The sequence below is a fragment of the Loxodonta africana genome, chromosome 4 (genome assembly GCF_030014295.1).
Source record: "Loxodonta africana isolate mLoxAfr1 chromosome 4, mLoxAfr1.hap2, whole genome shotgun sequence".
Taxonomy (NCBI): Eukaryota; Metazoa; Chordata; class Mammalia; order Proboscidea; family Elephantidae; genus Loxodonta; species Loxodonta africana.
This window is the reverse complement of record NC_087345.1, coordinates 138,805,667-139,033,507: the sequence shown is the minus strand read 5'-3', so window position 1 is coordinate 139,033,507 and position 227,841 is coordinate 138,805,667. Positions and strand designations below refer to the sequence as shown.

Here is a 227,841-nt window from a genome sequence, read left to right as displayed (position 1 = left end):
TGAAAACCCTATGGGCCAGTTCTACTCTGTCCTACAGGATTGCTATGAGTCAGAACTGACTCAACGGCAAGGGTTTTTTTTGTTTTGTTTTGTTTTTTTGTCTTTATACCTCAGGGCCCAGTTGATGTGTCCTTGTGAGTCCTTGTGAGTCCAGCTCCAGCTGGGTCACATTCTCTATACTGAAGGACAGGGAATAATGGCTCAAATTTTATCTCCTAAATCAGTCCCCAGTGTCATCCTTTTTATTTCCTAAAATCTGACTTCTACATTATAAATATAGCACCTTTGATCTTATAGAACATTATTGTATCTATATCACATGGGTTTTGTTTTTCACAACCGTTTGAAAATAGCCAGGAAGGTATTTTCCTCTATTTATACACAAACTTCACACGTCTCAGTTTCTTCAAGGTGACCTATACCAAGTTCATATGACCATAAGTGATGGATCAGAACCAGAACCAGATCTTTAGCCACCTAGTCCTCCTTCCATTGTACCCCAAAACTCCTCCTCCTTGAGTCCTTCCATTTTCCTTATTCCCATACAGACCCTCACTTTCCCGCTTCCCTTTTACTTCAAGAGCTTCCCTGCTTTTCAAATATATTTCATGGAGAGATCTTGGTAGTGGAAATTCTGATGCTAAATCAGTGAGGATTTGTGTGCCATTGCTAAGCCAGCGTCTTGAACTGGGGCACAGGAGGACTGAGTTCTCTTTACTTTGAGAGAATTCCTAAAAGGGATGAAGAGCACAGTGTTTGGAGCTATCCAAAGACACGCTCCCTAAGTGCCACGGTCGTCTTGGCAAACATTTATCTCTTGTTTCTTTCATTTCATGTAAAGCATTCTTACCCAAAGTTGTTGGTTTCAATGATTCCATTTTAGAGATAAGGAAATGGGCTCCTGGGTGTTAAATAACTTGCCGAAGGTCATGTAGGTGATCCATACATATCATAGCTGGCACACCCACTCAGGCTTTCTAACTTCAAATCCAGTGCTTTTTGTTCTTTATGTTTTCCCCTCCTCTATACTTGCTCCTTGTAAATTCCCCTGGAGAAATATATTCACCCTGGAAACTCTGAGCACACTCTCAGCACATCCATAACTCACCCAAACACATGATAACTCTTCTCGTTCTCTCCCTCCCCACCCTCATAAATGCTGCCGGCCCTGCTAACTGAAGAGATCTTTTCCTATCCCTTCTCTCCTTTAGTCCTTCTTTTACAAATATTTCTGAACAGTTTGCTACTGTGGAAGCCAGTCCCAAGAGGGGATGGAAAGCTTCACTGACTACTGGTTGGCCACCTCTTGATTTCCCATGTAGTAAGGCCCTTCTGTCTGGATGATGGAAAGAATGGTATAAACCCCGGCAAAGCTCCAAGACTTAGTTTCCCCATCTGTCCTACATAATTTTGCTTACTAGATTGAGGAACAGATGAATATTTACCACTTTTATAGAATACATGGTAAGTTGCATAGTAAAGAGTCAAAGGAACTGAAAAAGAGGAAGAGAGAGCAGAGATGTTATGCTGAAGGATCAAAACAAAACTCGTCAGCTAGGAAAGATCCTAGGCAATTCTCATACTGAGAGCTTATGACTTCATCTCAGTCCCAACCAAGTAAATGAGTTATTGATACAGTCTCAGCAAAACCTAGTGACCTAAGCCAGGACTACGTGTATTGAAGTTCTAAGTTTGGTATGATTACTGGGTCTTGCTTCTCTTCCCAGCCTGCAGTGAATGTCCCAAAGTTATTACAACCTCACCTCCTGCCTTCTTCCCCCACGGAAAAGAATTTCCCAGCAAATCAAGAAACAATTATCCAAGTCAAAAAAATTAAGTTTGACATGTTCAGGCTTTTCGACTGAGTAACACCAATTATTTCCCTCCACTCAGGTTTGCTTTGTTGCTGGGAAATCCAAGAGGAAATAGGGTGAACAGCACTCTTGGTTGCCCAACGGTTGACGCTGAAACAAAGGCTATACAAGCTTTCCCGGAAGCTCTGCACCCTGTCTCTCTGACTGCTAAACCCCACTAGAAAGACATCCACTTATCCTTCTCTAGAAAGACATTCTCTCCTGTCTGCATCCTGCAGTCTGCTACTACAGATCATAGTGAGGGGCTTTGTAGCTGAAGCTAAGGCATAATGATCCACAGCTCCGAGTAGTTTCTTCCCCACTCCCATGTCATGGTACAAGTTTAATGTCTAAAAGCTTTGTGGCTTGCCACAGCTCCAGGGCAGTAGGCACACCTCTGAGTGACCTCTTCTTTTCTTCCAAGAACCCATCCCACAGGCTTGGTCCCCTCACAGGTGCTCACACACTCCTCTTTGGAAGGCTGCACAGATGGTGAACTCAGAGACCACTTTCTTTCATGGGTTAGCTCTCTGACACCACCTTCTGCAGTATTGAGGGTGTTCTCAGGGTTTTCAGATTAAGCTGTAGGTCTCCAAGTTTCTAAGAGGCTGGATTTTCTAACTCTATTCCTTCCTTCTGGAGAAAGAATTCTTTCATGTTCATCTCCCACCCCTGACTTGACAGCTTCTCCAACCCCAAACAGGTTGTCAAGGCCCACATCTTTCTACTTTCTGTAAGCCATACTCTCTATAGCATCCAGTTCAGAAGTCATTTAATGAACACCGTAATAATGAAAAAATGTTCTTATTCCCCATTCATATGAAGCTCTGCTCCTCTAAAGCCCACTCACTTAAGAATTATTATTGTTGTGTGGTATTAGGTCAATTGGGACTCATGATGACCCTATAGGACAGAGTAGAACTGCCCTGTAGTGTTTCCTAGGCTATAATCCTTAAGGGAACAGATCACCAGGTCTTTTCTCCATGGAGTAGCTGGTGGGTTGGAACCACTGATCTTTTGGTTAGCAGCCGAGTATTTAACCATTGTTCCACCAGGGTTTGTTCACTTAAGGATACTTTCCCCTAACTAAGGAGTCCTTGGGTGGTGCAAACAGTTAACACTCTTGGCTGCTAACCGAAAGGTTGGAGGTTCCAGTCCACCCAGAAGCACCTTGGAAGGAAGGCCTGTCAATCTAATTTGGAAAAAATTAGCCATTGAAAACACTATGGAGTACAGCTCTACTCTGACACACATGGGCTCTCTGTGAGTTGGCATCAACTCTAAGGCAACTGGTACTGGCCCCCTAATTAAGCAGAAAGAGTATGGGTGGAGCCCTGGTGGTTCAGTGGTTAAGAGCTTGGCTGCTAACCAAAAGGTCAGCAGTTCAAATCCACCCGCTCTTCTTGGAAAACCTATGGGACAGTTTCTATTCTGTCCTATACGATTGCTGTCAGAATTGACTCCACAGCAATGGGTTTGGTCTTTTTTGGCTAGAGTATGGATAAAAAAAAAAACAAACTTTTTTTTTTATGGATGTTCCATTGCCTCAAACACAACTGAATCCACTCACCTGCTGGAAATACCGTAGCCAACCCGGACAAGTGGACATATGACTGTATTAACCTACCTTACGGCTCTGCTAGGGGAAGAACAATGATCCTAAAGCCCTGTACATGTGCAGAGTGCCACAAAACAGCTCAAGTGCATAAGCCCCAGACAGAATTTCTGAAAACCTTCTTTGTTTAAGTTCATAGGTCCAGGCTATAAACTCTGGTGAGAGAACCCCAGCCATGCCACTTAATGCTCAATCACTGGGGCATCTCAGCAGCGTGTCTCAGTTTCCAGACGGTGATGCTGGGCACTGATGAGAGTCAGAACTGTTGGTTTCAGGTTTCTCAGCCACGTTATCTAAGGACCGGCTGCTTGGGATTTGATCAGGGCCGGTTTGGGAGAGAGGCAGACGCCTTTTTTTCCCTCAGAACAGACTACTCTTTGAGCTCTGCCGCCACCCGGACTGGGGATGGAAGAAAGAAAACAAAAATCCCCACTGTATGTGGTTCTCTGGAATTTAACTTGGCCCTGGAGAGGGAAAATTAAAGAGCAACATTGCTCTTTACTCTCAACGCCCTCTGCAGGCAGCAAACCCCGTGAACATTCAGCCTTGTAAGGATTGGGAAGGGGTTAGAATGAGGACATAAAAAATTTCTGACACTCTCAACAGTGGCTGAGGCTCCTATCTCATTCCAAGGTAAACACAAAGGTGCAGAGTGAGGAAGTCTGATTTAAAGTCAGTCTGCAAGACTCAAGTGAAACAGGAATTTCTCATCTGGCTAATTTGCAAAGAAAGGGAATGAGCCCAGAGTGGTGATCTGGGAGAACGGCAGTAGGCGGAATTAAATAGTCCTGTGATAAAGTGAGGTTTTGTTTTGTTTTCCTGTCTCTTCACATAGCTGCCTTCACCACCCCACACACACACACACAGGCATGCACGCACGCATGCAGGCGTGCAGGCGCAGCATAGGTGTGATGGTGGTGGGGTGGTCAGGCAGGTATTTGGCATAAGCAAAGGTCTTTTGGAGAAAGCAAAGTGCTGGGTTCTTCCTAACCTTTTATATTGCTCTGGAGGTTCTAAAGAGTCTCAGGGTGGTGTAAACAGTTAATGTGCTCAGCTAACCAAAAGGCTGGAGATTCCTCTAAATCTTCCAGAGATGCCTCAAAAGAAAGGCCTGGCAATCTACTTCCAAAAAAATCAGCCATTGGAAACCCTATGGAGCGCAGTTCTACTCTGACACGCGTGGGATTGCCATGAGTAGGAATCAACTTGACAGCAACTGGTCTGGAGCATCTAAAAAATTCTGCTTTGACAAAGGCTCTGCTCTTCAACCAGAATCACAGGCATTTATAACCCTCAAAAGTGCTAATGGTACAGGTCAACGAGAAATTGCTGAAAACTTGTGTCTTACCATTGCAGGTCTTTTAAGGGGACATTTCACACTCTGAATTTTCCTTCAGAAACCTGTGAGAGCTGGAACTCCAGCAGACTGCCTTGTTTGTCCAGGTCTGACAAGTTTTCCACCTTTGATAGGGTGCAGCCCTAGCACATTTCTATTGCTTGTTTTAGTGGAAAATAGCGTTTAGAAAGTGACCTCAAATACTTCAAACCAGTATGTGAACTGCTGTTTTCTCATCTAGCTCTGTTAACCTCATGCCATATTTTTTCAGGTCCCAGTTTTATCTTGGCTTTCTAGGTTGAATATTTTGCCTTGAGATAGGTTTTCATTTAAATTCCATACTGTTTTCAAGGGAGACTACTCCTGCTTTTAAAGACCTCTAGGAAAAGAAACCCCACAGTATTCTCACCATGAGTAAGTGGAGTTGTGGAAAAGCATGAGATCAGCTCAAGAGAGGATGTGGGGTGACTAGTGAAGAGAGCCCAAGTCAGAGCCCTGGGAAACACCAACACTGATGGGGCCAGCAGAATAGAAGGAGTCAGAAACAAGGAGTACGTACGCAAGTCGTGCAGACACAGAAGTCGGACAAGGAAAGAGGTGTAAGAAGCAGGGAGAGCCAGGGGAAACGACAGCGCAAGTGTGGACAGGGCACCAGTCTCCAGAGGTCAGTGCTCAGGGGATGAGGTTAGGAGACCAGGTGTGATATATAATGAGGAGGGAAGAGATGGACTGAACTGAGGTGAAATAGAGTCCCAAAGATGAAGACAAAGTGGTCAGGCTTTAGGAAATGATTAACATGTAATAAAGAATTCAAGCAGTGAATAGTTGGTGAAAGAAGAGTTTAAAAAGGTCTTTTTTTAGGGGAAGGGGCTCATTGTTTTTGACATAAAACAAGGTGAAAACAATACCTATTTGTACATACCCAAAAAACCCAGTGCCGTAGAGAACAGCTATTTTTTTGCATAAGTTTATCAGGTGCTGGCCCAGCCTGGGGAGCGACACAGAGCTATGGGTCTTGAATGGTGTTATAGGTTGAATTGTGTGCCCTCAAAATATGTGTTGTAATTCCTAACCCCTGTGGTTGGAAACCCTGGTGGTGTAGTGGTTAAGTGCGACGGCTGCTAATCAAAAGGTTGCAGTTCGAATCCACCAGGTGTTCCTTGGAAACTCTATGGGGCGGTTCTACTCTGTCCTACAGGTCACTATGAGTCTGAATGGACTCAAGGGCAATGGGTTTGGTTTGGTTTATACCTGTGGTTAAAATCCCACTTGGGAATGGGTTCTCTTTGTTATGTTAATGAGGCAGAGTTAGCGTAGGGTGTGTCTTGAGTCAATTTATTTTTCTTTTTTTTTAAATAATATTTATTGTGCTTTAAGTGAAAGTTTACAAATCAAGTCAGTCTGTCACATATAAGCTTATATACAGCTTACTCCATACTCCCACTTACTCTCCCCCTAATGAGTCAGCCCGCTCCCTCCTTCCAGTCTCTCCTTTCATGACCGTTTTGCCAGTTTCTAACCCACTCTACCCTCCCATCTCCCCTCCAGACAAGAGATGCCAACACAGTCTCAAGTGTCCACCTGATACAAGTAGCTCACTCTTCATCAGCATCTCTATCCAACCCATTGTCCAGTCCCTTCCATGTCTGATGAGTTGTCTTCGGGAATGGTTCCTGTCCTGGGCCAACAGAAGGTTTGTGGACCATGACCACAGGGATTCTTCTAGTCTCAGTCAGACCATTAAGTCTGGTCTTTTTATGAGAATTTGGGATCTGCATCCCACTGTTCTCCTGCTCCCTCAGGGGTTCTCTGTTGTGCTCCCTGTCAGGGCAGTCATCGGTTGTGGCCGGGCACCATCTAGTTCTTCTGATCTCAGGATGATGTAAGTCTCTGGTTCATGTGGCCCTTTCTGTCTCTTGGGCTCATAGTTATCGTGTGACCTTGTTCTTCATTCTCCTTTGATCCAGGTGGTTTGAGACCGATTGATGCATCTTAGATGGCCACTTGTTAGCATTTAAACCCCAGACGCCACATTTCAAAGTGGGATGCAGAATGTTTTCATAATAGAATTATTTTGCCAGTTGACTTAGAAGTCCCCTTAAGCCATAGTCCCCAAACCCCCGCCCTTGCTCCGCTGACCTTCAAAGCATTCAGTTTATCCCGGAAACTTCTTTGCTTTTGGTCCAGTCCAGTTGAGCTGTTGAGTCAATTTCTTTTGAAATATAAAAGGAGTAAATTAAGAAAGCAGAGATGGGGGAAGATAGATGCCTTGCCACAAGAAGATCCTCAAGGAACCAAAGAACAGAAGCTGAAAAATAGACAAGGACCTTCTCCCAGGGCCATCAAAGGGAGAAAGCCTTCCCCTATGACCAGCGTCCTAAATTCGGACTTCTAACCTCCTAAACTGTGAAAAAATTAATTTCTGTTTGTTAAAGCCGCCCACTTGTGGTATTTCTGTTATAGCAGTACTACATAACTAAGACAGATGAGGAACGCCTCTAATTTATGTAAAAGAACTCCAGGCACAGCGGTTTAATCTTTAATTGTGCTTTAAGTGGACATTTACAGCTTGAGTTAGTTTCTCATATAAAAATTTGCACACACATTATTATGTGACACTGTTTGCTCTCTTTATAATGTGACAGCACACTACTCCCTTCCCTCCCGGATTTCCTGTGTACATTCAGCCGGCTGCTGTCCCTTTCTGCCTTCTCATCCTCCCTCCAGATAGGAGCTGCCCATTTAATCTCATGTACCTGCTTGAACTAAGAAGCACACTCTTCATGAGTATCATTTTATGGCTTACGGTCCAGTCTAATCTTTGGCAGACCAGTTTAATCTTAACTGATTATCGAGTTTGGGGCCAAATGAAATCTTATAAAAATTTGCATGACAACACTGCGTTATGCTCATTCGGATTCTAGATCCCTCTATTTAATACTTAATTATCCCTTTCCAAATGTCAAGGCAAGGTTGCCAATAAAGAGGCTCTGGAACAGTCAACATAGCAATATTGAAGTTGTACTAATTTAAAATTAGCACCACTACTGTTAAATGTTAAGGTGCTTAGTAGATATGGCAATTGCGAGCCCAAAGGTGAAGAAAATGTCACAAAACCAACATAAGGTCAATTGGAAATATTGTGGTTCAATCTGGGGTTGTTGGTATGCCATAGCTGCAGACTAACCATGTCAAAACATGGCTGACTGGGGGAGACTGGGCAAAATGTACAGGGGATTGCTCTGCATTATTTCTTACAACTGCATGTGAATCAATCATTATCTGGGGGAAAATGTTAAATATAAATACAAACAGAAACTTGTATACAATGAAGCGCTATTCACGATAGCCCAAATGTGAAAATAACCTAAATGTCCATTAGCAGAAGAATGGATAAACAAAATTTGGTACATACATGCAATGGAATACTACTTAGCCATAAAGAGAAACGAAGTCCTGATACCTGCTACACAACATTGATGAACTTTGAAAACAAAATGCTGCATGAAATAAATCACTCACAAAAGGACAAATATTATATGATACCACATATATGAAATAGACAAGTATGTAGAGACCAAAGTTTATTAGTGGTTGACAGGAGTGGGAGAGAAGGGGGAAGTGGGAGTCATTGCTTATGAGGCACTGAGTTTCTGTTAATAGTGGTGGAATTATATGGAAAAGGATAATCGCGATGGTTGTATAACATGATGAATGTAATCAATGTTACTGAATTGTACGTGTAGAATTTGCTGAATTGGCAAATGTTTTGTTATATATATATTTACTACAATTAAAAAAAAGGTAAAATACAGGAAGGTAAGCTGACTTGTCAAGCATAGTGAAATAAATATCTGTCATCCAAAGTACAAAAAAAAAATATATTTAGCACACCAATTCAAAATGCCTCTTATAATTACCTAAATTCCAATATTAATTGGGTCTGTTTTTCAAGTTCATACCCTTTGCCACTGACTTGCCTGTTCATGTGACAATACAACACAATTTTAAGTAAAAAACTCAGTTTGTAGAAAAGAGCTACGCAGCCCAAGAGGGAAAGAGAGATGCCAAGAAAATCTGCAAACAAAAGTGAGTAATAGCTGCCGCTACCACGTGAAGGTCTAGCTCCCAGAGCTGCTACAGCAGGGGCAGTGAGTTTTTCAATAAAGATCTTACTCCACACACCCTTACCTGCCAATTAAGGTGTGACTATTACCATACAAAGTCGCTATGAATTGGGATGGACTTGGGTTGTTTGTTTATTTGTTTTTTTAATCATCTGGTAATTACAAAAAAAAAAAAAGAGTATCACCCCCAAAATAAGGGATATACCCAATAACATGAGTATACTGTGATGTTACCTTAGACACAAGGCCATTAAGTAATTGCTCCAGAAGTCTGTGTTCACACGTGGTTTTTGTAGGGCCAATTTGAAACTATCAGCAGTCCAGGAATGGAAAAGTTCACAAAGGAAGCCAGATAGCTTAAACCCATAAAGCAATTTTCTCATGTAGAAACTTAAGAAAACCTTTCAAAACATGTTTCTTTGCAGTGCCTCCCTTCTCCTGGCAGCTGAACCCTCCCTCCAGCTCCACCTCTTCACCTACATTTTCTTCTGCCTATTCTAGATCCACTTTGGCTCCGTGCCTCTTCATAGCTCAGGAAGTCAGGAGGTAATAAGGAAGGAGGGAAGATGAAGCAGACTGTGACTGGCTGTAATCCTAGATTTATTTTTTCATTAAGCAATCAATTCAAGTCAATAAATCCTAAGCCAAGGTCTGCTCCTGACAATTCTATCATTTGCTACTTGTCTGCTCCCTCCCATATTTCCAAATATTCACTCTTCTCAAGCTCCCCATCATATCCATGCCCCATTGCACTTTAAGTGGACAGCCTTGATTCTATTTCCTCTATGAAAAGTGAGGCAATTACCCCTTTAAGTTACCTACTTATCCATTCCTACTGCCTCAATCATCACTGGATCTCCTTCTCCTCCAGCATCTCACTTTCATGAACAACCCTTCTCATTCCTCCATCTTCAATCTCTTCCTCTGGCCTGTTCCTTTCAGCCTACAAATAGGATCAAGTCTTCCCCATCTTAAAATCATCAAACCTCCTTTCCTTGGTTTTATCAACTTTAAAATTACTTGCCATCTTCTCTCATCCTTCAACCTACTTTAAATTTCCACTTCTACTTCACTGAAATTGCTCCGAATTCACCTGCTATGGAAATTGATTAAATCCATAGATCTAATCTCAAACCTAGTTTACATGTATTTTCTGCAGCATTTGACACTGCTGTCAACCTCTTACTTCCTCATTCTCCTGGGTTTCCAGAACACGATTGTTTTGTTATTCAGACCATTCCCTTTCAGCTTCCATTACTGGCTACCCCTCCTCTGACCATTCCTCTGTGGCTATCTTCTCTTCTTAAATATGCTTTCCCTCTCTGATCTCATTCACTTTCCTGGTTTAGATTCAGTAATCTTCTATGTGCTAATAACAAATCTCTATCTTCAATACTAACTTTTCTCCTGACCTCCATATCCCTGTTCCCAAACTTACCTGACGTATCCAAACCTACTGCTTCTTATACTCAGTTAATTTCATCACTACACACATTGTTCCTCAAGCTGGAAACTTTGCAGATAGAGAACTATCCTTAATGCTTCTCTTACCCTCACATCCTATCTATCACAAATCCTGTCCATCTACTCATAAATAATTCTCAATGACAGCACAATCTGCCATGTCACAAATATTACAATAAATCTTGGCCAAACTAGTGCAATGTGAATGGAGAGGGCAGTAAGAGTCAAAAGCCTGGACCAAAAGTAACATGGAAGCTTTATGGCTACCATCACATAATCAGAGGCTATGCTGATACAGTGAAAAATCACATAAATTTCATGAAAAAAAAAAAAGGTCATTTATTACTGAGTGTTATGGATTGAATTGTGTCCCCCCAAAATGTGTGTCAACTTGGCTTGGCCGTGATTCCCAGTATTGTGTGATTGTCCACCATTGTCATTTGTTGTGATTTTCCTATGTGTTGCAATTCCTACCTTTACAATATTGATAAGGTGGGATTAGCAGCAGTTATGTTAATGAGGCAGGATTCAATCTATAAGATTAGTTTGTGTCTTAAATTAATCCCTTTTTGTTGCTGGATGGAAACCCCAGTTTCTGCTTGGCATGACTCATCTCAGCCAATAAACAAGAGACCAAGGTGGGAAATTAGAAATGCACCTTTATTTCGTTGTGCAAGAAAAGGAACAGTCCGGGCTGCTGCCTCTAAGGCTGTTCAGCCAGGGTGAGGGGGAAGGTTACTTTTCCAGGGTTTACAAGCAGGAAGTTCATACAAGTTACACCAGCAACATTTGTAATCATATTATGTTGGCACAGTGGGGTTTACATATAGCTTCATGCATCGAATGTTCAGAAAATGGCAGTTAAACTCTACCCAGAGATGGGGAAGTCACTATGAATGAGGTACTTAATGAACTAAAAGGTTATCCAGAATGTCAGCGTGGCACCTAAACCCATTTCTGCGGACTTCCTCTAGTTTTGGGCCGCAGTTAAGGAAAGGAGAACCAGGATGTTATTATAAAGCTACGGGGTGTGCCAAGTAAGCTGCTTCAGGCAGTGGAATTTTCCACGGCTTGGGGACCTCTGTCTTAAGATATAAAAGAGAGAAGTGAGCAGAGAGACATGGGGCCCTCATACCACCAAGAAGGTACTGCCAGAAGCAGAGTGCATCCTTTGGACCTGGGGTCCCTGTGCTGAGTAGCTCCTAGACCAGAGGAAGATTGATGACAAAAAGACTTTTCTCCAGAGCTGACAGAGAGACAAAGACTTCCCCTGGAGCTGATGCCCTGAATTTGGACTTCTAGCCTGCTAGTCTATAAAGAATAAACTTTGTTGAAGCCATCGACTTGTAGTATTTCTATTATAGCAGCACTAGATCGCTAACTAGATAACTGAGTTACTTTTATACATAGGCTAAAAGAGAAATTTTAGAACATTTCATCACCCCCAAAAGATGCCCTGTGCCTGTTAGCAATCACTTTCCATTCCTCCCCACTACCCTGCCCTGGCAACCATTAATCTACTTTCTGTCTGTATGGATTTGCCTGTTGTGGACATTTTGTGTAGATGGTATCATACAATACGTGGCTTTTTGGGTCTTGCTTCTTTTGCTTACGTTTTCAAGGTTCTTCCACGTTGTAGCATGTATCAATACTTTATTCCTTTTTATGCCTGAATAATATTTCATTGTATGAATATACCACATATGGGTTATCCATCAGCTGATGGACATTTAGGTTGTTTCTATTTTTGGCTATTATGAATGATGCTATGGTTCGTGTACAAGTTTTTACATGAACATATGTTTTCAGTTCTCTTGGGATGGGACTGCTGGGCCATTTGATAACTCTATGTTTAAATTTTTGAGGCACTGCCAAACTGTTTTCTAAAACACTTTTACCATTTTACATCTCACCAGCAATATATGAGGCTTCTAGTTTTCCATATTCTTGTGAATATTTGTTATTGTCTGTCTTTTTGATTTAGTCATTCTCATGCATGTGAAGTAGTATCTCATCGTGGTTTTGATTTGCATTTCCCTAAAAATTAATGATGCTGAGTGCCTTTTCATGTGCTTATTAGCCTTTTGTTTATCTTCTTTGGAGAAATGTCTATTCAGATTCTTTGTCCATTTTTAAGATGGGTTGTCTTTTTGGAACCCTGATGGCGCAGTGGTTAAGAGCTTGGCTGTAATCAAATATCAGCAGTTCGAACCCACCAGCCGCTCCTTGGAAACCCTATAGGGCAGTTCTACTCTGTACTATAGGGTCGCTATGAGTTGGAATCAACAGCAATGAGTTTGGTTTTTGGTTTGGTTTACTTGTCTTTTTATTGCTGAGTTGTAAGAGTTCTTTATACATTCAGCACCCAAGTTTCTTAGATATTATGATTTGCAAATATGTCATTGGAACTGAGGTCAGGGTGTTAGAAACTTTATTAATTCATTTTTGTTGCCAATGGTGGTAGGTGTGAGCCATATATAAAATGGGCTATATGATCTCTAATGTTCCTTTTCATGCTGAAATTTAATAAGCCTCTTTGTTTTGCCAGCATCGAAAAAACAGGAGTCAAGAAAAGCCAATTCCTTAAGTATAACGGCAAAAGGAAGAACCATCCACTTACAGAAACTCCCTAAGGCCTGGGACTGATCTCTCTGGAAGTTTCCACTCTAATTTATCAATGAAAAAAACTGATATGCTATTATAGGCTTTTTAAAAAAGGTAGTATCTCCCACTGGCAGTTAGTCACCACTTTCCCTTTATCGGAAACACAAATACAAATATGAAAAAAATACAGACATGAAAACATGAGTTCTTTCCCTTGTTCTAGGTAAATCAGAATGATACTGTACCAAGACCACTTACTTTCCAAAGGCTGTCCAGGTACACACACAATTATTTTGCCCCCAAATGCACAGCAATTTGTCTAAAGCTAACATTCTGAGAGTCACATAAAGGACAAAGTATTAGTGTTATCACCTTTGCAGGATCGTTGCTACCTCTGACACCAGATGATCTCAAGGGAATTGTTTAGGAAAAGATTTACACTTGTACAGAACCGCACAGGCCATGGAACAAGTAAGTAAACTGGGATAAATGAGTTGTTAACAAAATATAATTGTGGTTTTAACAAGAAATTACAGAAAACACAGAGAATATTTCCAACCACATTTTATTGAAAAACAGTTAATTTTACATAAATTATATTTTAAAAAATCCATGTTATGTTGGTAAATGCTGAACTTTCCAGACAAGAATTAGTTTTCATTTACTCTTGCCAAACTGGCACCTTTATACAGTGAAACCTGTGACAACCAGAACTAGACGGGGCTGCCTTGTTTTCCTGGGTCTTATGAGTTTTCTGCCTATGACAGGATACAGTCTTACCACTTTTCTATCACTCGTTTTAGTGGAAACTATTTGAGTTTTCCTCCTCTGACAGGTTTCTGCCTTACACAGGTTACAGCTTTCACAGGTTTTATTGTATTTCTAGATAAAAATTTTGCTTGAGAATAGGGTCTCTAGTGCCCTCTGGTGAAATTTCATGAGATTGGGTGTCCCAAAAAGGTAATTCAAGCCCTACCAGCACGGGACTGAATATAGTTAAATGGCAGAATTACCTCTTATTCAAATTTGACAAGTTGTGATTTGCTGCCTTTCCCTCCCACTGACACCCAGGCAGGCTCTTAGGAAAAGTATTCTCTTCTTAAGTTTTTATTGTCATCTTCATCTTTAAAAAACAAAACAAAAACAAAACTGTCAACATAAGCAAGATAAATAATATGGGAAAATAAGTAAATCAGGTTATAATTCAGAGCAAAAAAAAAAAAAAAGATTAACAGGACTATTTAGAGAGCAAGAAAAGCTTTCTTAGCAGTCCCTGATTCTTCATCCTGTCTTGGAAATAATGGATGTCACTACTCTAGTCAACACTGTCCAAAAGTTCTAGGGGCAGACGATCTTTTTCTCAGGTTTCAGGAAGCACAATTCTTCACGGTGGGGCCATTTTTTTTTTTTTTTTTTCCAAAAGCAGACATCAACAGAGCCTAAGTTCATTCTCCAAACCAAACACTTTGGACTTAAGGTTCTTCAGTTCTCCTTGTATCTTATGTGCCCGTCTGTTGCTGTCACGGACCTCACACAGAATGGCAAGGTCCTGGTCTGCTCGGGCATTAAGTGTTGTCTAGAAGTTTGAAAACAGAAGAATAAATGATTACAGCATATGTCAGAGAGAGAGAAATCAGTCTTTATGACTCTGCTGGCCCCTTTTTATGAACTCAATTCTTAGTTTGTTGAAATTCAGTGACTAACTGAAAAGAAAATACAGAATTTAAGCAGATAAGGCAGGAGCTCTTTGTTTTCCCATACAACAGTAAAAGAGCCTTGAAATGGAGATCAATAACCAACAACTCATGGGTAAAAAAAGGAACCAACGTAAAAAACATTATCGGTAAATTTGCTAAAGAAGGAAAGAAAGCATCTCCTCTTTTCTATAATTAACCTTGTGAGGAATACAGTGATCAGTTAGGATATGTGGATGATGGGTTAAATCTCTTAAGATGTCTCTTGAGGCAACCTGGATTCTAAATAAAGCTACATCTGATTGGGAAAAATTACTTTATTACTCAATTACTCACATTCCTCATTTGTAAAACAGACAATTCTTCTAATCTACTTCCTGAATTGGGAGGGATGATAATTTCTGTTAAGTTCACCTTAGATGGAAGCACAATGAAGTACAAAGTACAATTAAAAGGTCTTTTAATTATTTCTCTCTATCTTTGTTTTCCCTCTCTAATGTACAATCCTTAAACGGATTTTTAGTGAGGCTCAAAGGAAGTTGATCCGTTAGTGCCTACCACCAGGGAAACAGCACTTTATTCTACTGAGGAGTCTTTATGACTACATTTCCTCACGTCCACCCCGCTTCTCCCTTTTTGCTAAGTCAGAACGAGCAATTACCTTATATAGCATTTGCTCCAAGTCTTTAAGTTTCTGCCGGAGAGCCTTAATATCTGTCTTAAAGCCTTCTACTTCCAAGATACGTCGGTTCTCCAAGGCCTCATAGCGTTTTGTCATTACCTGTAAACGCTTGCTCATCTTGTTAGTGCGATCCTAAACATGGGGAAATGGGAAGGCATCTATGAAGGTAAGGGAGGCATTCCCCTGAGCCATCTACACCTCCCACTCCATAAGGGGCAGGGACTTTTGTACCTTGAAGATCTCTCTCCTCACGGATTCTTCCTCACGAATTCGGGCAAGTTCTTCTTCTAGGGAAATGCACTGTTCTTGGTACATGTTGGAAAGTTTTTTCTCTTGTACTAACTTATCCTTCAGGGTCTGCAGGCCAAAAAGAGGGAGGTGGCGGAACGCAAAACTTTACTATCAGTTCTACAATATAGGTAATTCGAATAGCACTTAGGGAAAGAAAGACAAGGTTTCCAGGAATACAAAATGAGTTCAGAAGCAAGACAGCAAGAAACTTGTCTGGGGAACACTTCTTAGCCTGTTTTCTAAAGTGTACATGGTGGAAATTCTTTAAAACAAGTATTTTTGGCTTTGTGAAGAGTCATATAATGGAACTAAGAATTTGTCCCAAGTAAGATAAAAAAAAAAATTTTTTTTTAGTTAAGATATAACAACATATATTTTGGGGCACACTTCTGAAGTTCTTCTTTAAAAACGAAAAAACATCAACAACACCACCTATTACCCTTGTTCCGCTAAGCAGCCAGAATGATCTTTTAATAACCTGAATCACATCCTGTCGCTTGTTTGCACACATTCCTTGCCAAGACCCATAAGGCCATCCGTGATTGGCTACTGCCTACCTCTCACACCACTTCCTCCTTGCTTATTCCTCTACAACCACACTGATAAACTTGCTGTGCCTGGAACATACTACAGGGCCTTTAAACTTGCTCTTCCCTCTCCCTGGAGTGCTCTTCCTCTAGGTCTGCAAGACAAGTTTAAGGTCTGTGGGTAAGATTAATTATTTTTGTGTGTAGCCTTTCTAGCCATGGTCTTGTAGCTCCTACCCAGGTGTGATAAGGTAATTGTGGCCTACCAAGGGGATTGGCACGACTCAAAATGAGAAGAAACAGCTGCAAACATCCATTAATAATCGGAACCTGGAATGTTTGAAGTATGAATCTAGGAAAATTGGAAATCGTCAAAAATGAAATGGAATGCATAAATATCAATATCCTAGGCATTAGTGAACTGAAATGGACTGGTATTGGCCATTTTGAATCGGACAATCATACAGTCTACTATGCTGGGAATGACAATTTGAAGAGGAATAGTGTTGCATTCATCGTTAAAAAGGACGTTTCAAGATCTATCCTGAAGTACAATGCTGTAAGTGACAGGATATCCATACACCTACAAGGAAGACCAGTTAATACGACTATTATTCAAATTTACGCACCAATCACTAAGGCCAAAGATAAAGAGATAGAAGATTTTTATAGCTGCTGCAGTCTGAAATTAATCGAACATGCAATCAAGATGCATTGATAATAACTGGCGACTGGAATGAGAAAGCTGGAAACAAAGAAGAAGGATCAGTAGTTGGAAAATATGGCCTTGGTGATAGAAACAATGCAGAGATCGAATGACAGAATTTTGCAAGACCAATGACTTCTTCATTGCAAATACCTTCTTTCACCAGCACAAACGGCGACTATACACATGGACCTTGCCAGATGGAACACACACAAATCAAATTGACTACATCTGTGGAAAGTGACGATGGAAAAGCTCGATATCATCAGTCAGAACAAGGCCGGGAGCCGACTGTGGAACAGACCATCAATTGCCCATGTGCAAGTTCAAGCTGAAACTGAAGAAAATCAGAGCAAGTCCACAAGAGCCAAAATATGTCCTTGAGTATATCGCACCTGAATTTAGAGACCATCTCAAGAATAGATTTGACGCATTGAACACGTGTGACTGAAGACCAGACGAGTTGTGGAACGACATCAAGGACATCATACATGAAGAAAGCAAGAGGTCTTTGAAAAGACAGGAAAGAGTACGTCAGAGGAGACTCTGAAACCTGCTCTCAAACACTGAGCAGCTAAAGCAAAAGGAAGAATTGATGAAACAAAACAACTGAACAGAAGATTTCAAAGGGCCTCTTGAGAAGACAAAGTAAAGTATTATAATGACATGTGCAAAGAGCTGGAGATGGAAAACCAAAAGGGAAGAACACCCTTGGCGTTTCTCAAGCTGAAAGAACTGAAGAAAAAATTCAAGCCTCGAGTTCCAATAGTGAAGAATTCTATGGGGAAAATATTAAACAACACAGGAAGCATCAAAAGAAGATGGAAGAAATACACAGAGTCATTATACCAAAAAGAATTAGTCGATGTTCAACCATTTCAAGAGGAGGTGGCATATGATCAGGAACCGATGGTACTGAAGGAAGAAGTCCAAGCTGCTCTGAAGGTATTGGCGATGAATAAGGAAGACAGAAGAATTGACGCCTTTGAATTGTGGTGCTGGCGAAGAATACTGAATATACCATGGACTGCCAAAAGAACAAACAAATCTGTCTTGGAAGAAGTACAGCCAGAATGCTCCTTAGAAGCAAGGATGGCGAGGCTGCATCTTACATACTTTGGATATGTTGTCAGGAGGGATCGGTCCCTGGAGAAGGACATCATGCTTGGCAGAGTACAGGGTCAGCGGAGAAGAGGAAGACCTTCAATGAGGTGGATTGACACAGTGGCTGCAACAATGAGCTCAAGCATAACAATGATTGTGAGGATGGCTCAGGACCGGGCAGTGTTTCGTTCTGTTGTGGATAGGGTCGCTGTGAGTCAGAACTGACTTGACAGCACCTAATAATAACAAAAAGGGATTGGTCAGTTTTGCCTTAAAAGAGAGCCAATTCCAGAGCAGGGGGGAGATGCCTACCACCACCAAGGAAGAAGAGACCCAGCAGCAGGAGATGGTGTTCTGCCCCACTGAGAGAGAAAGCTGAGTGCCTTTGGGCAGAGACCGAGGGCCAGGGAGAGGCATGCCTGCAAGCACAGCTGGGGAGAGGCTATCTTGATGGAAAACCTGTATCTTGAGTGTTCTTGAGCCTGAATGGTAACAGTTACTTCCCTAATAAACCCGATAATTGTGAGTATGTTCTGTATGGACATTGCAACGAATTACCGAACCCATTAGAGTGCTGTGGGAGGGATGGTTGGTGTCAGAATTAGTAAAGATGGTGAAGAGAGGTTTGTCTGACCTCCGCCTCAAAGGTATCAGCTTTGGGCTGTTGATCTTGTTTCTCCTTCCCTCCGTTGTAGGGCTGGAGGAGGTCAGACACTGCCCCCAAGCTGTTTTAAACATGGTCTCGGTAAAAACACCATCTCCTAAGACTGCAGAGAGTATCCCTGTTCTCCTCTTCTAAAAGTTAGCTTCTAGCAACTACTTTTCTTCATATAATCCTGTTTATACCTTTGATACCACTTTTTTGTAACCTGTAATGTTCTTAGTTATTTACTAATGTAGGAACATTCTTTCTGCATCATTAAAATGTAAACTCCATGAGGAGTCTCGCTTATTTCTATCATAGCCTCAAAGCCTAGCCCATACATAGTAAGAGTTCAATAAATGCTTATTGAATGAATAAATCAGTAGTCTAATTTTCTAGTTCCCCAAACACTATGACTCTTTGAAACCTATGGCTTGAGGTGCTGCTACAAAAGCTTCTTGGAATGGATAGACCTGCTATGGCAATTCTGACATTCTTCGGAATTCTCTGAGTTCTTTCAACTCTTCCAGAAGAAACACTTTTTGTAAGGTGTAAGGTGTAAGGCAACTACCTTAATATATTCATTTTGGCTGTGATGACCCTGGTATACAACTGGCCAAACTTTTCCAATTTTATCTTCTCTCTTCTTACACTGCAGCCTGCATTGCTTAATCTTTGACATCAAACAATCCTTTTCAAGCATCCATGACTTCTCCTTATGTTGGTTTTCAAATCGGAGTTGCAAAAAATCTTTGGTGCTCTCATAGAGTAGTTCTTGGGTGTGATGCAGACTACGAAAGAAAGTACAACTGTGAGTGGGAAGATGCTTACTCAACATTCCAACACACACAGTTATTTCAAACAAAGGGAAGAGAGACGTTCTTAAAAAATTGTTTACTGTACACATTCTGTAAAATATTACTAGCAGTTTAAAAAATACACCTAGTCTGATCACTGCCAATCTTATAGGCTTTACTGGACAAAGTGTAGCATTATCTACCCATGCACACTGGTTCACAGAGTAGTCTTTATAGATATTTTCTTAAGCACTAATTTTAGGTTGTGTAATTAAAAGGGCTATAGAAATACTTACACACAGCCTGCATGTGTATGGACTATTCCTAGGAACCAGACTGTTACAACAAAGAATGAAATCGTGGTGTTCTCTCTGCCCATTAACACAAATTCTAAAATGTCACAAATAGCTTTGCTTTTGTTCTTGCTGTGCTCCATGTATGAGCTACCCTAGATCAAATCTCATCCCGTCTTTTTTTCAAGATCAACATCTTCTGTGACATCATCCTGATGACTTCAGCCCATTTTAATTTTTCCACCCTCTGAAACTCCCTATCAGTTATAATCTATGCCACATAATTCAACCTTGCTGATATACCATAATATGTCATGTTTTAACTGTCAACATGTATGTTTTCCTAACCTGACTGAAGGCATATACCTTAGTTTTCATTTATTTTTGCCCTATTACTACCAGACTGTCAATGACAGTACCAACTACTGGACATACAGAAGACACTTAAGTAGATTCCTTCTGACTCCATCTTGAGATTTAGACAGATGATGTTTCTAGTTTCAAAAAAGAATACTCCTGGAAGTTGGCAGCTCATCCGTTTAACATCAACACCTAGAAAAACACTATCAAATGATCAAACTGCTCGCAAGATTATTACATACCATGAAGATAGCTCTACAGTTTTCCAGTGAAAAAGTAATATCAGATCCACTTAGTTCTTTTTATGAATAAGAGTACACAGATACGGGAAAATGATAGCATAATGCCTGGCACAAAATAGGGTAAATGTCATCAGATAAATATATATATTTATTCAGGTGTATGTGTATGTATAAGAAGGGAGAGACTGATTCAGTTACCACAAAGATATCTCCTGCTTTCAATGAGTTATTTTATTCTGTCTTACATTATGTTCTCCATTACCCTCTGGGAAAGTATGGTCTTGTTAATGTACAAATGGTTTGAAAGTGACACCCAAAGGGCAGTCGTTAATGGCCTTAGATTTTATGCTATTCAATATCCTTAGGATGACCTACCTAATGGAAGAGACACATCATGTGCTCAGATATGCAGATGGTGCTAAATTGGGATGTTATTAATATGCTAGAAGACAGAAATGAAAAGTCAAGATGCTATGCTTAAGTTCAAAATGCCAAAAATAAAAATTAAGATGGAGAAGTACTAACAAAATACAAACATATCACACTATGCTAAAATAAGCATGGCCTGCAAGGGCCAGAAGACATCTTCTATCCTGCTTTGGTCACTGATCCTAATTTGACTATCATGTCCAAGTTTAATCACCGTACTTTAAAATGGAGGTGAAGACACTAGAAGAGTTTCAGAAGGCAATAAAAAAAAAAGGTAAAGGGATGAAGAATGCAATATGACAAATATTCTTTAAGGTATTTATTATAGAAAAGAGGCAGTGAAATGCAACTTGATAAAGATCATCAAATATTCAACAGATGTTTATTGTGTGCCTATTATGTGCGTGGACCCCTGGTGATGCAGTGGTTGAGAGCTACAGCTGCTAACCAAAAGGTCAGCGGTTCAAATCCACCAGCCACTCCATGCCAGTTCTACTGTGTCCTATAGGGTCACTATGAGTCAGAATCGACTTGACGGCAACGGGTTTGGTTTGGTTATCATGTGCACAGGGCAGGGCAGAGGCTATAGTAAGACCCTGGGAACAAAGACATAATTACCGTATAGTGATTAAGAGTCATCAGAGAGGTACCTAATCATTATGACAATGTGAAGGAGAAAGAACTTAATTCTGCCTGGAACAGTCTCCAGAGAAGGGGTGACAGTGCTTAGCATGGCGCTGCCACATTGCAAGCATTTCAGTTATTTGTCTGGCTGAAGCACAAAGCCAATGACACAACAGGAGAGGAGCTGAGGCTGAAAGGTCAATTTGGTGCCAGATGATGATGTTCCTAACAATTCAGGCTAGGTATCAGGACTTTATCATAAGGTAAATGGGGAGCTACCAATTGTGTTTAAGCCATTAGTAATTCCTGGTGGAAGGGCTAACTCATAGCTCATAGCGGCAAGAAAGAGTGCAGAAGACAAAGGGACCAGAGGTAGGAAGAACAGATTATTGCAATAAGTTAAACAAAAGAACAGACTTAAAGCAATGCAGCAAGAACAAGAGGGCAGAGCACAGATCTGAGAGGCTTCATAGGCATACACTACATAAAGTTTGGAATTAGGGAATAAGAAAGAGTGAGAAGGTGAGAATGATTCAGAGGTTCCAAGCTTGGGAAAAGAGGTGGATGTGATGTCATTAAATTAAATAGTAAAGACAAGGCAATGGTAGGTTTGACATGGGGGAGGAGAGTGTTTATTGGAGAGATAAACAATTTGGTTTCAGTCATGTACATTTGAGGTGGTCACGCATACTCAACTGAGGATATCTTTAAGGCACAGGTCTGGCCAGTGGAACCAGGGGAAAGACTGAGGAGGGTCAGACAGGCAAAAGAACCAACAAAGACTGATGGTGCAGAAATCAAGAAAGATTAATTTAAAAGGAGGTGATCAGTGGTGTCAAATACACAGATTCTAATTACAATAAGGACTGAAATGAGATAACTGACCTTAATAATTAAGAAGTCAATGATGACCTCAGAAAGAGCACGTTTAATAAAATAACGGGGATAAAATCAGACCACAGAATGTTGAGGAATAGCAGGCAGGTGAGAAACAAAAACAGTGATGATGGAGAGTTTATATTTTCTTTTTGTTGTACGAGTATATAAAGTCATATTTTTCCACATTCATGAAGGGCCAAATAAAACAAAAGGGTCCTACCATGTTAAGTCAGATAATGTATCAGTGGATAAAAGAACATTTCTTAACCACCAGGATCAAGCTAAAACACTAAAATGGGTTAAAAGGAGTGTGGAATACCCACCAACTCTTCAAGAAGAGAAGTAACAGCACTCTTGGAGAAAACCTGGACACTTGCCTACATGGAGGCAGGGGTGTCTGAGGAAGATAATTTTTTTCAAGGTCCCTTTCAGGTCCATCATGCTATGTTGCTAAAGTACAGGACTATTGACTTTTATTATTATTATATTGTATTGTGTCTCTGGTAAAAGTTTACTCAGCAAATTAGGTTCCCATTTAACAATTTCTACAGTTTGTTCAGTGACATTGGTTACATTTTTCACAACGTCACTTCCTCATTATTTCTCTTCTGGTTGTTCTGTCTTCAGTAAACTAGTTTCCCTGCCCCCTTGCCTTCTTGTCTTTGCTTTTGAGTAAATGTTGACAGTTTGGTCTCACATAAATTTTTAAAGGTGCACGGTACTCATGGATGATATTGTTTGTTTTATGAGCCAATCTGTCATTTAGCTAAAAGATATCTCAATGAATAGTTTTGGGTCAAGATTTAAAGGGTATTTCAGGGCAACAGTCCTAGGAAGTCCTCCAGTCTCAACCGGTCCAGTAAGTCTGGACTTTTTAAGAATTTGTGTTCTGCTCCACATTCTGGTCCCATTCTATCAGGATCCATCTATTGCGTTCCTGATCAGAACAGTCAGCAGTGGTAACCAGGCACCATCTAGCTCTTGTGGTCTCAGGGGAAGGACCGTTAACTTTTAAGCCACTCAGAAAAATAAAAAATCTTTTAGGTATAGCTTTTCCTGAATACTCACTTTTTGGTTAGCTCTTTGATCTTCTCCTGGTTTCTCTGGTGTTGAACTTGTATTTCCTCAATGCGAATCCGTCTATCTTCCATGAGTCCTTCAACTTGTTCTCTAGAAAGCCTGGTCTGTTCTTCTAGCTGAGCTTGCAGTGCTTCCACCTAGACAGGCCAACAAGGGGTGAGGTACACACTACTGCTTCCTCTTACTCCTTACCTGCAGATGTAACCTCTAAAAGTGAGGCTTTCTCCAGAAAAATAGGAAAAAACAAACAAACCTCAGTGACAAAATGAACAGTAGAAAATCCCATCTGTACGCTTCTTTAGTATCTTATGGGGTTAGGCTACACAAGACAGGCTCTTTGTCCACAATAAGCCCACAAAGAAAGCTAGGAAACCCAGTTTTCCCCTACCTTAGGATTCTCATCTTTTCACTGTCTTCCTTTTACAACTTTTAGGATTCTCTCCCTTTTAAGACTCCCTAGTTGCACAGAAGCAGAAGGACTCTTTTCTCAGTTTTTGGTTTAAAAAAGTGGAGTAAAATGAATAGGAATATGTAATTTCCTTCCCTGAGTCTGGCTGTCATGACTCCAAATAGAGATACTGGCCAAAGGTAAAAAGTGTCATTTAAATCAATGGACTGCCCTGATAAGGACAAGACCTTTAGTGCAGCTAGCAGAAAGTTCCCAATGACATCAACTACCAGCTGGTAAGAGGATGATTCATTACTTTCCTAGACTTTAGAACTGATACATTAAATAAATGTACTGTACCACATGTCAATCCATCAGCACAGATTAGCTTTCTCCTGCAACTCCCTGTGTATCCCCTAAGCCAAACACAAAAAGAATTTTTACTTTATGATGATAGGACTCAGCATATAAGCTAAATAAACTGAAGGTTCAGAGTCGCACTTCTAGAATGGTCAAACAGAGAACAATGGTTTTAAAATGTCAGCTCTGGGAAATCAGGAACAATTTCACTTTTTCTTAATCACATGATGTCTAGACATAACCTGTGCGCAAGGAGAGACTTATTATATGATAATAATGTTAGGCTGTACAAAGCTAAACTTGTTAATGGAAACTGTACTGGTTTGCCAAAATAAATTCTTCACCTGTAGAATAAGTGTCTGTATGTCTCTTTGATATTGTTTAGGGCTTTCTTCCCTCTCTCTCATTGCTGGTTTTCTCTTGCTTACTTTAGGATCTAAAATAGAAAACGAAAATTAGTCAAAAACTTTACTCAGCTTTTTTTCTGCTATACAAGTATCAGCATTACCCTCACAGAGTAGTGTGGTTCCATTTATCTAAAAGAGAAGGAAAGGAAGGAAAAGGAAAACATACACTAACTACGGTGCTTAATTTTTCAAATAGGAATCTAAGGGAACGCTGTAGGATCTCACCTGGTAACAATTACATCTCTTCCTGCAGAAAGAACTGTTAAATTTTCCTTTGCAATTTTGTCTATTTCCTCTGTAAAGTTCTGTTTAATCCGAAAGGGCAAGGAATGAAAACAACTAAATCTAAGCATGAGGTATCACCCAATATTCAGAAGATGAGATTATTTTCAAAATAAGCAGCATGAAAATGGCAATGAACAAAATTTACTTCCTTGGATGATTCAAGAAGCTCAGTAGGATCTTAGACTACTAGAGCTATCATTATGGACATTAATTATCACTTTAGAATAGGGAAAATTTTTAAAAAAATTATTTGCACCGTGCTTTTGAATTCTGAAGCAATGAGAATTTACAATAATATGGTTGTTACCTGCTTTCAAAGTTGAAGATTCATTCTGTTCACGTACGTTTACAGTCTGGATAGTCTTTTGGGGAATGGTGACCTGAAGAAGCAAAAAAATGTATAGAAGTGACCTTCTTATAAATGTAGTATTTCACTTTGTAGCCTTAGTTCCACACCTCAAACACTATTCGGAAGTTAAATTGGTTAAACTTGATATACTCATATAAGGCTGTCATAAATAAATATGAGAAGCCAAATAGGGAAAGTGACAACTTGGATAAAAATAAGTCTTGGTGATATAAACTAAAAAAAATACTAAGAATAAAATTGCAGGGCTATTTAGCAACATCTGACAAAGGCTTTTAGGAACTACCTGATAAAAATCAGAAGTATGTGTATGTATACATGTATAGAAATGCTCATTGAATCACTGTTTACAGAAGTAAAAAAATGAAAATAGTACACACATACACATAAAAATTGCTATAAGAATGGAAGAGTTGAAAGTGCATATAACAATAATTTTTAAAAAATAATTTTTTATTTTGTTGGTGTTGAAAACATAAGTAGCGGAACATAGCCTTCTTTTTAAAAAAATTTTTATTGTGCAGTAGGTGAAAGTGTACAGACCAAATGAGTTTCCCATTTGATAATCTGTACAAGAAGTGTTTTAATGGCCTTGATTGCATTCCCCACAATGTGTTAGCACTTTTCTCATTTCTGCCCCGGCCTCCTCATTTCCTGATTTTCTATCCCTTCCTGCCTTCTCATTTGTGCTTTTGGCCAAATGTTGCCCTTTTGATCTTGTATAATCGATTGTTCTAAGGAGCACGTTCCTCTCAGGTGTTATTGTTTATTTTACGGACCTGCCTATGTTTTGGAGCCCTGGTGATGCACTCGTTAAGAGCTCAGCTGCTAACCAGAAGGTGGGCAGTTCGAATCCACCAGCTGCTTCTTGGAAACCCCATAAGGCAGTTTTACTCTGTCCTATGGGGTCACTGTGAGTTGGAATCAACCCGATGGCAACAGGCTTGTCTTATCTATGGTTTGGCCAAAAGATGGTCTCTGAGAATGGCTTTGTTTCTGGTTCAGAAGGTGTCTTAGGGCCATAGTCTCAAGGGTTCCTCCAGTCTCTGTCAGTGTCTTAGGCTGGGTTCTCTAGAGAAGCAAAACCAGTAAAGCATATAAATCTACACAGAGATTTATATCAAAGAAACGGCTCACACAATAGTAGAGGCTGGAACGTCCCAAATCTGTGGATTAGGACAGACGCTCCTACCAACTCACGTAGCCGCAGGGGTGGACAAACCCAAGATCGGCCGGTGGGAAAGCAGGGCTCTTGCTCACAGACTGTGAATATCAACGAATCCCATGACTGGCAGGCAAAACCACAAGGCTTCTCCTGATTCACGTAGCTGCAGGGACCAGCAAGCCCAAGATTCGGCAGGTAAGCTGACAGCTCAAGTCCCAAGAACCAGAGGTCAGACGAACAGGAGGAAGCCACAGGATCCAGAGCGAGCAAAAAGTCAGAACGTCTGCTTATAGTCAGATGCAGGCCACAACCCCAAGGAAACGCCCTTTAAACTGACGGGCTACTCACAATAGATTCCATTGTGGGAGTGATCACATATGAACACTGAGAATCATGGCCCAGCCAAGCTGTCACACAGTCTTAACCATCATAATCAGACCAGTAAGTTTGGTCTTTTTTGTGAATTTGATTTTTTGTTCTACAATTTTTCTCCTACTCTGTCCGAAACTCTCTGTTGTGATCCCACTTGTAATAACGATTTATTCTGGGGTGTAGCATTATGGGAGACTGCCATTTTTATGCGACACATTGCTGTACTCTGTGTTTGTTTTTAATAAAGACCATGTATTACTTTTGTAATCAGTATAAACGAAGATTAAAAAAGAAACCCAAGTACTGACACATGCTGCCACTCTACATCTGCTCCTGCTTGTCTCTCCCATCCCAGCCACAACATCTACACCTCTGTGCTTCAGGCTTCTAAACGATGAAATGCGGTAAACAATGCTACTTCCTGAGGTTTTTTCAAAGAAAAGAACAAAGTTAAAATGCTGTCTGTAGTTACAGGGAAACCCTGGTGGCATAGTGGTTAAGAGCTATGGCTGCTAACAAACCTACCAGGCGCTCCTTGGAAATCCTATGGGGCAGTTCTACTCTGTCCTTTAGGGTCACTGTGAGTTGGAATGGACTTGACAGCAATGGTTTTTTTTTTTTCTGTAATTACAGAAAGTTCTTTGAAAACTTTGGTAAACTTGAGACTATGTATTATGGTTGAATCTCTATCTGTCTTCTTTAGCAAGTACCAAGTTGTTTTGATTATAGACCCCAGCCTGTATTTTGTAAAAGCCATACTCACCATGTGTCTTAGTCATCTAGTGCTGCCATAACAGAAATAGCACAAGTGGATGGCTTTAACAAAGAGAAATTTATTTTCTCACAGTCTAGTAGGTTACAAATCCAAATTCAGGGTGTCAGCTCCAGGGGAAGGCTTTCTCTCTCTGTCGGCTCTGGAGGAAGGTCCCTATCCTCAATCTTCCCAGGTGCAGGGACCCCGTGTCCAAAAGACCCACTCTGCTCCTGGTGCTGGCCACACCCCAGGGAAACTCCCTTTACCTGGATCAGGGAGGTAACTTGAGTAAGAGTGGTGCTACAATTCCACCTAATCCTCTCAACATAAAATTACAATCACAAAATGGAGGACAACCACACACAGCCTAACCAAGCTGATACACACATTTTGGGGTGGGGGGCGGGCAGACGCGGGCATAATTCAATCCATGACACCATGCTACATCAAAGATTACTTACTTTGTGGGGAGGCTCCTTATAAAAATAGGTCACTTCTCCAGTGTCTGTTCCCACAAGAGCCAAGAGACTTTGAATCTTTTTCTTGTCTTCTACCTCCCTGCAATTCTCAGAGAAAATAAATACAAATTACTATGTGTCCAGAATGAGCAACCTTTTCTGCTGAAAGGGTCTCCCTACTTTTTTTTTTAATTTTTATTGTGCTTTAAGGGAAAGTTTACAAATCAAGTCAGTCTCTCATACAAAAATTTATATACACCTTGCTATATATTTCTAGTTGCTCTCTCCGTAATGAGACAGCATACTCCGTCCCTCCACTCTCTTTTCATGTCCATTCAGCCGGCTTCTGACTCCCTCTGCCCTCTCATCTCCCCTCCAGACAGGAGCTGCCCACACAGTCTCATGAGTCTACTTGATCCAAGAAGCTCCCTCTTCATCAGTATCATTATCTATTCCATAATCCAGTCCAAACCCTGCCTGAAGAGTTGGCTTTGGGAATGGTTCCTGTCTAGGGAGACTTATTTTTAAAAAAACCATAATCTCAAACTAAAATTGAACAGAATTTATCTAGACCTTAGGTCTAATTTTTAAAACATCAAGTATTTGTATTCATGAGTACAGAGAGAAGTGCCAGGAAATAATTTGTCAGTCCTAGAAGGAAAATGTAGTGAATACTGGGGTACACTGCCCAGATCCCCCTCTTCAGGACTGATGGGCTCATTCCCCCACCTGCCCAGAATGCTGCCTGCTGATGGCTCAGAGCTGAGCCTCTCTCCAGACCTGCCCTTAGCCTAAGGAACTGCCTCACCCAAGTTTATGCCTCCCATTCCCCAGAGACAGCCTGCATCCAATGCCTCGTCAATGAGGGGGTACAAAAGCCCAATCCCCTTGCTTCAATTCGGGCTATCTCTGAGGTCTGAAACAGCACCATCTTCAAGAAGACCAACAGCCACTTGGTGGCAAGTTGATAATAGTGGACCCTGAAAGAAGCAGCGAATTAGCTTGACTAGGACTGACACCTGGTGGTGAAGTGGTTAAGAGCTCAGCTGCTAACCAAAAAGGTCAGCAGTTTGAATCCACCAGTGGCTCCCTGGAAGCTCTATGGGGCAGTTCTACTCTGTCCTATAGGGTTGATATGAGTAGGAGTTGACTGGATGGCAACAGGCAGGCAGGACTGACACATACTCCAGACATGGGTTTGCTTTTTCTGTCCTTAGCCAGTCCCACTACTCAAAGATTTAGTGTGTTTGATCCACTGACACGGAATCCTGCAGAACACCCCATCAGATCAAAAGACCCACTGTACAGCAAAGGAGGTGCAGCAGTGGACCCATGGCCATGTGATCCACTTGTTCTACCACTTACTACACCACCCAAAGATGTCAGCCTGAGAGCAATGGAACAAGTCTCTTAAAAGTATAGATGAAGTGCCAGCTTGGCGGTGATACCCACAGATGATGGGACTCCATCCTCCAGAATGTAGTAGATACCCTAAATCAACAACTGTTATATGGTACTGTGTCCCCAAAAGATAATATACATACGTCCACAAACCAAAGGCTAGAAAGAGGAATAACTCCGGTTACCATCACTTCTGAAATTTGTGTTTCCCTCCCCATAACTTTAGGCTCTGTGGGTCTAGAGGTCCTGGTTCCTGAGGAGAAATGTATCCACCAGGAAATACAGGAAGAGTCCACTACAGCTTCAAGCTCCAGCTGCCACTCCATCACTTCAGGCTCCATTTTCTAAGAGACCAGCAGATAGAAGAAGCACCCCAGTCCAGGCAGGGGTAATTGACTGCAAATCTCAGGAGGTAACTGACATAATGGTAACAGGTTTTCTTTTAGGCCTGCTGTTACTTAAGATTTGGCACCCAGTACAGGAGCCATGCCTGAAAAGGGCATGGTGACAGGGACTCAGACCCCTCAGGGAAGAGGGTTTGGGTCACCCTACCAGGTGAATCACCTGGATAAGCAGAGGTGCTGGCTGAAGGAAATACAGAAGGGTAGTAGAGCAAGTACATGTTTAGTGCCATTTGTGGCCCTGATATCAGCTGCAGTGAACAAGCAGTAATTCATCTTCTAACTTTTTCTTTTCAAATTTATTTTGTTGTTGTTGAGAATATACACAGCAAAACATACACCAATTCAACGATTTCTACATGTACCATTCAGTGACAATGATTACATTCTTTGAGTTGTGCAATGATTCTCAGTCTCCTTTTCTGATTTGTTCCTCCCCCATTAACATAAACTCACTGCCCTCTAAGGGTCCTGTCTAACCTTTTGAGATATTGTTGTCAATTTGATCCCACAATGACAGTTCTTAAAAGGGTATAATGCTCAAGGCAGACATTTTTTTTTAATCAGTTCAATGTTTTATTGGTTTTAATATTTTTAAAATAATTTTTATTGAGCTTTAAGTGAACGTTTACAAATCAAGTCAGTCTGTCACACATAAGCTTATATACACCTTACTCCATACTCCCACTTACTCCCCCCCAATGAGTCAGCCCTTCCAGTCTCTCCCTTCGTGACAATTTTGCCAGCCTCTAACCCTCTCTACCCTCCCATCTCCCCTCCAGACAAGAGATGCCAACACAGTCTCAAGTCTCTACCTGATACAAGTAGCTCACTCTTCATCAGCATCTCTCTCCAACCCATTGTCCAGTCCCTTCCATGTAGACAGACATTTTTATTAGTTTAGTTAAACTATTGTTTGGTTTTAAGAAGCCTTCAGGGAGTATTTTTGGCTTAAGTTTTTAAAGGTTATCTCAGGGCAATAGTTTCAGGGGTTCATCTATCCTCCATGGTTCCAGAAAGTCTGAAGTCCATGAGGTTTGAAATTCTGATCTGAATTTTTCCCCTTTTGATCAGGATTCTTCTGTGGAATCTTTGATCAAAACATTCAGTAATGGAAGCCAGGCACCATCCAGTTCTTCCGTTCTCATGGCAAAGGAGGCAGTTGTTCATGGAAGCAGTTAGCCACGCATTTCATATTCTCCTATTTCTGACTCTGTTTTTTCCTCCGTTGCTCCAGGCGAATAGAGACCAACTGTCATGCCTGGCTGGCTGTTTGCAAGCTTTTAAGATCCCAGCCACAATACAAGAACTAGGAAGTAGAACAGAAGCACTGAACACATTTTCAGGTTAATTAACTGGTTTGTCCCATGACACCAAGACCATAAACTTCCAAACCAAAATTTTGGTTGTACAGATGAAGTCTCAGCAGCTACTCTTTTATTTTTTTTGGTCATTGTTGTTTATCTATAACATGATTTTTTCCAATTTAACTTTTTATAGGTGTAAAACTTATTGACATCAATTACAATAATTGGTTGTGCAACCCTACCCATAATTAACGAGATTTTTCTATCACAGGTAAACCCCCTTTTCCTCTCTCTCCCATTCCTGGTAACCATTAATAAACTTTGTTCTCAATACATTTGCCTTTTCTTATCTTTTTATATAAGTAAGATCATATAACATTTGTCCTTTTGTGATTGACTTATTTCACTCTGCATAGTCTTCGAGTTCCATCACCAGTGTAGCATGTATCAGTACTTCGTTTCTTCTACGAGCTGAATAGTACTACATTGTATGTATGTATCACGTTTTGTTTACCCATTCAACGGCTGATGGGTATTTAGGTTGTTTCTACCTTCTGGTTATTGCCAATAGTGTTGCAATGAACACTGGTGTACAAGTTCCTGCTTTCAAGTCTTTTGGGTATATATCTAGGCGTGGAATTGCTAAGTCTTACGAAGCCTTTGAATTATGGTGTTGGCAAAGAATATTGAATATACCATAGACTACCAGTGGAAAAAACAAATCTGTCTTGAAAAGAGTACAGCCAGAATGTTCCTTAGAAGGATGGTGAGACCTCATCTCATGTACTTTGGACATGTTATTAGAAAGGACTGTACCCGGAGAAAGACATCATGCTTGGTCAGCGAAAAAAAAAGGAAGACCCTGAACAAGCTAAACTGACACAGTGGCTGCAACAACGGGCTCAAGCATAAAAACGATCATGGTGGGGGGGCCAAGATGACGGAGTAGTCAGACATTTCCGGTGATCCTTCTTACAACAAAGACCTGAAAAAACAAGTGAAACGATTATATTTATGACAAGCTAGGAGCCCTGAACATCAAAGGCAAAGTTACAAAACAGACAAAGTGGCAGGGGGAGGGAGAGGTGGTTCAGAAGTGGAGAGGTGCTGCCGGACCTGAATCACCAGGAACCCTCAGGCACCATTCCCAAGAGCAACTGCAGTGGGTTGGTGGTAGCATTCGGCCACAGTTTCGTCAGGGAGAAACAGCCGGCCGCACGGGCTACTCACAGCTCCGGAACCAGAGAAGAATGGCACTCTCACCAAAAGCTAAATACTTGCATATATTTTATTGTAACCCCAGCCCCCAAGCTGGCTTCTGTGGCTGTTGATTTCCCTAGGCCTGAGATAGGTCCTGCTCAGCACCCTGAGCCACTCTCCCAGCCCTGCAGAAGGAGTAAATTCACAACTGGGGAAAAGATAATCTGCCATCTCCACTAACTGGGGGAGCTCAGGACAGAAGCGGCTCCTGTCCAGGCACAAAAGGTCCATAGACTTTGAATACCTTTCCCCCCTGCATGGACCTGTGCAAGCCTATTTCAGGAGAATAGGCCCTTGTTGGCAGACTGCAACTGTTTCAGCTGTGCAGAGGAGAGGTGGGTGTTTGATGTTTGACACCGCTTTGCCTATTAAACAGGGTCCTCACCTACCCACAGGGGCCTAAGGATTGGTAGCTCCACTCAGGTCAGCCAACCACCCACGACAGGGGTCCAAGGACAACTAGTACCTCACAGTCCTTACAACCAAAAGCATTGGGTGCCCATGGTCCGTCAGCAGAACCCACCCACCTGTGTGCTCTAGGGAACAGGGACACGCTTTCATCACAGACACTTGGGGAACAGTTGTCAGCCCCCTGCCTTGTTCACAGCGTGACCCCCTGCTGCAACCAGATACCTGTACCTACGCCAATCACCCCTGCCCATCTAAGGCTGTAGGACAGAGCCTGTACCACGGACTTGATGACCAACTACCTGGACACCTGAGCTAAATCTACACAAGAAAAGTCAATGGACTCCTAGATTGATATACCTGATAACAACTCCAGCCACCTGGTGACAGGACGTTAGAGCTTCGAAAGTGAAAATAATCAAGGTAGCTCACTCAAGCAACCTATTTGAGCATCTCAAAAGAAAACAAAGCAAGAAGCTAGGATACAGTAAGCAAACATAAAATCAATTAATATAATTTATAGATGGCTCGGAGACAACAGTCAATATCAAATCACATGAAGAAGCAGATCATAATCACTTCAACAAGCTCTCAAAACAAAGAATCAAGGGATCTTCTGGATGAAGGTGCTTTCCTCGAATTACTGGATGCAGAATAAAAAAGATTAATATACAGAACTCTTCAAGACATCAAAAACGAAATCAGGAAGTAGATCAGGCAATATGCAGAACAAGCCAAGGAACACACAGATAAAGCAGTCGAAGAAATTAAAAAGGTTATTCAAGAACATAATGAAAAATTTAATAAGCTGCAAGGATACATAGAGAGACAGCAATCAGAAATTCAGGAGATTAACAAAATTACATAATTAAACAACGCAACAGAAAGTCAGAAGAGCATAATTGAGTAAGTAGAAGGCAGAATTAGGAACCTTGAAGATAAAGCACTAGGCACCAAGATATTTGAAGAAAACTCAGAAAAAAGAATTAAAAAAAATGAAGAAACCCTAAGAATCATGTGGGACTCTATCAAGAGAAATAACCTACGAGTGATTGGAGTAACAGAACAGGGAGGGATAACACAAAATACAGAGAGAATTGTCAAAGATTTGTTGGCAGAAAACTTCCCTGATATTGTGAAAGATGAGAAGATATCTATTCAAGATGCTCATCGAACTCCACATAAGGTAGACCTTAAACAAAAGTCACCAAGACATATTATAATCAAACTTGCCAAAACCAAAGATAAAGAGAGAATTTTAAGAGCAGCTAGGGATAAATGAAAAGCCAGCTACAAAGGAGAGTCAGTAAGAATAACCTGAGACTACTCGGCAGAAACCATGCAGGCAAGAAGGCAAAGGGATGACTTACATAAAGCGTTGAAGGAAAAAACTTGCCAGCCAACAATCAAATATCCAGCAAATGTCTCTCAAATATGAGGGCAAAATTAGGGCATTTCCAGACAAACAGAAGTTTAGGGAATTTGTAAAAACCAAAGCAAAACTACAAGAAATACTAAAGGGAGTTCTCTGGTTAGAAAATCAATAATATCAGATACCAACCAAGACTAGAACACTGAAAAGAGCAATCAGATGTCAACCCAGATAGGGAAATCACAAAAATAAATCAAGACAAAAAAAAATGCTCAGAACAGGGAAACAGCAATGTCATTATGTAAAAGAAGACAACATTAAAACAACAAAAAGGGACTAAGAAATATAGTCACAGATTTTTAATATGGAGAGGAAGACAAGGCAATATAAACCAATAAAAGTTAGGTTTAAACTTAGAAAAATAGGAGTAAATATTAAGGTAACCACATAGGAGACTAACAATCCTACTCATCAAAATAAAATACAAGAAAAAAATAGAGACTCAGCAGAAACAAAATCAACTACAATGAATAAGAGGAAAAGACAATATATAAACTACTAAGCACAAAAAATTAAGTGGGAAAAAGAAACTGTCAGCAACACACAAAAAAAGACATCAAAATGACAGCATTAAACTCATACCTATCCAAAATTATGCTGAATGTAAATGGACTAAATGCACCAATAAAGAGACACAGAGTGGCAGAATGGATAAAAAAACCACCATCTGTTTGTATGCTGCCTATAAGAGACACACCTTAGACTCAGAGACACAAACAAACTTAAAGGATGGAAAAAAATATATCAAGCAAACAACAATCAAAAAAGACCAGGAGTAGCAATATTAATTTCTGACAAAATAGACTTTAAAGTTAAATCCACCACAAAGGATAAGGAAGGACACTACATAATGATTAAAGGGACAATATACCATGAGGATATGACCATATTAAATATTTATGTACCCAATGACAGGGCTTCAAGACACATAAAACAAACTCTATCAGCACTGAAAAGCGAGATAGCTCCACGATTATAGTAGGATACTTCAGCACACCACTTTCGGTGAAGGACAGAACATCCAGAAAGAAGCTCATCAAGACACCAAAAAACCAAAAACCAAACACATGGCCGTCAAGTTGATTCCGACTCATAGTGACCCTATAGGACAGAGTAGAATTGCCCGACAGAGCTTCCAAGGAGCACCTGGCAGATTCAAACTGCCGACCTCTTGGTTAGCAGCCTAGCGCTTAACCACTATGCTGCCAGGGTTTCCAATAAAGACACAGAAGATCTAAATCCCACTATCAACCAACTTGACCTCATAGACATATACAGAACACTCCACCCAACACCAGCCAAGTATACTTTCTTTTTTAGTGCACATGGAACATTCTCTAGAATAGGCCACATATTAGATCATAAAGCAAGCCTTAGCAGAATCCAAAACATTGAAATATTACAAAGCATCTTCTCTGACCATAAGGCCATATAAGTAGAAATCAATAATAGAAAAAACAGGGAAAAGAAATCCAACACTTGGAAACTGAACAATATCCTGCTCAAAAATGACTGCATTATAGAAGACGTTAAGGATGGAATAAAGAAATTCATAGAATCCAATGAGCATGAAAACACCTCCTATCAGAACCTTTGAGACACAGTGAGAGCAGTGCTCAGAGGTCAATTTATATCAATAAATGTACACATACAAAAAGAAAGGAGCAAAATCAAAGAATTATCCCTACAACTTGAATAGAAAGAAAGCAACAAAAGAAACCCTCAGGCACCAGAGGAAAGCAAATGATAAAAATTAGAGCAGAATTAAATGAAATAGAGACCAGAAAAACAACTGAAAGAATTAACAAGACCAAAAGCTGGTTCTCTGAAAAAAATCAACAAAATTGATAAACCATTGGGCACACTGACAAAAGAAAAACAGGAGAGGAAAAAAATAACGCAAATAAGAAATGAGATGGGCGATATCACAACAGACCCAACTGAAAATTAAAATCATATCAGATTACAAGAAAAAATTGTACTCTAACAAATTTGAAAACCTAGAAGTGGATGAATTTCTAGAAACACACTACCTACCTAAACTAACACAAACAGAGGTAGAACAACAAAATAAACCCGTAACAAAAGAGATTGAAAAGGTAATCAAAAAACTCCCCCTGCCCCTCAAAAAAGCCCTGGCCCAGAGGGCATCACTGCAGAGTTCTACCAAACTTTCAGAGAAGAGTTAACACCACTACTACTAAAGGTATTTCAGAGCATAGAATAGGATGGAATACTCCCAAACTCATTCTATGAAGCCACCACACCCCTGATACCAAAACCAGGTAAAGACACCACAAAAAAAGAAAATTACAGGTCTATATCCCTTATGAACTTAGATGCAAAAATCTTCAACAACATTCTAGCCAATAGAATTCAACAAAATAGCAAAAAAATAATTCACCATGACCAAGTGGGATTCATATCAGGTATGCAAGGTTGGTTCAATATTAGGAAAACAATTAATGTAATCCATCATATAAATAAAAGACAAGAACCACATGATCTTATCAATTGATGCAGAAAAGGCATTTGACAAAGTCCAACACACATTCATGATGAAAACTCTTAGTAAAAATAGGAATAAAAGGAAAATTCCTCAACATAATAAAGGGCATTTATACAAAGCCAACAGCCAACATCATCCTAAATGGAGAGAGTCTGAAAGCATTCCGCTTGAGGTCAGGAACCAGACAAGGATGCTCTTTATCACCACTCTTATTCAACATTGTGCTGGAGGTCCTAGCCCAGAGCAATTATGCTAGATAAAGAAATAAAGGGCATCCAGATTGGTAAGGAAGAAGTAAAAATATCTCTTTTTGCAGATGACATGATCTGCACAGAAAACCCTAAAGAATGCTCAAGAAAACTACTGAAACTAGTAGTTCAGAAGAGTATCAGAATACAAGATAAACATACAAAAATCAGTTGGATTCCTCTACACCAACAAAGAACACTGAAGAGGAATCACCAAATCAATACCATTTACAGTGGCCCCCGAGAAGATACTTAGGAATAAATCTTACCTGAGACATAAAAGACCTGTACAAAGAAAACTACAAGACACTACTGCAAGAAACCAAAAGAGACCAACGTAAGTAGAAAAATATACCTTGATCATGGATAGGAAAACTTAACATTATAAAAATGTCTATTCTACCAAAAGCAATCTATAGATATGATGCAATTCCGATCTGTTCCAATGACATTTTTTAATGAGACGGAGAAACAAATCACCAACTTCATATGGAAGGGAAAAAGGCCCCAAATAAATAAAGCGTTACTGAAAAAGAAAAACAAGGTGGGAGGCCTCACTCTACCTGATTTTAGAACCTCTTATACTGCCACAGTAGTCAAAACAGCTTGGTACTGGTACAACAGATACATAGAACAACGGAACAAAATTGAGAATCCAGACATAAATCCATCCACGTATGAGCAGCTGACATTTGACAAAGGACTAAAGTCAGTTAAATGAGGAAAAGACAGTCTTTTTAACAAATTGTGCTGCCATAACTGGATATCCATTTGCAAAAAAATGAAACAAGACCCATACCTCACACCATGCACAAAAACTAACTCAAAATTGATCAAAAACCTAAACATAAAATCTAAAATGATAAAGATCATGGAAGAAAAAACAGGGACAACGCTAGGAGCCTTAACACGTGGCATAAAGAGCATACAAAACATTGCTAACAATGCAGAAGAGAAACTAGATAACTGGGACCTCCTAAAAATCAAACACCTATGCTCATCCAAAGACTTCACCAAAAGAGTAAGAAGATTTCCTACAGACTAGGAAACAGTTTTCAGCTATGACATTTCCGATCAGCACCTGATCTCTAAAATCTACGTGATACTGAAAAAACTCAACTACAAAAAGGCAAATAACCCAATTAAAAATGGGCAAAGGATACGAACAGGCACTTCACTAAAGAAGACATCCTGCCAGCTAAAAGATACATGAGTAAATGTTCACAATCATTAGCCATTAGAGAAATGCAAATTAAAACTACAATGAGATTCCATCTCACGCCAACAAAGCTGGCATTAATCCAAAAAACACAAAATAATAAATGCCAGAGAGGTTGTGGAGAGACTGGAATACTTATACACTGCTGGTGGGAATGTAAATAGTACAACCACTTTGGAAATCGATTTGACGCTTCCTTAAACAACTAGAAATGTAACTACCATACGATCCAGCAATCCCACTCCTTGGAATATATCCTAGAGAAATAAGAGCCTTTACATGAACAGATATGTGCACACCCATGTTCATTGCAGCACTGCTTACAATAGCAAAAAGATGGAAGCAACCAACGTGCCCATCAACTGATGAAAGGATAAGTGAATTATGGTACATTCACATATTACGCATCAATAAAGAACAATGATGAATCCGTGAAACATTTCGTAACATGGGGGAATCTGGATGGCTTTATGCTGAGTGAAATTAGTCAGTTGCAAAAGGACAAATACTGTATGACACCAACATTATACAAACTTGAGAAATAGTTTAATCAGAGAAGAAAATATTCTTTAATGGTTACAAGAGTGGGCAGGGAGGGAGGGAGAGGGGTTTTCACCAATTAGATAGTAGAGGAGAACTATTTTAGGTGAAGGGAAAGACAACACACAATACAGGAGAGGTCAGCGCAACTGGATTAAACTAAAAGCAAAGAAGTTTCCTGAATAAATGGAACACTTCGAAGGCCAGCGTAGCAGGGGTGGGGGTTTAAGGACCTCGGCTTCAGGGGACATCTAAGTCAACTGGCATAATGAAATCTATTAAGAAAACATTCTGCATCCCACTTTGGAGAGTGGCGCCTGGGGTCTTAAACGCTAGCAAGCAGCCACCTAAGATGCATCAATTGGTCTCAACCCACCTGGCACAAAGGAGAAGGAGGAACACCAAGGACACGAGGTAATTATGAGCCCAAAAGACAGAAAGGACCACATAAACCAGAGATTACATCATCCTGAGACCAGAAGAACTAGATGGTGCCTGGCTACAGCCGATGACTGCCCTGACAGGGAACACAACAGAGAACCCCCTGAGGGACAGGAGAGCAGTGGGATGCAGACCTCAAATTCTTGTAAGAAGATCAGACTTAATGGTCTGACTCAGACTAGACATACTCCAGAGGTCATGGTCCCCAGACCTTCTGTTAGCCCAAGACAGGAACCATTCCCAAAGCCAACTCTTCAGACAGGGACTGGACTGGACTATGGGATAGAAAATGATACTGGTGAAGAGTTATCTTCTTGTATCAAGTAAACACATGAGACTATGTGGGCAACTCCTGTCTGGATGGGAGATGAGAGGACAGAGGGGGCCAGAGGCTGGCCGAATGGATGCAAACATAGAGAGTGGAGGGAAGGAGTGTGCTGCCCCACCAGGGAGAAAGCAACCAGGAGTATATACCCACTTGCCATCGAGTCAATTTCAACTCATAGCGACCCTATAGGACAGAGTAGAACTGCCCCATGGAGTATATAGCAAGGTGTATATAAATTTTGTTTGAGAGACTGACTTGATTTGTAATCTTTCACTTAAAGCACAATAAAAATGAAATTTAAAAAAAAGGCACAAACATCAAAGAAAAAAATAAAAACGATCGTGAGGATGGCGCAAGACTTGACAGTGTTTTGTTCTGTTGTTTGCAGGGCCACTATGAGTAAGAACCAACTTGATGGCACTTAACAACGACAATGGTAGTTCTGTTTTTAGCTTTTTGAGGAACTGCCACACTTTTCCAAAATGGCTGTACCATTTTACATTCCCACCAGCAAGGGATAAGGGTTCCAATTTCCCCACATCCTTGACAACATTTGTTTTTTTCTGGTTTTTAGCCATTCTAGTTAGAATGAAATGGTATCTCGTTGTGGCTTTGATTTGCATCTCTCTGATGGCTAATGATGTTCAGCATCTTTTCAGGTGTTCGGTGGCCATTTGAATGTCCTCTTTGGTGAAATGTCTATTAAAGTAATTTGCCCATTTTATGATTGCGTATTTGTCCTTTTGTTGTAAGCTGTCAAAGTTTTAGATACCTTTTGGTTATCAGATTCTTACTGGATGTATGATTTCTTATGATAGTCTCCTAGTCAGTAGCTTGTCTTTTTACTTTTTTGGTAAAATCTTTGAATGAACAAACATTTTTAATTTTTATGAGGTCCCATTTATTTATTTTGTCTTTTGTTCTTTGTGCTTTTGTTATTAGATAATCCATTGTTAAACGCTAGGCCTGACAGTGTTGCCTTTGCATTTTCTTCTAAGAATTTTATGGTTTTAGTTTGCACATTTAGGTCCTTAACCCATTCTGAATTTGTTTTCGTTCATGGTGTGAGGCATGGATACTGTTTCATTTTTCTGCATGTGGAAATCCAGTTTTCCCAACACCATTTATCGAAGAGACTTTTCTTTCCCCATCAAATGGACTTAACACCCTTGTCAAAAATCAGTTCACCATAAATGTGTGGGTTTATATCTGAACTCTCAATTGTATGCCACTGATCTCTGTGTCTATTGTTATACCAGTACCAGGTTATTTTGATTACTATAGCTATATAAGATGTTTTAAAATCAGGAAGTGTGAGTCTTTCTACTCTGTTCTTCTCGTTCAACATTGCTTTAGTTATTCAGAGCCTCATGCCATTCCATATAACGTTGAGGATTCTTTTTTCCATTTCTGTAAAGAAGGCTGTTGGAATTTTGATTGGGACTGTGCTGAATTTAAAGATGCCTTTGGGCAGTACTGACATCTTAACAATAGTAAGTCTTCCAACCCAAGAATACAGAATACCTTTCCATTTATTTAAGTCTTCTTCAATCTCTTTCGGCAGTGTTTTATCATTTTCACTGTATAAGTCCTTCATGTCCCTGGTTAGATTTATTTCCAGGAACGTTATTCTCTTAGATGCCATTGTAAATGGAATTGTTTCCCTAATTTCCATTTCGCATTTTTCACAGCTGGTGTATAGAAACCCAACTAGTATTTCTTGAACTTGTATCCTGCAACTTTGCTGAATTCCTCTATTAGCTCTAGAAGTTTCTCTAACCTTCTTTTAAGTTTCCCCAGGAAGAAATCAACCTGAATCCCAGAGTAGCTGTTCCAAGATATGGTAAATTAATCATACGAATCAAGTAGATCTGAGCAGTGCAAGAAATATACTGTAGAAGATGCTGGGGTGCACTCCTCGGATGCCCCCTTCGGGACCAAGACACCCTTTTCCCAGAAAGTGAGTCCTTCCCAGGTATTGCCTTTCCCAAGTTTTTACCTCCTCCCCGGGGACAGCCTGCATCCAATGACTGGTCAATGTTACGGCTGACAAGTCTAACCCCTTTGCCTCTGAAAGGCCATTCTAGCCTCAGAGCTCCTCATGGCGTTAGCTACAGCTTCTGTTACCAAATGCACTACAGTTCAATTTCTCCCTTTGCCCATATCTACTATTCCTGGAAGCCTCACCAGTAACTGTCCAGCAAGCAAATCTCCATCTCAGAGGCTGTTTCCTAGGAATACAACCTAAATGAATGACTGTAGAGAAATTTAAGTTGTCTAGAGTAATTTAGGAAACCCTGGTTGGTGCACTGGTTAAGAGCTGTGGCTGCTAACCAAAAAGGCTGGCAGTTCAAATCTACCAGGTGCTCCTTGGAAACTCTATGGGGCAGTTCTACTCTGCCCTATAGGGTCACTATGAGTCAGAATCGACTCAGCAGCAATGGGTTTGGTTTTGGAGTTTATAGTAATTTAGAATGGTAACTTCAACATTTCATTCTCCTACTCAGTACCTGATTCTCAGTCGGTCATTTTCTGAGTAGAGGCGTAATACATGTTCACGTTCCTGGAAGAGGCAGATCTGCATATCACTTAGAGCTTTCTGCAATTCAGCAATCTCTTCCTCCTTCTGCTGCAAATCCCATTCTAGTTTATGCTGCAAAAAAAAATTAGGCAGTTGAAAAGATATGGGGCCATACAGGCGTATCTCTTAGGGAATACAGAGGAGTCAGTTTGTGTAAAAATATTCCAGAGTGAATGGTTACACCAATACAGAATTCAAATGACAGCAATAGACTGTGTACAGGCTTGAGTTTAAATGCTACAGCATGAGTTTGAAGTTTGCATATAATGCCAAAGCTCTAATATTTTCCTTTTAGAGATTATAGAATTCTGCATGTCATATGACTCCCCATTCTATTTATATATATATATATATTTTAATGCTTTCTATATATGATAAGTATTGTTATAACATTCTGGAAAACAAAGATGAAAAAGATATGATTCTTGCCTATAAAGAGCTTAGGAATTTTGTGAGTAGACAGATTAAAAGAATTATCTAATGGAGGAGTATGCATGGTAAACTAGGGAAAGTGCAACAGAAGTAAAATCTTTGAAGCCTGTTTGGAAAGTCAGAAAATAGCACCAAAGATCTGAAACTTGAAAGATGACTAGAAGACTGCTAGAGAGACAAGCAGAGGCTGGGCAGTCTCAGAAAAGAGCCCGATAAATACAGAACCACAAAGGAGCCCAGTATGTTTGGACAACTGCAAATATTTCAGTACCTCTAGAGTGTAAAGAGTGAGGCCCCACTGGAGAAGAATTGTTACGGACTAAATTATATCCCCTCAAAACAGGTGCTGTAAATCCTACTATACCTGTGGTTATAATCCCATTTGGGAATAGGGTTTTCTTCTTTACGTTAGTGAGGCAGTATTAGTGTAGGGCGTGTCTTAAATCAATCTCTTTTGAGATTTAAAAGAGCCAATCAAGAAAGCAGCAAGCAAGCACAGATGAGGAAAGACAGATGCCACACTACATGAGATCTCCAAGGAACCAAGAAAGAGAAGCTAAAAACAGATAAGAACCTTCCCCCAGAGCCAACAGAGAGAAGTCTTCCCCTAGAGCCCGCACCCTGAATTCACACTTCTAACCTCCTTAGCTGTGAGAAAATAAATTTGTTTGTTAAAGCCACCCACTTGTGGTATTTGTGTTATAGCAGCACTAGAAAACTAAGACAGGCATGAAACTGGGGGCTGGAATACTGGGAAGAAGGATACTGACATAGTTCACGTGAGATATGAGGGTCTAAACTAGCATTATGGGAACAATGATGGAGATGTGGGAATGAATTAAGAAATATTTAGAACACAGAATCAACAGGACTTGCCAAATGATTTAATATAAAAGGCTGGGCAGAACTGTTAATAATGGTACCGTTTACTAAGACACAGAACACAGGATAAAGGAAAAGGAATGGGGGAGTGGCAGTGGTATACGTGTATGAGGAGACAGGTTAGAAAAAAGGAGATTAGTACACATATGGACATATTAACTCTGCGCTCAGGAGAAAAGTCTGAGTTAGGGTTAACTGTTTGGAAGTCTTGATGACATATGTAGCAGTATGATGCCTGGGTAAAATGAGACCATCTGTGATGGAATCTGGAGAACTTTGACTAAAGAAGGCGAGCGGTAAATGGAGACTGAGAAGAACTGGTCAGAGAGATGAGATAGAAACCAGGCAAGAAAATGACACAGAAATGAAGAAAGGAAGAGAATTTTAGGAAAGGAGAAGTCAATAGTGACAAATCATACAAAAAGAGAAGAGCTGATTTTGGCAAACAGGTACTTGGAGACCGCAGGAGAAGTTCTTTTAGTGAAGTGGTGAGTACAGAGATCAAACTGCAGTCAAGGAGTCATTAAGTAGGCGAGAAAGTCAAACTATTTTGGAAGTATGCTGGGAAAGGGGGAAGCACAACAAAGGAAGGTTTTTTTTTTTCTTAAGGGAAAGACTTGAGTATGTTTATATACTGTGGAAAAAAAGGTCAATGTCAAGCAAAAGGTTTAAAATAGAACAGAGAGAGGGAGAAATGGTGGAGCAGGGTTTCTCAAGAGAAGCAAGAGCCAGAGTTAAGGGTTGGATCAATTCAGCTCGAATCGGCAGACACCTTGTCCACTGAAGCAGTAAGAAAGAAGAAAGAGATAGTTATAGATGCAGGTAACTATGTGCGGATGGACAGGAAAGGAGTTCACACGTGAGTCTCTATTTCCTCTGTGAACTAGGAAGTAAGATTACCTGTTGAAAGAGCAGAACTAAGAAGGTGTTGCAGGCTGGAGAATAGTGAAGGTATGGCACAAATGTGGACGGAGAGCAGAAACGGCGAGGGAAGAAAACTGCTGTATGGGGATTGAGGGTACAGCTGAATTTGTTTAACATCAATTTATTCTGTAATACTTTGTGACCTTTCTAAGACAGACGTTCTCAACTAGGTGCAATTTTTGTTCCCTCCTGCCCACCCCACCCCCAGGGGACATTTGGCAATGTCTAAAGATGTTTTTGATTATCACACCTTGGCGGGGGCGGGGGAAGTATACTACTGGTATCTAGCAGGTAGATACTAGGGATCTGCTAACATTCTAAAATGCACAGAACAGCCCCATGACAACAAAGAACTACTTGGCATAAAATGTCACCAGTGCTGAGGTTCAGAAACCCTGCTCTAGGAGAAAAGCTGAGGGACAGCTGGATTAAGTCACGACTAGGATACAGCAGAAGGATAACTGAACAAGGAGTCATGTGCAGGCAGTACAGTTACTGCAGCGAAGCCTAATGTGGTTTAGGTTGAAGAAAAAGACATGGTGTCAGAAGAGAATATGAAGCACTTAGAAAACTGAGAAGTCAAGGAGTGATGGAGGTAGTAACAATGAAGTTAAAGAGCAGTCAGGTGTAACCGGGTGAAGGAACTGGAAGTACATCTGAGAGAGCAAGCAGTCCGAGTTTAAGACTTTAGAGGTGGGGCAGTTCTGGGGGATTATGATTCAAGGAGGGACCTGAAAGGTAGGTGGCTGGGCTGGGGTAGAACGGAATCCAAAGAGAGTATTTTTATCAAATATCTGCTTGTGACACAACTTGGCACTTCCAGATCTTCTTTCGTTAACCAACAGAATTAATCAGAGTCCTAAAACGGCATACATAGGGTCGCTGGAAACCCTGGTGGTGTAGTGATTAAGTGCTACGGCTGCTAACCAAAAGGTTGGCAGTTTGAATCCAGCAGGCGCTCCTTGGAAACTCTATGGGGCAGTTCTACTCTGTCCTATAGGGTTTATGAGTCGGAATTGACTCGACAGCAACGGGTTTGGTTTTTTTCGTTTATAGGGTCGTTGTGAGTCAGAATCAACTCCACAGCAATGGATTTATTTATTTATTTTTTTGGTAAAAGGGCATGTATCGCACAACAGAGAACCCCTGAGGGAGCAGGAGATCAGTGGGATGCAGACCCCAAATTCTCATAAAAAGACCATACTTAATGGTCTGACTGAGACTAGAGGAATCCCGGTGGTCATGGTCCACAAACCTTCTGTTGGCACAGGACAGGAACCATTCCCGAAGACAACTCATCAGACATGGAAGGGACTGGACAGTGGGTAGGAGAGAGATGCTGATGAAGAGTGAGCTATTTGTATCAGGTGGACACTTGAGACTGTGTTGGCATTTCCTGTCTGGAGGGGGGATGGGAGGGTAAAGAGGGTTGGAAGCTGGCAAAATTGTCACGAAAGGAGAGACTGGAAGGGCTGACTCATTAGGGGCAGGGCAAGTGGGGGTATGGAGTAAGGTGCATATAAGCTTATATGTGACAGACTGACTTGATTTGTAAACGTTCACTTGAAGCTCAATAAAAATTAAAAAAAAAAAGGGCATGCATCATCTTTTTTACCTGTCCTTCACAAGCTTCTTTGTATAGTTCCAATTTCTTCAACAGGTCTTCGTTTTCTGTCTCACACTCAGCCATCTTCTTTTGAAAATATTCCAGAAGCTCCTGAGAAGGGCAGAGGACGGCCAGACGGTCTTCAATGGAAGGCAAGGGAGTTGACTCCACAGAATCTGTGAAAGACATTCCCCTCCTCCTGGTGGAACCACCGAACCTGGAGGAAACACTGTGTTTGCAGGCAGTTGTTAGACTACGTGAAATTTGAAAGGATGCATTCATTGAAGTGTCTGAACATTTATGAGATATTAAAATTTTTTAAATAAAAACAAGGCTGATGCTCTTAAAGTGCTTATAGTTAAGGTAAGCATAGCTCTTGAAAGTTTGATGTTACAGGCCACTGAAGTATCTTATGAACTACCTTCCAAGTATTAATGGCTTAAAGCTGGATTTAAAATACATGTTAGAGACTAAAAATAGAATATAAACTGGGTAAGATCAGATAGTAACTGTTAGAAAATTTAATACCAAGACACATAGCAATCGGAGAGCTTATATGCTGGTGGAGTGTAAATTGGTAAAACCACAGACAGCAATTTGGCAGAATGTAGTAAAACTGCAATGCCTCATGCAAACTTGAGTTTGCAAGGGTGATGCACATGAAAACGTCCATAGTGTTTTATTATTACATTGTTTATAATAACAACAGTAAACAACCCAAATTTCCATTTAATAGGATAATGGATAAATACACTGTGTATATTCATAAAATGGAATACTATTCAAAGTTATTAGAAACTATGAACTAGAGATACATGCATGAATATGAACAAACCATACAAACAATGTTAAATTGAAAAATGTACATGGACGCGTACATAGCAGATACTACCATTTATTTAAGACCAAAACTTGCAAAATGAAGCAGTTTATTTTTAGGAATAGATAATATAAGCAGTAAAATTATTAAGGAAGAGAATGATAAATATAAAAATCAGGAGTAGCCAATACATGGAAGGTCAACTCAATTGGGCTGGACCAAAAGCAAAGAAGTTTCTGGGATAAAATGAATGCTTCAAAGGTCAGCGGAGCAAGGGCGGGGGTTTGGGAACATGGTTTAAGGGGACTTCTAAGTCAATTGGCAAAATAATTCTATTATAAAAACATTCTGCATCCCACTTTGAAATGTGGCATCTGGGATCTTAAATGCTAACAAGCAGCCATCTAAGATGCATCAATTGGTCTCAACCTACCTGGAGCAAAGGAGAATGAAGAACACCAAGGTCACACGATAACTAAGAGCCCAAGAGACAGAAAGGACCACATGAACCAGAGACCTACATCATCCTGAGACCAGAAGAACTAGTTGGTACCCGGCCACAATTTATGACTGCCCTGACAGGGAGCACAACAGAGAACCCCTGAGAGAACAGGAGATCAGTGGGATGCAGACCCCAAATTCTCATAAAAAGACCATACTTAATGGTCTGACTGAGACTAGAGGAATCCCGGCGGTCATGTCCACAAACCTGCTGTTGGCACAGGACAGGAACCATTCCCGAAGACAACTCATCAGACATGAAAGGGACTGGACAGTAGGTAGGAGAGAGATGCTGATGAAGAGTGAACTAATTATATCAGGTGGACGCTTGAGACTGTGTTGGCATCTCCTGTCTGGAGGGGGGATGGGAGGATAGAGAGAGTTGGAAGCTGGCAAAATTGTCACGAAAGGAGAGACTGGAAGGGCTGACTCATTAGGGGGAGAGCAAGTGGGAGTACGGAGTAAGATGTATATAAACTTATATGTGACAGTCTGACTTGATTTGTAAACGTTCACTTGAAGCTCAATAAAAGTTAATTGAAAAAAAAAAAATCAGGAGTAGGAAGCAGCACCCACAGTTGTCTCTAAGGATCTGTTGTGGTTAATAGGTGCCATCGAGTCAGTTCTGACTCACAGCAACCTTACAGGACAGAGTAGAACTGCCTCATAGGCTTTCCAAGGAGCACCTGGTGGATTTGAACTACGAACCTTCTGGTTAGCAGCCGAGCTCTTAACCACTACGCCAAATTCCACATCCTAGGACTAGATGTAATAAATGGCAAAAGACTTTGATCAAAGGCTAGACAAGAAGTTTTTTTTTTTTTTTTTAGCAAACAAGAGACTGAAAACAATGAGTTAGAAAACAAATGATGCAGAAGTGGAGAAACCCTCAGGTGACAATTAATCCAGTTTGGTTAACTACATGCAATTTACTACATAAAAAACAAAAAGCACCCTGGAGAAACATTATCTCACTAGCCCACAGTTGCAGTTACAACAGTTATGGTCAGTACGTTTAGTAAGTGAGCATGTAGAGAACAGATTTAAAAATGTACTCTTAGCTAGCATGAAGAGGAAAACAGAAACAAAAAAATCTTACATTTTCTCAGTCATCAAAAGCTTGTGCAGAAATAATATCTTACTTCTTGTTTCATATTTTCAGTTTTAACAATTTTGGGAAACAGGTTAATATTAAGAGATGTTTCAGATATTTTACAGACAGAAGCTGTGGCAATGAGTGATGAAGATGACACGTCATGCAGCAAGCTGATGGAAGAATCAGAATTAAAAATCCCCTGTGCTCGTGGCGGGACCAAGATGGCGGAGTAGCCAGATGCTTCCTGTGGTCCCTCTTACAACAAAGACCTGAAAAAATGAGTGAATCAATTATATATGACAACCTAGGAGCCCTGAACACTAAAGACAAAGTTGAGGAGTCAGACTGAGATGCAGAGAGAGGGAGAGACAGTTTAGAAACAGTGAGGATTTTCCAGGCCTGACGTGGCCAGCACGCTGCGCCTGATTGGCTGGCGCTCGCGGGCTGAGGCAAGCAGTAGTGCTCGGGATGCATTTTCTACGTGGGAGAAATTAAGTGGCAGAGAGTCTGCTCAATTCTCCGGAATCAGGCAGAAGTGGCACTGAATCTGCGAAAGTTAAGCGTAAGCATCTAATCTACCTTGTGGGATCAAAAAACACTCCCCTTCTGGGAAGTACCTCTCTCCCATTTGCTTACCCCCTCCCCTCTCTGGTCTGCTCCTAGTCCAAGTGGGACCCATCATGTGCCCTGAGCCATTCTCCCAGCTTTACACAGGGAACAAATTAACAAAAAGGAAAATATAATCTGCCAGCTCCCCTAAGCCAAGAACTCAGGGCAGGCACAGCCCCTTTGCCTAGACATAGGCCTAAGGGGCCCACGAACTCTGAATGCCTTTCACCCTGCCTAGGCCTGAGTGTACTCATTTCAACAGCATAGGCCCTCATTAACACAGTACAACAGAGTAGATACCTAAAGCCTATCTTCAACTGCAACAGCTAAGGTGGAATGGCAGACTGGTGACATCTGACACCGTCCTGCCCATTAAGCAGGGTCTGAACCCACCTACATCAGGGGCCTGATGACTGGTGGCCCCACCCACTCCACCTAGCCACCTGCGACAGGTGTCTGAGAATAAGTGGTACCTCCCAGTCCTTACAGCCAACAGCATTGGGTGCTCAAAGTCTGGTTGCAAAACCTACCCACCTATGTGCTGTAGGGAACAGGGACATGCCGTCCACCCAGGCATTCAGGGGCAGCCTACAGCCCCCTACCTTGCTCAGCACACAACCCTCTACTGTAGCCAGATACCTGTGCCTACTCCAGACACCCTGTGTAGCCCTGCCCATCTAGGACTATAGGTGAGAGGCTGCACCATACACTTGATGACCGACAACCTGGACACCTGAGCTGAATCCACACAAGAAAAGGAAACAGACTTCTGGGCTCACATACCTAGTAACAGCTCTAATGTCCTGGTAACAGGATGTGAGAGCTCCAAAGATGCCCATAATCAAAGTAATTACACAACCAGCCAATTCGGGCATATCAAAACAAAACTAGAAGCTAGGACACAGAAAGCAAATATAAAATAAATAAATATAATAACTTACTGATGGCTCGGAGAAAACAGTCAATATCAAATCACATATAAAAGCAGACCATGATGGGTTCAGTAAGCGATCAAAACAAAGAACCAAGAAGCCTCCCAGAGGAAGATAAAAAGTTGGAATTACCGAAGATAGAATTCAAAAGATTAACATACAGAGCTCTTGAAGAGAGCCAAGCCAAGGAACACACAGGCAAAGCAACAGAGAAATTTAAGAAGGTTATACAAGAGCATAATGACAAATTTTACAGGCTACAAGAATCCATACAGAGACCCCAAACAGAAATCCAAAAGATTAATAATAAAATTTCAGATTAGACAACTCAATAGGAAGTCATAGGAGCAGAATCGAAGCAATGAAAGTCAGAATTTGTGACACTGAAGGTAAAACACAAGACAGCAATTTATTTGAGGAAAAATCAGATAAAAGAATTAAAAAAAGTGAAGAAACCCTAAGAATTATGTGGGACTCTATCAAGAGGAACAACCTGAGTGACTGGAGTACCAGAACACAGAGAAACAACAGAAAATACAGAGAGAATTAGAAACCCTGGTGCCTCAGTGGTTAAGTGCTATAGCTGCTAACCAAAAGGTCAGCAGTTCAAATGCGCCAGGTGCTCCTTGGAAACTCTATGGGGCAGTTCTACTCTGTCTTATAGGGTCGCTATGAGTCAGAATTGACTCGATGGCACTGAGTTTGGTTTTTTGGTTTGACAGAGAGAATTGTTGAAGATTTGTTGGCAGAAAACGTCCCTGATATTGTGAAAGACGAGAAGACACCTATCCAAGAAGCTCATTGAACTCCACGCAGGGTAGATCCCAAAAGAAAGTCACCAAGACATAAAATCAAACTTGCCAAAACCAAAGATAAAGAGAGAATTTGAAGAGCAGCTAGGGATAAATGAAAAGTCATCTGCAAAGGACAGTCAGTAAGACTAAACTCTGACTACTCGGCAGAAACCACGCAGGCAGGAAGGCAATGGGATGACATATATAAAGTCTTCAAGGAAAAAAATTTGCCAGCCAAGAATTATATATTCAGCAAAACTGTCTCTCAAATATGATGGCAAAATTAGGGCATTTCCAGATAAACAGAAGTTTAGGGAATTTGTAAAAACCAAACCAAAATTATAAGAAATACTAAAGGGAGTCCTCCAGTTAGAAAACCAATAAGATCAGAAAACAACCCAAGACTAGAACACAGAAAAATCAGATATCAACCCAGATAGGGAAATCACAAAAATAAATCAAAGCTAAAACACTGAAAATAGGGAAACAGAGATGTCAATATGTAAAAGATGACAACATTAAAACAAAAAGAGGGACTAAGTAGTGTAGTCATAGAACTTTCATATGGAGAGGAAGTTAAGGCAATATCAAGAAATAAAAGATTGGTTTAAACTTAGAAAAATAGGGCTAAATATTAAGATAACCACAAAGGAAACTAACAATCCTATACATTGAAATAAAAAAGAAGAAAAACACAAAGACTCAGCAAATACAAAATCAGCAGCAATATAAAAGACTAAAATACATAAAGAAAAATGACTCAGCACAGAAAATTGAGCGGAACAAAGAAACTGTCAACAAAAACAACACACACACACACAAATACATCAAAATGACAGCACTAAACTCAAACCTATCAACAGTTACAACAAATGTAAATGGACTGAATGCACCAACAAAGACAGAGAGTGGCAGAATGCATTAAAAAAACACAATCTGTCTATATCACCTTAGACTCAAAGATACAAACTAAAACTCAAAGGATGGAAAAAAATATATTAAGCAAACAACAATCAAAAAAGAGCAGGAGTGGCAACATTAATCTCTGAAAAAATAGACTTTAAAGCAAAACCCACCACAAAGGATAAGGAATGACATTATATAATGGCTGAATGGTCAATACACTAGAAGGACATAACCGTAATAAGTATTTACACACCCAATGACAGGGCTCCAAAATACATAAAACAAACTCTAACAGCACTGAAAAAAAAATATGCAGCTCTACATTAATAGTAAGAGACTATGACGCATCACTTTCAGTGAAGGAAAGAACATCCATAAAGAAGCTCAACAAAGACACTGAATATCTAAATGCCACAATCAACCAACTTGACCTCATAGACATACACAGAACACTCCACCTAACTGCAGCCAAGTATGCTTTCTTTTCCAATGCACATGGAATATTCTCCAGAATAGACCACATATTAGGCCAAAAAGCAAGCCTTAACAGAATCCAAAACATCAAAATATTACAAAGCATCTCTTCTGACCATAAAGCCATAAAAGTAGAAATCAGTAACAGAAAAAGCATGAAAAAAAAAATCAAATGCATGGAAACTGAACAACACCTTGCTCAAGAACCACTGGGTTATACAAGAAATCAAGGATGGAATAAAGAAACTCACAGAATCAAATGAGAATGAAAATACATCCTACCGAAACCTTTGGGACACAGCAAAAGCAGTGCTTAGAGGTCAACTTATAGCAATAAATGTACACATACAAAAAGAAAGGCCAAAATCAAAAAATTAACCCTACAACTTGAACAAATAGAAAGAGAGCTGCAAAAGAAGCCCATGGGCACCAGAAGAAAGGAAATAATAGAAATCAAAGCAGAAATAAATGAAATATAGAATAGAAAAATAATTCAAAGAGTTAACGGGACCAAAAGGTAATTTCTTGAAAAAAATCAACAAAATTGATAAACCACTGGCCAAAGTGACAAAAGAAAAACAGGAGAGGAAGCAAATAACCCAAATAAGAAATGAGATAGGTGATATCACAGCAGACCCAGCTGAAATTAAAAGAATCATAACAGAATACAATGAAAAACTGTACTCCAACAAATTTGAAAACGTAGAGGAAATGGACAAATTTCTAGAAACACACTAGCTACCTAAACTAACACAAATTGAGGTATAACTAAATAAACCTATAACAAAAGAGAAGATTAAAGAGGTAATTAAAAAACTCCCCCCAAAAACCCTGGCCCTGGTAGCTTCATTGGAGAATTCTAGCAAACTTTCAGAGAAGAGTTAACACCGCTACTACTAAAGGTATTTTTCAGAGCATAGAAAAGGATGGAATACTTCCAAACTCATTTTATGAAGCCAGCATAACCCTGATACCAAAACCAGGTAAAAACAACACAAAAAAAGAAAATTACAGACCTATATCCCTCATGAACATAGACACAAAAAGCTCAAAATTCTAGCCAATAAAATTCAACAACATAGCAAAACATAATTCACATGACCAAGTGGGGTTCATGCCTGTTATGCAGGGATGTTTCAACAGTAGATAAACAATCAGTGTAATCATCACATAAATAAAACAAAAGACAAGAATCACCTGATCTTATCAATTGATGCAGAAACGGCATTTGACAAAGTCCAACGCCCATTCATGATAAAAACTCCCAGAAAAATAGGAATAGAATGGAAATTCCTCAACATAATAAAGGGCCTTTATACAAAGCCAATAGCTAACATCATCCTAAATGGAGAGTCTGAAAGCCTTCCCCGTGAGAACAGGAACCAGACAAGGATGCCCTTTATCACCACTCTTATTAACATTATGCTGGACGTCATAGCCAGAGCAATAAGGCAAGAAAAAGAAATAAAGGACATCCAAATTGGTAAGGAAGAAATAAAAGTATCTCTATTTGCAGGTGATATGATCTTATACACGGAAAACCCTGGAGAATCCTCAAGAAAACTACTCAAACTAATAGAAGAGTTCAGCAAAGTATCAGGATGCAAGATAAACACAAAAATCAGTTGGATTCCTCTACATCAACAAAAAGAACTTGAAAAAGGAAATCACCACATTAATACCATTTACAATAGCCCCCAAGAAGATAAATACTTAGGAATAAGTCTAACAGGAGACGTAAAAGACCTATACGAAGAAGACTACAAGACACTACTGCAAAAAATCAAAAGAGAACTACATAAGTGGGAAAGTATACCTTACTCATGGATGGGTAGACTCAACATCGTGAAAATGTCAATTCTACGCAATTCAATCTACAGATACAATGCAATCCTGATCCAAATTCCAACATTTTTTAATGAGATGGTGAAGCAAATCACTTAACTTCATATGGAAAGGGAAGAAGTCCTGGATAAGTAAAGCATCACTGAAGAAGAAGACCAAAGTGGGAGGCCTCACTCTACCCGATTTTAGAACCTATTATACCACCATACAAATCAAAACAGCCTAGTACTGGTACAACAACAGATACATAGACCAATGGAACAGAATTGAGAATCCAGACATAAATTCACCTATCTAGGAGCAGCTGATATATGACAAAGGCCCAAAGTCTGTTAAACAGGAAAAAGAACAGTCTCTTTAACAAATAGTGCTGGTATAACTGGATATCCACCTGCAAAAAAATGAAACAAGACCCATACCTCACACAATGTACAAAACCTAACTCAAAATGGATCAAAGACCTAAATATAAAATCTAAAATGATAAAGGTCATGGAAGAAAAAATAGGGACAATGCTAGGAGCCCTAATACATGGCATAAACAGAATACAAAATGTGACTAACAATGTACAAATACCAGAAGAGAAACTAGATAACTGGGATCTCCTAAAAACCAAACACTTAAACTCATCAAAAGACTTCACCATAAGAGTAAAAAGACAACCTACAGACTGGAAAAAAAATTTTGGCTATGACATATCTGATCAGGGTCTAACCTCTAAAATCTACGAGATACTGAAAACCTCAACAACAAAAAGACAAATAACCTAATTAAAAAATGGGCAAAGGATATAAATAGGCACTTCACCAAAGAAGACCTTCAAGTGGCTGACAGATACATGAGGAAATGCTCACTATCATTAGCAATTAGAGAAACGTAAATCAAAACTTTAGTGCGACACCATCTCATCCCAACAAGGCTAACATTAATCCAAAAAACACAAAATAATAAATGTTGGAGAGGTTATGGAGAGACTGGAACACTTATACACTGCTGGTGGGAATGTAAAATGGTATGACCACCTTGGAAAACGATTTGGCACTTCCTTAAAAAACTAGAAATAGAAGTATCATAGGATCCAGCAATCCCACTCCGAGAAATATATCGTAGAGAAATAAGAGTCGTCACATAGGCAGACATACGCACACCCATGTTCACTGCAGCATTGTTCACAATAGCAAAAGATGGAAACAACCTAGGTGCCCACGAACAGACGAATGGATAAACAAATTATGGTACATACACATAATGGAAAACTATGCAACAAGAAAGAACAATGAGAAATCCACAAAACATCTCACAACATGGATGAATCTGGAAGGCATTATGCAAAGTGAAATTATCCAGTCACGAAAGGATAAATACTGTACGAGACCACTATTGTAAGAACTCAAGAAAAGGTTTAAACACAGAAGAAAACATTCTTTGACAGTTATGAGGATGGGGAGGGAGGGAGAGGGGAATTCACTAAAGATATGTAGACAAGAATTATATTAGGTGAAGTAAAGGACAACACACGATACAGGGGAAGTCAGCACAACTGAACTAAACCAAAGCTAAGAAGTTTCCTGAACACAACCAAACACTTTGAGGGACAGAGAGTAGGGGCAGGGGCCTGAGGACAATGGTTTTGGGGGACATCTAGTTCAATTGGCATAACAAAGTTTATTAGGAAAATGTTCTGCATCCTACTTTGGTGAGTGGAGTCTGGGGCCTTAAAAGCTTGGGAGCAGCCACTTAAGATGCATGAATTGGTCCCAACCCATCTGGAGCAAAGGAGAATGAAGAACACCAAAGACACAAGGAAAACATAAGCCCAAAAGACAAAAGGGCCACATAAACCAGAGACTCTACCAGCCTGAGACCAGAACTAGACGGTGCCTGGCTACAACCAATGACTGCCTTGACAGGGAACACAACAGACAGTTCCCGACGGAGCAGGAGAATATTGGGGTGTAGAACTAAAATTCACGTAAAAAGACCAGACTTAGTGGTCTGACTGAGTTTACAGGAACCTCAGAAGACATGACCCCCGAACTATCTGTTAACCCAGAATTAAAACCATTCCCGAAGACAACTCTTCAGACGAAGGTTAGACTGGACTATAAAATGTAAAATACTAGTTAAGGGCATGCTTCTCAGTTCAAGCAGATACACGAGACTACCTGGGCAGCTCCTGTCCGGCAGCAGGATGAGAAGGCAGAAAGGGACAGGAGCTGGCTGAATGGACATGGGAAATCTGGGGTGGAAAGGGAGTGTGTGCTGTCACATCAGAGGAATTGCAACTAGGGTCACATAACAAAACATGTATAAATTTTTGTAGGAGAAATTAACTTGAGCTGTAAACATTCACCTAATGCACAATTAAAAAAAAAAAAAACTCTCCTAAGTTTGTATACTGGTTGTTCCTCTGAAGTCCAGTACCCACTGGCACTGTACTCGGCCCACTCAGACTTCTGAAATGCTGGTATTACCATTTAACATGCGCTGTTTTTTAATCCAAATTCTGCACAGTTAAGAATAGAAAAATGATGTCTAATACAGTTTAAATCAAGAATTAGGAAATAGGCTTCGAAGACCTTTTAGCTGTTCTGCTAACTTTGGACTAAGGCTTCAGAAGTCTTGGTTCCCTATTTTAACAACTTAAAAGTAAGCAAGTGTCTTACTTTCTGCAAACAGGGGTGTGTGTTGGAGTAAAGTTCATGCCGTCTTTTTCACACCTGTCAAATATACAAAAATTCAGAATGAGGGGTTAGGAATAGGAAAACAAACCAAAACACCGTAGTACGTATGTACAAACTGTTCCTTATTCAACATCATGTTTCCCTGGCTTGTTAGAGTGTGATGTTTTAAAATATAGTATAGTTTAAAGTAGTTTCAAAGTCTGAAATTCCATGCTTTTTGAATTTTCCTAAGGCTTTCTTCCTCATTATTACGATTAAAAAAAATCAGAAAGGTGTTGAAGATTTGGATGAATAAGCAAATCCAGGAAGAAAAGCCTTCTTAGTATGCACGTTAATTATAACAACGCAAAACAAATTGAGTCTTTTTGCTGAAATTATAAGAGAGTGAGATTCAGAAGTTTCTAATAAGCAAGTAATGTTGTTAGGTGCCATCGAGTTGATTTTTGACTCATAGTGACCCCATGGGACAGAGCGGAACTCCCCCATAAGGTTTTCTAGGCTGTAATCTTGGGAGCAGATCACCAGGTCTTTCTCCCATGGAGTTGTTGGGTGGGTTGGAATCACCAACATTTGGTTAGCAGCTGAGTGCTTAACCATCGTACCACCAGGGCATGAGATCGCTATGAGTCACAACTGACTCCATGGCAATGGATTTAACCACTATGACAAATTATAGATAAATATAAACCCTCTGATACTCTTTATTTGGTGTGTTGTCTTTATGGCTTTATTTTAGCAAGAGAAAAAAAAAAAACATACAAGCTTTAAAAGGTTCATTCACAATCTCCTTGCCAATTGATTAACATAAAATCTTCAATTCTTCTACTTTGAACGATCTTACCATTGACATTTTCAGGAAGATAAACCTCATAGTTAGGGAGGGAACACTATGTTATTACGAAGAGAGGGGAGTGTACTAGCTTTGCTGAATGCTTTCTTATCAAGCATGCTTTGTCAATCCATTCTGACTTTGAACAAGTCAAGAGATGTAATGTTCTGTTCTTGTGTTTGTCTACCTGGTATAACCCATTGTTGTCAAGTCAATTCCAACTCATAGCGACCCTAAAGGACAGAATAGAACTGCTCCATAGGGTTTCCAAGGAGCAGCTGATGGATATGAGCTGCTGTCCTTTTGGTTAGCAGCAGTAGCGTGCCATAGCTCTTAACCACTGTACTACCAGGGCCCTACCTGGTAGTACAGTGGTTAAGAGCTATGGCACGCTACTGCTGCTAACAAAAAAGATTATGTATTTAATAATCTTCAGTCCTCTGGGAAAGAACTTCGTCAAAAAGAATGAAAAGAGATAATCATCACTGTTAACATCATATACCATTTTCCTGCTCAGCACCCCGTAGTGCCTTTCTCTCCTTCCTCCTTGAAATCATCCATTTGGCTTCCAAGATTCCACATGTTCCTGGTTTTCTTTCTTCCTCACTGGTCACTGCTTTTCGCTCTTGCTAGTTCTTCCTTGTCTTTATCTACATTCATTGCCTTGGTGATCTCATGCAGTCTCATGGCTTTAAACACCATGCAGACACAAGTTTTTCAAATGTACAACTCCAGTCCTGAATCATCACCCCAGACCCATATATCTAACTGCCTACTCACTATCTCTGCCTGGATGTCTAACAGGTTCTCAAGCTTAACAAGCTCAAAACTGAGCTCCTAAGATATACTTCCCACCACCAAAACCTGCTTTCTCTTGGAATTCTACATTCCAGTAATTACTAATTCTATCTGGCCAGTTGCTTAGGACAAAAAAAAAAAAAAAAAAATTGGTTGGAGAAATCTGTACTCCTGTCTTACATACTACATTCAAACCATTAGCAAATCCTGTTGGCTCTACCATCAAAATACTTAGTACCTGGCAACTTTCATCACCTATGCCATAATTATCCTGGTCCAATCCACTATTATCTCTTGTCAGATGACTACAATAGCCTTTTAACTGGTATCCCTGCTTCCACCCTTAACTCCAACTCCTACAGTCTATTCTCAGCACACCAGATAAAGTGATCCTTTACAAATCAAAATATGAAACTAATGTGCTCAGAAAGTCAGTCTTTATCTACCCTGGCCTAGGAAGTCCTATGTGATCTAGCCACCCAATTATCTCTAGGATCTCTACTACTCTTTCCTTTGCTCATTGCTCCAAAAACAATGACCTCTTTACTGTTCCTCAAACATACTGGACTGACTTTTACTTCAGGGCCAGTGTACTTGCACTTCTCTTTGCCTAAAATGCTCTTTCCCCGTTTATCTATGTGGCTTGCTCCCTCTCTTCCTTTAGGGCTCCAATGCCATTTTCTTGGTGAAGTCTTCCCTGACCCCTCTGGGATTCCCTTACCTACCTTCTCTACTTTACTTTTCTCCATAACACTTATCATCATCGAAAATACAAGTGTTTGGACATACTATTTATCTTATTTATTGTGTTGCCCCACAAAGGAACGTGGAAACTCACTAAGGGCAGGGATTTTTACCTACTGTGTTCACTGCTGCATCTTCAGTACCTAAAATAGTGCCTAGCTTGTAGTAGGCGTTCAATAAATATTTACTGGAAAGAAATTTTAAAACCCTCAGTATGAATTTGAAAGACTGTTACTTAAACATCCTTTTCTTCTATTGATCAGTCTATCTATTCAATCTAGCTAGAAAATGTGTTTCTGACTCTCCTATCCATTGCTTTCTCCCATAGCCAACCCCTGAAATATGTCATCTGTCTTTTTCTGGAGCACCCTCCCTAATTCTCCCCTTTAAAATGATTCCTTACTCTCTTCCTTCAAACTCACCTCTTTCCACAAAGCTTCTTCAAATTTGGTCAATTTGCCTCTTGTCAAAAAGAACCTAGAAAATAAAAATGGCTATTGGGTTGGTATGATAGGATTATGAGTGACATCTTAAAAAATAAATTCTACCATTCTAAAACTATTTAAAGGAGCCCTGGTGATGTAATGGTTAAGTGCTCAGTCGCTAACTGAAAGGCTGGCAGTTTGAACCTACCCAAATGCTATGCAGGAGAAAGAACTGGTGATCTGCTTCCATAAAGATTAACCAAAAAAACAAGAACTCCAAACCTGTCACCATTAAGTCGATTTCGACTCATAGCTGCCCTATAGGACAGATGAAAAGCTGTTGGATTTGAATTGCTGACCTTTAGGTTAGCAGCCAAGGGCTTAACCACTGTGCCATCAGGGCTCCCCACAAAAATTACAGCCTAGGAAGCTCTATGGAGCAGTTCTACTCTGTCACATGGCGTACCCATGAGTCAGAATCAACCGTACAGCACCTAACGACAATGATAAAACTATTTAACAGTAACTCGGCACTTTAGAAGAGCCTTTTTAACAATCTGCAACCTCTCTTCTTTTTCAAAGTGACTGTCCTCACTCCTCCTTCCTATGACTAGTGGACACCTACAAAAATCTGTCTATGCTCACATCTCCTTGAGTTTCACAATCACTAATAATTTGGCTTCCACTATAACAGCTGAACGGAAGTTCCTCTTCTTGGTCAGCAGACATTCAAATTAACAAATTCAAACTGCTCTTTTAGGTCCCCACCCTCCTTCACTCAACAAGTCCCTCCTTGACTTGGGTGCTTAACTCGATAGTGCTGAACACTCGTTTTTAAAAAATACTGCTTTATAGTTGAGAGAGTAGTCTCTGAAATCAAAAAGACCTGGGTTTGAGTCAAAGCTCTGTTCCTTACTAGGTGTGTGAACTTAGGTAAGTTATTTAACCTCTCTAAACTTCATTTGCTTCTTAGCAAATGAATGATCATATATATGCCATTACAATCATAGTATACATGCCATAGGCTGTTGTAAAGATCAAATGAAATAATGGTTATAAGGACTGAGCACAGTGTCGGACAAAATCACTCAATAAATGCAGGCTGTTATTACTACCAAACAAATTTACTCCCTTGGCTCAAAAGGTTCTGTCTTCAACTTTCTTTACTGCTTCCTACCCATTCCTTTGGGAACTTCATATTCCCATGGCTTTTACGATTACTTCTATCATCTAAAACACCCCTTGACAACTACTTGTTGAATGGATAAATGATATCTCTTTCAATCTCCTGATTTGAATTTCCAACTACATACTGGACGTTTTCACCTCTACGTTCCACTGGAGCTTCAGGTGCTTAACTTAAAAAAAGAAGTCACTCAAGTAACACATGATTTTTTGTAGCTCCTCAAATCTAGCATTTGCCAAACCTAAAACACCATCTTTTTCACCCAAACATGCCCCTTGTTTCCTATTTTAGTTACTAATTCTTCATCTGAGCAACCTGAGCTTGAAAATCTAAATTCCTCATTTGATTACTCCCTCTCTTGACCCTCCCATCATTATGAACATCCTGTACATTCTACATTCTCAATAACCATGTTAATTCAGGATCTCAATACGTATTACCCAAACAATTACAATAGCTTAACTTTTCTATCCAGCCCTTATCTCCCATGAACTAGCCTCATATAATCATAAAATTCATCAGTGGCTCCTCATAGTCTAAAGAATTACATCAAAGCCTAGAATTCATGGCTTTCTATTCAAGGGCCAAACCTCTCTCTCCTGCAGCTACACTCCTAAAAATACCCTGTTTCCACTTAAGTTTCTTGCATCCACATCTTTGTTCAGGAGCTTCCCACCCACTGGAACATAAACAAAACATGTTGTCTTCAAGTCAATTCTGACTCATAGTGACCCTATAGTTCTACCCTATAGAGCAGAACTGTCCCATAGGGTTTCCAAGGAGCGGCTGGTGGATTCAAACTGTCGACCTTTTGCTTATCAGCTGAGCACTATCACCGCTGTGCCACCAGGGCTTAAATACTACGGCCTTCATATTTTTCCTGACCAACCCGTCCAAAATGATCTATCAAAGTGATCTAACTGGAAAAGAACTGCATTTGTAATTCTTTAAAAGACAGTTAACATATTAGAGCTCTCTGTTGCTATCATTCTCTCATTACAGCTATGTTCCCTGCGAGACAGAAACCGTCTTACTCATTGTATCTTGCAACGAGCCAAGCACAATGCCCTTGTTTTACAGACAAATAAATGGCTTTCAGCTAGTTTCTATCCTTCTATCCTGTAATAACCTTGTTTAGGTACACTGTTTTATAGCTTGTCTACTTAGAATTAACATTTGTTTAGCACTTCGGTATTTATTATATTTGTCCTCACAAGTCTGTGGATTTTTTTTTTTTTAATCTCTTATTTCACAAATCAGGAAACTGAGGCTTAGACTAGCACGAAGTTAGGGAATATCGGAATCCAGCTCCACGACGTCCAAATCACGTACTGCTTTTTCCATTTCATCTCGTTCTTGACTCCCTCATTGCTATAGCACCCCTAGTCCTCTGGCACCACCGAGGTGTTTTTTTTAGAAGATTCTAACTTTCCTCTTCTGGTCTCCAGCTCACGTCCCTCTCTTCCGCATTGCTTCCCCAGTTTCTTCTCCTTCACCACGTTTTCTTGTAAAGGCCCCAATCCCTCCCGCCCGAAACCCAAAACTTCATACTTACGCCACGCCAACCCTCGGAGTTAGAGAGGCTAACCGAAAAACAAAAGTTAAATCAGGTAGTGTCGCGGCGCCACTGAGTGTTCACAAATCCGCCCAATCGCGCACGAGGTTACATGGCCCTATTGACTGCTCACCAATAAAAAGGCTATTTACACAGAGGCTCTCCCCTTCGAGTTGCCGCGCAGAGGTCGCCGGGTAGTGTAGTTTTTCTTTGTACACTGCTCTCTGGCGGAGGGCTGCAAGGCAAGTCATTCTCCCACTGGTAGGGAAGTGAGATTTTCGAGGTCAGAGCGCCTTAGTTCTAGATACGTACAGCTTAAGCTTGCTCAACTACTTTGTTTTCATGAAAAATGAAAATAAGCATGGAATGGATCTAGGAGCACTTTAGTGTTGTACTATTATATGGTGTTACTTCCAAACATGTCTCAAGAAGGTTAAGATTCTTTAAAAAAAGAAAAATAGTCTCTTCTTAAATGACATAGTAGCCTAGAACTGCAGTAAGATATGAGGTTCAATAAAATCCCATATACAAACACTTTCAGGGAATATTTCTGTTTCAGTTAGTCTTTTTGTAACAAACCACCTCAAAATGTACTGGTTGAAAATAAATTTATTAGCACAATGGAATTTTCTCATGAGATTGGTGGTGTTTTTTTTGATTTTTTAATATCGTATAATGATATGTATCATCATTGGGAAGATCTGTGTAAGTCAGTGAACCACTATTTTCCAAATGACCAATGCATGATGCTACGAAATTGTGAATGGGTAAAAAATCCATTCGAGGACAAGGTTGACTACCGCTTTAATGTAACAGAATAGAAAAGTTAATTCAAATACTTTTAGATTCCACATTGCTATCATTTAAGAAACTACAATTATCTGAAAGTGCTAGTAAAATATTTTTTCCTTTTTCCATCAACATATCTGTGATGTCGGATTTTCTTCATATATTTCAACCAAAACAACATATCCCAATAGATTGAATGCAGAAGCAGATATGAGAACCCAACTCCATCCTACTAAGCCAAATGTTAACTTTTAAAAATGTAAACCAATGCCACTCTTCTCACTAAATTTTTAGTCCTGGAAAATATAGTTATTATTCATAAAAATGTGCTGTATTAACATGTAATGGATTTATTATTTTTAAATGAGTAAATATTTCTTAGTTTCAATTTCCAATATGGTAAACATCAATATATATATAATCCACATTAAGCATGAGTTTTTTGGGGTTCTCAACAATTTTTAACACTGTAAAGTGGTCCTGGTTTGTGAGCCACTGCTAAAAACTATACTTGAAATGAATGGCATTTCTTTAAAAAAATGCAGTACCTTTGGCTTTTCGCTATCTGTAACTAGCTCTCCCTCAATTAACCTGACTTTGTGGGTTGTTTTTTTTTTTTTACTTTTTTTTGTGCTTTAGGTGAAAGTTTACAGCTTAAGTTAATTCTTCATTCAAAAGTTTATACACATATTGTTTTGTCACATAGGTTGCAATCCCCACAATATGACAGTATGCTCCCCCTTTCCACCCTGGGTTCCCTGTGTCCATTCATCCAGTTCCTGTCTCTTCCTGCCTTCTTGTCCTCCCTTTGGACAAGAGATGCCCATTTGGTCTCGGATATTTGATTGAACCAAGAAGCACATTCCTCATGGGTATTTTTTGCTTTATAGGCCTGTTTAAGCTTTGTCTGAAAAGTGGGCTTCAGGAATGATTTCAGTTTTGGGTTAACAGAGCTTCCGGGGGCCATAACTTCAGGGGTTCCTCCCGTCTCTGTCAGACCATTAAATCCGGTCTTTTTAAGTAAACTTGAATTCTGTTCTACCGAATTTGTGTGGTTTTATTGCATATTAAAAAAAAACTTGAAAACCACAGCCTGGAGAAGTGACTGTCAGAGTTAGGTATTCATTTCATTCTATTTCAGCACTCAGGGCAGTAAATTTTAAATGACTACATGATGCTCAGAAACCCTGGTGGCATGGTGGTTAAGAGCTACAGCTACTAACCAAAATGTCAGCAGTTCAAGTCCACCAGGAGTTCCTTGGAAACTCTATGAGGCAGTTCTACTTTATCCTATAGGGTCACTATGAGTTGGAATCAACTCAATGGCAACAGGTTTCGTTTGGTTTTACATAATGCTCTAATATTATTCAATTATTTTCAAGGAATGTTTAAATAATGAAAAAAAAAAAAAAAACACCTTTAATCTACAGCTATACTCAATTGTCCTACCCGGAGATCCAAATAGAATTGTGACAGTCAATTTAACGTCCCGTGCGCAGAATGCTAGTGTAATCCAAAACAAACTAAACCCATTGCTATCAAGTCAATCGATCCATAGTGACCCTATAGGACAGAGTAAAGCTGTCCCATAGGGTTTCCAATGAGTGCATGGTGGATTTGAACTGCCAGCCTTCTGGTTAGCAGCCATAGCTCTTAACCACTATGCCACTAGGGTTTCCAAATGCTAGCATAGGAGCTGATAAAACACAAGTTTTCGATATTTACAATAGTGATTCTGAAAGTGGTGGGCAAGAGGATGGAGTAGGGCATAGTGGGTCATCCACCCTCCCTGAGAGGAGCATCAGAAACTAGGCAGATGAGACTGCAGTTTTTTCCATCCCCACCAGAGTTTGATTCACCCCGTCTCTTTCAGACTCACTGCCAGAATAGGCAACTGCTACAGATTTCTCAGGAGTACTGAGGCAGGTTAAAATGATTGAGAATCATTACTCTATGATTTTAAATTCCACTAGGGAGACAGTTCAAAATAATACGTAAGTAAACTTAAAAGAATAACAGGAAATAATAGGGATGATTAAAGCTTTTAGGAATTTGTGCTTATACTGAGGGTCTATCAGGGCCTCACTGCTCTATTAAGAAGTTTAAAGCAAATTTATGTAACAGATTTGCCATTTCAACCTTTTTTGCATGTACGATTGAATGTTAATTATGTTCATCATCTTGTACAACCATCACTACTACCCATTTCCGACTTTTTCTGTCACTTTAAACAGAAATTCATATTTTAATTGCCATCTGCCAGTCCTATGGTTCCTGTCACTCATACTGCTGCCCCCTACTTGTGCCACCTCTAGTGTCACAGCTCTTGACCTGTATTACAGCTCTTTTAGGAGGTTCCCTCCTCTCTCGCTCTCCTTGCTTCTCTCTAAACCTCTGTCAGGTTGGCTGTTTATATAACCAAGCTCCTTAACAATTTCATGGCATGGCCCTCCCAAGAGGATCACAAACCAACCAATTCCTGAAAGTTGCTCAATCCTTTCGACTGGTTTTACACACCCGATTTGCACAGTAAATTGACCAATTCCCGCAAGGTGCGTAAAATATACCAATCACACAGCATACAGGAGCCCAACAAATTATGTTGAGCAGAATTATAAACCCAAGGCCACAAAGGCCATATGTGAGGAGAAACCTACTGCACTGCACCAATAGAATATCGCAAAAATGATCTTGCGCACTGTGGAGTCTAGGCCATAGGCCTAGGCTTCCACTCTCATCCTCTTGGAACCCTGAGTCTACCATGTTGTGAAAAAGCCCAGCCTACCCTTCTGAGGATAAGAAGCCACGTGGAGAATTGAGGCTTCTCAGGTAATAGCCATCATCAGTTGCCTGACAGGTGGGTGAGACCATTCTGAACCCTCCAACCGCAGCCAAGTCAGATGACCGTAGTTGTGAGTTATCCCAAGTGAGATCACGAGAACACCAGATTGCCACCCACAGAATTGTGATAATAGTTTTTATTTTTAACCACTAAGTTTTGGAGTGGTTTGTTACATAATAAAGGCTAACTGAAACAGAAATATCCCCTGAAAGTTTTGTGTATGGGGTTTAGGCTTGTGGCTATGAGTGGGCATTAACTTTCGTGGAAGCTATAACCAAATGGAAGGATATTACATATGTCACATCCTGGTAGAGTTTCAAATAAAATTTGGTATATATAAAAATGTAGGATGAGGCAATGAAACACAAGGCAGTTGATCCCGTAAATCCATTTATTTATTTATTCATTTAACAGATATTTATTGCATGTCTTCTATGCACCAAGCACTATTCCAGGAGCTGAGGCTACAAGGGTCATTAAGACAAACACTGTCCCTGCCTTTGTGTAGCTTACAGTCTAATTGAGGAAGAAAGGCAGTTAAACAAACAATTTCAAACAGTTTCATAAGGAAGTACAGGTTGCTGTTGAGTAACCTAATTTAGAGGACTAGGGAAGGGTTTCCAGAGGAAGTGATATTTAAGCTGATATGAGTTTACCAGGAACTGGGTATATGAAGTTGTGGGGATTGGGTGGGGTCAGGGGAGTACAAAAATGTTCCAGACAGAGGAAGCCTTATCTGTGAAGGTTCACAGATGAGACAAAGCACAGGATGTGTAAGAAATCACAAAAACCTTTTTGGAGTAAATGCAAAATCATACATGATATAAGAAGCATGAGACAGTAAGGCAGCAGATAACACAGAAGTTCAGAGTTATCAAGAGTTTGGAGATGGGAAATTGACATGATGAATTCTGGGTTTTAGACAAAGCAATGTGACTAATGAAAGGAGAGGAATTTGAGAGAGGTCAAGAAATGAACTGTTAATACAGTTCAAGTGAGAGAGAATTTAAACAGTGGTAAAGAGACTCGACGGCAGGGGGTCAAAGAGGATGGAGAGACATGGGTGGATTTAACATTTTTGGTGATAGAATCTCCAGGCTTGACACACAATTGTACATGGGGGTTAAGGAAGCAGGAGTTAAGGATTATTTCTGGCTCGGGTAACTGGGTAGATGGATGCAGTCATCCACAGAAGCTGGGAGCACTGAAGAAACAGTGGGGAGTGATGACTTTAAAGTACCTTTGAGTTAACCAAGGGGAGTGGTTTAGTAGGTACCCAGATGTACTGGCTTGAAACTCAGGAGAAAAGTCTAGGCTGGAAATACAGATTTGTAAGTCATCAGCCTATATTTGGCAATTTAGATCCTGGAAATGGCTGAGACTGCATTGAGAGTATGTACATCTGAGAAAGGGACCTAGGAAGAAATTAGCCTACATGTAAGTATTTCATCCCCCACAAGTCTGTCAGTCTGTTGTACTGTGGGGGCTTGTGTGTTGCTGTGATGCTGGAAGCTATGCCACCAGTATTCAAATACCAGAGGGTCACCCATGGCAGACAGGTTTCAGCTGAGCTTCCTGACTAAGACACATCAATATCCATGGAAGCAGAGTCAAGAAATCAAAAGATGCATTGCATTGGGCAAATCTGTTTCAAAGGACCTCTTAAAGTGTTAAAAAGCAAAGATGTCACTTTAAGGATTAAGGTATGCCTGACCCAAACCATGGTGTCTTCAATCGCCTCATATGCATGTGAAAGCTGTACAATGAATAAGGAAGACCAAAGAATTGACACCTTCCAATTACGGTGTTGGCAAAGAATACTGAATATACTGTGGACTGCCAGAAGAACAAACAAATCTGTCTTGGAAGTGATACAACCAGAATTCTTCTTAGAAGCAAGGATGGTGAGGCTTGTCTCACATACTTTGGACATGTTCTCAGGTAGGATCAGTCCCTGGAGAAAGACATCATGCTTGGTAGAGGGCCAGGAAAAAAGAGGAAGACCTTCAACGAGATGGACTGACACAGTGGCTGCAACAATGGGCTCAAGCTTAACGATTGTGAGGATGACACAGGACCAGGCAGTGTTTCCTTCACGTACATAGGGTCCCTATAAGTCAGAACAGACTCAAAGGCACCTAACAACAACTCTTTCACGGTTTCTTCTTTGGTCCTCTCTACAGCTTGGAGAAGTGGGAGACAGACACTGGTATACAGGTTTTTGACAAGCAACGTTAAGACAGTTGCCATGGCTTTTACAGCAAATTGAGAAAGGCTTATGTAGTGTGTGGTGCCAGACGAAGTGGTTACTGTTAAGATGAGTTGGGAGCTGACTGTCAATTACTGGGAAAGCAAGGAAGAGAGCTGTTGCTTCTATGCGAGACGAAAAGCAATTTCAGGATATTGGTTAAAGCTGGCCTGTAGTACTTGGGGGATGGGTTCCATCCCAACTTGTCAGGGAGAAGGGGTTGCCGAGTGCAATTACTCGAGAGATATTAGCAGTCAAAGGACTAAGAAAATAAGAGAGATGCTGAAACCTGTTACTAGATAAAAGTCAAGTAGGTTAAAACAAGTCACAAAACACCAAGGGCTAGACGAGGCAGTTGAAGCTAGGCCTGGGCTGTTTCCGTGCCCATTTATACACAAAAGGGAACTGGCCCCCTTCTCACCGGAAGCAGAAACTCTGCCCTCCAGTGCATTATACATTCCTCCGCGCCGGAAGAACGCGGCTCGCGTCCTCTCCGACTACTCACTCCCTCCCCTACTTCTCCCAGAGGTGTGTTCGTGGGATCCTGAAGGGTGGGCCGCCTGCAGTCGTCGAGTCCTGCGGAATCTCCGCCGGCGAGGAGAGAAGGACCGACGCTGGGCTGGACGGGAAGGCAGGAAGAAGGAGCGATCGCACAACGAAGCGGCGCGGCGCGGTGGAGGGACTCTGTTTGTCGGGTGTGCGGAGGGATTTGATAGTACATTGACTTCCGGAAAAGTCCTGGCCCTAAGAGGAAAAGCCCCGAAGGAAACAATAACAAACGAGAGAAGGAAGCGTTTCTGTTGTTTCTGTGTTGTGCAGTTCTTACTCGAGAGGATGCGGCTCGGCCCCTGTCAGAGGACGTGAAAGGGCTCGGTGGGCTGTATTCAGCCTTTCGCCACCTGCACCCCCACGGGGGCCCCTGGATATTACCATGGCGGGTGTGGGGCCAGGAGGCTACGCGGCGGAGTTCGTGCCACCACCTGAGTGCCCGGTGTTTGAGCCCAGCTGGGAGGAGTTCACTGACCCACTCAGCTTCATCGGCCGCATCCGGCCTCTGGCTGAGAAAACTGGCATCTGCAAGATCCGACCGCCCAAGGTACCGGAGTCTGCGAGGAGAGAGGGGGAGAAGGGAGACGGGGGGAAGTCCATACGCTTGGTTTGGCTTCACTTTCCTTGTCCTTCATCCCTCATTCTCAGCAACTTGAGGCTAAGTTTCTGGGTGTTTTTTTTTTTTTTTGCCTTGGTTGCATTTGCGGTCTTTATGTAGGGACGTCTGAACGCGAGAAAGTGGTGTCCCTGGGGCCTTTTCGTCTAAAACTTGGGAGCTGATACTTTTCCTTTGGATTGTGGGCAAGGGTAACAAAAGGCTTTAGACCTTTCTTTGGCCAATAAAGTTTTAGAAATACTATGACACGACATGTCATAATCGTCTGCAGTCTTCATTACGGTGCTATTGTAAAAAGTGCCCTTCCGTTGGCTCTTTCATTATCCAAGCACTACTCTTGTTTAGTTTATTAAATATTTGCAGGCCTCCTCCCAGGTATGGAATTCCTTAAGGTAATCTGAGCTCTAGTTGGCCCCTAGGATGGTATCACCAAAGAGGAACCCTAGACTGATTAGTGCTGCATTTACAAAATCTTCCCGGGGAAAGAGAAGCAGCATTTATTTTAAAAATTGAGAGGTTTAGGAAAAACTGGTCAGTAATGGAAGGTGAAGAAAACGTTGAAATCTGTTGGTATTTGGAACCAAGTGTTAAAGATTTACGAATCTCAATTATTCCAAATAACTAGGTTTGCTTGTAGGTTAATTATAATCCTTAATCTTTGATGTGAGGAAAGCAGATATGATCTCTTGTTTGGGGGAGTAAGTGCCCCAAGGGGTTGAATGATTGGTTCAAGGTCAAAAGGTTTATTGGTGTCTGAGTAGCACTGGGGCTTAGGTTTATCCAGTTCTTTTCTTCATCCATTAGACCAGTGATGTTCCTGAATCACCTGCACCAGGGTCAGATGGATGCCTGTTAAGATGCAAATTCCTAGGCCTCATTCACAGACTAAAACCAAACCAAACCAAATCTGTTGCTGTCAAGTCTATTCTGACGCATAGGGACCCTATAGGACAGAATAGAACTGCCCTGTTGAGTTTCCGTGGAGTGCCTGGTGGATTCGAACTGCTGACCTTTTGGTTTGCAGCCATAGCTCTTAACTCTTACGCCACCAGGGTTTCCATTCACAGACTAGAGGAATCAATTTCTGGTTGTGGAATTTCTGGAATCTGCTTTTCTACCAAATATTCTCAGACGATTCTTAATGCACATTAAATTTTGCAAATGATTGTCTTAGACTGTGCTTTTTAAAGACACTTGGTTTTATGTTTTGTTTAGTAGTATCCAAAACCAAAACCACTGCTCTCCACGGTGTTCCGACTCACAGTGGCCCTGTAGGACAGAGTAGAACTGCCCCATGGGGTTTCCAAGGCTGTAAATCTTTATGGAAGAAAACTGCCACATCTTTCTCCTGTGGAGCAGCTGATGGGTTCAACTGCTGACCTTTCAGTTAGCAGCTGAGTGGTTTAACCACTGAACCACCATGACTCTTTGCCTATTAGTAGGAAAGATAAAATAATTAAGTACTGTACCTGGTGTTTTCATTTTCCAAAAAAATCTGCCCTCACCGTAGACTGCCAAATTGGTATTGAACACAGTGAATAAAAAGAGCTTAGGTGGTGGTGGTGGTAGTGGGGATAATTTGTTACCTACTATAATTTATCACCTATTATAGATTGTTTCATTTAATCTTTGAACCTCTAGTAGGTAAATAAAGTCCTCATTTTAAGATAAGGCAAGTCTCGATAAGTTAAATCACTTACGAAATGTGTGCTCTTGTGTAAGTTGCAAAGTAGCTCTGAGAGCCTAAATCAGTTTATCTGATTACAAAACCCATGCATGCTACTCCTATGCTGGATGAATTTGGGTAAGATCATAGATTATCGATTGCAAACAAAGGATTAACAGGAAAAAATTGCTGTAAAGATACACATTGCCGTGTTCCAAAAGCTTCTACTCTCTTTTCTATCAGAATTATCTAATATTGACAAAATCTTAAGCGTTTAAGTTTTTCTTAACCATAAATTTTTATCTAGTATATTGCCTTTATTAATTGTAAGTTCTATTCAATATTTCCTTTGCTAAAAATGTTATTTTTGTATTTAAGAAAAGGCTGAAATAGTATATACCTTTTCTGTATATAACATTATTATTATTGAAAATAAATCTTGTTTAAAGCATAATTTAATTTTAATATTGACAACCTCTTTAGTTTGCAAGGTAAGATTTATTTTTTAATTTTTAGTAGTTCTCAGATTTTTAAATGGATTTGCAGTTAACTTAGGCCAAATCAGGAAACCCTGGTGACGTAGTGGTTAAGTGCTACGGCTGCTAACCAAAGGGTCGGCAGTTCGAATCTGCCAGGCGCTCTTTGGAAACTCTATGGGGCAGTTCTACTCTGTCCTATAGGGTCGCTATGAGTCGGAATCAACTTGACAGCACTGGGTTTAGGCCAAATCAAACTATGTTCTCTAGAACCCCATTTGAAACATGCTATCTCACTTCAGTTATACCATAACTCCAATCTGGAAATTGTCTTGTTCGGTAGGTTTGTTTTTTTTCTTTTTAAATTTGGGTGCCCAGAAGCTGGGCTTTAACAAAGCATTTATGTAACATAGACTGTGAAGTGCAGTGTCACATTACACATAAATGAAAAAAATTATCCAGATGATATATATTGAGTGCTTTTCAAGCATTACTTTTTGATATTTTTACCCTCTTTAGTTTCTTTCTAATTGTGTTTTTAATTTGCTGAACTTCGGTTTACTAGACACCATTTTGTGGTACATGAACTCATTGCCTTCCACTTAAATAATTGGGAAAAGCATAATTATGGGATGTAAATAAAGAGACTGGTGAGATCTGAGTATTGTTTCTCTAGGTAATATTAAAATTATTTTACTTAAAAAATATTACTCTGTCTTTATGATGAAGACTTCAAATTGGTCTGTTGTCATTATGCTTTGTGGCAGCTCACTTTTTAAATTAAGGGAATGGATAATGCATTCCTTACTTAGATACTACCATGTTAAAAAATTATTTCTATCTAGGATTGGCAACCTCCATTTGCATGTGAAGTAAAAAGCTTTCGTTTTACTCCCCGGGTCCAACGTTTAAATGAACTTGAGGTGAGTTGTTATGTTACCGTTTCTGCCTTCTGATTCAGCCTTTATGTCAGGGCTCCAGGTACAGAATTTTGAGAAGCTCAAGTACCAGGGGCCAGAGTTACTGTTCATTAGGATTGAATAGAATAGTTACTTGAGGTTTGGAGGAAGTATCTGATTTTAAAAAATTGTTTAAAGTAGTTCTACAGTTTTTTCAGTTAAGTGGAGTTACGGGAAATTAGCTATGTTTTTCATGATGGAAATATGCAATGATTAGCTTTCAGAGACCTGGAATTCTGAAGTTCAAACTTTACTTCAATGCTTATTATTTTACTAAAAAATTTTGTGAATCTCAGAATTCTGTCTCCCACGGTCTTTGGAAATTAGGTTTTTAAATTCTATCAAAAAACCTGTTTTTCAAAAGTATTTTTTTTTTTACTTGAACAGAACTTTTCCAGAACTGTTGATCTGATTTATTAATATCTCCTTTTTAATGTTACTAATCTCTTACTTTTTCTAAATTGAAGTTTATTTAAATATTGCTGGTGTTTGTGTCTGCTGGATTTTCAGAAGATTCTTCAGTGTGGTATGAGAACTGTTTTAGAATACAAAAGGGAAATCTTTGTTAGATAAGCTTTAATATGTCATGCTGAGTTGTTTTTTGTTTCCTCTAGGTGCTCTTTAAGGATTTATTCTCTGAAATTTTAATACGTATTTTACCTTTATCTCTTATAATTAGATGCATGATGAAGAATCTTAGTATCAGTGAGGCAGAGTTGGTACACCTGAAGTGTGGATATTATCTGCAGATGAAATGTCATAATTAGAATGCTTAGAGACTGGGAATAGTCTGAATAATGAAACTTTCTTACGGCATTGGAACTATCTCGCCTCCTTATTGGTTTATTTTACAGGGTTGGGCTAAGCAGTAATGAAAACTCTGAATTTCTTTAGAGAAATGAGTACTTTCATTATGCAGAATTCATTCGTTTCATTTTCAACCATAACTTAGTTTATATTTCTGATATGTGTATTTAAATAATCTTAGGCAATGACTAGAGTGAGATTGGACTTCCTGGATCAACTAGCAAAATTTTGGGAACTTCAAGGATCTACTTTGAAAATCCCTATAGTGGAGAGAAAAATCCTGGATCTGTATGCTTTGAGCAAGGTGAGGCTTGTACTTGATTTAGAAATCTTTAAATAGTTTCAAATAATCTTGGTGGATAGCATCATTTCCTATGTACTATATGCTTGGCAGTGAAACGCAAGCACGAATAAATGGAAATGACAGATCTCAAAGTTATCTTTAAAGTTGATATGAAAGTTTTAATGACTCTTAATAGTAGGCTCTATGATGCAGCATGTGCAAAAGAAATGACACCAACCTGTAATGTCCTTTGTAGAGCTTGTCATCTTTTGTTCTACTTTTTAACTGAAAACTTGATATATTAAAGGGATCCATTTCACTTAATATTCTCATGTGTGGCACATAAAATTTTTATTAATACCTGTAAGTAGTGTTATGGTTAACTGAGAGGCCAGCACAGTATCCTATACAGTGAACAATAGTGTGAAAAACTAAGGATGAAGAATTCTTGACTTATTTTTGCCCAAGCTCGTGTTATCTTTGTCACATTATATTCCCTAATAAGAAAAAAAAAAAAAAAGCTGACCTGCAGTAGAGGTGATTATGATAATTACCTTGAAAACATGATTTGTGATACAGTAATAAAAACCTGTGGTGGTTTTGACTTGTGGGTGAAGACAGCTTGACTATCTGAGGAATTTGGCAAAGCAACTTATTGTAGCCTTTGATATCCTATTATGGTGTACTATTTTGAAATAAAAATTTATTTTTGCTTAAATTGCAGAGTTAATTTTGGAAGACTTCACCTTCAAGGAGAATAGCGAGAATCACTTAAATTAGCTTTTATGATACATTTTAAAATTAACGTCAGGGTGGAACTCTGTCACTAAAAATTCTGAGAAGTATGTCCTTACGCTAGAATACAGTTCTAGACTTATCAGTCAGATAATGATATCAATAATTGAGCACTGTGTCAAGAACTGTCTGGTACAGTTATATTAAAACCTGTGATACCGAAGAGCAAATGATAATGAATTTGAGGGGTGGGTTTGTGCCTTTTTTATAGGGAAACTAGGGTAAAATTTTCTTTAGAATTCTTTCAGACATTTTTATTCATTTAAAACCTACCTACTAGTTTTTGCCACATGATGCTGTTTAAGGTTCTAAGTATGTATGATTTGAATTATATATAGCTTAAATAAAGTACAAAAATAGTTTCAAAAATCATTTTATTAATAACAATACTGTTGCAATCTTCAGTCAAAGCTCATTCCATAAAGGTCATTTTTATTTTTATAAATATGGAATTTGCTAGAATAAGTATATAAGCAGATAATGAATTAAATTGAAACTTCCTGTTTCAGTAATTTTCTGATTAAAAGGTAAACATTAGGTTTAATCTGATGGTAAATTAGTTTGCATTCCTGTCTTAGTAAAAAAAAGTCACAGATTTCAAAATTAGAAAGGGACTTCAGAGGTAACCTAAGTTGAATACCTAAACCTGTTGCCCTTGAGTCGATTCTAACTCATAGCAACCCTATAACACAGAGTAGAACTGTCCCATAGGGTTTCTAAGGAGTAGCCTGTAGATTTGAACTGCCTATCTTTTCATTAGCAGCTGAGCTCTTAAACACTGCACCTCCAGGGCTTCAATTTGAATACCTGGCTGCTCACAATTCTCTTATATAACATTTGTCATCCTGACTGTTTAACTCCATACTGACAAACCTACTTCCTTTTTATTAAAAGGGGTCTACTGCTAATAAAGTATACCTTGTTTAAATATGTAACTGTTGAAAACATTTTGTGATTAAGATTGTCTGAGGTTTATTGAGGTTTGTTTTTTGTGCATTTTTTATGTGCCCTTTGACATCTCTTTCCCCCTAACATGTAAAAAATGCTTGCAGAACTAAGATTTAAAACTGAAAAGCAGACCCCTTTTGATTCGTAGTAATTTTGTCTGTACTTTATAATCCCTAAATATCATAGTGAGACTACCACTTCTCATGTTAAATTTTTTTTTTTAAACTGATTAATAACTGCAGTTTACAAATCTTAAACGTACAGTTAGGTAAATCTTTATATATGTGTATGCCTGTGTAACCACCACCCATATCAAGAGACAGAACATTTGTCCAGGAGCACCCTAGCAAACTCCTTCATCTCCTGCCTAGACAATACTTCCCCAGAAAGGTAACCAGTATTCTCACCTCTGTCATTAGGTGCCTATTTCATTAGCATGATATTTTACTTTCTAGAAAGAGAAAAGTTCTGATGTTTTAAGGTCATTAGATATGCTGTTTAAAAATTTATTTTGGTTCATAGCTGATTGGCATCTGTTGAGTTTATTATAGATGTGTGGTGATTTTGGAACAATGTGATTCCCACTGCTTTTTAATGGGAAGCAAAATTTCAGTTTTCTGAGTCATTAAATTGTCAGTGTGTTGGTTTCCTGTTTTGACTAAATCCCTTCATCTTTCTACCTAGTAATTACTTTTGATAATAAAAGGTGTTACTTGGGATGTCTCTATAATTTAACAGAGTTTTACATTAATAATTTGTTTATACAAGTTCGGCAAGGAACATTCAATTTATCCCTTCTTTTAAAAAAAAAAAATTTCTCCTCAAAGGAATGTGTTTTTAAAAAATAAGGCCTAAAATAAAAAAACAGTATTCTCTCTTGTCCGCCACTTCTCATCCCCTTCCGTACTCCTCAGAGCTAACCACTTTCACTTCTAGCTGTTTCTGATTTGGATCTTCATATTTCCAAATAATATGCCCATTAAAAGCTTTATTTTTTAGTTTTAGGTATTATATACTGACTTATAATTAATGATTGGGAAGGGGTATAAGCAATCTAAATTCTCCGTATGCCTTGCTTTGTTTATCTTGTTATATTGTAGTTACATCAGTTGTTTATTAATCAAAAATTATTACTGTGACTGTGTAAACATAAATATTATATGTACTTGAGCCTCCTAGTATGCTCTGATTCTGTTTCCTTGTACCAATTTTTATTTTCCTTCGGGTTAATAATTGCACCTTTTTTTCATTTTGTAAGTTTTCTTTGTAACCATCAAACATTTTTCCAACTTTCCAGCGGAAGTATAAATCTTTCAGTATGTTTCTACCTGTCAGGTTATCTATCAATTTCATTTTCTTCTTGGAGACATTCCTCATGGAGTCCTCTTTTCTGTTCAAGTCCAGCCTGGTTGCTTTTTGAGATCAGCTGCTGACTTGGAACTTCCTTTTACCATTCTCATTTTGGGAATTCCCTTTGCCTCTCTCCCTGCTGTAGGTTTTCATTTTACTTGGCTTACTCCCTTATTTTGGTGGGACATTTCCTGCATTAGTTTCCTCAGCGAAAAGGTAAATTGGATATAAATTTTCTATGACCTTATTTGTTTTAAAATGTCTTCATTCTACCCTTACAGTTTGTTGGTAGTTTGGTAGAATATGGAAGACTAAATTGTAAATCATTTTACTTCAGTATTTTACAAGCTTTACTCTGTTGTTTTCTAGCTTCCAGTGTTGCTATTGAGAATGATGCTGTATTAATTCCTGTTACTTTATATATAATTTTTTAATTTTCTTGAAGACTTAGAATCTAATCATTATTCCCAGGGCTTTGAAATTTCACGGTGATATGTATGGGTACGTGTTTGTTTTCATGGCCCTTGATAATTTTTTCAATCTGAAAATTCATGTCTTTCAACTTTTCTTTTTTTAAACTTTTTTTATTTGTTGTGCTTTAAGTGAAAGTTTACAAACCAAGTCAGTCTCTCATACAAAAACTTATACACACCTTGGCGTATATTCCTAGCTGGCTGTCCCGCTAATGAGGCAGCACACTCCTCCTCTTGACCCTGTATTCCCCGTGTCCATTCAACCAGCTTCTGTCTCCCTCTGCCTTCTCATCTTGCCTCCGAACAGGAGCTGCCTACATAGACTCATGTGTCTACTTGAGCGAAGAGGCTCACTCCTCACCAGTATCGTTTTCTGTCTTACAGTCCAATCCAATCCCTGTCTGAAGAGTTGACTTCGGTAATGGTTCCAGTCTTGGGCTAACAAAAGGTCCGGGGACCGTGACTTCCACAGTCCCTCCAGTCTCAGTCAGACCATTAAGTCTGGTCTTTTTATGAGAGTTTGAAGTCTGCATCCCACTATTCTGCTGCTCCATCGGGGTTTTCTGTCTTGTAACTTTTCTTATATCAATTCTTTGGTAATTTCTTCCACTTGTCTCTTCTCTCTTTTTGGACTCTTATTAGTTGGATGTTAGACGTTTTAGGCTGATACTCTAGGTTATTTACCTTTTTCTTTCTTAGTTTGGAATCCCTTTTAGTCACATTCTCCAGAGAGTAAATCTCCAGTCTTTTCTGGAATGGTTGCGTGGCTGTGCTGACTTAAAGAGGCTTTTATGCAGGTTTTCAGCCAATGCTGTTCTCTCCTGCAACGCCATCCCTAGTTTTAGAGTTAACTGCTGCTGCTTTTTCTTAAGCCTTACCAGGTTCTTTGTTGAAAAAATTCTCTTTGGCTTTTCCTCTATTGTAGGGTTTTTTTTTTTTGTTTGTTTGTTTGTTTTTGCTTGCTTAGTTATCACTCATACCTGCTTTCTAGCTTTAAAATATTGTTTATATTTCTTGCTTGTATTGATTCTTCTCTTGGTCTCTTTGTCCTTTGGGAGTATGATTTTTTTTTTTTTTTTTAATTTCTTTACTGTCTTTATAGAGGTGTTTTGAGAAGGAACTTTTGACTAGAAGCCTGTTCCTACTTGGTGTCTGTTAAAATGACTTCTAGCCAGATTTATGCTTTTCAGTAGACTGAAATTTTGGCCTCGATTGATACTAAAATTTTGGTCAAGTTTTGATAAAGGGTCTGTCTTTATTGTCTTGAATTCAAGTGCATGCTGTGTGTTCTTTTTAAGTTCATGAGGGATATAACCCACCCACTGCTGTTGAATCGATTCTGTAATTTTCTTTTTTTGTGGTGTCTTTACCTGGTTTTGGTATCAGGGATATGCTGGCTTCATAGAATGAGCTTGGGAGTATTCCATCCTTTTCTATGCTTTGAAATACCTTTAGTAGTAGTGGTGTTAACTCTTCTCTGAAAGTGTGGTGGAATTCTCCAGTGAAGCTACCAGGGCCAGGGCTTTTTTTTCGTCGGGAGTTTTTAAATTACCTCTTCAGCCTCTTTTCTTATAGGTTTATTTAGTTGTTCTACCTCCGCACTGGGTACCTCCGTTTGTGTTAGTTTAGGTAGGCAGTATATTTCTAGAAATTTGTCCATTTCCTCTAGGTTTTCTAATTTGTTGGAGTACAATTTTTATGGTATTCTGTTATGATTCTTTTAATTTCAGTCTGGTCTGTCATAATATCACCTATCTCATTTCTTATTCAGGTTTTTTGCTTCCTCTCCTGTTTTTCTTTTGTCAGTTTGACCAGTGGTTTATCGATTTCGTTGATCTTTTCAAATAACCAGCTTTTGGTCTTGTTAACTCTTTCAGTTGTTTTTCTGTTCTCTGTTTCGTGTCATTCTGCTCTAATTTTTATTATTTGCTTTCTTCTAGTGCTCAAGGGTTTCTTTCGTTGCTCTCTTTCTATTTGTTCAAGTTGTAGGGGTAATTCTTTGATTTTGGCCCTTCTTTTTGGATGTCGGAATTGACTCAGTGGCACTGGGTTTTGGATGTGTGCTTTTATTGCTATAAATTAATCTCTGAGCGTGGCTTTAGCTGTGTCCCAAAGGTAGGAAGTGTTTTCATTGTCATTGGATTCTATGAATTTCTTTATTTCATCTTTAATTTCTTCTATAACCCAGTAGTTTTTGAGCAAGGTGTTGTTCAGTTTCCATGTGTGTGATCTCTTTTCCCTGCTTTTTCTGTTATTGATTTCTACCTTAATGGTTTAATGGTCAGAAAAGATGCTTTGTAATATTTTGATGTTTTGGATTCTATTAAGGTTTGCTTTATGACCAGATACATGGTCTGTTCTGGGGAATGTTTGTGCATCCTTTTTATAGGACATGGTTTGTAGTGATATTTGTAAGTGACAATGGTATGATATATTACATGGCAAATGTTTGGAATGTTTTATGTTGTGAAATTATGGATGCTAACCATAGTGGTGCAATGGTTAAGCACTCAGCTGCTAACTGAAAGGTTGGTGGTTCGAACCTACACAGTGGCTCTGTGGTAGAAAGACCTGGTGATCTGCTTCCATAAAGGTTACAGCCAAGAAAACCTTATGAGGCAGTTCTTGTCGGTCACATGGGATTGGTATGAGTTGGAATCAACTCAACGGAACCCAACAACAATAAAAACAATCCTCGAATCCATCAGCTGAAGAAGAACAATTGTAAGTTTTGAGGTTTTTATGTAGTATTAGATCTGGTTAGATTGTCCGAGTATTATACACATGAAGCCAAAGTCATGGTTTTGATATCTTAGTGAGATTGCTTTGTCCTATTTCATGGCCATACCCTGATTATGCTGCTGTCATCTCACAGCTGCACGCTACTAATCAGAAGGAGAACTGGGTGCGAAAGTGTGACCGGATCCACGCAGATATGTCATTACTAATGGGAATTTAGTTTGAAGTGCTTTGCATACAAAGCACTAAGCAAATTATAATAATGATAATTATATGACATAGTAGAAATTACTGAGCAGGCCTCTGTTACCTCTTTGACTTTCGTTATTTCTCTCTTCCATCCCATCTGTTCGCTCTGCTTCAGATGCACTGGCTTCCCTGCTGTTCCTTAAGCACTCTGAGCTTGCTTCTAACTTGGGGACTTTGTCTAGCTGTTCCCTCTGCCTGCAGCACTCTTGCCCTGTATATCTGCTTGGATAACTGCTTCACCTATGTGATGATTAAAGTTGCGTGTCAACTTGGCTAGGCCTCGTCTGTGTGTGTATATATATATATATATGTATATATATATGACGTTCTGGCAAAGCTTGCTTTCTTGCTCTGAATCCTGCATCCAGCTTGTCATTATCTGACCTTCAGTTTTTGGGACTTGAGCCAGTAGCCTGATGTCTTACCTGCCGATCTTGGGTCCATCAGCCTATGTAGCTGTGTGAGTCAGGAGACATCTTTAGCCTGCTGCCTGACCCTTAGGTTTGGGACTTGCCATCCTCTACAGCCACATGAGCCATTTCCTTGAGATAAATATCACTGTATATATACACACTTCACTGGTTTTTCTTATCTAGAGAACCCAGCCTAAGACAACTTCGTTAAGTCTGTTTACATTTTACCTTTATAATGAGACTTCCCTGTATTATATAATATTTAGATTTGCCCTCACTCTGCCACCTTTAAACAAATTTTTTAGAATTTTATTGTAAAATATATACAACAAAACATTTTGCCATCATAATTTTTTATTAAAATTTTTTTTTAATCGAAGTTTATTGAAGTATAATTTATATTCATTAAGGTTCTCCCTTTCAGGTATACACTTTAATGAGTTTTGTCAAATGTATACAGTTATGTAACCATCACTACAATCAAAATATAGACTCTTCCCATCACTCCACAATGTTTCCCCAAGCCTCCTCCTATATTTTTGTAGCCGTTATTAAATGTACAATTCAGTGTCATTAATTATATTCACCATGTTGTGCAACCATCACCAATATCCATTTCCAGATTTTTCCCTCGCCCTTAGCAGAAACTCGATACCCCTTAAGCTATAACTCTTCATTTCTCCCTCCCCACCAAATCTCAGATAACCACTAGTAAACTTTCATCTCTGTGCATTTGCCTGTTCTAGGTATTTCATGTAAGTGGGATCATATAAATTTTGTCTTTTTTTGTGTTGACTTATTTCATTCAAATAATGTTTTCAAGCCTCATCTATGTTGTAGTATATATCAGAACTTCATTTCTCAACATGGCTGAATAATATTCCATTGTATGGATATACCACACTTTGTTTACCCATTCATCTTTTAATGGACACCTGGGTTGTTTCCACCTTTTGGCTACTGTGAATAATGCTGCAAAGAACATTGGTGTTCACCTTATCTGTTTGAATTCCTATTTTCAAGTCTTTTGGGTATATACCTAGGAGTAGAATTGCAGGGTCATATAGTAAATTTATGTTCCACCTTTTGAGGAATGGCTATGCCGTTTTCCACAGTGACTACGCTGTTTTCGACAGCAGCTGCACCATTTAACATTCCCACTAGCAATGGATGAGGGTTCCAACTCTTCTACAATCTCTCCAACACTTTTTATTTTCCATTGTTCTGATAGTAGCCATCCTAGTGGGAGTGAAGTGGTGTCTCATTGTGGTTTTGATTTACATTTTCCTAATGACTGTGATGGGAAACAGTGGTGGCCTAGTGGTTAAGTGCTGTGGTTGCTGACCAAATGGTCGGCAGTTCAAATTCTTCAGGTGCTCCTTGGAAACTCTAGGGGCAGTTCTACTCTGTCCTACAAGGTTGCTATAAGTTGAAATTGACTCGATGGCAGTGGGTTTAATGACTGTGACATAGAGCATCTTTTCATATGCTTGTTGGCCACTTGTATATCTTCTTTTGTGAACCAGCTGTTCAAGTCTTTGCCCATTTTTTAGTTGGGTTGTTTGTCTTTTCATTGATGAGTTGTCAGAGTTCTTTATATATTCCGGATATAAAACTCTTGTCAGATATATGGTTACCAAATATTTTCTCTCATTTTTAGATGTCTCTTCACTTTGTTGATAAGGTTCTTTGATGCACAGAAGTTTTTACTTTTGGTGAAGTCCGGTTTATCTATTTTGTCTTTTGCTGCTCCTGCTTTTGGTGTCATATCTAATAATCCATTGTCAAAAACTAGGTCCTGAAGTTTCACCCTTCTGTTTTCTTCTGAGAGTTTTATGGTTTTAGTTCTTACAGTTAGGTCGTTGGTCCATTTTTGAGCTAATTTTCATAAGTGGTATGAGATATGGGTCCAACTTCATTCTTTTGTGGAGATCTTGTCCCAACGCTGTGCCACTTTTGAGGCCCCTTAACTGCTCAATTTAATTTCTTTTACACTATATATCACTTTGAAATTTACTTGTTAATTGTTTATTGCCATGTATCCCCCACTAGAATGTAAGTTCCATGAGGGCAAAGGTCTTTGTTTTACTTACCGGTGTATGTATCCCAAGGTCCTAGAACAGTACCTGGCGTTATAGAGGTACTAGAAAGATACGTGTTAACTGTAAGATGCTCTAATCCTTCATCATTGTTTCTAGATAGCCCTCTACCTAAACTACCCTCACTGTGTCTTCCTCTACACAACCAATTTGAAAAACAATTTTTTTTTTCTCTTTGTAATTTCTCCCTGATTAACTCTTATCAGCAGAAGGAGTTCCTCTCAGGGTGTGATAAAAGGAACTGAAAAAGTAAAGAAATGTGTTCAGCTCTTGTACATATGAACTTACGTGTTTCTACCAAGTTTTCAGATATTATCATTAGTGGAAGATTTTGCTTTGGCTGTAGGTACATCTTTGTTTATAATAGCATCCTACAGCACAAGAATTGAACACATTTCCTTCATTTATTTTTAAGTATGTACAGTCCCACCGCCCACCCACACAGACATAATAGAGCTAACATTGATGCAGTGTTTACTTTGTCCTGATGCTTTTTACATTTTATTTATTCTCTGAACAGCTACATAATAAGGTAGTTACTGTTGTTATTCCCGTTTTAATAACAGTGAGGTTACTGAGACACACAATATGTAACTTACCCAAGGTCATGCAGCTATTAAGTGGCAGAGCTGGAATTCGAACTCTGGTAACTGTAGCGTTTATGCTCTTAACCTTTTTGAAAGAGTAAAATACAGCAGTATATGTTCAAGGAGGATAAAGTTTGTTTACTATGTCATAGTCCTCTTTATACTCAGTGAAACTAAAAATTGCCTATATTTTAGAGTGTGGGAGATAAACGGTATCAGTTTCTGGGAGATAGAGCCTTAACACATGTATATTCTGTTCAGTGTCTGGCTTGATGTGAACGTTCAGCAAAGTTGAACAATTTATGCCATCACTTACTACCATCATATACTCTGTGTTGCATTCTAGGAAGCCTGTTACTGCCTCTTACATATGATCTGATCTTTCCCCATCATTCCTTCATAATCTCCCCTATAAAGTTTTTTCTTTTCAAAATTATAACTGCTTTTTCAGAACTATTCTCTAAATTCATTGTTTGCCTAACATTTTGTTAAGTTCATTAAGTTACTTGGTATACTTTCTAAAGTCAGAATTTCTGTTCATTTTGAACTATACTACTTGTATTTGTTCTCATCTTTTTTTACTCTTATTTCATATTGTGAAGGATATAGTATCTTGAGTATATAGAGTATATATGTGTGTTCAGTTTTCTCACAGAGACTAATGCACAAAGTATAGATTCACTAAATGTTTTTGAATGTATTATTTGAAGGTAGGCACAATAACATTAATTAAACGATAGCGTTTAAGATTTCCAACAATCATTACTCTGTTTCTTAGTTTAAATGTTGACAAATTTCAGTTCTTTGTTCTTTATTTTTTATTTTTATTGTGCCTTAAGTAAAAGTTTACAAATGAAGTTGAGACAAGTTCAGTTTTATCAGATACTGGTTGAAGGAACTTTGACATCTAAGCCCAGAATAACTTTTTTTATTTAGTAGACAGTGTATAGAGTCAGAATGCTTGCATTCCTCTTCTTTCCCTAAATATTTTTTACCTTTTTTTTTCAGATTGTTGCCAGCAAAGGAGGTTTTGAAATGGTCACCAAAGAGAAGAAGTGGTCTAAAGTGGGTAGCCGCTTGGGATATCTGCCAGGAAAAGGAACTGGGTCTCTTTTGAAGTCACACTATGAAAGAATTCTTTACCCATATGAGCTTTTCCAATCCGGTGTCAGCCTTATGGTGAGAGAAATCATTCTTTTTAGGAGTGGATGAATGCAGTTTGCCAATTATAAACTTTAGACCACATTCACCGTAACACATTAGCAATTCCGTATGCATAGCAAGATGGAATGGATTTTTCCAGGCAGCAAAATTTGGGGGAGCAGTGTATATATCACATGTATTTTTGGTGGTTTACAAGATAAAGAATGATGGGAATGAAGGGTGTTTACTTATTTATTTAAAATAAATCTTCATGCCTTAGTTTTTTTTTTTTTCTTTTTTATTGTACGTTTGATAGTTTGTACACAAAGTGCCCCGTGACATTGGTTCCATTTCCCACAGTGTGCCTACCCTGCCACCATTTTTGTCCTCGGTTCTCTGTTTCCTTTCATCTTGAATTGCTACCTTTTCCTGCTTTCTCATCTTTGCTTTTGGGCAAATATTGCCCTTTTCATCTCCTGTAATAGATTGTTATAAGGAACTTGTTCCTTTCAGGTGTTGTTGTTTATATTATGGGCCTGTTTGTGGTTTGGCTGATGGATGGCTTAAGATTTTTTTCTCCTAGTTTCATTTGTTTTTTTAAAACAGCTTTATAGAAGTATGATTTACATACCATAGAATTCACCCACTGTAGGGTCACAGTTCAATAAGGTTTAATAAATTTATACATTTATGTAACAGTCGGATTCCCTGGGTGGCACGAATGGTTAAACTCTGGATAATTAGCTAAAAGGTTGACGGTTTGAACCCATCCAGAGGCGCCTCAGAAGATAGGCCTGGCTATCTGCTTCTGAAAGGCCACACAGCCTTGAAAACCGTATGGAACAGTTCTACTCTGCACACATGGGGTCACCATGAGTCAGAATTGACTTGATGGCAGCTAACAACAACAGTGCACCAATGGCCACAGTCCGGTTTTAGAACATTTCCATCAGCCCCCAGAATTCCCTTGTGTTTGTTTGCAGTTGATTCCTGCTTCTACCTCCAGGCCTAGGCTGCTTCTGGTCTGTTTTCTGTCTCTATGGTTTTGTCTTGTCTAGAAATTTCATATAAATGGAATCGGACAATACGATTTTGTTTCTCACTTCTTTGACTTAGCATAATATTTTCAGGGTTCATCCAGGTTGTAGCATGTATCAGTGTTTAATTCCTTTTTACAGTTGAGTAATATTCTGTTATATAGGTGCAGTATTTTGTTTATCCATTTACCAGTTGATAAACAGTGGCTTGTTTCCAATTTATAGCTGCTACGAATAATGCTGCTATAAATATATGAATGCAAATCTTTGTGTGGACATAACATTTTCATTTTTCTTGGGTAGATTCCTAGGAATGGAATTGCTTGATTATATGGTAAATTTATGTTTAGCTTTTCTAGAAATTGCCAAATTGTTTTCCAAAGTGGCTGACCATTTTATATTCCTACTAGTATTATATGAGGGTTCTAATTTTTCTATATCCTTGCCAGCACTTGGTCTGTCGGTCATTATTATAGCCATCTTAATGATTATGTAGTGGTATCTCATTATGGATAGTTTGCCTATTTCTAATGAGTAATAATGTTGTAGAGTCCCTGGGTGGTGCAGAAAGTTAACGCTTTTGGCTTCAAACTGAAACTGAAAGGTTGAGTCCAGCCAGAGATGTCTTGGAAGAAAGGTCTTGGTGATCTTCCAAAAAATCAGCCACTGTGGAGCATAGCTCCACCCTTGACACAGATGGGGTTGTCATGAGTCGGAATCAATTGAGTGGCAACTGGTTTGGGTTTGTTTTGGCTAATGTTATCTTTTCATGTGGGTATTAACCAACTAAACAACCAACCAACCCACCTGTTGCTGCGAAGTCAATTCTGACTCATTGCGACCATATAAGACAGAGTAGAACTGCCCCATAAGGTTTCCAAGGAGCGGCTGGTGAATTTCAACTGCTGACCTTTTATTTAGTTAGCAGTCACGCACTTAACCACTGTGCCACCAGGGATACGTGTGCATATTAGCCCTTTGTATATCTTCCTTGAAGTGTCTATTCAAAAAAATTTTTTTTTTAATTGGGTGGTTTGTCTCCTTATACTTGAGTTGTAAGCATTCTTTTTGTATTTTGAATACAAGTCCAGATATATGATTTGCAAATATTTTCTCCTACTCTGTGGCTTTTTTTTTTTTTTTTCATTTTTATAAGGATGTCTACTTGAAGAGCCAAATTTTTAAAATTTTGATACAGTCCAGTTGATTGGTTTTTTTCCTTCCTCTTATGGATTGTGTTTTTGGTGTCATATCTAAGAAATCTTTTCCTAATCCAACATCACAAAAGGTTTTCTTGTTTTCATCTAGAAGTTTTATTGTTTTAGTTTGTATAAATCTCTGATCCATTTTAAGGAGCCCTGGTGGCGTAGTGGATAAGTGCTCAGCTGCTAACTGAAAGGTTGGTGGTTCTAACCCACCAGCCATTGCACAGGCGAAAGACATGGCAATTTGCTTCTGTAAAGATTACAGCCTTAGAAACTCTATGAGGTAGTTCTGCTCTGTCCTGTCGAGTCATTATGAGTTGGAATCAATTCCACAGCAAAAAGTTTTTAGAGCCTTGGTGGCACAGTGGTTAAGTGCTTGACTTCTAACTGGAAGGTTGGTAGTTTGAATCCACCAGCTGCTCCGTGGGAGAAAGATGTGACAGTCTGCTTTTGTAAAGGTTGTTGTTGTTAGGTGCTGTTGAGTTGACCCTGTGTACAATAGAATGAAACACTACTCTGTCCTGTGCCATCCTCACAATTGTCGTTATGCTTGAGCCCATTGTTGCAGCCACTGTGTCAGTCTATCTTGTTGAGGGTCTTCCTTTTTTTCTTTGACTCTCTACTTTACCAAGCATGATGTCCCTCTCTAGGGACTGATCCCTGCTGATAACATGTCCCAAGTATATGAGATACAGTCTCGCCAACCTTGCTTCTAAGGAGCATTCTGGTTGTACTTCTTCTAAGACAGATTCGTTCATTCTTTTCGCAGTCCAAATCCTTTTTTTTTTCTTTCTGTAAAGGTTACAGTCTTAGAAATCCTATGAGGCAGTTCTACTCTGTCCTGTAGGGGCGCTGTGGTTCAGATTCGACTTGATAGCAATGGGCTTGGTTGGTTTAATTGTCCATTTTGAATTAATTTTTGTGTATAGTATGAGGTAAATATATAAGTTTTTTCCTTTTTTTGGCATAGGCATATCCAGTTGTACCAGCATCTTTTTTTGAAAAGCGTATGCTTTTCCCGTTGATGACCTTGGTATTTTGTTGAAAATCAGTTGACTACGTACGTGTGGGTTTATTTCTGGATTGTTTTGTTCCATTGATCTATATGTCTTATCTGTGCACTCACACCACACTGTCTTGATCACTGTAGCTTTATAGTAAATTCTGATGTTCAGTAGTATAAGCTCTCTAACTTTGTTCTTCTTTTTCAAAATTGCTTTGGTTATTTTCAGAGAATTTGAGTTTGTATACAAATTTTAGGATCATCTTCTCAGTTTCAACAATGACGCTAAAAAGCCTGCTAGGATTTTGATACAGATGGCCTTGAATCCATAAAACAATTTAGGGAGAATTGTTTTCTGGTTTCATGCATTTTTAGGGATTTATTGGAAATTTATTATTTCCCCATTGATTCTCAGCCTGATTTCTTATCAATCAATCTCTCTTTCGGTGCTCTCATATTTTAGGGTGTGCAAATGCCCAATTTAGATCTTAAGGAAAAAGTGGAGCCTGAGGTTCTTGGCACTGATATCCAAGCTTCCCCTGAGCCCGGCACAAGAACGAACATTCTACCGAAGAGAACAAGACGTCTCAAGTCTCAGGTATCAATGTCCCTGGGCCATTTTTTAATAGGAATTTTAAGTGCACTGACCATGCAGAACAGTTGTGTGGTCATGTAAGGCCATTCACGTACTACTCTTCTTTAAGACTTGAAGAGACATATCTTTATGATTGTCTGTGAAGCGAATAGTGAAGAAATTGTGAAATTCAGTCTAAATTCACTTAGAAAACTCTTTGTTAATTTTGAGCAGTTTTTGGCAGAAATGGCAAATCAGAGGGTGACTCGATACTATGGAGTCAGTTTCATAGATACGCTGGTGAATTCTAGTATATTTTATTTTCACGGTTAGCAGATGTGAGAGGAATAGCAAAGAGTGGTTTTATTTTTCATTCATCATACCTCTAACTTGCTAAGTGTCTGAGGCATTCCCATGTAGTTTTCAATACATTTTCCTAATGCATCAGAAAGAAAGCCTTAATTTCTTTTTTGACTGCCTTTTTTTTTTTTTTCTTCCTATTCCCTTTTCTTTGTGGCCTTAAGAGCTGTATTTTTAGGTTTTTGATAAACACAAGCCTGTAGGCTAGGACAGTGAGGTGCCCTTAGAACCCTGAGATTTGGACCATTTAAATCAAATGGGTGGACAGGAATAGCAATGTAACTGAATCCTAATACTTGATTTTAACATATCTAAAGAAACAGCGTGTTAACAAAATGGGAATGGTTATGTTGAAAGTAGGAGTCAGAGAAGCAAAATGAATGCACTTATGTCTAAGCTTCCAAGGAAGACAAAAGTGCATTCATTTTGCTTCTCGGACTCTGGGGCGGTTCTGCTCTGTCCTATAGGGTTGCTATGAGTCGGAATCGACTCGACGGCAGTAGGTTTTAGGTTTTTGTCTAAGCTGAAGGACACTGGATCTTAGGTTGTGAGGAGCCCTATCACCGGAGGGGCAGGCTAGTGATACTTCATTTTGCTTTTCCAGAGCTCAGGATGTCTTTCCCTCATGCCATTTCTGCTTTTCCTGTTCTGAATTTATGGTTACTGAATAACCTCCTGATTAATAATTTAGTTTCTTACATACTTTGATAGCAAAAAGGTAGGTGCCCTGGATAGGGACTGTGAATTTAATTGAAATTCATTGAAAAGTGATTGCCCTGTTAAAAGTAGTTAAATCTGGTTAGTCATTAAGGGATTTTTATTTTAGCGTAAGTTGATCTCTAAGGCTCTGATCATCTCTGGGTATATAGTGTTGATTCTATTTCTAGACCCAAAACATTGAGGACTATTCTCTGACATGGTGCCTCAACTTGGATGAGTTGTCTTAAGACAGCTGCCCATCTAACCAATTGCCAGCTTCTGATAAAATCCCTTTTAGTGTTCCCCCTGAACCTTTGAAAGAGTCCTGCCTATTTTTAATTGCCCTTCTTTATAAAAATAAAAACCACACAAGAATGCTTTTACCCACTGTAATAGTTGTCACCATAGATTGCTTGGTATCAGGTAGAAACTAGAGTCATTTCCAGATTTGCAATTAAGAATTTTTTTTTTTAGATAACATTTCATTGTATTTTCAGTGCAAGTTTACACAGTAAATTAGGTTCCCATCTGACAATTTCTATACAGATTATTCATTAGTTAAATTTTTCACGATGTGTTAACATTCTCTTTCATTGAGTTCTGGTTATTCCATTTCCAGTACTCTAGTTTCCCTGCCCCTTTGTCTTCTCATTTTTGCTTTAAAGTAATTGTTGACCTATTGGTCTCATATAGTTTTTTTTTTATTTCTACTTTAGGTGAAAGCAATTAAGAATTTTTTCGACTCACAATTTGTTCTTAATTGTTTAATTACTGTATTGCCGGTCTTCATGTCATTGTTTTTAGTCTTCTATTTCAGAAAGAAAATACGCATTAAAAAAAAGTATCTTTTAAAAGATACTCTGATTGTACACCTTCAGTAGAACATAAGGAATTAAAAAAGCTGCAAAGGAATCTTGAAGCTTACTTAGTAGTTTGTTGTTAACATTGTTATTAGTATAATAATTCCAAAAGTATTTTTTATGTTTAGTAGAATAGAGCAAATGAGTGAATATGGTAGTGATGTTGGGAATCATGGTTCTCACTGTGGGAGAAGAAATATAAAAAGGAATGGTAGAAGGAGAGTAGGAGAAGAGAGAAACTGTGGTGTTGGATTAGAATCAGAATTACCAGTATGAACTGAAAATATGAAATTATAATAAAAAAAATTTTTTCCTAGCCTGACCTCTGAAAAGGTCTAGAAGCAATGATATCCCAGTAGGAATGAGCATATCTTATGGTCAGATCATGGTTTTGTGATGGTATTTTCCACTGAAACCAGAGCTCTTTGGAGAAACAGCTGATTCCAGGTCTAGGGCCTGGCAAGAAGATGAGCTTTTATATGACAGAAAGTAAATGCTCAAAAACTGATGGGAACGTGTTAAAACAACACATAAACCAGCTCCCCTAGGCAAATTTGGAACAGTTTGACTATAAAAAAAGAATAAAGGTGGTAATAGATTATAATGCATTTCATTTAGAATTATTGTCTGTAGTAATAGAAAAAGAAGGGGTCGATGATGGCTCCACAGTTACATGTATAGTCAACAAAATTTATCAAACCGGAGGCGAAGTCAAGATGGCGGAATAGGCAGACGCTTCCGGCAAGCCCTCTTTACAACGAAGACCTGAAAAAACAAGTGAAACAAGTATATTTGTGACAAGCTGGGAGCCCTGAGCATCAAAAGCAAGCTTGGACAACGAACTGAGGGGCAGGGGGAGGAAGAGGCTGTTCAGAAGTGGAGAGGAGTTACCGGACCTGAATCGCGGGGAGCCCTCATTTCTGGAGTGGTGGTGGCGGTGGCGGGCTGGTACTAGCGTTTGGCTGCAGTTTCCTCAGGGAGAAACAGCCAGTCACAGAGCCTACTCACACGTCCGGAACCTGAGGAGAATGGTGCTCTCAGCAAAAGCTAAGTACTTGAGTATACTTTACCGCGTGCTCCCCACCCCCAAGCCGGCTTCATCGGCTGAGTCCCTGGGCCTGAGATAGACCCTGGTGAGCACCTAGAGCCATCCTCCCTGCCTTGGAGAAGGAAAAAATTTGCAATTGGGGGGGGGGAAGATAATCTGCTAGCTTCATTAACTGGGGGCACCCAGGACAGAAGTGGCTCCTGTCTAGGCATAAACCGTCCGTGGACCTTGAGCACCTTTCCCTTCTGCATGGACCTGTGTGGGCCTATTTCGGGAGAATAGGCCCATGTTGGCAAACTGCAGCCGTTTCAGCTGTGCGGTGGAGAGGTGAGTGTTTGACGTTTGACATTACTTTGCCTATTAAACAAGGTCCTCACCTACCCACATCAGGGACCTAAGGACTGGTAGCTCCACTCAGGTCACCCAGCCACCCGCGACAGGGGTCCAAAGATAACTGGTACCTCCCAGTCCTTACAACCAAAAACTTTGGGTGCCCATGGTCCCTCTGCAAACCCACCCACCAGCACGCTCTAGGGAACAGAGACGTGTTTTCCTCAGAGACACTTGGGGGTCGGTTCTCAGCCCCCTGCCTTGTTCAGAGTGTGACCCCATGCTGTAATCACATACCAGTGTATACGCCAATTACTCCTGGCCCTCTAAGACTGTAGGACAGAGCCTGTACCACACACTTGATAATCAGCTACCTGGAAACCTGAGCTGAATCATGCAAAAAAACTGAATAGACTCCTAGACTGATAATACCTGATAACAGCTCTAGCCAACTGGGGACAGGACACCAGAGCTCCAAAGGGGAAAATAATCAAGCTAGCTCACTCAAGCAACCCATAGGGGTATACCAAAACAAAGCAAGCAGCTATGACACAGTAAGCAAGCAAATAAACTAGTACAATAACTTATAGATGGCTTGGAGACAACAGTCAATATCAAGTCACATAAAGAAACAGACCATGATCACCTCAACAGGCTTTCAAAACAAAGAATCCAGGGATCTTCTAGATGAAAGTGCATTCCTGGAATTACCAGATGCAGAAAAAAAGATTTAATATACAGAACCCTTCAAGACGTAAGGAAGGAAATGAGGCAATATGCAGAACAAGTGAAGGAACACACAGATAAAGCACCTGAAGAAATTAGAAAGATTATTCAGGAACATAATGAAAAGTTTAATAAGCTGGAAAAATCCATAGACAGCAATCAGAAATTCAGAAGATTAACAATAAAATTACAGAAGTAGACAACTCAGTAGAAAGTCAGAGGAGCAGAACTGAGCAAGTAGAAGCTAGAATTTCCGAACTCGAAGAAAAAATCACTTGGCAGAATATATTTAAAGAGAAATCAGATAAAAGAATTAAAAAAAATGAAGAAACCTTAAGAATCACGTGGGACTCTATCAAGAAATAACCTACGAGGGATTGGAGCACCAGAACAGGGAGGAATAACAGAAAATACAGAGAAAATTGTTGAAGATTTGTTGGCAGAAAACTTCCCTGATACTGTGAAAGATGAGAAGGTATCTATCCAAGATGCTCATCGAACTCCACATAAGGTAAATCTTAAAGTCACCAAGACATATTATAATCAAACTTGCCAAAACCAAAGATAAAGAGAATTATACGAGCAGCGAATGGTAAAAGAAAAGTCACCTACAAAGGAGAGCCAATAAGAATAAGCTCGGACTTTGAAGAGTGGCGTCTGGGGTCTTAAACGCTAGCAAGCAGCCACCTAAGATGCATCAATTGGTCTCAACCCACCTGGATCAAAGGAGAATGAAGAACACCAAGGACACTAGGCGATTATGAGCCCAAGAGACAGAAGGGGCCACATGAACCAGAGACTACATCATCCTGAGACCAAAAGAACTAGATGGTGCCTGGCTACAACCGATGACTGCCCTAATGGGGAACACAACAGAGAACCCCTGAGGGAGCAGGAGAGCAGTGGGATGCAGACCCCAAATTCTCATAAGACCAGACTTAATGGTCTGACTGAGACTAGAAGAACCCTGGTGATCATGGCCCCCAGACCTTCTGTTGGCCCAGAACAGGAACCATTCCCAAAGCCAACTCTTCAGACAGGGATTGGACTGGACAATGGGTTGGAGAGGGATGCTGGTGAGGAGTGGGCTGTTCGAATCAGGTGGACACTTGAGACTATGTTGTCATTCCCAGCCTGTAGGGGAGATGAGAGGGCGGAGGGGGTTAGAAGCTGGCGAAAAGGACATGAAAAGAGAGAGTGGAGGGAGAGAGCGGGCTGTCTCTTTTTTTTTTTTAGCGGGAGAGTAATTGGGAGTGTGTAGCAAGGTGTATATGGGTTTTTGTGTGAGAGACTGACTTGATTTGTAAACTTGCACTTAAAGCACAATAAAAATTACAAAAAAAAATTTATCAAACTATATACAGGTACTCCCCACGTTACCAATGAGATGTGTTCCTAACCTTTTTTTTTTTTTAAATTGTGCCTTAAGTGAAAGTTTGCAAATCAAGTTGGACTCTCATAGAAAAATTTTTAAACACTTTGCTATATACTGCTGATCGTTCTCTCTGTAATGAGACAGCACACTCCTTCCCTCCATTCTCGACTGTTCGGCCAGCTTCTGATCCTCTCTACCCTCTCATCTCCCCTTCAGACAAGAGATGCCAACATAGTGTCATGTCTCAGAAGCTCATTCTTCACCAGCTTCATTGTCTATGCCATAGTCCAGTCCAAACCCTGTCTGAAGAGTTAGCTTTAGGAATGGTTCCTGTCTTGGGCTAACAGAAGGTCTGGGGACCATGACCTCTGGGGTAATTCTAGTCTGAGTCAGACCATTAAGTCTGGTCTTTTTAAGAGAATTTGGGTCTGCCTCCCACTGATCTCCTGCTCCCTCCGCGGTCCTTTGTTGTGTTCCTTGTCAGGGCAGTCATTGGTTGTAGCCAGCCACCATCTAGTTCTTTTGATCTCAGGCTGTTTTAGTCTCTGGTTTAGGTGGTCCTTTCTGTCTCTTGGGCTCGTAATGACCCTTTGTCTTTGGTGTTCTTTATTTTCCTTTGCTCCAGGTGGTTTGAGATCAATTGGTGCATCTTAGATGTCTGCTTGCTAGCATTTAAGACCCCAGATGACACTGTCCAAAGTAGGTTGCAGAATGTTTTCTTAATAGATTTTATTATGCCAATTGACTTAGATGTCCCCTGAAACCATGGTCCTCAAACACCCGCCCCTGCTACGCTGGCCTTCTAAGTGTTCAGTTTATTCAGGAAACTTCTTTGGTTTTGGATTAGTCCAGTTGTGCTGACCTCTCCTCCTGTATTGTGTATTTCCCTTCACCTAAGATAGCTCTTATCTACTATCTAATTAGTGAAAAGTCCTCTCCCTCCCTCCCTCCCTCTCTTGTAACCATCAAAGAATATTCTCTTCTGTGTTTAAACTATTTCTTGAGTTTTTATAATAGTGGTCTTATACAATATTTGTCCTTTTGCAACTGACTAATTTCACTCAGCATAATGCCTTCCGGATCCCTCCATGTTATGAAATGTTTCACAGATTCCTCACTGTTCTTTATTGATGTGTAACATTCCATTGTGTGAATATGCCATAATTTATTTGTCCATTCATCCGATGATGGGCACCTTGGTTGCCTCCATCTTTTGGGTATTGTAAACGGTGCTGCAGTGAACATGGGTGTGCATGTATCTGTTCATGTAAAGGCTTTTATTTCTCTAGGATATATTCCAAGGAGTGGGATTGCTGGATCGTATGGTACTAACTGTGTCTTTAAGTTAAACTTCCCAACATCACTAATATATTCACTCATTTGCCCTATTCTAGAAATCTGTAGGTGCATACCATTCTTAATTAGCTTTACTTTATTGCAAAAGGAGCCCTGGTCGTGAAGTGATTAAAAGCTTGACTGCTAATCAAAAAAGTCGGCAGTTTGCATCCACCAGTCACTCCTTGGAAACTCTTATGGGGCAGTTCTACTCTGTCCTATAGGGTTACTAAGAGTTGGAATTGACTCAACAGCAATAGATTTGGTTTTTATTGAAAGAGTAGCCCTAGTGGCACAGTGATTAAAGTGGTTCAGCTGCCAACTGAAAAGTCCCCAGTTTGAACCCAGCAGCAGCTCCGTAGGAGAAAGATGTGTCAGTCTGCTTCTGGAAAGATTTATAGCCTTGGAAACCCTATGGGGCAGTTCTGCTCTGCCCTACAGGATTGCTGTTAATTGGAATTGACCCGATGGCAGTGCATTTGGTTTATTTTGGGCTTTAGTACAAGAAAAAACTGCAGGGCTTTTCAGTGATTTGAAAGCTGCACATGCAGCAGTGAAGATGATTGTCATGAAGAATTTATTTTGAGTAGGGATTGGTTCTTTCCTTTCAAAATGAGGGCGAATTTACGTAACATTAAAGTGCAAGTATGAATTGTGTGTAAGTTGGATGTTGCTAACCTGGGGACTGCCTGTACTTAACATAAATACATTTTGAACTAAAAAAAAAAAAAAAAAATCAGTTGCTGTCAACTAGATCCTGACTCATGGTGACCCTGTGTGTTTCAGAACAGAACTGTGCTCCATAAAGTTTTCCATGGCTGTGATTTTTTGGATAATAGATTGCCAGGCCTTTCTTCCTAGGTACCTCTGGTTGGATTTAAATCACCAACTTTTTGGTTAGTAGCCAAGTACTTAGCAGTCTGTGTCAGCCAGGGACTCCTGTATGGATTTTACTGTATGAAAAATATATCTCAATAAAAAGAATTGTTGTTAGGTTCCATCTAGTCGGTTCCAACTCATAGTGACCCTGTGTACCACAGGAAGAAACACTGCCCAGTCCTGCACCATGCTCAGTATCGTTATGCTTGAGCCCATTGTTGCAGCCACTGTGTCAGTCCATTTCATTGAGTGTCTTCCCCTTTTTCTCTGACCCTCTACTTTACCAACCATGATGTCTTCCTTCAGGGACTGATCCCTTCTGACAACATGTCCATAGTATATGAGATGTAGTCTTGCCACCCTTGTTTTTAAGGAGCATTCTGGTTGTATTTCTTCCAAGACAGATTTGTTCATTTTTTTGGCCGTCCGTGGTATATTCAGTGTTCTTTGCCAACACCACAATTCGGAGGCATCCGTTCTTTTTCGGACTTCCTTATTCATTGTCCAGCTTTCTCATGCATATGATGTGATTGAAAATACCATGCCCTGGGTCAGGCTCACCATAGTTTTCAAAGTGACATCTTTGGTTTGCAACACTTTAAAAGAGGTCCTTTGCAGCAGATTTGCCCAATCCAGTGCATCTTCTGATTTCTTGACTGCTGCTTCCATGGATTTTGATTGTGAATCCAAGTAAAATGAAATCCTTGACAACTTCAGTCTTTTCCCATTTATCGTAATGTTGCTTTTGGGTCCAGTTTTCAGGGTTTTTGTTTTCTTTATGTTGAGGTGTAATCCATACTGAAGGCTGTGGTCTTTGATCTTCATCAGTAAGTGCTTCAAGCCTTCTAGACTTTCAGCAAGCAAGGTCATCTGCATATCGCAGGCTGTTAATGATTCTTTCTCCAGTCCTGATGCCCCATTCTTCATATAGTCCAGCTTCTCAGATTATTTGCTCAGCATACAGACAATAATTATGGTGAAGGGATACAGCGTTGATGTGCACCTTTCCTCATTTTAAACCACGCAGTGTCCCCTTGTTCTGTCCAAACAACTGCCGCTTGATCTATGTACAGGTTCCTCATGAGCATAATGAAGTGTCCTGGAGTTCACATTCTTTGCAGTGTTATCCACGGTTTGTTATGACCCACAGAGTCGAATGCCTTTGCATGGTCAAGAAAACACAGGTAAACATCCTTCTGGTATTCTCTGCTTTCAGCCAGGATCCATCTGACATCAGCAATGATATCCCTGGTTCCACGTCCTGTTCTGAATCTGGCCAGAATTTCTAGCAGTTCACCGTCGGTATACTGCTGCAGCTGCTTTTGAATGATCTTCAGCTAAATTTTGCTTGTGTGTGATGTTAATGATATTGTTTGATAATTTCCGCATTCGGTTGTACCCCCTTTCTTGGGAATAGCCATAAATATGAATCTCTTCCAGTTGTTTGGCCAGGTAGCTGTCTTCCAAATTTCTTGGCATAGACGAGTAAGCACTTCCAGCACTTCATCCCTTTTTTGAAACATCTCAATTGATACTCCATCAATTCCTGGAGCCTTGTTTTTTGCCAATGCCTTCCGTGCAGCTTGGACATCTTCCTTCAGTACTATTGGTTACTGATCATGTGCTACCTCTTGAAATAGTTGAACGTCAACCAGTTCTTTTTGGTATAATGACTGTATTCCTTCCATCTTCTTTTGATGCTTTCTGAGTTGTTTTATACTTTTCCAGTAGAATCCTTCAGTATTGCAACTCGAGGCTTGAATTTTTTCTTCAGTTCTTTCAGCATGAGAAATGCTGAGTGTGTTCTTTCCTTTTGATTTTCTATCTCTGCCTCTTTGCACGTGACATTGGAGAGGAGAAAAAATCTTATTTAGAGAAAAATGCCAACTACTAAATACAAAAGGAACGACAGAATTAGAAAATCATCCAGTTTGCAACCACCAAGTAATAACTAACTCAGGAAAGGATCATCTATAGATATTAAAACCATTATGTGAAAGATAACTGGAAAACATACTATTCATACTGTCTCACAGTTCACTCTGATTATTATTATTATTTTTAATTGCAGTAGATGAAGATGTAACAAAACATTTGACCTTACAGTAATCTTCGTATGTACAGTTTGGTGACATTAATTAATATTCATCACGTTGTTCAGCCATAACCCTATCCATTCCCAAATGTTCCATCACCCTGATTGATTTTTTTTTTAAATAATTTTTATTGTGCTTTAAGTGAAAGTTTACAAGTCAAGTCAGTCTGTCACATATAAGCTTATATACACCTTACTCCATACTCCCACTTACTCTCCCCCTAATGAGTCAGCCCGCTCCCTCCTTCCAGTCTCTCCTTTCATGACGGTTTTGGCAGTTTCTAACCCACTCTACCGTCCCATCTCCCCTCCAGACAGGAGATGCCAACACAGTCTCAAGTGACCACCTAATACAAGCAGCTCACTCTTCATCAGCATCTCTGTCCAACCCATTGTCCAGTCCCTTCCATGTCTGATGAGTTGTCTTCGGGAATGTTTCCTGTCCTGGGCCAATAGAAGGTTTGGGGACCATGACTGCCGGGATTCTTCTAGTCTGTCAGACCATTAAGTCTGGTCTTTTTATGAGAATTTGGGGTCTGCATCCCACTGATCTCCTGCTCCCTCAGGGATTCTCTGTTGTGCTCCCTGTCAGGGCAGTCATCTGTTGTGGCCAGGCACCATCTAGTTGTTCTGGTCTCAGGATGATGTAAGTCTCTGGTTCATGTGGCCCTTTCTGTCTCTTGGGCTCATAGTTATCGTGTGACCTTGGTGTTCTTCATTCTCCTTTGATCCAGGTGGGTTGAGACCAATTGATGCATCTTAGATGGCCGCTTGTTGGCATTTAAGACCCCAGACGCCACATTTCAAAGTGGGATGCAGAATGTTTTCATAATAGAATTATTTTGCCAATTGACTTAGAAGTCCCCTTAAGCCATAGTCCCCAAACCCCCGCCCTTGCTCCGCTGACCTTCGAAACATTCAGTTTATCCCGGAAATTTTTTGCTTTTGGTCCAGTCCGGTTGAGCTGACCTTCTGTGTATTAAGTGTTGTCCTTCCCTTCACCTAAAGTAGTTCTTATCTACGAACTAATCAGTAAATGACCCTCTCCCACCCTCCCTCCCTCCCGCCCTCATAACCACAAAAGTATATGTTATCCTCAGTTTATATTATTTCTCAAGATGTTATAATAGTGGTCTTATACAATATTTGTCCTTTTGCCTCTGACTAATTTCACTCAGCATAATGTCTTCCAGGTTCCTCCATGTTATGAAATGTTTCACAGATTCGTCACTGTTCTTTATTGATGCGTAGTATTCCATTGTGTGAATATACCATAATTTATTTAACCATTCATCCGTTGATGGACACCTTGGTTGCTTCCAGCTTTTTGCTATTGTAAACAGTGCTGCAGTAAACATGGGTGTGCATATATCTGTTTGTGTAAAGGCTCTTATTTCTCTAGGGTATATTCCGAGGACTGGGATTTCTGGGTTGAATGGTAGTTCTATTTCTAACTTTTTAAGAAAACGCCAGATAGATTTCCAAAGTGGTTGTACCATTTTACATTCCCACCGGCAGTGTATAAGAGTTCCAGTCTCTCCGCAGCCTCTCCAGGATTTATTATTTTGTGTTTTTTGGATTAATGCCATCTTTGTTGGAGTGAGATGGAATTTCGTCATAGTTTTAATTTGCATTTCACTAATGGCTAATGACTTACTGATTATTTTTTATCACAAAGAAAAAGTGCAGTGGAGAATCTGGCAGACACTTCCTTAACCATATGCTCAAACCGGTGTTCCCATGTTGATACACGGGCTTCATTCTAGTGTATAAATGTGTTGGGCGTTTGGTACTTCTTTTTGTGTATGTGTGCTTTAGATGAAGGCATACAGAGCAAATTAGTTTCTCATTAAACATTAATACAAATATTGTTTTCTGACATTGGTTGTCAACCCCATGACGTGTCAACACTCTCCCCATTTCTACCTTGGGTTCCCCATTACCAGCTTTCTTACCTCTCCTGCATTCTTGTCCTTACCCTCGGGCTGGTGTACCCATTTAGTCTCATTTTGTTTTATGGGCCTGTTTTATCTTTGGCTTCCCCATGTGTCTGTCATTTTGTCCTACTGTGGGGGCCCGCATGTTACTGTGATGCTGGAAGCTATACCACTGGTATTCAAATACCAGCAGGGTCACCCATGCCTGACAGGTTTCACTTGAGCTTCCAGACTAACACAGACTAGGAAGAAGGACCCAGCAGTCTACCTCTGAAAAGATTTAGCCAGTGAAAACCTTATGAATAGCAGAGGAACATTGTGTGATACAGTGCCAGAAGATGAACTCCTCAGGTTGGAAGGCATTCAAAATACTACTACTGGGGAAGAGCCACCTCCTAAAAGTAGAGTCTACCTTAATGACATGGATGGAGTCAAGCTTTCAGGACCTTTATTTGCTGATGTGGCACGACTCAAAATGAGAAGAAACAGCTACAAACATCCGTTAATAATCAGAACGTGGAATGTACAAAATATGAATCTAGGCAAATTGGAAGCTGTCAAAAATGAAATGGAATGCATAAACGTTGATATCCTAGGCATTAGTGAGCTGAAATGGACTGGTATTGGCCGTTTCGAATGGGACAGGCATATGATCTACTGTGCAGGGAATGACAACTTGAAGGGGAACGGCGTTGCGTTCATTGTCAAAAAGAACATTTCAAGATCTATCCTGAAGTATAGCGCTATCAATATCCATACACCTACAAGGACGACCAGTTAATAATACGACTATTATTTAAATTTACACACTAACCACTAAGGCTGATGATGAAATTCAAGATTTTTACCAATTTCTGCAGTCTGAAATTCATTGAACATGCAATCAGGATGCATTGATAATTACTGGAGATTGGAATGCAAAAGTTGGAAATGAAGAAGGGTCGGTAGTTGAAAAATATGGCCTTGGTGATAGAAATGATGCTGGAGACTGCATGATACAATTTTGCAAGACCAATGACTGCTTCGTTGTAAATACCTTATTTCACCATCATAAACGGCGACTGTACACATGGAGCTTATCAGATAGAATGCACAGGAATCATATTGAATACATCTGTGGGAAGAGATGATGAAAAAGCTCAGTATCATCAGAATAAGGCCAGGGGCGGACTGCAGAACAGACCATCAATTGCTTATGTGCAAGTTCAAGTTGAAACTGAGGAAAATTAGAGCAAATCGAAGAGATCCAAAGTATGACCTTGAGTATATTCCACCTGAATTTAGAGACCATCTCAGGAATAGATTTGACAGGTTCAACACGAATGACTGAAGACCAGATAAGTTGTGGAATGACATCAAGGACATCATACATGAAGAAAGCAAGAGATCATTAAAAAGGCAGGAAAGAAAGAAAAGACCAAAATGGACATCAGAAGAGACTCTGAAACTTGCCTTTGAATGCAGATTAGCTAAAGTGAAAGGAAGAAATTATGAAGTAAAAGAGCAGAACAGAAGATTTCAAAGGGCGGCTCAAGAAGACAAAATAAAGTATTACAATGACACGTGCAAATACCTGGAGATGGAAAACCAAAAGGAAAGATCACACTCCGCATTTATTAAGCTGAAAGAACTGAAGGAAAAATTCAAGCCTCGAATTGCCATATTGAAGGATTCTGTGGGGAAAATTGGAAACTCTAGTGGCATAGTGGTTAAGTGCTACAGCTGCTAACCAAAAGGTCAGCAGTTCGAATCTGCCAGGCGCTCCTTGGAAAATTTATGGGGCAGTTCTACTCTGACCTCTAGGGTTACTATGAGTCGGAATCGACTCGACAGCACTGGGTTTGGTTTTGGTTTTTTATGGGGGAAATTATTAAACAACTCAGGAAACATCAAAAGAAGATGAAAAGAGTACACAGTCACTGTACTAAAAAGAATTGGTTGACGTTCAGTTGTTTCAGGAGGTACCGTATTAGCAGGAACTAATGGTACTGAAGGAAGAAGTCCAAGCTGCGCTGAAGGCATTGGCGGAAAACAGTGCTCCAGGAATTCTTCGAAGACCAATTGAGATGTTTCAACAAATAGATGCCGCACTGGATGTACTCACTCGTTTATGCCAAGAAATTTGGAAGACAGCTACCTGGCCAATGGACTGGAAGAGATCTGTGTTTATGACTATTGCCAAAAAAGGTGAGCCTAGCAAATGTGGAAATTATCAAACAATATCATTAATATCACACACAAGTAGAGTTTTGCTGAGGATCATTCAAAAGTGGCTGCAGCAGTGTATCAACAGGGAACTGCCAGAAATTCAAGCAGGATTCAGAAGAGGACGTGGAACCAGGGATATCACTGCTGATGTCAGATGGATCACTGGCTAAAAGCAGAGAATACCAGAAGGATGTTTACCTGTGTTTTATTGACTGTTCAAAGGCGCTCAACTGTGTGGACCATAACAAATTATGGATAACATTACAACGAATGAGACTTCCGGAACATCTAATTGTGCTCATGAGGAACCTGTGCATAGATCAAGAGGTAGTCGTTCGAACAGAACAAGGGGATACTTTGTGGCTTAAAGTCAGGAAAGATGTGCGTCAAGGTTATATCCTTTCACCATAATTATCCAGTCTGTGTGCTGAGCAGATAATCTGAGAAGCTGGACTGTATGAAGAAGAACAGAGCATCAGGATTGGAGGAAGACTCATTAACAACCTGTGTTAAGCAGATGACACAACCTTGCTTGCTGAAAGTGAACAGGACTTGAAGCACTTACTGATGAAGATCAAAGACCACAGCCTTCAGTATGGGTTACACTTCAACGTAAAGAAAACAAAACTCCTCACAACTGGACGAATGAGCAACATCATGATAAATGGGGAAAAGACTGAAGTTGTCAAGAATTTTATTTTACTTGGATCCACAATCTACACCCATGGAAGCAGCAGTCAAGAAATCAAAAGACACATTGCATTGGGCAAATGTGCTGCAAAAGATCTCTTTAAAGTGTTGAAAAGCAAAGATGTCACCTTGAAGACTGAGGTGCGCCTGACCTAAGCCATGGTGTTTTTTTTTTTTAATTAATTTTTTATTAAGCTTCAAGTGAACATTTACCATTCCAATCAGTCTGTCACATGTAGGTTTACATACATCTTACTCCCCTCTCCCACTTGCTCTCCCCCTATTGAGTCAGCCCTTTCAGTCTCTCGTTTAGCCATGGTGTTTTTAATTGCCTCCCATACATGAGGAAGCTGGACAATGAATAAGGAAGACCAAAGAAGAATGACGCCTTTGAATTTTGGTGTTGGCAAAGAATAGTGAATATATCATGGACTACCAAAAGAGCGAACAAATCTGTCTTGGAAGAAGTACAACCAGAATGCTCCACAGAAGCAAGGATGGCAAGACTACATCTCACATAGTTTGGACATGTTGTTAGGAGGGATCAGTCCCTGGGGAAGGACATCATGCTTGGTAAAGTAGAGGGTCAGCGAACAAGAGGAAGACCCTCAATGAGATGGATAGACACATTGGCTGCAACAGTGGGCTTAAGCATAACAGCGATTGTGAGGATGGCACAGGACCAGGCAGCATTTCCTTCTGTGCTACATAGCGTCGCCATGAGTCGGAACCGACTCTGTGGCACTTAATGACAACAACTATCTTTGGCTTAAGGGTGAACTTCAGGAGCGACTTCAGTCCTGAGTTAAAAAGGGTGTCCAGGGCCCATACTCTCGGGGATTTCTCCAGTCTCTGTCATGCCAGTAAGTCTGGTCTTTTTTTGTGAGTTAGAATTTCGTTGTGCATTTTTCTCCTGCTCTGTCCATAACCCTCTATTGTGATCCCTGTCAGAGCAGTTGATGAGTGTTTGGTATTTCTCGATATACACAAAATAGTTTTTTTTGACAGGTAGAGCCAGAGTTACAGTTTTATTATGTGCATAATTCTTTATTTCTAAAATGTCCATTCTCTTGATGACCATTTTGTTGAACAGCTGACATTAATTGTACTTTCCCGCCCAAAAGTACATTAGAGTTAGTAGAATCTAAATTGCTTTCTCTTTGAGGAAGCTACTCCCTCGATTTTAAATTACACGTCTTTGATTAGACATCATATCTTTAGACCGCTACAAAATTATTGAGAAGATTACTATTTTGCCATGTATGTTATTTTTAGCTGCAGTGGAGCCATTTCCGACTTATGGAGACTCTATGTATAACAGAATGAAACATTGCCCAATCCTGTGCCACCTTCATGATTGTAGTAGGTATGCTTGAGTTCGTTGTTGGGGCCATTGTGTCAGTCCATCTCATGGAGGGTTTCATTTGTTTTCTGTGATTGTCTGCTTTACTAAACATGATGTCTTTTTCTAGCAATTGTTCTTTCCTGATGACATGTGCATTGTCTTGCTGTCCTTGCTTCTAAGGAGCATTCTGGTCGTGTTTGTTCTAAGAGCGATTTGTTTGTTTTTCTGACAGTCCATAGTGTATTCAGTATTTTTCTCCAGCACCATAATTTGAATGTATCAATAATTCTTTTGTCTTCCTTTTTTCATTGTCTCCCCTTCACATGCATATGAGGTGATTCACCATTGTATACTGTTATTCAGATATTTAAAACTGTTGTATGGAATTAGGTGAAGTAAGTAACATCAAAAAATTTATTTTAAGATTCATATGACAGTAAATTCTAGAACTCCATTGGTTCTTAAAGATCTTATTCTTTTTTATAGCTGCAGAGCACTTTGTTGTGTGGCTGTATTATGGGTTATTCACCTGGTCTCCTATGGATGGGTATGCAAGTTGTTTCCAGTATTTTGCTGTTAAAAATCATCTCAAGGCGAATAACTTTCCTTTTTTTAATTGTTGGAAATGATACCTGTGGGGTAAAGTCCTAGAAGTAGATATCCTGGGCCAAAGAATGAATGCCCAGATAATTTTGCTAGATACAGCCTAGTTCCATTCTGTAGAAGTTACACTATTTTGCACTCCCACCAGCAATGTATGAAAGGTCATGTTTACTCGGCCTTACCAAAAAGAATGTGTTTTTAAGCTTTTGAATTTTTGTTGAGAGGTGAGAAGTGGTGTTTCATTGCAGTTTTACTTGCATTTTCTGTTATAAATAAAGTTGAGCATCTTTCATATGTTTAAAGGCCACTTTTGTATCTTTTTTTGGTCACCTTTTCTTTTTGCCTTTGAAGAATTTTTTTATTATGAAAGTATTTAAACATACCCCAAAGTAGAGAAAATAGTATATCATCTCCAAGGTTTAACAGTTATCAAATTTGACCTCACTTTCTTCATCTACGCCTCTTTTCCCCTCTGAAATATTTTAAAACAGATCTTGTACATTGTTTCATTTCACCCAGAATATTTCAGTATTTATCTCTAAAAGTATTTATCACTAAGATCTGTTCATGTCATTTTGCCAGCTTTTCTATTGGGTATGTGATCTTTCTTTTTTCCCAGTTTGCCATTTGATTTGCTTATAGAGTTTTTTGGTTTTATTTTTGCCATGTAAAGTTCCTTTTTTAAACTATTAGTATTTTATTGCATCTGTATTTTGAGTTATAGTGAAGATGCCTTCCTCCATATTTAGATTGTAAAGGAATTCACCCGTATTCTAATTTGTACGTTTTCATGTTTTCTTTATATCTTTTGTTTGCTTGGACTTAGGGATTCAACTATGTCTTGGTCTAAGTGTCTATTCAATTGGTCCAACATCTTTTTTTTTTTTTTCAATTCTTTTTTTAGTTTGAGTTGCCCTCTTAATTGTATACTAAATTTCTGTAAGTACTTAGGTCTATTTCTAGCCTTTCTGTTCTGTTTCCCCAGTCTGTCTCTCTGCTCATTCTGTAATACCATACTATTTTACATTTTAATTATAGAGACTTTGTAATATGTTTTAAAAACTGGTAGGGCTGGTCTCACTCCAGTCCTTTATCTTTTTTCATATAAGGTTCTCTTAACTATTCTTCCATGATTATTTTTCTATGTGACCTTTAGAATCAATTTGCCTAGCTCCAGAAATAATTTTTTTTTTGTTGAGATTGCATTGAATTTATAATTTGGGAGTAATAAACATTTTTATGATAGAATTGCCATAAAATGGAGAGATGTCTTTCCATTTGTTCAAGTCTACTTTTGTGTTTTTCAGAGTTTTCTTCATGTAGGCCTTACACATTTCATTTTACATTTTTACTTAAGTTTTTATTGTTTTGGTTATTATACTTGGGTTTTTCTCTTCACTTAAGTTTTCAAGTTGGTTACTCTTTGCATATATATAAAGGCTATTGATTTTTTAAAAGATCAGTTAATGAAATAATTTTAGGATCACAAGAAGTTATAAAAACAGTACAGCAGGTTCCCTTGTACCCTTCATATACGCTTCCCCAATAACATAACTATAATACAGTATCACAATCAGAAAATTGACATTGATACAATACTTTCAACTAGATTACAGACCGAAAGCTATTTTTTTTTAATTGTGCTTTAAGCCAAAGTTTACAATTCAAGTCAGTTTCTCATACAAAAACTTACACACACATTGTTATGTGACCCTAGTTGCTCTCCCTATAATGTGACAGCATACTCCTTCTCTCCACCTTGTGTTTCCCTTGTCCATTCATCTAGGTCCTGTCCCCCCTGCCTTCTCATCTCACCTCCAGACAGGAGCTGCCCACTTAGTCTCATGTGTCTACTTGAGCTAAGAAGCACACTACTCACCAGTATCATTTTATGTCTTATAGTCCAGTCTAATCTTTGTCTGAAGAGTTGGCTTCAGGACTGGTTTTAGTTTTTGGACTAACAGAAAATCTGGGGGTCATGTCTCCTAGGGTCCCTCTAGTCTCAGACCATTAAATCCAGTCTTTTTCCTAGAATTTGAGTTCCTCAGCCCACTTTTCTCCTGCTCCATCAGGGACTCTCTGTAGTCTTTCCTGTTAGGGCAGTCATTGGTGATAGCCGGGCACCATCTAGTTCTTCTTGTCTCAGGCTGATGGAGTGTTTGGTTTATGTGGTCCATTCTGCCTCTTAAACTCATATTTTCCTTGTGTCTTGGTGTTCTTCATTCAGATTTGCTCCAGCTGGGTTGGGACCAATTGATGCAATTTAGATGGCCACTTGCTAGCTTTTAAGACCCTAGATGGTACTCATCAAAGTGGGATGCAGAATGTTTTCTTAATAAACTTTGTTATGCCAGTTGACTGAGATGTCCCCTGAAACCATGGTCCCCAGACCTCCGCCCCTGCTACTCTGTCCCTCGAAGTGTTTGGTTGTATTCAGAAAATATCTTAGCTTTTGGTTTAGTCCAGCTGTGCTGACTTCCCCTGTGTTGTCCTTCCCTTCACCTAAAGTAATTTTTTTTCTTATTGTACTTTAGATGAAGATTTACAGAACAAACTAGTTTCTTATCAGACAGTACACACAGTGTTGTATGACATTAAGTAACAACCCCATGACATGTCAACACTCTCCCTTCTCAATTCTGGGTTCTCTATTACCAGCTTTTGTTTTCCCTCCTGCCTTCCAGTTCCTGCCCCAGGGCTGGTGTGCCCCTTTAGTCTCATTTTATTCCATGGGCCTGTTCAATCTTTGGCTGAAGGGTGAACACCAGCAGTGACCTCGTTACTGAGCTCAAAGGGTGTTGTCATATTCTTAGGGTTTCTCCAGTCTCTGTCAGGCCAGCAAGCCTGGTCTTGCTTTTTGAGTTAGAATTTTCTTCTGTATTTTTCTCCAGCTCTATCCGGGACCCTCTATTGTGATCCCTGTGAGAGCAGTCAGTGGTAGCCAGGCACCATCTTATTGTACTGGACTCAAGTCTGGTGAAGGCCACGGTAGACGTAGTCTGTTAGTCGTTTGGACTAATCTTTAGTCTTGTTCATTCTCCTTTGCTCCCAAAGGGGTGAGACCGGTGGAGTATTTCAGATGGCCGCTCACAGGCTTTTGAGACCCCAGACTTTATTCACCAAAGTAGAAAGTAGAGCATTTTCTTAATAAACTATGTTATGCCAATTGAGCTACATAGTCCCCAGGAGCATGGTCCCCACAGTCCTCATCCCAGCAGTTTGGTCCCTCAGGGAGTTTGAATGCATCTATGGCACTACCATGACCTTGCCTTGTACAGGTTGTGCTGGTTTCCCCAGTATTGTGTACTGTATTACCTTTCACCAGAGTTTCCACTCATCTATTGTCTATTAAGTGTTTTCCTATCCTCACCCCTCCCCTCCCTCGTAATCATCAAAGATTGTTTCTATTTGTATGTAAACCTTTTCATGAGTATTTACAGTAGTGGTTTCATACAGTGTTTGTCCTGTCGTGATTGACTTATTTCACTCAGCATAATGCCCTCCAGATTCATCCATGTTATGCGATACTTCATAGATTCATCGTTGTTCTTTATCATTGTGTAATACTCCATTTGTATATGTACCACAGTTTGTTTATCCATTCATCTGTTGATGGACATCTGGGTTGTTTCCTCCTCCTTATTATTGTGAACAGTGCTGCAGTGAACATGGGTGTGCATATGTCTGTCCGTGTGAAGACTCTTATTTCTCTAGGATGTATTCCTAGGAGTGGGATTGCTGGATCATATGGTATTTCTATTTCTAGTTTTCTAAGGAAGCGCCATATTGTTCTCCAAAATGGTTGTATCATTTTGCATTCCCACCAGCCTCGTATAAGAGTTCTGATCTCCCCTGCAGACGCTCCAACGTTTGTTATTTCCTGTTTTATTGATTTGTGCCAGTAATGCCGGGGTGTGATGGTACCTCATTGTGGTTTTGATTTGCATTTCTCTAACGGCTGGAGATTGTGAGCATTTCCTCATGCGTCTGTTGGCTGCTTGAATATCTTCTTTGGTGAAGGTGTCTGTTCATTTCCTTTGCTCATTTTTTAATTGGATTATTTGTCTTTTTGTTATAGAGGTGTTAGATTTTCTTATAGACTTTACAGGTTAGACCTTTGTCTGATTTGTAATAGCCAAAAAATTTTCCCTAGTCTGTAGGTTCTCTTTTTATTCTTTTGGTGAAGTCTTTTGATGAGCTTAAGTGTTTAATTTTTAGAAGATCCCAGTAATCTAGCTTATCCTCTGGAGCTTGTGTGTTATTGGTTGTGGTTTGTATCCTGTTAATGTCATGTATTAGGGCCTCTAGCATTGATCCTATTTTTTCTTCTATGATCTTCGTGGTTTTTGACTTCATGTTTAGGTCTTTGAACCATTTTGAGTTAGTTTTTGTATAGGTGTGAGGTATGAGTCCTGTTTCATTTTTTTGCAGATGGACAACTAATTTTTGTATGTTTATCTTGTATCCTGATACTTTGCTGAACTCTTCTCTATTAGTTCCAGTAGTATTCTTTTGAGGTCTTCAGGGTTTTCTGTGTATAAGATCATACCATCTGCAGATAGAGATACTTTTACTTCTTCCTTACCAGTTCGGATGCCCATTATTTCTTTTTCTAGCCTAATTGCTCTGGCTAGGACCTCCAGCTCGATATTGAATAAGGGTGGTGATAAAGGGCATCCTTGTCTGGTTCCTGATCTCAAGGGGAATGCTTTGAAACTCTCTCCATTTAGGATAATGTTGGCTCTTGGCTTTATATAAATGCCCTTTATTATGTTGAGGAATTTCTCTTCTATTCCTATTTTGCTGAGAGTTTTTTTTTTTATCATGAATGGGTGTTGAACTTTGTCAGATGTCTTTTCTGCATAAGTTGATAACATCATGTGGCTCAATAGATTACACTGATTGTTTTTCTAATATTGAAGTATCCTTGCATACCTGGTATGAATCCGACTTGGTCATGGTGAATTATTTTTTTGATATGTTATTGAATTCTCTTGGCTAGAATTTTGTTGAGGATTTTTGCGTCTAAGTTCATGAGGGATATTGGTCTGTAATTTTCTTTTTTTGTGGTGTCTTTACCTGGTTTTGGTATCAGGGTTACACTGGCTGCGTAGAATGAGTTTGGGAGTATTCCATCCTTTTCTATGCTCCAGAATACCTTTAGTAGTGGTGATGTTAACTCTCCTCTGAAAGTTTGGTAGAATTGTCCAGTGAAGATGTCAGGGCCAGGGCTTTTTGTTGTTGTTGTTGAGAGTTTTTAAATTACTTTTTCAATCTCTTCTTTTATTTAGGTTTATATAGTTGTTCTACCTCTGTTTGTGTTAGTTTAGGTAGGTAGTATGTTTCTAGAAATTTGTCCATTTCCTCTAGGTTGTCAGATTTGTTGGAGTACAATTTTTACAGTATTCTGTTATGATTCTTTTAATTTCAGTTGGGTCTGTTGTAATATCACCCCTCTCATTTCTTATTTGGGTTATTTGCTTCCTCTCTTGTTTTTCATTTGTGACTTTGGCCAGTGGTTTATCAATTTTGTTGATCTTTTCAAAGAGCCAGCTTTTGGTCTTGTTAACTCTTTCAGTTTTTCTATAGTGTATTTCATTTCATTCTGCTCTAATTTTTATTATTTGCTTTCTTCTGGTACCTGAAGGCTTCTTTTGCTGCTGTCTTTATTTTTATTCAAGTTGTAGGGCTAATACTTTGATTTTGGCCCTTTCTTCTTTTTGGATGTGTTCATTTATTGCTATAAATTGACCTCTCAGCACTGCTTCTGCTGTGTCCCAAAGGTTCTGGTAGGATGTGTTTTCATTCTCATTTGATTCTATGAATTTGTTTATTCCATCCTTAATTTCTTCTATAACCCAGTAGTTTTTGAGCAAGGTGTTGTTCAGTTTCCAAGGGTTTGATTTTTTTCCTTGCTTTTGCTGTTACTGATTTCTGCTTTTATGGCTTTATGGTCAGAAATGATAATTTGTAATATTTTCATGCTTTGGATTCTATTAAGGCTTGCTTTATGGCCTAATATGTAGTCTGTTCTGGAGAATGTTCCATGTACATTGGAAAAGAAAATATACTTGGCTGCTGTTGGGTGGAGTGTTACATATATGTCTATGAGGTCAAGTTGGTTGATTGTGGCATTTAGATCTTCGGTGTCTTTATTGAACTTCTTTTTGGATGTTCTGTCCTTCACTGAAAGTGGTGTGTTGAAGTCTCCTATTACTATTGTGGAGCTGTCTATCTCTCTTTTCAGTGCTGTTTGAGTCTGTTTTAGGTATTTTGGAGCCCTGTCATTGGGTTCATAAATACTGATTATGGTTATGTCCCCCTGGTGTATTGCCCTTTCAATCATTATATTAATGTCCTCCCTTATCCTTTGTGGTGGAGTTTACTTTAAAATCTATTTTGTCAGAAATTGACATTGCCACTGCTGTTTTTTCATTGTCATTTGCTTGATATATTTTTTTTCCATCCTTTGAGTTTTAGTTTGTTTGTGTCTTTAAGGTGTGTTTCTTGTAGGCAGCATATAGACGGATTGTGTTTTTTAATCCTTTGTGCCACTGCCTGTCTCTTCTTGGTGCATTTAGTCCATTTACATTCAGCGAAATTGTTGATAAGTATGAGTTCAGTGCTGTCATTTTGATGTCTTTTTTTTGTGCTGTTGACAGTTCCTTTGTTCCACTTAATTTTCTGTGCTGAGTCTTTTTTAAAATGTATTTTCTTTTCCTCTTTTTCATTGTTGTTGATTTTGTATTTGCCGAGTCTTTGTTTTTCTTGTATTTTATTTTGATGTGATGGTGGAAGATACTGATTTTTATATGTCAGTTTTTTATCCTAGCTATGTTACAGAATTCTCTTTTGTTGAAAGAGCAAAAGTTTTATCATTGATACTCTCTAGCTTTCCAGATATAGTCAGATCATCTGCAGATAGAAATACTTTGACTTCTTTTCTCGTTTTTCGTGTTTTCTTGTCATAATTGCATTGGCTAATACTGCCATCAATTTTAAATAGAAGTGGAGAAGTAAGCCTCCTTGTCTTATTTCACATCTTACTAGGAATGTGTTTAATGTTTCTCCATTAATAAGATGTTAGCTTTAGGATTCAGGCCTAGATTTATTTTATCATATTGAGCAAGAATCCAGTTCCTGTTTTTTCATCAGGAATGGGTGTTGAATTTTGTTAAAGGCCCTTTCTGTATCCACGAAGATAATCATGTGATTTTTCTTAAATCAATAAATATGATAAATTCTTTAAATAGATTTCCTGATATCAAAATACCAATATCATTACATTCCTGGAATAAGTGTTACTTTATTTAGTTACTTTTAATGTACTGTTTGATTTTATTCTCTAATGTTTACAATTTTTGCTTTGAATTAACATATGAGGTTGAGGGATATTTGTGTGTGTGTGTGCATGTGCTCTCTTTATAAGGTTGTAAGAATCAATGTTATTCTTGCGTTATAAAAAGAATTTGTAAGTGTTCTCCTTTTTTCTCTGATGTACAATAATTTATGTAGCATTGAGATTATTTTTTATTGTAGTTTGGTAGAATTCAACAAGAGATGAGATTGGCATGATTGGCTTCAGACAGTCATGACTCATCCTCTCAGACAGGCATATTGTTCTCTAATCAAAGGTAGGTGTCCATTAGCAAGTTAGAGATAGGGATTTCTATTGAGTAATAACCAGTAGTGTCGGTCTCTTTGGATCTCATGCAAGTAACAACTACATATTTATGAAGGATAGATTTTCTTTTGTGGAAAGGGATCTGGGCATTGCATGGTGCCTTGATAAAAAAATTTTTTTAGCTGTGTTTAATTATTGTAATGCAACAATGAGTTGGATTTAAAAAGAAGAAATCAAATAACTGTTTTCTTCATTTTGAGGAGGACCCAGAAACTTTTCTTGGGTAAGAACATAAATTCAGGAGTCAGGATAATTATGCTAATGTGAGTTTTTTTTTGTTGTTGTTGTTATTTTTCAGTCAGAACCTGGAGAAGTAAATAGGAACACGGAACTAAAGAAACTTCAGATTTTTGGAGCTGGACCCAAGGTTGTGGGCCTTGCAATGGGAACAAAAGATAAAGAAGGTAAAATCTTTATTTGATCATGAAAAGAAATAGCATACAATGACATGGTTATAACAAGATTCAAATGATACTCAAATCGTAGTCTTCCTTGGGAATTTCTTAAGAATTATAAACTTGCAGCATGATATGTAGGCAAATCACCTTTTTATGGTTGATAATCTTAAATTTATTTTTAAATTAAAAATTTATTTGGGTTGATCTTAAATTTATAGTGTTGATAATCTTAAATTTATAGTGTGTGGAGCCATATTATGTTGAATTTTTATGATATTTTGGAAGAGACATTTCTGTTCTCCACGTCTAATGTGTGACATGCTAGTTTATTGCAGTTTCTAAAGGTTAGTTTATGAGAGAGGGCTGAAAATTAGTTCTTCTTACCTAGTGATCAGATGCTTATAACTTTTAAATTCAAAGGGAAATAGAGGATTCTCTGACCTTTAGTTTTGAAATATACTGGGGAGAGCTTACAACTTTTAAATTCCAAGCATAATTTTGATATTTTTCTATAATTGCCCTTGATATGTTATGACACTTCATTTAAATAAGCTGTTTGTGGAAAGCATGGTACTCTCAGCTTTACATGTTTGAAACTTTTTTTTGAGTAAAAGTTTTTAAATGCCAAGATCAAGCTGTACTGTTCTCTCTGTGTAACATACCGGTTTGAAAACTTGATATATCAAAGATTGGATTGGATATGTTTTGATTAGATTTATTAAAACCTAATGAAATGCTATAATCATAAATCATATTAAGATGAAATTTTTTGAAATGAGTGGCTGTCATATAATTCAGATTGTGGACTGAACTTTAGAGCATCAGGTAATATTGTTTCATCACTCTCAAAACACTCAGTGTGATAGGACTTAATTAAATACATTATAGTGCTTGTTATGACCCTTTTAAGAACTAAGCACTTTGACTACCTTTTTCGTTCTTACAATTATTGTACTGGCTGCCAGTGATCTTAAAACTTTAGTCTTGAATTAATTCCTGATAGGTACTACATACAGGAAGTATAGCACTAGTGGTTAAGCTTTCTGGAGCTGGATTGCCTAGACAGGAATCCCAAATCTGCTTCGAACTGGCTGTATGATTTTGGGCAAGTTATCTAACTTCTGTATACTTCAGATTCTTTATCTTCAAATGGCAGTAATAGTATATCTACCTTATAGTGTTGTTTTGAGGTTTTAACTAATTTAAATAATTTAAAATATTGTCTGGTCCATGGTAAGATGTCAACATTAGTTTTTACTGTTATTATATATCTATTTTTATTTCAAGATGAGGTCTCCCGAAGACGAAAAGTTACCAACAGGTCAGAGGCATTTAACATGCAAATGAGACAACGGAAAGGAACTCTCTCTGTTAACTTTGTAAGTGTTTTGGAATGTGTCAGGAGGGAAAGGATTTTTTTTTTTGTCTTAGTTTTTTTACTTTTTTCTTGGCATGCCATTTAGTTAGCTTATTTGGTTAGAAACCTTGATGATGAATTTAAAGTGGCAGATTTGACTTCTGTAATCCTAACCTTGATTTGTCCCATATGGATAGACTGTCCCCTTAAGTCATATGCCTTTTGGGATAACTAAGTAAGAGAATGAATATGAATCTGTGTAAATCTTTCAGTAGTATTATAGATAATGCTCAGTTTTCATTCTCTGCCATGTAGTATTTGTATATAGGAAGGATGACGTGGTATATTTTATTTCTATAAATTGATTTTCAAGTAACCTGGATTTGCTGACTTTCTTTAATCTAATAACTTGATATACTTTCTGAACAAGATAGTCTGATGGCATGGATAGTTCTATAGCATGAGGCATGTGGCAGGGTAATTTTAAATTGTTTTTCTTTTGATTACAGTATCATATGCTTTGAACCATAACTATGAACTAATTTTTGTTAACTTGGTTCCTTCATGTATTAAGTATAGAGAGGATATTTTTATCAACTTGCTTGTAGGAGCTCTGAAAGGAAATTTAGGCAGTTTTATATAGAGCTGTTTAAATATTACTATTTAAAATAGATCTTCAGGATTTAAGTTATGTTACTTTTCAGTGTACATTATTTTGTTTTAATTAAGGAGTTGTGGCAAAAATTTAATATTACTCATTATAGAAAATAGGCTTTTGTTTATTTTTTAACAGGTTGATCTCTATGTCTGTATGTTTTGTGGCCGAGGAAACAATGAGGATAAATTGCTTTTGTGTGATGGATGTGATGACAGCTATCATACATTTTGTCTCATTCCCCCACTGCCTGATGTGCCCAAAGGAGATTGGAGGTGTCCTAAGTGTGTTGCTGAGGTACAAGCCTAACTTCTATGGATCCTCTTAAATTAAGAACAGTAACGCACACATATATACTCATATACATGCACAGACGTTCCCAGAAGCTTACTCTATTCTCTTGTTGTTCTTCAATGTTGAAAATCTCCAGGATTGTTAAAGAGCTGTAGTAAATGGAAATAGAACTTTTACATTGTGGCAGCTTGCCTTTCAAAGACTCTCTTTCTTACTGTTGGTAAGATAATTCTCTTTATTGCTGCAGATAAATGAGACTTCTAAGAATATTCATACTGCTGGTCAACAATATAAAGGAAAGCTTCATTTTTTTTTTTTTTTTGATTAAAAAAAGTAGAAAGTCAGACATGAAACACTAGAGCTTTGAATTTATGCATCCAGTTTTCATGCTAACAGGGAAACCTATGATGTCTCTTAGTTTGTCCAAATTTTGACATGGTTGTACTAAATCTTATTGAAAGATTATAATGATGCCTTGTCACAAAAAGCCTAATTTGTTTATTTACTTTAATGAGATGTTATGATAGGACATTGAAGGGAAAGTGTTGGCTGGGTGTATCTAGATGTATTCAAAATCTGTGGTCTTTTTCACTACTACTGTATTTATTATTCTCAAAGTTAGGTAATTTAGCGGCAGTTCTCTGAGTATTTGTGTTACAGCATTATACAAGCTGATTGATAAACAGTGTAAACAAATTGTTCTAGCCAGATACCCTACAACCCATTGGATAGCCCTTTATCCATTACCTTTCCTTCCTTTGAGAGCATTTATTTTCTCCATGAACTCCACTGGTATGCTGAGAATGAGAGGCATCCATGACCTTGATTCCAAGTTACTAGTCTTTTAGGGGCTTGTCTTGGTGCCAGAGCTTAATGCCAACTCCCAAGACTGAAGTTGTCTCCTTACCACTTCCTGCTGGAAGGCTTTGAAAATGACTTGAAGTTCTAGAACATTATTTCCTGTTAATTTGGCAAGTAACTAATGCTTGTTTTGTTGCAGATTGATTGGATTTACCTCACCTAGAAAAACGATCAAGGAAGATAGTACCTGAGAACTTTAATGCTTTGCTCAGTTGAGTTTCAGTGAGTTAATTGTAGATATTTTTTTTTCTTTCCAGGAATGTAACAAACCTCGAGAAGCATTTGGATTTGAACAGGCTGTACGAGAGTATACCCTTCAGAGCTTTGGAGAGATGGCAGATAATTTTAAATCTGATTATTTCAATATGCCAGTCCACGTGAGTATCTATCATCTTTGAAGGCCATTTGTGGAGATACGAAGATTTATCTGAGTCCAAAGCTTTTGGTTTGCTTTTTACTTTCATTATTTTGCAAAAAAACAGAAACAGCATGAAAATGATGATCAAACACTAAATGTAAGAATTAGGGGCCTGGCTTCTGTTTCTCTCACTGTCCAATGTGGGAGTGTTCACTCTCCTATTGAGAAATCTGTTTTGATGCTTGAACTGTTTATTATCCCTTTGTGAGCAACCCTTTATAGAAAAACTTGGGATGTTTGGCAGCTGGCTATTTTTGTTTAGTTATTTGTGATAATAGGGTGTGCTTCTTTCCCTAAAGGGTTTTAAGCTTTTTTAGTCCCTACCAAAAATATTTTCCAAAGCCATTAAAATTCAGTCTTGGTTTTTGCATTTTCTTGTTCCTTCTGGTTCATCTTTATCCTTCTTAGTTGGGAAGCAACTTCTTGCAGAAAAAGGCCAGCTCAAGTTCATTATGCTTTTCTGAACATCCAAGCTGTCTTTAGCTTTTCCCCATCCTCAGTGGTAAAAGCTATGACTTAGTGTTTCAGCTTTGGGAAACGAGAAGGTTTTCTATCTTGTGGATTTGTATTCACTTGCTTTATGTATTATGTTATGGTTAATAGTCTATCATCATTGTCTTCCCTGTGTAGATGGTTCCCACAGAACTAGTAGAAAAGGAATTCTGGCGACTGGTGAGCAGCATTGAAGAAGATGTTATTGTAGAGTATGGAGCTGATATCTCCTCAAAAGATTTTGGAAGTGGATTTCCTGTAAAGGATGGTCGGAGAAAGATGCTGCCAGAAGAAGAGGTGCAGATTACATTCTCCAGACGTCTGCTTACCCCAAGTTGATTTATCCTTTGTAGAAAACTCCCTTTCTGTAATCTTAAGGAACCCATGTTAACTGACTAGCTGGCTAACCAACCAAAAAAAAAAAAAAAGACAGAAAAAAAGACACCAAGTAGTATCTGTTGAAAGCCTCTTTTTTGTTTTGCTTTATAGGGATAGGAATCATGTCTCTATTATTTCTCATTGGAATTTGTAGTTAAACTTATGTTGGCCTTTTTCATTCTATCCTCCATAACTTTTAACTACACTTTTATAGTTTCCATGTCCCTGTGCTTCATTATGGATCATATCCTCATCTTCTGGTTCACAGATTCTCTCTTCCGGTTTGTCATTGGCTGTTTAACCTCCTGCTTTGAGAGTTTTTTCTTAAATTTAAAAAAATTTCAAAGACACACAAAGTAAATGCGATAATGCACCTCCCTCCCTCAATATGTGACATCTAGAGTCAACCATTATCTACCTTCTGCCATTCCAATATCGTCTCTCATTCCATCTATTCCCCCTACTCTTGTTACTGTTTTTATGTTCCCCCTTTCTGAAAATTTACATACATTGAAAAGTAAAAATCTTAGCCCTATCATTTGACAAATGTACAAATCTTAGCTATCCATTTGACATCATTTGATTACCCCTTAGCTCATACCCCTATTATGATACAGACATTTTCATCCTCTCCAGAGTTCCTCTTGGGTTTCTTATCAGTCACCACCACCTTTGTTTTTTCTTTGTTAACTTAGCGTGTTTTGTAGATGCTCTTTATGAAGTTGGGGAAGTTTTCCTCTATTCCTGTTTTTCTGACAGTTTTTATCATGAATGGGTGTTTAGTTTTGTCAGATAGTTTTTTTTGCAGTGATTGACATTATCATGTGATTTTTCTTCATTAGCCTAACATGGTGGATTACACTGATTAATCTTCAAATGTTGAGTCAGTCTTGCATCCCTGGAATAAATTTTACTTGGTTATGGTATATGGTTCTTTTTATATGTTGCCAAATTCTATTTGCTAATATTTTGTTAAGAATTTTTACATCTGTTCATGAAGGATATGGGTTTGTAGTTGTCCTTTTTGTGTTGTCTTTGGTATCAGCATAATACTAGCTTCATAAGGTGAATTCAGAAGTATTTTTCTCTAAGAGGTTTTGTAGATTTGGTGTTAACTCTTTAAATGTTTGGTAGGATAGTAAAACCATTTTGGGGAGTTTTTTTTTTTTTTATCAGTTTCTTTAATAGATATAGGGATATTCAAATTACCTGTTTCATATTAGGTGAATTATGGTAGTTTGTGTTTTTCATGCAGTTTATCCATTTTCATCTAAGTTGTCAAATTTATGCCTGTAGAGTTGTTCGCAGTATTCCAATCTTTTTGATGTTTGCAGGGTCCGTAATGATAGCCTGTTGAATGCCTCATATTAATAATTTGTACCTTCTGTCTTTTTTCTTTTCTCAGAGGTTTGTAAATTTTATTGATCTTTTCAAAGAACCAGCTCTTTGTTTCATTGATTTTGTCTTTTTTTCCCCCCAAGTACATTGATTTCTGTTTTTGTCATTAGTTCATTCCGTCTGCTTGCTCTGGGTTTATTTTGTTCTTTTTCTAGGTTCTTGAGGTGGGAGCTTATATTGTTGATACGAGACTTTACTTTTTTTTAATGTATGCATTTTGTGCAATAAGTTTCCCTCTCAGCACTGCTTTAGCTGTATCCCATAAGTTATAATATGTTGTATCTTTGTTTTTATTCAGTTCAGTGTATTTTTTTCCCTTGAGACTTCTGTAACCCATGGATTATTTAGAAGTGTGTTCCAAGTGTATGGAGATTTTCCTGTTATCTTTTTGTTACTGATTTCTGGTTTGATGTCATTGTGGTTGGAGAACACACTGTGTGTGATTTCAATCCTTTTAAATTGGTCAGGGTTTTATTTGTGGCCTAGGATATGGCTTATCTTCATATATGTTCCTTGGACACTTGAAAACAATGTTTGTTCTACTGCTTTGGCTAGAGTGTGCTGTAAATGTTAATTAGATCCTGTTAGTTGATGGTGTTGTCGAGTTCTTCTGTATCTTTGCTGATTTTCTGTTTAGTTTTTCTATCAGTTGTTGAAAAGCTGTTGAAGTCTTCAACTATAATTGTGGGTTTGTCAATTTCTCCTTTCAGTTCTATCAATTTTTCCTTTAGATATTTTGCAGTTCATTGTTTGGTGTGTACACATTTAAGATTGCTATGCCTTCTTGGTGGATTGACTATTTTATCATTATGTAAGGTGCCTTTCTGAATTCTGGTAATTTTCTTTGCTCGAAAGTCTAGTTTATATGGTAGCAATGCACTAAAAAAAAAATCCCAAACACACTGCCACTGAATTGATTCCGAACTGAGTAGTACTGCCCCATAGGGTTTCCAGGGAGTGCCTGGTGGATTCACACTGCTGACTTCTTGGTTAGCAGCTGTAGCTCTTAACCACTGTGCCACCAGGATTCCGAAATAATTAAAGGAATACCTAAATAAAATTTAGACAAGAGATAGGATTAAATATATAGCTGTATGAATTACATATAGAGGGGAACAAAGAGCATAGATTCTGTAGACTATTGTAAATATTACAAGGTTTGTACATTGTTCTGAAGATTCTCTTTAGATTTCTTTTGGGCACTTGTCATTTGTGTTCTCTTATTACACTATTTTTTTTTCTTTTATAGGAATATGCACTTTCTGGTTGGAACTTGAATAATATGCCTGTCCTGGAGCAGTCTGTTCTTGCGCATATTAATGTGGACATTTCTGGTATGAAGGTACCGTGGCTCTATGTGGGAATGTGTTTCTCTTCTTTTTGCTGGCACATTGAAGATCACTGGAGTTATTCCATCAACTACTTGCACTGGTATGTACAACTTTGGTTACAGTGTATATACTAGTGCCCTTTTTATGGTATAATAGTATTAAATGATCTACTTAAGGGAGAGCTGACTTTGAAATGATTTTCTACCCAAAATAGGATGATACATTGGAGAGAGAAGAGTGGGGGTGTCAGGGTACAACATCTCAGACTCCTTCCTTTTTAAAGTATGTGTATGCAGCAGAGCCGAAAGTTTTAGACCCAGTAATATTGGGTTGGCATACGTGATAATCATTCTAGTACATCTTTTGATATATAAGGTAGGATGTTTAAGTAAAGTTTATATAAAGTCTGACTAACCTTTAGTATTTGAGGTTTCCAGTGAATTTTTTCTTTTTAAAATTCTTTCACTAAATTTTTGCCTCTCTCAAAGCTTTTATATACTTACCCTTGCTCCGTATTATTATATCTTAACTAAATGATATTTTTCTCTCCATTTGGAAGATAATACCCAGATTTTACTATGCAGTAGAAAATTCTAGTTCTTGTTCTGCTTTATTGCTGTGCACTTTAATGTGGTAGCCATTAGCCACACGTGGCTATTTAAATTAGTTAATATTAAGTAAAATTAGAAATTCACACCCTCAGTTGCACTAGCTACATTTCAAGTGCTTCATCATCACATGTGACTAGGGGCTACTGTTTTGGCCAATATAGATATAGAACATTTTCATCATCACAGTAAGTTCTAAGTTTGTAGGCTCTTTTACTTTTTTGGTAAAGTCTTTTGATGAGCATAAGTATTTAATTTTTAGAAGATCCCAGTTATCTAGCTTATCTTCTGGTGTTTGTGTGTTGTTAGTTATGGTTTATATCCTATTTATGCCATGTATTAGGGCCTCTAGTGCTGACCCTATTTTTTTCTTCTATGATCTTTATAGTTTTTGGTTTTATATTTAGATCTTTGATCCATTTTGAATTAGTTTTTGTGTATGATGTGAGGTATGGGTCCCGTTTCATTTTTTTACAGGTGGACATCCAGTTTTGCCAGCGCCACGTGTTAAAAAGACTGTTTGTTCCCTTTGTCAAAGATCAGGTGACTGTAGGTGGATGAATGTACATCTGCGTTCTTGATTCTGTTCCATTGGTCAGTGTGTCTGTTGTTGTACCAGTACCAGGGTGTTTTGACCACCGTATCTGTGTAGTGGGTTCTGAAGTCACGTAGTGTGAGTCCTCCTACTTGCTTCATCTTCTTCAATAGTGCTTTACTTACCCAGGGCCTTTTTCTTTTCCATATAAACTTAATGATTAGTTTTTCCACCTCGTGAAAGAATGCCCTTGGTATTTGGATTAGGATTGCATTGTATTTGTAGATTACTTTGGCTAGAATTGATGTTTTCAGGGTATCGAGTCTGCCTATCCTTGAGCATGGTATGTTTTTTCATGTATGTAGATCTCATTTGGTTTCTTGCAGTAGAGTTTTGTAGTTTTCTTTGTATAGGTCTTTTATGCCCCGTTAGATATATTCCTAAGTATTTTATTTTTTTAGGGGCTATTATAAGTGGTATTGCTTTCCTGATTTCTGTTTTATAGTTCTCTTTCTTGGTATATAGGAGTCCAGCTGATTTTTGTATGTTTATCTTCTATTCGTGCTATTCTTCTGAGTCTTTTTATTAGTTCCAGTAGTTTTCTTGTGGAGTCCTTTGGGTTGTCTATATGTAGTATCGTATCATCTGCAAATAAGGGTAGTTTTACTTCTTCCATACCAATTTGGATGGTCTTTATTTCTTTTTCTTGCCTTATTGCTCTAGTTAGAACTAGCACAATGTTAAGTAGGAGTGGTGATAAAGGGCATCCTTGTCTTGTTCCTGCCACTCTCCATTAAGAATGAGGTTGGATGTTGGTGTTGTATAAATGCCTTTTATTAGGTTGAGAAATTTCCCTTCTGTATCTATTGAGAGTTTTTAATCAGGAATGATTGTTGGATTTTACTGAATGCCTTTTCTGTGTCAATTGAGATGATCATGTGATTTCTTTTATTTATGTGGTAGGTTATGTTGGTTGATTTCCTAATGTTGAACCATCCTTGTGTACCTGGTATGAATCCCACTTGGTCATGGTATATTATTTTTTTGATATGGTGCTGAATTCTATGGGCTAGAATTTTGTTAAGAATTTTTGCATCTATATTCATGAGAGATATTGGTCTGCAGTTCTTTTTTGTGGCAGCTTTGCCTGGTTTTGATATCAGGGTTATGTTGACTTCATAGAATGAATTCAGAAGTATCCCTTCCTTTTCTATGTTCTGAAATAGTTTGGGTAGTACTGGTGCAAGCTCTTCTCTGAATGTTTGGTAGAATTCTCCAGTGAAGCCATCTGGGCCTTTGTTTTTTTTTTTTTTTTTTTTGTTGGGAGTTTTTTTTATTACCTTTTTAATCTCTTCTCTTGTTATGGGTCTGTTCAGATTTTTGACCTCAGTTTGTGTTAGTTTGGGTAGGTAGTATGTTTCTAGAAATTTATCCATTTCCTGTAGGTTTTCGAATTTGTTGTCATCTTTCCTTCTTAGCTTGGTTTTTAATTTCTTTTATATCTCAAAAGAGATTGATGCAAGATACATCTACATTAACGCTACCTCATTAACATAACAAAGGAAGCCCATTCCCAAATGGGATTATAACCACAGGCATAGAGGCTAAGATTTACAACACATGTTTTTACAACACATAATTCAATTCATAACATTCTACTCTTTGGCCTCAAAAAATTCATGTCCTGGCCACATGCCTGACACATACACGGAAATCTTAAATTCAAGTAAAAAAATCTCATCTTCTGAAACATCTAAACCAAATAGGAGTGAGAATTTAGGCATATTACAGCCTGGGGCAAAATTCTTCTTCATCTGTGAAATCTAGAATGCGGGTCGTTTGCTTCCAGTGTACAATGGTAGAACAGGCACAAGGTAGATATTTCTATTATAAATCAGAGAAAATTGGAGGGAGGGAGGGGATAACAGGTACCAAACGTTAGCTCTCAAGTCTTGAAAATAATCCTCTGTTTTCTGAGACCATCTAAACAGTGGCCACACCCTCCAGACTCTGGGTGTTGATCACGCCCTCTAGATTCTGGGTAGAGTCTCCTTGGCCCTGGGTTTCAGCCCCACCCTCCAGGCCCACTAGGATGGCAACTAGTTCATGTAAGTGGCAACTCCACCTCCTTGGGACCCTGCAGGCCTCATTCTTCTACCCAGCCCTGCCCCCTCAGCTTTGTGCAGGGGCCCCTGGCACACCTTAATGGCAGGCCCACACTCTATAAATGCAGTTGAGGAAGATCTGACTCTTTGAAACCTAGGAGGCTGTGGCCCCAGCCTTTGAGATCCGGGAGACTACGGTCCCACCCTTTGAGATCTGGGAGACTGGAGCCCTACCCTTTGAAACCAAGAAGTTCTCCAGATTTTTGAGCTGCTCCAGGCATGGTCTGTTCTTTTCTTGGAGGACAACAAATGTCACTTCTTTGGCCTGTTTCCTGCCTGTAGAATTCTAAGAGGCAGACAGCTTTCTTTTCTTTTTCCTGTCTCTTCCCTGTTCAGTCTAAGCTGCTGGGTTTTCTGCCATGGTAGTTGGTTAGATTCATCAGTCACAGGCTTAATCTCTTTAATAAAAGATTTTAAGTTTTATTTTCACTTTGCCTAGTTCATTTTTAAGTCCATCTCTTTCCTCTTGCATTTTACTATATGTGACAAGGAGAAACCGTGCAGCGCCTTTAAGATCTTGCTTAGAAATCTCAGCTAAATATCCAGGTTCCTCACTTAAAAGGTCTATCCTCCACCAAACATTTGAACGTAATTCGGACGAGTTCTTTGCCACTGCATGAAAAGCATCAGCCTTTTTCCATTGCCCAATCCCATGTTCATCATTTTTTTTTTAAAGCTTCACCAGAAGCACATTTAAGGTCCACATTTTAGCAACATTCTGTTGCTGGTGCCATATGTATTCTCTAAGGCAATAGAGACTTCATAGCTCTCTTTTTTCCTTCTGAGCCCTCAGTAGAATTGCCTTTGACATCCATAGTTCTACCAACAGTCTATTGAAGGCAATCTAGGCATTTATTATTAGGCTCCTTAAAACTCTTCCAACCTCTACCCATTACCCAATTCCAAAACTGCTTCTACATTTTAGGTATTTGTTAGAGCAGCACCCAACTCTTCGGTACCAAAGTCTGTCTCAGTTATCTAGTGCAGCTGGATCAAAAATACCACAAGTGGGTGGCTTTAACAAACAATTTCTCACAGTTTAAAAGATAGAAGTCAGTTCTAGGCGGAGACTTTCTCTGTCCGCTCTGGAGAAAGTTCCTTGTCTCTTGTGCTTCCTGTTTTCTTGAATATCTCTGTGTGTCTTGGTATCTGTCGTACCCCATCTTTCTTCTGCTCTCTTGTTTAATCTCTTTTATATCTCAAAAGAGAATTGACTCAAGACGTACCTACACTAATCCTGTCTCATTAACATAACAAAGACAGCCCATTAACCACAGGCATAGAGGTTTACAACACATTTTGGGGGGTTATAATTCAGTCTGTAACAAAGATAGTTAGATCCACCTTAAAGACTTTTGTGGGCCCAACGGCATACTATGCATCGAGAAAGAACAGTGATGAATCTGTGAAACATTTCATAACATGGAGGAATCTGGAAGGCATTACACTGAGTGAAATCAGTGAGTTGCAAAAGGACAAATACTCTATAAGACCACTATTATAAGAACTCAAGAAATAGTTTAAACAGAGAAGAAAATATCCTTTGATGGTTACGAGAGTAGGGAGGGAGGGAGGGAGGGTGGGAGAAGGGTATTCACTAATGAGATAGTAGATAGGAACTAATTTAGGTGATAGGAAAGACAACACACAATACAGGCGAGGTCAGCACAACTGGACTAAACCAAAAGCAAAGAAGTTTCCTGAATAAACTGAATGCTCCGAAGGCCAGCATAGCAGCGGTGGGGGTTTGGGTACCATGGTTTCAGGGGACATCTAAGTTAGTTGACATAATAAAATCTATTAAGAAGACATTCAGCATCCCACTTTGGAGAATGGTGTCTGGGGTCTTAAACACTAGCAAGCGGCCATCTAAGATACATCAATTGGTCTCAACCCACCTGGATCAAAGGAGAGTGAAGAACAAGAAGGACCCAAGGTAACTATGAGCCCAGGAGACAGCAAGGACCACGTAAACCAGAGACTGCATCAGCCTGAGACCGGAAGAACTAGATGGTGCCTGGGTATAACTGATGACTGCCCTGACAGGGAACACAACAGAGAACCACTGAGGGAGCAGGAGAGCAGTGAGATGGGGACCCCAAATTCTCATAAAAAGACCAGACTTAATGGTCTGACTGAGACTAGAAGGACCCCGGTGGTCATGAATGCCAGACCTTCTTTTGGCCCAGAACAGGAACCATTCCCAAAGCCAACTCTTCAGACAGGGATTGGACTGGACAATGGGTTGGAGAGGGATGCTGGTGAGGGGTGAGCTTCTTGGATCAGGTTGGCACTTGAGACTATGTTGGCATCTCCTGCCTGGAGGGGAGATGAGAGTGTAGAGGGGGTCAGAAGCTGGCAAAATGGACACAAAAAGAGGGAGTGGAGGGAGGGAGCAGACAGTCTCATTAGGGGAAGAGCAATTAGAAGTATGTAGCAAGGTGTGTATAAGTTTTTGTGTGAGAGACTGACTTGATTTTTGTAAACTTTCACTTAATGCACAATAAAAATTAAAATAAAAAAAAAAAAAGACTTTGTGTGCCTTGAGTTGCTTATAGTGATTTTTGTATGTACCTTTCCATATATATTTGGTTTACTTCTTATTATGAACAGTAGCACAGATTCATGACATGGTTACCAGAATTCAGGACATGTAATCTGTGGCCATGGAACAAGATGGAAGTTAATTGTAATTTATTGGGTTTGCAGCTGACCCCAGCCTTATTAGCCCCCTGCTCTGCCTAACTAAACAGTTATTTCTTTTGCTAGGGGGGAGCCAAAGACATGGTATGGTGTACCATCTCATGCTGCAGAACAACTGGAGGAGGTGATGAGGGAGCTGGCCCCTGAGTTATTTGAATCCCAGCCTGATCTCCTACATCAGTTAGTTACCATCATGAACCCCAATGTGCTTATGGAGCATGGTGTGCCTGTGAGTTTTTTTATGTCTCCCTTCAGTATTTTTAATTTCGAAGTTATTGTAGCTTTTGAGTAGATAGAATCACAACATATGCTTTGTTTTGTAATGGATGAGGTAAAAGGTCAAATTTGAACTTATACTCTGAAGGGAACAACTATCTGATTCAGAAGGTGTTTTAAAGGATGAATCTTAGTTTTCAAATACTTTCTTTTCAAATAGGCTTCTGTTTTCAGTAAAGTGTTACATCTTGGTTTTAACAGAAATCTCATCTTTATTATTCCTACGTAACCGAAATACAGATATTTTAAGTGTTAGCTCTATCCTTTTGGAGATCATATTTCATAGAAAGATTTCACAGCTTTTTATACATTAGATAATGAAGTAAAAATAACATGGGAATACCTTTTCTACTTTTTAATTTAGTCTTGAAAGTGAATCTCAAATATAAGCTATTAATACCTGATAAAGTGTGCATTTAATAAGTTTGCTATTAAAAAAAAAAAAAGCCATTGCCATTGAGTCGATTCCAACTCACAGCATCCCTGTAAGACAGAGTAGAACTGCCCCACGGAGCGGCTGGTATATTCAAAGTGCTGACCTTTTGGTTAGCAGCTGTAGCTCTTAACCACTGCATCACCAGGGCTCCAAGTTGGCTGCAGTCAAATATTTATCATAATCTGAATGAAAAACTGAATGGAATAAAATTGGTAGTGTTACTTTGTCTTTAAAGAATGAATTTATACTAGAATCTAGGACCTTTTAAAAGACACTTTGTCGTTAGTTGCTGTACAGTTGGCTTCTTCTCATGGGCTGCCTTATGTATGACAGAATGAAACATTGCTCAGTCCTATGTCATCTTCGTGATCATTGGTATAAAAGACATAAAGCACAGTGAGATTCAGGATAAAAACTGATTTGAGGGATATTTCCATATGAACTAATCAATTTAGTTAGTTTTCAAAACATTACCGAAAGGTATCTAAGGATAGGAGGCAATTCCATTCCTTACTGCTATTTATAGGAATAAAAGAAAAATTCTCTTCATTATAAAAATCATATCAAGTTAGAAATCTAGTAGCTCTCTGAGAATAACGTTTTCTCTTTGAGAATTTATTTTGCTTGCTAATTCTGTAATCAGTATCAGTGAATATTTTAAGAGGGTGGAATTCTGGCTACTTCTTAAGTCCTGGTATTTTCTGATATTTGTACTTTTAATGCTTTATCTTTTTCAATTTTAGAAAGTCCTTTTGAAGCTACCTGACTGATAAAGTTTGTCTCTTTTTGTTGTTTTTATTTTGTTTTTTTGTATTACTGTTTCCAATTTGCATTTAGGTGTACAGGACCAATCAGTGTGCTGGCGAGTTTGTTGTGACGTTTCCTCGTGCCTATCATTCTGGATTTAACCAGGGCTACAACTTCGCTGAAGCTGTGAACTTCTGTACAGCTGACTGGGTCTGTTCTATATCAAGTGACTGTTGTACATCTAGTAACACCTCTGTAAAATGGAGCTTAGTTGCCATGTTTGGTTAATTGGGCTCAGGGTACCGTTCATGAATATTTGAAGTAAGACTGGAGTGGCTATTCTGTTTTATAAAGTTCACTTTCTATCACCATCTTTAGTTGGAGGATTTTGTAGTTCTTTATTTTTCATCCATTTATTATTTTCCCTGTTCTGTTTGAATTTTAAATGGGCAGTTGGTATTTTCTGAATTCTTCCTTCTTCTCGGTGTCTTTGCTTTTTTGAACATTTTTGAATCTTAAAAAGATGACCAGATAATTTCAAGTATTCTACCACATTTTCAAATACATAGTTCTAATTTTTATTTTAAAATATCCCTTCATTATTTTTGTTTTGGTAGACAATTCGGTGATTTTATTATTCCTGGTGTTTTTTGGTTTTCTATTTTTTTTTAACTTTTAAAGAGTAACTATAATATTGGGATCTCGATGGGTTATACTTCATGTAAATGATAATAATGCCAGTGACTGCTAGTTTGCTCTGTATAAGGTGTGTATCAAAAAGTAGTTAATCATGATTATATCATGTTGGTTGGGAAAAAACTGCACATTTATCATACGCTCTTTGACTTTATTTTAGTGACGCTATTTTTGTTGCAGAAACTCTGGTGGCATAGTGGTTAAGTGCTACGGCTGCTAACCAACCAAACGGTTGGCAGTTTGAATCCACCAGGCGCTCCTTGGAAACTCTATGGGGCAGTTCTACTCTGTCCTATAGGGTCACTGTGAGTCAGAATCGACTCGATGGCAATGGGTTTGGTTTTTTGGTTTTGAGGTTTTTGTTACCTTTCTTAGCAATTTTGGAGAAATGCTCTAGTAATACCGGAGCTTTTGTTTTCTATAGGCATCTTAATATTACATTTCGTGATTAAACATACAGAGATCGTTTTGTTTCCTTGACGAATGAATGAAATCATGTAATGAGCAGTCTTATTTGATCCAGTAATTTTTAACTTTTTCTTTGTTAGGCCTAGGAAATAGCATAATTTTCAGCAACAGGAAGACGGAGCTTAGGACTTTGCCTAAAATTCAGCTAGCATTTATTGAGTGTTCCTGATTTACACGGTTCTTGGCTGGGTTTAGAGTAGGGAATGGGAATGACTTGGAGATGAGTTAGCAGTGGCTTCTGCTGTTAATGTGGTCACTGTTCTTGATATTTGACCTCGGGTAACTCTTTTAATTTTACTGGGCCTTAATTTTTACCTGGTATATGAAAATGCTAATAGATTCACTTAATCTCAGACAAGTGAGATGGTGTATGTGAAAGCCCTTGGCACTCTTTAGAAGAAAGATGTGATATAAATGAAAAAGTCGTAGTAGCTTTCTCTCTGGACATAGTAGTGGGAATATTTTTTATAAGACTTAGTGGATAATTTGAGTTTATTTTCTGTAGCCTCCTTACATATTGTAATAATTGAGAACTACAAATCCCACAGTTGTGTTTTTCTTCTGTTTGTGCTTGTAATGAGGCTATGTGACAAATATTTAAAAGATATTTAAGAAACACAAGTGTATTTTGTTAATAGACAAAATGATCACTAGGTAATCATCCATTGAATGTATATATTTTCTTGGGAAAGACTGCACTACTTAATTCAGAAATAGTTTCACACTAAGTGTAATTCCTCTGATACCCTTTTGCTTTTCTCAAAATGGAGGTGAATTCTAAAAGGTTCTTTTTTTTCCTTTGAATTTTCTTGTTGTTGAAGATACATACAGCAGAACATACACCAATTCAGTAGTTTCCGCATGTGCCATGTAGTGACATTGATTACATTCTTTGAGTTGTGCAACCATTCTCTTCCTCCTTTTCTGAATTGTTTCTCCCTCGTTAACATAAACTCACTGCCCCCTAAGGTTCCCATCCTATCTTTTGAGTTGCTGTTGTCAATTTGATCCCATGTAGACAAGCGTTTTTTACTAGTTAAGATAAACTATTGTTTGGTTTTAAGAAAACTTCAGGGAATATTTTTGTTTCAAGGTTCAAAGATTATCTCAGGGCAGTAGTTTCAGGATTTCATCTACCTTCTGTGGCTCCAGAAAGGAATCTGAAAGGCTGTTAAAGGCCTATCTTCATATTTTTTCGCTTTTACATTACAGTTCCCAAATTCAAACAAAACTCCTTTTAACCATCCCAAGTTTTCCCACCTGACAGTTGGAAAGTGTGTTTGGGGGTGTGTGTGTGTGTAGGTATGTCTGTGGGGTATAATATAGCTAGTATCATAATCTGGCTTAAAGCTTGATAGTTAACAGAAATTTTGAGAATTTGTCGTAATGAGTGTATCTGTTGGTTTATGAAAAGTGGTCATTTAATCATTTGTTCATTTCATTGTTAGGGAAAATAAAGTGTATAATCTCATGATTTCATGTCTTTGTTTTTAAAAGGGCTGGTTTGTTTTTAAAAGGATTTCTAGATGCAAAAATATAAATCATCTTTTGCTTTGGTTCTTGCAAATAAAAAGTCAGTTCTTAAATGTGAAACCCATGTGGATTGCTTAAATACATAGTGCTTTTTCTTCCTTTCCTATTTTTCTTCTAATTACATGTGTTCTTTTTGTTCTGTGGAAACACGAATGCTGAAAACTTCCACTTGAGGTTTTGTTTTTACAATTTTTCCTTTTTCCTGGAAGGGCAGCCCCACATTAGACTGGTCTGAAAGAATTAGCTGCCTCGCTTCTGCTGCTTCTTTTTTTTTTCTGCTTCTTGACATACACAGTGAGTAGAAAATCAGCAGCTCAGGCCAGAAGCTTAACATTTCGGATTATGGGAGTTTCCTGTGAAGCGGCCTCTGAGATTTCTGTTGGGCCATAAAGGGTTATTTATAGTTGTCTGTTATGTTCAAATGGGATTTGTTATTCTGCTTCTTTATAATAAAAGGGAGGATCTGGAGGGTAAATACTTGTTCTGTCCTGGAATATGTTATAAGCAAGTAATTTAATTTGGGAATCTTTTCTTGTTTTCAGTTGCCTATTGGACGTCAGTGTGTAAATCATTACCGAAGGCTAAGACGTCATTGTGTCTTTTCCCATGAGGAACTCATTTTCAAGATGGCAGCAGATCCAGAATGTTTAGATGTGGGGCTGGCTGCCATGGTCTGCAAAGAATTGACCCTTATGACTGAAGAAGAGACAAGATTAAGGGAGTCTGTTGTACAGATGGTGAGTTTGCTGAGCACATTTCCTATATTTGATACTGCTTAGAGAGTGTCTTAGTTTCTTAGTGTTGCTATAACGAAAATACTACAAGTGGGTGACTTAAACAAACAAATTCATTTTTTCACACTTTAGGAGGCTAGAAGTCCAAATTCAGGGCACTGGCTCTAGGAGAACATCCTCTCTATCCACTCTGGGGGAAAATCCTTGTCTCTTTCAGCGTCTCTTCCTCAGCTCCTTGGAGATCTCCACATAGCATCAATCTTTTCCCATTTGTGCCTGCTTGCTTTTGTGCCTACCAGTAATCTGCTCTCTTTAATATACCAAAAGTAATTGGCTTAAAACACACCCTACACTGATGTGACCTCATTACCATAAAAGAGAAAACCCTCTTCCCAAATGGGACTATACCCACAGGTATAGGGGTTAGGATTTATAACATATTTTGGGGGACACAATTCAATCCATAACATGGACTATATTCTAAATTGAACCTATAGAAAGAATAAGTTTTTATCTTTGATCCCTTTAGGAGTTAAATACAAAAATCGTTAGTTTAGAGAAGGTTTCATATTTTTATAATAGCCGTTTTGGTTCCTTCTGACTAAAATCACAATTTTCTTAAAAATAACATTTTCAGACAGGAAAGTTTGTATAATCACAGAATTAAGGAATTTGTCTTAGTGTGTATTTCTAAACAATTTATTTCAAATATAATGATCTCTGTATGTTAAGCTTGAATCCCTGGGTGGTATAAACAGTTAACATGGTCAGCTGCTAATTGAAAGGCTGGAGGTTCACATCCACCCAGAGGCACCCTGGAAGAAAGGCTTCGCAATCTAATTCCGAAAAATCAGCCATTGAAAATCCTATGGAATGCAGTTCTGCTCTTATACTCGGGGTTGTCATGAGTTGGAAATGACTCTATGACAACTGGTTTGGTTTTGGTTTTAAGTTAGATTTTGAAGGGTCTTCAGCGAATGAATGTAGGCTTTAGGCTAAGGAAAAATACTACAGTGGCCTAGAGATTTGGATCTAAAAAGTAAAACTGATCCAGTTTTATTGCTCTTAATGAATAGGCATAAAGAGGGAAACAGTGTATATTAACCAAAATAAAAAGCTGTCCATGTTTAAAATAGAAATGGGATAAGTATTGGTATTACAAAGTATTTGAAACATTATTTTAAAGAATTTAAGTTAGCTTAGAAATAAGAATTTTGGCTACATGGTCAGATTTCTTTTTCTAGTTTCAGTTATCTATGAACTAACAGTAAGTGGATCTTTATTTTTTTATTTTACTTTTTGAGATGTGTGAATATATGGCTTGACAGTTAATATTCTACTTTATGCATATACAACCTGACAGTTAATATTCCTACTTTATGCCTATATTCTTAAAAGTTTTGTTTTGATTGTATGACTAGTAAAAATGGGATTCCTTTTTCCATTGCCTGGAGTCTTTCTTTTGAAGATTTAAGTTAAAGTATAGTGGTAGAGACTCATGAAATGAGTTTCTGTGGTGTATTCTCATATTTCAGGCTTATAACAGATTATTTTCCATGTTCTACAATAATTTTAGTATCACCTCTTCTAATCCTCTACCATATTATTTATGATACTTTAACCAAATTTCTCTCTTGACTTCTCCTTTAAACTTAGCTTTACCCGTGCCCTTATTTCCAGGTACTTATCTCTGTTTTTTGCATGTGCACTGGTCTTTGCTATCTTGAGAAAAGTTTTCAGTGCCCTGATTTCCTCTTTATTTTCTTATCATCACTGTCATTCTGTTCCCATCATACTTCAGAAACTCTCCAACTACTAGTTTCAGCTTTATTGCTCAGTCCAACGGTCCTTTGTGTCTTCCATCACCATGAAATCTATTGCACTATATATTGCTTCTTTGGTTTCTTTTCCTAACACTTTGTTGTACTTCTCCTGGTTCTTCAGCCTTTCTGATCACATTTGCCAATCACTTCTGGTATTATCTTTTTCCTCATCTTTCCCAACTGCCAGTGTTTGCAGGGTTCAGCCTTTGACTTCTGTTTCTCTCCTTTTGAGCCATTCAAGGAATTCTCATCCCTTCTTAGAATTTTAACTCTTTCAGCTATTATCAGTCCTGTAGTTTCATTTCTCACCTTGTTGTCCCTTTGAAACAGGCAATATGTCCAGTCACCCATTTGTAGTCCAAGTGCCCACTATACACTTCTATTTAAATTTTTGTCATCTCACTTTCAGCAGCTGGAATAGAATATCATGGCTTCCCCCTCTATTCTTTTCACAACCATTTTCCCTTCCTAATTGTCTGTCTCAGTAAGTGCCAGAGTCAGTATCCCCTTTTTTTTCTTTACCGCTGCCATCCTGTTTATTCCTTAATTTTCTCACCTGAATTGCTTCAAATAGCCTTTTAAGAACTTTGTTCTTCTCTCCATTCCTTCCTAATAATTGAAGATTTTTCAAAGTGTATTCTCAGGAACATAAGCTTTAAATATATTAGAATATATTAAAAGGAAAAATTGTTCCAAAATTAGAGGAGTTTGGGAAATGATAGGTTCAGAAAAGGTAAGTGAGGTTCTTTACTGCAAAACTTCTTTGATCCTTTAACATGCTGGTATCCATTGTTAATCTCTAAGGTAGGAGAGATGTAATATATAGCATTTCCCAAAAACGAATCTTTTTTTTTCTTTTGCAGTACTGGGAATTGTTGACACACATTTTTGGGGGACACAATTCAATCCATAACAGTGTTCTAATAAAATGTAAAACTTTTTAAAGCAGCCAGGACTTGTTAGTTAGTATAAATGTCCTCTGCTTTGTCAGTTGTTTTGAAACTGCAAATTCTTATGAACTAAGAAACACCTACAATGTGTTTTAGAACCATTTTTGTATAAAAATAGTTTTTAAAGAAAATACTAAGTGGTAATGTGAGAAATGGGAAGATATGAGAGTACAGCCAGCAGGCATCTAGATTAAAACTGATGTCAAAAACAAAATGTATGATGAAAGAACTGAATTGTGTCTGTCAGTGAATAAATTATCAGGTTCCCACCTTGTTTAAGCGGAAAAAGCTTGCTTTCATAGCAGAATTGGGTTTACAAGTACCTTGCTCAAGTAAGCAGAAACTTTAAAGAGAGCCCTTGTATATTCATAGGAAATCTTGGTAAAATGCACTTTAAATGCTCTTACTTTCTTGAACTGGTATACAGAAAGTAATTTCGCTTTCTTTTTGATGTCTTGCTGAAGTAGATTATGTTTTGATTTGGATAGTTTTAAGTAATTTTACACTCTTTGCCTTAGCATATGTTTGTGCATATCAATGTTATTTTCAGATCACAGATTAGTGATTTCTCTAGTTGAAGGGTGCATTGTTCCTGGGGGCAGTAATGATTTTTTAAAATTGTTTTTTAAAGAAGACAAAACCACATAAAGCAAACATAGCTTCCTGGATTATTATATGGTAAACGTTCTTATCACCATCCAGGTCAAGAAATGGAATTTTGTCAGCCTCTGCAAAAGCATCTCCCATTATACTTCCCTCCCCTAAAAAAACTGTTTTGACTTTTAATAGTCCTCACTTAATTTTACTTCTTTATACTTTTATTACTCAAATGTACATTTTTAGATACCAGAGTTTATTACTCGTGCTCATTAAAAAAAAAAAAAAAATTTATTGTGCTTTAGGTGAAAGTTTATAAATCAAGTCAGACTCTCATACAAATATTTATAAACACCTTGCTATGTACTCTCAATTGCTCTCCCCCAATGAGACAGCATACTCCCTCCCTCCTTTATTTCTTTTCGTGTCCATTTGACCAGCTTCTGACCCCCTCTATCTCTCATCTCCCCTTCACACAGGAGATGCCAACATAGTGTCATGTGTCTGCTTGATCCAAGAAGCTCATTCTTCACCAGTATCATTGTTTATCCCATAGTCTAGTCCAGTCCCTGTCTGAAGAGTTAGCTTTAGGAATGGTTCCTGTCTTGGGCTAACAGAAGGTCTGGGAACCATGACCTCCAGGGTCATTCTGGTCTCAGATCATTAAGTCTGGTCTTTTTTTTTATTATTATTATTAACTTTTGTTGAGCTTCAAGTGAACGTTTACAAATCAAGTCAGATTGTCACATATAAGTTTATATACATCTTAACTCCATACTCCCACTTGCTCTCCCCCTAATGAGTCAGCCCTTCCAGTCTCTCCTTTCGTGACAATTTTGCCAGCTTCCAACTCTCTCTATCCTCCCATCCCCCCTCCTGACAGGAGATGCCAACACAGTCTCAAGTGTCCACCTGATATAATTAGCTCACTCTTCATCAGCATCTCTCTCCTACCTACTGTCCAGTCCCTTTCATGTCTGATGAGTTGTCTTCGGGGATGGTTCCTGTCCTGTGCCGGCAGAAGGTTTGGAAACCATGACCGCCGGGATTCCTCTCGTCTCAGTCAGACCATTAAGTATGGTCTTTTTATGAGAATTTGGGGTCTTTTTATGAGAATTTGCGGTCTGCATCCCACTGATCTCCTGCTCCCTCAGGGGTTGTTTGTTGTGTTCCCTGTCAAGGCAGTCATCGTTTATAGCCAGGCACTATCTAGTTCTTCTGGTCTCAGGCTGATGTAGTCTCTGGTTTATGTGGCCCTTTCTGTCTCTTGGACTCATAATTACCCTGTGTCTTTGGTGTTCTTCATTCTCCTTTGGTCCAGGTGGGTTGAGACCAATTGATGCATCTTAGATGGCTGCTTGCTAGCGTTTAAGACCCCAGACGCCACTCTCCAAAGTGGGATGCAGAATGTTTTTTTAATAGATTTTATTATGCCAGCTGACTTAGATGTCCCCTGAAACCATAGTCCCCAAACTCCCACCCCTGCTACAGTGGCCTTCAAAGGGCTCGGTTGATTCAGGAAACTTCTTTGCTTTTGGTTTGAGTCCAGTTGTGCTGATCTCTCCTGTATTGTGTGTTGTCTTTCCCTTCACCTAATATAGTTATTATCTACTATCTAATTAGTGAAAACCCCTCTCCCTCCTCTCGTAACCATCAAAGAATATTCTCTTCTCTGTTTAAACTGTTTCTTGAGTTCTTAGAATAGTGGTCTTATACAATATTTGTCTTTTGCAGCTGACTAATTCCACTCTCTTGCTCATTTTTAAAAAATTAGTAATAATTAACTTTGGGAAGCATTTTGATGTTGTGCCGTTGTACCTTCTGTGTTTATGCCTTAAATCGGAGATTTACTCATAGAAAAAAAAATTAATAACTTAGGTTCTTTGATGCATGAAAGAACTGACCTAGTGACATAAATTATATTTCAGGGTGTCTTGATGTCAGAAGAAGAAGTATTTGAACTTGTTCCTGATGATGAACGACAGTGTTCAGCATGCAGAACTACATGTTTTCTCTCTGCTCTCACATGTTCCTGTAATCCTGAGCGGCTTGTGTGTCTCTACCATCCAACCGATTTGTGCCCCTGCCCTATGCAGAAGAAGTGTCTTAGGTATCCACAAGTATTTTGTAAAACCAAGTTGTAATGTTTTTCTTAGTTATTTCCTTCCCTGTCTTTGGTAACTTCTCCTCACCTACCTGCCTCCCTGCTCTAGGCCCAGCCCTCTGACGTTGACCCTAAACTTGGCAGCTAAAATAAGTTTATCAGTTTATTTCACATGTTCCTTGTCTCTCCCAGCATCAGCAGTCTCTGGGGTTTATTGATTTTCTTTTTTTATGAACCAAGATTCCATTCCCTGGCTATTGTACTTTTGTTGAGCTGATTGTATTGAAACTTAATTTACTTTCAAGTTATTGTTGGTTTTTGAATTATTTATTTATTTTTTTCCCTAGATACCGATACCCACTAGAAGACCTCCCTTCTCTGCTATATGGTGTGAAAGTCAGGGCACAGTCCTATGACACTTGGGTCAATCGTGTCACAGAAGCATTATCTGCCAGTTTCAACCACAAGAAAGGTAAAGTTTCCTCCTTTTGCATATATACACTGAAATTATTGTCACTTTAAAAGAGGCCTTGTTTTGTTTTATGTGTTTTCCCTCCATTAATGAAAAATCCAAGGCTTCATATGAAATTTGAGATTAATGGTTTGATTGGATATAGGTTTAGTTTTCTATTTGAGAATCTTAATTTAAACCAATAAAATGGGACTAATAGCTAACTTGCAGTAGATGTATATTTGGGGGAGCCATTGTTAACAGTGGACTATCATAGAAGACTTATTTGTAAAGAGAAATTGCCTTACCTGAGAGAAATTTTCTATATGGATTAGGAATGACCACCTAGTCACAAAATTTTATTGAAGTGGAGAGATTTTTAGAGCTACAATGTGTTTCTACTAATAGGTTGATGACTCTCTTGAGAGAGATTGGTGAAGATTTTAGAATGGCTTTTTATATCTGTGGTTATGCTGCATGACTTTTTATTTATTTGTTACAGATTTGATTGAATTACGAGTAATGCTAGAAGATGCTGAGGATAGGAAATACCCAGAGAATGATCTCTTTCGAAAACTCAGGGATGCTGTAAAAGAAGCTGAGACATGTGCTTCTGTGGCTCAGCTGCTTCTGAGCAAAAAGCAGAAACATAGGTAAGACTAAGAAGAGTTTCATTTCCCAGTGGTTTCTGTTTCTTTCAGAGTAAAGACAGAATTGTAACTGTGGCCTATGAGGCCGGACATTATCCTTGACCCATGTGGCCATGTCTCTCCCTCTCCCAATACTGCTTCGTTCTTATCCCCTTTCAGTCTACTTTCCCTTCTTTCTCACTGCTCTCTGACAACTGTCTTCCTGTTGCTGTTCTTCATACATCCCAGGCTAGGCATATACATGTTAGGGCCTTCACACTTGCTCTTTGCTCTGCTTGGAGCTTTCTTCCCATACACATCCAGGTGGCTTGCTTCCTCACTTCTTTCAAGTCTTTTTTCAAATGTCAGATTCTTGGTGAGGCTTTCCTTGACGATCCTTTTTAAAAATGCAACCTCTTAATCCTTCTTTCCAGCTTTGTTTTTCTCTAGCTCTTACCAGCTCCTAATACACCAGATAACTTTATTTATCGCCTCCTCTCCACCTCCACTAGAATGTGCACTGGACTAGAACGTTAAGGACTTTTGTCTGTTTTTATCGCTGTATTTTTTTGTGCCGTGCCTGGTACACAGTAGGTGTATAATAAAGATTTGTAAATAAAGAAATGAACTAAGGTTATCTGGGAAAACAGGATGTATAAACTGTCTGCTACTAGGTACTACAGGTGGAAGGCAGGTAGCAGCAAAGACTAATTTTGAATATGAGGGTAAAGGATGCAGAGGAGGCTATTTAAAAGGCATACAAGTATGTACCCTTGACTCGATGTAATTCATGTGTGTTACATTTTCTGTGGTATTGTTTCATATTCATTCCAGCTTGTTCCTTGTACCTGGATGGCTTTTTTTTTTTCTGTAGCAGTTCACATTGGGTTTAAAATTACTTTGTAAATAGCTTTACCTATGATTTTATCAGAGAACCTTTCTTAGAGACACTGATCAGTGGATCTTAACTTGTCATTGGGTCACTGACCCTCTTGAAGAACTTGATGAAAGCTTAGGGACTCTTTTCTTAGAAAAATGCACTTAAACACAAAATTTTAAATCAGTTTCAGGGGTTCATTGTCTCCTAAGTCAGATTGAAGACCTTTATTCCACATAATAGCATCTTGAGATAAAGGATGTAGTTTTTAATCCTTACTTTTTCTTGAGATAAAGATTTTAGTTCATGGTTTTACCTATGAACTTTATAGTTCACTGTCAGAAATTTATTGGTGTTTTGAAATGTTCAGTACTTAATAGAAGTATGCCTTGCTTATTCTTAAAGGAACTGTAACTTGGAAAGTTGAATCCTTGAATCAGTAACTAAAGAGCTGAAACATTTATTTCCGCCATTTCAGTGGAATCCCTCAAGCACTTAGGATTGCTTAGGCTAGAATTCTAAAGAGATTAGAAGCTCCTTTGATATCAGAATGATTGTGAATTTTTCTTGCTTATATCTCAATATTATTTCGCATCAGGCAGAGCCCAGATAGTGGGAGAACTCGGACCAAACTTACAGTGGAGGAATTGAAGGCCTTTGTCCAACAACTTTTTAGTCTTCCGTGTGTCATCAGCCAAGCTCGGCAAGTAAAGGTGGAGTATTACATTCTTGTCTTGGGTAACCCCCTTGGTGGTGTGGGCTGCTATTTAGGTTTGTTTCTTTTCTGCTATTTAAGGTTTTTAGTAAGTAGTAAGAATCTCATGGCATCATTCTTAGACTTTATTCCTCATTTAAAATTCTGGGACTAAGGCTAGTTTAGGAGCCCTGGTGGCACAATGGTTAAGTGCTTGGCTGCTGACTGAATGGTTGGTAGTTCGAACCCACCAGCCACTGCTCAGGAGAAAAGACCTGGTGATCTGCTCCTGTAAAGATTACAGCCTAGGAGACTCTATGGAGGCAGTCTTACTCTGTTATATAGTGTTGCTGTGAGTCGGAATTGACTTGATGGCACACAAAAACAAGAGTACTTTATAATTTTTCTTTATTTTAGGTCAGAACCTCTATTTAGCATAGATGTCATTGAAGTGTAAGAAGTTAGAATCTGAATGTGTCAGTGAATTATTAGTACCTTTTTTTTTTTTAATTGCACAGTTCTAAAATTACTAGGGCCGTGATGGTTTAATGAATATATAAAACTCAAAAGTACACATCAAATATATTAATATGCATAGCCAGTTAGTAATATCTTGATAGCTTGGTGTCTGTTTTTGTGTTTTGGGGAATGGATAGAGTGTCTAAAATAGTTTGTTAAGATCATCAACTTGAGAAATCTAGTATCAGTTGTGTTCTTATCTTATTCCATTTCAGAAGAGCATGTTGATTGTTGACCACTGTTCTTGAAACACTTTCTTCTGTAAACGTTGTGATACCTTATTCTTCTAGTTTCTTCTTGACTCATTGGCATCTTTAGTTTTTTTTTGCTATACTTTTTCTTCTTTGCTTGACTTCTAAGTGTGGGAATATGTTGGGAGTCTCAGCCGTTTCTTTACTTTAGGTGCACACTCTCCTAATAGCTTACTTGTCCAGTGACATTAAATATCACCCATATCCTGTTTACTCCCACATCTCCAGCTCTGACTGCTTTTCTTCTTTTCTGTAGACTTGTACATTGAGTTGCTTTGGGGAACCACTAGAGAATTTTAACCACAGGGGAGTGATGTGATATGATTCATATTTTAGATGATCACTGGTTACTAAGTGAAAAATAGACTGCAGGGGATAAGAGTAGAAGCAGGAAGGCCAGTTAGGAGGCTGTTGCAGTAATCCAGAGGACAAATTCTAGTAACTTAGAGCATAGTTTATACTGTTTCCATTTAGCCAACTAAAAGGCATCTTAACAGCTTTGCAATGAATTAAGCGAATCAGAGTTCTTGATTCATTTATTTCCTTATATTCCACATCCAGTCTCTAAATTACCTCCAAAATATATCCCAAAGCCAACCATTTATCATTACCTTCATTGCTTAAACTGTATTCTGAGCCACTAGAAGGAGCCCTGGTGGCACAATGGTTAAGTGCTCAGCTGCTAACCAAAAAGTCCGCGGTTCGAACCCACCAACTGCTCCGCAGGAGAAAGAGGTGACAGTCTGCTTCCGTAAAGATTACAGCCTTGGAAACCCTATGGGGCAGTTCAACTCTGTCCTGTAGGGTTGCAGTAAATCAGATTCAGTTTGACGGGAATGGGTTTGGAAAGCACTAGAATCTGTGTTTTGGATTACTGCAACAGGCTCTTAACTTGTCTCCCTTCTTCTACTTTTTTCCTCTGCAGTCTGTTTTTCATTTAGTAGTGAGAGTGATCATCCAAACTATGAATCAGATCCTATCATTCCCTTGTGGTTGCAGTTCTCCCCTGGCTCCCCAAAGCCATTAGAATGAAATCCATACTCATTATAATCTCCAAAGTACTGTGTAATCTGACCTCTGCTTATTCCCCAGCTACATTTCTCACTCACCCACTTTGCTTCCCCTCATGCAATTGGACCAATACACCAAGCTCATTCCACTTTTAAAGCTTTTGTAGTTACTGTTTGCTCTGTGTGAACTGTAGCCCTGGTGGTGCAGTGGTTAAGAACTCAGCTGCTAACAAAAAGATAGGCAGTTGGAATCCACCAGCCTCTCCTTGGAAACCCTGTGGGGCAGTTCTGCTCTGTCCTGTAGAGTCGCTATGAGTTGAAATTGACTCGACTGCCACGGGTTTCTGTGTGAACTGCCCATCCTCCGGATCTTCATATGGTTCCCACCACTACCTTCTCTTCATTTTAGTTTCAGGTCCTATCTTCTGTGACTACCCTAGCTGAGTAATATGCTCCCCTACCTTTCTAGTCATTTTCTATCATGTTGCCCTATTTTATTGTCATAGCACTTAAGATGAACTGTAAACATTTTATTCATATGTTTATTGTCTTGCCACCTATATTAGAATGTATGTCCCTTGAGGACAGGGACTTTTGTCTCTTTCAATACTGTGTGGCTAGAACAGTGCCTGCATCTGAGTCAGCAGTCATTAAATAGTTATTTTATAAATAAGACTATAGAAGTAATTACAGAGAAGCATATGTATGCTTCTAACTATCATACCTATTTGGTGCTATGATGGTGAGATTATAAGGTGGTCTAGAGTTGGTTTATCAGTTGTCCTTTGGCTTGCCTGAACTATGTCCATTCCATACTAATTTTGTATCTTTGGAATTTGCTTTCTGTTTTTGTTTTGACCCTTTCAGAATTTGCTGGATGATGTGGAAGAGTTCCATGAACGTGCTCAGGAGGCAATGATGGATGAAACCCCAGACTCTTCCAAACTCCAGATGTTGATAGACATGGGCTCTAGTCTCTATGTGGAACTACCTGAATTACCCCGACTGAAGCAAGAGCTACAGCAGGCTCGATGGTTGGATGAAGTAAGACTGACCCTATCAGATCCACAGCAAGTCACTTTGGATGTCATGAAGAAACTGATTGACTCTGGGGTGGGGTTGGCGCCCCACCATGCTGTGGAGAAAGCAATGGCTGAACTACAGGAGCTCCTTACAGTGTCCGAGCGATGGGAAGAAAAGGCTAAGGTCTGCTTACAGGCAAGGTGAGCACATGTCTTGGTGACTGTCACCTCTTTAGTAACTAGGTCAGAATGGAGAATGGAAAAGAGGAGCATAAAGGACTATGTCATTAAATGTTTATTACATGGTTTGTGTCTTCCCAGGCCAGTTACTAAGTTATCAGATGATACTACATCTAGATAGTTTCAGATTTTAATTACATGCAGAGTACTTTGTTAGGAACTTTAAGTGATACAAAGTAGTATTTGTTTTAGCACTTGCTTGGAAAATCTGGTGGCTGTAGTGGTTAAGAACTATGGCTGCTAACCAAAAGTTTGGCAGTTCGAATCCACCTGGTGCTCCTTGGAAACTCAGTGGGGCAGTTCTCCTCTGACCTATAGGGTCGCTGTGAGTCAAAATCGACTTGATGGCAACAGGTTTTTTATTAATGATATTATAGTTAGGAACTACGACGTGTAAAGCTTATTGCAATGTGTTTTTCATGTTACTTGAGAGATACAGATAAATGCTGTATTCAGAGGAGGAGAGATCATTGTGAGCTTGGATGGTTAGTAGAGAAGCTTGAGAGAAAAGTGAGAGTTTAGGCAGAGCCTTGAAGAGTGATAGGATTGAAGTGGAAGGTAAATAAGAGAGATGTCATAAGCCAAATTCTAAGGTGTGTTGAGGTGACAGAAAATAAAAGAGTTTACTAGAGTGGAGGATTTATGCAGGAAAGTAGTGGGAGATAAGAATCGTGAGGATGTTAAGCAGTTGCGTTAGCATTGGCACCCTTGAATTTACAAGATGTAGGTAAAGTACACTGACTCCTCACTTATCAACTATCTGGTTATCTAATATTTCGCATTTATGATAATAGTAAAAAATTTACTCTCTGACTATTTTGCGCATTAAGGAGGTGGCGGGCATGGCAGCAACAGCTGTGGAGGGGGGAGTGTCCACTCCCTCGAGGAAGATCTCTGGGCGGCCTCTGGGAAGCTGGGCCATGCTACCACATGCCCTCTGCTCCCTCTTGCTGGTGGGGCACCATTCTAGCTATCACACAGGGTTGGCCTTCTTCGTGGCCGTGGTCTCTGGGCAGTACCGAGCCAGTGGACATCTGTTCTGGGTTCTCAGCTCCTATGCGGCCTGATGTCCTGCAGCTCGAAATTGCTGTGGGGTGGAAAGAGAGGAAACAAAGTGGCATTGAAGAGGGTGTGAGGGTGTTTGGAAGGAACAAGTGCAAGTTTCATGACATCCCAAAGTGAGCCAAACTGGGCCTGAAGCCTCTGCCTTGGCGGGGCCAGGTGCACTGCCAGTCTCGCAGTGCCTTTGCTCACAGGAAGCCCCGAGCCTCCATGACTCGCCAGGCCCAGGGGGCAAAGCGGGCCCCGGGATCCTGAACTTGGGGCTTGCAGTGGTGGGAGTGGAGCCCTGGAGGTGGATCCCAGAGTTACTTGAGGATAGAAGGCGCTGTACTCACTGCAATGACAGAGAAAGGGGGAAGGAGCCAAGCACTATTTCTAAGTGCTTTTTTTTATGGAGACAGTAGTGAAAAAGACACAGAAGGTCCCTGCTCTCATAGAGCTAACATTCTAGTAGGAAGAGACCAATGAATAAGTGAGCGAATGAATGAGCTTCAAATGATTAGTGTCATGAAGAAAATAAAATTGGTAAAGAAGTAGAAGATAATGGAGATTATGGAGTGAGCAGTGGGTAAAATTTTCCCTTTTTAAACTCCTGTCAAAGTTTTCTTTCTGAAACATCCTTAATCTTTAAAAAAAAAAAAATTTTTTTTTGGCTGCATAGACCATTTTATTTATTTATTTTATTGTGATTTAGGAGAAAGTTGACAGAGCAAGTTAGTTTCTCATTAGGAAATTCACACACAAATTGTTCATGGCATTGGCTGTAATCCCATATTGTGTCAGCTCTCTCCCTCTTTCCCTTTGCACTCAAGGTTCACCGTGTCCGTTCATCCAGTTTTCCTGTCTCCTCTTGCCTTCTCATCTTTGTTCTGGGTGGGTGTTACTCATTGGATCTTGTATACTTGATTGATCTAAGAAGCAAGTTCCTCACATGTGCTATTCTTTGTCTTATAGGCCTGTCTAATCTTTGGCTGAAAGGTAAACTTCGGGAGTGGCTTCAAGTCTGAGTTACAAGGGTGTTTGGGGGCCAGTCTCGGGAGTTCTTCTAGTCTCTGTCACGCCAGTAAGTCTGGCCTTTTTTGTGAATTTGATCATTTGTTGTACATTTTTCTCCCGTTCTGTCTGGGACCATATATTGTAGTTTCAGTCAGAGCAGTCAATAGTGGTAGCCATATACCATCTAGTTCTTCTGATCTTGGGGTTGTGTAGGCTGTGGTTCATGTGGTCCATTAGTCCTTTGGACTAATTGCTTTCTTGGGTCTTTAGTATATTTCCCTCTCCTTTGCTCCAAACTAGAAAAGACTGATAGTTGTATCTTAGATAGCCACTCTCGAGCTTTTAAGACCCAGATGCTACTCATCAAAGTAGGATGTAGAACATTATCTTTAAGAACTATGTTGTGCCAATTGATATAGATGTTCCCTGAGTCTATGGTCCTTTGCCTTCGAGCCTCTGAACTTCAGCCCATGAGGTGTTTAGCTATGTCTAAGAGGTTTCCCTGACTGTGCCACTTGTGTGCTCTATTGTCTATATTAACACATGAGGAGCACCTACAGTCATGTATTTAGAAATTTCTACCACCAAACCTGTATATGCCGATGGGTATGCCCTCTTACCCTCTCCCTCACCTCTTGGCATATCAATCTGTGTATCAATTGATAGATTATTGTTTGTTGATTCTATTGTTGCAGGATTGTCTATGCTATAGCAATTACTGTACAAACCAAACCCAACCCATTGCCATGGAGTCGATTCTGACTCATAGTGACACTATCAGACAGAGTAGAACTACCACGTAGAATTTCCAAGGAGAGGGCTAGTGGATTCGAACTGCTGATCTCTTGGTTAGCAGCCATAGCTCTTAACCACGACACCACCACCATATGAAAACAAAAAGCCAAACCCATTGCCTTCGAGTCAATTCTGACTCATAGTGACCCTGTAGGACAGAGTACAACTGCCCCATAGAGTTTCCAAGGAGCGCCTGGTGGAGTTGAACTGCTGACCTTTGGGTTAAGCACTTAACCACTACGCCACCAGAGTTTCTGCGCCACCACCATGGTTGTCCTTTATTCCTGCATTCCTCTCAGTGTCCTCTCTTGCCTTAGATATGTTGTACTGGCTTCTCCTGTGTTGTGTATTGCCTTTCCCTTCAGTGGTATTATCTCATACTTACTATCTCTTTGGCAAATTTCTCCTCCTCCCCCCTCATCCCTGGTAACCATTGAAGAATCTTTCTTTTCTTGTGTTTAAGTCTTTTGTTGTCACTTTATAAAAGCAGTTTCATGCAGTATTTGTGTTTTTGTGATTCTTATTTCATTCAGTGTAATGCCCTCCAGATTCAACCACGTTGTGAGATGTTTTGTGGATTCGTCATTATTCTTTATTGTTGCATAGTATTCTGTTGTATGTATGTACCGGAGTTTGTTAATCTTTTCATCTGTTGATGGGCACTTAGGTTGTTTCCACCTTTTTGCTATTGTGAATAATGCTGCAGTGAACATGGGTATGCATATATCTATTCATGTCACAGCTCTTATTTCTTTAGGGTATATACCTAGGAGTGGAATTGCTGGATCATGTGGTATTTCTGTTGCTAGCTTTTTGAGGAAGCGCCATACTGTTTTCCAAAGCGATTGTACCATTTTACGTTCCTGTTAGCAGTGTGTAAGAGTTCCAATCTCCCCACATCCTCACCAACATTTGTTATTTTCTGTTTTTGTGATTAGTGCCAGTAATGTCAGGTGAGATGACATTTCATTGTAGTTTTGATTTGCATCTCTCTAATTGCTAATGATCGTGAGCATTTCTTCATATGTTTGTTAGCGGCCTGAATGTCTTCTTTGGTGAAATATCTGTTCATTTCCTTTGCCAATTTTTTAATAGGATTATTTGTCTTTTTTGTTGTTGTTGAGGTGTTGAAGTTTTCTATAAACTTTAGAGATTAGACCCTTGTTGGATAGGTTGTAGTCAATTTTTTTTTCCCAATCTGTAGGTTCTCTTTTTACTCTTTTGGAGAAGTCTTTTGTTGAGCATAAGTGTTTAATTTCTAGGAGGTTCCATTTGTCTAGTTCATTTTTTTCTATGTGTGTATTTTTAGTTATGTTTGGCGATCTGTGCCATATATTAGGGCCTCTAGTGCTGTCCCTGATTTTTCCTCCATGATCTTTATAGTTTTAGGTTTCATATTTAGGACTTCGATCTATTTTGAATTTTTATATATGGATCCTGTATCATTTTTCTACAAACGGATATCCAATTTTGCCAGCAGCATTTGTTGAAGAGATTTTTCATTTCCCCATTCAGTAACCTTTGGTTCTTTGTCAAAGATCAGCTGTCCATAGGTGGATGGATTTATGCCTGGGTTCTCAATTCCGCTCCATTGGTTTGTGTCTCTTGTCGTACCAGTACCAGGCTGTTTTGACTACTGTGGTTGTGTAGTAGGTTCTGAGATCAGGTAGTGTGAGGCTTCCTACTTTGTTCTTGTTTTTTAATAAGGCTTTACTTATCTGGGGCCTCTTTCCCTTCCATATAAAGTTAGTGATTAGTTTTCCCATCTCGGTGCAGAATGCTTTGGGATTTGGATCGGGATTGCATTATATCTGTACGTTGCTTTGGGTAGTATTGATATTATTAAATCTTCCTATCCAAGAGCATGGTACGTTTTTGCATTAATGTAAGTCTCTTTTGGTTTCTTGTGGTAATATTTTGTAGTCTTCTTTGTATAAGTTTTTTACATCCCTGGTTAGATTTATTCCTAAGTATTTTCTCTCTTTGGGAACTATTACAGATGGTATTGTTTTCCTGATTTCCTTTTCGCAGTTCTCTTTGTTAATGTATAGGAATCCAGCTGATTTTTGTATGTTAATCTTGTATCCTGTCTCTTTGCTAGATGTTTCTATTAGTTCCAGTAGCTTTCTTTTGGAGTCCGTAACATTTCCTATGTATAGAATCATATCATCTGTTAATAGGGATAGTTTTACTTCTTCCTTACCAGGTGAAGATGCCCTTTATTTCCTTTTCTTGCATTATTGCTCTCACCAGGACTTGCAATGCAGTGTTTAATAAGCGTGGTGTTAACGGGCATCCTTGTCTGGTTCCCGTTCTCAGGTGGAATGCTTTCAGAGTCTCTCCGTCAAGCGTAAGGTTGGCCTTGGTTTTGTATAAATTCCCTTTATTATGTTGAGGAATTTCCCTTCTATTCCTGTTTTGCTGAGAGTTTTAATCAGGAATAGGTATTAATCAGATGCCTTTTCTGTATCAATTGATATGATCATGTGATTATTTTCCTTTGTTTTGTTTATGTAGTGGATTATGTTGATTGATTTCTAATGTTGGACCAACCTTACATGCCTGGTATGAATCCCACTTGATTGTGATTTTTTTTGTTTATGATACGTTGTTGTGTTCTCTCGGCTAGGATTTTGGTGAGAATTTTTGCATCTGTATTCATGAAGGATAGTGGGCTGTAGTTTTCTTTTTTAGTGGTGTCCTTGCCTGGCTTCGGTATTAGGGCTATGCTGGCTTCATACAATGAGTTTGGGTGTATTCCTTCTTCTTCTAAATAGTTTGAGTAGAATTGGTGTTAACTCTTTGAATGTTAGGTAGAATTCTCCAGTGAAGCTGGACTGGAGCTTTTTTTTTTTGTTGGGAATTTTTTTAGTGATCCCTTCAATTTCTTTTTTTGTTATGGGTCTGTTCAGATTTTCTACCTCAGTTTGTGTTAGTGTAGGTTGGTGGTTTCTAGAAATTTGTTCATTTCCTCTAGGTTTTTAAATTTGTTAGAGTACAGTTTTTCGTAGTATTCTGTTAGGATTCTTTTTATTTCGGTTGGTTCTATTGTAATATCACCCGTATCATTTCTTATTTGAGTTATTTGCATCTTCTGTTCTTCTTTTGTCAGTCTGACCAGTGCTTTGTCAATTTTATTAATCCTTTCAAAAAACCAGCTTTTAGTCTTGTTGATTCTTTGTATTGTTTTCCTGTTCTCTGTTTCATTTTATTTCTGCCCTGATTTTTATTATTCCATTTCTTCGGGTGACTGTGCTTCTTTTGCTGCTGTCTTACTAATTGTTGGAGTTGTAGGGTTAATGTTTTGATTTTTGTCCTTCTCTTTTGATGTATGCATTTATTGCAATAAATTGACCTCTGAGCACTGCTTTTGCTCTGTTTCAGAGGTTTTGGTATATTGTGTTTTTGTCTTCATTTCATTCTAGGAATTTAAAAAATTTTATCTTTCATTTCTTCTGTTACCCAGTAGTTTTTAAGCAGGGTGTTATTTAGTTTCCATTCCTTAATGGAAATTTAATTCCTGTTTATAGTGTTGTACTCAGAGAAGATGCTTTGTATCATTTCCATGTTTTTGAATTTGTTGAGACTTGCTTTGTGGCCTAAAGTGGGGTGTATTCTGGAGTATGATCCATGAGCATTGGAGAAGAATGTGTACATGGCAGCTGTTGGGTGATGTGCTCTGTATATGTCTGTGAGGTCAAGTTGGTTGATTGTGGTGTTTAGATCTCTGTGTCCTTGTTGAATTTCTTTATAGTTGTTCTGTCCTTCATGTAGAGTGGTGTGTTAAAGTCTCCTAGCATTATTGTGGAAGTGTCACTTTCTCTTTTCAGTGCTGTTAGAGTTTATTTTATGTGTTTTGGAGCTCTGTTGGTGGGTGCGTATAAATTTATTATGGTTACATCCTCTTGGTGGAATGACCCTTTAATCATTATAGAATATTCTTCCTTGTCTTTTATAGTGAATTTTGCTTTAAATCTATTTTATCAGAGATTAATACTACCACTCCTGCTTTTTTTCTCATTATTTGAGCAAAAAAAGATATGTTTTTCCATCGTTTCAATTTTATTTATATTTTTGTCTTAGGTTCGTCTCTTGGAGACAGCACATGGATGGATCATGTTTTTTTTATCCATTCTGCCACTCTCCATCTCTTTACTGGTGCATTTAGGCCATTTACATTCAGTGTCATCATCAATAGGTATGAGCTTATTGCTGTCATTTTCTTAGGATTTTTTTTTTGTGGTGAGTTTTTTCATTCCACTTAATTTTCTGTGCTGAGTTTTTTGTTTTTTTTTTTAATTGTGGCATGTCATTTCATCTCCTTTGTCATTTTTGGTTTTGTGTTGTCTTAGTTATCTAGAGCTGCTATAACAGAAATACTACAAGTAGATGGCTTTAACAAAGAGAAGTTTATTCTCTCACAGCCCCGTAGGCTAGAAGCCCAAATTCAGGGTGTCAGCTCCAGGGGAAGGTTTTCTCTCTCTGTTGGCCTTTTCATCAATCTTCCCCAAGTCTAGGAGTTTCTCTGCGCAGGCGCGCCAAGTCCAAAGGATGCGCTGTGCTCCTGGCACTGCTTCCTTGGTAGTATGAGGTCCGCCTGTCTCTCTTCTGGCTTCTTTCTTTTATTTCTCAAGAGATTGCCTCAAGACACAATCCAGTCCTGTAGGTTGAGTCCTGCCTTACTAACACAACAGCCGTCCATCCTCTCTCATTAACATCACAGGGGCAGAATTTATAACGTATACAAAAATCACACAATACTGGGAATCATGGCCCAGCCAAATTGATACACACATTTTTGGGGGGGACATAATTTAATCTATGACATGTGTGTACTGAATCTTTTTGATTTTCTTCTTTATATTTCAATGAGTAAGTTTGTTGACTTTCTGTATGGTTACCTGAAATTTTCCTTTATCTTCCTAAGTTTAAAGCAGTAATTTATTTCTTGATACCGCCTTGACTTCCTCTCCATGTGCAAGTTCTAAACCTGCACCTTCTATTCCCTCTTTGTGTTTTGAAGTTGTCGTCAGTTGTAGATTAATGTCTTTGGTTCCCTGTTTTCCATCTTTAAGCTTTATTTTATTTTTTGAGAGTTCTTTATCTGGGCAGAGATCTGCCTGATGTTGTCATGTGCTTTAATCTCAAGTTGTCTGGTGTGTTGTTAGTTTTCTCTCCAAAGGACTCCCTGTAGTATATCTTGTAGTGTTGGTCTGGTTTTTACAGATTCCTTCAATTTCTGTTTATCTGGAAATGTCCTAATTTCGCGGTCATATTTGAAGGATAATTTTGCTAGATAAACAATTCTTGGTTGGCGGTTTTGTATATATTAACCCATTGCCTTCCTGCCTGTATGATTTCTGCCAAGTAATCAGAATTTAGTCTTATCGACACCCCTTTTTAGGTGATCTTTTGTTTTTTCTGAGCTGCTTTCAGGATTCTTTCTTTGTCTTTGATTTTGGAAAGTTTGGTTATGATACGTCTCAGTGTTCTTCTTTTGGGATCTATCCTGTATGGGGTTCATTAGTGCTTCTTGTATAGTTATCTTCTCATCTTTCCTGACGTTGGGGAAGTTAACATATCTTCTGCATTTCTGTCTGTGCTTTTTGTTGACTTCTTCCCTTCTGCAATTCCAATCACGCAAAAGTTATTCCTATTAATAGTGTCCCACAAAACTCTTAGGCTTTCTTCGTTTTTCTTTTTTTGATTTTTATCGTGCTTTAAGTGAAAGTTTACAAATCAAGTAAGCCTCTCATACAACTTTCATTTTTCTTGATTGTTCCTCGAACAGATTAGTGTCAAGGGCTTGGTCTTCTATTCTGCTAATCCTGTCGTCCATTATTTCAGTTCTATTCCTATGACTTTCCATGGAGTTGTCAGTTTCTGCTGTTTTATTGTTAAGCTTCTGGATTTGTCAGTTTCTGCTGTTCTATTGTTAAGCTTCTGGATTTCTAGTTGCTGTTTCTGTATCATTTTTAGTTGTCTATTTGTTTTGTCATTTTGTATTGTTTTCCTGAATTTTTCTAGTGTTTTGTCTGTGTATTCCTTGGTTTTGACTGTATTCTGTATAGTTTTATCTGTGTGGTCCTTGATTCCTTTGAGGTCCCTATACATAAGCCTTTTGAATTCCTTATCAGGAAGCTCCTTTACCTTTTCTTCCTCAGGGAGAATATCTGGTTCTTTTCTGTGGTCACTTGTTAGAGCTATCTTGTCATGCTTCTTCGGGTGGTTTGCTATCGTCCTTTGTCTCCAGAACATTAAGGGGTTATTGTATTTGTATTTTATTTGTATAATTATTTGCTGGGTCCTCTTTTGTTTGTTCTTTTGTTTGTTTTATATGGGTGATTTCTGGCAGATGTGGCTGGAGTGGTGCTCTGATCTTTGGACTGGCTGTGCTAGAGCCCTCTGTACCTGTCTTTGAGCAGGTGGAGTGTTGGGTAGGTGTGGGAGCTTGGGTCTTTGTTCACTGAGCTTGCGGGAGAGCTGAGGGTGGATTGGTTGGTTTTGGCCTCTGTCTTCAGTTTGATGTAATCAGGAGCTGGGAATGATGTTCTCCATGCTGGTGGGGTGGCTGATGTGGGTGTGGTGGGCGAATGGGGGCATGATCCTCTCCTCTTGCTGGTTTGCAGGGTGGGGAGGTATGGGTGGTAGAGGGTGTGGCAGGGGGACATTTACACAGTGGCTTTACCTCCACTTCCTCCTGGGCAGGGGGAGGGAGGAAGTAATGGCAGGTGGATGTTCGTTTACCCTCGCTGCATCTGTCTGTTGGTGGTGAGAAGAGGGGGAAGGTGCAGTGGGTGGGCATTCATGCACTTTACCCTGACCTCTGATAAAAAAAAAAAAAAAGATAGGATGACGTTTTGTTTTGTCTTTTAGGTGAAAGTTTACAGCGCAGTTTTTTCATTCAGAAATTTTATACACATATTGTTTTGTGACATTAGTTGCAGTCCCTGCAACATGTCAGCACTCTCCCACTTTCCCTTTCCACCCTAGGTTCTCAGTGTCCTTTCATCCAGTTTTCCTGCCTTCTCATCTTTGCTTTTGGGAATGTGTTGCCCATTTGGTCTCGTATACTTGACTGAACTTCCTCACATGTATTATTATGGTTTGTTTTATAGGCCTGTCTAATCTTTAGCTGAAAGGTGGACTCCAGGAGCGGCTTCAGTTCTGAGTTAGCAGGGTGTCCGGGAGCCATAGCCCTGGGGCTTCCTCCAGTTTCTGTCAGACCAGCAATTCTGGCCTTTTTTTGTGAATTTGAATTTTGTTCTACATTTTTCTCCCACTCTGTCTAGAACCCTCTATTGTGATCCCTGTCAGAGCAATTGGTGGTAGTAGCCAGGCACCGTTTAGTTCTTCTGGGCTCAGGCTGGTGGGGGCTGTGATTCATGTGGTCCCATTAGTCCTTTGGATGAATATTTTACCTTGTGTCTTTGTTTTTCTTCATTCTCCTTTGCTCCGAATGTGCTGGGACCAAAGACATATCTTAGATGGTTGGTTGCAAGCCTTTAGGACCCCAGATGCTATTCACCAAAGTAGGATGTAGAACATTTTCTTTATGAACTATGTTATGCCAATTGACCTAGATGTCCCCTAAGACAATGATCCCCAGCCCTCAGCCCCGGTAACTTAGTCCCTTAATATGTTTGGATGTGCCTAGGAAGCTTCTGTGATTTTTGCCTTGGTCATGTTGTACTGATTTCCCCTATATTGTGTGTTGTCTTTCCCTTCACCGAAGTTAACATTTTTCTGTTATCTAGTTAGTGATTTCCCTCCCAGGTACTCTGCTCCCTCGTAACCATCAAAGATTGTTTTTTCCTGTGTGTAAACCTTTTCTTGAGTTTTTATAATAGTGGTCTTGCACAATATTTGTACTTTTGTGATAGACTTATTTCACTTACCATAACGTCCTCCATATTCATCCGTGTTGTAAGATCTGTCACAGATTAATCATTGTTCTTTATCATTGCATTGTATTCATTGTGTGTATATAGTATAATTTGTTTATCCATTCATCTGTTGATGAATTGTTTTCATCTTTTTGCCATTGTGAATAATGCTGCAGTGAACAAGGGTGTGCATATTCATGTGAGAGGACTTACTTCTCTAGGATACATTCCTAGGAATGGGACTGCTATTCCTATTTCTAGATTTTTGTTAAAGAGGTTCCATATCATTTTCCCTGGTGGTTGTACCATTTTTCATTCCCACCAGCAGTGCATAAGAGTTCCACTTTCCCCGCAACCTCTCAAACATTTGTTACTCCCTGTTTTTTTTTTTTAAATTAGTGCCAGTAAATTTGGGGTGAGATGGTAGGGTGACTTCTTGATTCTAGAAGACAGAATGTTCATCGATGTGATTTTTGGAGCCCTTTCTAAGTCTGGCATCATGCAGGGAGTAGAGCCAGTGTCTTTGAAGGATCTTGGCAGCTGGAACAATGAACATCTTGGTGGTGACCATCATGAACAGAAGTTCAGTACCCTGCCCCCTTTTTCCTGGAATGTATAATCCACCAGGGCTTTAGTATGATCTTCAAGAAAGAGAGAGAAGCCCTCCATGTCATGACTGAGATTGAATTTCTTACAATCCTGGAGAGTGAGGTTTTGTAGCCAAGTTTAGTTTGATTTAGGCAAATGTAATATTTCCTGCACCAGAGTATTGTGGAACAAACTCAAACCTGTTTTATTGGGCTGTATCAATCCTTTTAATTGTTGTCAGTCTGGCAGATGAAAACTGTGTTCTTTAGACCACCAAAACCAAATTTAAAAAAAAAAAAACAAACCATAGAGTCAGTTCTGACTCACGACATGCCCATGTGTTACAAAGTAGAGCTGCTCCATAGGACCAACTTGTTTTTAAAGGTTTCTTCTTTGTTTATAACATTCCTGGTTTCTTTTCTTTAACCTTTCACACTTGATAAAATCATACTTCTTTCTCTATTCTTATGTTGTTACAGTTATTAGGTACCGTTGAGTCTGATCTGACTCATAGCGACCCTGTGTACAACAGAACGAAATGCTGCCCAGTCCTGTGCCATCCTCAGTGTTGTTGCTGTGTTTGAGCCCATTGTTGCAGCCACTGTGTCATTCCATCTCGCTGAGGGTCTTCCTCTTTTTCACTGACCCTCTGCTTTACCAAGTGTAATGTCCTTCTCCAGTGTCTTAGTTATCTAATGCTGCTGTAACAGAAATACCACAAGTGGATGGCTTTAACAAAGAGAAGCTTAATTCCTCACAGTAAAGTAGGCTAAAAGTCCAAATTCAGGATGTCAGCTCCAGGGGAAGGCTTTCTGTCTCTGTCAGCCTTCTCATCAGTGTTCCCCCAGACTAGGAGCTTCTCTGTGCAAGGACCCTGGGTCCAAAGGACGCACTCTGCTCCTGCACTGCTTTTTTGGTGGTTTGAGGTCCTCCCTCTCTGCTTGCTTCCCTTTCCTTTTTATCTTGTGAGAGATAAAAGGTGGTGCAGGCCACACCCCAGAGAAACTCCCTTTACATTGGATCAGGAATGTGACTTTAATATGGGTGTTATAATCCCACCCTAATCGTCTGTAGCATAAAATTACAATCACGAGATGGACGACAACCACACAATACTAAAAATCATGGTCCAGCCAAAATGATTAACACATTTTGTGGGGGGCATAATTCAATCCATGACATCCAGGGGCTGATCCCTCCTGATAAAACCAAAAAACCCAAACCCAGTGCCATTGAGTTGATTCTGACTCATAGCAACCCTGTAGGACAGAGTAGAACTGCCTCATAGAGTTTCCAAGGAGCGCCTGGCAGATCTGAACTGCTGACCCTTTGGTTACCAGCTGTAGCACTTAACCAATACACCACCAGGGTTTCCTATCCCTCCTGATAACACGTCCAAAGTACATGAGACAAAGTCCTGCCATCCTTGGCTTCTAAGGAGCATTTTGGCTGTACTTCTTCCGAGAGAGATTTGTTCCTTTTTCTGGCAGTCCGTGTTATATTCAATATTCTTCACCAACACCACAATTCAAAGGCATCAATTTTTCTTTAGTCTTCCTTCTTCATTGTCCAGCTTTCGCATGTGTTTGAAGTGATTGAAAATACCATGGCTTGGGTCAGGCACACAAAGTGACATCTTTGCTTTTCTTAGCACATGAAAGAGGTTTTTTTATAGCAGATTTGCCCATGCAATACCTCATTTGATTTCTTGGCTGCTGCTTCCATGGGCATTGATTGTGAATACAAGTAAAGTGAAATAAACATCAGTAATTTCTCCGTTTATCATGATGTTACTTATTGGTCCAGTTGTGAGGATTTTTGTTGTGTTTATGTTGAGGTGTAATCCATACTGAAGGCTGTATGGTCTTTGATCTTCATCAAGAAGTTCGTTAGGCCCTCTTCACTTTCAGTAAGCAAGGTTATGTCATCTGCATAACGCAGGTTGTTAATGATTCTTCCTCTAATCTGATGCCCTGTTCTTCTTCATATAGTCCAGCTTCTCAGATTATTTGCCCAGCATACAGACTGAGTAAGTGTGATGAAAGGATGCAACCCTGACGCACACTTTTCTTGATTTTAAACCATGCGGTGTCCCCTTGTGTTTGAACGACTGTCACTTGGTCTATGTACAGGTTCCGTGTGAGCACAATTGTGTGTTCTGGAATCCCCATTCTTCACAATATTATATTATCCATAATTTGTTAAGATCCACATAGTTGAATGCCTTTGCATAGTCAAGAAAACATAGGTCAACATCTTTCTGATGTTCTCTACTTTCAGGCAAGATCCATCTGACGTCAGCAATGATATCCCTTGTTCCATGTTCTCTTCCGAATCCAGCTTGAATTTCTGGCAGTTCCCTGTTGATATACTGCTACAACTGCTTTTGAATGATCTTCAGCAAAATTTTACTTGAGTGTGATATTAATGTTATTGTTCGATAATTTCCACATTCAGTTGGATCACCTTTCTTTGGATTGGGCAAAAATATGAATCTCTTCCAGTCAGTTGTCTAGGAAGCTGACTTCCAAATTTCTTTGCATAGATGAGTGAGCACTTCCGGCATTGCATCTCTTTGTTGAAACATCTCAGTTGGTATTCCCTCAAACCCTGGAGCCTTGTTTTTCACCAGTGCCTTCAGTCCAGCTTGGACTTCTTCTTTCAGTACCATCGGTTCTTGATTGTATGCTGCCCCCTGAAATGGTTGAACATTGACCAGTTCTTTCTAGTATATTGACTGTGTATTCCTTCCATCTTCTTTTGATGCTTCCTGCATAGTTAAGTTTTTGCCCTTAGAATCCTTCAACATTGCAATTCAAGGCTTCAGTTTGTTTTACAATTCTTTCAGCTTGAGAAATGCTGAGCATGTTCTTCGCTTTTGGTTGTCTAACTCCAGTTCTTTGTCTTCTCGAGTCACTCTTTGAAATCTTTGGTTCAGCTGTTTTATATTATCATTTCTTCCTTTGGCTTTAGCTACTCTACGTTCAAGAGCGAGTTTCAGAGTGACTTCTGACATCCATTTTGATCTTTTGTTTTTCTTTCCTGTCTAATTTTAATGACCTCTTGCTTTCTTCATATATAGTGTCCTGGATGTTGTCCCACAACTTGTCTGGCCTTGGTCATTAGTGGTCAGTATGTCAAAGCTGTTCCTGAGATGGTCTCTAAATTCAGGTGGGATATACCCAAGGTTGTACTTTGGTTCTTGTAGACTTACTCATAACTTCCTTCAGCTTCAACTTGAACTTGCATATGAGCAATTGATAGAAGAACAAAGCCACTGGCCTTGTTCTGACTGGTGATATTGAGCTTTTCCATCGTCTCTTTCCACATATGTAATTGATTTGATTTCTGTGTATTCCATCTGGTGAGTTCCACATGTATAGTTGCCATTTATGTTGTTGAAAAAAGGTATTTCCAATGAAGAAGTTGTGGGTCTTGCAAAATTGTATCATGCAATCTCTGGCTTCGTTTCTGTCAACAAGGCCATATTTTCCAACTGCTGATCTTCTTTCTTTCCAGTTTTCACGTTCCAGTCACCAGTAATTATCAGTGCATCTTGATTGTATGCTTGATCAATTTCAGACTGCAGAAGTTGGTAAAAAATCTTCAGTTTCTTCATCTTTGGTCTTAGTGGTTGGTGTGTAAATTTGAATAATAGTCATATTAACTGATCTTCCTTGTAGGCGTACGGGTATTACCCTATCCCTGACAGCACTATATTTCAGTATAGATCTTAAAATGTTCTTTTAAACAATGACGTGATGCCATTCTTCTTCAATTTGTCATTCCCAGCATAGTAGGCCATATGATTGCCCTATTTAAAATGGATATTGATCTTCAAGCATTCCATTTCATTTTTTACAACTTCCGGTTTTTCTTAAGTCATACCTGGTACATTCCACGTTGCAATTATTAATGGATATTTGCAGCTGTTTATTCTCATTTTGAGTTGTGCCACATCAGCAAATGAAGGTCTCAAAAGCTTTATTTAGTAGCTTGACTCTCCGTTGAGGAGGTAGCTCTTCCCCAGTTGTATTTTGAGTGCCTTCTAACCTGAGGGGGTCATCTTCTGGCGCTGTATCAGACAGTGTTCCACTGCTATCCATAAGGTTTTTGCTTGTGAGTTTTTTCAGAAATAGATCACCAGATCCTTCTTCCCAGTCTTAGCCCGAAAGCTCCATTGAAACCTGTCCACCACAGGTGACCCTGCTGGTATGTGAAATACCAATGGCATAGCTTCCAGCATCACAGCAACACGCAAGCCACCACAGTACAACAGACTGACAGATGAGTGCCTATTCTTCTAGGCAGAGTTAATCAGTACCTTCCTTAATATTGTGCCCATAGTAATTTGTTCTTAGTTCCCAATACAAATATAATGCTTATCTTGTATTGTGATTAATTGAGGATAAGGTCTGTGTTTTATATATCTTTGTATAACCAGAGCTTAATTAATGTAGTTGAATTAAATGTACATGTTCAACGTTAATGGATTTCTAGTCTATTGCTTTCTACACTGCTATTTAATATGTATCTCTGGCAGTTTCAGATACTGTGGAAAACTAGACTGGAGCTAGTGTAGCATTGTGAAAAGAGCATGGGTTCTGGGACTCATCCTGAGTCCACATTTCAGGTGTGCTGTTTACTACAGTAAATGACTTTGGGGGAAATAACTTACCTTCTTTGAGTTAGAGTTTTCTCATCTGTAAAGTGGAAATAAATACCTGCTTTGCCTCCTTCATAGGATTGCGGTAAGAATGAAATTTCTTTACATACTCTGACATGTTACCTAAGTGTTGGTAGCGGTTGGACTTTTTCACATACATCCACCCTATTTTTATGTTTGTTTAGACCACGGCACAGTGTGGCCAGTTTAGAAAGCATTGTGAACGAAGCTAAGAACATTCCAGCCTTTCTACCCAATGTGTTATCCCTGAAAGAGGCTTTACAAAAAGCTCGAGAATGGACAGCTAAAGTGGAAGCTATTCAGGTAAGGATACATTTTCCTACTGTTCGGATAATGCCTGTCTCACAGATGAATCCCTTAATCCTTTAATTAACATAACCATAATAAAATAATTATAGTACTGAAAATTCACTTACTCTTCCATCCAGTTTTATAATTCAAAATAAGTATTGCCTATCAAACATTACCTGTGTCTTTTGACTTCTGCTATGAAACATGAGGGAATTAGCTATTTAACTCTTAGCAGTAGGGAGTTTATTCCCTGCTGTATTCTTTGAATCTTTTTCCATGTGCATAGATTACTTTTATAATAAGAGGCAGAAAAAGCAAATGAAATTAACATTTAGTACTATTTTAGATGTGTTGGAGATGGAAATATAAGATATGGTTATAAAAATAAATAGAATATGACCGTGGCCCTCAAATAGCATATTCTTTAGTTGAAGAGACATACATTATACATCTGTAATTCAAATCAAAGTGAAATAAGTGCTAGATAGAGATAAAAGTATGCTTGAATATGTAATATTTCTTTTGAATTTTAAAAGCCATTAAAGTAAGGAAACATCGTCCTACTGTTCAGGTAATGTCTGTTCCTGGATGAATTTTTTTTTTTTTTAAGGTGCTTCAGATGAAGGTTTACAGAGCAAATTAGTTTCTCATTAACCAGTTAATACACACATTTTTTTTTACACATATTGTTTAGTGATACTGGTTGCCAACCCCACAATGTGTCACCACTCTCCCCTTTTTGATCTTGGGTTCCCTGTTTCCATTCATCCAGTTCTCCTGTCTCTTCCTGCCTTCTTGTCCTTGCCTCTGGGCTGGTGTGGCCATTTAGTCTAGTATATGAGGTTGAGCTATGAAACAGGTGAATTCTTTAAACTTTCTATTTAATAACTCATTTTATTTTTTGTGGTCGAGAATATACATAGCAGGATATATACTCTACATGTACAGTTCATTGACATTGATTATATTCTTTAAGTTGTGCATCATAATTCTTTAGATTAAAATAACTATCGTAAAATAATCATAGCAGCAAAAATTCACTTCTTCCAATTTTATAATCAAAATAAATATTACCTGTTCAAACAGTATTGATTATGTATGTACTCTTTACTGTAAACTATATCGGGAGAAAAAGGAAACCAACTCTCTTAGCAAACTGCCACCCTAAGAATGTCAAGTTCTAATGACTTCCCTTTCACTTTCTCTTCAGTTTCCTTTCTCTGGGACCTGCTTAGCTGCCACTGTCTCTCTTCGTTTTTTTTTTTGTTTTAATTTTTTTGGTTTTCAGCAGGACAATAACTCTTATTTGTTTCATCCTTGACCTATTTTAAGGCAGTTGGTTGGCTTCAAGTGCCTGATAATCCATAGTTGGCTGTTTGTTTATTAAAGGATTAAGTCGACAAATATAAGTGACTGTCATATGTTTCCTTCAAGTGAAAGGACTGATTTGTAGGCTTCCATCCTGAGGAGCTCATCTTCTGGCACTTTTCTATTCCAGTTAGCTATCTATCCCTATCCTACTATTATAGTGATTTAATTATATCATTGTAATAGCTAACAGGCCTATGACCTCCTCATTATTCTTTTTAAAAATTCAGTTAGGTTCCTTGCCAGTTTATTTTTCTAGATGCTTAAGTGTATCTTTCCAAATGAATTTACAGGCAAATGTGTTAGTTAACACATGGGAAATGACCTTTTACTGGAATGTCAACACTTAGCAGCTAACACTGTACCTTGCTTTTGTAGGCTCTGAATAACAATAAATGTTACAGGAATATATACAGTTTCTTATAGGTATGGCTATGTATTATGACTGCTAGGAGATTTATCCACTCAGAGGTACCACTCTAAATTATTGTGAAGTCTGTTGGCTGCCAGTCTACTTTGTCTTCTAAGTCCCTGAATAGATTACTTGTTAATAACCATCTCACCTTCTGCAATGACTCAATTACTTAGTAAATTTAAAGCAGTATGTAAGTTCTGAAAACAATAATGACTTCATTCCATGGAAAAACTGAAACACTGACTTGAAAATTTTCATTCTTATCCCTGTTTATATAACAGAAAATTGAGATGATGATCAAAACTGAAATACTGTTTTGTAGTTGTTAGACAAATTGTGAAAGATTTCAAAATGAATTAAGAGATTACTGGGTTTTCTTTTAGTAGAATACTGGATGTTGTATAGCATACTGTCTAGGATTATCTGATTCCAGGGGTGTATGCCTTAGATTTTCTTTGAGTTATTTTACAACTCTGTCAGTTGTTAAAAAAAAAAAAAAAAGATAGTAACACAAATTATGCCCATAAATATAGAAAGGTAAATTTATCTGTAGTGGAACAGTTGATTTCCACACATAGAAAAGATGACTGTAAACATTAATTTTATTGTCCTGTTGTTACGAGTTGGAATTGATGGCAACAGTTTTTTTTTTTTTTTTTTTAAATATGATATTAAAAGGAGTCCTGGTTGTACAATGGTTAAGCACTTGGCCACTAACCAAAAAGTTGGCAGTTCAGACCCTCCGAGCAGCTCTGTAGGAGAAAAGACCTCTGCTGATCTGCTCCTGTAAAGATTACAGCCTAGGAAACCCTATAGGGCAGTTCTACTCTTGTCATACAGAGTTGCTATGAGTCAGAATTGACTCAATGGGTCACAGCAACAGCTTATATTAAACAGTTTTGTATCTATTAGCAAATTCATTTTTTCATTCCTAACAGCATTTATATATGTCTGTTCTTCAGATTATCATTTAAACTAGTTTTTTTAAAATCTTAATGGCTTCAACAGTAATTAGTAAAATAAAATCTTTGAAAAAATGGTCATTAAAAAAAATTTTACACAAACTTTTTTTTTTAACTGTGCTTTAGGTGAAAGTTTATAGTGCAAATTAGTTTCTCATTCAAAAATTTATACACAAATTGTTTTGTGACATTACTTGCAGTCCCCACAATGTGTCAACACTCTTCCCCTTTTCAAACCCCAGATTCGTCATGTCCATTCATCCAGTTTTCCTGTCCCTTTCTGCTTTCTTGTCTTTGCTTTTGAGCAGGTGTCGACTCTTTGGTCTCATATACTTGATTGAACTAAGAAGCATGTTCCTCACATGTATTACTATTTGTTTTATAGGCCTGTCTAATCTTTGGCTGAAAGGTGAACTTCAAGAGTGGCTTCAGTTCTGAGTTAGCAGGGTGTTGAGGGGTCATAGTCTTGGGGGTTCCTCCAGTCTCTGTCAGACCAGAGTCTGGTCTTTTTTTGTGAATTTGAATTTTGTTACATGTTTTTCTCCCACTCTGTCCCGGACCCTCCCTTGTCAGAGTGGCCAGTGGTGTTAGTCAGACACCATCTAGTTGTGCTGGACTCAGCCTGGTGGAGGCTGTGTGGTTCATGTGATCCATTAATCCTTTGGACTGATATTTGCCTCGTGTCTTTGTTTTTTCTATTCTCCTTTGCTCTAGACAGGATGGGACCAATAGGTATATCTTAGATGGCCTATCACAAGCTTTAGGACCCCAGACACTACTCACCAAAGTAGGATGTGGAAGATTTTCTTTATGAACTATGTTATCCCAGTTGGCCTAGATGCCCCCTGAGACTATAGTCCCTAGCCCTGAGCTCCAGCAACTCAGTCCTTCAAGGTGTTTGGATGTGTCCAGGAAGCTCCTGTGACTTTGCCTTGGTCAAGTTGTGCTGACTTTCCCTATGTTGCGTGTTGTCTTTCCCCTTCACCAAAGTTAACATTTGTCTCTCTAGTTAGTGTCTTCCCCTTCCAGCCCCGTGCCTCTCTCATGTAACCATCTAAGCTTTTTTTCCTGTGTCTAAACCTTTTTTTGAGTTTTTATAATAGTGATCTCATACAATATTTGTCCTTTTGTGATTGACTTGTTTCACTCAGCGTAACGCCCTTCAGATTCATTCATATTGTGAGGTGTTTCTCAGATTCATCATTGTTCTTTTTTGTTGTGTAGTATTTCATTGTGTATATGTACCATAATTTGTTTATCCATTTATCTGTTGACAGGCATTTAGGTTGTTTACACAAACATCTTTATAGGACACTGAAACTTATATTAATTCAAGAGCTGCAATTCAGATTTAAAGACAATAGAAAAATTAACACAAAACTCCTTGTAAAAAGTTTTCCAATGACATATTGCCAGACTCCATAAGAGAACTCGAAATATGTGAAAATGTACTTTTATTTTTCAGAGTGGCAGCAACTATGCTTACTTGGAGCAGCTGGAGAGCTTGTCTGCTAAAGGGCGCCCTATCCCTGTGCGTCTTGATGCACTGCCCCAGGTGGAGTCACAGGTAGCAGCAGCACGAGCATGGAGAGAACGGACTGGGCGAACCTTTTTGAAGAAGAATTCTAGCCATACGTTGTTACAAGTAAGGAGTAGTTTTGCTCTAAAAAACCAAAACTAAACCCGTTGCTGTTGAATTGATTCTGACTCATAGCGACCCTATAGAACAGAGGAGAACCGCCCCATAAGGTTTCCAAGGAGTGCCTGGTAGATTTGAACTGCCGACCTTTTGATTAGCAGCCGTAGCTGTTAACCAGTACACCACTAAGGTTTCCAGTTTTCTCTATGTGCACATAACTCAACAGTCTCATCAGCCGTTGATAATTTAGCACCTATAGATAATAGTACTATTGGTGAGGGTTATTTTCAGTTTATGTGGTTGCAGGTTTACAAGTGCTTCGTCTTAGGTAATATCAGATGTTGATTGAAATCTGAAGCCTTAGGCTGACTCATCTCTGGTTCATCATGTACTGTGTCCAGAAAAAGGCAATCAGCCTGAATTTGTTACTGAACTCTGTCACCAAGAGTTCTTATTTCTTAGAAGCACAAATTTAAATATCCGTTCTTATTTTCGTCTTGAGCAGTTGAACATAGTAGTTGAGAGCATAGACTTTGAAATAAGATAGTCTTAGTTTGAGGACTGGCTCCCTAATTGCTAACCCTGTGTCCTTGGGTAAGTTGTTTCTTTCTGACCCTCAGTTTCCCTTGTTTGTAAAATGGGTATAATAATGCCTACTTCATAGGGCTGTTGTGAAGAGTGAACTAAATAATGTGTATAAATTACCTAGGAGAGTTCCTGGTACATGGTGAATGCTTGATAAATGGTGCATTCTGTTATCTTCACTTTTAAGGTTTTTTTCATATTTTGGTTTTATTTTTATAGGTACTGAGTCCCCGGACTGACATTGGTATATATGGAAGTGGTAAAAACAGAAGGAAAAAGGTAAAAGAACTAATAGAAAAAGAAAAGGACCTAGACCTTGAGCCTCTGAGTGATCTGGAGGAAGGATTGGAGGAAACCAGAGATACAGCCATGGTGGTAAGGAGGTTATGTAACAGTGGATCTTGTATTTGCTTGGTGACAAAAAAATTCTGTGAGGATATTAACAGATTCACTCTTTTTATGTTTATCATTTAATTCTCCTTTCCAGCCTCAAAAAAAGGAACATCTCCCTGTAGTTAACCTTCTAATCTGTATTCCAGACCCCATTTCTTTCCCATATCCTCTGGTACCTTGATCCCACAATTTTCCCCCTCACTTTCAAGCGTTTTCAAGCACTGTCTGTGTACAGGTACATTCTAGCATGATGTGGGACATTTTTCTATTAGACACCAATTAAAAGAACAATAATATCAAAGACCACCCTTTCTCTACTTTCCCTTCTGTTTTCCTTGACCTGTGGGTGGTCCTGAGGGCTCTGTCCCTGACCCCCTGTTTTTACTATCACTCCTTTTCAGAGCTCATCCACTTTCATTGCCTCAGCCATCACCTTGATGGGGTTGACTATCAAATTTTTATCTCCAGCTCTGACCTCTCACCTTTTCACCAGTGTTGTGTATCTAATCACATTGAAGACATCAGTTTCAGTATGTCAAAAACTGAAACACATCACCTGTTACCTCTTTTCCCTTCAAATTCCCTTCCCCTGCTCTCTGCCCTCCCAGCTATTTGCTCCCTGACAGTTATGCCTGTCTTGTCAATTAAATCCTTTCCCCTCTGTTATTCAGATGCTTGTAAACACTTAAAGAAAATGTTGATTTCAAGGAGCCAGAATGAGTTTCGTGTGTGGCTTTAAATGGGGGGGACTACAATAGACATTAGTGCCTGGATTTTGAGCAAGCCACATGGTGTCCTGGTGACTGAGATGATTAAATATCAGCTGGATGATAGAATAGATGAAATCATAGTTATTTGAAAATCAAAACCAAAATGTGCTGATTAATGGATCACATCCATCTAAAAGGAACCCTAGGATAACATGGAGAAGTACTTTGCCTCTTAACATTGTGAGAAAAGCTAGAAGAAAAAGCAGTATCCAGCTACTTTTATATAACTTTTTATTTTTGCATACTTCTTTGGCATTATGGTCATATTCTACATTTCTATGTATTTGTAATCCTAAAAAATTTTACTTTTCTACTCTCACCCAAAATCTTTGTATTTTCTCTATCTCTAGTCTTTTAATAGTTGTCTACTATGCCATCAAATTACCCATAAGTTTCTGAACAGTTTCCTAATTTTGACTGTTACGAATTGCTCCCAATTATAGATAAAATGAACTTCTTTGTGTAGCCTTCTTCTTACGAATTATTTTCCTAGACTTGGCTTTTAGGAGTGAGGTTACTGGCTTAGAATTTAATAGCATTTTTGACTCTTAATACTATTTTGCTTTTCAAAGGAAGTGGACCAATTTAATGATACCAGCTGCTTTTTAAGATATGTCCCTCCTCTTAGTAGCATTCAGCAGTATAGTGAGTACTCCGTAAAATATTTGAAGCTGATGAGGTTTATTGAAAGGAAGATATCTTTTTTTTTTTTTGGAGGGGAGGAGGAATGTGTTAGGATTACTTGGAGCCTAAGTAAGTAGAAGAAAAAATGAATGCTGTCTTTCTTCTATACCCCAGAAGAGTTCAGAAGTACTCTACTGATCGTAAATGATCAGTTACGCTAGCACTTTGTCCATTTCACAGATGAGAAACATTTGCAAAGAAATTGTCAAGCTGCCCAAATTTTAGGAAGTTGTTGACAGAACTGATTTTTTTAAAGAACAATTCTTTGTCACTATGAGACCACAATTTAGGAAACACCTTAGCCTTAAGGATTTGGTGTTTTTTGGGTGTATTGAAATGACTCTTTTCAATTAAATGCTTGTTGTACACAGGTGGCAGTTTTCAAAGAACGGGAGCAAAAAGAGATTGAAGCCATGCATTCCCTTAGAGCAGCCAACCTAGCCAAGATGACAATGGTGGACCGCATAGAAGAAGTAAAAGTTTGCATTTGCCGCAAGACAGCCAGTGGGTTTATGCTACAGTGTGAGCTCTGCAAAGACTGGTTCCATAACAGCTGTGTTCCGCTTCCTAAATCAAGTTCCCAGAAAAAAGGGTCAAGCTGGCAAGCTAAAGAAGTGAAATTCCTTTGCCCTCTTTGTATGCGGTCTCGAAGGCCCAGGCTAGAGACTATTCTGTCACTTCTGGTATCCCTTCAGAAATTGCCTGTACGGTTACCTGAAGGAGAGGCCCTACAGTGTTTGACAGAACGTGCTATGAGTTGGCAAGATAGAGCACGGCAGGCCCTGGCTACGGATGAGCTCTCCTCTGCCCTGGCCAAACTGTCTGTTTTGAGTCAGCGTATGGTGGAGCAGGCAGCTCGAGAAAAAACTGAAAAGATCATCAGTGCAGAACTCCAGAAAGCAGCTGCCAATCCTGATTTACAGGCAAGTTTAAGATTTACATTCTTTTTCAATTTCATGGGGTAATTGTCAAGTGTCAGCAGTAAATTAAATCTATATTACCAGTTGATTAGGAAGACAGCAGTAACTTGCCAGCAACTATGGTATCCATAACATCTTTTTACTACATATACCTATAGCATTTTCTTTGGATATACATATATATATATAGGTCATTTTAGTGAAATATTACTTGGAAATATCATTCAAGTGGATGTTGATATTGTAATCAAATAATGTGATCTCTACTAACTGTTGAAGAGCTCTGTTAGCCACTTTGCAAGTTCATTACATTTTGGTGGTGTTAAGCATGTATTAATTACCCATGTTTGTTTAGTATGTCTCTCTGCTTATCTTGGAATTGTTTGTTGTTTAGGGACACTTACCTAGTTTCCAGCAGTCTGCTTTTAACCGGGTGGTGAGCAGCAGTGTATCATCATCCCCGCGACAAACAGTGGACTATGATGATGAAGAAACCGATTCTGATGAAGACATTCGAGAGACATACGGTTATGACATGAAGGTAATTAACATGTTGAAATTAGAACAGGTCATTTGCTATCAAAATGATTATTTTGATAATGACACCACAGTGATGGTGGAGAGAAGGTTTTGGCAAGCTTATTTTGTTTGAATCCTGTTGGCCGTTTCATTGTCATTTCATGTCAGGTGCAAGTTCTTTGTCTTTTTACCCTGTCATAACATCATGATCTTGGCAGAGACCCTGCCAGGTTACAGTTAATCCATTGATCTATTGTTGTTATTCTTAGTTGCTGTATTTAGAATCTATGCCTGTAACCAGGGAGTTCTTAGTCTGATGTAAGAGACTGCCTCCAAAGAGCTATGTGGAAAATTTTCCCTTACCCCTTAAATATCTTTGTCTTTTCAATGTGCAGATCAGGTAGGTACTGCTCATTCTTAAGAGTGTGAAGCCCATCAGCATTATGTCCTATGATGTAAAATTAAAACCATTTATCACAGACACTTGTAAATTCATGGCTGGAAAATATTTTTCTCAAGATACGGATTCTTAATTCCAGGGAACATTTTAGTGAAAGGAAAGTTTCCATTATATGACTTAAAGACTTGAGAAGAATTGACACTTGAATTAGGTTGTTGAAATGAACTTCTAAGCACCTTTGCTACTCAGACATTAAAGACCGTCTTTGTTTATAAGATTGTATAGGATGACCAGGAGCAGCTAAAGGGAATGTAGCCCATGCTAGGTATAAATTAGTTAGCTTTTTTTGTTTATAAGATTGTATAGGATGACCAGGAGCAGCTAAAGGGAATGTAGCCCATGCTAGGTATAAATTAGTTAGCTTTTTTACTTGAATACTAAAATGCCTGTTTGCCATAACTTAGAGGCCTCTATTACTTACATTATTTCCTTTCTAACACATTAAGTATTAATTACTACTCTAGAATTGCTAAACATGATAGACTTTGCTTGGAAGCAGATTGGTAACATGTGAAAACAAAACATCACAAATATTACATGATCTTCATTCAGGACTAAGGGTCAAAACTTGGATTTTATATAGTTGTATGGAATAGTCCTTTTTTTTGCAGAATTTGTATGGGAGTCTTAGTTTACAGTGTCTTTCTGTGGTAAGAAGTATTGGCAGGATGGAAAAGTAAAATTATGGATCTTATGGTGTTAGCAATGCATTCGATGGAAGAGTAGAAGAATGGTGGTAAGACGGTAATTCAAGGTCAAATTTACCTTGATGTTGGTATCTTTGCATTAAAAAAAGTGTATACTATTCAGCATTTTCCTATAGTGGAAGCACTTATTGTGTAATGAAAAATTCGCTAACTTATTTGCAGTTGGCTTGGTGATTTTTCCCTCTGTATGCTGTCCCGATTATGACCATAAATTCATATTTAAAATAATTTGAATTTAATATATTTGGTTGACAAACCCCCTACAGCTTTACGAAGAAGATTAGGTAATTATGTAGTAAAATAAAATCAACCATTTAGCTTAGCTACCATAACATTTAGATGTTAAGGCAGATGGTTTGTGCTTTGAATTATTTGTTTATTTTGCATGTTATATCCTGTGATCACCAAAATACTTTGAGCAGCAATCCAAGAAAATTATTATTTAGTAAGTGTCACTTAGGAAAAAATATGTTTAGTGAAGCAAAGGCTGTCACAGATCTTTTGGGATTGTGTCTGGGATAACCTTTCAGATATCCATATGATGATTTCCTTTTAAGGCATGTTGTTTACCTTTACTGAAACCATCTATCCATATTACAATTTTTATTTTGCAAATGCGTAAATGTTTAGAATTACATACCAGAAAAGAGGGTATAGAACAGAGTAGCTATTATCACTCTGGAAATTCCTTTGTATATCCCACTAACTGCTGGTGTAGAGAAAGGCAAGTTAAACACTTAAACATTCTTTCACCGTCATCCTGGTTAAAAGTTGGGCGGCTTGAGCTTTGGTTGAAATAGGGTAGATTTTGCCTGAGACTTTCGTGCCGCTTACTACCAGATAAGATGGATAACATACACAGCACTGTAGAGGCCACTCCTCCTTCCTGCAGTTTTGCCATTAGTGAGACTGACCTGTAATTTTCCTCCTTTGTAGCCTTTGCTAAGGCTTATAGTTTTTCTGTCCTTTTATCTTTATTCTTTATTTATTTAAAAATTTTTTCTTTTCATAGAATTTTGAGTTTATACACAAGCACCCACATACAGAAAAACGCATAAATCATAACAAAATATATCAAAGTGAGCAAAAGTGTATAACTAGCAACCAGATCAAGAAGTAGAACATTATTGTTACTGTACGTTAATTCTGCCTGCCTTTGAACTTGGTAGAAGTGAAATCCTACATAGTATATTTTTAGGTCTGGCTTCTTTCATTCCACATATTTGTGAAATTTATCCATTTTTTTGTACAGTAATAGTTTTGATTGTATGACTATCATAATTACTCATTATACTGTTGATGGATATTTGAGTTGTTGACAGTTTTTGACTATTATACATAGGGCTGCTATGAACGTTCTTATACATGTCTTTTGGCGCACATAGGTGTGTGTTGGGAATGCTATACTTCTTTTTATTATTTCTTTAGTGATTGCTCTAGGGCTAACAATGCATCTTTAACTTACCAGAGTCAATATTGTACCTCTTCACATTTCATATTTCATACTGGGGAAGTTATTATTATTATTATTTTTTAATTTCTTTTTGCCTATCACTATTTTTCATCATCATTTTCTGGCCAGTTGTCTTTTCCATTTTGAAAACTTAATAGAGAGTTCTTTGCATGAGTTAGAATGAAATGAGTAAGAATCAAGGTCCTTTAGGACTTAAATTCTTGAATAGGCAAGAAGGCTATGAACTGTGAGTGAGGGTCTTCCATACTCCTCCCACAGAATCTTCTTCTCCTAAGTTGTTCCTTCCATAGTTAACTTATTATTTTGACGAGTTTAGATTCTTGGAAAGTGTCCTGTTTAATGAAGGTAGTCTCATGATAACAGCAGATCTTCCTTTCAGGCACCCCACAAAGACAATCAGGTGTTGGGTTAGTTTTTAAGCTATTGTCTCTCTTTTCCTAACCTACCCTTTTATACTCTGCTTTGTGATGCTGAGGTTGGAAAACTTCTTCAGTAAAGGGCCACATACTAAATGTTTTAGGCTTTGTGAGCCACATATGGTCTCTACTGCATAGTCTTCATTTTTTTTTTTTTTCCTACAATCCTTTAAAAATGTAAAAGCTATTCTTAGTTTACAGACCATACAAAAACAGGGTGCCAGTGGAGTTTGGCCTACAGGCTATAGTTTGCCAAAGTCTGCTTTACCTGTTGGCTCCCTTCTGCCAATAGGGGGCATTAGAGAAAATTAAAAGGCCAGAACAGTGAAAAGGAACTTGATCTTTCCTGTTTCATTCCCCATTCATGTCACCATCTGAATTGCATGCTTTTTTACCCTGACAGTAGCAACTGGTTCCAATTTCCAGTTTTCTTTCCCGCACCCCTGAAACCAACTACATGGTATTCTTTCAGAGTAATAGAACTAACTGGCCAGCATGTCTTCCTCAGAGCTCTGGGTCCCAATCCCTGCAGGACCCCATCACTAGGCATTTAAATTCCAATAAGTAACTCTACCTCTTTCCTTTGTCCCCTCAAGCCCTAGAAATGGTAACTCTTTTCTGCAGTTGCTACCTTGATATTACTTCGATGTTTACCTTTTGCCATTTTAGTCCTTGGATACATATTTAACCCGTTCCCCATATTAAAGTCTCTATGTTGAAAGTATCTGGTGGTTTCTGTTTTCTTGACTGTACTCTGATTATTAAAGCTGTGTATAATTGAGCGTGTGGAAACTAACTCCATATGAGCATCACCTGAGACTTGATTAGAGCTGTCAGAGGTATATAATTTGTATATACCTCATCAGGAATATACATTGTGTTAAGTAAGAACAATGGTTAAACTTCTAGATTTGAAAACCTTCAGAGAGGATTAAAAGGCTTGTGTCCTTAAGATGTCATATCTATACCTTTTTTCCCCTCTTAAGTCCATTTTATTTATTTAAAGGGTCAAGATTCCTTAACTTGTTGGTATAGGAATTTTTTATGGGTCGTAGACTGCAGAAGGTAGATTACTTAATAGTAATTTTCTTATAGGTTTATTATTTCTGGGTTTTATTTGTATTTTTTTTTTTTAGCTTTCTGTTTCCTTCTTGACTTGAAACTCTAGTCATTACTGTTTTTCTCTCCAGTGGATGTTTTCTCTTATTTAATAGAGGCACCTCAGAAGAAAGCCCTGGCAGTCTGCATCTGAAAAACCAGCCGTTGAAAACCCTATGGAGTACAATTCTACTCTGACATACATGGGGCTACTATGAATTGGAACGGACTTGGCAGCAACTAGTTCTTTATGTTTTAAATTTTACTGTCAAATTTTTAGTATATTAGAAGCTATGATCTGAAATTCTTCGTTTAGTTTCTTGCCAGAGGGTAAGTTAAGTGGTTCTAATACCCATTTTTGTTTCCTTTTCAGGACACAGCCAGTGTGAAGTCCTCTAGTAGCCTGGAACCCAATCTTTTTTGTGATGAGGAGATTCCTATCAAGTCTGAGGAGGTGGTCACTCACATGTGGACAGCACCTTCATTCTGTGCTGAACATGCTTATTCTTCTGCTTCTAAGAGTTGTTCTCAAGGTATTACCATTTTTTTTAAAAGTGGACAGGAACCTAAAACAAGTGAGAAAAAACATTGCATTAAGCAAGACTGTGAATCTCTTCTGAATTAAATATAGTTCCTGGTCATGAAATACTAATAAAATCTGAAAAATCTCTTTTGGTTAGGAAAAGCTAGCCCTTCTTTACCCTTTTTGTCATTAGATGATAACCTGAAAATTTTTAGAATTATAGGATCTTAATTAGAAGAACTTCAGAGGCCATCTAGTTCAGTCTCTCATCTCTGTGAATTCATTTAACCTCTATTTGATCTTTATCAGTTATTGAAGAAATTGATGCTTTTTAAGAATATTCATTACGATTTTAATAAAGTTTTAATTTTTAGCAACTTCCTTCCTTGGTGGATGATTTCTCCATTTTGTTCACTTTCTTTTTCCCCAGTGAAAATAAGTCACACTGCTTTAGGTCACACCATTGGAAGGTAGAGGGTATTTTTCTTTTCATAATAAAATTCAGGATTTTATGGAACAGTATATTATTGCCTGTTTATCAGGAAGATAACTATGTATAAATCAAAAAACTGAACTCCTTGTCATCAGGTCAATTTCAGACTCATAGTGACCCTAGAGGACAGAGTAGAACCACTACACCACTAGGGCTCCATTTGTATAAAGGGCTTGGTATTATATAAGCGTTATATATTTTAATATCCTTAATATTTTGGTATATCCTAAAATGGAGAGCACATGGGCTAAGAAATTTCTGACCCACTGTCAACTTCCTTGGCTATGGGATAAAGAATTGATAAGGAATCTTTTTTTTTTTTTTTCCACCTAATCCGATATTTTAGGGTGGGCTTTGGAATTTTAAATGTTTTTGTTCTGTATTTGTTTTTAATATCATTTTCACTTTTATATAGATGCAGTGAATCCAGATATCTGAAGTGAATATTTGGGGGTGGAGGGTGACCATTCCCTTAAATATTTGCTTGAAAACATTGCAGTTTTTTTATAGTTTGAATTTTTTTTGTTTTGTCTGATGGCCTTATGTTGTTGTTTTGTTTGGTTTTTTGGAAGGTTCTAGCACCCCGAGGAAACAACCTCGAAAGAGCCCTTTGGTGCCCCGGAGTTTGGAACCTCCAGTGTTAGAGTTGTCACCTGGAGCTAAAGCCCAACTGGAAGAACTTATGATGGTGGGAGATCTCCTAGAAGTATCTCTAGATGAGACTCAACACATCTGGCGGATTTTGCAGGCCACACATCCACCCTCTGAAGACAGATTCCTGCATATCATGGAGGTATGGATTTAAAGATTACTTAAAGAGTGGTTTTTAAACTATGTAAAATGCTCAAGTTTCTTGGAGGCACCACAAATCCTGGCAAGGGAATAGCTTAAGGGGGCAATACTCTGATTCTCCTACTCACTCACTCACTGAAGCCAAAATAGCTCTGCTTTATGGTTTTCTTTTATTGAGATTTTGTTATATTTAATTTGAAAAACAGCCCATTTCACCTAAAAAGGAAGTGAGGGTCAGGGGCTTGAAAACCACCAGGTTAGAACAACCTCTTTAGTCCAGACTCCCGCTACGGGAAGGCTCAAAGTTAGGTAAGGAGGAATATAGTGGTTAATAAAAAGCAGAGAGATGGTTAAATAGAAGTGGGTGAAGGTGGGAGGGAGAGTCCACATTCATATGTTACACTTGTATTAAAAAAAGAAACTGTCGCAGTTGAGTCGATTCTGACCCTATAGGCTGAAATAGAACTGCCCCATAGGGTTTCCAAGAAGTGCCTGATGGATTCAAACTGCTGACTGTTTTCTTAGCAGCCATACTCTTAACTGGTGTGTCACCAAGGTTTCCATACTTAAGTAGCAATTTGTAATTTATACAATGTTTTTATAGCCATGACCTCATTTGATCCTCACTGTAATCCTAAAGAACCCTGGTTAGCTTGGCTGTTAACCAGAAGGTCAGCAGTCAAAACCACTAGCTGCTCACTGGAAACTCTATGGGGCAGTTCTACCCTATCCTATAGGGACACTGTAAGTTGGAATTGACTCAATGACAATGGGTTTATAATCCTAAAGAGAGCCCTGGTGGTGCAGTGGTTAAGAGCTCAGCTGCTAACCAAAAAGTCAGCAGTTCAAATCCACCAGCTACTCCTTGGAAACCCTGTGGTGTAGTTCTACTCTGTCCTGTAGGGTCTCTATGAATTAGAATTGATTCGATGGTAACTGGCTTGGTTTTAATTTATAAACTTAAAGAGGGGTGTGGGAGGGATAGATAAGACAAGTATTTAGCCCGTTGTGTGTATGCGGGGATTAAGGATCAGAGAAGTGGAAACTTGTGTAAGGTCACACATCTAGTGAAAACAGAGGCCCAGAGTCTAACTCTGGCATCTGACTGCTTGTGTACTTTTCATTAGCCGCCTTGTTTCCATGTAATGGAATGGTACAGTGTTACCAACAGCAATATAGATATATTTAGCATACTGTAGTTGTCTTTGGTTTAGAAACCAGATCAAAGGTAGCCTAACTTAGTGTTTTCCAGTTTTTACAAAGGATTGTTTTCATATTCGTTGTCTCATCTGATCTCCTTTATTATATATAAGGAAACAGGAAGTATTGAGATGTTAAATGTCTTGTTAAAGATGCGATAGACTTAAGACATTTATATTTCCAATTACATATTCTTGGGTTTCTATTAAAGATTCTCAAGTCTCTAATTGGTGGGAAAATAAATTTTCAAATGTCATTCTTAAATAATTATCAAGTTATTGTTATGCTTTTACATGTTTTTCAACCCCCCACCTCATTCTCTGTTATTTGACATACTTTTACTATTAGGCACATAATAGCAAAAATATTACAAAGTTAAAAAGAAAAATGACATTCTTTCACTTTGTCACATCAACTATTTTCTAGTCCTTGCCAGAGTCACTAAATACCCTTTGTAATGAGATCATGAATACAATTTTATGTTTTGCTGACATTTCTGATAACTTAACTACCAAGAATTTAATTATTGAGTTAATAAAGAACTTCAGTAATGGTAAACGAGGACTGGAAAGTTATTACATAATATGGTAGATTATTAGCTTTCTGTGTATTTTTTCACCGCAGTTAAACAGACTATATTAATATGTTAACACTGAATGTCTTTTTTTCACCCACTAAGCTAAAAATAAGACAAGCATTTACTGTTTTGTCATTTTCTACTGTTAACTTATCTCCATTGAATTTTATATTTGCCCTCTCAAAAAGTCTTACATACTTTTAGAATAACACTGTTTTTTAATGTCTCGCTTTAAAGTTGTTCCTAATGTTATATTTTCGAAGGATGACAGCATGGAAGAGAAACCATTAAAAATAAAAGGAAAGGACTCTTCAGAAAAGAAACGGAAACGCAAACTAGAAAAGGTAGAACAGCTTTTCGGAGAAGGAAAACAAAAGTCCAAGGAGTTAAAGAAAATGGACAAGCCTAAAAAGAAGAAACTAAAATTAAGTGCTGACAAATCAAAGGAGCTAAACAAACTGGCCAAGAAACTGGCAAAAGAGGAAGAGAGAAAGAAAAAGAAGGAGAAGGCTGCTGCAGCCAAAGTTGAACTTGTGAAAGAGAATACTGAGAAAAAAAGAGAGAGAAAAGTACTGGACATCCCCTCAAAGTATGACTGGTCAGGAGCAGAGGAATCTGATGATGAGAATGCAGTATGTGCAGCACAGAACTGCCAACGGCCCTGCAAGGACAAGGTGAGTTCCAATTTTATATAGCTCAAGTGTGAGAGAGGGCAAAATCAAGTCATGGAGAGGTGTTTGATATGATGATAGTTTGCCTTTGATTCCTGGATTTGGACTTCCAATGTAATCTACTTTCTGCAGTTTCTGTAAATTGTTTTTTGAATAATGAAGCTCTTACATCAGTCGGCTAAATAGAAGTGTTATGTTTTAAAAATCATACACTTAGTGAACATAATGAGACAGAAGCAGAAAGAAGCTGTGTGATAACCCCTTGCAAGCAGTGGACATAACAAGTTTTAGAATAGTCTTTTGTGTTTTATAGGATGAGTGAGGAAACTAAATACCTTGTCATCCACAATAGCCTGAAAAAATCTTGGGCCAGTATTCTAGGAGCTGTAGTAAATTGCATTAATTTTGAGTTATATAAAGACCTAAAATTAAGGGGTTAAGACTTCCCTTTTGGTCCATATCTTATTCATATTCAGGCCTATGTGCACTGTCCTAAATGGAACGTGAGTTTTGCTTAAAGCCTATGAAAGTTGTAGTTTTGACTAAATCCAGAGACTGTACTGTCCTGCTTTCTCATGGGAGGCAGATCTTTAGTGATAGGTTAAGTACAGGAAATCCTGCCTCTGTATTCAGCACTAGGCATAGCCCTCTTTTAGTTGAGCTTTCAGTTTCCTGTTAAGTGAGGAAGGTTTTAAGATCTCAAAAATGCTAGACAAAATATAACTTCAGTTGACTAACATTTTAAACAACAGTCCACATTAAATTACTGTCTTTACCTAAGTTTCTACATTAACTATTCAAACTCACTTGGGGTCTTTCACAAATAATTCAGACCTTTAAAGGTATTATTTAAACGTTTTCAACCCTAAATTTTAGAACAGTAATTAAGTGATACCACTTTTTAATATTAACTATATGAACTTCTGAGAAAGATGAATGGACTTTATGAGAAATACCAGTTCATTTAATGAGGGAAGGCATCTGTTACGGTTCCCAGAAGATTTTTAATAAATTCGTAGTTCAAATTATATTTATTATGCTCATTATGTCACTCAATATTTAGAATTTTTATATCTCCTCAATTTGAAAATATGGATTGAATAAATATAACTGCATTACTGTTTCTTCCCTCAATCGAACACTTGAGCATCCAAGCTCCTTTTTTTTTTTTTAAACAAATGACGAAATTGGGATTCAATGAAAATAAATAATGTGGCCAGAGTCATAGAGGTAATTAGTGGCAAAACCAAAAATAGGACTCTGATTCCCTAACTCCCAGACCAAGTTCTTTCCACTAATATCCCCACCCCACCAACATTGAGGTGTAAGTACAAAAACGCATTCCAAAACTGAGTGACACATATTTAAATTACACTTATTAGGGGTTTCCACTCATTTCTGGAAAATGAATATATAGTAAAATAAATGTTCCAAAGTCTCACCTCCCAAGGACAACAGCTACACACATTTTAGTGTTTCCTTTTTTCTGTGTAGTTTGTTTTATATAGTTGTCATACTGTCTGTTCACTTTTTATATTAATTTCATAAGCATTTTCCTATATTGTCATAAACACTTAAGCATTTTAGTCGATATGTTATACATATGTGTGTGTTACTTTTCTTTCATTTTTAATTTACTCGCATCCGAATTTGTTTATTAAAGAGGCTGATGGAGGTTTAACTGTCTCTCTTTGGGTGCAGAAATGTTAGCAGCTCAATGTTGACAGAACTGTCTTTTATTTCTCCTTTAAGCAGTTTTATGGCAGTCTGTCAGCTTTCCTGTCACCCTTCTATAGTGTTTATTTATATCCATCATGAATCATTTACCTTCCTTTTCTTTTTTCTCTTTATCACTTCAATAATCACCTCTCTTCTCTGCATTTTAAGTACGGTTCAGTTCGTTTATTGCCTCTGTTTTCTCCTTGTGGCATATAAACCCTACAGGTAGTGTTTTTGTTTTTCCATCTGCTATAAAACTGTTCTTCTTTCTTCTACAAAACTGTTAAGTTAATACCCGCCCTGTTTCACTTGCAGGGTTATGAGGATAAGGTGAGATAATCTGTATGAAAGCATTTGTTAGCCAAAAACACAATATAACTGCTAAGATGTGATCATTAATTTCAAATGAGATCGGGGATTTGCTCCTAACATTACAGTATAGGTATTTAAAAAAAAAAAAAAAAGATCTAGAAAGTGATCATCTGCATTTTGATAGAGCAAAAGGAGATTTCATATTCAGAGAAAATGCCTTTTTTTTTTTTTAATGGTTAAAATACGTAAAGGTAAGCAATGTGTGCCTTAGCCTGTCAGTAGCTTACATAAAAAGAAACTTAGTGTTATAGTTCTATAAACTCGAAACCAAACCTGTTGCTGTCAAGGCAATTTGTTTCTGACTCATAGCAACCCTATAGGACAGAGTAGAACTGCCCCCATAGGGTTTCCAAGGCTGCAGTCTTTATGGGAGCAGACTGCCACATCTTCTGCAGAGCGACTGGTGAGTTCTAACCACCAACCTCTCAGCATCCGAATGCTTCACCACTATGCTGCCAGGGCTCTTTTATAGTTCTATGATGTGTTTAATTTAAAATAAGCGATTTCAGATTATAAATAATTTGTTTACAATTCATAATGATAAAAATTACACAAAATTATAAATAATTTTTATGGTTCTTCAAGTCTGTTCCTTATACCAGTTTTACTGTATAAAAGGTATATTTCTCTGAAAGCTTTGTAAAGAATTTTACAACTTTCTCAGTTTGTACTATTTCTCTAAGAAATTCAGATCAGTGCATGGCACACATCTTCAGAACAAATAGGAAGGCAAGAGTGCTTATTAGGCAACAATCTATATTGTTTAAAATATCATGCAGCAAAAATAACTTCTAAGATTCATTTTATTCAGGTAAATGTACCTTTACCATTTTTTTTAACTGATAACTATTATGACTTTCCCTCCAAAATTTGCAGATTGAGGAAAAATTCTAAAAATTAAGGGAAAGATCACTTGAATGTATCTAGCCTCAATCTCAAGATTGCTTTAGAAAGAGAAAAATATTAGAATAATATAAAAGGTTTTTTAAAAAACTGTCTTCCATCAGCTATCAAATTAACTTCCAGTTGAAATTAACTTTAAAAATAATGAACTATTTCCAAAAGATTAGTTTTAAAGTTCAGAATCTTTTTCTCCCTGAACTCCATCCCCTTCATTCAGTCTTATTGGTACCAAGAGTAAAACAAGTTAAGTTGAAGAGCAAATTCTTTGAGGCTGATATTTAAGTAATTTTTTTTTCTATGTTAGAATAAATATGTAATCATTTTACTTGTGAATACAAATATTTTCCTTCCCCTTTTATTATGGGCCTTTTTCCTTCTCCCTTTTAACCTCCTTACTGTGGGCCTTTTTGTTACTTATTACTACTTCTGTATGAATTTGGACATGGTAAATTAAGAGAGATTAAGTTTATAAACTTATACCTCTCATTTACACTATTTGTTAGACACTGTGGTTTTAAAAGATTTTCCTGGTGTTGTCTCAACCAAATATTTGCATATTGGTGGCTTTATCAGTTCGAATCTCCTTTGAGCACAGATAATCAAAGGATGAATTCCCTATATGTGTGTAACACACACAAACTATGGTGATGTTGAGATCAGGTATCAAATGTCCCGATTTGCCTGGGATTTTCAGTGTTCTTAGCACTGACGTTTCCACGTCTTGGGAAACATATCAGACCTGGGCAAAAGGGGAGGATTGATCACCTGATGTTTAGAACATCAAAAAAATATGCACAAGGATTCTGAACATCTGTTATGTTGTACTTCGCTAAGTGAGTTGTTTTCATTTTTCATATCTGGCTTTTGCAAGGAACCTTGGTACAAAAGAGATTGATTGCCAAAATGACAAAAGCTCAGCTGAGTAACTAAGCTAAGAATATTACTGAATCACCAGGTTTTCTTCTTCCCCAGTGCCGGTAATACGCTCTAAGAAATGAACAAAAGATAATACACCAAATATTTTTTCTTAAGTCTAAATATGAAAACAAAACATGAAATGTCAAACCTAGTGTTAGTTCCTCTATTTAGTATATTTCTCATTTAAACATACATTTTATCCATATCTGAGCCCAGTAACCTACTTGTACTATAATCTAAAATCTCTTACCAGTTAATATTTGAACAGCTCATAGCTGTGAAGTTTTTTAATAATTATTTTTGCTATCACACTAAGTACATCTCCCAGCAATATTGAAAAGGAAGTGATTATTAGAACTTAATGTGCAACTAGCCAAATTCTCTGTTTTTGAGTTTTCAGGCTCCTACTATGTAGTCTTTTAGCCTTGTGTCAAAATCTTCTGTGGATTCAGTTGACATCTCAAGCTTTAGTCTGCTTTATAAGCCCAGAGGCCTTTTCAAACAAACGTAGAAATCGAGTTTGGTTGTTAGTGAATGAACATGATCAAAAGATACTGGTAACAGAAGGACTGTTTTTTTTCCCCTGCTGGAATATGAGGGTAAATTGTTATTTAATCTGTAGACTGGGATAGGTAGAATCTGTGTACTAGTGACTATCTCAAGGGAAGTTAACGTAGTACTCTTGGAATGGTGGGAGAGCTACGGTTAACGAGGGACTTTTAGCCAAAATCACAAAAGGGAAAATGTTACTTTGTCTTCCTTATTTGAAAGAGAATGATAGGTTTAATGTTGGGAAACTGGAAGCCAATGAGTATAGTGCAGAATTAGATTTTAAAAGGCATGGGACAATTTTCCTGGCAGCAAATACTGATAACTTTCTTGTCCTGTGGGTTAGCATGAATGGAGAATGGACTGGATTATAAGGGTTGCAGGTAGAGGTACCTGTTAGTTTAGGGGTGGGTAGCATCATAAACAGGATAATAGTGGAAGTCTGGGGAACCCAAAGAAACACTGTTCATCTTCCCAATTAGAAATACTGTTTACCTGCTCTCTGGTTGTTGTTGTGCTGTGGAGTCTGTTCTGACTCCTAGCAACCCTATAGGACAGAGTAGAGCTGCCCCATAGGGTCCAATTAGCACTTTGTAAATCTTCATTTGCTTGCAGTGCATTTATTTTTACTTTGTTGCACAGAAGCCGTTGTTTTCCTTCTCTAGCACCAGTATAGCTTGCCACAACAAGAACATTTTGATCAATTATTTGATCAAAACTAGACATTACACAAGCAGTTAAAGAACAAAAACAATTTCATTTAGGAAGGAATTGTTAAGTTGCTTTGAATTTATAGGAAGCAGTATTGCGAAGGGCTAGTGATGATCAAATTTAGAATAATAAGAATCACCTGGGAACTGATTAAAAATGTAGACTTCAGTTCTTACCCTCCCCACTCAGCTACTCTGAGTCAGTGGGTCTGGAATGGGTCTCAGCTACATTATAGGAAACATAAGAGGTGATTGTGATGGAAATGGTCTGCACATTTTGAGAAGCAGTACTGCAGGCAGTTATATCAAGGTGCAGAAAGTGTAAAAAGTGCCTTCAGTATCCCAGACACTGAACTAGGTGCTTTGCCATACATTATTTAATTTGATCCACTCAATAACCCTGTAAATTAGATGCTATCTCCATTTTACAGATGAGGAAATTGAGTCTCAAGGAGGTTAAATGACTTGCTTCAAATTACACAGTCATGACAGCAACATCAGAGCTTAGGACTTCTAAATGAGTGCAATAATCTTTATACTACACAACACTCTTAAAATCTAGAACTCTAGAATAGGAACAGTAAAAGCACAAAGATTATTTTGACATGATTTCTCCTACCTTTTTGTTACAACCCTGTAACTACTAACATGACTATTGTGGTTTTGATCGTTTTTATAGTACATGGAAACTCATTTTGAAGACCACTCACTTTCCCTTAAACTAGCCAAAACTTCCTTCCTCTGTCCTTTCTCATATCTGTACTGAGGGGCTTCTTTGATTCCTTCATTCTCCTTACCTTGCTGTGATTTCTGGTAAAGCTCATTGTTGTAAGTGGCTTCGTATGTTGCCAGTGAGATTAGCAACCGTTGCATTTGGGAGAGGGAGAGTAGTTCTTTTGATCTTCATCCACCATGGCATTAGCTATAAAACCGCCAGAGTCACCTTCCAGATGTAAAAGCCAAAAGTCACATTTTTGTTGACTCTAGGTCCAAGGATTAAAATCACCAAACTACAGTCCCTTTCCAGCCTCCTATATTTTCTGAAGGGTCAAGTTTGACTGACATTTGCCACTAACCTACCAGTTCTCCAGATTTTAATTTTAAACTCCAGGGTGATCTATTGACCTGTGTCTTTAACTGTTATAATTGGTTCATTTGTAAGATATGACCTCTGATATTTGCTAACTTTTTATAGGGAGTTGTATTTGTAACGGAAGAAGAGAAGAATAAAAAATATTAGTTTTAAAAGTGGCCTATGTGACTGCTTTTCTAAAAAGGTATTTAATGCTCTTAGTACTTTGGCTTATCTCTTTGAAATAAAGCTAATATACAGGATTGCCTTCACATTGTACTCTCTCTTTCTTGATTGTTAATTGCATTGTCTTAGAGCCTAGAAATTGTTAATATTAGCTAAAACTACTTGGCTGCTCTATTAGAAGTTCCTTTTTTGTCGAGTTTTTCTCAAACATGTTTCTGCCTCACAAGGAGCCCCAGGTATTCATGAGGAAATGGAGTACCTAAGAGGCCTAATTTTGTGGACACACTATGGTAAAATATAATTTGGGGGTATTAACTTCCCAGCTTCTTTCTTTAAAAAATAACCCCATAAGAAGTCATTGTCTCTCTCTGGACATCCCAGTTGTTTGCTATCATTTAAGCCAAGAAAGCTTTTTGATTTGCTTTTATTCTAGGCTTAATGTTTATGTGACCTAAACATTCCTCAATCTTGTCTCCTACAGGTAGACTGGGTACAATGTGATGGTGGCTGTGATGAGTGGTTTCATCAAATTTGTGTGGGTGTATCTCCAGAAATGGCTGAAAATGAAGATTACATCTGTATAAACTGTGAAAAGAAGCAAGGGCCAGATAGCCCAGGTCAAGCACCACCTCCTTCCTTCATAATGAGCTACAAACTGCCTATGGAGGATTTTAAGGAGACCAGTTAGCACATGCTTGGTTAGTTTGGACATGGGGGAAAATGGACCACACTGAGACCTTAGTGATCAAGTAGAGTGGTTTAGATCCACTCAGAATGTTGCTTCCAAAGACGAATGGCCTTCAGAGAAAGCCCTCTTAGTGCCGGCGTCCTCTTTGCATGGACTGTGTGAGCTACGTTCTTTATCAGCACACCTGTGCAGAGAGTGTCTTTTTTGGTACAGCAGTGAATATTTCAGTTCAGATGTTCCCTCTGAGTATGGTTTGGTGCATTAAAGTCAAACACTTGATTGAGCTCTAGTGTGGCTGGTTAGCATTAATACATTGGTGTGCTAGCAGGGCGTGTCGGATGTGGCTTTACGGCCAGTCAGTATTAGCCTAGAGGCTTACAACCTAGGGGCAGTACCATTTGGAGGCAAGTTTTGTGCTCATTTCTTGGATCTCCTTTAGCTGGGATAGTTGGAGAGAAGTCAGTACCACTTTACTTCTACTGTTACTGGGCATTTAGTGCTCTACAGATACAACTAGGAAGAACAGGACTAAAGTTATTCCTGTTAGAAGTCATGGGATAATAGCACAGTCTGTAGATTTCAGCTACTTGCGCTTGTTTGTACCAAGAAGAAAACTGCAAATAAGAGAATCTCTCACCATCTGGGGCAGATCACCTTATCTTCCTAAGGAGGAGAATGTCAACTAGGTCAGAAATCTGACTAGATTGGATTCTGGGAAGAAGAGTTTTTATTTCAAGGCAAGAGCCTTTTTTGGCTTGGAGAAGTCTGCTGTCTTGGGTCTACATTTTGGAGAAGAGCAGGTGCATGGATCCAGGCTTGCAAGAGAAAAGCGGACAAGTCAGAATGTCTTACTGAGCTGCAGTGATGCATGCTTTTCGGGAAAACCTTCATTCACAAGTATTCCAGACATCACCAGGCTTCAGGCATGGCAATGAGCAAGACCAGCAAACAACAGCTTTTAGCCTTCCAGCCCTGACCCCAGTGTCTGCTGTTTCCAACTGACAATTTCTCATTGTGGCTCATGAGCAACAGCAGATGCTGTTGAGTAATGCCATGGCTTCATCAGAGGATGGGGGGTTGTAGTACCTCTGGGTGAAGAGGTTTTAGTAAATCCATTTAAAAAAAAAAAGACTTGTTTTTACTTTTTTCTAAATGTCTCTGACTACTGACTGTTCTATAGATTATTTTTCCTTTTTTAATATACATATATGAATATAAAAAATATATATATATATTTACTGTTACGAGCAGCATAAGACAAGAGTTTTAACATCCATTTGGGAAATTACTTTTTCTCTTTTGCTTTTTAATAAAGAAATCTCATTCCTTCCTTGTAGTACAAGGAGTTAGCCCTCCCTTCTCCACTCTACCTTGACCAGATCTTCCATCTTCCTTTTGTTGAAATAGATAATTGTTTCCTTTATGTGTTGGGACTTGTCCCTGTCTGCCAGGAAACTTGGTGTTGCTCTAGCTGTGCTGGCTGTTTGTTTTGTTTTTTTTATGTGAATGTTTGAAGTTATGGTGCTGTGTCCTCTTCCCTCCTATCGTGTTCTCTGTTCTTGTTAAGGTGTTAGGTAAGCTGTGTATAAACTCTTCTTAGGAGGGGACTGATTTTTTTGTTTTTAAGGGCAGAAAATACACACACTAAAAATAGCGTTTTGTCTTCACTATTCCGTGTCCTTTTATTTTGGTTTAAAAATTTATGCTTTTACTTAAGTTCATCAGTTTTCCTTTTAAAAAGGGGTGGCAAGGTGGACCTAGAGAAAAGCTTATGGTCTCCTCTTCCCTTTTTGCCCCCATTTTTAGTGTCTTCTAGTAACTAGAAGTAAAACGTACTGTCCAGTTACAGGTTGAGTGGGTATGAGATTTAACTCAAAAGGCATTTTTCTTAAAAAAGCAAAAGCTTTCCTATAAAATCTAGCTTCTGTAAGTGCTTTTTCTGTGGTTCATACTACTTGTTTTTTAGTCGTCTTCCCTTAATGCTATGTAACGTTTTGAGTGTCTTGACTTGTTAAGAGGTTCTTAAGTGTTGCTGTGCATGTGTCTTGAAATCTCATCTCAAGTGTGTGTGTCATTCAAGATTTTAATGGAGATTGCAAGGTACTTAACCAACTTGATGTTTTCATTTTGCCAAACTATATAAAGATATTACCATTTAAGAATTTCATCTGATTCATGTTATGGAAGAAAGCACAATACTTTTGGCCTTTTGGTCTTCTTTGTAAAAGTCTTCAAATATTTGTGGGTTAAAAATTGAGTGCAATTTTAAGTGACAGCTGCCTGGAGTACATTGTAAAATTTTATTTTTCATTCCTAATCATCAATTAACCATCATGAGGATACTGAAAAAGATGGCTGTTAAGGTGCTTGACTTTTTGGAGTATGTTGGATGGATATGGATGGCTGTCTGGGGAATAATCTATGTCCTTGATATATTCCTGCTGGAGATCTGAAAAAATGAGGCAATCTCTACCCATAAACAGTTTCCTGTTAAGTTTATCTTCTGACATTTTAAACTTAAATGTATCATTTAATGGATACCGGGGGATTTTCTGTATTTATTTGAAAACCACGGAGGATTTAGTCTGACTCTTGACCACAAATTTAGACCAAGGCTGAGAAGAACATGGAAATTAGTAAAGTTATACAAATCTGTAATTTTGGAATTAATGAAATAGGATTGATCTATTTAAAGAAATGCTGGTGTTCTATATAAAGCGATACTTCCAACCAGAGAAAATATCTTATTTACAACTTACTTTATTCTTCAGTATTGTAACATTTTGTGTTAAAACGTGATTTAAAATGGTTCTCTACCATTCCCATCTCCTTGAAATTGCAGTTCTTTACCGTATTTCAACTTACGCATTTAATCCTTATCCAAGTTATTTCTCACTGCCTTCCTTATAAACCATTTTGCCAAGCTTATAGAAAAAAAAAAAAAAAAAAGGCAGGTCTCTGATATTCTCAAAGGATAGGTTATTAGTACTTTGCAAATCCCCAAATTTACAAGTACAGCTATAGCATTAGTAGTTAGCCTCCTTGGCAGTGAGTGTCATTCCCCTACTCAGTGTTAATTTCACTTCCTAATAGTTAACTGCAACAAAGCCATGTAGAGATGGAGATGCTGGACAGCCAACTAGGCTCCCTCCCTAGCTCTGGCAAACCAGCTTTGCTCTGCATGATTCAAATTTGTGCCTCAGAAAAATGACAGATTACTGCATGTCATAATTGAAAAGCCTAACATTAAGTCTGTGATTGTCCACTATCAGCTTTAATAATCAGAAACATACTGCAGGCTGACAGACCTGTATGATCAGCACGATTTTACCTGTGCTTTACTTCTGCTCTGCTCTTGAATAAGTCTCCAAGAAATGGCAGTTCATTCGTTTTCCTTAAATTTTAGATTCCATATGCAGTTCAGTGTATGTGAAGAAATTCCCTGCTTGTCAGTAGTTTAATTCTGTAGTACATTTGTGTGTCAGCCAGTACTTAAAGTAGGAGATTGAAAGAAAAGTTGAGAAAGCCCCTCTTTCAAGGAGTGGGATTACCCACCTATTAAAAGAAAAAACTTGACAATTTGGAGTAGGATTTGAAAGTTGTAAATTGTGAAAAAAAAGTAAGCTGTTAAAGTCCCGCATATAACCAGGTTCAATAAAGTTTCACATGTGGATAGCTTCATGTGTGTGTAGAAAGTCATTTTTGCACTGGTTTCTTAACTATAAATTTAGAAAGAAGCAGGCATTTGATTTGCCTTCTACGCTTTGAAATTCTTCCCACCTTTTTAAATTAAAGCGTACCATTATTTCTTTGGATATGGATGTACCAAGTGATATTTACAACATGGGAGGGTAAGAATGGATGTTAATATATTCTGGAAATGTAGTTTCCTCTTGGCCTAGGTCCAGTCCAGCCACCACTGTGCAACAAATGATGTGCACTGGGAAAGAATATGACGGGTTTTTAAGCTGTATCCTGCTTGTTCTTTCTTTTGCAATGCTCCCAGTTGTCAAAACAAGAATGTCCTTTGTAAACCTCAAGACTCCCTGTTGATTATTCCCTTACATATTTATTTACCTGTTAGTGGGACACTTAAATATAAAATGGACTCTAACTTACCTGGTTATTGGTGGTGCCTTATAAAACATATAACTTGGTTTCTTGCTTTTTGAGCATGTTTTGTGTTTCTTTTGTTTTCTGAAAGATTATTAGATACGGTTTAATTGCATTACGTTGAAAAAATAAAGAATTGTGTACCAGTTTTCCCTCCACCCCATCATTTACATTGGTGGCAGCTTTACATGGTAACCAAGTAAAGGTAAATTTTGGTCATGAGTATTGATAATCCTGAGGAAAACTAGCAAGTATGCAGGAGCCACTTTTAACCTGTGCCATAGCAGTTTCTAATATTTTATTTGCTCTCTATAAAATAAAGAACTGAGCTCAAATAATTTGATCACTGGTGTGATTAACCTATCTTTGCTGAGAATAGTCTTTAAAAAATGAAGTGGGGGAAGTGATTCTTGAATGTTTTATCTGTCGTCGATTTTCAGCAAGAATCTACTTTTCCCCACCTTTAATTCTTGAGAAAATTACTCCTTTGCAGTGAACTAGTAATAGCAAGGAAAATGAAGAGAAGTGCTTTCCTTCTTCCTTTGGCCTCCTAATGCTTACAACCGGTTCAAACGCCAAGTTATTTCAGAGAAGTAAATGGCACTTTTTTCTCATTGCCAAGATTATCAGGTCATGCAGGTGTGAGGAACAGACCTGATGAAACCGTTAAGGTTCTGCTTGCAGTGGAATTAGCCTCATGGATATTCATGAAGTGTGTGATTGTGTGTGTGTTTATGTGTTGGAGAGGAGAGTTGGTGATGGGAAGAGGGAAGAAAAATTCCGGTTATCTCTCAACTTGGAAATGTGTTTACTTGCCAACAAAAAAGACACCTGGCTCTTCCTTAAAAAGCTAGAAATGGAACCACCGTAAGATCTAGCAATCCCAGCCCTTGGAATATATCCTAGAGAAATAAGAGCCTTTACACGCACAGATACCCATGTTCATTGCAGCACTGTTTACAATAACAAAAAGATGGAAGCAACCAAGGTGCCCATCAACAGATGAATGGATAAACAAATCATGGTATGTTCACACAATGGAATACTACACACCAATAAAGAATGCTGATGAATCTGCGAAACATAACATGGAGGCATCTGGAAGGCATTATGCTAAGTGAAACTAGTTGCAAAAGGGCAAATATTGTATAAGACCACTATTATAAGAACTCAAGAAATAGTTTAAAACAGAGAATATATTCTTTGATGGTTATGAGGTGGGGAGGGAAGAAGGGAGGAAGAGGGTTTTCACTAGTAGATAAGAACTACTTTAGGTAAAGGGAAAGACAACACAATACAGAAGAGATCAGCAGAATTGGATTAAACCGAAAGCAATGAAGTTTCCTGAATAAACTTCAAAGGCCAGCGTAGCAGGGGCGGGGGTTTGGGGACCATGGTCTCAGGGGACATCTTAGTCAACTGGCATAATAAAATCTATTGCGTCCCACTTTGGAGACTGGTGTCTGGGGCCTTAAACGCCAGCAAGTGGCCATGTAAGATGCATCAATTGGTCTCAGTCCACCTGGACCAAAGGAGAATGAAGAACACCAAAGACACAAGGTAGTTATGAGCCCAAGAGACAGGGCCACATAAACCAAAGATATCATCCTGAGACCAGAAGAACTAGATGGTGCCTGGCTACAACCGATGACTGCCCTGACAGGGAGCACAACAGAGAACCCCTGAGGGAGTAGGAGAGCAGTGGGATGCAGACCCCAAATTCTGGTAAAAAGACCAGACTTAATGGTCTGACTGAGACTAGAAGGACCCTGGTGGTCATGGCCCCCAGACCTGTAGGCCCAAGACAGGAACCATTCCCAAAGCCAACTCTTCAGACATGGATTGGACTGGATGATGGGATAGAAAAAGATACTGGTGAAGAATGAGCTTGGATCAAGTAGACACTTGAGACTATGTTGGCATCTCCTATCTGGAGGGGAGATGACAGGGCAGAGGGGGTCTGAAGCTGGCTGAATGGACACGAAAATAGTGGAGGGAAGGAGGAGTGTGCTGTCTCATTAGAGGGAGAGCAATTAGGAGTATATAGCAAAGTGTATATAAATTTTTGTATGAGAGACTGACTTGAAAACTTTCACTTAAAGCACGATAAAAAAATTTTTTTAAAAGACACCTGGAATTTCATAAGGTGACAAATTCTTTTTGAGAGCTTTGTAGATTTCTTCCAGTTTGTTGTTAAGTGCTGTCAAGTTGGTTCCCACTCATAGGAACCCTATGTACAAAAGAACGAAACACTGCCTGATCCTGTGCCATCCTCAATCGCTACTGTGCTTTAGCCCATCTTTGTAGCCACTGTATCAAACCACCTTGTTGAGGGTCTTCATTATCTTCCAGTTTAGATCAAGTATTCCTTGGGAACTTGGCATTATGGTTGATGCCAATAAACTGAAGATCCAGAATCTCTTCGTGGAAAGCTTAAGCATTAATTGGAAAGTCACACATGATACAACTGGAAAACAATACAAGAGAATATATATAATAAATTACTACACTGTGAGCAAACTGTTTTTGGAATTTTTTTCTCACCTGTAAATGTTTGCTCTTTAAAGTGTATTTCTATGCTACTTTTGGTAGGAAGAAAGATTTAATTAATATTTCATATGGTAGAGTTCCATGAAATTTTTTTGTTATTTTTTTAATTTTTTTGTTGAGCTTTAGATGAAGGTTTACAGAACAAACTAGTTTATCATCAAACAGTAACACACATTGTTGTATGACATTGGTTAACAACCCCACAACATGTCAACACTCTCCCTTCTCAACCCTGGGTTCCCTATTATCAGCTTTCCTGTTCCCTCCTACCTTCCAATTCCTGCCCCAAGGCTGATATGCCCCTTTAGCCTTGTTTTGTTCATGGGCCTGTTCAATCTTTGGCTGAAGTGTGAACCTCAGCCGTGGCCTCATTACTGAGCTGAAATGATGTCTGGGGGCCGTACACTCAGGGTTTCTCCAGTCTCTGTCAGGCCAGCAAGTCTTGCCTTTCTTTTTGAGTTGGAATTTTGTTCTACATTTTTTCTCCAGCTCTGTCCAGGACCCTCTATTGTGATCCCTGTCAAAGCAGTCACCATCTCATTCTTCTGTACTCAGTCTGGTGGAAGCCATGGTAGATGTGGTCCACTAGTCCTTTGGACTAATCTTTCTCTTGTGTCTTTAGATTTCTTCATCATTCCTTGCTCCCGAAGGGGTGGAACCAGTGGAATATCTTAGATGGCCGCTTACAGGCTTTTAAAACCCCAGATGCTACTCACCAAAGTAGAGCGTAGAACATTTTCTTTATAAGCTTTGTTATGCCAATTGAGCTAGATGCTCCCTGAGACCATGGTCCCCACAGCCCCTCAGGGAGTTTGGATGTGTCTACGCACCTACCATGGCCCTGCCTTGTACAGTCTGTGCTGGCTTCCCCAGTATTGTGCACTGTCTTACCCTTCACCAAAGTTACCGCTTATCTATTGTCTATTGGAAACCCGGGTGGTATAGTGGTTAAGAACTACGGCCGCTAACCAAAAGGTTAGTAGTTTAGAATCACCAGGTGCTACTTGGAAACTCTGTGGGGCCAGTTCTACTCTGTCCTATAGGGTCACTATGAGTCAGAATCAACTCCACAGCAACAGGTTTTTTTTGGGTCTATTAAGTGTCTGTCCATTCCCACCCCTCCCCTCCCTCATGGCCATCAAGGATTGTTTTTTTTTTTTTTGTGTATGTAAAACTTTTCATGAGTTTTTACAGTAGTGGTCTCATATAATATTTGTCCTTTTTGTGATTGACTTATTTCACTCAGCATAATGACCTCTAGATGCATGCATGTTACCTGATGCTTCACAGATTCATCGTTGTTCTTTAGGGTTGGGTAACACTCCATTGTATGTATGTACCACAGTATGTTTATCAGTTCATCTGTTGATGGGCATCTAGGTTGTTTCCATCTTTTTGCAATCGTGAACAATGCCACAATTAACATATATCTATTCATATGACAACTCTTATTTCTCTAGGATATATTCCTAGGACTGGGATTGCTGGATCAATATGGTATTTTCTATTTCTAGCTTTCTAAGGAAGTACCATATTGTTTTCCAAAATGGTTATATCATTTTGCATTTCCATGAGCAGTGTATAAGATTTCCGATCTCCCCACAGCCTCTCCAACATTTGATATTTTCTGTTTTATTGATTCGTGCCAGTAATGCTGGGATGAGATGGTATCTCATTGTGGTTTTGGTTTGCATTTCTCTGATGGCTAGAGATCGTGAGCAATTTCCTCATGTGTCTGTTGGCTGTTTGAATGTCTTCTTTGATGAAGTGTCTGCTCATTTACTTTGCCCATTTTTTAATTGGATTATTTGTCTTTTTGCTGTAGAAGTGTTGGATTTTCTTGTAGATTTTAGAGATTAGACCTTTGTCTGATTTGTAATAGCCAAAATTTTTTTCCCAGTCTGTAGGTTCTCTTTTTACTCTTCTGGTGAAGTCTTTTGATGAGTGTAAAGTGTTTAATTCCATGAAATTTCTTAACTAGGTAAGGTTTTCCTTTAACCCTACTTTTGGGGTTAGGCTATATTGTTAATGGAAAAAAAGTTACCACAGGAAACCTTAGAAATGATAGTTGAAGCTGGTGAACCTTGTATTAAGGAACCCCAGGGACATAGGAATGAAGCCATAATTTCCTGTAGTCTCAAATAAAAAACTTAATATAAAGAACATTGGATTTAGGAATCTAATAATCTGGACTTTAGCTCTAAGTATATGATCTTAGGCTACTTAGCTTTTCTGGGCCTTGGGTTTCTTAGCATATGTAGGTTAGTTCATATGGATACAAAAAAAGTTTGTCAGTCCCTTTTCTTGAAAGAGTAATACATAGGCGATGATTTTTAAGGATAAAAAAAAAAAGGACTTATTAAAATTCTGTAGAATTCATATAGGAGGAAGATAGTAGTGGTCATGTAGTCCAAATCCCCATTTAATGGTAGAAAAATCTATTCGATACCTCTAAGGAGGAAACATGGAAACCCTGGTGGCATGGTGCTTAAGAACTATGGCTGCTAACCAAAAGGTCAGCAGTTGGAATCCAGTAGGAACTCCTTGGAAACCCTATGGGGCAGTTCTACCCTGTCCTATAGGGTCACTATGAGTCAGAATCGACTTGACAGCAATGAGTTTATGCGTTTTAAGGAAGAAACATACAGGCTATATCAAGTATCTCTAGAAAAAATAATTGGTCACTATTTACTATAGCTTACCCATAGTCTTCCCTCCATTTGGGACTGAAATTTTCAGAGTTCGTAAACCCAGGCAAGCACTTCCAAGTATGTCCCAAGACAGAGACATCTGCATTTCATCATTCCATTCAGTGCTGAACTCCGGAGGTAAGGTGAGTGTCATGCACTGTGACAGACCTAACCATGCTACTCTCCCCTGAATTGGCAGCTGGCCCTAGTGAGTCATGTTTAGTTTTTTTCTATCATAACATCAGACCCTTCCCTCTCCACACTAGGCTGCAATCTGCTGAACCCAGAAAGTCACCTGGACCCTGGCTTTCTGGCCTCACCTTGCCATCCTCTCCACCTGAGGCTAATAAGCTTTGTTAAGACACAACTTACCACCATTATACATTTGGAACCCAGAACCACAATTAAAACACATGCAGCCTTGGTCATTGCCCAGTGCTTCTGTTTTGTGGTAGAAACATATTTATTCCAGAGTTCCATTTGGAACATTTAAGCTGATTTTATTCACTTTGCTTCTCATAATCTGTAATTCATTGCTGCTATCTAAAATAGAAGCCCATCCAGTCATCAGTCCTCTCTCCTTATATACCGCTACGGTTATCTGCTTTCCTCAATTCATTTTCCCACTGCTGCCCTCCCTGCCAATTCTTTGCATTAAAGAGGTCCTCATTTCCCTATTCCTTTATAAATAAAGTTTCCTTACTCTTTCCACTTTTTTATCAGTTGAAACTGGACTCTCCCGCAGTTGCCTTAGGGCTATTTTAAGTGGAAGAACGTGGAAGGAATACACAGAGTCACTATACCAAAAAGAATTCGTCGACGTTCAGCCATTTCAGGAGGTAGCATATGATCAGGAATCAATGGTACTGAAGGAAGAGATCCAAGCTGCACTGAAGGCATTGGATAAAAACAAGCCTCCAGGAATTGACTGAATACCAACTGAGATGTTTCAACAAATGAACGCAGTGCTGGAAGTGCTCATTTGTCTATGCCAAGAAATTTGGAAGAGAGCTACCTGGCTAACTGACTGAAAAGAGATCCATATTTACGCCTATTCCAAAGAAAGGTGATCCAACTGAATGCAGAAATTATCAAACAATGTCATGTCACATGCAAGTAAAATCTTGCTGAAGATCATTCAAAAGTGGTTGCAGCAGTACATGGACAGGGAACTGCCAGAAATTCAAGCCGGATTCAGAAGAGGATGTGGAACCACGGATATCATTGCTGATGGCAGATGGCTCCTGGCTGAAAGCAGAGAATACCAGAAAGATGTTTACCTCTGTTTTACTGACTATGCAAAGACATTCAACTGTGTGGATCATAACAAATTACAGATAACATTGCTAAGAATGGGAATTCCAGAACACTCAATAATTGTGCTCATAAGGAGCCTGTACATAGACCAAGAGAGTAGCACTCATTCGAACAGGACAAGGGGATACTGCATGGTTTAAAATCAGGAAAGGTGTGTATCAGGGTTGTATCCTTTCACCGTACTTATTCAGTCTGTATGCTGAGAAAATAATCCGAGAAGCTGGACTGTATGAAGAACAGGGCATCAGGATTGGAGGAAGACTCATTAACAACCTGCATTATGCAGATGACACAACCTTGCTTGCTGAAAGTAAAGAGGACTTGAAGCACTTACTGATGAAGATCAAAGACTACAGCCTTCAGTGGGGGACTACACCTGAACATAAAGAAAACAAAAATCCTCACAACTGGACCAATAAGCAACATCATGATAAATGGGGAAAAGACTGAAGTCAAGGATTTCATTTTGCTTGGATCCACAATCTACACCCATGGAAGCAGCAGTCACGAAATCAAAAGATGCATTGCATTGAGTAAATCTGCTGCAAAAGACCTCTTTAAAGTGTTGAAAAGTAAAGATGTCACCTTGAAGACTGAGGTGCGCCTGACCCAAGCCATGGTGTTTTCAATCGCCTCCTATGCATGTGAAAGCTGGACAATGAATAAGGAAGATGGAAGAAGAATTGATGCCTCTGAATTGTGGTCTTGGAGGAGAATATTGAATACACCGCGGACTGCCAAAAGAATGAACAAATCTGTCTTGGAAGAAGTACAACCAGAATGCTCCTTAGAAGCAAGGATGGTGAGACTACACCTCAACTACTTTGGACAGGTATTCAAGAGGGCTCAGTCCCTGGAGAAGAACATCATACTTGGCAGAGGGTCAGCAAGAAGAGGAAGACCCTCAATGAAATGGATTGACGCAGTGGCTGCAACAATGGGCTTAAGCACAATGATTGTGAGGATGGCGCAGGACCAGGCAGTGTTCTGCTGTACATAGGGTGGCTATGAGTTAGAACTGACTCAACCTTAAACCACTCTTTTCTTCCAACTTGTCAGTTCACTCTGACTTCACCTCCTTTGTTTGCCATTTAGCGTGGACTCCATGGCCTATCACCTTAATCACTCATGGTATATGTCTCATCATCCTGCCCCTGCAGAACCTTAGCTGTGGATCAGTTTAGCCATCTGACAGCTCTCATGGGCTACTGAGTATGCACCATTGATTGGTAGCACTAAAAACTGACTTAGGTAGGTAGGCTCTCAAAGCAATTTAGCAGCCCCAATGGTTCATCCACGATCTCTCCCATTTTTTTTTTTTTTGAACATTTTATTGTTGTTTAGGTGAAAGTTTACAGAGCAAATTAATTTCCTGTTCAGCAATTTATACACAGCTTGTTTTGTGACATTGGTTGTGAACCCCTGAATGTGTCAGCATTCTCCCCGCTTCCTTCCTGGGTTTCTCGTGTCCATTCCCCCAGCTTTCCTGCTCCACCATCTTTCTAAACTTTGCTTTTGGGCAAATCTACCCTTTAGGTCTCGTATAGTTGATCTGAGGTCTACATTCTTCACTGGTACTACTGTTCATTTTATAGGCTTGTCTATTGTATAGCTATAATGTGATCTCTGGGAATTATTTCAGTTCCAGGCTTGAAGGGTGACTAAGGGCTGCAGCCTCAGGGGTTCCACCAATCTCTGTCAGACCAGTAAGTCTTGTCTTATTTATGAGTTTAAATTTTGTTCTGCACTTCTCTCGCACTCTGTCTGTGACCTACTGTTGTGGTCCTGGTCACAGCAGTCGGTGGACGCTCTTCCATTCTTAAAGATTATTCCAGACTTTCACCTCTTTTCATATCCCTATCCTACCACCTCTCCTCCCTCATCTGATGTCTAACTTCCTAGTACTGAGGAAATTGAAGCTAATAGGAGAGCTCTAAGCTTCTTCCCTAGTCACATATACAACCAGCATCTAAGCTTATCCCCAGCTATTCATTTGTCTCAGTAGAGGTATCTGTCCTCTAGTCAAGGATATGAACGTGTTGGCAAACGAATCAGTGAATTCCGTCCCATCTTAACTCCGTAGATACCTTGTTCCATCAAGCTCCTCTCTTCTTTATCTTCAACATCTCTCTCCCATTTAGCATATAAACATGCTCAAGTCTCTCTTATGTTAATATTCTCCTTTGAACCTGTCTCCCCTCTATTTCCGGCTCTATTTTTCCTCTTTCCTTCATAGCCATGCCCCACTTATTCTCAGCCTATCATAATCTGGATTCTACCTCTGCCATGCCAGTGAACTCATTCCTACCAAAGTCATCAACTAATTCCATATTGCTAAATCCAGAGGACACATCAGGTCTTAACTTTCTTGACCTGCCTTCAGTATTTGACACTTGTCCACCTCCTTACAACTCATCTGTTGGCTTCCAGGCCACCACTTTTTCCTAATTTTTCTTCTCTCTAGCTGTGCTTTATCGGTCTCCTTTTCTGTGTACCCCCTTAAAATGGCATCATCAGGGGCCTTTTTTTATACCCTCCTTGGATGCCCTTATTTACTCCTAATTACCACTTTCATGCAGATGATTTTCAAATCAGTATCACCTGCCCATGTTTTCTTTCTGTGCTCTTTACTCAACCACCTGCTAAACATTTCCACTTAAATTTGTTTTAATCACTCCAAACTCATTGTGTCAAAAACCAAACTTAAGTCTTTTCCACTTCCAAGCCAGTTTCTGTTTATTCTTTATCCAAAAGAATAGCTAGTTGCCTAAGCCAAAAACTATATGAGCCATTCTATATTCTTTCTGCCCACTCACTTCCTCTGTGCTACTATTAGTCGGTAACCAAATCCTTTAGATTAACCTTATCTTTCCTGTTTATCTCCTCTGGTTCTTGTTGATGCATCAGTTCAAGCCTTCGTCATTTTTCATCTGGATTTCTGTAATAATCTTTAGTCTTGTCACTCTCTAGTTTGTCTTCTACATTACTACCAGAATGAATTACCTAAAGAGCCAGTCTGTGCATTACATTTTCCAATGGAATTTGCCTCCCGTTTACCTCTCTAAGCTCATCTGCTTTCACACACACCCTCAATTACAATGACTTTCAATTTCGTACACATGCCAGGCTCTTAGGACTGCTCTCTAGCTCTCTCTTTTCTTGAGATGGCGGCTTAAATGCTACCTTTTCGGAGGCCCCCTTGTTCTCTCTCAAGACAGCCTGTTTGATTCCCTTATGGGACGTTGCAATATGTGAAACATTTGTAAGTTTCATGAGGGCAAGGGCCTTGTTTTCTTTTTCTCTCTGTACCCAGCAACTAGAACGATATCTTGCACATAATAAACATTCAGTAAATAGCTGTTGAGTGAATGCTGCTTCATGCCTTTGATTCCCTATTTGTTGTCCCTCTTTTTTATTTTTAAATAATACTGTGTTTTCAGTGAAAGTGTACACAGCAGATTAGGCTCCCATTTAACAATTACTACACAAATTGTTCAGAGACATTTGTTACATTTTTCACAATGTGTTAACATTCTCATTAATTCTCTCCTGGATGGCTCACTTCCAGAAATCTGTTTTTTCCCTCCCATTACCCTTTCATCTCTGCTTTAAAGTTGTTGACCATTTGGTCTCACTCATAATATTCATTTTATGAGCCAATCTGCTATTTAGCTAAAAGCTGCTCTCAGAAAGTAGTTTCAGTTCAAGGTTTTGGAGTTTCTGAGGGCAATAGTCTTGGGGAGTCCTCTAGTTTCAACTGGTCCAGTTAGTCTGGATTTTTTAAGATTTGAGCTCTGTTCCACATTTTTCCCCCCTTCTGTCAAGATCCATCATTGTGTCCCTGATCAGAATGGTCAGTAGTGGTAGCTGGGCACCATCTAGTTCTTCTGGTCTCAGGGTAGATAAGGCTGTGATTCATGTAGACTCTTAGTCCTCTAGACTAGTTTTTTCACTGAGTCTTTGGTTTCCTTCTTTCTCTTTTGCTCCGGATGAGAATAGATCAGTCGTTGTATGGTGCTCTGAAGCTTTTAAGACCCCAGAGGTTACTCACCAAACTAGGATGTAGAACGTAAACTTTGTGAACTATGTTATGCCAATTGACCAAGTTGTCCTGCAGGACTATGGCCCTGGGGCTTCGAACCCAAAAAATCAATACCGCTAAGTGTTTGGTTAGTCTAAGAAGTACCCATAACTGTGCACTCTATGTGCTTTATTATATATATGAGCATACATGCATGCATATATACACACATATACATACCTTATTTACATATAGGCATACATACATGCATATGTAACCACACACATTTTTTGGGTTGTTGTTCCAAAATTATATATGTCCTAACATTTACCAAAAACATCTTTTATTTGTGTGTGTGTACTTCTTTTTGTTGTTGAAAATATACACAACAAAACATACACCAATTCAACTGTTTCTCCATGCATAATGCATCGACATTGATTGCATTCTTTTAGTTGTGCAACAATTCTTGCCCTGCTTTTCTCAGTTGTTCTCCCCCTTTAACATAAACTCATTGCCCCCTAATGTTCCTGTCTAATCTTCCGAGGTCCCATTGTCACTTTGATCTCATATAGATAGTTCTTAATAGAGCATAATGCTCAAGGCAGACATTTTTTTTACTAGTTAAGCTAAACTATGGTTTTAAGAAGACTTAGGGGATTTTTTGCTGTTGTCGTTGTTTAAGTTTTAAAGATTATCTCAGAACAATAGTTTTAGGGGTTTATCCGGCCTCCATGTCTTCACAAAGTTGAGTCCATGAGAATTTGAAATTTTGTTTTGCCTTTTAACCATTTTGATCAGTATTCTTCTGTAGAATCTTTGACCAAAATGTTCAGTAAAGGTAGCCAGGCACTATCCAATCAATTTCTTCTAGTTTCATGGCAAAGGAGGCAGTCGTTCATGGAGGCAATTAGCCACACATTCCATATCCTCCTCCTGTTCCTGACTCTCCTTCTTCCTCTGTTGCTCTGAGTGAATAGAGACCAATTGTTGTGCCTTGGATGACCATTTTGTCCCTTTCTAATTATTGTTCTCTATGTCTGGACTGCCACACTGTCATCCCTACCCTTTCTCCTTACTACCTCATCCTCCCAAATTCAGATCATCAAAACTCTTGAGAAATCTTTCAGGTTACTCCTCTACTAATCTAGATGCCTACTAATTTAGATGTCATTTATATTTAGACTATATAGGCAGTCCCTGGGTTAGGGAACATATGACAACTCTTTACTTGCCCTTTAATGTTATGTAATTTGCCCTCACTTTGAAATGATTAAACCAACCCCTACTCGCAACTAATTCTTGATCACAATCACCTTCATTTGCTGCATCTGCAGCTTCTAAATCATTGAAAAGCCTCCGAGCCTTGTACTAAAGTATCTAAATAAGAACCATATGCACCTGTTTTGACTTACCTACAAATTCAACTTAAAAACTTAAAGACACAGGAATGGATGTCATTCATAAGTTGGGGGACTGTTCAATGTTTTTCAAAGTCTTATCCTGGGACCAGCAACATTAACATCACCTGGGAACTTGTTGTGGTGCCCCAGTAGCGCAGTGGTTGAGAGCTATGGCTGCTAACCAAAAGGTCGGCAGTTTGAATCCACCAGCTGCTCCTTGGAAACCCCATGGGGCAGTTCTACTGGTTGGCTGTCAATTCATGTAAGTATTAGTAGATCTGTAGAGTCATTCTGAGTTGGAATCAACTTGATGGCAACAGGTTTTTTGGGAGCTCGTTAGAAATGCAAATTATGGCCCTGCCTCGGACATACTGAATTAGAAACTCTAGGATGAAGCCAACAACCTGCATTTTAACAAGCCATGTAGGTGATTCTGATGCATGCTAATGTTTGAGAACCACTAGACCATAAATAGTGGTTGTACTTATACCTCCTGGATCTACCACCACAATGCCTAAAGCAAGATTACTGCTAAGGTCTTCTTCACAAACAAGTAAAATCCATCTTCTGGCAGCCTCATACATCAATCCAGTTCTTTTGAGGATATGGAAAGCTGCTTCAACTGCCTCTCTGTTTGGCAGCCTTTCAATATTTGAGGATAGCTATTCTTTCCACCTGCCCACTCCTTATCCTCAAACTTCTAGTTTGACAACATTAATTCTTTCTGTTGAGCCCCTTTACCTTCCTTGTTGAATTTATCGAACAAACTCCAGATTACTTCATATCCATCTTAAATCTATGTTCAGAACATCCTTTGAGGTTTCATGTTCCAATTCTGAAAGGAAGAACTGTGTATGTCTCCATATAGCCACTCCCAACAAGACAAAGTTCAAAATGAACATGCTTAGCATTTCACTTGTACAGTTGGAGGTGTACATTTGAAACCAAAGGTGGTCAAAGTTCTGTACACTCTCTAACTCAAAGGATCTGTTCTTGGTAACATATAAGTATTTGTGTAAAGTAGTTTCAGATAACTCTGAAGTAGTGGTTCTCAGCCAGGGCTTCCAACTGATTTGTTCTTCCTGTTTGAAACCTCTGCTGAGAATTTGCATTTCTAATAGGTTCCCAGGTGATGCTAATGCTGCTGGTTATTATACATAAGAATAATATACGTAAGAATCACATGGGGATCTTGTTAAAATGTAGGTTCTGATTCAGTGTACCTGGGATGGAAATGTAAATTCTCAGCAGTGGTTTGAACTGGAACAAACTGGTTCAAAGCCCTGTTTTCAACCCTGGTGGTACTGTAGAATCACCTGGAGACCTTTTAAAAGCCATCTCTGCCACTTCCACACCAGACCAATTGAATTAGAATATCTGGGGATGGAGCCCAGCATCAGTATTTTTTTGAGCAGCTTTTTGAGGTGTAATTTATATACCATAAAATTCACCCATTTTAATGTATGATTCAATGATTTTTAGTAAATTCACAGAGTTGTGCAACCATCACCACAATATAATTTTTGAACCTTCCCCGTCACCCCAAAAAGAAACGTCATGCTCATTCACAGTCATTCCCCATTTTCACCCTCAGCCCAGGGCAGTCACTAATCTACTTTTGTCCCTACGGATTTGTCTTTTCTAGACCCCAAGCATCAACACTTTTTTTAAAGCTCCCAGGTGATTTTAATATGTAGCCAGGGTTGAGAACCACAGCTCTAAGTCCATTATAAGGAATCTTAATGATTTTTAAGAACTGTATATAATATATTCCACATATTTCACAGTTGTGCCCCTTCCGCCATGCCAGTGCTTGTAACCATCACCGATATGGCAAAGATAATTAAACTTACAGACCTTTCTATTGTTTTCCCTTTAAAATTTTTATTATCATGTCAAAATTGTCTCCCATTCTCTCCCCAAGTTATTTTAAAACATCTCTAGTCTGCTTTGTTCTCTTTAGCTCATAAATTAGCAGGGTAGGAAGAGATCTCAGGAGCATTCTCTCCACCTCCAGAAGTGACTACAACATGTTGCTATTGATCTGGTCCTTAAAATTAATTTTCCTTTGTTTAAGTATCTTTCACCTTGGTGTTTCTTCACTAGTTTTGCTATCTGGTTGACTTCTCCGTCAAATAATAGCTTTCTGCTTTATAAATATACTAATTTCCAAAACTTTTTTTGGAAAATATATCTCTCGTTTGTAAAAAACAGCACATGCATATATATTTTTTAAATAATAAAAAGAAGAAATCAACGAAAAATCACCATCCACTCAAAAATGACCACTTAAAATTGAACCGCATTGACTTTCAGCTTTCTGTGCGTGTTTATGTGTACATATATACAAATACGGAGCCCTGGGGCTGGCGCAGTGGTTAAGAGCTTGGCTGCTAATCAAAAGGTCGGCAGTTCAAATCCATCAGCTGCTTCTTGGAAACCCTATAGGGCAGTTCTACTCTGTCCTTATAGGGTTGCTATGAGTCAGAATCGACTCCACAGCAACAGGTTTGGTGTTTTTGGTTTATATACAAATATATAACTTTTACATAAATGAAAGCACACTCTGTGTACTGCTTTGTACCTTGCTTCTTCCACTTAATATTAAGAATATCTGTACATGACAGTAAATATACATTTGTGTTGTTTTTAATAGCTAAGTAGTTTTGTATTACATGGAATCTTAATGATTTTTAAGAGCTATGTATATTGAGCACATTACTTCTTTGTGTTGTGTTGCAAATTTTGACCACCTTGTTATTAAATCTTTTAGCCTAATTTATAGTTTATTTTCTTCATATAAATTATTAAATTTATGCTGTAAACTTAACCTACCTTTAATTATATAATTCCTGATTTTCCTAACATGCATAGATGACCTTCCCCACTACAAGATAATAAAAATACCTCTGTGATTTTGCTCAATACTTTTTAGTTTTATTCTTTATATTAAATCTTTGTTTTGTATTTAATTAAGTGGTATGAGGAATGCCATGTTTCTTAAGATTATTGCTCTCTTGACTACATTTTTTTCTTTTTTTATTGTACTTTAGATGAAGGTTTACAGAACAAACTAGCTACTCATTAAATAGTACACATATTGTTTTATGACATTGATTAACAACTGCACAGCATGTCAACAATCTCCTTTCTTGACCTTGGGTCCCCTATTACCAGCTTTTCTGTCCCCTCCTGCCTTCTAGTCCTTGCCTCTGGGCTGGTGTGCCCCTTCAGTCTCTTTTTGTTTTATGGACCCGCCTAATCTTTGGCTGAAGGGTGAACCTCAGGAGTGACTTCGTTAATGAGCTAAAAGGGTGTTTAGGGGCCATACTCTTGGGGTTTCTCCAGTCTCTGTCAGACCAGTAAGTCTGGTCTTTTTATGTGAGTTAGAATTTTGTTCTACATTTGTCTCCAGCTCTGTCCGAGACCCTCTATAGTGATTCCTGTAGAGCATCCATGGTGGTAGCCAGGCACCATCTAGTTGTACTGGACTCAGACTGGTGGAGGCCGTGGTAGTTGTGGTCCATTAGTTCTTTGGACTAATCTTTCCCTTGTGTCTTTAGTTGTCTTCATTCGCTCTTGCTCCCGATTGGGGTGAGACCACTGGAGTATCTTTGATGACCGTTCACAGGCTTTTAAGATCCCAGGCGCTCCTCCACCAATGTAGAATGTAGAACATTTTCTTTATAAACTGTGTTATGCCAAATGAGCTAGATGTTCCCCGATACCATGGTCCCCACAGCCCTCAGCCCAGCGATTCAGTTCCTCAGGGAGTTTGGATGTGTCTATGGAGCTTCCATGACCTTGCCTTGTACAAGTTGTGCTGGCTTCCCCAGTATCGTGTACTGTCTTGCCCTTCACCAAAGTTACCATTGACTACATTTCTTAAGTTTCTTACAGCATAATTATTCACTCTTCAAAGTGTATGGGCATATGCCTTGCATTTCTATGTATGTGTATTTTTGTACTTACAGTTAAACCAAAAATTTTAATATGCAAACACAATCTATACATTCAATAAGGAGCCCTGGTGGTGTAGTGGTTATGTGCTGGCTACTAACCTAAAGATTGGCAGTTTGAACCCACCAGCTGCTCCACAGGAGGAAGATGTGGCAAGTCTGCTTCTGCAAAAATTTACAGCCTTGGAAACTCTTTGGGGGCAGTTCTACCTTGTCCTATTGAATCCTTATGGAACTGACTTGATGACGGTGGGTTTTGGTTTTGTACATTCAATATATTCATTGTATCATCTACTGCTGCACAAAAAAACAATATTACTACAAACTTAGTGGCTATCACATTAAAAAAAAAAATACTAGCTCACAATTTCTGTGGGTCAGGAGTCAGGGCACAGTTTAGTTGGGTCTTCTGCTTCAGGGTTTTACAAGGCTGTAACGAAGGTGTTGGTGAGAGCTGTGGTCTCATCTGAGCCTCAGGTGGGGAAGGATCTGTTTCGAAGCTCAGTGGTTGTTGGTAGCATTTAGTTTCTCATGGGTTGTCAGTCTGAGGGCCTCAGTTTTTTGTTGGCTGCTGGACAGAGGCCATCTTCAGTTCCTTGGACGGTGGAGCTTCCCAACATGGCAATAGCTTCCTCAAAGCTAGCAAGGAAAAGAGAATTTTCTAGCAAGATGGACATTACAATCTTAAGTAACGTAATAACACATCCTGTCATCTTGGCTGTGTTATATTGGTTAGAAGCAAGTCACAGGTCCTGCTCACACTCGGCGGGGAGGGGAAGATCACACAAGGGTGTGAATACCAGAAGGTGGGGATCCTGGGGGGCTGCCTTACAGTCTTTCTACCACACTTACATAGTCATATGTGCTGCATCAGATTTAAGATTGATGTGCCTGAGAAAAGAAGCTAGCTTCCTTAGGTTTAACAAAATTTGCTCTATCCTTACTTTAATATTCTACTTAGATTGAAAAAGAAGTGGAATGTCTTTGTTTTTCTAATGCTCATGATAAAAAAAAAAGTAACTTTTTTCACTTGGGCTAAAATTTTATAACAGTACTGCAATTTGGGGTAATTGTAACTGTCCTTTGGCCAATCCCCTGCATTCAATAGAACAAACCTTTTCTGCTTTTCAAAGAAGTGGAAATCTCCATATCTCTCTTCGTCAAGTCTATTTCTATGTGTACTGGGTTCCTTAACCCTGCTGATTGTTCTCTTCTGAATATACTCGTAATTGTTTATACCCCGTTTAATGTCCATGCAAAGCATTCTTTTGATCTTTAAACTGCAATTCTGGATGGAGGAATCAGATTGCCTACGATTTTTAGATTCATAAGTATGCATGGTTAAGAGTCTTTGAAAATTTGTTTCCTCTCCATATATATATATTTTTTCTTCTGCAGCCTCATGTTTTTGGAGGCAGCCATCAAAAATTTCTGTGTTTTCCATTCTCAATTTCTATTTGCAAATACAGAAATGTGAGAATTTCCTCATCACTGAAATTGCTCCTTCTCATGCATCATGAGAGACTTTATTTTGTTCCTAGGAATGGATAAGTTTGGGGTTTAGTAAGCTGGTTTCTTGATGTGGTAAGAAGTTGTCTTAGTTACCTAGTGCAGCTATAACAGAAATACCACAAGTGGATAGCTTTAATAAACAGAAATTTATTTTCTCACAGTTTAGGAGGCTGGAAGTCCAAATTCAGGGTGCCTGCTCTAGGGGAAGGCTTCTTCTCTCTCTTTCGGTTCTGGGGGGAATGTCCTTGTCATCTATCTGCACCTGGTCTAGGAATTTCTCAGTGCAGGGACCCTGGGTCCAAAGGACACACTCCACCCTCACCACTTCTTTCTTGGAGAATTCTCTGCTGAATTTCTTTTGTATTTCAACAGAGTTTGACTCAAGATATAACCTAATCCTGTAGATTCAGTCCTGCCTCATTAACATAACTGGCTCTAATCCTGCCTCATTAACATCATAGAGGTTAGGATTTACAACACATAGGATAATCATTTTTTTTTTATCAGATCTCAAAATGGTAGACAGCTACAGAATACTGACTCATGGCCTAGCCAAGTTGATATACATTGTGGGGGGACATAATTCAATCCATAACAGAAGGGATAGGAGACAAGGAAGCAGAATTCGGAGTGTGAAAGAATCTCATCCCAAGTTAGTAAACTAATAAACAATAATTTCATTTTTAGATAATAGGATTCCAACTCTGCTGCTGACAAGTGATTCCTGTATATATATATTCACATGATTACAGACTTGTTTATACCTCAGCAAGGGCATGAGTGAGGGCTGGCTTTGTGTTTGTTTTGCAGTTCTTGTCTGAGAAATATTTAATATTCTAACTGCTCTAAGTTTTGTGGATGCTAATCCTAAATCATGTCTTAGAATTATATAACCCTAGGATGTCAACTTTTCCTTGCTTCTGCTACCAATAGGATAGTATCTAAATCATTCCTAAAAGATGCTTGCATGAAAAATGTATCTGGGAAATACCTATAAATTGTCTAGTTCTATCCCACTTTTCTGATATTACTAGTTAAGCTACCATTGTACAATAAATATTTGTTCATTGAGTGAAGATCGTTCTCATTTTTGAGATCATTGCAGCTGTGTGGGAGATTTTGAGAGTACGGAAGATGGAAAGTGGGCAGGCCGGAAAGAGGAGTTGGTATGCTGAGTTCACCTGAAATTCCCAGTGCCCTAGGTATTTCTTTTCTAAACTCTGTTTTCACAGAGGTGAGGAAAGAGGAAAATACATACGTTTTTAAAATCTAACAGTGGCCAGGGATCTGACAACTAAGGTCAAAAGGAAGGAACCATAAATAAAAATAGTATGAGAATATTTTGGTGGGTAAACAATGGGGGGTTATAGAAGAAGCTGGAATAAAAGAAATGTGAAAAATTCTGGAATAGGGCTTAAAAAAAATCTAGTGCCGTCGAGTCGATTCCGACTCATAGCGACCCTATAGGACAGAAACTGCCCCACAGAGTTTCCAAGGAGCACCTGGCAGATTTGAACTGCTGACCCTTTGGTTAGCAGCCATAGCACTTAACCACTACACCACCAGGGTTTCCTGGAATAGGGCTTATGTAATGGAAATTGAGGTATAAGGTGATCCCTCTTTTTCCCCCTTTTCAAGTCATTCCTTTCTAATTTATCACCAGCATTGCTTTTTTAGCTACAAAAAGCAGCTGAGGCCCAATATTAAAGCAGCTGCAGTCTCTGATCCAAAGCGAAGACTATGAAAGAGGCAGCAGGAGGGGCAAAACTGAGTCATTGCTACAGATCAAGTGCAGAATAAAGCTATCTATGGAAACCAGAATGGAGGGGCATGTTACCAAATGAAACCGCACTCAAGCTGACCTGCCAATAGGGAAAGAGGAAATCTACAGGCTGACATGGGAGAAGAGTGCCATGGGTGCAAAGCAAAAGTGGGAAAAGAATAAATGGTGAGTGACCCGTGTTCACATGGCTCAGGGCAAAACCATACTCTATTATTTTTTTTTTTAATTTGGTGGAAGTATACACAGCCAAATATACAGCATTTCAACAATTTCTACATGTATGATCCAGTGACATTGATTACATTCTTCAAGTTGTGCTACCATTCTCATTATCTTTTTCCAAATTATCTTAAACTCACTGCCCCCTAAGCTTCCGATCCAACCTTGCCATTTGCTGTTGTCGGTTTGAACTCACTTAGATAATTCTTTAAAAGAGCACAATGCTCAAAGCAGTCATACTTTACTAATTAAGACAAGCTATTTTTTGGTTCAAAGAAGATTTCAAAAGATAGTTTTAGTTTAAGGTTTTAAACTTTACTGATTATCTCAGGGTAATAGTTTCATGGATTCATCCAATCCCAATGGCTCCAGAAAGTCTGATTTCTATTGAGAATTTGAAATTCTGTTTCACATTTTTCCACCTTTCGGTCAGGATTCTTTTAATAGACACTTTGATCACAACATGCGGTAATGGTAGCTGGGCACCATCCAATTCTGGTCTCATGGCAAAGGAGGCAGTTATTCACAGAGGCAACTGGGTATGCATTCAATTTCTTCCTCTAATTCTTGACTCTTCTTTTTGCTCTGTTGCTTCAGGTAAATGGAGGCTAATTGTGTACCTTGGATGGCAGCTTGCTAGCTTTTAATACCCTAGTCACTGTGCAGCAAACTAGAAGGTAGAACAGAAGTTTTTTTTTTCCAAGTACCAGTCAGTATAGGTTTTCAGAGCAGAAAGCTAGCAAGCATTTTTCTTGAATTCATGTTTGAAAAAAATTTACCCTCAGTCTAAAATTACTAAAAGAGATAGTAGTGTTTTTGTTAATTTTGTTAACAGATCCAAGTTTTATAGGCCCTGAAGCTTAGACAACTGCAGGAGGCCCTTTATGAAAAATTATAGTACAAAATTAAGAATTCAAAGCCAGATACAAGAAATTGGAAGGAACCCACGTATGTGGGGGGGCTTAAGCTTTATTAACTTCATGGTAAATCTGCTTCTGACACGTGGTGGAACAGAAGGGTCTGTGGTCGACCTGAATTGAAATACTGATTCTATTACTCAGTAGCTTTGAAATGTTGGGCAATTTACCATTCCTTGGTTTCTTACCTATAAAATAGAGATAATGTCAAACTTTCTGGGTTGTCAATGAAAGCTAAATGAAAGAATGTATGTGAAAGTGCCTAGTACAGTGTCATAACTACCAATATGGGTGACTTTATATGGTGCTAAGTTTTCGTAAAGGTTCCTGGGTGGCACAAATGGTTTGCACTTAACTACTAACCGAAAAGTTGGCAGTTTGAATCCAACCAGCGGTGCCATGGAAAAAAGGCCTGGCGAACTACTTTCATAAAGATTACAGCCAAGAAAACCCTATGGAGCACTTCTACTCTGTCACTCATGGGGTTGTTATGAATCGGAATTAACAGCAATAATGACAAAAAAGTTTTGGTAGGCACGGTTGTTGAAGAAAAGGTGAACATTGATTATTCTAGTCATTATTGTTTAGAGCTCTAATTCTTGGAGTTTGAGGAAATATCTTTAATAACTCATTTAAATGTTTCAAGTATCTACTGGTGGACTGAATACTACAAGATATTTATATTCAGAAGATGGCATTGTACTGTCTTTAAGAAGCTTACTATCTGGTAGTGCTAGATCTGGACTATCATGGACTATCAGAATTGGGAAAACAAAACTCTTGGAATTACCACTGTTTGTTGGAAGAAATAATTGTGGACTGAGCAAGTAGAAGGGAAATGATCAGACTGGCTGACTCCTTTCTCTCAAAACTTGATAGTAGCTGTGGAAGACTTAGAGCTAGAGTGAAACTTAGAGAAGATCCAGTCTTACCCTCTTATTTTACATATGAAATACTGAGACCTAGAAATACGAAATGAATTGTCCAAGGTTATTGACTGATTAGGATCATATCCAGGACTAGAATTTTGGAGTTCTGTCTCCCAAGTTATCTATTTTTTTTATCACACTTAAATTTTCTCTTGCTTCATTCTCCATTTATGCCTTTTTTTTTTTGGTCTTTTTTCCCCTCCCTTTTTTTCTTCTTTGGTCACCTTGCAGAACTCTATGGAAGGCCACCACCCTATTCCAATACTCACTTCTCTGTTAGACTTTTGTTTCTGAAACTGCAAGTGTTTATGTGAAATTCTATCTATTGCTGAATTTCATGATTGGTAGAAATCAAGAATTCAGTCAGCAAGGCAGAATCATTGTTGAAACAAATAACATTAGCTGGTGAACAGGACTACAGCATGAAGGAACAATGAGGAAGTTTTGGACACCCCAACTGGCAGTGATGTTGAGAACCTGGAGAGTACCCAGAAGACAGCAATGAAAACAATGGGTGGGAAGAAAAATAAGAACTCTTAGGAAAGATAAAAGGATTTGTGATTATTTATCTTGGAGAGGAGAAGGCTGAGGGTGGCTTTGAAAAAGAGCTTCAAATATAAAATCAGCTGTAGTACATTTTCCCTGATGATAGAATGAGAAGTTAACAACAGCAAAAGGATTTAGGTTACAGAGGTTCTCAACTTTGACTGTCCATTGCAGTCAAAGTCTCATTGTCCAAGCCACACCTCAGAGCAATTAAATAGGAATCTTTAGGAATTGGAAACAAGCATCAGTCTTTTTTTTTAAATGCTCCCAGTTGATTCCAATGGGCAACCAAGGTTGAGACCCACTGGACTAAAAGTGAAGATAAAAGCTTCTTAATGGCTGAGGATTATGTGGTTTGGGAGGGCATAGTAAGTGGGGTGTGAGATCTCCCTCCCTTGAAGATGGTTTAAATGTATGATAAGACTCAGCTTCTTAGTGTTTTTAAAATAAATTTTCTTTTGGAGACAGGTTTTGATGTGGCAGCCTTCTTCAGATGCAGTGGTTCTCAACTGATGCAGTACATCAGAATCACATGCGGAGCTTTAAAATTTTAGATATCTGGGCTCTACCTCAAATACACCTTGTCAAAATCTCTTAGCTGGGGCCCAGACTCTAAAAATGTATACAGCTCCATAGGTGATTCTGACAGAGAGTATTGAGAGAATTACTTTCTAGGGAAGGATCACATGCTCCTAATTTCCTAGCTTAGCTTTAATTTTGCCTTGTAAAACACTACAGGCTATATACCTGGGAAGAAACGCACATTCCACATTCGGCGGGGCCAAGATGGCAAAATAGTAAGATGCTTCCTGTCATCCCTCATACAACAAAGACCTGAAAAACAAGTGGATCAATTATATATGACAATCTAGGAGTCCCAATCATCAAAGACAAAGATGAAGAGTCGGACTGAGTGGCAGGGGGGAGGACAGACAATTCAAAAGCAGCAGAGAAGTACCAGTCATGAGGTCACCAGCACCCTGCTGGCTGGGTTGGTGGTGCATGGGGGCTGAGGTGAGCAGTAGTGTTTGGGACACATCCAACCATGACAGGTAAGGCTGGGCTGTGGCTAGTCTCACACACCCCCAGAGCCAGATGGAAGCAGCGCTGAATCTGCAAAAGTTAAGTGCAAGCGTCTAACCCCTCTCCCCCAGAGTTTCACAGCAGAGAAGCACTTCCTTTCCCTTACCCACCCCCCACCCAGCTCTGCTCTTACACCAGCCAGGCACTATTCAACAACTGCCACGCCCCCCTAAGCTGGGAACTCGGAGTGAGTTGGGAGGCTCTGCTCCTTGGCCCAGCCATTGACATAAGGGGTTCACAGACTTGCAGCACCCATCACGCTTGCCTAGACCTGTGTGGGCCAATTAAACACCATATGCCTCCATTAGCATAAAACAGAGGGCATACATGTTTTCAACTGCCAGCAGCCAAGGGGGAGTTCCAGATTAGTGACTTTTGACACCACCCTGCCTCTTAAGCAGGGGCCTCGCCCATCCACACCAGGGGCCTGAGGGCTGGTGGTACCACCCATTCCAACCTACCACCCACAACAGGGATCTGAGAATAAGTGGTGCCTGTCAGTCCCTCCAGCCAACAGCACCAGGTGCCCAAGGACCATCTGTAACCCCCTCTCAGTATGTGCTCTAGGGGACAGAGACACTCCCTTCACCTAGGCACCTGGGAGCAGCCATCAGTCTCCTGCCTTGCTCCACACATAGCTGCCTACTGCAGCCAGATATCTGGGCCTGCTCTGAACACCCCTATGCAGCCCTGACCATCTAGGACTGTAGGTGAAAGTTTGCACCACACACTTGGTGACTGATGACCTGGACACGTGTACTGCACCCACACAAGAAAAGTAAACAGACTCCTGGGCTCACACACCTAGTAGCTGTTCTAACCACCTGAAGACAGGGCATGAGAGCTTTGAAGACGCCAAGAACCAAAGATGCTCACATGCCTAGCCTACTTTGGCATATCAAAACAAAACAAAAAGTTAGGACACAGTAAACAAACATACAATAAATAAATATAATAACTTATTGGTGGCTCAGAGACAACAGTCAATATCAAATCACATAAAGAAGCAGGTCAAGATGGCTCCAGCAAGTGACCAAAATAAAGAACCAGGAAACCTTCTGAAAGAAGATAAGATAATGAAACTACCTGAGATACAATTTGAAAGACTAATATACAGAGCTCTCCAAGAGATCAGGAAGAAGATCAGGCAAAACTCAGACCAAGCCAAGGTACACACAGACAAAGCATTAGAGGAATTCAGGAAAACAATACAAGAACAAAATGACAAAATTAATAGGCTGATGGAATCTACACAGAGACAGCAACTAGAAATCCAAGATTTCCAATAAAATTTCAGAATTAGACAACTCAATAAAAGATCATAGGAACAGAATTGAAGCAATGGAAGTCAGAATTTGTGAGACTGGAGATAAATCCCTTGACACCAATTTATTTGAGGAAAAACCAGATTAAAGAATTTTTTAAAAATGGAAGAAACCCTAAGTTTTATGTGGAACTCTATCAGGAGGGGTACAAGAACAGGGAAGGATAACAGAAAATACAGAGAGAATCGTTGAAGATTTGGTGGCAGAAAGCTTCCCTGACACCATGAAAGATGAGAAGATATCTATTCGAGAAGCTTAATGAACCCCATACAGGGTAGGCCCCAAAAGAAAGTCACCAAGACATATAATCAAACTTGCCAAAACCAAACACAAAGAATCTTGAGAGCAGCTAGGGATAAATGAAAAGTCACCTACAAAGGAGAGTCAATAAGACTAAGCTCTGACTACTCAACAGAAGCCTTGTGGACAAGAAGGCAGCCGAATGACATATATCAAGCCTTGAAGGAAAAAAATTCCCAGCCAAGAATTATATACTAGCAAAACTGTCTCTCAAATATGATGGTGAAATTAGGTCATTTCCAGATAAACAGAAGTTTAGAGAATTTATAAAAACCAAACCAAAATGACAAGAAATATTAAAGGGAGTCCTCCAATTAGAGAACCAACAATATCAGACAACAACCCAAGACCAGAACATAGGACAGATCAACCAGTTATCAACCCAGATAAGGAAGTCGCAAAAACAAGTCAAAGCTAAAACATTGAAAATAGGGAATCAAAGACGTCAATATGTAAACAATGACAACATCAAAACAAAAAGGAGGGAATAGTGTAGTCATGGAACTTCCATATGAATAGGAAGTTAAGGCCATATCAAGAAATAAAAGACCAGTTTAAACTGCTTTAGGTGAAGGGAAGGACAATACTCAATACATGGAAGCTCAGCTCAACTGGACTGGACCAAAAGCAAAGAAGTTTCCGGGATAAACTGAATGTTTCAAAGGTCAGCGGAGCAAGGGCGGGGGTTTGGGGAACATGGTTTAAGGGGACTTCTAAGTCAATTGGCAAAATAATTCTATTATGAAAACATTCTGTATCCCACTTTGAAATGTGGCATCTGGGGTCTTAAATGCTAACAAGCGGCCATCTAAGATGCATCAATTGGTCTCAACCCACCTGGATCAAAGGAGAATGAAGAACACCAAGGTACATGATAACTAGATAAGAGCCCAAGAGACAGAAAGGGCCACATGAACCAGAGACCTACATCATCCTGAGACCAGAAGAACTAGTTGGTGCCCAGCCACAATTGATGACTGCCCTGACAGGGAGCACAACAGAGAACCCCTGAGGGAGCAGGAGAACAGTGGGATGCAGACCCCAAATTCTCACAAAAAGGCCATACTTAATGGTCTGACTGAGACTAGAGGAATCCCGGCGGTCATGGTCCCCAAACCTTCTGTTGGCACAGGACAGGAACCATTCCCGAAGACAACTCATCAGACATGAAAGGGACTGGACAGTGGGTTGGAGAGAGATGCTGATGAAGAGTGAGCTAATTATATCAGGTGGACACTTGAGACTGTGTTGGCATCTCCTGTCAGGAGGGGGGATGGGAGGATAGAGAGAGTTGGAAGCTGGCAAAATTGTCACGAAAGGAGAGACTGGAAGGGCTGACTCATTAGGGGGAGAGCAAGTGGGAGCACGGAGTAAGGTGTATATAAACTTATATGTGACAGTCTGACTTGATTTGTAAACGTTCACTTGAAGGTCAATAAAAGTTAATAAAAAAATAAATAAAAACAAAAAATGTCACTTTGTGTATATCAATCTTGCTAACAAAGTCAAATAAAGAAGCTATATATATATATATAAAAAAGACCAGTTTAAACTTAGAAAAATAAAAGTAATTTTTAAGGTAACAACAAAGGAAGCTTACAAACCTACCCATCAAATAAAAAGGAAGAAAAACATAAAGACTCAGCAAACACAAAATCGACAATAATGAAAAAGATGAAGAGAAAATAAATAAAGAAAATGACTCAGCACAGAAAATTAAGTGGAACTGTCAACACCATTAAAAAAAAAGAAGCAATAAAAATGACAGCAGTAAAGGCATACCTATCAATAATTACACTGAATGTAAACAGACTAAATGCATCAATAAAGAGACTGAGAGTGGCAGAATGGATTAAAAAACACGATCCATCTATATGCTGCCTACAAGAGACATCTTAGACTCAAAGGCACAAACTAAAACTTAAAAGATGGAAAAAACTATATCAAGTAAACAACAACAAAAGAAGAGCAGAAGTGGCAATATTAAGCTCTGACAAAATAGACTTTAAAGGAAAATCCACCACAAAGGATAAGGAAGGACACTATATAATGATTAAATTGTCAATACACCAGGAGGATATAACCATAATAAATATTTATGCAGCCAATGCCAGGGCTCCAAAATACATGAAACAAATGCTAATAGCATTGAAAAGAGAAATGGACAGCTCCACAATAATAGTAGGTTACTTTCAAAACACAGAACATGTAGAAAGAAACTCAATAAAGATATGGAAGATCTAAATACCATCGTCAATCAACTTGACCTCACAGATATATACAGAACACTCCACCGAACAGCAGCCAGGTATATATTCTTTTCCAATGCACATAGAACATTCTCCAGAATAGACCACATATTAGGCCACAAAGCAAGCCTTAGCAGAATCCAAAACATCAGAATACTACAAAGCATCTTTTCTGAACATAATACCATAAAAGTAGAAATCAGTAACAGAAACAGCAAGGAAAAAAAATCAAATACATGGAAACTGCATAACACCTTGCTTAAAAACTGCTGGGTTATAGAAGAAATCAAGGACAGAATAAAGAAATTTATAGAATCAAATGAGAATGAAAAGACACACCAGAACCTTTGGGGCACAGCAAAAGGTGCGCTTGGAGGTCAATTTAAAGCAATAAATGCACACATTCAAAAAGAAGAAAGGGCCAAAATAAAAACATTTATCCTACAACACAAACAAATAGAAAGAGAGCAGCAAAAGTATCCCTCAGGCACCAGAAGTAAGGAAATAATAAAGATTAGGGCAGAAATAAATGAAATAGAGAACAGAAAAAACAAAACAGTTAACAAGACCAAAAGTTGGTTCTTTGAAAAGATCAACAAAATCGACAAACCATTGGCCAAACTGAGAAAAGAAAAACAGTACAGGACACAAATAACCGGAATAAGAAATGAGATGGGCACTATCACAATACACTCAACAGAAATTAAAAGAATCATAAGAGAATACTATGAAAAATTGCACTCCAACAAATTTGAAAACCTAGAGGAAATGGAAAAATTTCTAGAAACATACTACCTACCTAAACTAACACAAACTGAGGTAGAAAAACTAAATAAGCCTATAACAAAAGAAGAGATTGAAGAGGTAATTAAAAAAAAAAAAAAAATCAAGAACAACAACAAAAAAAGCCCTGGCCCTGATGGCTTCACTGGAGAATTCTACCAAAGTTTCAGAAAAGAGTTAACACCATTTCTACTAAAGGTATTTCAGAACATAGAAAAGGAATACTCCCAAACTCATTCTATGAAGCCAGCATAACCCTGATAGACCAAAGCCAGGTAAATACACCACAAAAAAGAAAATTACAGACCAATATCCCTAATGAACATAGACGCAAAAATCTTCAACAAAATTCTAGCCAATAGAATTCAACAGCATATCAAAAAAATATATAATTCATCATGACCAAGTGGGATTCATACCAGATTTGCAGGGATGTTTCATCATTAGAAAATCAATCAATGTAATCCATCACATAAATAAAACAAAAGATAAGAACGACATGATCTTATCAGAAAAGGCATTTGAAAAAGTCCAACACCCATGCATGATAAAAACTCTCAGCACAATAGGAATAGAGGGAAATTCCTCAGCATAATAAAGGGCATGTATACAAAGCCAATAGTCAACATCATTCTAAACAGAGACTGAAAGCGTCTCCTTAAGAAGGGGAACCATCAAGGATGCCCTTTATCACCAGTCTTATTCAACATTGTGCTGGTGGTCCTAGCCAGAGCAATAAGGCAAGAAAAAGAAATAAAGGGCATCCAAATTGGTAAGGAAGAAGTAAAAGTATCCCTACTTGCAAATGACATCCTATACACAGAAAACCCCAAAGAATCCACAAGAAAACTACTGGAACTAGTAGAAGATTTCAGTGAAGTATCAGGATACAAGATAAACATACAAAAATCAGTTGAATTCCTCTACACCAACAAAGAGAACTTTGAAAAGGAAATCAAGTCAATACCATTTGCAATAGCCCCCAAGAAGATAAAATACTTAGGAGTAAATCTAACCAGAGACGTAAAAGACCTATACAAAGAAAACTACAAAGCACTACTGCAAGAAACCAAAAGGGACCTACATAAGTGGAAAAACATACCATGCTCATGGATAGAAAGACTCAGCATTGTGAAAATGTCAATTCTACCTAAAGTGATCAACAGATACAATACAACCTTGATCCAAATTCCAATGGCATTTTTTAACGAGATGGAGAAACAGATCACCAACTTCATATAGAAAGGGAAGAGGTCTTGGATACGTAAAGCATTATGGAAAAAGAAGAACAAAGTGAGAGGCCTCACACTGCCTGATTTTAGAACCTATTATAATACTACGGTAGTCAAAACAGCCTAGTACTGGTAAAAGAACAGATACATAGACCAATGGAACAGAACTGAGAACCCAGACTTAAATCCATCCACTTATGAGCAGCTGATATTTGACAAAGGCCCAAAGTCAGTTAAACGGGGAAAAGACAGTCTCTTTAACAAACGGTGGTAGTGTAACTGGATATCCATCTGCAAAAAAAATGAAACAATACCTATACCTCACACCGTGCACAAAAACTAACTCAAAATGGATCAAAGACCTAAATATAAAATCTAAAACGATAAAGTTCATGGAAGAAAAAATAGGGAAAATGCTAGGAAACCTAATACATGGCATAAATAGTATACAAACAATAAATAACAATGCACAAACACCAGAAGGGAAACTAGATAACTGGGACGGCCTAAAAATCAAACAATTATGCTCATCAGAAGACTTTACCAAAAGAGTAAAAAGAGAACCTACAGACAGAAAAAAGTTTTGGCTAGGACATATCTGACAAAGGTCTAATTTCTGAAATCTGCAAGATACTGCAACACCTCAACAACAAAAAGACAAATAACCCAATTAAAAAGTGAGCAAAGGATATGAACAGGCAGTTCACCAAAGAAGACATTCAGGTGGCTAATAGACACATAAGGAAATGCTCACGATCATTAGCCATTAGAGAAATGCAAACCAAAACTACAATGAGATACTATCTCACCCCAACAAGGCTGGCACTAATCCAAAAACACAAAATAATAAGTTTCGGAGAGATTGAGAGACCGGAACACTTATGCACTGCTGGTGGGAATGTAAAACCATACAGCCACTTTGGAAAAAAATTTGGCTCTTCCTTAAAAAGCTAGAAATAGAAGTACTGTACAATCCAGCAAGCCCACTCCTAAGACTATATCCTAGAGAAATAAGAGCTGTCAGATGAATGGACACATGCACATCCATGTTCACTGCAGCATTGTTTACAGTAGCAAAAAGATGAGAAAAACCTAGGTGCCCATCAACAGAAGAATGGATAAACAAATTATGGTACATACACACGATGGAATACCATGCAATGATAAAGAACAATGATGAATCTGTGAAACATCTCACAACATGGATGAATCTGGAGGGCATTATGCTGTTTGAAATTAATCAGTCACAGAAGGACAAATATTGTATGAGACTGCTATTATAAGAACTCAAGAAAACATTTAAACACAGAAGAAAATATTCTTTGATGGTTACGAGGGTGGGGAGAGAGGGGGAAGGGAAATCACTAGATAGTAGACAAGGATCAACTTCAGTGAAGCAAAGGACAACACACAATACAGGGGAACTCAGCACAAATGGACCAAAGCAAAAGCTAAGAAGTTTTCTGGACACTTCCAAACACTTTGAGGGACAGATTAGCTAGGGCTGGGGCCTGGGGAGAATAGTTTTGGGGGACATCTAGGTCAATTGCCATAATAAAATTTATTAAGAAAATGTTTTACATCCCACCTTGGTGAGTGGCATCTGGGGTCTTAAAAGATTGCGAGCGGCCATCTAAGTTGCATCAATTGGACCCATCCCACTCGGAGCAAAGGAGAAAGAAGAAAACAAAAGACACCAGGAAAATATTATCCCAAAGAACTGAAGGACCACATGAACCAGAGATTCCACCAGCCTGAGACCAGAAGAACTAGATGGTGCCTGGCTACCATCAATGATCTCCCTAATAGGCAACACAACAGAGAGTAGGCAACACAACAGAGAGTCCCAGACAGAGCGGGAGAAAAATGTAGAACAGAATTCAAATTCATGAAAAAAGACCAGACTTAATGGTCTGACAGAGACTGGAGGAACTCCCAAAACTATGGTCCTCAAATGCACTGTTAACCCAGAGCTGAAACCATTCCCGAGGCTCACTCTTCAGACAAAGATTAGACAGGACTATAATACATGTGAAGAATGTGCTTCTTAGTTCAGTCAGATGCACGAGATCAAATACGCAGCTCCTGTCCAAAAGCAGGATGAGAATGCAGAAAGGGACAGGAATTCATTGAATGGACACAGGGAACCTGGGGTGGAAAGGGAGAGCATGCTGTCACATTGTGGGAATTGCAACTAATGTCACAAAACAGTATGTGTATAAATTTTTGTATGAGAAATTAACTTGAGCTATAAATTTTCACCTAAAGCACAATTGTAAAAAAGGTAATTAAAAAAGAAAGAAATACACATTCCCCTCCATATTCCTTTTTTCTCAGTATATACTCTTATATGCTAACCTGAGGTGGCAGCCTGACATCAATCCATCAGCAAATATGTATTGAGCATCTATTATGTGCTCAGCGCTATTGTATTCCTTAGGAATAGAGGAAACTAGGATTTTTTTTCTTAAGGAATTCACAAACCCTTATATTGGAACCAAGTGTAGAACAATAGAAGAGGGAACAACTGTTAAGTTAGATGGTACAGACAGCCACACAAGTTCAGTTGAGAGGGAGGTCAGCAAGGACTGAAATAACATCATGGAAGATGTGGGATTTAAGTTGAGTCTTGGAGAGTAGGTAGGATTTGGAAGGAAAAGGAAGGAAGGAAGGTATGCCAGATGCAGCAGGAACAAATAAGACAACTTTTTGGGACCTTGAGAGCAATTTGACTAGGCTGGGTAGATAGACTTCTCGCCTTCCACGTGGGAGGCCCGGGTTTGGTTCCTGGCCAGTGCTCCTCATGCACAGTCACTACCTATCCGTCAGTGGGAGCTTGCATGTTGCTATGATGCTGACTAGGTTTCAGCAGAGCTTCCAGACTAAAACAGTCTAGGAAGAAAGGCCTGGCAACCTACTTCCAAAAAATCAGCCAATAAAAACTCTATGGATCACAATGGTCTGATCTGTGACTGTCATGGATTGAATTGTGTCCCCCCAAAAATATGTGTCAACTTTGCTAGGCCATGATTCCCAGAATTGGGTGATTGTCCACCATTTTCTCATCTGATGTGATTTTCCTATGTGTCATAAATCCTACTTCTATGATGTTAATGAGGCAGGATTAGAGGCAGTTGTGTTAACGAGGCAGGACTCAATCTACAAGATTAGGTTGTGTCTTAAGTCAATCTCTTGAGATATAAAAGAGAGAAGCAAACAGAGAGATGGGGGACCTCATACCACTAGGAAACAAAAGCCAGGAGAATAACACATCCTTTAAACCTGGGGTCCCTGTGCTGAGAATCTCCTCAATCAGAGAAGGTTGGTGAGAAGGACCTTCTCCCAGAACCGACAGAGAGAGAAAGCTTTCCCCTGGAGCTGCAGCCTGAACTCAGACTTTTGGCCTACTAAGCTGTGAGAGAATAAATTTCTCTTTGTTAAAGCCATCCATTTGTGGTATTTCTGTTATAGCAGCCCTAGATAACTAAGACAGTGGCCAATCATGGGGATGGAGCAGGACCAGACAGTGTCTTGTTTTGTGTGTATGGAGTCACCGTGAGTCGGGGGCTAACTTGATGGCAGCTAACACCAAGAAGAAAGAAGTTGGAAGGGGTAGATAGAGCCAGATTTTCGTGTGTATGGCAGTTGACCATAATTTAAAACTTCTTAATAAAGCACTTGATCCTCTAATTGAGGGGTAGAGGTAAGATACAAGGGTGAGGAAAACCGGGATTGGGTTTAATTTGAAGAATAGAGAGTAAAGGAAATATGAAATGAAAGCCTGTGGCCAAGGCCTTGAAAATAAATATAGGTTCCTTCCTCTGCCCATAATCACTACCTTCCATTAAAACCAAAAAAAAAAAAAAAAAACAAACCCAGTGCTGTGGAGTTCCTTCCGACTGATAGCAACCCCATAGGACAGAGTAGAACTGCCCCATAGAGTTTCCAAGGGAGCACCTGGCGGATTCAAACTGGTGACCCTTTGGTTAGCAGCCGTAGCACTTAAACAGTATGCCACTAGGGTTTCCATTATCTGAGTTCAATTCTCCTTTTTAGTGTGTGGCTATTACGGCTGAGAAAGAGAAAAAGAATGAATCCAGGAATACCCTGTAGTATGAATTTAGGAAAATTGGAAATTGTCAAAAACGAAACGGAACACCTAAACATTGATATCCTAGGCATTAGTAAGCTGAAACAGACTGGTATTGGCCATTTTGAATCAGACAATCATATGGTCTACTATGCCAGGAATGACAACTTGAAGAGGAATGGTGTTGCAGTCATCATCAAAAAGAACATTTCAGGATTTATCCTGAAGTCCAATGCTATGGGTGATAGGATAATATCCATACAGCTACAAGGAAGGCCAGTTAACATGACTATTATTCAGATTTACGCACCAACCACTAAAGCCAAAGACAAAGAAATTTAAGTTTTTACCAACTTCTGCAGTCTGAAATTGATCAAACATGCAATCAGGATGCATTAATAATTACTGGTGATTGGAATGTGAAAGTTGGACACAAAGAAGAAGGACCAGTAGTTGGAAAATATGGCCTTGGTGATAGAAATGATGCTAGAGATCACATGATAGAATTTTGCAAGACCAATGACTTCTTCATTGCAAATACCTTTTTTCAACAACACAAAGGGTGACTATACCCATGGACCTTGCCAGATGGAATACACAGGAATCAAATCAACTGTATCTGTGGAAAGAAAAGATGGAAAATCTCCATATCATCAGTCAGAAACAAGGCCAGGGGCTGACTGGGGAACAGATCATCAATTGCTCATAAGCAAGTTCAAGCCGAAGCTGAAGAAAATTAGAACAAGTCCACAAGAGCTAAAGCATGGCCTGTATATCAACCTGAATTTAGAGACCATCTCAAGAATAGATTTGACGTGCCGAACAATAATGACCAAAGACTAGACGAGTTGTGGAATGACATCATACATGAAGAAAACAAGAGGCCACTAAAAAGACAGGAAAAAAAGAAAAGACCAAAATGGATGTCAGAAGAGACTCTCAAACTTGCTCTTGAACATCAAGTAGCTAAAGTAAATAGAGGAAATGATGAAGTAAAAGAGCTGAACAGGAGATTTCAAAGGGTGACTCAAGAAGACAAAGCATTATAATGACATGTCCAAAAGAACTGGAGTTAAAAAACCAAAAGGCATTTCGAACATACAATCTCAGCATTTCCCAAGCTGAAAGAACTGAAGAAAAAATTCAAACCTTGAGTTGCAATATTGAAGGATTCTACAGGGGAAATATTAAAAGACGCAGGAAGCATCAAAAGAAGATGGAAGGAATACATACAGTCACTATACCAAAAAGAATTTTTCAATGGTGTTCAACAATTTCAAGAGATAGCATATGATCAGGAATTGATGGTACAGAAGGAAGAGGCCCTAGCTGCACTGAAGGCATTTACAAAAAACAAGACTTCAGGAATTGATGGAATATCAATTGTCTCAAGTGTATATATATATATATGGAGAGATTTATATCAAGGAAATGGGTCATGCGGTTTTTAGAGGCTGTACTGTCCCAAGTCTGTAGGGCAGGAAAGAGGCTTCTCTGGATTCATGTAGCTGCAGGGGCTGGCAAACCCAAGATCGGACGGGCTGGAAAGCAGAGCTGTAGCAGGCTTCTCCTGATTCATACAGCTGCAGGTGCTGGTAAACCCAAGACTGGCAGGCTGGAGAGCAGAGCTGTTGCTCATACATTGTGAAGATCGACAAATCTCAAGATTGGCAGGCAAGGTTCTAGCTCAAGTCCCAAGAAACGGAGGTCAGATGAATAGGAGCCAGCTGCAGGATCTGGAATAAGCAGAAGCCCTGGCAAGTAAAGCAGAAAGGACTAGGTAAAGGAGGGTGGGGAGACGAAGACTGAGGCAGTGGTGAGTTGCCACAGGCCCCACCCCAGCTGGTACTACTCACAGGAGATCCCATCATAGGGATCTCAACAGTGATATCAAATCTCAACAGGGATGTGATCACAACATTATAAGACCGCCAAAACACTGAGAACCATGACCCAGCCAAGCTGACACACAATCTTAACCATCACAGTCAACCCCTTGTCAACTTGGCACCTGTACACATCTCCCCAAACCATACATAATCTCTGAATAAAGAAAATTACAAAGTCATACTTGGCCCCAAAGTGATACAATGAACACACACACAACTGAAAATGCAGTAGCCCTGTTTACGTGTTATATTTTATAAGTGAGAAGAACAAAAATATTTGATGCACATGTACAAAGCAGAAATACTCGTAACAATTACAGCCCTCATTTCTGCAACTGGTCACGTGGCTGTAACTGGTATTTAGAACTATGTTTTTCCACCACCCATTCCGTATTCCCTTTGCCCTCAGCAAGCACCTCAGCTGCTCGTGGTTCTTTGCCTGTTCAGGTGACCCAAACCTTCATTCCTAAAGGGTCTGGGCCATTAGTAGTCATGTCCGAATTGATTTTAATCACAGGTTATGTTTTTTTTTTTTTTTTTAAGAGATGCTCTAAGGAATCTCCTGCATTCCAGACATACTCTTCTTGACCTCCATTATGTAATAGCAATTCAATTTCCTCCTGGTAATCAGGATCAATCACACCAGCTAGTATGGTAACTCCCTTCTTTGTCTGTCAATCCAGAGGAAAAAGGAGCCCAAAATGGCCAGGTGGCATTCATAGCTTCCAGTTCAATGAAAGCAGTGATGTGTCTCCAGGTGGGAGAATTCCTCCCTTTGCAACTAAGACCTCTAGACCTGCAAAGCATAAGGTCGCAGGAACAGGAAGCAAAAATCTTTCAAGTGGGTCACTAGAGGTAATAGGGAGTGATGCCACTACCATTTCCACCCCTTGATTCCTGGACCCATGAGTCCTGGCTATGTGAGATAAAGCACCATATATTGCACACTGGTTTAGAGCATATACAGCCTCCTGGAGAAAACTACCCCAACCCTGCAAAGTATGACCAACTAGCTGGCACCATGATTGTGTCTTTAGGAGGCCATTCCATTGTTCTATCAAACCAGCTGCTTCAGGATGATAGGGAGCATAGTAAGACCAGTGAATTCCATTAGCATGGGCCCACTCCCGCACTTTATTTGCTGTGAAGTGAGTCCCTTGATTGGAGGCAATGTTGTATGGGATACTATGACAGTGGATAAGGCATTTTGTAAGTCCACGGATGGTAGTTTTGTCAGAAGCATTGTGTGCAGGGAAGGCAAATCCATATCCAGAGTAAGTCTATTCCAGTAAGAACAAAATGTTGCCCTTTCCATGATGGAAGTGGTCCAATATAATCAACTTACCACCAGGTTACTGGCTGATCACCTCGAGGGATGGTGCCATATCGGGGACTCAGTGTTGGTCTCTGCAGCTGGCAGATTGGGCACTCCACAGTGGCTGTAGCCAAGTTGGCCTTGGTGAGTGGAAGTCCATGTTGCTGGGTTTATCTATTCCAATTATGCACTCTGGAACTGTGGTAATCACTACAGGATGGGCTCAGGAACCTACTGGACCAACTGTGAGACTGACATGATATAAGACTCCATTAATAACCTGACTTCCATATGCTCCCACTCTGATTGGTGGGCCACAGTGACGTTTTGGGGCTCCTGGAATTAGTGTCAGTTCAGAGCCAATATCCAGTATTCCCCCAAAAGTCTGATTATTTCCTTTTCCCCAATGAACAGTCACTCTCATAAAAGGCCATAAATTCCTTTGGGGAAGGCTGGGAGAAAGATTAATGGTATAAATTTCTGGCAGTGCAGTAGGGTCCTTCCTCGAAGGGACCTGGCTTTCCCATCATTCAAAGGATTGTGGGTCTCTAAAGTGGCTCAAGTCTGGGAACTGATTGAGTGGCTGTGACTCTCTATTCTGGCAATTCATGACTGTATTCTGGGAATTCAAGTTAGACTGACATTCACTTGACCTAGAATTCTTCCACTGGTACAGATCAAGTGAATACTTAGTAGATTTCCCTTCTGTTTCATTCATAGGAACACCATGACTAAATAGCCAACACCGGAAGTCCATATGAGTCAGACTATTCTGATTACTGCTTTGACTCTGCTGTCCATTACAGTAACCACGATCAAGCCACTTGGCCCATACTACCACGGGGTCCAATCAGCCGCATTGTAGTTACGTGTCTTAATTCGGTTAGGGCAGCTCCCAAGTTTTAGTATCCCATTTCTTCCTAATCAATGCCCTTGCTTTAACTGCAGTCACCATTCAAAGTCGGAATTCAGTTGGAGTTATAATTCAAGCACTCTTAGGATGAGAATCTGGGTTTGGTTTCAGCAATATTAGTCCTGTTACTACAAGAAATAAGGCTTTCTTTCAGGGCACAAGTGGCAACTTTCAAGTCTTTTATGCAGTGCTTGAGCTGTGACTCTGAAGCTGTGAGCTCATCTTTTTCACTTCTTTGTCTAGCGAAAGCAGGACCAATCAACCAACCTCCCTATACTTCTCATTCTGACAAAATTGTAGAAAAGTATCAAATATGCAGTAATCCAGAGCCTTATTTCTCACAAATATTTGATTCATTGGTGGTAGTATTTTGCATATTTCTATTGCCACATCAGACCATGGATTAGCAGTGCCCTCCTTACTACTGGAGGCAGACTCATCAGCACCGTTAAGATCAGCCAGACCTGAGAACCAATTCAGAAAACTCACCCTTATGATTTTATTCCTCTAGAACCACTCTCAGTACCGTATGTCTTATGCTGGGTTCTCTAGAGCAGCAAAACTAGTGAAATGTATATATATATATATATATATGTTGTTAGGTGCTGTCAAGTTGATTCTGACTCATCGCGACCCTATAGACAACAGAACGAAACACTCACTTCAGACTGCAGAAGTTGGTAAAAACTTCAATTTCTTTGTCTTTAGTCGTTGATGTGTAAATTTGAATAATAATTGTATTAACTGGTCTTCCTTGTAGCCATATGGATATTACCCTATCACCGACAGCATTGTACTTCTGGATAAATCCTGAAATGTTCTTTTTGACGATGAATGCAATGCCATTCCTCTTCAACTTGTCATTCCTGGTATAGTAGACCATATGATTGTCTGATTCAAAATAGCCTAAACCGATCCATTTCAGCTCACTAATGCCTAGGACATCAATGTTTATGTGTTCCATTTCATTTTTGATGATTTCCAATTTTCCTAGATTTATACTTCATACATTTCACATTCCAATTATTAATGGATGTTTGCAGCTGTTTCTTCTCATTTTGAGTTATGCCACATCAACAAATGAATGCCCTGAAAGCTTGACTGCATCCAGGTCATTAAGGCCGACTCTACTTTGAGGAGACAGCTCTTCCCAGTCGTCTTTTAAGTGCCTTCCAACCTGAGGGGCTCATCTTCCGGCCTTGTATCAGACAATGTTCCTCTGCTATTCATAAGCTTTTCAGTGACTAATTTTTTACAAAAGTAGACCGCCAGGTCCTTCCTTCTAACCTCTCTTAGTCTGGAAGCTCAGCTGAAACCTGTCCGTCATGGGTGACCCTGTTGGTATTTGAATACCGGTGGCAAAGCTTCCAGCGTTACAACAACCCCCACACATCTCTCAGATTGTCGTACTGTGGAGGCTTGCATGTTGCTGTGATGCTGGAAGCTGTGCCACTGGTACTTACTATACAATACAAAATGTAAACAAGGCTAGTATGTTTTTAGTTGTATGCATGTTAGGCACTAATATGACTTTATATTTATTTATAGATTTAAAGATTATGTATGGTTTTAGGAGATGTGTACCACTGCCAAGTTGACAAGGAGTGGACTGTGATGGTTAAGGTTATGTGTCAACTTGACTGCACCAGGATTCTCAGTGGTGTACCAGATATTATGTAATAGCATCCATTTTATGATTTTATGTGAGCGGCCAATCAGTTGAAAGGAGAGTTTACTTGGAAGTGTGGTCTGTATCCAACATAAATGTTCTGGCAAAGCTTGCCCTCTCTGGATCCTGCATCTGATTTGTCATTGTCTGACTTCCCGATCTTGGGACATGAGCCAGCAGCCTACTGTCTGATCTGCAGATTTTGGGATTTGCTAGGTCCCACAGGCCCATGAGCCAGCAGCCTGCTATCTGACCTGCTGATTCTGGGTTCGTCAGCCCCTGCAACCACATGAATCAGGAGAAGCCTCCAGCCTGATGCCTGATCCATGGATTTGGGACTTGCCAGCCTCCACAATTTCATGAGCCTTTTTTTTTTTAAATAAGTCTCTATACACACACACACGCACACACGCACATGCTTCACTGGTTTTGCTGCTCTACAGAACCCGGCCTAAGACAGTCCCTGTCTGTTTTTTTCTTGTTTGGGGAAACCAGAACACATGAGCGCTATATAGTCATGTTCCCTTCTGTATCCCCTCACCCTCTCTGAACTAAGAAAAGAGTTATCAGAAGTGAGGTGAGATATAGATGATATCTTGCATTCCATATCACTCAACTAAGTGATCAGTGCATCAGTATATTTTCTTGCTCATCACAAATAAGCTCTCGTGTTGGTATTTTTGAGCCCTGGTGGTATAGTGGAGCACCGGTGGTGTAGTGGTTAACAGCAATGGCTGCCAACCAAAAGGGCAGTTCCAATCCACTAGCCGCTCCTTGGAAACCATATGGGGCAGTTCAGCTCTGTCCTATAGGGTCACTATGGGTTGGAATTGACTTGATGACAACAGGTTTTGGGTTTTTGGTGGTATAGTGGTTAAGCACTCTGCTAACTGAAAAGTCAGGGAGTTCAAACCCACCAGCTGCTCTGTGGAAGAAAGATGTGGCAGTTTGCTTCCCTAAGGATCACAGCCTTGGAAACCCTATGGGGCAGTTTTACTCCATCCTGTAGGGTCACTATGAGTGAGAATCAACTCAACGGCAACAGATAATGGGTGCAAAACCAAAACCAAACCCATTGCCATTAAGTTGATTCCAACTCATAGCAACCCTATAGGACAGAGTGGAACTGCCCCATAGGGTTTCCAAGGCTGTAAATCTTTACTGAAGCGAAGTGCCATGTTTTTCTCCCAAGGAGCAGCTGGTGGGTTCAAACTGCCAACCTTTTGGTTAGCAGCCGAGCACTTAACCACTGTAGTATTTAACAATGTTTAGGATAAAAGAATGTTGAAAGATTGAAGTTTCTCAAAAATTGTTTGTTACTCTCCCCTAATTCCTTACAATAGCTCTGGGTTGTAGTGTCAGAGTGTGGGAGCTGTGTTGAGAATTTCTCCATTCACTCAGAGCCCCAGCTCACTAACTTTTAATCAGCCAAGAGCTCCGTGCTGAGACTAGATACATAAATGTCGAAAACTGTACTCTGAGAGTCTGACAAGAAATCAGGAAACAGGGACTGGAAGGAACTGGATACAATTAGAAAATAACTACAGGCACTCCCTGTGTTATGAAAGCCCAACTTGCTGACCACTCACAGTTATGAACCAACCCCATAAAGCCTATTATATCAAAAATTTGAGGTGCATACAATGGTCTATAATAACAAATGGGCACAGCTTTGTAAGGCACATTAAAACATTATTATTATTACTATTGTATTATTATGTTAAGGATGTTTTAGAGTATCTGAAAGTGTACACTATATACTAAGATCCCCACGTGTCTATCAGTTTGTCGTACTGTGGGGGCTTGTGTGTCGCTGTGATGCTGGAAGCTATGCCACCAGTATTCAGATACCAGCAGGGTCACACTTGGAGGACAGGTTTCAGCCGAGGTTCCAGACTAAGACAGACTAGGAAGAAAGACCCGGCAGTCTACTTCTGAAAAGCATTAGCCAGTGAAAACCTTATGAATGCAGTGGAACATTGATAAAGTGCTGGAAGATGAGCCCCCCAGGTTGGAAGGCACTGAAAAGATGACTGGGGAAGAGCTGCGTTCTCAAAGTAGAGTCGACCCTAATGACGTGGATGGAATAAAGCTTTGGGGACCTTCATTTGCTGATGTGGCATGACTCCAAATGAGAAGAAACAGCTGCAAACATCCATTAATAATCGGACTAGAATGTACAAAGTATGAATCTAGGAAAATTGGAAATCGTCAAAAATGAAATGGAATGCATAAACATCGATATCCTAGGCATTAGTGAGCTGAAGTGGACTGGCATTGGCCATTTTGAATTGGACAATCATATAGTCTACTATGCTGGGAATGACAACTCAAAGAGGAATGGTGTTGCATTCATCATCAAAAAGAATGTTTCAAGATCTATCCTGAAGTACAACGCTGTCAGTGATAGGATAATATCTATATGGTTACAAGGAAGACCAGTTAATACGACTATTATTCAAATTTATGCACCAACCACTAGGGCCAAAGATGAAGAAGTAAAAGATTTTTATAAGCTGCTGCAGTCTGAAATTGATCGAACATGCAATCAAGATGCATTGATAATTACTGGCGATTGGAATGTGAAAGTTGGAAACAAAGAAGAAAGACCAGTAGTTGGAAAATATGGCCTTGGTGATAGAAACAATGCCGGAGATCGAATGATAGAATTTTGCAAGACCAACAACTTCTTCATCCCAAATACCTTCTTTCACCAACATAAATGGCAACTATACACGTGGACCTCGACAGATGGAACACGCAGAAATCAAACTGACTACATCTGTGGAAAGAGACGATGGAAAAGCTCAATATCATCAGTCAGGACAAGGCCAGGGGCCAACTGTGGAACAGACCATCAATTGCTCATATGCAAATTCAAGCTGAAAATGAAGAAAATCAGAGCAAGTCCACGAGAGCCAAAATATGACCTTGAGTATAACCCACCTGAATTTAGAGACCATCTCAAGAATAGATTTGACGCATTGAACACTAGTGACTGAAGACCAGATGAGTTGTGGAATGACATCAGGACATCATCCATGAAGAAAGCAAGAGGTCATTGAAAAGACAGGAAAGAAAGAAAAGACCAAGATGGATGTCAAAGCAGACTCTGAAACTTGCTCTAGGTCATCGAGCAGCTAAAGCAAAAGGAAGAATTGATGAAGTAAAAGAACTGAACAGAAGATTTCAAAGGGCATCTCAAGAAGACAAAGTAAAGTATTATAATGACATGTGCAAAGAGCTGGA

General features: G+C 38.9%; 2 protein-coding genes and 1 long non-coding RNA gene across 4 annotated transcripts; 2 read left to right on the top strand and 1 right to left on the bottom strand.

Annotated features, from left to right (window-relative positions):
- Positions 1 to 13,539: 13,539 nt before the first annotated feature.
- CCDC77 (coiled-coil domain containing 77) lies at positions 13,540 to 62,149 on the bottom strand. 2 transcript variants are annotated; one of them, XM_064284756.1, is made up of 13 exons: positions 62,024 to 62,149; positions 59,280 to 59,334; positions 56,469 to 56,522; positions 45,835 to 45,936; positions 41,911 to 42,053; positions 27,910 to 28,006; positions 25,098 to 25,170; positions 24,443 to 24,534; positions 23,339 to 23,487; positions 19,218 to 19,437; positions 15,607 to 15,732; positions 15,355 to 15,507; positions 13,540 to 14,575 (listed from the first exon to the last, which is right to left on the bottom strand). In XM_064284756.1, exons 4-13 carry the CDS (start codon positions 45,907 to 45,909, stop codon positions 14,429 to 14,431), a joined length of 1,275 nt encoding a protein of 424 aa, XP_064140826.1. In that variant the 5' UTR covers positions 45,910 to 45,936; positions 56,469 to 56,522; positions 59,280 to 59,334; positions 62,024 to 62,149; the 3' UTR covers positions 13,540 to 14,428. The 2 variants fall into 2 exon arrangements, with proteins under 2 accessions (XP_064140826.1, XP_010589096.1); XM_010590794.3 differs by having other exon boundaries at positions 13,542 to 14,575; positions 45,835 to 46,054; positions 62,024 to 62,147.
- A 6,216-nt stretch (positions 62,150 to 68,365) lies between these two features.
- Positions 68,366 to 182,914, top strand: KDM5A (lysine demethylase 5A). Its single transcript, XM_064284755.1, has 28 exons — positions 68,366 to 68,998; positions 72,055 to 72,132; positions 73,157 to 73,279; positions 83,920 to 84,090; positions 87,763 to 87,897; positions 112,346 to 112,451; positions 113,733 to 113,824; positions 114,596 to 114,754; positions 115,870 to 115,989; positions 116,661 to 116,819; positions 119,548 to 119,729; positions 125,707 to 125,869; positions 127,190 to 127,309; positions 130,339 to 130,533; positions 135,829 to 136,010; positions 136,352 to 136,476; positions 136,958 to 137,108; positions 138,560 to 138,674; positions 141,303 to 141,658; positions 157,876 to 158,014; positions 162,213 to 162,392; positions 163,191 to 163,346; positions 165,190 to 165,741; positions 166,133 to 166,279; positions 170,786 to 170,945; positions 172,001 to 172,221; positions 174,261 to 174,671; positions 181,579 to 182,914. Exons 1-28 carry the CDS (start codon positions 68,834 to 68,836, stop codon positions 181,783 to 181,785), a joined length of 5,070 nt encoding a protein of 1,689 aa, XP_064140825.1. The 5' UTR covers positions 68,366 to 68,833; the 3' UTR covers positions 181,786 to 182,914.
- Positions 166,286 to 167,966, top strand: LOC135231258 (uncharacterized). Its single transcript, XR_010321936.1, has 2 exons — positions 166,286 to 166,982; positions 167,064 to 167,966. It is a non-coding gene; the product is annotated as an uncharacterized LOC135231258 (long non-coding RNA).
- Positions 182,915 to 227,841: the final 44,927 nt, after the last annotated feature.

Coding starts and splice junctions, on each gene's coding strand:
- CCDC77 (XM_010590794.3), bottom strand. CDS start 56,506: ATGAACTTTACTCCAACACACACCCCTGTTTGCAGAAA. Junction 42,054..45,834: donor AAGAAGCTTGTGAAGGACAG/GTAAAAAAGATG, acceptor TTTTTTTTGCAG/CATAAACTAGAATGGGATTT. Junction 28,007..41,910: donor AATGACCGACTGAGAATCAG/GTACTGAGTAGG, acceptor TGAGAATTGCAG/GGAGGTAGAAGACAAGAAAA.
- KDM5A (XM_064284755.1), top strand. CDS start 68,834: ATGGCGGGTGTGGGGCCAGGAGGCTACGCGGCGGAGTTCGTGCCACCA. Junction 119,730..125,706: donor TCCATCAACTACTTGCACTG/GTATGTACAACT, acceptor TTCTTTTGCTAG/GGGGGAGCCAAAGACATGGT. Junction 130,534..135,828: donor GGGAGTCTGTTGTACAGATG/GTGAGTTTGCTG, acceptor ATTATATTTCAG/GGTGTCTTGATGTCAGAAGA.